Source organism: Triturus cristatus, chromosome 12 (assembly GCF_964204655.1).
Source record: "Triturus cristatus chromosome 12, aTriCri1.1, whole genome shotgun sequence".
NCBI lineage: Eukaryota > Metazoa > Chordata > Amphibia > Caudata > Salamandridae > Triturus > Triturus cristatus.
The window spans coordinates 159,421,411-159,709,768 of record NC_140595.1 but is presented as its reverse complement, the minus strand read 5'-3'; the positions used below and the strand labels follow the sequence as shown (position 1 = coordinate 159,709,768).

Genomic DNA, 288,358 nt, shown 5'->3' with positions numbered 1-288,358 from the left:
CTAGACAAACAAAGGGTGTTCTCGGAACGAGGCAGTCCTGGAAGTAGAATGTACTCTGGACATGATACACAGTCCTAGACAAAGGGTGCTCTCAGAACATGAGACTGTCCTGGAAGTAGAATATACTCCTAACAAGACACAGTTCTAGACAAAGAGCGCTCTCGGAACAAGAGACAGCCTTGGAAGTAGGATGTACTCTTAACAAGACACAGTTCTAGACAAAAGGAGTTCTCAGAGCAAGAGACAGTCCTGGAAATAGAATATAATCCTAGCAAGACAGTTCTAGACAAAGAGTGTTCTCTGAACAAGAGACAGCCCTGGAAGAAGAATATACTCCTCACAAAATACAGTTCTAGACAAAGTGTGCTTCCGGAACAAGAGACGGTCCTGGAAAAAGGATATACTCCGAACACAAGGCACTGTGTCGACTTTCCCCGGAACAAGACACCGGTCTCGTTGGAGAGTTGAAGATGCAGCCGAAGTTGTGATGTTCCGCCTTTGACCCCTGACGTCATCATGGCCACAGCCCTTTAACGCTCTCTATTTGCTGCTGAGGTTATACGGGCAGGACAAAGCATGGACATTTTAGCAAGTAGCAGGACTCTGGGGTCACGCCGGCTTCCTGTGTCTGCTGTTGCTTTAAGGACCCCTGGTGCCACGGATATCCTCGACAGGCTGTGGCTGTTGCAGGACAGAAGGACAGCCCTGTGTGCTTGCCCTAAGGCAGCAGACAGTTTAACCTTTGGGCAGAGTCAGCATTTAGCAGTCACGTGGGAAGTTCTGCTGACAATTTTAAGATTGTAGGAGGCTAGAAGGCCAGTAGACGCCCCCTGATCAGCTGCCTGCGAAGAATACGGAAATACGCCGCGTCTTAAAGGGTGCGGCTCGAGTCTGCAAACGCAATCACCAGCATGCGACCTTTTGTGCTCTTTCTTGCATATGCTGCCCCCTACCGCCAGTATCGAGGAACAGTTCACGTTTAGCGAAGTTCATTTACTTGCCGTTTTGTATGCCATGGACAAGAAGACCCAAGCAATGAAAGAGCCCTTCATTTGAGGAGCAATTACGAAAAGATATTATTAGACGGCTAATACGAGTCTAATATGTGATAAAGTATAGAATATACTATATATAACCCAGCGTTTCCCGAACTGTAGGCCGCGAGCTGATATTTGGTGGGTCGGGAAAGTTCGCGCAATAAATAATGATGTCTGTAAATTCTGTGTCTAACTTCTCAGGCTGTCTTCTGCTCAATTGCTGAGGGATTAGTATTTACTTTTCTTTCTCTGACTGCAAAACGAGATGAGTTTTAACCGCTTCGGTGCTCATGACGAGCTGGGCTTATCATAACCGTCGCGGCCCGCCCACGCGCGGTTGATTCCCTGCCTGTGCGGGAGAACCAATCAGTGGGCGGGGTCGTGACGAGCTCAGCTCGTCACGAGCACAGCGCCACCGCCGCCCCCCCCCCCCCACCGTGGGGGAATTACCCCCGCGTGGAAGGGGTTAACGTGCCTCATGTCCGTTAAACATAGATGGGTCGCCAAAGTGGGTCATGGTTCTAAAATGCTTGGGAACCACTGCTGTAACCTACTATAGTTTAACACACTAGATAATATGATTGATAGTGAACGTATGGGGCAATCATGGTGTACGGTGGGGGTAGAAACAAATACATAGGGTGTGGTACACAAATAATGGAAGCAGCATCGTTAGCAACATTACCCATTTTTATAGATCAGAGTAAAGAGATAGGGGTTTTTCATGATGGAAAGTAAGGTTGACCCAAAGGTTTCAACTGTTTTTTACAAATATAATTTTGCGTTATTGTTCTAAATTTTCCCCATCCTAGGTGCACCTCTTGATATCTTGGGGATTTTTCTTTGTTGGATTTTTGTATTTCCAGAATAAAGACGAGGTCCTTGCTTTGAAGGGTGGATGGGCCCCAAATATAGTGTGTTTTCCACAAGTTAGTTGGGAGATCCTGGAAACACAGCTCTGTGCATGATGCAAGCCGGCCTACGAATGCTTCTCTCTTGCAACGTGAGCCTCGTAGAAGAGATCAGAATGGATGAGACGTGCTCATATTTTCTTGCTCTCATGGCCACCTGGGCATCGGCATGGCGGGATGCTTTAAAGGGGGGCAGGGTCAGTTTACAGGCACCCATAAGTAGGGAGTTCCCATGCTTTAGTCTCAACAGAATGGGGGATTGTCTGACTAGCATCTGCTTCAAGGATAACATTTGTGATAGCACATTGGAGTATGAGTTGAAATTGAGCTCTCATTGCATTGATGTGTGTTTGTGTGTTTGTGTGTGTGTGTGCTCAGGCTAAAAGTTGTGTTAAGAATGAAACCAAGGGATTTAATGGATTCAACAATTCATGGTATACAATTGAATCCTGGAACTGAGTTTAGCCTGGCTTGAATTGGAGCTAAGGAGCTGGGTGGGGATAACAGAAGGAACTCTGTGTGGATGGGTTAAGATGTGATGTCTGGACAGCCAGTTATTTTAAGCAGGTTAAGATGTGATGTCTGGACAGCCAGTTGTCTTAAGCAGGTTAAGCCGTGGTGTTGGGACAACCAGTCTTGCATTACTTTCAAAACTGTGGTCACAAATTCTACATCCACAGTGATGCAGCTATTTTATGTAAGGTTAAGCAGAGGCTCCCATCATAGTCTTTCCACAGATTCCGTAAGGTGTAGCTAGAAGAGGGGCGGGGTGTTGCAAAACTTCCCAATCCTGTATTCTTCTGACGTAGGGTTGGTTTCCTAGTCTCTCGTTTGTTTCCATATACGGTTGGACTTCACGTTTTTGGTTCCCTTTTCCAGACCAACATGGCCACCTCCTTTAGAAAATTCTTTGTCTATCTTCTTGTTTCTTCCATTGGGCCCATATATGAGAGGGTTTGTAGCGAGGTGAGCTTGTTTATGGGGTGAAAGTGGTGTATACAGGGCGGTAAAGCATTGCAATGGTCAGAAGAAGGCCCCTCATCGAGGCTGCTCCACGTTAAAGATCCATGGGCAGCCTGCCGAGCAGTTTTTTGTTACTGTTATTGCTCAATTTGCCTACAGGTTGTAGTTTTTGTAGGTGGAGTAACGTTTCCATCTTGTGATGTTGAGTCCACACTAGGGCCAACAGAACATCAAATGCAGACTTGAAAGTGTATTCAACTGGGTCGTTTATACAAGTCTCTGGGAGAGTCTATGCAGGGTACGGATACCAAATTATGAATTTGTTACTGTATTGGTTTGCCCCCTACCAGCAGTTGGCGTGGGCGTAGGGTCATTGAGGCACATATAGTGTCCATCATTCCTCTGGGAGGCTGGCGTTGCTGCTCTCTGACTGAATGGGTGTTGTGAGGCAGATCCTCCCATTGGATTGGCTGAAACTAAGTCCCCAATGTACAATCCATTGGACTGACCGAAGCGAACTACCCAAGGTACGCTCCCATTGGACTGTCCTAAATGCCCTCCTCAAGGTATACTCCCATTGGACTGACGTAAGCAAACTTATCAGGGTAAACTCCCATTGGACTGATATAAGCGAACTCCCAGGGTAGACTCCCATTGGACTGACATAAGCAAACTTATCAAGGTAAACTCCCATTGGACTGATACAAGCGAACTTCCAAGATACTCTCCCATTGGACTGACGTAAGCGAACTCCCAAAGGTACTCAGATTTAATTAGAGAGGAGACAATGTTTACTTTTTGGTTGTGCTACTGAGCTAAGAGCTGGTTACAAGTTGTGAAGGTTTGGTAGCCAGGCTGAAGGGACAGCTCTGCTTCACCTAAATCTTCCACTTTTTGAAGCTGAAAATCCTCCGTTCTCCTACAGATGGCTCACTCCCTTTCCCAGCTCAGTCGCTTAATTTGTAAAAGGCTGCCTGGCTTTGATTCCTCCTCATGTCTCCTTCTCCCACCACCCTACCCGGTCTCATTATCTCACTCCTGCAGCTTTTTTTGTCGGCACTTCCTTCTCCCGGTTACTGTTTTCCTATCTTCCTCTCCCTCTTTCTACCTTCCTTTATCTCTCTTGCTCTGGGTCGCACTCGTGTTTATGAGAAATAAGCCCCAGTGCCCTCCATCAGCAACCCCTGTCACAAATTAAGCACTTCCCAGCTCACACTGTTGAATGATTTATCAAGGACAGGGAATTATAGCGAGCCTAGGAATAGGAGAGTCTCCCTGAATGTCACTTTAGACTGCGGGCTTTGACTCATTCTCACACCCTTCTGCGGCAGGTAGAAGACGGGCAGCCACCCTGGATATTAATAATTGTGTAAATCAAGCCTCTGGCCAACTGTGCTTCATGTGAACGAGATGGGTCGACACGCAGGCGAGGAATCTCGCAGTATTCCTGCGACACTGAGCTTGTGTTAGACAGTACCATATCGAGTCAGCAGAAACGAATCGTGCACTCGCCAGCGCATATTTATTGGTGCTATATTTTCTCAGCGTCTCTTCGCTTTGACACTGCCGGGATATCACCCACCATCTGGACATACCAATCTTTCCAACTTCCCTTTCAAAAGTATCACCTTAGAAAAGAGCTGGGTAGGTTATTCAGATATCCCCAAAAACGGAGTGTCTGAAACACCCATGGCTGGCAGACGGAGATCTATTGTGCACTGGCTTTCAAAAATCATGAGTGACAAAGTGATGTTTGGGTGTTTATGCAAGTCATCGAAAGGGTTGAACCACCATGTGTTTTAGCCAGGTAGAGAATTCTAAAGGGAAATTGATAGGGCACTATGTAAAAAGACTACCAAAGATTAAGTCCAGGCTAACAATACTTTTAGGCACAAAGATAGAAGAACTGTTTTGAAAGGGATGGGGAACTTATGGTACAGAGCAAAGAAACTAACATGGATCTTGGTAAGCAGAGTTTTCAAAATATCTTTATAAGATACATTTTCATAAATATATTTTCATGGGAATTACTCACATTGGCTGTCCTGAAAGTTTGATACAACCCTCGCCCTCCTGCTACTACGCTGGACACCCCGGGAATAGGGCATATCCAGTGCATGTATTAGAAATCATGAGCTCTATTTGCCTACAGTGCCTGGCTCTGACGTTAATGTCCATGACTGTAGTCATAGACATAAACATCATTCTCGTTGAAAGTAAGTCGCTGAAGGCGGCCCAAACTTTCTGGGTGAATTGGGTGGTCGCGTATTAATTGGTTAGAGATGGTTGTATTCCCTGCGCCAGGAGTTTTACCTTTGATGTTTATTAATGTTGAAAGAATTCAGATCCACTGCTCAGAGTCCTAAACCTCAGCCAGATGCTCACTTTCCGACTTCAAAAGAGGAAATGAACACATTCCTGGCATACATGTCCCTCCTTGTAATTCAGAGGGCCCTGGATGCCAGGTCCCATCTTGTTCCACAAATTCATCTTGGCATCCTCTCTTTATTCCATTTCCAGCAACCATACGTGAGCGGCCCAGCTCGGCCATCTACCCATCGGAGAGCTTCCGCCAGACCCTGCTGGGATCGCGAAGGGGTCGGCCCTCCTTGTCCCTGTCCAAAAGCGTCTCTACGACCAACATCGCAGGGTAAGTCTGAGTGTCCTTCGAGAGGGACTTGCGGCCTCTCCTGCTCTGGACTGGCGTCCCCAGCTCGCTGTACTGAGCCAGGGCAGCGGTAGGGTACCTTTCCAGGTATCTCTGATTTCCAAAGGTTCTCCACAATGTAGGAGGAGGATGGTTTAGCTGCTTGAGTGAGAGTCGTGGAATCCACAGACTGTTTGCAAGATGTGCAATGATCAGGGCTGGAAATGGGGCGCGAGGGGTAGTGGGAGGACATTAAGTTGGAACCAGAAGAAGAGCGTTTCAAAAAGCACAGCAGAAACACAGCCCAGGCAGTAAATGATATACCTGAACATACGTCTGTTGTGATGTCACTGCTGCTACCCAATCCCCTTCTACCACCTTCTAGAGCTCCGTCCGCGTCACAATTTCTGAAAAGTGATCCCCTGAACCTGCCTTATACATTACAGAGCCTCTGTGTCTCATACACGCGCTCTTCCGTATGTTACCCTCCATGCCCACCTTCTGAAATGGAGGCTCCAGCAGCGAAATTATGGAAAAAGATCCCCGCCTTGTCTTTCTGGAAAGTGATCCCCTTCGCCCACCCGCTGGAGCATGATTCCCTGCATCCACCTTTATCAGTGTGACCCCTGCACACACCTTCCAGCACACAGCCCTCTCCCACCACCATCTGGAATGAACTCCCCAGCGCCACCTTCTAGAAAAACATTCCCTACATTGTCCTTCTGGAATGATCCCCCCTGCACCCACTTTATTTCCCTGTCCTTCTGGAAGGCGATACCCTGAACTTACCTGCTGGAGCAGGATTCACTGCACCCACCTCCTAGTACGCGATCCCTTTGTCCGCTATGTCGAACATAATTGATGCCGTCTATCTCAGGAAAAGTGATCTCCTGTGTCCACCTTCTTGAACACAATCCCCTGCTCCCGCCTTTTATTTCCAACCCTGGCAATTACAAAGATGAATGACTGAGCCTGAGAGCCGGTCCTTAAAAGAGCCCCATTCTCTGACACGTTAAAGTGCCTCCATTTAATCAATTGGGTAAGAAAAGATGAGTTTTTAGGCCTTACTGCGCGTGCCAGGTGGTTGCAAGCAGTTTTAGCGGACTGGATTGCAATAGTCCACTCTCGGGTTGACTCCCTCAGAAGGCAGTATCCACCTTAATAAATGTATCATTGTTTTTTTCTCAGTACACCTACCATTCCGCATTCCTATCCCTTTCCACTGCCCCTTGGTCCCCTCCCATGAACTCTGCTTGGCGTATAATGTATTTTAACATTATACGCCAGCCCGATTGTTGGAAACTCTGAAGCCTCCCCCCACCCCCATCGTTCTTACTGCCCCAGCTACGCCCCTGCCTGCAGGATCTTCTGCCTGGGTCCTGATGCTGATGCAGAAGGCAGAGAGAGGCTGAGAGCCGTGTGCAGACAGGCCCCTGGGCCCAGACAAGCTCTTTTCAGAAATAATCTCTTTTGGCGAATCTTTTCCTACGGGGCGATGTGGGTCAGGATCAGGATAGAACGGCTTCTTTACCTTGGCGTTTGCACTGGTGTCATATCACTCGTAAAGTGGGAGCAGTCATCTGGCAGCCTCGTGCTGGGTCTCTGCTTTCGACACTTCCTGGGATCGGGTCAAGCACGCGCTGTTGCCACGTGTTCCCTCCGAATGACCGTCGCTTCCGCCCCCCCCCCCCCCCCGGCCCCATACTATATAGACTGACAATTCATACTCCGTGACACCAACCGATCTGTCTCCTCGCACTGAAATGACTAGTGCGCGTATTAACCACCTTATCTTCCATGCTGTATTTTTTATCCCTGGTTTTGCTTCCTTACAGCCTGCCTACTATGTAATGCAATTTCCGTCTGTATTTCTTTACAGTATGTATGTAAAGCGCTCTGATACATACGGGTCAAGCTAGCGCTATATAAAAGTTTTAAAATAAATTAAAAAAAAAATAATTGACCCACCAACTCGACTCTCCTGTGAACAAGGAAGAAGGGCTCTGCTGCCTGCGCGCCCCCCCCCCCCCCAATCAGGATCGCCCCTCCCCCGTGCAGGTGACACGCAGATCCCTGCAGCTCGCAGTAGACGCTCCATGCTGTCCTGTCCCACCTGCCCTCATACGTCATTGAGGCTCACACGACTGCAGAGATAGATCTGACCCAGTGTTGGGGCGAATGTGATTTGTTTCCTTCTTTTTGTTGTCTGGGGTTTGTTTTCGCTTTTCCCATGTGAGCCAGCACTTACTCAACGGACACTGAGTCCGTTAGCCCTATTCGATGACAACCGTAGGCTTAAATGTTAAAAACACAGTTATATTTGCGAGAAAAAAAAAACTGCGGTAAAACACGGTTTATGTACAAGACTGTAGGATCTCGAGGAAATGACACACACAAAAATAAACTAAAAGAAGTAAAAAGTCTATCAGATTGGCTGAAATGTTTAAATAACGACAGTACCAATCATTTGTTGCTTGGACAGTTGGTTTCCTCCGCCACAAAAGAAATATGAACTATAGTATTTCTGTAAATACCCGAAAACGAGTAGAATTATATTAAGCCGCATTGTTCCAATTCCACCGGAATTTAAAATAAGGAGGCAAGGGGCGCCACCACCTGGCCAGTCGTTGCCTAGCCTTCAGCTCCACAAACGGGTGGTTGGTTTATTTCTACTTTCTTGTGTTCAGACTCAGAGCGAGTACATTCCTGTTTTGTTCTCATTCATTGCAATGGGAAGATTGGTGGTTCTTCGATGCAAAACAGACCCGCCGTCGAAGTGTCCCCCAGACGATGAACCTGGAGATTTTAATGCGTTGGGGCCCTAGGCCCCCATACAGTATAAAGGAACACGCAGACACAGCGTTAGGGTATCTGGAACTGGCCCAAGGCACGTGCGCCCAGCCCTTTTATTAGCAGGGTCACATGTCCTGGTGATGGCTGGGTGTGGGGTGGTAATGCAAGCCAGCCATCGGGGAGTGGCCGGCACAAGAAACACTAGAACAGTGGCCAGCTGGTCACTACAGAGATGTCGTACAGGGCGAGTCACCGTCGAGAACAGCACGTGGGTCAGATCTGCCTCTGTGGGAACCATAGCTGCCAAGGGTTCAGATTGCTATGTGTGACATTTTCATAACTTCAGTGTAATTATGAGTGACATTTCAACGACTATGAGTGACACTTTCTTGCGAGCAAACTTAAGCAATAAATACAAGGGAAACACATGATTATCACAAATGACACCCATTTGAGCAACGAGAAAAAATAAGATCTTAAAACTGATGCAAGGCACCAGACATAAAAGGGCACTAACCGGAGACAGACTGCGTGACTGCAGCTCAGTCACAGATGGGAGGGAGGCATTGCAGGCGGCTCAGAAGATGATCATTGTTCTGCTCGTCTGTCATGACCATGCACTAGCCGAAAAAGCACATTTTATAGCATAGTAAATCAAGTGCAACTAGGAGATTTGGGTCTTAAACTCGGCGAACCGGCCCACTTACAGCCCTGATGCGCTTCAGACCTCTCTAAAATGGTGATTTCTGCACAGACATGGTGGCAACCACACTACCCGTCGACGCACACACAGTTGGGTGTCACCCTCTTTTCACTTCTGTTCGCCAGCCTAACAAGTAAAATGTCTCTGCATACTTTGACAGGATAACCCACTTTTCCTTTTCAAACCCATATCACACTCCAAAAAAGTGTTAATTCTCTGTCCACTTTAACGAAATCCCCCCTTTAAATGCCTCAGTTCACCCACATCTTTGACCCATCAGTTCACCCACATCTTTGAACCAAGAGGTTGGCACGTATGCGGACTAACTTGCACAGATATTAGGGCTCCCCGGCCTGAATCACCGGGGATCTGGGTAGGCCACGCCCTCTGCAGCAACCTCCTTTCAACTTTTAGGGAAAGTATGTGTTCAAGGCATGTGAGCTGTACATCACATGCTTGTGCATATATCGCCATCTAGTGTTGGGCCCGGATGTTTGCATTTTGTTTTTCTTCGAAGAAGTCTTTGTAGTCACGAGGTAGGTGACTCTTCCTTTCGGTGATAGTGCGCATGGTCATTCTAATTCCCAACAGGTGCACCTTTGTGCCTTGCAACTTCCATTTATATCTTCATTAACATTTGAGACACAAGGTGGGTATTAGCGAAACAATATCACTGTGTCTTCTGCTGAGCACAAAACAAGAATCTTAAATTACTGTAGAGGAACTGGAAATACTAAGCAAGTGAAGATCGCAGGAGATGTTCAGAAAGAGATTGATTCCTTTCTTCACGTGGTTTGTGGGAAAGCTGCCCTTGACAGGAAAACGAAAGCGAAAGTAGCTTTGGATGTTTACAGCTCTGCAGCTGGCCCAGAGATTGATGCCAGCCTGTCACTTAGGAGACAGCTACAAGGGGCCTGCTCCTCACACATGAAAGGGTGTTCTCCGACAGTTATTGAAAGGGACTAAAATTCCGATTTTCGTAGCAAGCAGCAAAGTAAAATCGTGATTTGCATTTTGTGTCTTTACTCAACTTTCAGCAGTAAAGGAACGTAATGATAAGGGTGACCAGAAACTCCACATCACTGGGACACAACTGTTCCAGTTCTGTGTTTTGATCTAACATGTCTGTGCATCTGGGAGTTGATGTCTCTGTTCATTTTAATTGAGCCGGCTGCACCAGCTCACCTGATAAAAATGATGGATAAGAGCATAGTCCAGGAACGGAAGAGTAGTATCCTGGTAACATGCAGCCAGCCATCTATGCACCGTAATCAGTGGGCCTCTCTGACGTCACGTGAGTGACCCGGTCCAAAAGGGAACCGAAGTCAGAGAGGCCTCGACAGCATGAAACACTCAGTTACACTCCTCATGCTGGGCCACACACAGCCTCTAACTAACATACTTGGGCAGTGGCCACAGATGGGAGTCAGTTCGGACTGCGGTGGTGGTGCCGCTCCATTGGAGGCAGCAATCCAGACTGCCAAGGCTGGCCAGGAGGCTGCAGGCACGCGGCAATACAGATTTACCGCCGGGCCCCAGCCCGCCTCCAGTGGCGTCCAGGATGGACAGTGAGTCCTCCAACTCACAGGGAGCCATAACAATGCCACGATCACCAACCAAGTCGGAAGCCATATCACACTGGGCAATTAGCGGGACACCTTTCAGTACCGGCATGCCTGTGTTATAGTCTGATTTGCACATCAGCTTGAATACTCACCTCAGACCCGCCCAGAACCCAGTGAGCCCCAGACCGGCAACCGCCTGAAGTAAATGTGCTCGCACATCGCATCAGAGAAGTGTGTGTTGTACCTGAGCCAGCAGGGCACTCAGCTGCTTCTCCCGCTGCAGTATTTTGTGTCATACACCTCCTGTATAGACGAGATGAGCACTGCCGACGATGTGGAACGTATCAGAGCTGCACAGCGGGCCGTCCAGTAACAAGCAGTCGGCTGCACCCCAGCAATGATGAACTGAGTTCGGTGGCGGGGTGGGGGTGGGGGGGGGCTGAGACCACGGGGGCCATGACCCGGGCCGGTGCAAGCTGCACCAGGAAGCACCATGCTGCGAGCACCCTCATTGAATTTGGCGCCACCCGCATAGCCAGCCCATTACAACAAACTGAACTGCTCGGAGCTCGCTGGTAGCAGGATGTGACGTCCTCCTTGTGGCGCCAACACCCAGTATAACAAATGATTTATGCTACATTGTAGCAGTGAGTGTGAGCCTTGAGGCGAACTCCATGCCTGCTCGCGCAAGCCACGGCAGCAGCTCCCACCCTTTTAGGCAATGCTTCGGTACAGTGACGGCTGCTGAGACGGTGACTATGCATATGCGTAACAATGCATTTCAGTCTGGTAATGCGGAGTACCACACTGAAATGCGTTAGTCTAACGCCTGATGCGTGGTACTTGGCAGGACTGGGGAACACGTGTGCATTAGTGGAAATACAGTGGCCCACTCTTATGTGTTGGCCTGGGTTTCTGTAGTAATGTTTTTCTCGATCTTCCACAGTGAGCATTTTCTTGCCAGTGGTATTTGGGCAAAGACTGCTGCTTCCAACTGTGGCTGCATTTCATTAGCACAGAGTTGTCTGTCAGACCCTTTCACTCGTGCAGTCAGATGTCTGAGACACCAGCTCTGTACATCTGCAAGGCCCAGTTCTCTTGTCAGTCGCGGATTCTTGCAATATTTTGACTCAAAAGTGCCTGGGAAGAAAGGGGTGAGGCTGGGAGACTGGGCATTGTAAACAGATGCGGCGTAATGCAGTGTGGCTTCTTGGAGGCATTCTGCTGACTGATACCTGCTCATGTTGTAGTAGAAATTGGTCTCCACTTAAGTACAATCGAAAAAACGATGCAAACATTGCAAAAACGCAGGCAAGTTAACAAAAAGGTCAGAAAAAAATCAACAGTCAAATATTAGCGAATAGAATATTTAGTCTTAAAAGCACTATGGACATTTTGGTGCCTCGAGGCGCACCAGCCATTTGGAGCTTGAAAGGCCCTCATTTTAATTATTAATTTCTTTATTTGTGATAGGAGGTTTATATAGTGAAGTAGTACCGTTAGCCCTCAGGAAGTAATAGGGTGATGTACAAAGACTGTATTTGAAACTTAAATTAATTTACATTGCAATAGACATGAATAACATAGAGCAAAACTCAGAGTAATAGAAAAGTGCAGAATCTAGAGGGCGGGAGAGTCGTTCTACGTCTAGGGAAACAACTGGCCATCAGGAGGGAGGAAGAGGAGGAGAGAGCAGTTTTTCCTAAGGTAGAGGAGGAAGATCTGCGTTTCTCGATGTTACGTATCAATAGAAGACACTGTTCACCGTGGCACTCTTGGTGCTGTAAAAGTATCACATTTAAAGGAGACGCAGCACAGCAAACAGAAGCGACATGGAAGAGGCGGCTCCGAAGCAGCACATGTAGAGTTGAAACGCTGTATTTCATGCTTTTCCCAAACAGAGATTGCACAGGTTGTAGCTGAGTTCCCAAGGAGGCTTCTGACGGGTTGTAGACACTGCACCAGAGCGCGCGCCTCTGAGCATCTAAGATGTGGCTTTGAGAGTACGAGGTAGAGGTGGCCACACCAGAGGAGTGTTCGCGTGCAGGAAGCATCCGGAAGTTGTGGCTGGCATTACACTGCACATGTTGCACACAGGGCACTTGTAAACCCAGCACTGGGTCTTTTTGTAAGAAAAGGAGTGTGGCAGTCCTTTACTTGATGACTCAAATGAGTGCACATACAGAGGTCTCTTCCCTAGTTGCGTAGCAAGGAGCCATGGACCCTGGTACAAGGGTTGAATGGGCCCCTCCGGTCCCTGGGCCCCTGCTGCACCAATGGTAGGTACCCTGCCCTTCCACGGGAGCTTTACAAATTTGCCAGATACATCAGCCTTTACAAATTATTAGGCATGCTAATAGAACACACAACACATTTAACTGCCTCCTCACTCTTAGATTCTGAATGTTAGTATTTATTTTTTGGGGGCAATTCTTTTTGTTGACAGTTTCAGTAAAAAGGTACAATACAAAATAGAGCACTGTTAAATACCTGGACTTCATGTACACTAATCCTTTATGGGTTCCGGAGTAGCGTGCTACTCGCCAAAAAACCGCTTCAATGCCTCATCGGGGGTAGTAAGCGCTATATAAACGCAATTACAATTACATGGACACTTTAAAGCCACTCGTCTCCCCCCAGTGCAATCCACAGCACTTCTCAGTGGTTTTGTCTGGACTATCTGCTCCCCAAAACCGACAGTGGCTGGAACGGCGCATATATTACCTTTATATTCATTCCTCTGTCCCCAAATTTTAACCCATTTTGGGTGGCAACCTCGACCTTCATAGACCACCCATTCCGCCAACATGAACCAGCCAACCCCAGCGTTAACCATATACTTTCCATGTGGACTAAATCAATTTCTACCCAAACATTTAGGAGACACCACTTCGCTGCCAGGGCGAGGGAGGACCCGCATACTTCACTTAAACAACTACCGCCACCCAGAAGCCCTGCAGTATTGGGCAATCCCAAACCATGTGCTTCAAGATGCCAGTGTGGCCTCATCCGCAGTTGACACTAGGCACCCTACCCATCTTAAACAGCATGGTTGGGGAGTAATAGGAGTGGTGGTAGATTTCTAATTGTCCTAGGCGGAAACCTGAATGTATGCGCACCTCTCTAGTGGATGCCATGGCTTCTTCCCATTCGTCATCCTCGAGTTCCCCCAGATCGTGTACCCAGCGATCTCTTAATTGTATCAGGGCATCAGGTGTATTGTGGAGTATTTCTTGTATGTCAGAGATGTGGCTTTGCATGGCATATATTCATTCAACAGTCGGTCATCTAGGGGTGAAGACTCCTGTGGCACTGCACCCCTTGGCAGCGTTGCCCTCAGTGCATGTCAGACCTGTAGACAATGATATGCTTCGGTAGGCGCTAATTGGTAGTCATGATGCAGGTCTTTAAAGGGAATGACGTCACCCTGATGCCGCAAGTCTTCCACCTGTGAGAGTCCTATTATGTCCCACTTGTCAAAGCCCAGGAGCCACCCGAGTGTTCCCAGTGCTAGTGTGTCCCACAGGGGTGTGGGCTGTGTACTGTTAGATTGTGAATGTTATTATCACCCTTCTCACTTGAACATATTCCGCAACCATATGAAGGCTGAAACAATGCGTTGACCCAAAAGATGTGTTGACCCCACCTGGATTCACACCTGGGATCTGCAGGTCACACATTGCTCTTCGCAGTTGGCGCTCAGCCCCGCCAGCTGTCCTACTGAATATACTCGAAATTTTTACCTTGCGGCAAACCATTGTCGATCGTACAGGATTGGTTAGATTTGCTGCAAGGGAAGTCGAGCTTAAGAGGCACAATCGTCTACAAAAAGGCATAGGTTTTTGAAACCTATGATCTGCTATTGCAGATGTGGGTGCACCCCCCCAAGAGTCCTAGTAATAGAAAATAATGCTCTTTGCTCTAACAGAGATCTGAAGTGGCATATTAAAACTGCATCAAAAGTGCTCCTGGGTTGCATTCAGGCGACCTTGGAGGTTTGAAAACCACATTAATCCGAAGATGCTTAAACTACCCCAGCCCACTCACTAGCAGTAGTTGGATGCCAAGCCGAAGGAATTACTGCTGTGTTGTCAGGATGAGGCTTCAATCATCTCTGTCCTTTCCAAAGAAAAAACGTCAGCCAGCACGGGCATCGGTCACTTCTCGCATGTTCTAAAAAGGGACCTAGATATCTGTGCCTTCGTTGCATGCCTAGAGCACTGCTGTGAAAGGCATTTGGATGAGAGAGTTCAGTGGCTCGAGTGCTTTCTGCAGACTTTTTAAAATATTCCTTATATCTCAAAACAATATAAAAAAAAATCCCAGTTTCGTTAAGGTAAGATGACAAAAGGAGTCCCATCAAACACAATTACTCTTACCTACACGTAAGAAAGAAAGGATACGCAAAATTAATATGGACCGCTTGTGAGAAAGTGGGTTTCTGTTGCAGTAACCCCCCCCTTTTTGCCTAATAGCGGATGCACTTTTCCTTGCTGTGCCCTGGGCTCCTGCCAATCAGGTGCCCAGGGCCTGTGTTCCTTCCCTAAAATACAAACTCCCAATTGGCAAACCCTGGCCACATGTCAGCCCCTAGTAAATGGTACCCTAGGTACCCAGGGCCTTGTGACCAGGGAAGGCCTCTAAGGGCTGCAGCACTCTTTGTGCCATCCTTAGAGGCCCTGTGCCCTTACACACACACACTGCCTTTGCAGGTTGAGTGTCTGGGTGCAGGACAAAACAGAGAGTCGACATGGCACACATCTGTGTGCCATGCCCATCACCTACACTGCCAAGGCATATGTCAGCCACCCCTCTGGCTGGGTGCCTTATTCCTATGGTGTGGGCACAGGAGCAGGAGCCCTGTGCCCCTACAGTACCCAGGTCCATTCCTGGGCCCTGTAAGTACAGTGCTGCCATGTACGAATACATGGTGCTGAGAGCTCGTCAAATACGAGTTCCACAGCACCATAATGGCAACACTGAAGACTGGGAAGTTTGGTATCAAACTTCTCAGCACATTAAACCCACACTGATGCCAGTGTGGGATTTAATGTACTAAGCACCCCAGAGGGCATCTTAGAGATGCCCCCTTACAGCTAACCTACAATCCACGTCTGCTCTGAGGCTGCCCAGGCTGCCACACAGCAGACACGTTGCTGGACCCCTGGGTGGGAGAGCTCCTGCTCTCCCGGGCCTGCAACAATGCACATCCTGGGTGAGGTGAGAAATCTCCTCCCCCAGGACGAGCAAAGGGAAGCTTCAAAGGCATGCCGCCATTTGGAGTTTCCCCAGGCCACTGCAACCCCCCACTCTGGCGGGAAGCTTGGCCGGAAACCCCATACAAGGACAGGGGATGTGCCAGCCTGCCCACCCCACCCCTCAGGTGGGGGAGGCGAGGTGAAGCACATCTCCGGGCTCTCGCCATCTTGAAGATGGGAGGCCCTACCCTATCAGGATTAGGCTACTGCCCCCCTCCCACAGGAGAGAGGCAGGATAGGGGGTGTACCCACCCCAGGACAAGGACCCATTGGTCCCTGGCCTTCACCTACCTGTAACACCCCTAAATCTAGTATTTAGGGGCACCCTGAACCTTCCTTCCCCAGATCCCAGATTCAAAACTACAAGAAGAGCAAGAAGAACAAAGACCTGCCCTGCAGCTGCTAAAAAGAGGAAGACACCAACTGCTTTGGCCCCAGCCCTACCGGCCTGTCGACCCTCGAACCTGCTCCTGCTCCAGCGCGGCATCTCTTGTGGCCAGCAACCTCAGAAACCCCGGAGGACCTCGCTACCTTTGAACTCTGATTCCCTGGGACTCCCATGAGTAGAGGCTCTACTCAGAAACCTATTTCTAACCCCTGGCAGCAGCCCGGAACCGCGAACCCAGCACACTCTGCACCAGCCAAGCCTGGCCAGTGCAGGAGTGGACAAAGACCCTGAGGACGACCCCACGGCGACTGTGACCCTGAGTCCGGCACCCAAGGACCCCCCTCGACATTCCGGAAGAAGCCTGCAGCCTCGGAACAAGGTGGCCCCCCCCCAACCGCGATCATCAGAGGGTAAGATTCCCGACACCAAAAGGCACCCCTGCACGCGGCGCCCTGCGGCCCCCTGTGCCCAATCCTGGGGTACCCACCTAACCTACAACTACCCAACTTACCTCTCGAAGTGGTGGTGGCACCTGAAGCATCCTCGTCCCAGAGCTTGCAGCCTTTTTCCAAATCGGAACATTCCCATTGATTTCCATTGAGTGCCCGAAGGCTCAAAAGCACCCTGCACCCAGCCGCCCGAGTGGCCCTGGCAGTGCACTCTCTACACTAACTTACTTCCCCACTTGCCCTGAGTAAGTGACCAGGAGCCCAGCTCCCACAGCCGCGTGGCTTGCCAGACAGCAGCCACCAACCAAGGCCCCCCTATCCCTCATAGGATAACATTGGGCCTAACTCTCTCTGCACCTGGCCGTCCTGAAACCGCTGAGGGTGAACCAACTGTACCTACCTGACACTGGGGGACCCCTGAGTCTATGCCCGGAATTTCAACTCTGCCAGTCGAGTACTTACCCTTAAACCGCTAACTTCATTTTCCTCATAGGGTAACATTGACTGGCTTTTTCTTCGAAAATCTTCTAAGTGTGAACTTTTCAAAACTGCAAATATTCACCAAAAATCAGCCAAGTGACAAAAACGAATTTACTCACCTGCTCCTAGGTGAGCTCCCAGTGCTGGATCTTGGTGCCCAGCCCTGACTCTGAAAAGTGTCCACAACTATACTTACCTCTAACTCATTTTTCTCCCATAGGAAACCATTGTCTGCTTTTCTGTGAAATTTCTTCTAAGTGTCTATTTTTGCAAATTTGAAATATTCTTTTAAAATCGTACCAATTCTGCAAACGAAATTACTTACCTGTTTTTGATAAGGACCCCAGTCCTGGGTCTAGGTACCCAGTCCTGGATTACTAAAGTAACGATAAAGTACTCTACCTGCAATTTGAATTTCTTGCCATAGAGATCCATTGAATGTTTTCTTTGAAATATTTTCTAAGTGCTAACTTTTGAAATAGCTAAATATTATTTAAAAATCATTACAGTTAAGTCGACTTTCATCACTTGATTCTGAATACTGACCCAGAGCTGGATCTAGGAGCCAGACCTGGAATTCCAAAAGTAATCTGAAATACAATTTATTACAAATAACCTGAATTTACCATTGAGCTCAATGCATTGTTATGTTTAGGAAATAGGATTGTTTATTGCAACCAACTGTAACTGTTTACAAAAATTTATTGCTTAAGACAAAAGTATTTATATTCAACCTCTCATTCTGAGAAAGTATATTTTTATCCCCTTTGTGGTTCTAAAAATAAAACAAGCATATATCTTATATATATAAACCATTGGCCTAGAGTTCAGTTATTGAGTGTGTGAAACCATTTGCTGACTGAGTGTGTACAATAAATGCTTTACACTGTCCTCTGGTACTGCCTTACTGCTCGACCAAGCTACCACTTTTGAGAGTAAGGTCATACCTAACTTTGACCTCTATCAGCCTCTGGGGGACTGTGGACTCTGTACACCCTGTACCTATTAGGGAACAGTATATACAGAGCCACTTTCTCACACCGCTATATGTGCTTCAGTGGTGTCTGTGAGTCATTACTGGGTATGGGTCCTGCCAGGGCAGATACATATGCTAGATCTGGTACTAATCAATATCCCTGCGTGCTTCAGTCATCGGTATGTATTCTACAGGTCACAGGGTTGCTTCTCGCTAAGTCCAGCAAAGCTCTTCGCCGGTCTGCGCGTGTGTGAGCCTAAAACACCTTCTACTGTGCATCACACACAAAGTCATTTATAGATGCCTTGAAGTCCACATTGCAAAGAATCACAGGTCCAAGACCAACCTACACTCTTACATCAACACCCTGCTTCCAGTGCTGCATTTCCACAGGGAATCCAGTTCTTCCCAGCATCTGACCCCAGCCACAAGGAACAGGCTCTCTGAAGAAGTCAGCATAGAATCAACCTGTTTCGCTTCAGACCTAAGCTTTTCACTATACCTGCATCGCAACAAAATTCCTCGTTTCCATTCATGAAACAATTGGTTGCCCATTGGATGCCTATTGTGGTATAACTGCATATCGTAACATAGTGTCGAACACATAAATACCAATCAACACAGCACAAAACAGAAGCAACTCCACCCCTCAGGTTGCCTGTTGATGATGGTACCAACATCATATTGAGATGTTGGAAAGAATTACAATGCAGCACTAATGGTTTGATGGTAATCCTTGCTCAGAACACAGTGCACCCTGTGGGAGCGGATCTTACAAGTAAATGGCAAATAGTTACCTCTGTGCGACAGAAAGCAAGGATTGAAATTTCAAAGGTTGCATCCTCTCTGAAGCTGTGCCTACAAAGAAAAAGCTGTGTTGTTTTTGAAGTAGCACACAAGCGGCCGAGACGCCGTGGTCAGATAGGAAGGGTCAACAAACAAAATGGATCTCCTAATTTAGAACATTACTCAGTCTTTATGTGGCCAAGTTCTTGGAAACTTTGAACCAAAATTAAGTAATAAAAACAACAGGTTGGGATCCAATGAAAAGATTCAAAGAATTTGTAAATATTTGAGACTGCATAGAAAAGAATATATCTTATCCATGCCCTGACTTCAGAAATGCTTGAATTATAAGTGGCAAGATATTATGTGTGTGTTACCTGTCGGACATCGAGAAATGTTATGCAGATGAAGCGGGCACCTACACAGTAATCACCTTGTGAGTATTTTGTGTCATGTCACACTCGTGTGCACATCCAAGCTTGCACTTAGGTGATTCTGAGCTAAGTGCTGTAAAGTTAGCAGAAAGTATATGTGTACCCCTCATTTCCAGAAGAAGTGTGAAGGAGGGAAAGGCATTTCACTGAAAATATTTTATCAGGTTAGGAAAAATGAAATAAAAAGAGAATTGTAAAGTTTCCTTATTTACCCTTGAGTAAGAATGCAGAGTGGAGATTCTGCACTTGCGCGATCAGGGGAAACGGGCATGAGTCTGAAATCTAGGCTTTTCCTTGTATATCTTTCACTATTCTCATGTTTCGCATGGCTATGCTGGCATTTTGAGTGAATCCAGTGGCACCCTGAAACCAGTCCCAGGATGCTTGTTTCCAGTTCAGGGAATACCTGGCTTGGCAGTTCGGGCTGGACTGTTCTCATGAGGCACAGGGTCAAGACTGATTTGCATATGGCTGGGTCTAAACTGAGGTGGCGAAGTGAGCTAAAGAACAATGATGGATTCAACCCACATCTGTGACTGGGGGTGAGTGTTTTGAAAAGTTTCAGCGCTCCGTCCATCATCTCTTTGTGTTTATTTTGAGTGAATAGCCGGAGTCATAAATGCCAACCACTTTTTGTTGTTGTGCAGTTTTATATAGCACAAACTCGACCCGAAGGTATCAGAGCGCGTTACATGAGCACCAGTGTATGTGAAGACCAGGGCTGCGTGAACAAATGGCTTTCTTTGTAAATTGAACCATAAGCATTTTATTCTGTCCAGTGGCCTAACATTTAAAACTCTCATCCTCTTGAACTCCATTTCCAGGGTTTGGTGCTGCTTGCATATACTTGATGCACCAGAAACTGATTTGCAAAACCACAAGTCATGGTTGTGGCTATGAAATTCGGTGGTAAACCTTACCCTCAAGTCTCTAGTAGTAGCCCAGTGAACTTGTTGAATAAACGTGGCATCTATATTCAGATAATGTGTGCAACTGATACTTTTACAGGATTGGTCCTTCCCAGAGCAATTCTAGAGCAAGCCTGGCTCCAAAGGATGGGCCTGTGATAGCTACATCCATTGGCTGCGTAGAACCCTTCTCACAGTGGAGGTTTCACTCTGCGCACTTTAACTCAGTGGCACATTATCCACCGGGAGCAGAGAATGTTTGATTGATCTGAGATGAGGGGAAGAATGTTTTCCAGTTCTTAATTTGCCTGTTTGCTTCTTTGAAGGAACTTGAACGATGATTCGCCGCTGGGAATTCGCAGGATCCTCTCCCAGTCCACGGACTCCTTGAATATGAGGAACAGGACACTCTCCATGGAATCACTCGTGGATGAAGGTAAGTAAAAAAAGGCTTTGGTTGAGCAGGAAAATTGGTCAACAACTCTCTTAAAATTATAGGTAAATATAAAAAAGAGATGCCATTTGAAACCAGGTACAGAAAAAAATCAGGCTTACAATTAAGTGATACATTCTTAGTTTACAACTGAAATTCGAATGCATGTAGAACCCTTAAAGCAATCTAAAATATAGTTTAAAGTATTTACTTACCTAGGCAGTAACCAAGTTTTCCATACATGCAGTTCCTGTTCTTCCTGTTCTTTCAGAACTGAAGCACATTTGGGGCTAAATATGAGATTTGTGCAACAGTATTTAGTGGGACCATGAAAGGCCTGTTTCAGCCTTATGGGTTTCCAGTCTAGAATCAGTCTCATTGGCTAGGGGGGCTACGCAATTCTTGGGGGAATATTTTAGCTGCCAGCAAAACAAAAGTAAAACAGAAGAGTTGCTAGATTACAGCCTTTTTAAAAAACATTATTTGGATTGTGGTGGCTGGCATGAGGTCTTTGCCCCATAAAGCTGGTGTTACAATGGAGTTCTGCAGGAATCTTCCAAACATCGGAGAGATACGGTTCTACAGCTATCGTGAAGGTCTACCTTTACTACCTTATCATTGGTTGTACACTGGTCTGTGAAAGCCATATAAATACAAGCTCCCAAGAATACAGGATGGCTCCATGGACCTTTGTAGGAATGTCATGCTAACGTATCCATGCTAGAGGGCTTCCAGCTAAACCCAGACTGGCTTGTGGGTGTTTTGTTTTTCATGAACCCTTCTTTGCTGGACAACCATGAGATTGGGGCCAGAGAGGAGAAATGTCCCCACTGCACTCAGAAGGGTGAACAATTCGAGAGGATCTGCCCCCTCTCTTAAAGCTGGGCCCTCGCTTCCGCTCACCAAGTATCCAGAACGTGTGCGTGCTCTTTGCAGCTCTGAGACAAAGGGAGCAAGCATGAGACCGGGCAAGACATAACTTGTCAGCCTCCTAAGGGACCTGAGCTCCAGAAGAGTTAACCAATGAGTTGAGTTTTATCCTGTTTCTAGTGGCTCCCAAATTTGTTGAGTAAGAGAGCTGAGGTCGAAGAAAAGAGATGGGGGGGTTCTTTTACATCTGTTTGTTAGCATCTGTATGTTGTGCTAATTTATGTTCAAATAATCATTTTTAAGAATGATGCAGTTTGGCTAAGTATGGAAGTCAAGATTAGAACTCTGCTTTTCTTGTTGCACAGTCAGTGGTGTGTCCACAGTACCACACCGTACCTAATAATATAGATTAGGAATGTGATGGAAACACCAGGCGCTGCCACGTCAGATCTTCGGGAAGGAAATGAGCTGTGAACGGAGCTCAAAACTAGGATGCCCATAGGCAGTGTTTGGGATTTTTTCACTGGAATTCACCTAATTTTTCTCTGCTCAATCTTCTGTAGGGACAGAGGTCATGTACAATCAGCTAATGAGCGACTTCGAAACTGATGAGAAACATTTCGAGGCGGACTCCTGGAGCCTGGCCGTGGACAACAACTTTCTGCAGCAGCACAAGAAGGAAGTGATGAAACGACAGGATGTCATCTATGGTGAGTCGGGTTGTTGTTAAACTGGCTGTAGCTAATTCTGAGAAGTTTGCCAGGGTTTGATCCTGTAGCCTTTTAATTCTGAACTGCAAAATGTACATGGCTTGGCGATGGAGGTGATTCATGGTGGGACAGACTGTGCTTGCAAGTTTCATATAGTGAGAGCTCTGGATTGTGGGTGGGTCTTGCACTCCTCTTCAACTCTTGGGTAACGGTGCACAGTTGGTCATGCATTTAGGTGTGTTTTTCCCCAGTGGTAGAGGCGATCCGGGAGCTGGGGTTCCATGCCTCCCAGTGTCACCACCTCCCAGTCCAGGGTGGCTCAATGTCTTTATGCGCCTACGTGCATGTTATTGATTCAGCTGCTGCTAGAGTAAATGCTGTAGGATAGTAGGAGGTAAAGGAGGGTTATAACCATGCTTGTTAAAGGAGAGTGTATCTGAATGAGAATTTCAAACAGATTACTTGCTGCCACCAAATCAGTACAAATGTTGCAGCATCTGCCATTTTCATGCCAGAGTAAACGCAGTTCATGGGAAAGAAAAATCACTAATGCCTGTATTCTAGGTTCTCCTTGTAACATTTTTCATGTTTTTCCTACGGCTGGTCTAGACGCAGTCCCATTGTCTGAGCTTCCTTCTAACCTAAGAACAAAATGCAGAGAACTCAAGATCAGGGGTCCAAAGGAGGAATATGTGAACCAAAAGTTCATGTTTTAATAGAAAAATCATAACATCATTTAAAAAAAATCAAAGGTTAGAATCCCCATTAAAGTCAGTAGTGCAGTTGAAAATTGGCCAAGAGCATGACTTGCAACAAGCCTGTAAGGCGTGGAGTTTGATGCGTCGTAGGTACGCACTTCCACCTTGTGCATCCAATGAAGCCAAGTGGGCCTTGGTTTATCTCCCGCACATATAATCGACAATTTCCCAAGGTGGAGGGAGATTGATGCGCTGAATCCTTCTCGTTCTTAGTATTCATATTTGCAATCATTATCGAGGAAGTTTGTCTGTGCAGTATAGTACCTGGTTAGGTTGGTGCCCAAAACCTTATGAACGTTACCACGAGACCGTCCCAGCTCAGGTGCCAAAAGAAAGGAAGACTGTGGATGTGTGGCGAGCATCAACCAAACTGTAGCAAAATACCCTGGGTTCTCTCGAACCTTTCTCTGTGCTTTAGTATTGAAGAGGTTTAAGAAGGAGCGCATGGCCTCATCTCTGTCCCCTCTCTCCCCGCAGAGTTGATTCAGACTGAGGTGCATCACGTCCGGACCCTGAAGATCATGACCAACATGTTCCGCAAGGGGATGCTGGAGGATCTGCAGATGGATCCACTGCTGGTCAACAACATGTTCCCGTGTGTGGACGAGCTGAGTGACATCCATGTGCGCTTCCTCATCCGACTGCTGGAGCGGCGCAAGGACTCCCTGGCAAGCGACAGCAACAAGAACTTCGTCATTGACCGGTTAGGGGACATCCTGATCAACCAGGTAAGGAGCGCTGCAGGGTAAACCGATGCTCACAACTTAAAGCTGAGTGACTTCAATGCACTTCAATGGGCTCTCCTCTTCATCACTTTCATATGGTAGCCCAAACCAGTAGAACAAGAACATTCATTCATTATTGATTGCACAAAGTGAAAAAATTGAAAAATGCAATTTTTGGGTGTATAGTTTTGAAAAGTATCACTGGTTCCAAATGTGAATGAGCGTTTAAAACTCTGGGAGCACCTTTTCTGCTTGTCCTGAAGGGGTTTTCTATCTGCCCCACTCTTTGTGTTTCCTTTGCCAGGGAAGTGTGCGGCTGATGGGGTTTTAGCCACTATGTCAGGTATTGAGACAGTAAACTAGTTTAAGGATTCCACCATTTTTAATGATCCCATATGCTGGTCCCTTGCACAATAGAACTCAACCTGCGCCTCAACATTGAGATGCATAAAGGGTGAAACTGGCCAGGTTGTGTTGCCTTCAGAGGGGGCCAGTCCTGGTGCTTTGGGTTGGACTGTTGTTATTAGAGCAGGGCCATGGGTGATTTACATATGTTTGCCCCGTTTATGGACCGGAATGTGGCTCAGTGTAACTAGCATTCCACCCACCACTTTTATGTTTCATCAGTTCTTGAATGCAGCAAATTATGCCTAGCTTTTTGTGCATTACAACAAACAAATGATGGACGGAATGCTGACAATGCAGACATTCTCCCCCAGTCAAGAGATCTGGGTTAAATCCATCGTTCTTTTGCCCACTACGCCACCCCAGTTTAGACATGGACATACGTGGGACCCGTGCTCACTACGCCACTGGAGTCAAGCTATCCTGGCTGATGACGGCTGATAGCCAGAAACCGGTCCTAGGATGCTTGATTCCGGTCCAGGGAAGACATGGCTTGGCAATTCGGGCTGGACTGTTCCCATGAGGCACAGGGTCAAGACTGATTTGCATATGGCCATGTCTAAACTGGGGTGGCGTAGTGGGCAAAAGAACAATGGATTTAACCCAGATCTCTTGACTGGGGGAGAATGTCTGCATTGTCAGCATTCCGTCCATCATTTGTTTGTTGTAACGCTTTTCGCCCTAAGTGGGATGGGTATTCCCAGACGTGGGACCCGTGCTCACTACGCCACTGGAGTCAAGCTATCCTGGCTGATGACAGCTGATAGCCAGAAACCGGTCCTAGGATGCTTGAGTTCGAGGCATGTGGGCTGCTGAATTCATATCTGTGCATAGATCGCCGCCTAGTGTTGGGTCCGGATGATTGCACATTGTTGTCCTGGAAGAGTCTTCGAAGTATCACGAGATAGGTGGCTCCTTCCCTGGACTACAGTGCGCATGGGCATCCTCTCCATCCTCAGATTGTTTTTTTCCGCCATTGGGTTTGGATGTGCTATCTTAGCTCAAGTTAGGAATATTCAGTTTTAGGCCAAAAGGCCTTTAGCTTTCGTCGGTACTGTTCCCGTTCGGTGTCGACTACTTACTTTAGTGCTTAGCACCTTCTTCCAACTTTCGGATCGGTTTGGTCCGAACATCGAAGCTCGATCGACGATGGAATCGAGGACTCCATTCAAGAGGTGTCCTTTATGCCACGCGAAGTACCCACACATCGACGTCCACCCGGTCTGCAATAAATGTCTCTCGCCAGATCACGACGAATCGAAATGCATGGCCTGTGCCCGATTCCGATCCAAAAAGACTCTGCGGAATCGAAGGGCAGCGAGACTGGAGGCGCAGCAAGCTGCGCCTGCCCCAACCAAAATATTCAGCACCGAGGACGAGGACGCCGAGAGCGTGGAAGAAGTAGTCTCTAGCCCCGCTTCCGGACACGATTCCCGATCGGAAGACGACGATGAGGTGATCTTTCACCGTGAAGAAAACGTCGATGAGGTAGGAGACTACGACGAGGCCTATGGGGCCGAGGAAGACAGCTCTCCTGAGGAGCTAGGCCAATCCGTCGAAACGGAGGCCGAAACAGTACGTCGTCCTAAGGCTCCGGTCGAAGGATCGCCTTCGGGCCTTACCCGAGATCAAACTCATAGTTCTTCGGCCCCGCCTTCCGGCCCGGCCTCGAACACTTTGCAAGAGCCAATATTATCGAAGATGACCGGGTTCATAAACCCAAAACCATCCATCGCACCAGTCCCTTCGAAACCGAAAGTGAAACTGGTGGTGGTCACGTCGAAGACGTCGAAGCCATCCACTACTTCGACGCCAAAAAAGGTCATCGGCTCCGACCGCGTACAAAGAGACTTCGGTGCCGAGCTCACCGCAGCGGATACGGTTGCCAACCCGAAAAGGAAAGCCCTCGGGCACCACAAGGCACCGAGACCTTCGGCGCCGACATCGAAGGCCATAACCTCCGCAGTTAAAATGGCCGCCCCAGCTACATCGACATCTAACGCAACGGCGCCGACTAAGTCCTCGACTACGTCGAGCGTCGATACCTCCCTTCGGACCGATGACCCCCTTCCTGCAAAAAAGTCGGGGCCGGCCTCGACGCCTACCACTACGGTGCCCACCAAACCACCATCTGCGTTCACTGTGCAGCAGGTCTCCGCATCTTTGCAACGCATCCGTGACCGGGCAGCCCTCCACTCTATCTCGGGTCCCGACACGAACAAAACCTCTAAAGCGCACTCGGAGCCAACCAACATTACGTTTGGGTTGCCACCGCCCTCGGCCCCGAAACTATTCGAAATTCGGACACGTGTCCTCCACACACAGTCCACCACCTCTGGTCTAACAGAGCAAGACTCTTCGGGGCCACAATTTATCGACGCCGACACTGGCAGGTTAATGCTCCACAAGCGCAAAATAATGCCAGTTAGGGAAGAGGAGCCCTACAAAATTCCTCTTAAACGCAAACTGCCAGCGGGGCCGGAACCAGTGCTCCAGGAACACTTCCAACCCTTCCATCCAGATCCGCAGTCCTTTTCCCCTACGCCTTCCGAAACGGACGCAATAGAGGACTATGGCGGGGATGATACCATCTACCCTGGGGACGTAGATCCTGATGAGCACCTACAAGACCCGGATCAGGCATGGGATGACCCCACAGACCAGGGTGCCGTGCCACATACCCAGGATGCGCAGCTCTATAACGTAAAAACGTCTCCCACAGAGGACACTGCTGCCTTTAATGCCCTCATCGAATGGGCTGCTGCTCATCATGGGGTAGAACTCCATTCTGATGCCATTGAGGAAGACTTCTTGCTTGACACTTTCGCATCTTCAGAAAGAACTGTCAAAACTTTGCCCATGTTAAAAGGGGTTCTCAAACCTGCCAAAGACATTTTCAAGGACACCACAAGAGCACGGTTGTTAAATCCCAGGATTGAAAAAAAGTACAAGCCTGCACCCGGTGACCCTAAATACATTAGGGGTCAGTTGCCGTTAGACTCCATGGTGGTTGCTAATGCTCGCAAGAGAGCCCACTCACAAACGACTGGTGATGCTCCTCCCCCAGACAAGGAGTCAAAAGTGCTAGAAACATCGGGCAAACGAATTGCAGCGCAAGCAGCGAACATCCTGCGCATTGCCAATACACAGGCACTCCTGGCACGTTATGACAGGTCACATTACGACACGCTAGAGTCACTGCTCCAACATCTACCAGATGAGTATAAAGAGTCAGCAGAGCTACTCATCAGAGAAGGACAACTCCTCACTAATGCATCCATAAAATGCGCACTTGACGCAGCTGACACAGCAGCTAGGGCAATAAACACAAGCGTCATGCTACGACGCCATGCCTGATTACGAATCTCAGCCTTCAAGCCGGAGATCCAAAACAATATCCTGAACTTACCAGTTAACACAGAATACTTATTTGGCCCAGACGTTGACACTACCCTAGAAAAAATAAAGAAAGACACTGACACTGCGAAATCAATAGGGGCTCTGCAGACGCAGCAATTTCGTAGTGGCTCCTTTCGTCGCCCCGGAAATAGGGGAGCAACAAGAGGTCAGGGGTCACAGCAGCAGTATGCTAAAAGTGGCACACAAAGCACCTATGACAAAAACAACAGGGGTGGATATCGTGGATCCAGCATTAAAGGCAGAGGACGTGGTTATGGCAACACCAGGTCCTCTCCAAAAAACAAACAGTGACGCCCTCTCCTTACCCCCCGAATAACACCTCTCGGGGGGAGACTCCAGCTGTTCCTGTCCGCGTGGAAAAACATCACCACAGACAGGTGGGTCAGGAGCATCATCCAGCACGGGTACTGTCTAGAATTGACGTCCACTCCACCCGACATACCACCAAAGCACCGTCCTATGTCAGTCGAGCACTTGGCATTATTACAGCAAGAAGTGCTAGCTATGCTCACAAAAGGAGCAATAGAGGTAGTGCCCATCAACCAGCAGGGAACAGGGGTGTACTCTCTGTACTTCTTAATCCCAAAAAAGGACAGCTCGCTCAGACCTATTCTAGACCTGCGACCCCTAAACCAATACATTCTGTCAGAGCATTTCCATATGATCACCCTACAGCAGGTTCTCCCACTACTCAGTCAGGGGGATTTCCTAGCCACGCTAGACCTAAAGGATGCATACTTCCACATACCCATACACCCTTCACACAGGAAATACCTCAGGTTCACTATTCAAGGGAATTACTATCAGTTCAAAGTTCTCCCCTTCGGAGTAACAACAGCACCCAGGGTCTTTACCAAGTGCCTAGCAACAGTGGCCGCGCATCTGCGAAGACAAAACATTCACGTCTTCCCTTATCTGGACGACTGGCTAGTTCAGGCCAAGTCCGCACAACAATGTGCCACCCACATGTCCCACACCATTCACCTTCTTCACGGTCTGGGATTCTCACTAAATTACTCGAAATCACATCTCCAACCTGCGCACGTACAACAATACTTAGGTGCCACAATCAACACTCTGGCTGCCACAGCTCAGCCAACGTTAGTGAGAATCAACAGCATGCAACTGCTGATCCCAAAATTCAAACCTCAACACTCCCTTCCTGCGCGAGTGTTCATGCAGTTGATAGGCATGATGGCCTCCTGCATCTTCATAGTCCCGCACGCGAGGTTACATATGCGCCCGCTTCAGGAGTGCTTAGCACGTCAATGGAATCAGGCTCACGGGCAATTAAAAGACCTAGTGTTGGTGAGCGGTCGGGCATACAGCTCTCTGCATTGGTGGCATCCACAAAACCTTTGCAAGGGCCGACCGTTCCAAGAGCCTGTTCCACAAATCATACTGACGGCGGACGCGTCTCTCCAGGGATGGGGAGCTCATGTACTCAATTACACAGTGCAGGGACTATGGACAACACAACAAAAAAAGATGCACATCAACCTTCTGGAACTGATGGCAATCTTCCTAGCCATGAAGGCATTCAAAGTACACTTGTGCAACAAAGTCGTGTTGATCCGGACGGACAACATGACTGCCATGTACTACATACAGAAGCAGGGAGGAACACACTCTCCACAGTTGTCTCATCTGGCTCAGAGCATGTGGAAGTGGGCCATCCAGAGGAACATATTCCTCATGGCCGAACACCTCCCCGGCAAGGACAACCAGATGGCGGATCTGCTCAGCAGACACAGCCACCAGATGCACGAGTGGGAGCTACATCCATCAGTACTCAAACCGTACTTCCAACAGTGGGGTCATCCAGAGATAGACCTATTCGCAACAAAAGAAAACACAAAATGCCAAAGCTTTGCCGCCAGGTTCCCACACCCACAGTCGCAGGGCAATGCGATATGGGTGAACTGGTCCGGCAAATTTGCGTACGCTTTTCCCCCAGCACCATTAATACCGCTGGTGGCGCGCAAACTGAGGCAACACTCACTGACCCTTATCCTGGTTGCTCCAACGTGGGCACGCCAGCCGTGGTACACCACCTTTCTGGAACTTTCCGTGGTGCCTCATCAAAGACTGCGGATAAAACCAGCACTTTTAACGCAGAACCATGGCGAAATTCAGCACCCAGATCCCCAACAGCTGAACCTGGCGATCTGGCTCCTGAGGTCTTAGAGTTTGGCTACCTAAACTTACCACCTGACTGTATGACTATCATCAAAGAAGCCAGGAGACCCACTACTAGAGCCTGCTATGCGGCCAAATGGAAAAGGTTTGTCATTTACTGCAACAACAATGACATTAACCCACTGGACGCATCTATTCAAAACATTATATGCTACCTCTTACACCTATACCGCTGCAGTCTGGCATACAACTCAATACGCATCCATTTGACCGCGATAGCAGCCTACCTCCAAAACAGGCAGCACCTCTCCTTATTCAAAGTGCCTGCCATCAAAGCTTTCTTGGAGGGACTCAAACGAGTAATTCCCCCAAGACACCCACCGGCACCAGTGTGGAACCTCAACTTGGTCCTCACCAGATTAATGGGTCCGCCCTTTGAACCTCTCCATTCATGTGAGATTCAATTCCTCACCTGGAAAGTGGCTTTCCTAGTGGCCATCACTTCCTTAAGGAGAGTTAGTGAACTCCAGGCACTAACCATTCAAGAGCCATTCATTCAGGTCCACGCAAACAGGGTTGTACTACGCACCAACCCCAAGTTCATGCCCAAAGTCATATCACAGTTCCACATTAACCAAACTATTGAACTGCCCGTTTTCTTTCAAAATCCGCAAAATGTCGCCGAAAGAATGCTCCATACACTAGATGTAAAGCGGGCTCTCATGTACTATATTGACAGGACGAAGGATTTTAGAAAAACTAAACAACTCTTCGTTGCCTTTTCTCCACAACACAAAGGCAACGCCATTTCCAAAGCAGGAATAGCCAGATGGATCGTTAAATGCATTCAGATTTGCTATCACAAAGCTAAACGCACATTAACAGTTCCCCCACGAGCCCACTCAACAAGAAAGTTAGGGGCGTCCATGGCTTTCCTAGGAAACATTCCTTTACAAGAAATATGTAGAGCAGCCACATGGTCCACTATACATACATTTACCAAACACTACTGTGTAGATGTACACTCAAAACAGCAGGCAGCTGTAGGACAGGCTGTTCTCAAAACTCTTTTCCAGACTGCTGCAGCTGGCACAGGTAGCCGCCGCTAAGGGAGGTACTGCTATATATTCTATGCACAGATATGAATTCAGCAGCCCACATGCCTCGAACTGATTATGCTACTTACCAGTATGCATCTGTTCTTGGCATGTAGGGCTGCTGACATTCATATCGCCCAACCTCCTCCCCGGCGCCTGTAGCGGCTGCAGCACTCAGATTTTCTGTATAGCATGGTCATCACTTACTGTATCTACTCCATCACTGCCACAATGGCGAAAAACAATCTAAGGATGGAGAGGATGCCCATGCGCACTGTAGTCCAGGGGAGGAGCCACCTATCTCGTGATACTTCGAAGACTCTTCCAGGACAACAATGTGCAATCATCCGGACCCAACACTAGGCGGCGATCTATGCACAGATATGAATGTCAGCAGCCCTACATGCCAAGAACAGATGCATACTGGTAAGTAGCATAATCATTCCGGTCCAGGGAAGACATGGCTTGGCAGTTCGGGCTGGACTGTTCCCATGAGGCACAGGGTCAAGACTGATTTGCATATGGCCATGTCTAAACTGGGGTGGCGTAGTGGGCAAAAGAACGATGGATTTAACCCAGATCTCTTGACTGGGGGAGAATGTCTGCATTGTCAGCATTCCGTCCATCATTTGTTTGTTGTATAGCTTTTTCTGCAGTCATCCTACTGAGTGTTTCAAGCCTCTAGCTCCCCGAATCAGCGACACACTGACAAGTGCCCGAGTGGGAGGGGAGAATCCAGAGCACACTTTAAATCAGTAGTTGAACATACTCTGTGCTATCTGTTGCCTCCCATGCTCTCAGTACCAATACCCCAGGTCTGTAGTTTTCAGGCACCAATGCTGAGCAGATGAAGAAGGCGTACTTTGAGTTCTGCAGCCGCCATCACAAGTCCATGAAGCTTTACAAGGAGCTCTTCACCAGGGACAAGAAGTTCCAGCAGTTCGTACGGGTGAGCATCGCCGCCATCGTTTTTGTTAAAATATGCCTTTTAAGACAACTCATACTCCAGTAATGGAAGACGCAAGAAACAAAGTGGGGGGGGGGTAAAGAATAGAGAAGGCACGAGCTTGGATTTGAAAATATATACATTTACTATGTCTGCTCTTTATAATCGCCTTCAATGTGCCATCTCTGTTATGTTAATAAATCAGGAACTTGGTACACTCATTAGGGTCACAGAAAATCTGCCTAAACATTTTAACAATAATAATGTTAATTACAGTAATAATGTAAAGGATATTAACATTAATTGTATTAAGAAATCTACTGTTTTATAAATAGGACAGTAATAATAACAAGGATAATATTAATGATAATCTCTTTGACAGAAGGCGATGAGGGTCGATGCGGGTGAAGGGCGCCCTTCATCCAGAAAAACACACTGCATTAACCCCACCAAAAGTGACTTTCGGATTTGAAGATTTGGGGCTGGGCAAAAGTGTTTTGTGAAACATGCAAAATCCCACCTTTTCTTTCCATTTGCCTGCAGATTAAAATTGGGCAACAAAACCCACCCAACATTTCTCTGCGCATTAATGGGTGAATTTCATGTGTATTTCACCCTTTGTGAGGTTCTCTCTTGCAAAACGAGGGCCATGGAGAACCTCACAAACTGCATATGAGCCAGCAGTTCAGGCAGGGTCGGTCTGGCCTGTAGGGCAATCAGGCTGTGGCGAGGGGCTGGTCTGATAGGTCAGTGTGTGGGCCGTTTGTTGGCTGTGCTCCCTCGCACTCTAAAAAAAAAAAAAATCATTTTTTTAAATTGCATATGGTTACCATCAACTTGGAGTCAATGCTAATAGCAAATGCCTATTTTGCATTTAGGAAATGCTTTTTACATATGCTTAGGAAATCGCAAGTGGGAAATCCCTGTTTGCGTTTTCCTATTTAGGGAATCGCAAAATGTGATCCTAGCTGGGTAAAAATTACATTTTGCGATTCCTATCTTCCTTTGTTCATATGGAAAGGCCATTTAGCATTTCTAAACGGGCTAAAATTCTGGTTCGGTCCGTTCAGAAATGCTAAATCCTTTCGTACATCTGGCCCTATATACTCTAATTGTAGTAATCCACACAAGATGCCATTTTTTGTATGCATTGCACTGTGGATGCATAACAAAGAAGTCTAAAGTGGCACCACAGTAACAGAAAAGATTGAAAATGTAACTAAATAATAAAGTCACAGTAATAATTACAGGAGGGTTCTGTTTCCATAGTGCTCCATGATCTCTCCAGATGGTGCAAAATATATTATCATTTGTAGAAGACCTAATATACATTGCCATCATTTTATCCGCCTTGCAAGGATAAAGGCCTGAGTCAGCAAGGCAAGATACCATCCTTCGAAGTTCTGGCTATACACGGCCTCTGCTGAAGGCTCATTAACTCACTGAGCTATCCTGCATCAATTTGTAATTATGAGCACAAACTTAATTTTGTGTACCGAGAAAGAACCCGTGCTTTAAAATGTTGTCATGTGATGGCAACCAGTTTCCCCTGGTAGGCCTCAGCTTAGCCCCAGTTGATTTACTACTTTGCAACTGCAAGGAAACCTATACAAATCTAACATGGGAATCTCAGGGGGAGTGAACTCTTGTCCTACTTTCATCAAGAGTGACATTTCCCTGAATATCCAAGGCCACAATTGGTTCTTGTGCTCTGAGCTGAAGGAAGCGATGTGAATTGGGATTTTTCTTTGTAATATGGTTTTCTAAGGAGTTTGGGAACATCAGTGCCATTTGTATGGGGCATGGGTGTTTGGTTCTATGCAGCCAGGTTCTTAGTGTGTGTATAGCTGGCACTGCATCACTTATAAGTCTTTCTTCAGTTTTAATCCTCACTCTCTCCCCCCCCCCGCAGAGGATGACGCGCTCAACCGTGCTGCGCCGCCATGGTGTGCAGGAGTGCATCCTGCTGGTCACCCAGAGAATTACCAAGTATCCGGTTCTCATAGATCGTATCGTGCAGAATTCCAAAGGTAAGGGAGATCGGCCTCACGTGGTCTTTTACCATCATGTCGCTGGTAATTCAGCTGAACTCCAGCTGTGCCCAGATATTGGGTGCCCCTTGGTTCCTTGGGTAGTTGTTTGAGTACGGGTGCGCCCTGGAGAGGCAGCTTAGCCTCTAGTCCATGATGTTGACATCGCAGACGGGGAGTTGGCATATTTCTGATGCTCTGTTCTATGGGTTAAACATTTGGCATTCTTGTCCAGGCATCTTCTGGAAAGTATGGGTGGGTTTGCTGGCAGGTGTCAGTAAAAATAAGCATCACCCAATAAAAAGAAACGAAGATTCAGTCATTTATTTCTAAAGTGCACCGGTCAAACCCCATGTTTTTCCATCTTCTGGGTCTTCTAGGTGTTATGACGTCCTACGTCACCCTAGAAGTCTATGCAGTTAGATTGAGCTCTGCGTCTGCCCAAACATCTGCCTTTACACATAATGCACACAAAAGAGCAGCATGGCACGTGCAGTACACGCAGAGGGTAATGTACCATTCCCTCTTGTGAATCAAGACGCCCCCCACGTACTCACAGTGGTAATAAATGGTCAATTATATCAGTGTCCGCAATGACTGACCTCTGTTTGCCAGATATGAGTACCTCTTACATTTCTGTTCTGTTTGTTAACTGGTACATGTAGCTTTGCACTCCAAACAGAAAAAAGTTAAAACACCAGCACCAGAAGAAAAATAAAAACAGAACTGGGTGAGCTGCCCACGTCCAAATATGGCACAACTTGATAGTTCTATAGTGTGCACCATCACAGTGATGAGTCTGCAAGGAAGCCCATAGGCTAATCTTGTCTTTCCTGACACTTAAAGAGCAAAGAGACAAGATTGTTCCAGCAGCACTTCCTGCTGCTCCTGAGGACAAGGTCAGGCGGAGGAAGTGACGTCAAATGAGAGCTATGTCTTCGCCTCGCGCATTTGGGTGAAGCAGAATGAGTGGTCAGGTAGAGATGATTAAAACCACTGTTGAGCAGGGACTGGGAGTTTGCATTATTGGTGGCCATTGTGCATTAGAGCCCAGTGCACAGCAAACTGGGTGAGGCACAGTTCACAGGAAAAGCAGAGAGGCAACCATTTTTAGTCACTATTTTTGAACCACAGAGTATATTTTGAGGGACAAGATGGTGCTTTCAAATGATATGTGCTGAGTCAAGTCTTTGGTAAGATTAATTGCCCTGTCGTTTGATAGCACCCGACATAAATTTTGTGTGTGTGTGTAGTTTGAATGGTGATAATTCTATCACCCATCACCAATTTGTGTACAAAACAAATCACCATTAAATTAGAATTTAATCATCATGCTTATGGGGTTGCCTCTGATGACCAAGAAATAAATGTGTTTGAAACTTTTCAGTGCCTGGCTGGTGTCTGGGTGAGCATCTGGCTCTGAAAGGGGCAGGAACGTCTGGGGCAGAGTCAGTTCCATTTTCGGCAGTGCCTATAGGATAGACCTGTCCACCTTTATAAAGAACTCAGAATGCCAAAATAACTGGGGGAAAGAAGCTATTGGAACTAAATGCAATTGTCCTTTCCCTGACACTTAGGGAACGAAGAAGAATACCATGATTTGCTGGCAGCCCTGAATCTGGTAAAGGATATGATCTCGACCATCGACCAGGAAGTACACGACTCGGAGAAGAACATGCGCCGGCAGGACATCTACAACCGAGTTGACAACCGCGCGGCGGCCCAGATCCATGAAAACCGCTACTTCCGCAAGGAGGAACTGCTACGGCGCAAGCTGATCTACGACGGGCCACTGCTCTGGAAGGCAGCCACAGGCCGTTTCAAAGGTGAGAATGAAATACACTGGGCAGGAAAATGGGGTAGGATGCAGTGGAAAAAAACCTAAGCACCTTAATAATCAGAACTGTTAATATCCACGTATAACATAATGCAACCCATAAGTGTCTCAAGGCACTTAAAAATAAATGTTTTATCTGCCCACTTTAATGGAGCTAGTTGACCGTAGATGGATGAGTGGTAGAGTGGGCCTGTCTACATTCTAACCTTTGACCTGCAGGTTGCGCACAACGCGATATCTGCAGCGAGGATCTGCTCAGGATCACTCACTAGGATAGATGTGAGAAGCCAGGATTAGTAACCCGGTCTCTCAGTTCCAGAATGAGCAAACTATGCATCTAGATCAATTTTTTGCCATTTTCAAGCGAGTCTCCCATTCCATCAGTATGTATTCCTAGTCCTGGTCAACAGCTCTCAAAATTGTTTGAATGGTTCTTACGACTGAACCATCGTCTGCTTGAGGTGGTGACTTTTATGCTCACTTTAATGATGTTATAAACTGCTTTTCCTTATGAGCCATTCCCTCTGACTCCTTGTGACAGGACTGGTTTTGTTCACTTCCTGTCTAGACGTCCTAATGCTGCTGATGACAGACGTCCTGGTCCTTTTGCAAGAGAAGGATCAGAAGTACACTTTCCCACTTCAGGTAAGCCATCTTGCCTTCAGGTATGGGGGTGGGTGTCTGTGGGTCAAGTTGGACTTACATTTCTAAATGTCATTTACCCATATAAAGGCACACTTTGTCTCTGCTTGCAGACAATTTAGGGTACAAATGGTGCTGCATATGGTCTCTGTGTTAATGTATAGCCACCAAAATCATTGAGGACTTTGATAGAGTTGAGCCAAACACTATTTTTCCAGTCCACCTAATGCAGAAATGAATCACCAGGTAAATTTGCCTTTTCTCCACATTCATTTTCCCATCACCTGGCAGAAAAAAAAGTTGGATGTCATTGACTATTGCTAGATGGTCAGCCATCCAGGGAGTCTTTGGTTCAGAAGCCAGTGCTGTTCTGGTTTGACTTTTAAGCACTAATCAAAACACAAAAGATGGCGTGACTCCCAAGCGCTAAACCCCAGTTCGCTATTTAGCGAAACATGAGAAGGGGATGTGTTGACATCCCTGCTACCGCTACTTACTTCACTCCCAGTTTATCGGCAATTCCTAGAATTGGACGAGGATGGCTCACTCATATAATGTGACATGCTTCATCATTCACCACCTCGTCCCACCCTGGTGGTACTACCAGGGCGGACTGAATCTCCGACTGGAGCTAACTTGAGGGAGTGCTTAGATATTCCTTATCTTTTCTTGATAGTACTATGATCCAGGTGACTGGTTAAAAACACCTTAGGATAAACCACAAAGGTGTCTTTTATTTAGGTGGTATCCTAGGTATAATAAAAAGTTACCAAAGGAGTAACTACAGGAGGCATATATGGGTGTAATGACCAATATGCATCACTGCGTATGAATAAACATTCATGCCAACACGTTTCTGCTTTCCGTTGGCCTACTCACCTGTGGCATTCATCAGGGCTGTATCTATGATTCCCTATATTGCAAGTAGTCGGTGCAGAGTACCCATAGAAAAGAAATATATGGAGAGGACCTTCCTCTCAATTATGATCTTTCATTTAGAATTAACCGAAGAATACAGAGAATAAAGAAAAGTAGCAATAAGACATCATTCAAATACTAATAGACGGCACAAAGGAATAACTGAGTTCATTTTTTGTTATATGCTCTGGGGAGCCTATTGTTTTTACAAATTTACACTACACATGATCATAAGAATGTTGTTTATACAGAGACTGCCAGGTACATTAATCTATTTTCGTAGGAAGGGTATGTTTTTAGTTAGTCGTCCCTGTAAATTGACTTGGACTCTGTTGAATATTGTTTTCCAGCATCTCCATGGACTTTCCAGCTTAATAACAACAGTTAGAGATAGAATATAACACTCTCATACAGTATTGTATTGATAACATATTGTTATTTACATAGTGCTTTTCATAACCATTGTGAACCTAAAAGCACTTAATTGCACAAACGACCTTTTTTCACAAGAATACATTTTTTTAGGGATGACCAGGAGGATTTCGTTGACAACAAAGCTTGAATCTAGCCTTTCGATTAGCTCCCAAAACAAATATCCAAAGAATAAAAACATATAAAATAACACGTAGCAGGCAGAGTCAATTTTTGGGGCATCTAAAAAGAATGGAGAAGCCTCTGGTATAGATCTCTAACAATATTTAAGACAATCAGTATTGTAAAAGTTGATTGTCTCCTGTTGACTTCAGAATTTCACGTAAGAATCAAGGCACATAACATTATGTGCAGTTCTGGATAATTTGCATTGAAATCAGGGGTGTGACAAGCTTTTCCTCCAAATTCTTCATCCAGATTTTCTCTGCAACTTTGTATATTTTTCAAAGTTTACAAAAGTTGCACATTTATTTTCAAAAAATGTGTTAGTTCCTACAAGCGTAGGACATAATTAGAAATCGTGGCAAAACGGATTTATAGTGGGAGTGTTTTTGTACCAATATTTGCTTTGTGGGAAAAATCCTTCTTCAAAAATGTTTGTGTGTGAATGTTGCCTGTTAGCAAAGTTTCTCAAACTTTTAAAAATCTCACAATGTTAGTGAAGTTTGTAAACCTACATTTTACAAATCCTACAGTAATTCCATAACCATTAAGCAACAACACTTGAAGCTTCGCATTGTGAACTCTAGATGTAACATTAGATTACTGTTCAACATTTGTATTCGAAAACAAATTCAATGTCTGGCGTTTATGGTGGCATAATAAATAAGAATGATGTGTTAACTATCAAATGTTTCATTTAAATGGTGTCTTTCAATGCTTCATGGTTGCTTCACTCACAGATTTCCTCCCTTTGCTAGCAGGACAAGCCTGCTGTCATATCCCTGCAGAACTTGATTGTCCGCGACATTGCCAACCAGGAGAAGGGAATGTTCCTAATCAGCGCTGCACCCCCGGAGATGTATGAGGTGCACGCAGCCTCCAAAGATGAGAGGAACACCTGGATGAAGATCATCCAGCAGTCCGTCCGCCTGTGAGTACCTGGGGTGAAGCCATTTTTGCTTGCCCTACGATGGAAGATTTCATAAGCGGCCATGTTTATAGAAGTGATGTGAGGATTTTTGGCACTCCAGCAGACGAGTGGATCGCCTGCTAAGACAAATTGTTCCTACTCTTATCTGTAATTCTCTTTTTTCATTATGCATATTAAGATAAGTGGGAGGCCCCTGCAATAATACAAGATGGAGGTACTTGAGCTAAGAAAAAGAAAACTAATTTGGCTAAGACAAGATGGGGTGCCTATGCCAGGACACGATGGTGGTATTTATTAGTCAGCAAAATGGAGTTACTTATGCTAGGACAAGTTGGTAGTTAATATGCTAATACATAGTTGTCATTCTTCTGCAAAGAGGCAATGGAACATCCTATGTTAAGCCAAGATGATATAATTTATGTGAAGATAACAAAGAAGTACACTGTGCTTACGACAGACAAGTAAATCTGCAATTCCACAGTGCCCGGTCAGTGACATTCACCATGAACTGGCACCATGTCTTTTCTAGCTATGACTGTCTTCCAATGTATCAAATCACAGTTACTTTGTCAATCCTAAATAAAAGATTACCAACTTAATTGTATATTTTTACTGCATCTTATATGGAATGGAGAACTCCAAATGGCATCACAGGGAATTCACACATTTTGGATCAGCTAGCACAGATAAACACTATCAAATATTTTCATAAATTGACTTCCTTGCAGAAAAAAATATATTTTTAAATATGCTGAACTATATGTTAAGGTTTCCACTTCAGGATTTCGAAGTTGCTGATTCGGAATTCAGATCAGTGAATCAGTCTTTTGTGTCTGTGTTCAATATGTAAGCATTCAAAACAGTGACTATGGCTAATTTTAGTCTGAATTATGTCAAATTTAGAATTTGCATCTTCAGCCTTTGGAAATAACCCACAGGTGATGCAACACTCCTCTGTGATGATATGTTTACACTGTACCACTGATTTCCATCTTGTCCTTTGAAGAGCTCTGTTGCCAATTTCTATTGCCTGATTTACCTTTGATCTAATTGCTTTCTTTTTAGGTGCCCAAAGAGGGAGGAATTCCCGTTGATTGAGACTGAGAATGAGGCGTACTTAAGGAAACTGAAAGGTAATGACATATATTTATAAATCGAAGAACGTGGTTTTCATTCCTGCAACCACAAAAATGTATCAGCAGAGCCACTGGAAGAGAGGGAAATAATATTCACTATCTTGTTTGTCAAGCATGGACCTTAAACAAAAACATTGGAAAAGTCCTGGCAGGCATTATCTAGGAACCACAATTTCTGTTTTTTGTGATTCCTTATCGTTTGTCATTGTAGTGAAAAAACACGACGGGGATTATGGAATGGCTGCGTTCTTCCGGACACTTTACATCTTGTCATTTCCTTCTATGGGGAGACCTAATTTACGCTTTATCAACACTTTTGACCTATGGCAGCCTCACTAGATGCAGGTTATTTTTAAAGAGAGACCAGGCAAAAACCTTTCTGCCAATGGACAGTTTGATGAGCTGGTTGATCTAAATGATGGATACCACTCTCTCTTTTCAGTGTTATAGTGTATGTTATTTGTGTAGTGCTTATGCTGTTTTTGAGCCACGTCAAAGCGCTGATAGACTTAATAATAAGGAAGCAGGAGTGAAGGAGCTTATGCTGTCCTATTTGTAATGTGTCAGCATATCAGTGAGGTACCTCCAATGTATTGGGGAGCTGCAGTGGTAAGGAGTTAGTTAATGGAACACTGGTACAAGTAGTAATAGAATGAACACTGCTAGGATTTTGCACTGTATTTACAGTGCAGTGTTCATCTTTCCGCAGACGAGATCCTGCAGAAGGACCGTGATATCCTGGAGCTCCTGGAGGAGAAGGTGAACCTGTTTGCGCAGGTGATGAAGGTGCAGGCTGACGAAGACGCTCCCCCCTGTGTGAACACTTGCAACCTCTTCCGGTCTGACTCCATGGAAGGGCCACGGGGTGAGAAACTGGTGAAGAAGGCCATCAAGGAAGGTGAGAATCAAACATTGGACGGTTCCTACCTCTACAGTGATCGAGTCCGTGGCGTCAACCAGACTAAACAATTCTTATTAAGCCAGTAAAATAGTTTGGCCAATTGAAGTTTTCAGACTCAACTTCCAACTGGGCTGACTTACTCTGTTATCCATGCGTGTTAGTATATATACTGCTGAGTATATCAAATAACATGGTATCGTTGTAAAATGCGGGTTTTGAAACCATTCCTTTTGTGCATTTAAAGCATTGGCGGATCCTCCGCCAATGCGGAGGAGCGCCGCCCACTGCTTTGCCGCAATGAAATAAAGGAAAAATAAAATGATAATAACTCAAGGTTATTATCGTTTCATTTTTTCCTGCTACTGCAGCTTTGCGGGCGGGGTGGGGCGGGGCTGCTCTGATAGAGGGAGAGGAGTGATGGCACACTGTAAGTGGCCAGCTAACTGGGTGGAGAACATGCCCATGCTCCCACTGCCTGTCTGAGCGCCAAACCACGGCACTCAGACCAAACACAACGCTGAATTGCAGCATTGTGATTGGCTTAGGGAGGCTTGTGTGCTTCCTGTTTTGTTCTGGCCGGGAGAGATGTCAGAGGGACGAAATACAGAGGCATGAGGAGGTACTTTTTTCTCTCTTTTTTTTACACCCCCTTACCCACCCTCACCACCCCGGATCTGTGCCGGCTGCCACTGATTTTAAGAACCCCATATAGTCATGATTAATTTTGAAATGGGCAGGCAAATCCCATTTTGAAGGACCTCTGTGATATGGTAGTGTGCATGGGTCTTAACAAGGAGAGCAGGTAGAGGGTATGCCCGCTTGAAGGCCATCATGGTGATTGAGAGTACTTACCACATCCTGTTGCTGGGATCTGATATGCTACTCGCTCACAGAAGAACCCTACCCTCTCGATGGCCACTAGTGAGGGAGAGCAGCCTACCAAAATCGCCATTTCCCCTTGTCCTTTTGAATCTAACAATACAGGTATAAAGGGCACAGCAAATAGAAACCTATCGTAATATGAAGGCATACCAAAGTCTATTCAGGAGACCAGTTTAATGTTGAAAAATCACAACAGATTCCATCCCCCAATGCCATTCTGCTCTACTGTTTACTGTTTTGTGGGTTCGGTTACGCAGTGAGGTAGATGCTAGATGCTGAGATGAGTGTCATCCCCATTTTCCAGGTTGGCCTCTGTCAGGGTCAGTACTGCCCTTTATTCTTCTGCTGTAGATACAATTTACACCCAGTTGTATTTGATAGAAATTGTACATGCAGATGTTCCTCATAAATGTTTTTGATAATAAAAAAAATCATGGATAATTGCAAATTTTTGAAATTAATGTCATTTCATTTTTTGTCTCTTTTTTGTTCCAGTGGAAAACTTGAAGGATATCTTGGTGGCCTCTGGGATTGAGCTGCGTCTTCCTACAGAAGATCAAAACCATGACCTCGAGAGCAACTCCGACACCCACTCAGTCAATTCAACAAGTGCGTGCACACCCATGTCATCATATTCACCGTGTTAATGTTTTGAAGTTAACATTTTCTTCCAGAGTTGCAGGCCATTCAGAAACTTAAAAGCATTCCATCCTGCAGGTGGTATGCTTGCTAATTCTAGAAAATGCCATGTCAGCTGGACACACAGTGAAATTGTCTAGGTAGTCCCATCAGCATACAGAAAATGCTAATTAACAAGACTGCAAATTCTTCAAAACATTGCAGTTAGTGCAGTAACAGAATGGCCCAAATTTGATCACTGTTCCCTAATCCCATAGATAATTAAATGGCTGAAGGTAGAGTTCAGAATACAATTCAGAATCCCTACAGTCACCCACAAAGTAATTAAACCCTTTCACCAATTTGTTAAAATCACTCACCACCACTTTCCCACCTGCACCAGAATTTTCAGTAGAAGGCACAGGAATCTGGATACTCATAGTACTATGGAAAGAAACACTTCCTCCTGTTCTGCCTTCAACTCACAATGATTGTCCTCTTTCCTTAAAAGTAACTCAAACATGCAAGCACATTCACACAGATGTGCGCACAATTGTGCATACATGATCAGAATCAAAAACACACACTATAGCATAAGTGAAATGTTTCATGAACACAAACATATGCCAGCAACATACATATAATGCACACACACACATAATGATTTATCCTTTCACAAGTGTTCCCCAAGCACACTGTAAAACTAACAGGCATTCTGTGCATTGCAATGAAAGCTCTCCCTTGGGATCTCACACAGGAACAAGGCTACATCATTCAGAATTAAAGTTATGAGTATTCCTTGTGTGTTCCTTGAACTCTGATAGTTGTGGAAGCTCCATAAACGAATGACCGAGGCACTTTGAAAATTACAGATCCCACGTTGGCATGAGGGGAGCTAGATGCACAAACCTTCAATCCAAGAAGGAGTCCATAGACATTGGTCAACCTCTGAACGACTGCCTGCCAATAGAATAGTGAAATCCCTTTCACACTTAAGAGAACAGACACAAGCATGTTTGGTCCACATGACATCAACATGGGCACCTCACTGCGGCCTCAGCTCTTCCACTCGCAGCACCAGGTCACTACTGTTCCAAACCCAGCCCTTAGGAAATATGAAACAAGAAGGCACTCCTCTGCATCAGTAGATGCCCTGCGGTTGAGCACGTGCCCCCCCTCCCAAGCTGAAGGGACACGTGCTCTTCAAAGAGACTGGGCTGGGCGGTCCCAAAGGCATTATGGAGTGCATAAGGTATTACCCCATGTAGTACCCTCTTATCAAAAATGGGACTATTCAAGGAATATTCTGATAAAATCAGTACAAACAGAAAGGACTGTGCCCTCTTTGCACTTCGACTAACAGGGAGTTGGATGTTTCGGGATGATTTAGAAGGCTATGTCAGTGTTCGTAAAAAAGTCCTTTGATAGAACTACTTCTCATAACTGATAAACGCCTTTGTGAATCCGTACCTGGGTGTTGACCAATCACCAAGAGTGGGGAAAAATATTTAATTACTTTTCTCCCTCATGCAGATGCAGAGTCCATAAGCATGAACGGGTCCATCGAGTTCTGCAGGACTGACTCGGACTTGAGCCAGAAGGTAAAATAACGCCCTCAATATTTTCCTGCTAACATAACTGGAGTCCCAAAAGTCCTCATATTTACAGTTACCCTTGTACTTTTCGTATTTGCTGTAGTGGCATTCCCAGTGTTGGTATGAATCGATGTGGTGTTTCAATGTGATTGTAGAGGGTATTCTCACTAGTATAGATGCACCCAAAATACATCAGCTTCAAGGTGCTAGATTGTCCAATGTAATGGAACAATGTAATACTCAAATCTTTTGTGCCTTACCTACACCCTTGACTTTCTTTTAATTTAAAGACCAGCACCTAAGATGTTTCAGTCTGGTTACGTCTAGTATGTGCACTGGTCATGTAAGATCATTTACGGCCAGATGAAGTGATTGTACGCGAATTGGAAATTGAGCAGTGCTATTCAAATGTACAAACTTTTTTTATTGTATTTAATTGAACCAAGTAAAATGGGGAGAGTCTATTGTAAAATGATGGTGAATGGTTGTAGCATTCCTACCACATCTTCCTGCAGTTTATAGAAATTATTTGCCAAGATAAAGAATAAGTGGAATTTGGACCAGCACTGCTGTTTAAATAAAGTAATTTCAAAGAGAGGGACATTCAGTTAAATAAAATCATGAATGTTGCACAATTTCTCCCTCTAATGTTAATTTCTTTTTCTCTGTGTGCAGGATCGGAATGGGAACCAAGTGCAACACAAAACTCCGCAAGAGGTAATGTGGGTGGCTAGAAACAGGAGGTCCCCAACTCTTTTGGCTGTGGGAAGAAATATTTAAATGTTTTATGCCATGGCCATCTGCAGTGGACTGTTGCTGACCCCTGTTCTGAAATCCTGTCTTCTTGCCAATCTCCCAGCTCCCCTTTGCACCCCCCTTCCAATCACTGTTCTCCCTTCGTGTGTACCCCTCTATGCAGTACCACCCTACCCCTCTGCTTTTCTCGATTTCCACCCCTAGCCTGAGTTTCTTTGAATGATAACCCTACATCCTTAACCCCCGCCCCCAATTTTGGTAGTAATTCACCTAAGCTTCTGTTTGCCATAGTTATTATTGTGTGTTTTGTGGACATTCCCCTACACAACAAAGGTGCATTGCCACCTGCTGGAGAAACCTGGCTGTCACACAATTCTAAGTAAACAAAACTATTCTCAGATACTAAGCCAGTCTCCATCTTTCTGAAGTGGGACATACTATCGCTCCTCCAGGAGGGGGCAGCACTGTGCTGCTCTGCCTTACTTGTACTGAAGCAAGGGCTTTTAATGAGGTATACTCTTCTGCTTCCTAGTAGTTTGTTCTTTAGTGCAGAACTCCACTGTGGGTGACCAATAGAGCTAGGGTGGCCTCTTAGAATATCTCGAAAGCCCTTCAAAGGCTGGAGGATGGCCAGATGTGCTGCAAGGTCCCCAGTCCATCGATTGCTGGATGCCACTGTGAGAGCGCGTCAAACGGTTTACTTAAAGACACACGCTTAATTTGCTGCTGCAGAGAAATACTACAGTTTGGTACTGTGCTAGACCCTGAAGTATTAAGTAATAACTAACAGTTAAAATATTTGTCTTTCAAACCAATGTATTCTTAAAATTAGGTAGTAGCATGAATTCTTTAGCACTATTTACAAAAAATAACTTGGAAGGAGAATCCACTGTGTCCCCAAAACTTAATTGAAAGGGGGGTGTTTGCTCTATCTGCATGATATTGAGTCTGGTATTAACATATTTTCCAGAGGCAGCTGCTGGCTTCCAGTCCAGCTCAGGTATCCAGCCACTAGAAGGAGAGGGGTTTTGATTAGATGATAGTGTTGGCCAGCAGAAATAGATGTGTCTTTAGCTGCCATTAAATCGCCCTAGGGTTGTCTCTTTGTGATTGCAGACATTTTTCACAATCTTGTTCCCAGATTTGAGAATCCACAGTCTCATGTGTTGATTCTGTGATGTGAGAAAATAAAGACTTAATTTTGCAATAGAATGCAGGGACGCTATTTGACCCCAGATCTTTGGCTTCCTTTACCCCTTTGTGTGGACAGTCGCCCGAACCGTCCACACACTTCAGTCATGGAGCAAGGAAACATTTGTTGCAAAAAAATTATTGAGACTGAAAACAATGTATTTTGACCAAAACACATTATCTGCAGCATTCTTAGCTTGTGATTGTCTCTCAAAGCACAATGCTAGATCTCTTTTTTAGTCCTGTGTTTAGGGACAGCTTTAGCTGACACCTGTATCAAAAATAAATATACATTTATATACATGGGGAGCTTTGTTTTATCCCTTTTAATCCATCGGTCTGTTCAAGTGCCATTATTGTTTTGATTGCTCACACCAAGCATACAACATGGGGCAATGGGTTAGCCCACTTTAGCCATTGGCTGCCTTGCTCTGAGTGAGTGGATTTTTTCCTGATCAGATGTGCACATCAGCCTACAAAGAAGTGCACTTCAGTCCCAGGACTGGTGAGCTAAAACTTTTCAATGCCGATGCATTTATTTTCTTAATCCCTTTTTTATTTTGTATTCAATTTTTTTAATTCAAACAGTAGCTTCAGTTTATAGTAATGTAATGCCAATATAACATATTCTTTGTGCCAGTAAGAATCACATTTTCCCACGATATGACTTAACAACAAAAGTGTTTTTCTGCCTCTTCTAAGAAGGCCATTCTAGAAGACACGTGTGCTGTTCTAGTAAAATAATATTCAATGGTTATCTAGTTTGTTTTTAATTCAAAATCGTTTTGCAAGCATATATGCCATGTTTGAGTCAGCAGGCGTTCTTATTTATATGTAATCCTTCTTATTTATGTGGCATGTTATGGCAATCATTTTTTTTTCTTTTTTTGAAATGTTAACCATAGCAACAAGTTCTCAATGCCAGACTTTTTTATTCAGTAACTTGGCTCAGTGTCCTATATTAAGTTCCAGACCAATAGCAGCTCTGTGTGATTTCCACAGCAGGTTAAAAAAAAAAATTGTTTTGCAATGAAACATGAGAATTGCTTAAGGCTGGTTAACGTATAGCCCAGCAACTCTCTCCAGGTTCTTTTAAATTCTTGTATGTAATTTGGTTTCTGGAGTGAATCCTTTCCCCTCTGCTTTTTCCAATGTCTTCTGTCCAGTCATATTTTAACTTCAATAACAAGTTGGGTGGACTTTCATTACGCCACACCTGCCTACTATGTTGGTTGCTGGGGGGGTCATCCATTGAATTGTGGTTCCCTTTTCATGCCAGGGTATTTCTGGTGATGTTTAGTTTTCTTGTGCGCTTGTGTCTGTTCTCTTAAGTGTAACTGGGATTTCTCAATTCTCTTGACAGGCAGTCGTTCAGAGGTTGACCAATGTCTACGGACTCCTTCTTGGATTGCAGGTTTGTGCACCGAGCTGTTCGCATCCTAATGTGGGATCTGTAATTTCCGAATAGCTTTTTGTCAAACATTTAAGGAGTTTCTCCAACTATTAAGGTTGTTGGAACACACAAGGAATACTCATGCCTTTCTAAGATGTGACTAGCCATAGCAGAACATTTTTATATTGATAAGTTTTACAGGCTGGTCCCTGTAGAAAAAACCTTGCATGAGTGAAATAAAGGCATGTGGTTGATTGGTACTCTCAGCTGTAGTCGTTGCATTGATGCCACTAAAGGTATCCCGTCATTTCTTCATTTTTATTGTCTGTAAGGTTAATATGATGGAGGTGAATTCATCAAAATTGTATAAATGATGATGTCATGTATGATATCCTAAACAATGCAATTTGTGAAATATTTGCTGTTCAGGAATTCTGAGTTATGGTTCTTTGCTTCCATACTATTTGCATAATCTCTGTTTTATTCTGCTTTAAGCATTAGTTCAAACAGGGTTTGTCTATTGATTTTTCCAAAGGTTCCTATCTGAAGGATGGGCGTTCTTTGTGTCCTTTTCAAAGGGGAGCCACAATTAGGAACCCAACAAAAAATTAAAACTCCCTATCTTTAACTGGAAATTGATTTTAATTTTTTTTCCACTTTTGTACATTTCTGAAATCAGTAGTTGTTTAAAGAAAGTGAACATGTATAGCTCGTTCCAGAAGTAGTTTTCAGTTTTTTTCTCATATTCTGAAGAATGGAATCCCAAACCTGGTGACACTTAAGAAACCAAAAACCACAAAGTCCAAACCAGTCATTAAAAAAAAAAAAAGGATTGAAACGTCATGACCTTCTATATTGGGTCCTTATTTAACACTTTTACTACAATTTTTCAAATGCCGCATCCACTCTTAAGACATGCTGGTTATTACTTTGAAAACTTCCTGAAAATGCCACACAAATGGGAAGTAGATGTACATTTCCTGCAATCTTTTTCAGCTACAATGTCAGTTATTTAAGAAAGCAGTAAGGGATGTGTCTGGAAAAACATGTCTCCTTCTATAATGAATTTTTTATGAAATTATTTTATTTTAAAATATATTGAATAGCAGCAGTGGGCAAATTTTTTCTTGCTGATGTCTCGAAAACAGCTGAATACATTTTTGCCATTCCTTTTGCACCATTTTGGTGTAATCAGAGATCCTCCTATGTTTTGAGAAAATTGACTAACCCAGTTTATAGAAGTATCTTATAACCAATGTTTTATTGTGTTAAACTGAAAAAGATATAGTCAACCCCATCGGTAATCACAGATAATCTTTTCCTCTGTTTACATAAGCGAGGCCTCGTTTACAGCAGTTGCCTGTGTTTTTTCTTTTTTTCTCCTTCTTTTATTATAAGGGCACATTAAAAATCTATGGGGATGTGAACAAGTAGATACTAATTGGCCGGTTCAGTAAAACCATAACAATATAATTGTTAGCAAGGAAGGTTGTGATATTTTCTGCTATGTCATGCAGATTTTCTGCACGACAAGTGTGTGTGTGTATATTGTGTATATACGTGTGTTTGTATGTGTGAGTCTCGCTCTCTGAGATATATATATATATGATTAATACATTTGGAGGTGGTAGTCCCTTGCCGCCTTGTTTTTCTCATACCGCTCAAACAGTAAGGTGTTCCTGACTTGAGGTAGGAATAATGCTCTCGTATTATCTTCGTCTCTGCAGGCTGTGGCAGCTCAGCAAGACACCATGATCGAGCTACATCTACAAGATGCCAGTGAAAAAAAGGAGAAAGAGAAGTTGGCCCGGACCAACTCCAGGGACCAGAGTTTGGGAGATGTGCTCTGCAAGACTACCGACAAGCAAGCCACTGAGCTGACGCTCCTGCAGCGTCAACACACGTTCTTGCAAGAGGAGCTTCAGCGCTGCCGTAAGCAGTGTGAGGATAAGACGATAGAAGTGGGACTGCTGGAGGCACGCCTCCGGGAAAGCGAGCAGGCAAGGACACGGTTGGAACGAGAATCGGAGGAGCTGAAGAGGCAGGTGTCCTGCCGGCAGCAGGAGGCTGCCATGGACCACTTGAGATGTAACAAGACCTTTGACCCACGAAGACGTAGCCTTCCTGCGGGGGATGCACTATATCTAAGCTTCACACCCCCACAGGTATTACGATCTGAGAGAGCGAAGTCTTATTGGCAGATTTACAAAATGGCCACCACTGTGACAGAAGCAATCTCTGCTATGGGAATGACCTGAACATCTCAAAGCAGTTTTTGTTCAGTTAGAAAGACAGCTTAGCGGCCTGTACTCTGATGTGTAAACCAAGCCCGATTGGTAGCAGTGTACTTTCTAAGCTGTTTCTGGATCAAGGAGGGGAAGCGGTGGAGATCAGTGATTTGTCTGGCAGTTGGCATCCTATGTAGTTGCATTTACAAAGCCAGTGGCTTTTCTCTGTCTATTTGTACGTGAATGGGTGTATTTTATATGTTTGAATACAAAACTTCTGACACAGACCACACCCCAATACAAATGTACAGATATAGAGACCACGCAAAGACAGATACATTTAGACTACACGTACTTGCGCACATGCAGGCACAGAGGAAAGTTGATTACAGACATGCATGGATAAATCCATTGATGGTTTTGCAATTGTAAATAAGTATGAACAGATGGTTGGGTGGCTATAGGTGCATACAATGATCCTTGTGTAGAACTGGGTGCAGATGTGTAGCTGGCCAGATGCAAGGGTTGATCAATCAATGAATGTGGGTTGATAAATTAATGTGAGTGGGTGAGTTGATGGATGCATTGTTGTAGGGTGTCTGAATGTCTATGATAGAAAGATACAGTTAGGTGCAAAATCACCATTGGTGCAACATTATTAATAGTGTGAAATTTGTGTTGTAATGCATGAAAAACAGATTTAAGTGCAAAATCCCTCTCGGGGAATATCAGCCAAAGTGTGGTACTACATTTAGTTAGGTATAAAAGCATTCCATACAGAGAGAAAATGCATTAGTTAGATATAGAATTAGATGGAAAGGATATGCAGCAATATGGCATCACATTTGGCTGGCCATACATTAAGATGCAAATCATTCTTGGTGCAACATCTGCATGAGTGTGGAAATGTGTTGGAATATAAATCACTTAACGTGCAAAATGCCATGAAGGTGCAAAATCATCCTTGGTGCAACATCACTTGATTGTGGAAATTCTTTTAGGAGCGCAAATCGCATTCAGGAAAAAAAAAATTGGTTCAAGATCACCCTTGGAGCAGCATCATAAGGGATGTGGAACCACTTGTAGAAACTTAATTCATTTAGGAGCAAAATGCATATATAGTGTCAACTAACCATTGGTGTAATATTAGCAGCAGTGTAGAAAAACCTGCAGTAGGAAAAGTTTAATTTAGAACTTGAAACATAGTTCAATGACAAGTCGCTTTTAGAACCAAAATTACCGATGGACAGTATTAATGCAAGTGTGGAACCACTCATATGTATCATAGATGCAAAAATACGTTTAGGTGCAAAATTTCCTTTGGTGCAACATCTACAAGGGTTTACTGTGTCTCTTGAGTGAATAATGCATTTAAGTGCGGAAACACATTTGTTGCACAGCCAGCAGGAGAGTGGTATCATATTTAGATGCAAATTCACTCAGTACAGAGAGGAATATAGTAAGATGTTACTTTTTTTTGCAGAGATAAGAGTGAATTTGTGATTTGTCCTATGACTATTTAAAATGAATGGCGGGAACGTTTGCTAATCGTATACACGTAGAGCAGTTTTTACTTGATTTTGCAACTTTGAGGAATGTCCCATGTCTAAACAGACACATTTGTGGTCATTTTCTAAAACATAGAACTTAGGAGATGCAAAGAGACCGTGAGCCTTCTCTCCCTTTACAGCTAGAGCGACAGCAAATGTGCTGTGGCACGTCAGACTATTAGAATAACTAAAGCAACAATAGCTAAGTATTATTGCTCACAAATTGCAAATGAGTTTCCCTTTTTCTTCATTTTCCCTCATAGTGAGAAGCAAGTTTTAAAATCCTAAACAAAATAAAGAGTTCTAGAACCAGGATTAGTGGAATTTTAGATTTGAAGAGTGCATTTCTGCACTTGGATAATCTGTCCTTGGTAATGAAGGGAAAGGGGCTGGGGTTTAAGCTTTGCGGGATGTGACGGCCTTCAGGTATCAGTGAACACAAACAAACTATTAGGTTTGTGGATATTCCCACTGCGGGTTACTTCTTATACTAGAAGTATAAGCAATTGTGTTTTTGTCAAAAGAAAAAATAGATTTCAGGGTAGAAATTGGGAGGGCACTCTAATGCACACGCAAAAAAAAACTTGAATGTGCAAATTTACATTTACATTAAAATATATGCCTGCAGAATTTCCACCAGCTGTAATTCTGATTGTGTAGGTCTAACACATGCGAGTACTCGTGAAAATCTGTTCTTGGCATAGATTTCCATGAAGACTCCATGGAATCATTATTAATGTAATTTAATTGTGTTCCAAAAAGCGGACTTATCCTAGAGGAAATATTGTCTAACATAGGTCAGATGCCCCTTGAGAACTGGGTCCTGCATATTGTTTTCCTGTGTAATATAAATTTTCATATTCTTCATAAATTCCTGTATCAGGAGAGAAAGGGGATGTAATTGCTAAATGCTAAGCAATTATCTGCAGCAATGGTAGAGATGGGTAGGTTTCTTTTTTATTGGTAAATTTATGTCTGATATAAAAATTCTGTGATTCTGTGGAGTGGCAGAATTTGTAAAGGTTCCCTCCTTACTAATCTGGTAAACGCTGTCCAATTTAACTAACGTTCAAGAAATCTCCACAAAGCATGGAATTGTCAACCTTTATTCTAATTTTAAAAAGCCTTTGGAAAAAAACATGGTTTTTTTCGTTACTTTGTATAGCATATTTATGCCACTTGTATGCGCTTTCGGAATATGGATAAACAATTCCAGCATTTTTAAGCTGTTAAAAAGTTATTTTTCTGAGATTTTAATAAACGAACCTCAACTTTTTATGATGTAGAAAATATATATTAGTTAATAACTTAAACATGTCTAAAGGTTATTTAGACTTCGATCTCACTTTCTAGTGCAGAAATTCATATTTTGTTGGAAATTGGTTTCATTTTTGATCAATGCCTGGTTTGTTTTTTGTAATGCAAATTTGCACCAGTAAAAAAAATCACTAAATTTTCTTGTCAATTTTCAAGAAGGTGAAGGATGCAAGGTTTGATAAGTTCACACATTCAGGAAATTCAGTACTGGTAACATACGGAAATATATTATTTTCATACACTAACATCCTTTTCTTATGTCATTAGGTCACCAATGGCAGGAGAATGAATAATGGCCAAGATATTACAAATATTGCCTTCAACTTTCAAGAGGATCACGACTGTTCGGCAGATGAGCTCAGTGACCTTTCTGCACTAGACAGGCTACAAGAAGTGGCCGAGACAGATGTGCCTTCAGAAGATGAAAACGGAGGCCCACAGTCGTCTCCCACCAGTCCAAGAGGTGAATCCACCAAGCATGTGAAAATGTAAAGGGATGACTCAAAAATTCTCTCCAAACTTCCACTAGAAGCAACCCAGCAACTTATCTCCACCGACCAGAAATGAATCCTATTTGATTGTAAACACACTTACACGTTGTTTAAACATAGGGGGGCAGTTGCCAGATCTATCAGTTTTCTGCTCTGCAAGGCTGGAATCATGGTTGAATGCTTAAAGCCATGAGTTTAGGTCACCATGATTGAGGAACAGCGCAAGTTGTAAAATGCCGATAACAAGGCCAGGAAGCAGCCTTTTCAGACACTCAAAGAAGGACTGGTAGTGAAGGCTGTGTGTAAAGGGAGTGAGGGATTGGGAAGTGGATATTGCACTGTGTGTGTAAAGATGTGTAGGATCTACACAAAGCCTGATTTCTCTCATTACCACACCATTGTATAGTTCTGCATCCATGGTCATAAATGAAGTATAAGACTTAGTTTGTGGGCCTCTTACTAATTCACTTTCAGTTGTGCTATTGTCTGTATTTTGGTTTCTGCGCTTTATTACTCAGAAGTTATATCGTACTTTTATCATGAGATGCCTTGATTTCTGGTCCAGGCCAGCACTCCCCAGCTGCTCCGGCCAGTAATCGCACCGCTCTGGCTCTGAGCCCTCCCCAGCAGAGTTTGCGCCTGCAGCACTCCTAAGGTCGTTCTTCCGTTTTGCCTGTCGCTCCATTTTTTTGTACAGTAACACCCCCTCCCCCCCCTTCCTCCTCTCATTTATTCTTATTTTGCCTGGTCCTTTGTGTGTTCTTAAATTGTTTTTTACTGTTTACTGTGTACTCTTTTCCTGCTGCTGCGCCCCTGCGGCCCGCACCCCGACACAGCCCCGCTCCCGCCACCCTACCACTGGTTACGCCCCCCTACATAATGACGACCGCTGCGCAGTCGCACCGCTGGCTCGCCTAAGGCAAGCCGCCTGCACACGACCGCGGCCAGCACCAGGAACCCTGGTTCCCCAGGGCCTCACCGCTACGACTCAGCCGCCCTCCACACACTCAATCCCGGAATACACGCCGACTGCGCAAGATCCTCACCAAACACCACCCACGGGCAGTTCTCGTGCGGACCCTACCACAGATCCTTCACTATCAACAAGGCTCCCACAGCTGCCAAAGGCCTGCCTGGTGCACGCACCAACGAAACCCTGACTTGCAACCTTTTCAACGTACGCCCCTGCACCGTCACACCGTAGAAATCTGGGACCTGAACGACACTTTCTTGCCCGACGCCGCCTTCTTCGCGGAAACCAGGACCAACGCCTCCTCCGGCCCCGACATCGCCACGGCCATCCCCAACGGCTACAAGATCCATAGAAAGGACCGCCCGCACCACCCAGGAGCAGGACTAGCCATCGCACACAAGACCCCCCTATGACTCTCCACATCCGGCACGAGCGACCCCCACTCCAACACAAAACACCTCAACTTCCAGATCCAGACCAGCCCCAGGACCACGCTACGCGGCACCCTCATCTACAGACAACCAGGACCTCGTGCCCAGCCCGCAATTGCCATCGCTGAGCTCGCTGCACCTCACGCCATCACCTCCACGGACTACATCCTACTTGGGGACCTGAACTTCCACCTCGACAACAGCAATGACCCCGATTCCACCACTCTCCTTGCCATCCTAGGACTGAAGCAGCTCGTCAATACGCCCACCCTCGACCCCATCTTCACGGGAGGAACCAACATCCGGTTCAGCCACACCACCCAGCTCATCTGGACAGACCACCACTGCGTCCACTTCACCTTCAACACCACAACTGCAGCCAAGCCCGCCCCGCGCCCGCCATGACGGAACAGAAGCAAGATCTCAGAGGAACACCTCAACACCACCCTCCGTCAAAGCCCCCCCAGCGCCACGACCGACACCAACTCTGCAGCGAGGGAATTTCACTGCTGGGTCCCCTGCTGCGCCGACAAGCTGGCACCCCTCCGCCATCCCGCCAAACAACGCCCTCTGAAGGCAACCTGGTTCACCACAGAACTCCAAGAAGCCAGACGCACCTGCCTAGAGAAAACCTGGTGAAACCACAAAACCACGGCAGCACGGAACAACCACAAGAGCGCCCTGAAGGAATACCACCAGTGCATAAGAGACACCAAATGGACCTTCATAAGAGACAAAGTTCAGATCAACGCAACCAACATCAAGGAACTGTTCAACATCATACAGCAGTTCGCAAAGCCCACTTGCGAAGCCACGGACATCCCACCTTCCCAGGAACTCTGCGACAAGCTCAGCTCCTACTTCCATCTGAAGATCAAGGCCCTCTACGACAACTTCAGCGAACCAGCACCGGACACTACCCCCCTACCCACCGCCGCTGATAAGCCATCCATCACGTCCTGGTATCCCGCAACCGTTGAACTCAGCACCGCGACCATGAAGAAAACTCATTCAGGAGCCCCTACGGACCCCTGCCCACTGAACATCTTCCACAGGACCGCCGCTGTCATCGCACCCGAACTAGGACGGCCGATCAACACCTCCCTCAGATCCAGCATCTGCCCAGATGACTGGAAACGAGCGGAGGTGAAACCCCTCCTCAAGAAACCAATGGACCTGAAAAACTACCGGCCTATCTCTCTCCTTCCCTTTGCGGCCAAAATCACAGAGAGACTCGTGAACGCCCAGTTGACCTTCATCGAAGAGAACTCCATCCTAGACGCCTCCCAATCCGGAATCCGCAGCAACCACAGCACCGAGACCGCCCTCCTCACTGCCACTAACGACATCTGCATGCTACTAGACCAGGGACACACTGCGGCCCTCATCCATCTAGACCTCTCCGCAACCTTCGACACTGTCTCGCATTGCACGCTCGCAGCCAGACTTCACGACGCGGGGATACAAGGAGCCGCCCTCGAGTGGATCCAATCCTTCCTCTCTGGCAGAACTCAGAGGATTCGATTCCCTCCCTTCCTCTCTGAACCCACGTAAATCACCAGGGGTACCCCAGGGATCATCACTCAGCCCCACTCTCTTCAACATCTACATGGTCCCCCTCGCCGCCATCGTCAGACCGCATGGGCTCAGCATCGTATCCTACGCTGAAGACACCCAGCTCCTCTCACTCATGAAGAATCCCAAAGACACCAGACTGTGCTTCCAGGAAGGAATGAAGAACGTGGCAACCTGGATGCAAGACAGCTGTTTGAAGCTCAACTCAGAGAAGACCGAGGCCCTCATCCTCGGACCCTGCTCGTCCGCCTGGGACAACACCTGGTGACTCCCCGCCCTCGGGAACCCACCCACCCCGACAGACCGCGCTCGTAACCTCGGCATCATCCTTGACTCCTCCCTCTCCATGAACCGACAGATCAACACCGTCGCTTCCACTAGTTTCAACTGCCTTCGCATCCTCCATAAGACCTTCAAATGGATCCCCCCGACTGCAGAAAGACCGTCACACACACACTCATAACCAGCAGACTGGACTACGACAACGCCCTCTACGCCGGAATCAACAGAACTCTTCTATGCAAACTACAAACCATCCAGAACGCCGCAGCCTGACTCGTCCTCGGGACCCCTCGTCACGAGCACCTGACCTAACACCTACGAGGCCTCCACTGGCTCCCTGTCGAGAAGAGGGTCACCTTCAAACTCCTCACCCACACCTACAAATCCCTCAACAACATTGGACCCAAATACCTCAACAAGAGAGTATCTTTCCAAGTACCCAAGAGGAGCCTCCGCTCCGCCGACCTCGCCTTGGCCGAGGTCCCCCGCATCTGCAGAACCAAAACCGGCGGGAGAGCTTTCTCCTACATCGATGCCAAGACCTGGAGCAAGCTCCCTGTGAACATCAGACGCTCCCCGACCCTGCACACCTTCAGGAAGGACCTCAAGACCTGGCTCTTCGACTGACCAAGAGCTGCTCAACCCTCCCCCCCCCCCCCGGCGCCTTGAGACCCTTACGGGTGAGTAGCGCACTTTACAAACCCTTGATTGATATTTCTTTAATTGTGCCCCTACTTATAATCTGTCGAGAAATTATGCAGGAACTTGCAAGGATAATTGGCCATTTTGCCACTGATCTCTCCACTTGCGGGAAGGAAAAAGTAGATTTGTGGGCTTCCGTCGGTTATATGGCACTACCTATTAGTAGCGCTGTAAGAGTGTGCTTTATCCAGCCTTACTGAAGGGCCATCCCTTATATTATTTGTTCTACAATCTCTTCTTGTGCTTTTCTACATTTGTAAGTGGAGCTAATCCTTCATGGAAGAGAGACAACTGGTCCTGGTTGTAAACTGTAAACGGTCAATGACTAGAGCCTAACTCTAGAAAGCAGACAGGCTGTCTGGGATTAGAAGAATGGTGGTTGCCAGATTTGGTCCATAACAGAAAAACTAAAAGGTAAAACTCATAGTAATTTATGCAAGTTGAAAAAAATGAAAATTGCGATGATATTTAAAATGCAATGTCCATCATGAAAAATGACTGTGCTGGCTGCCCTGGCAGTATTTATCGATGCTTATGCACACTGAAGCCAGAAGCTTTTTGTAATACCACAAAAAAAGGCCTGAGAGTGAGTTTGCAAAATCCATATACAGTGGTTGTGTTTAGAACATATGCACGTATTGTTGCTCATTGTTACCTCTGGTCTCTGCTTCAGATTTTCCGAGAATGCAGGACATTCCAGAAGAGGGCGAAAATAACCAAGACGCGAAGGACGGGGGCCCGGAGTCCTCGGTGTGCTGAAAACAAGCTGACTGATAAGATGAGAGACTTCTTTTAAAACTAGAAAATAATTTATCAAACTGCTGCTCCTTTAAAAGAAAACCTTGAAAAATGCACCAAAAAAAGATGCTACAGCTGGAATGGGGGACGAACTGGGACGAGAGATTCCCACGAGCTGGCGGTGGACTTCAACACATGAACAAGCTCTTTATTTTAATCGTCTGCTGTGTCTTCTGCTGTCCTGCTCATCTTTGCATTTATGTTATCGAACATAAACTTTCAGGAAGGAGAGGGTGTTACCCAAATCCTCTGTCCTACAAGCTGATTATTAATTTATTTATTGTTTTTTTTGGGGGTGGGAGGGAGACTTAAATTATTGTTTTTCCAGGATAAGAGGAAATCAGAACTGGATAGGGGAGGGAAGCCTAGCCTCTATACGTCTTGTCGCTGGTTGAGTTCCTCGACGTTGCATGGTCCATACAGTTTCAAACTTTGGCGGCTGTTGGAGGCCTCCCCTGCCGAACCCTTGCTTTGCAGCGTACATACTGTAACGATGCCGGGTGGTTGCTGCAAGGTTGGTGTTCGGCTTGCATGCTGCAAAAGAAAACCGCTGAACACTATTAAGGGTTCTACTTGCCATATGTTTAAAGCAAAATAAGATCATCTTCATCATTTACACCAGAGGCGCACCCTTGTAACTTTTGCTAAAAGGGCTATGTTATTTTTTATTTTTTTACTTGGTAGGTGCAAGTACCCAAAATGAAGGCTGTTGAGCTCAGGTTCATGATGTTCGCATATTTCTAGAAGACAACGCTTACTTTGCAACCTTCAATTTCAAAAGTCCTAACGAGATCAAGATCCTTATTTGTAATTGCAAAATTATCTTTTAAAAAGGATGAACTTTCTGAGGACACTGCAATATAAAAAACTGGAATGCTACTGGGAGCTGTGCTGATAAGTGAAGTGGTGCTGGAGTGGCTACGTAAAGCGATGGACGTAGGTTTGAAAGGGCAACCGCAGTAAAGAAAAATCCCTCACGCACATACACCGTAATCTGGGCTGTGCCTTAAAATAATGTCCTATTCAGCAATGTTTTGTAAACCGTTGGCTCTTCTAGGGTGTATGGATCAGGAAGTAGCCCAAATACACCACTTAGTACATTTCATATCCGGAGGAAGGATCTTTTATTTGAAATTTAATGAACAATGTGCAGCCTCGTTAATCATCTTAAAAACCTCTTGTATTCCGTCGCATAACTGAATACACACTTTGAATGTTTGCAAAACAGGAGCTTACGGTTCTAATATATTTCAGGTATTGAAGTATGTTTTCTGTATCAAACTAGCACATATGAACGTGGAAGGGCTCCTCATTCTTCCCAAGATTCCCTTCAATAAACAGTCTCTGGCCCCTCCCCGGTGTGCAGTCTGTTTGTGGGGCTTCGGAACCTTGTTTGGACAATTGCCCCTGGCTCCAAGTGCACCGAGACCGATACTTTTGGTGGGCGCAGCTTTTTCTGTCAGAGTTCTCTAAAATTGTGAGAGCGCCAAATCAAAAATAATTTTTTTTAAGTCACTATTACAAGTAGGTGAAAGTTCTGTTCCTGCTTCGCAAGCCTTTCTCCTCCTTTGGTTCCACCATTGCTAGCCGAATCCGCCACCAAGCATGATGATCTCCCAGTATTTGCAATTAAATGTATTCACATTATTTTGTTTTAGAACACAGTTTTGCTCAGTGAGGGCAAAACAGAAAAGGCTACATGGCTTTCAAAAATGTTATACTTACTTTGGCTGCTGATAGGTAGTATGTTTACTATGTCCATGGTGAATGTAGTACTGTCTACAGTAATATGGATAAAGTATGAAGTTGCATTCTGTTCACTATGCCTTTATTACTGTGGACGTGATAAAAAGATTTCAGTCTGCTAATGCACCTTGACAGCAGTAGACAGTCTATTTATTATACCATAGTAAAAAGACTCCCAAATGGCAGCTGAAGGGGATACAAAGTAAATCCAACTTTAACCATGAAAAAACTGTACTGTTCTGCGTAGGAAAGAAAACAAACGGTGTGCATCATGTGGGGGCCTGGGCATTACTATATGGCAAATAAAACATTGCACTATCTTGATGGCCCTTCCCTTCAGGGTGTAAAATCTGTTGGATTCAGTGACAAAGTCCAAAGCCTGCAACAAGGTAATAGTGGTGGGACTCTCTGATCTAAGTTAAATGAACAAAAACGTTTGCCATTTCTCAATGGTCACTTTAACCGAGTCACTTCTCCTTTTTGCTACCCCAAGATACACCAGGATGGTCCTCAAAATGGTGTGGCTTGAAGAAGATGCTACATTAGCACTCATTTATGTGCATCCATAATTACAATGACCTGGTGGCCCTCCTCTGTGGTGCATCCTGCTTAAAACGCATTGCATGCACATAGATTAAGCCTCGCAACATCAACTAATCGGAAGTCAAACAACTGGACGTTGTCATTGGCTAGCCATTCAGACCGATTAAAGCCTTGTCGAGGTGCCCAGAAAGTTGACCCTTTCCTAGCTTTTTCAGCAGTTGGGCAGTACATTTTCTGTTTGTAAACTAAAAATTTGAATCATAAAAATATCTGCACTAAAGTGGATGACGTCTTGAAGCAGCAGCATAAAGAACCCTTCAGTATTCCCCTTTGATTTAAAGACACCTTGGGTGCTTCCTTTTGAGAATTGCCACAATTTCCCCTTTGTAGCATGTCTGAGACAATTATGTGCACAGTAGACCGCACTACCTCCCTACGGATGGGGTGGAAGACTCCATGCGAAGGCAGCAAAAGTATGTCTATGGTGGGAAATATAATGCCTTTTTTGGGGCAATAGCCCCATTGAAAAGGAGAGGCATCCAATAAATTTTCACTAGCGCTCAGCCGGTAACAGTTAACTATTCTCTTATGCAAACAATGTCAAGAAAAATTAAACCGTGCCGTAATAATTGACTCTCACAGTTTTCATCTCTGTTCCGCCCATTTTAATAAAGAGACTTGTCCACAAGGGAAAGCACGGCTACACTTTTAGAAAAGTAATGATTTTCTGTGATTTCATTTTATATTAGATTATCAGCCACTCTGTCTTAATATTGACCTATGAACATCACTTCCAGCTGAAAAGACTTGCACAGCACTCTTTTCTGTACTTGGTCACTGTTTGTGGGGGACGTTTGCAATGCACAGTCTGCACCTCCCGAATACCAACAAGGACAGTAAGGGCCTGATTATTATGTTGATGGGAACGCCACCGACAGGCCATCAGTGGTGCTCTACTGACATCCAGCTTAGCGGTGCGATTGACACATTATGATGCAGTCGGTCGGAACGCAGTGTTAGAAGGGACCGACCGACGCATCCAACAAGCTCAAGCAGCCCGCCGGGATGTCGGTCGGATCATAAACCGCACAATGAAGGGTGTGCCTGTGCAGGCACTGCCATAAAGATTACGATGTCCCTTTCCGACAGCCTTTCCAGGGCGGTCCGACCGCCATGGAAAGGCTGTCGGAAAGGGACTTTGGGGGCCCCTAGCAGGTCCCCTGTCCCCCGTGGGCCTCCATTATTTTGCCCTGAGACCACCTGTGGTGCCCCCACGAACATCTATGCTTGCATGGATGTTTAAAAAATGCTCTTTACTATTGCGACTTGTGCAGCAGCCCTTTTCCTGGGCCGCTGCTCAAGCCGTAATGGTAAACAGCATTTTACGGCTGCCTCCATGGCTGTCACATTTTAATTGGGCTGTCGGGACTGCCGCACCCTTGTTGGGAATTCCCGTGCCCCTAACGATGGCGGTCGGACGCTCATCCAACCGCCATCATAATGAAGCCTTAATTGTGAATCTGTAGGGCTTGCATGCAGAAGTTGTTGGTGGCAACCACTCAACAATAAACAAATCCAACAACGTATATATTGTTCAGCTTTGCATTCCCTGTCAACATGGACCTTGCATGATCCTTTCTCTGGATTTCATGGGAATGCAGAAAGTGCAAATCATGTTTTCCCATGAAGCCCAGAAGGGATGTGCCAGGCCAGAAGCTTGGTATTGGCGGAGAATGAAAGATATTTTTCATTATGATTTAAATGCTGTACTTTAAAAAAAAAAAAAAAACATTAAGAGGCACGTTTAAAAAAGTTTCTTTTCAGTGTATACATCTAATCACAGGTTCCTCATCATTTGAATTCCCTAGGTGCCATCAGTATCTAAAATATTTCATAGCAATAACTCTCGTGCACCAGTGGGTGACACCACTTAACTCTGCAGTGCCCTTGTTCCACCTGCATAATTGACAGTGTCAAACTATACATAGGTGCAACCTTCGTTTCTGCACCCTTCTACAGTGATCCAGAATCCGTTCTCTACTTTGTTGGCTTCAACTGATGCCAAGTTTACAGAATATATAGTGTAGTTGGGAAATATTGTCTCGAAAAACGACAGGCACATGTCTCCGGGGGGCATATTTACAAGGGCTTTATCTCCGCTTTTTTGGCTTTTAAAGCCAAAAAAGCAGAGATAAAACTATCGCCCTAATAACAAGAGGGTGGTAACATGCATTAGCGCATGCTAGCACCCTTTTACCTGACGCCTCCCTTTGCATCTCTAATGAGATGCAAAGTGGGCGTCACTGGGCAGTACAACCTTGTAAATATCGCTAATGTGCACATCGCGATATTTACAAGGCTGCCAATGCATTTTAGCAGACGTTAGTTTTGGGCGAAAACCGATGTTTTTGCCGAAAACTAACGTCTGCTAAAATGCAGACTTAGGCATACCTATATCGTATCACCAAGGTTATCGCTGTTTTGCAGGGAACATCACTGGAAAACCAGCGATGTTTCCTGCAAAACGGCGATTTCCCCGCTATCGCTGGTAATTATATTGCCCTGGGGAAATGCGTTGTAAATAACGCGCTAACCGGGCGATATAATCCAGCGATAAATAGAAAAGCGGTAAGCGCGCTTTGCGTTTATTTATCGCTGTCCTTGTAAATATGCCCCCACCTCTTTTTGTAGATCAGAAGTAGTAATGTCTGCATAATGTATGGATGGTGAAGGGAACGACCTCGCAGGTTTGGAAGAGGGGCTTCTGGCCGTGTGGAATAGAGTTGAGCAAAGTGTGTTATGTTTCCGTATGGTCAATCAGTGCCAACAGGGTCGTCTGCCCACACTAGGAAGTCAGAGGCCTACTTGACTGTCGCTTGATGCCGCATCTCTTTCGAGATCCCTTGTAATACAGAAAGCACAATCTGGGAGTGAACAAAGTCAATGATCTCAATCAATCAGGGTTTTATAGAGCGCACTACTCACCCTTGAGGGTCTCGAGGCCCTAGGGGGTATGGGCAGCTCTGTGGTCATCCGAAGAGCCAGGGCTTGAGATCTTTTTTGAAACGTTGCAGTGTTCATCTGATGCGGGGGCTGGGGGGTTTGTTCCAGATCTTGCCCGTGATGTCAGAGAAGGATCTGCCACCCATTCTGGCCATGTAGATACAGGGGACCGTGGCTAGAGCTAGGTCAGCGGAGCGGAGGTTTCTCTTCGGTGCGTGGACGGAGATTATTTTGTTGAGGTATTGGGGTCCGGTGTTATGGACGGCCTTGTAGGCATGTGTAAGTAGTTTGAAGGTTATTCCTTTTTTGACGGGGCACCAGTGGAGGTCACGGAGGTGCTGGGTGATGTTATGTCGTGGGATGCTGAGGACGAGTCTGGCTGTGGCGTTCTGGAGTTTCCGTAGTCCAGTCTGCTGGTGAGGAGTGCGTGGATGACGGTCTTCCTGGAGTCGGGGGGGGATCCACTTGAAGGTCTTGCGGAGTATGTGGAGGGTGTTGAAGCATGTGGAGGACACGGCGTTGATCTGGCAGTTCATGGTGAGTGAGGAGTTTAGTATGATGCCGAGGTTGTGGGCGTGGTCCGTAAGGGTTATAGGGTTTCCGAGGGTGGGGTGCCACCAGGTGTTGTCCCATGCGGAGGGGGTGGAGTTGAGGATGAGGACTTATGTTTTCTCCGAGTTGAGCTTCAGGCAGCTGCTGCTCATCCAGGATGCAACGTCCTTTATCCCTTCTTGGAAACTGTGCCTGGTGATGATGCGTTCTTTGGTGAGAGGGAGGATGAGCTGGGTGTTGGCGTGAGACTATTTTGAGTCCGTGTTTTCTGATGATGGTTGTGAGAGGGGCCATGTAGACATTGAAGAGCATAGGGCTGAGGGAAGATCCTTGGGGTACTCCACATCTGATCTCTGTGGGTTCAGAGAGGAAGGTCGGGAGTCTTATTCTTTGTGTTCTGCCTGAGAGAAAAGATCGAATCCAGTCTTAGGCAGTTCCCTTTGATGCCGGCATTGTGGAGTCTGGCGGCTAGTGTGCAGTGGGAGACTGTGTTGAAGGCTGTGAGGGATCTAGGAGGATGAGGCCTGCACTGTGGCCTTGATCCAGGAGGGGGCGGATGTCGACAGTAGCGGCTATGAGGGCGGTCTCGGTGCTGTGGTTGCTGCGAAATCCGGATTGAGAGGAGTTGAGTGTGTTGCTGGTTTCTATGAAGTGCGTTAGCTGGGTGTTGACGACTTTCTCAATGACTTTCGCAGAGAAGAGAGATGGGCCTGTAGTGCTTGAGGTCTTTCGGGTGCGAAGGGCTTCTTGATGAGAGGCTTGACTTTGACGCGTTTCCAGTCGTCGAGGAACATGGCTGTTTCAAGGGTGCAGTTAATTGTTTGTCGTAGTTGAGGTGCGATGGCGGCCTTGTGGAAGATGTCTGGCTGGCAGGGGTCAGTGAGTGCTCTGGAGTGGATGCAATTTCAATTAGTCTTTATTCGATCATGAACAATCATAAAATACACATATAAACAAACAATATAAAAAAACAAGGAATACTTTTTAAGAGACATTAAAAATATCACATGATAAAATTCATAATAGAATTCCATTAAAACATGTCTAACTAAAAAAATAATATATAAATAATTTTCTACATAAAACCCAATAAAAATTCCTTAAAAAGGAGAATTGTATCCATAAATACACACGTTTTGGTTAGACACTTCATCTTATAAGCAAATTAGGTTAGAAGAAACTAAAAACACCATAACACTCAATAAAATCAGTTACGTAGTACCATGCAGCCTATTTCGTCTAAGGGCCCACGTCCAGCTCCAAAATTTAGCCATGGCAATGACCATGACTTCACTAGTATCAGTTTTTAAGATACGCAGAGCCATTTGGCAAGATCTTGTTCCTATTTTAGCACAAACCGGCTTGAGCCATTTATGACGAGGGCCCTTGTATGCAGGGCACACAAACAGAACATGCGGTAAGGTCTCTTCCTCACATGGGCAAAAATTACATTTTGTATCTTCGTAATTTCCCCACTTTTTTGTAAAAGATTTTAAGGGGAGAATGCCCACTCTGAATTGGTGATAGAGCTTCCTATCACCAGGGCTCATAATGGTATCCCAGTAGGCCTCCAGCCTGTATTCAATTTTATGATCCAAGAAAAGACGTGTTAAGGAAGCGCCATTCACCTCAGAAAGGGACTTCTGACACATCATGTCCCTATATAAGGCTTTAAAATCTGTTTTTGAGGGGAAAGAATTCCCTTCTGGATCCACCCACAAATGGTTGAGGCCCATATCCGATAAAGTAGCCTTAATCTTTAGTAACCATGTGATTTTATTGGATTTGTCAGCTTCTCTAATATACGTAACAGCTTACGCATAGGGAGCCAACTCCGGGGTAGTCCAAAGCCTTCGCCAATAGGCGAGGGGTCTAAAGCCCGCAGCCTCCTCGAAAGAAATACACCCCAGATCTAAGAGTAAGGGTCTAAGTGGTGTCGATCGAGGAAGGCCGGTCAATGCCCTCAAAAACTTGTTCTGAGCTTGGACTAATGGAACTAAATTTTCAAAGCCCCAAAGTTCAGCTCCATAAATTACTGAGGCTCTAACCTTCCCTTGCTATATAGTTAGAACCAGAACAACTGGTTTAGTTTGGGATAGGCAATGTTCTTTTAAAAGGGCCCCTGTTAATTGGTTATGCCTTAAGACTAACAAATCCATCTGTGGCTTCCAGTTCATCCTTTTGCCCACTGTAACGCCTAGATATGTAAATGAGTCAGTTTGTTCGAGGGACGCAGTATTCATTTCTACTCTGGCTTTCACTGTTTTATATTTATGTAATACCATGAACTTTGTCTTGTCAACATTGATTACAAGATCATGGTCATTACAAAAAAGACTAAATCTATTGAGGGCTCTGTGCAGACCAACTTGGGTTTTACACAAGATTAAAGTGTCATCTGCAAACATTAAAAGAGGAACCCTCGAACCAGTCAGAGTGGGAGCGTCCGTAGGATATTCAGTATAGTATGAGATAACATTATTAATGACCAAAGAGAAAAGGGTAGGGGCTAAAACACACCCCTGCCGAACTCCCTTGTTCACAGGGAAACGTTCTGTTACCTCACCCTGTTGACCCCACCGTATTGGGCATAAGTAGATTCATGTAGTTTTATGATGAATGATAAGATCTCAGCGGGCATCCCTACTTCCTTAAGACTGTCCCATAGTTTGCTGCGGGGCACTAGATCAAATGCAGATTTAAGATCTATGAATGCTGCATAAAGGGTACCCCCAGCTAAGACCACTGTATTCCAATATATCATCATAAATCTAAAAACTTGGTCGATCGTGCTAACATGGGAACGAAATCCTGCTTGATAGGTGGATAGAATGTCATTAACATCAATCCACCGATTTACTCTGCTTAGCACTAATCTAGCCACCAACTTTTGCATAGTGTCTATAAGGCTTATAGGCCGATAGTTGGGCTAGCACGATCCCCTTTTTAGGTCGAGGACCGTCCGGTCTGCCGAAGGCAGAACCGGAAGTCCGGAGATCTTATGTTTCTTGGAGTGGCTATTTAGCCCGCCTCTCTTTTTGCTTCTCCTCCATTGGCTGGCTTCCTAAACGGAGGCCAGCCATTGGAGGAGAGAGCCGTCCCTCCAAATAGGCTCCGTCTTTTTCAGATTCGGGGGCGTGTTCCGTGCTGTTCTTTCCACTTTTTAGCCACGCCCTTTTTAGAACAGCAGGAACACGCCCTCGAAGCCGAAAAAGTTTTGAAGCTTCCCGTGTTTTGTTTTCTTTCTTTTTATAAACAACCAATCGGAAACAGCTGTCTGTCACCCAATCCGATCCTGAGCTAGCTCGAGGTCGCGTCTGAGTGTAAAGCACTCGATCCTGCCATGCCTGTGTAATTTCCAGTGCTTTCTTATATTGGAGCGGAAGTATTTTGTTTTCTCAGCCAGTATCACCTCTTGTCCGCCGTGCTGAAATTGGCTTCAAGCAGTACATTACAGGCTAGAGTAGCTTATCTCCTGAGTGGACGCCACGGAAAACCCGCGCTCACCAGCACCAGAGAACTGGCGTTGGCTGATAAAGTGGCCAAAAGGAAGGGGCTGCTGGGAGGTGAGTGAGTGGTTGTGAAGATGTGGGGAAATGCAAGGTTGGCCGCCTAGAAACGTAGTTATCAATGATATTTGCTTCATTTTAGGTCTTGTGCCGCGAGTGCTGTTTTCCGTGTCTTCTTTAAGTTTATAACACCGGCATTACCAAATCACGTAAAACAATAATTTTAGAGCTATTAAAAGCTTTTTGGGGGAGTAATCTGCAGTTCGTTTAATCCGCAGGCGCGTTCACAGGAAAATCGCAACTAAATGAAAGCGAGTGCCTTGAGATCGAGCGCCTCGCGGTCCACCCGGCAGACGTCATCAAGTAACTACCGTGCAACGTGGCTCTGACGCTGCGGCTGCGTAGTACGTGGTTGTTGTAACGAGGGTTCAAGCCAGCGACAGAGAAGAACTATAGAAACTCGTGAGGTTAAAGTGTTGTACTTCCTTTCAAGGCATAGCATGCTGATTACAGAGGAGGTGGAACGTGCTTCGTGTGTAATTACGCCTTGCTCTCGTGCCAAGGTCACGGTGCCTCACCAGAACCCTCAGATAAGCATGTCGGTGCTTGGGTGCGGCGTGGGATATGCTGGGCAAATGGGAGTGAGGTGGAGCTACAATAACAAAGGACGTCACAACGCAATCTGACAGGGAAAGGTTAGTGGGAGGGGGTGAGAACTGATTATTTGGAAGGGTGGCAAATTATACTGTTAGCACGCTGCTTTTTGTTTCCCACAGCTATTCTCTTTGTATTGGTTTTATTTTTCAATGCACTGAAAAAGAGGCAGCACAACTGATGGGAGAGGTTTGTGTATTTCCAAAACCCTGTGTTATCTATCGTTCTGTTTTACATATGACCACAGTTGCCTTATTTCACTAGAACACTTTTATTAAATAGCGATATGACCGCACTGTATAGTATGAAAAGGTACACGTAATACATTTCAAAAGTATGCGTACTGGGGTTGCAGCAATGGCTACAAAGCACAGCATCCAGGTGTACGCATATTATGCACGGGCAGCCAGTACACCCTTCTGCTGAGCCTCATCGCTCCAGATGTACTCATGAACTGATATTGAAATCTGTGGGCTTCATACTACACTCAAGCCATTCTGAAAGATAAGATGAGCAATTATTAGCTGGCATATATTCATAGTGAATAATAGGTTAGTTGTAAAATGTAATATCCAACGTGAAATAGAATTGAGTCCAATCACAAGAAAGGCCAGTCACAACATCACTCTATGCTTATATATCACTACCTCACAACATCCCTCTCTCTCACTACCTCACTCTTTCACTACCTCACTCTCTCTATCTCACTACCTCACTCTCTATCTACCTCACTCTCCCTCACTACCTCACTCTTTCACTACCTCACTCTCTCTATCTCACTACCTCACTCTCTATCTACCTCACTCTCTATCTCACTACCTCACTCTCTATCTACCTCACTCTCTCTCACTACCTCACTCTCTATCTACCTCACTCTCCCTCACTACCTCACTCTTTCACTACCTCACTCTCTCTATCTCACTACCTCACTCTCTATCTACCTCACTCTCTATCTCACTACCTCACTCTCTATCTACCTCACTCTCTCTCACTACCTCACTCTCTATTTCAATACCTCACTCTCTCTCTCTATCTCACTACCTCACTACCTCACTCTCTCTCTGCTAATGCAATAGGTATCACATATGCAAAAAAAGCTAATGCCAATAGAAATGACAATGCCATTTATTTAGGGATACAATAATGATAAAAAAAATAATGAGCAATACCAATAGCTCTACCTATAATATTGCTGAGACCATTGCATTGTAAATGCTTGATTATATATGGGGATAATTTCAGCCCCATGCCAGGATTCCGGGATAGGGGCTCCTCTAGCCAAACCATTGGCAAAGATAAGAATATATTTCAGCCGGGATACAATCCGGGCCCGGGGCTCTACCTGCAGCTACCCCATCAAGAGCTCGTTCTATTTCCACTAAAGTAAATGTTAGGACTGACTCAGGGACTACACATTGATACTGCCCAGGATTATTTGCGTGCGATGAAAATTGTGTCTGATAATGTGTAACCCAGACTTCTGGGGGGACATTGTTAACTGGTGCCGGATCAGCATTATCGCCACCCCACTTAATTAGTTGCCAGAATGGACACCAGTTTTTCCCATATGGGTTGCCTTATATTCAGATCTCAATTTCCTTACCTCCTGCGTTAAACCTGCCCTTATTGATTTAGATAAGACCCTGTAGGCATTCCTACATGCCCCGTCATACCATTTTGCTGATTTATACAAAGAATGCCTATTAATTCTTGTTTGGGGTTTTATAAAAAAAGATCTCAGCTTGGCAAACAGGGCCTCATGAACTGCTGTAAGGTTGGAAGAACGTCCTCATTGAGGTCAAGTTGTGAGAGGGCAGTGAGGGAGTCTACAAGTGTTGACTTGATTTGAATCACAATGCCCTCATCCTCAGAGACCTGTGCCCATTTTAACCTGTGGCAGTCGTGAGACATAATCACGTCTGCAGTTACAACATCCATACTACCACTCGTGGTCAAACAACTTTTCACATCTAATGTCAATATAAGGGGATCATGGTCGCTCTCTGGTCTTGTTACGACCTCCATGTCCCTCACCCTTTGCCAAAATTCTAAATTAATAAGGAAATAATCGATCCTGCTGCTTCTTAACCCGCTAGTAGAAGTGGGATCACCTTTGCTGTCTGATTTGGATCTTCCGTTAGCTGCACGAAGCCCCCTCTCCAATGTTAGACTTTTAACTGTAGGGCGGCTTCTGTCCATTTCTTAATTGGGGCGAGCATTAAAGACGGGACACCCCAGATAGCATCCTCATCATTAGTAAGTCTCCCGTCTTCTAAGCCAAGTGGCTCGAACGTGCAGTTAAAATCCCCCGCGATAATCCGATTACATGACCCTTTTAGTGATTTAATGTATGTGTCCAGGCTGGAGATGGCCGGTGAAACCTTTCCACCTGCCAGCCCTCTGGCATAGACATTTATTAATATGAGCTCAGGTTCATTCACAGGGATTATTTTAATGGCCTGAATATCTGGGTTATCAATCACTAGACCTTCTACCTGAAAACCCGCCTGTTGTCTAACCCAAATAGTTAATCCACCTGATGGTCGCCCTTTAGTGCTCGCAATTCCTGGCTTGCCAAATGCCAGGTAACCTGGCCGAAAGATCGTACTCAGAGACCAAGTCTCCTGGAAGGCAACAATATCATAAGACTCTATAAAATTAGACCAATCAGAGGATCTAGTCTTCGCTAGCAGCCCAGCAATGTTCCAGGATAAAATACTTAATGTCCTGGGACATGATCCTTCACCTTGTTCTATTGGAACTAAGTCCGCAGCACACTCTGACCCACTATTTGTTAGTAGCTGGAAGTTTGAGTCTGTAGCATAGGAAGTAGCGGAATGAATAGGGGTAATCTCTGTCCCTAATGGATCTACCGGTAGCAGTCAATCACAGGCATCTAAGCCAGACAATTGGAGCAAATCGATTGACTAAATTAAGGTCAAAGGAATGGCCTGTAACCCTATGATGGGTAGTACGAACCCTCCCTCCTAACGAGGAATAATAACAGGGCCAATAGAAAAACCCTAGGGGCAGAAGAGATATTTTTCCGGGACAATGCCCTTCATTTCTACTCCCTAAACACTCCAATAGGAGTCTGACTACGTGCTCATTGTTGAAATTGGCGAACACACAGTTACCCCCCCATCCTTAGAGGAATATCCAACCCATGATGAACGTCTGGCCATTATCAATTGATTGCAAATATCCCAACCCCAGACCCCTGCTTCCTTCAATTGTGCACTGAGCCAGTGCATTGTTTTTGCCATTAACTGGTCAGTAGATGCAGTCTGGCCAGCATGTAGGGTCGGTACATTCCTCAAAACCACCACCAATGGGGCTGTGGCAGGTGGGAGTTGTAATACCCTACAATCATTTCTGGTCAGGCTGTTTACCAATCCAAAGTGCATTGCTGAAAAATCATGCCCAGGGGCAGTAAATAATCAGTTATCTAACCCAAAAGTACGGTTGTTTTGTAGGATGTTACTTGTTAACCTAGCACAAGATCTATCTCCCACCACCCTAGGAGTACTCGTGTTAAGCTGGGCAAATTCGCTAGATGCATTCTCCAACTCTCCCACACCACCTCCCTGAGCCACTACACCAACATCGGAAGCAGTACCCGCCCCGCCATTCCTACTGGGTAGTAAAAACGTTGGATTGGTTGATAAAGGGATGGCTGATGGGGGATTGGGGTTTATGGGATTACACATCACATTAGAGATCGTTTCAGAGGGCTGATTATTTTCCCCCACTGAAGCCTTAATAGAACCAAGATTAGACACGACTAACAGTTCAAGATTAGTTAGTTTCTCCTCGATTAGCGTCAGTCTCTCAAGAATTGGAGATAAGGATGCTGAAATAAGGGGCCCATTCTGGCCCATAGACCCTCTTCAATTTCCTGCACGGGAACGCCAACTGAGTCCATGTTTTGAGTGCCCGATATAAAAGTGATAGGCTGAGGCTCAGTTATCGTTGGCAGTATTGAAGTCGCCGACCCAGCATTCCTGTTCGTTTTTAACATCTTTGCATTTTTTTTGCCTTTGGGGGCCCCCTCCCCGTTTCCTCTTTATAGCCGGCTCCGGTAGTATTTCCAAAACTTGAGGCTTGGGTTTGGGCACAGACCTTGTAGTAATGCGTGGTAATGTGATGCCTACTGTGCCCTCTTGCACCAGTTCAACAGGCGCAGGGCTAGATGGTAACTCCATTATTGTAGGTGTCCAGCAGTACAGATGGAGTCTGGCTAGTACCTCCTGCCGAGTTAGGGGGATCTAGGCCTATGGCCAGACAACGTTCTGGCGAACGTGCAGACATCAAACCGCCCAGTGACGAACGTTTTAATTGCAATGGATCGAGAGATAAACAACGCTCAGTCAGAGCAATTTCATGGGCTAACACAGAACTTGCTCTAATTATAAATTGGTCCAGAGTCCCAGCCATACCTCCGCCCGTAAGAGCGCTCCTCCCACTTCCCTCCCGTGAGTTCATCATTAACTAGGCACGATATCTGTGGTGTCCGAAAATTCAAGACCCAGCAAGGGGCATGCCAAGCAAGTAATGACTGGCCTTGAGATGCTGCAGGATTAAGAGGGGGGGTCCGGCCCGGCCTCGTTCGACCTTGAACGGGCTCAAACGGGCCCGCCCTTGGCCCGGGCTTCGCCCGGCGCGCCCACACGCGCCCCGCGTAGCGGGAGCGGCGAGGACTTATGTAGCAGCAGCAGCGGGTTCAGGAGCAGGTGCAGGTGTGTCCCACATCAGCAGGCTCCCTGGGACTTGCAGTCCCGTAACAAGCAGTGTCCGTCCTCCTCAATACGAACCGGCTCCCACGAAGCGGGAGCGGCAAGGAGTTATGTAGCAGCAGCGGGTTCAGGAGCAGGTGTGTCCCAAATCAGCAGGCTCCCTGGGACTTGCAGTCCCGTAACAAGCAGCGTCCGTCCTCCTCAATACGAAGCGGCTGGAGTGGATGCTTTTCATAGTCTTTGCGGTGTCTTGTGTGGTGACAGGGGTCCAGGTGAAGAGGGTAGGCTGGGTGGCGTAGCTGGTGGGGGTGTTGGGTCGGTGCCGTGGTCTTGGTCGTCGATGTTGTCGTAGAGCGTCCTGATCTTGTGGTGGAAGAAGGAGGTGAGTTTGTTGCAGAGGTCTTGGGAGGGAGAGACGTCAGTAGTTTTGCTTTTGGGTCTGGTGAATTCTTGTATGGGGGCAAAGAGTTCCTGGTGTGCCGTGGTTGAGACCTTGTAGGTGGAGTGTGCTTCCAAGGTTTTGCTGTTCCTCCATGTTTTCTCCAGTCATCGGCAAGAGTGCTTGGATTCTCGGAGGGCCGTGGTGAACCAGGTGGCTTTCGCCTTGTCATCTGTCAGGGTTCTGGTGGGAGGCGAGAGTGTTGACGTAGTTGGCGATCCATTGGTGAAGGTCGTTTACTGCTGTGTTGGCTTCTGTTGTGGTAGGGGGAGGAGTGTAGCTGAGGGCAGAGGTAAGGTTTCATTCTGTGATTTTGCTCCAGTTTCTGCATGTGAGACGTGGTGTGAGCTGGTGTGCAGTGGGTTTCGAGAAGGAGAAATGGACCCAGTGGTGGTCCATCGAGAGCAGTTCCGTGGTGTGACTGAAGCGAATGTTGTTTCCTTCGGCGAAGATGGGGTCGAGAGTGTGTCCTGCTGTGTGGGTGGTGGTGAAGACGAGTTGCTTCAGTCCAATGTTGGCGAGGTTCTCTTGAAGTGCGGTGGTGTTGGGGTTACTGAGGTTGTCTAGGTGGAAGTTCAGGTCTCCGAGCAGTATGTAGTCCGTGGAGGCAAAGGTGTGGGGAGCGATGTAGTCTGCGATGGTGTTGGTGAACGGGGAGTGGGGTCCGGGCGGTCTGTAGGCGAGTGTTCCACGGAGCGTCGCTCTGGGGTTGGGCAGGATCTGGATCTCAAACACTTGCAACAGTTTTAAAAGGGTCTAGCTCTGCTGCAGGATTTGTACCATTACCAAGCAGACTCGTGCACAGCTGTCCATTAACATCTTTGTCAGCTGCGCTCACTTTTCTTTATCAGCTCCCAGCACTTCCTCCTCTGCTACCACGGTGGCACCAGGTAGGACGCAAATACATGCAGTGTGTTGCCACTTCCATGCTGGATGACTTGTCTGGCAGCTGGGATGGACAAAGCAAAACATTTCCACCTGCAGCATATTCGGGTAGCCTCATACTTCTTCGTGACGGTAGAAATTCACGCTTCTATGCTAGTATCAATAAAACCTCTCCCACTCCTGGTTATTAAATGGATGCAAACACAACTGTATACTTTGCTTTTAGCCTGAGTCAAGGTGAAGGCACTGAGCAAGATCAGGCCATGGAGTAATGTCCACCCTCTGGAGGCCAATCCCCTTCGGCCCTCTACCTATCACCCTATCAACGTACACTTTTGAGAGCAACAACAACGGAGCTCCCTATGCAGTCACCGATGTGGAATGAGGGCCTCTGAATTTATGTAAATCCCCACCATCTACTGCACAACTTGTAGATTTCAGAAAACAAATGTTGCTCACAGTAATCAAATTTTACGAATAAACAGCATGGTGGCGTATAATATTTCACCTACTTATTGTTATATTCAGGTGTTAAACAGGTACTAAAGAGGTGAAAATGCTGTCCTGCTATTATTACCAATGACCCTATTTGAAGGAGTGGGGAAGGGCGTTAGTTTTCAGTATGAGAAAAAAAAAACTTCCATAAACGTTATTCCTACAGGAAGAAACTAACGATTCCTTTATCATGAAAATATTTTGTTTCATTATTCATGCAAATTCACCACGCACTACTTCATAGCTCTGATCATTTCAATACCCTCCCCACACGTATAAAATCTTAGATATTTCACTTCTCTTTGTAAGGTGTGATTTCTTGTGGATACTTCTAACAAGAGATTTCTTACCCTTTGAATCTCCCCAGGCACCAGACTCGACCGGGAAACTCCATCAGCCTCCAATTCAACTCTGTCCCATCTCTAGACATGACCCCAGATGGCACAGACCTGCCCCAGTTGATCCAACTTTCCTTACACAGTTTCCTACTTCAGAGAGTCTTATAGTTCAGGCTTCTACGAGCAAAGACAGTCTGAATTATTTCCCCACTGCTCTACAGGTGAAGGAATGAAAGAAAATACACAAAAAGAGTTTTCTCACTAGCTTGTCTTGCACTCCCATCCTTAAATGCAGTTTTCCTCTTGTGTTGCTACATCTACGCAATCTGAGACATTGGCGAGCAGGATTGTATCATTCGTACAAATGGTAGACTATGGCCAGGACATAAATACGTATATTTTGTGGTCCAGGCTAGTTGTCACCGATTACTTGCCCATGCAATGGGCACCAGTGCTGTCATCAGATGCCTCAATTGTATGTGTTGTTCGGTTTTCCGAGGACATTGCAGTCTCACTCATAGGCATACCTTTTAATGGGAAACTATTGTTTGGAAGAAGGCAGATTCTGGAACATTTCAAAGATATTGGAGCTATGGCTTGGTCTTTGGAGTTGTTTTCCCATGCCCGCCGGTTCCATCAATAGTATTGGATGCTCCTAGAATATTTAATGCCTATTGTCAGAAATAGCCCTTTTGTGGCTTCGGCAGTGGTAGGGAAAGCGGTCACGAACAGCAGCAGTAGTCCGCTTTACCGAGAACTTCTGCGTTAGTTTTCCCTCTGTTGCTCAGTTAAGTCCAGTATGGGGAGGAATCTAGCATTAATTACCCAACTGGCACTATCACTTCAGACCAATGGGTCCTTGAGATTGTTTGAAAAGTTCATGACCTCCCCTTTTTGTGCACCCCTAACTAATTTCCCTCAAGAGCTGCTATTCCAGTACTTCCTGGCCCCCAATAAAGACTGGGGCTCTTTTTGATGCCATTGCCACTGATTCAGTCTCTCCATCCTTGGGTGTAGACTGGATAGGGTCTCTAGATCTGCAAGATGTGTAATATCATGTGCCATTCCTGCAGGCCCCATGGAGTACCTCTGCTTTGTAGTGGGGTCAGACCACTTCAAATGCGCAGTACTATCCTTCAGCCCCACATCAGCCAAAGGGCTTTTCAGAAGGTCATATTAGCGGTGGTAGCACATCTTTGCAAGCTGTATATCTATGTATTCCTGTACCTCTGTGATTGGCTGTTCCAGGTGGGTTGCCTCAGCTAGTCTCAAATGACCTTTAGACAATAGTGTAGTTATTGTTCACTCTATTATTTTCCATGAGTTATTCCAAGTCCCATTTTCAACCTTCTTATAGGCTTCCTTATATCAACAGGATACAGTTCCCATTTGAGTGATGTTGCTGCTGCAGAAAGCCCAGTACATTCGGATATTTATTTTTATTTTATTTTATAAAGTTTTATATAGCGCGAACCAGATCCCGAGGGATATCAGAGCGCTTTACAGAAGGATGGAAGGAAGAATAATACTCCTGTAACAATATCAAATAAGAATGCCAAACAGTTGTGGTCACAACAGACATAGACAAATGGTACACAGCGAGAAGAGAGGGAGAATAAAACTCCAGTCTGATATAGGATAAGAATACCAAACAGTTATAGTCGCAATTTTCACAAACAAATGGTACACAGCGAGTAATGTGATTAACAGGTTAATAACAGGCTGCTACGGAGGGCACACCTTGCGTCCGAGAGGAGCAGTGAGCACAAAAAAAAAAAAAAAAAACATGATGGTAACAAGGATGTAGGGTCATTCAACACCTGTTGTAGGCTCAGGGTAGTGCGCAAATCCACATCGTCCAACTTAAGGTAAAAATGTGTTCATTAGGAAACTTTTGGCTTCAAGTTTGAAAGCAGTAATTGATGATACTCTGCACAATTCAGGTGGAAGAGAGTTCCAGATCTTTGGTGCAGCACCTGAAAAAGTTCGACGACAAGTTCTCTTTTTATTCATGATACGTGGTTTCAGAAGGAAGTTGTTAGCGCTTCTTGAAGCTCTCTCGCCACATGATAATTCAAGCTTTTGTGCTAGGTACCTGGGGGCGTTGTCGTGCAGGGCTTTGTGAGCTAGAACGATAATCTTAAACTGGATTCGAGCTTCATAGGGCAGCCATTTAAGAGACTTTAGGACTGGTGAAATGTGCTTGTTTCGTTTGGTACCAGTGATTAGTCTGGCCGAAACGTTCAGTGCTGACCTTAGTGGAGCCAGGGTGTATTTGGGAAGGCCACAGAGCGTAGCACTGCCATAATCTCGCCTCGGCAAGACCAGTGCTTGGACCGCTTGTTTGAAGTCCATTTGTGGAAGGAAGGGCTTGATGTTTCTAAGTGTCCTCATCAAGTGATTAGCTCCCTTACATACGTTGCTGATATGATTTTTCATATTCAGGTGCTTGTCCAAGGTGATTCCGAGGGATTTAGCAGAGTCTATGATGAGAGGGGTGCAATTGAAAGCAGTGAGGTGAGTCAGCCAAAGGTCTAATTTGCAGGGGTGGTTCGGAGGAGAGATGAGAAGGAATTCAATTTTGGAGGTGTTTAGCAGGAGGTGGTTCTCAGTTAACCAATTTTGAGTAGACGTTAAGGTAGAGTTTAGTGTTATGATTTTATCAAGGGATGACATTTTCAGGTAAAGTTGTGTGTCGTCAGCGTACACATGGAAGGGAATGTTCTTATCATTTAGAGAATTAGCAAGAGGTTCTAAAAAGATTTTGGAAAGGATAGGAGAGAGGGCGGAAACTTGGGGGACACCCATGAGTACTGGAGAGGGCTGGGAGAGGGAGTAGTTTGCCTTAACTCTTTGAGTTCTTTGGTGGAGGAAGGAGGAGAACCATTATAGCACCAGACCCGAGAATCCCATCCTGTTCTTCAACGTGGAAAGGAGATTGTCATGATTAACCGTGTCGAATGCGGAGGAAAGATCAAGGAGGATCAGGAGGCATATTGATATTTCAGATGAGAGCTACTATCACAACCTTGACAGTTCTGAGACTGTTAGGTCTCCTAGTGTCTTGCACCTCTTGGTGCTCTGTGCTCACTGGCACATGTGGGCTATGAGTGGAATCTTCGTCTGCAGTGGGCCCTGCATTGGGGATGCCTTACCAGCAGAATTTGTGCCTCCAAAGAAACATGTGGGACCATCAGTGGTGGATGTTGGGTGACAATCTGAAATGTAGCAATCCATTCATCCGTCCTCCCGATCGCATCGGTGATGAAGGTATGTCCACTTAAGGTAGGGGCAGTCACATGGACTAGGTGAGATTCAAGGCTCTGGTCTCCCATGTGGCAGCACCATAACAACAGTCATTTGCCGCTGTGTGCCAGTTGTCTGGCCCTCGGGGCATTTCATCCTTCCATCAAGGTCTGGTTCATCCAGGTATACCAAGAAGTAACCACCATATGGTACTGCAACAAGAAGGGTGAAGGGAGGTCCCTTACCCTCTGTCCAGTGACTGTGAATCTGTGGAAGTGACTGAATGTTCACAACTCCTCTCTGACTGTGAGTCACATGGCGGGGTCTTACAGCACTAGGGCGAACAAACTCAGCAGGCGTCATGTTTCAGATCACAAATGGATCCAAAGGTCCAGCCACAGGGCTAGCTCACCCATGCTGCTGCACCGCTCTGCTTCCTCCCTGTTTTTTTGCGTGCTTTCTCCTGCTTTTGCCTAGTTTTTTTTTACTTGTTTTTCATTCCTTTTCCCTCATTCTTCTGAGTGCTTTTCCTGCTTTTGTCTTATTTTTTTCCAGCTTTCTCTGTCCTTCCCCCCTGTTTTTCTGGGTGCTATATCCTGATTTTGCCTCCCTTTTTACTGCTTTCTCTTTCCTTTTCCCCGTTTTTCTGAATGTTTTTCCAGCTTTTGCCTTGTTTGTTTACTGCTTTCTCCTTCCTTTTCCCCTTTTTCTGAGCACTTTCTCCTGCTTTTGTCTATTTTTTTTTTTTACTTATTTCATCTTCCTCTTCCCCTTTTTTCTGGGTGCATTCCTGCTTTTGTCTCATTTTTTACTTCTTTCTCCTTCCTTTGCCCCCATTTTTCTGAGTGCTTTTCCTGCTATTGCCTCGTATTTTACAGCTTTTTCCTTCCTTTCCCCCATTTTTCAGTGTTTTTCTGCTTTTGTCTTGTTTTTTACTGCTTTCTCCCTCCTCTCCCCCCTTTTCTGTGAGTGCTGTCTCCTGCTTTTGCCTCGTTTTTCACTGCTTTATCCATCCTCCGCCCCTGTTTACTGGGTGCTATTCCTGCTTTTGTCTCCTTTTTTACTTCATTCTCCTTCCTTTGACCCCCGTTTTCTAAATGCTTTTCCTGCTTTTGCCTCAGTTTTTTTTACTGCTGTCTCCTTCCTTCCCCATGTTTTTCTGGGCGCTATTCCTACTTTGGCCTAATTTGTTCCTGCTTTCTCCTTCCTTTGCCACAGCTTTTCTGAGTGTTTTTCCTGCTTTTGCCTCGTATTTTCCTGCTTTCTCCTTCCTTTCCCCCATTTTTCTGAGCGCTTTTCCTGCTTTTGCCTCATTTTCCTGCTTTCTTCTTCCTTTACCCCATTTTCCGGAGTGCTTTTGCCTCGTATTTTCTTACTTTCTTCTTCCCTTCCCCCGTTTTTTTGAGTGGCTTTCCTGATTTTGCCTTGTTTTTTTACTGCTTTCCCTTTCCTTTCCCCCATTTCTCGGAGTGTTTTCACTTGCTTTTGCCTAGTTTTTTACTGCTTTCTCAATCCTCTCCCCCTTTTTCTCAGTACTTTCTAATGCTTTTGCCATGTTTTCTTACTTCTTTCGTCTTCCTCTCGCCCTTTTTCTGAGTGCTTTCACCTGCTTTTTCCTCTTTTTTCACGGCTTTCTCCATGAGGCAGCTAGCAACTCCAGCACCTTGAGACCCTCAGGGGTGATTTGCCACGCTCTATGAATCCTGATTGATTTAAAAGTGTAACAGGATAGCTTCGCCGCTCTATAGATCTTTTCACTACCCCAAAATCACTCAATGACCCTAAGTGCATTTCTGCCTCAGCCACTAATCCTGCTAGTGCTGAAGAATGTCTGCCCAACCCTTCGGCTGCTTCTTCAGTAGGATAGGATGTCCCTACAACATACCAGGATATTACATCTAAATCTCCATAATCTACACAATCTGTACTCCTTTATGTAAAGAAAGAGCAGAACCACCTGAAAGGTTTTGATCTACCGTCTGAGTTGATGGATGTTTTTTTGGCTGCTCACAGCCCTTGTACAAAATCGCTTTACTCAGACCAGTGGTCGAAGCTTATTTTCTTGTGTGAGGAAAAACAGGTTAACACTCAACAGACTACGTTGTCTGGTGTCCTTTTAGTCATGCTGTCTTTGACCAAGCTAGGCTTTGGCATGGACAGAGTTAAAGGTTTGTTATCTGCCTCTTTGGCCTTTCATTGTTTGACTGATCAATCTTCTTTATTTAGACTGCACCTTCTGATGTGTTTCTCAAAAAGTGCTTTGTAAATGGTACCCCCTTCTCCCTTCATTATGCCGCAATGGGAATCAGTTTAGTTCTTATATTCTTGATGTGTGCTCCTTTCAAGCCTCTTCATAGTTGCACCCTGAAACTTCTACCTCTGGAGACCCTGTCGGCTATTGTCAATCCAGCCCCCCTACACTACCGTCTTCCGGACATGTTGGTCTTTAGGACTCATGCATCCTTTGTTTTGATAGGTGCTTTCCCAAATTCATGTTGCGGGACGTCCATCAAACTCTACTGCTTCTCTCTGCCACACCCCTCTGAGGAGGAGGAGAGGCTACAACAATTGGATCCATTGGTTGGCCCTTCGCTTCTACACTGATAGGAGTAAGAAGTAGCGAGCGGGTGTATGATGAGCTTTTTCTTAGAATCTCGGAATGCGAAAAAAGGAAAGGCTGTTCAAAAATGTACCTAATCAAAATGGATTGCTTGTGCGTCAAACTGTGTTATGCCCTGTACACGAAGAACCCCCTTGAGGGCCTAAGGCTCATTCCACCAGGGTAAAGGCAACAATGATTTCCCTGGCTCAAGATTTCCCTAATTTGGTTATGATTCTCAGGGCCGCAAAGAGGGTCTTTTTGCTCACTCAGTTCTGCAGGACTACATGGTCAAACGTCTACTCCTCAGTGCCTCATGCCCGTGGTCATGGTCGTAGTATGGTGAACAAGGGCACCCGAATATTCGAACCTGGGGTGAATCAGTGTTTTAGGAAGACAATGGTTCATAAGTGGTCAAAATGGTCCTAGAAAGGGATGCAGGAATATGCGCCAAGAAGGAGAACACTGGTTCTGATATTAGGGGTAGGCAATTAATGCGCAATTAGGTGTATACACAGGGACAAAAATCATTTAAAAAAACATATGTGATTTGTTTATAAATCAAATAGTTCAGGTGCTCACATAAAAAAGTGACCAGCGTGATGTGATAAGTGAGGGTGACTTTTAAAATATATACATCGCATTGACAACATACAGGAGAGCTCCTTAACAATTTTTGTCAAAATAGAAGTTCTTTTTGTAGGGGGTCGACGCCGTTTCAATCAAAACACTTGAGATCATCTTCAGGACACAGCATATGTGAGCAAGCTGAATTTTAGGGACCGGTAGAGACCGGTGAGGATGTTGAATGATATTGAGGGCATAAGCAAGGTGTGCAGCCTCTGTAAAGTCGGCTAATGCTCAATTGGCGAACGCCGGGGGAGGACGTATATTGGTGGGTAGTTCAGACCCAGGATAAGAGTAATAATCAAGGCGAGTCGAGAGAATTGTGCCTGATTTTTTTCGCAGGAGAATTGCGAGCGCGCAAAGCAACCGTAAGGTTATTTTAATGAAAAACTGGATCATTTGCAGGCAGAATGCCACGGGTTGGTAATTACAGGATTAATTGGTCATCAGTGTAGAATAATTTAAGGACGACTGCAAGGCTGAATCTGTTCAGGATGGAGTGGGCAATGCCTCCGGCTTCCAGACAGAACGCGCTGAATTCAATGGTCGGCACCAAACAACTGAGTCTGACCCGATACCCTCGCAGCCCTTGGTTCCCAAGCCCGCCTCAAAGCATCGCCACCTCAAAAGTGAATGCTGATTTATAGTCAGATCAGATGCTGTTGGAGCAGAATCTGAAAACGTTCACTCTGGCCACACTCAGTGAGTCGAAATCTTTGGAGCCAAAATCCACTTTGGGGCACTCCAGACACCGACTCTCTTCTGCTCTATCCAAGACATCTTCGGAAAAGTTTGACCAACCCTTGGCCATCCAAAGCCTGTCGGGGGCAGGGTGTAGAGGTTTCAGCCTCATTTAAAGGCAATTACCGCCAACTGGTGGATTCTAAACATCATACGGGAGAGGTATTGTTTACAACTCACCCAAAGACCACCCAACATCCCTCCACGCTCACACAAGTTATCCACAGAACACCAGCGTCTGCTACAAGATATGTACACACTACTTGCCTAAGAGGCCATAGAGCTAGTGAGGCCACTACTTTGTGACAAAGGGGTGTACTCCCTGTACTTTCTCAAGAAAGGTGGCTCCCTCAGGCCTATACAAGACTTCCCACCCCTCAACAAATACATTCTGTCAGAACACTTCTACATGGTCACTCTTCAGGATTTCATCCCTCTGTTGCAGCAAGGCGACTTCATCCCAGTCCTGGACTTGAAGGATGCCTACTTCCATATTCCCCTCCATTCTGCCCATTGAAGATTGCTGAGGTGTGTGTTGAGTAGACATCATTATCACTTCAAAGTGCTGCCCTTTGGGGTCACGAAAGCCCCCAGGGTCTTCACCAAATGTCTAGCCATGGTAGGCACTCGCATAAGGAGGGACGGCATCCACATGTTCACTTACCTCGATGACTGACTGATCAAGAGCTCCACACAGAAGCAATGTCTGGCGCACACAGAAACTTCCTTAAACCTTCTTGACAGGTTCATCTTCACCATATACATAGCCAAAACCCACCTTCAGACCCTTCAGGTAGAATCCTTCCTAGGAGCTATTCTAGATTCAAGAGTGGCGAATGCATATCCAATTCTTGCCAGGGTCAATGCGTTACAAAATCGGATACCTCTTTTTCAGCCAGATCATCAGGTAACGGTCAGGACAGTAATATGTTTATTGGACTTGATGGCGTCCTGCATCACAATATTTCATCATTCAAGGATGCACACGAGTCCCTTACAAAAGTTCCTAGCAGCACGGTGGTCTCAAGCAGAGGGTCTATGGGAGGATTTGGTTTGGAGTTGTACACATCTCATTGCAGTGGTGGAGCGCCAACAACCTGTTGAAAGGACAGCCCTTTCTAGACCCAGTTCCACAGGAGACCATCACCACCGACGCATCGCTCACTCGATGGGGAGTGCATCTCCAAGAGCACGCAATCCAGGGCTTGTGGACACCCGCAAAGCAGGGCCTCCACATCAACTACCTGAAGTTGCTGGCTATTCAGTTTGCTATTCAGTTTGTTCTTCGAGCATTCTTTCCACTCATTCGCAACAAGTCCACACTGACAACACCACAGCCATATTTTACCTACAAAAACAAGGCGAGGACACACTTTCCCCAGCTGTCTGTTCTAGCCCAGACCACCTGGGAGTGGTCGATACATCACAAGTTGTCAGTTGTCATACAGTATATCCCCAGTCTGGACAATGACTTGGTAGACCTGCTCAGCAGGACGCATCAACAAGTCCATGAGTGGGAACTCAGTTCTAAAGCCTATTCAGTTACTTCCAGCAGTGGGGTTTCCTCCCATAGACCTGTTCGCCACTGCAGAAAATGCAAAATGCCCAAAAATCGCCACCAGGTTACCACAACTGCAATCCATTAGCAACGCACTATGGGTAAGCTGGTCAGAGTATTTGTCTATGCTCTTCTGCCTCTCCCACTCCTACCATTTGTAGTTTGCAAGCTGTGGCAGACATCACTTACCCTCATCCTTGTAGCACAGCCCTGGGTGCGACAGCCTTCCTACTCCACTCTACTAGAACTCTCTCTTGTATCTCATGAGAAGCTTTCCTAAAGGCTGGGCCTTCTCATGCAAAACCCCAGAGCCCTCCGACACCCCAATCCTGCAATGTAACTCCTGAGGTCTTAGAGTTTGGTTACCTTACCTTATCATAGGAATGTATGCTTATTCTTGGTGAAGCATGAAGGCCAACTACCAGGGAAATGGAAGCCCTTTGTACACTACTGCCTTCCAAACATATCAATTCCCTTACACCGTCAGTACTAGACATTGTCCATTACCTACTTCACCTATCACAGTCAGGCCTTGCTTACACTTTCATTTGGTTACACCGGGCTGCTTACCTACAGAATAAGCAGCACACTTCGCTCTTTAGGAAACCAGTCATTAAGGTGTTCATGGAAGGCCTTAAGCTGGTTATCCAGACCCAGACACCTCCTGCTCCAATATGGAATCTTGACCTCATCCTAACCAGGCTCCCAGGCCCTCCTTTTGAGCCCCTTTGCTCTTGCCCGCTTCAGTTTCTATCATGGAAGGTAGCCTTCCGTGTAGCTATCACTTCCGTCAGACGACTCAGTGCAAGCTCTCACATTAGAGGAGTCCTTTTTTAAAGTTCATCCAAATAGGGGGGTCCTTAGAACCCCCCCCCAATTTCTCCCTAAGGTGGTTTCCAGTTTCCATCTCAAACAACTGTTACCAGTTTTCTTTCCCCGTCCAGAATCCGTAGCAGAAAGCGCTTTGCATACCCTAGATGTCAAAAGAGCACTGATGTATTATGTGGCTAGAACAAAACCTTTTTATAAAACACAACTATTTGTGTCTTACTCCAAACCATATAAAGGGCATGCTATTTCAAAAGCAGATATTGCTCGTTGGCTTGTCAAGTGTATTCAAACTTTCTATGCTAAAGCTAAAAGAGTCCTCCATTTCCCTCTCAGACCCCATGCCACACGCAAAGAAAGTGGCTTCTATGGCCTTTTTAGAGAGCATACCACTAGCTGACATCTGTAAAGCAGCTTCTAGGCCCACTCCTCACACTTTTACTAAACATTACTGTGTAGATGTCCTAACCAGGCAATACGCTAGAGTTGGCCACACTGTCTTATTTACACTATTTCAATTTTCTGCAACATCCTCAGGCTGAGCAACCACTTTTGGGGTGCACAACTTTACAGTCAATGCACAGCATGGGTATCTACAACTACACATGCCACGAACAGAAAATGTTACTTACCTTATAAGTGTATGTTTGTGTTATATAGATTTGTTGAAGATATTCTCCTCCTATTTTCTTTACTTCACATGGTCATCTAGTTCTGTATCTCTTGCTCCATCTAAATCTTCGCCCATGCGCATTGCCTACAATAAATGGAGTTACTGCACCTTGAGATTCGAAAAGACTTCTTTGAACAAAAACAAGTTGCATACGCCTGAGCCCAGCACTAGATGGCAGGAGTATGCACAGCATGTGAATCTACAGCACTACATGCCATGAACAGCTGCTTACAGGGTAACATTTTCCTTCTGGTGGGTACTCTACCTAACTGCAGATCCTTCACCACGTTGCCTCTTCCCAGTTCGGTGTAGCGGACTCTTAAGAGGTAATAATGTTTGAATTTAGATTTTGCACCTGTGCCTCTATTATCGAGCCAGAACCAGGTGGACCCAGTAAAATGAGGTGAATTTGTACCTGTGCAATTTGCTGAAACTGGGACTCATTTAGCAGCACCCGCACCATGTCAGCTTTCTGTTTGGAGCGGCACCCGGCAGGGAGTGATGGGGGTTTTTCTTTTTTTCCCACTTTGAGCTGGGCCCAAAACAAAGGCCTCACTTGGAGGCATCAGTACTCCTTTTGTTGGAGTCTCACCCTGGCTGGGAGCTATGTAAAATGTGCCATCTAAATGCCGATGCAATGGAGGTAAAAAAAGGCATTCAGTTTGCATCACTTCACAAGTGCTTAAGAGAAGCTATGGTTGGGAGGCAGGTTTATGACTTTGTTTAACCTCTGTACTGTATGTATGTCAGATGTATCAGTCTGTATGAGTACTTACACAAATAACTATATAAGTTGGAACTTTACAATTAATTTAATTATTTATTTTCTCAAATATTACTCACCCCAATATAGGGTGTCCAAGCCCTTCACGTAACTCACACATTATTTAGAGACAGTTTATCATTAAAGTGTGTAAGTCAATGTACAGGAAATGTCAAATAAGATAACACGGTCGGGAGTCGCATATCATCCCTAAGGGTAGGCATTAGAGTTAAGAGTGCTTGGTCCGGAGAAACGTAGTCAATATTTAAATTGTAACAGTGGTATGGGTTGTCTGCACTAATAAAAATGTATTACTACTCAAATAACCCTTCTTAGACGCTCTGGAACTGTCCTACTAAAACATGTCAGTCTGCTATATGCAGGGCCGCTGGAATTATACGATTGTGTGGCTGCTGTATTTTTTCACATAATTATAGATTTGCCACATAATCTACCATATGCTGCATAATCTGCAGATTTTTTTTTTTAACAAAATGTTATTGTCAACAGCCAAAATATGCCTGTCAAGGCCAGATACCATAACAGCAAAATATACACAGTAAACATGATGATGTCGACATTTTGTAGCCAAATGTGCAGAATAGAATCCAATGCATAACAACATATTACATTAACAATCAACTGTAGTGCCATATGTCCATTATGTGATACGATGCATGTCAAGTTAGCCCCAAAGTGGATAGCTGAATCAGTGAACCCGTGTTCACCCCGCCTTGTGGTAGTTGTGAGTAATGTCAGTCTATCTTGCGATCTGGGATAGGTTCTAAGTAAATCCCCCGGAAGTCTGCCCATCTCTTCCATATCTTGGAATGCTTCTGGGGACAGCCCCACGCAGCAAATATAGGTATCGCCAGCCCCATACAGAAATATAATCTGCAGATTTTAACCCCAAAAAATGTGTTTCTAGCTCAACTGGTTTAAAAGTTACTAAAAAGGCTGCAACGTGTGTTGTCTCACAGTTGAAGGCCCCTTGAAAAGGTTGACAGGTCATCTTTCTGTTGCTTATTGGGTGTTAAACTTGTACTAATAAGGTGCAACCGATGCCCAGAGAACGATACAAGTGTAAAAATGTCAAAATAGTGAAGTAATACTATCACAAAATGAGCTGCATTATGCCACATAATTTGGCTTTTCTGGCCACATAATTTAGTCAAGCCTGCCGCATAATTTAGACCTCCCCTAATACCAGTGGCCCTGCTTATATGAGGCTCTGTGGCATCATGTCTGGTGGCGGGATAGAGTTGTGATGGAGACCAGTGGCCCCACCTGGGCAACTGTTGCAAGAGTTTCCGAATTAAGTCTCACCTGAGGAGATTCACAAGATGAGGAATATGTGGTTAGGTCGAGTATCCCGCGCTGTACCAAAGGTAAGAAACTTTTTCATCTTGGCTCTTACAGGGTCTCCTACTTTGGCAATTTCATTATTCATGTGTATTCTACAATACTGTTATGCTGGGTGGCTTATTAATGAAATAAGGTGCTTTCAGAGGCCCTTAGTGTGAATGCAGGAAAACACGAAACTGAGGTCCGGATAGAAAAAGTTACTTTTGATCCTCAGAATAATAAGTGTCACACCTTTTATTACAAAAAACTGGGAACATATTTGTTTGATAGCTTTTGAGTGATGCATTGTATGTTTTATACACACTATTTTACTTTGGGGATTGGAGCTGACAGTGTCAATAAAAGGATACTGCTGGGCTTGTGAGACAAAAGTTTCTTTGTCGATGAAAGACATTTTGGATGCGCGGTACCGAAGACGCAGTGTTTTCTCTGAGAAATCGTCATATTTTTGTAGTGGTGGACCCCATCCTGTATCAGTGTGTGCTGTAAGCGCGAGACGAAATGCTATGGAATGTGTAACAGAGTAAAATGGTCTTTCCTTGCTGCATAATTTGGTAACTTGCATCGTTTGTGGTTTAACGACCAGAATTCTTGTTGGCCCGTTTATATTGCAACATTCTAGTTTTAAATAGTTTTTGTCGCATGCTAGGGGGGCCCGCTCTGCTTTCAAACGCTTCCAGTTTCGACAGATACGAACTGGGGCTCTTTAAACCACTGGGGACGTCGATTAGAATCGAGGACCTCCGTTTCCCATTGGCCAACGTCACAAGTCGTGTCATTACGTCATAGTGCGGGCATGTTGCTATGGGAGACGCGAGTTATGCTTTTCTCCATTCTGGGAGCCTATTGAGGGACGCAGGGCGGCAGTTTAATGGCCATGAACTCCCCGTCCAGCCTCAGGGAGTCTCCGAGCTACAGGCCCGAGGCGATCCTGCCAGTCAAGCCGATCAAGGTACTTGCACCGTTTGGGTTGGGTGGCGAGCAATCCCAGCTGCGTGATAAGGCAGGATGGGTTGCATTCTCTTTTAAGCACTTGGAGTCAAGATGTGAAATAAGAATCCGTAGATTTCGTTACAAAACGAGCAAGACGTCTGATTACGGGCAAAGTCGGCGGGTGACTGATTTAAAGAGAAAGTCAAAAACTTGCCAAGTCTAAATATGTTTTTGAGAAAATGTCGCTTGTTGAGCAAATTGGCCAGTTTTTCGCGAATTTGTTGGAATTAGACACTGTTCATGGATTTGCACTCTCCTCGTCCCAACGCTAGGCTAGAGACCACCCGAGCAAGCAACATTTCAGTGAGTTTCACAGATAAAGATTGTAATTGTATTTATATAGCGCTAATTGTAATTGTATTTATTATAGCGCTTCCTGCCCTGGTGGGGCATTAAATCTCAATATGGCAAGTGCCAAGTAGCAATCTTCTCTGGAACCCAAGGTTAGTGGCTAAATGTTGTTTAGTGTGATTAGTCATGTGCTCTCGAGAAAAAACATGGCATGCATGCCCTCTAGGTACTTTGTGGTAGATTATGTTACTACCAGTTGGGTGTGAGCAACAGTGGGGCGCTGTGGTTTCCGGTGAGTGGCTGGTGAGATAGACTGGCGGAGAGTAGGTGATGTTAGGTTGCAGGGATAGGGTTCTACAGCAGGAGTAGTTGTGATCTACGAAATGAGCTGTTAGTTGTTTGCAGAGTTACAATAAGAGAGATTAAGGCAGACATGCATGAGGCAGAGGAGGCTACTCTCAGAAGTAGAAAGTATGCGGAGGATGGGAGGTAAGAAGAGGGCCCCTCTGAACAAAGAAAGGGGAATAAAGCCGAAAGGAATAGAGAGGGAGTCAGTCAAGATCCGTTTTTCATGCAAGGCTTGAGGAATATAGCGGGTGACGGCTTTCAGAGATAGCTGCCAATCTAAGGATGCAAGCTGTAGAAAGGTATCCCAAGATGTAAGCTGCAAAAGTAAAAAAATATTATACAGTTTAACCCATGTGAGTTTGAGTGGACACATCACTTAAACATTAAGGGGCAGATTTACAAGCCACATTTGCGTCACTTTTAACATGGGAAAAGTGGCGTAAAAGTGGTGCAAGGGGCTTGTAAATCTGCCCTTAAGAGACTAGCCTGCTGTGTGCCAACCCTAGGGCAGCCCTTCTACACATAGCCTGGAGTATGCCAACCTTGGTGCAGGGTCTGTTTGTTGCACATGAGGAGTTAGTGCAGAAAAAAAGGTCTCATTTAATGATCTTCCCTCACTATTCTGTATTCAAATGTTTCTTTTTTTACTCACTCAGTAAAATGAGTTATTTGGCATTGGCTGAGAGTGTATTGCCAATGAGCAAACAGATAATACATTTGGGGGCATATTCACAAGGAGCTATAGCCGAATTAACGGCACTTTATCGCAGCCAAAGTCATGATAAATTTACCTCCCCATTCACAAGCTGATGCTAACAGCCCACAGCACCAGTTTTCTCGCGATAGCAGCCTCAAAAACCATCACCACAGAGGATCCCCGCAACTATCGCTAATGAGATGCAGAGTAAACGTTCCTGTGCCAAAAACCGTGACAACACCACACCTCAACATTCTCAACGACCAGACAGATCGGCAATAAGAACACAAAACCGGCGATAAGGCGCGTTAGCACCAGGAAACCTACACCTGCTGTGACCTGGTGTTAAGTCGGACGGCAGCCAGCACCACAAAAGGGAGAGCAGCCCAGGGCCACATCAGAAGGGCAACAGATGCCATGGAGCCACACATCATGCGGCCCAGACACCCAAGAGGGCCACAACACCCACCGACACCACCACCCCTCCCTGGCAACCCCCCCAACAAAGACATGCCACATCAGCTACACAAAAACATGTACAAATTATTCTGCATGATGTCGCACAATCACAACAGTTGGAATGCTTGTGTGGACACAGAAATGAGCACCACACATTCACTTCCGAAGCAACAAAAAAACCTTTGTTAAAATGAACACCGAAATCAAATGCAGACACATGGTGGCTCCCCGCGGGACAGTCCGTAGGTCCCAGCGTGCAAGACAAAAAACATGATGAGAAGGTGTGTCCTGCACACATCAAAGGACAGAGAGAGAGCGAAGGAGAGAGAGAGAAGAAGAGAGGGAGAAGAAGAGAGGGAGAGAGAGAGAAGAAGAGAGAGAGAGAGAGAGAAGAGAGCGGAGAGAGAGAGAAGAAGAGAGGGAGCGACAGAGAGAGAAGAAGAGGGGGGAGAGAGAGAGAGAGAGAAGAAGAGAGGGGGAGAGAGAGAGAAGAAGAGAGAGATAGAGAAGAAGAGGGGGGAGAGAGAGAGAGAAGAGAGGGAGAGAGAGAGAAGACGAGAGGGGAAGAGAGAGAGAGAGAGAGACGCACCTGCGCACCCAGGCCACACAGCTCACCTGCTGCCACCGGTGTGTTTCCAACCACGTGCCGGCATGTAGTGCAGTACATTAGGTCACACATCTGAGTCACAGTCGTTATCTGAAACAGAGTCCAGATACATGACTGGCACTGTACACACACTCGCACAAGACAACAGCGCCTGCCCGCCCATGCACACCCAGGCAGAGGCATCACAAAGGCACCCGCCGCCCACAGAGCATGCCCGCTCATGCACACCCAGGCCTCACTGCTCACCTTCCGCCACCGGCATGTAGACTGGATGTCCCAGCACATGCCGCTGCAAGCCACAAGCCCGGGGCCCGCAGACATGGCACCCTCCACACCATGCAGCCACGCTCCGCAGACCACCAGGTCTCATGTGTGTTGCTGGGTCTTGAATACTCCATGGCTGAGGACATACCAGTTCACCCGGCAACATCGCAGGCTGCACACCCGCTCAGTTTTGATTTGTTTAGCATTACGTACAACAGAGGTGTGGCTCACTGGTTAGAGGCGGCAGATCCGTAAGCAGAGAATCGGCCAGGGACCAGGGTTCAATTCCCGACGCGGCAGGGTCATGGACCAGGGTCAAAACGGACTCGATAATTCTCGCCTCGGTACCTACTCTAACCAGGAACACACTCGGCAACTCTGGGCATTAGCTTGCCTCATCTCCACAACGGCCCCCCACATTCGCTGGGGATGCCTGGTTTCACCTTGGAGATACCCTGGAGGGACCATCTCACAGGGATAGCCAGGACGGGTTCCCCAGCGGTCTACAGCGCCAGGACGCCTCAGGGCAGCAGTGCGCTTTACAAGACACATACATTTACATTTACAATTGTGTGTCTTTTGCACGCCCGATCAGCCCAATGGGTGCCACTAAGTCTGTGACCCGGAAGCGTGTGGCGCTGCCCGCTGGCTCTGGCCTACACTGCGGTCCAGCAGGGCACACAAAACCTGAGTTGCCCGGACCGCCGGGACGGGGCATCATCGCAGGGTGCCCACCCACTCAGCAGCCTAAGGTGCCACTGACTCAGTGCACCCAAAGTCACCATCCCGTGGCGGGGTGCCTGTGCCGTCCGCAATGTGCCGGGTGCGACTCACCCTGTGCAACCCCAGTCAGCGCTACGTGGTGGTCGGCCCGTGCCGTACACAGGCCTGGGTTGCCACTAACCCTGTGCAACCCCAGTCAGCGCCACGTGGTGGTCGGCCTGTGCCGTACGCAGGCCTGGGATCCCACTAACCCTGTGCACAACAAAACTCTTGTGCCCTTTATGATTGGGAACCGTGGCGTCCGTCATCCAGTCACCACGGGCAGAGGAGAATGTGACGTAGTCGGCCCTTTATGTTTCTGGAGTCACATGGCCTGTGACGCCTGTGCCAGATGGGTGTGGTGTGCGTGCAAACCTTCCCTCAGGGAGTGGCTGTGACATGCTGACAACTAGACTAGTGACCTGCACACCACCAGCGAGTACGCCTGGGACGGGCCCCCCTCGGAGCGTAAGCGGAGTGGTCTGGCCTGCTGTACGCCAGACCAGTGCAGGGCTTGCCACAATGACATGTGGGCTCTGGGCGTGGTTCAGTCCATGTCCAGACAAGGAAGTGAGTGATGCGTGTGTCCCAGTTGTAGTGTCCACGGGACCCGGTACACAAAATGCAATGTAGCACCCTCTGACTGGCATCCCATAGGATGTGCATCATTGAGGCAAGGGAAATCCCTGCCCCTACATTCATCCACACATGCATACGTGACTGATGAAAGACATGACACAGCAGTTCGTCAATGGATGTTTATTGCACATCCAGTGCAGTTATGCAGCTTGAGCGGTTCAGTGCAATGCCCAGCACACTACATAATATGGGCCCGTGGAGGGCCAGCCAGAGTCCATCCGGGGATGACAAGTCCTGCTGAAGGGAAGGGTACAGTCCGCAGCCTGGTCGCCGTGTCATTGGGCATCAATCCGGAAGTGGAGGTCCTTGTCGCTGTCAGGGCCGGACTGGCCGTAGTGGGCACCAGGCAATCCCCCGGTGCGCCGTATGGGTGGGGGCCGGTTTTGGGCCCCTGGGGGCCGTTTTTGTTACAGGACCATTTTTGCAGCATTGGTGAGTGCATCGGAGTGTATCGTGGGTCAGTGAAAGGTCATGAGGCCATGTGGGGGACCAAGCAGACACATGCCAGGTGGTGGTGATGAATGCTAGTGGCTTCTGACCACAGTCCCATCCACGTCCTCATCCCCGGGTGAGTGCCCTGCCGCACTGTGTGCCACTGACACATCAGGGGCCTGAGTGGATCCGGCTGCCACACTGGGAGGCATTGACACACCAGGGGGCGGGGATGTGGATAGCATGGGTGCAGCAGCATTCATCAGCGCCAAGCCTTGTGGCGGCTATGCCATGGTGGAGGTCTGTAGGGCATGAAAGATCCCAGCTACATTTCGATGATGTGCAGCAGTGGCTGCCATCCTTTCCTCCTCCATCTGCACCATGTCCTCCATGAGCCTCCGTATGAGTGCCAGCTCACGGCTGGCATCGCTGAAACCACTGTGAGCGGACAGGTGTTCTTCTCTCCACGTCATGACTCCAGCGATGTCATTCAGGGCTTGTTGGAGACCATGGAGCGGACATAGATACGCAAGGATGGCGTCCACTTTGGCAGCCATGATGGCGAAGCCTACCTGCACCTGCTCAGCCGTCTCCATCTGGCACTCCAGCACACGGCGTTGGAAGGCCTTGTGTTGTTCCTGGAGGTCTTGGGAGGGTGCCGGGCTGTGGGTGCCTCCTGCTTGGTGGTTTGGGTGGTGGGTGGGGTCTCATCGATGTAGCTGGGCTGCCCTGAGCCTGGAGGTGAGTGGCGGTTGAGGTCAATGATGTCTTGGATGGTTTGGGCGCAGATGCTGGCGTTGTCCTCCTCGTCATCCTTGAAGAGTGGCTGGGACTGCTCTGCAGGAGGTGTTGACGGTGCCCCTGCGATGTGAAGGGGAGATGGTGTATTACAATGTGTCCACGTGTGTAGACGCACGGTACAGGTTGACATTCAGACAACTTGGCATTGTACATTTTGACAGTCTGTAGATCTGGGCGATGACCCAGAGTCATTGTGGGTGTGCACTGTGCTCTGCTTGATTGAGCATGTGTGCCATTGTGCCCATCTCCACCCGTTCCCCCAGTACCTGGTGGTCACTCACCCTGTTGCGGATGTGTTGTGTCCTGTCGAGCAGTGTCCAGTCCCCCGACTCCGGCCACAGTCTCCACACTGATGACTGTCGACACCAGCCTCCATGTCATCCAGCTCCAGCTGTGGCGCTGGGCCCCCACCTTCAGCCTGCGTTGCTGCCTTCTGGTTGGCGGAGAGTTTCTCCTTCGTCTTCCACTTGATGTCATTCCATTGTCTCTTGACCTCATCCATTGTCCTCTTGTGCTCTCCGACGGCATTCACCTTGTCGACGATGTCCCGCCATATTGCAGTTTTGGTGCCCAGTGACACGTTGGAGGTGATGAAGAGTTGTTGATGGTGTTCCATCACCTCCATGACTATGATCCTGTTTGCCTGCGGACTGAACTTCGTCTTCCTCATCTCCTTGTCCTTGCCCTTCCCTGTCCCCGAGGTCCCAGGCTGGTCGTCCGGGGTGCTTGTGGGGTTGCGCTCATCCTCTGCGCCTGCTCCGGCTGCCTCTATGGTGCTTGGGTGTAGGTCGGTTTGTGTGTGGGTGTTTTTTCTGCTTTGATGGAGATGTTTCCCACCTGCCAGGTGTGTGTTGCAGGCCTGGCGCTGCTTATTGCTGATTTCCTCATCGCGCTTTGGCCCTGAGCGTGTTTTTTGGGGTTGTGGTTTGTGTTTTTATCTCCATCGAAGTGGTTTTATTGCAGACATACGCTGTTTTGGCAGACTATCGCATGCTACCGCCTTGTTGTGAATCCCACGTTGTCACTGGGTTATTTTCTCGCGATGGGCCGAGATATTGAAAGTTGCGTTACGCTACTCTTGTGGTAGTTATCACACGTTCTTGTGAATATACCTCTTGTTTTCTTGCCTACTTCCATTTTAGGTTAGTTCAATGGCACAGCAGGGTAGCTGCTGATATGAAAGGTTTGAAAGCACCTGGCCTGTTCCTGGGCACAAGATGGAGGTGATTTTGATTTCTCAGACAGTGAATATATTGCTGGCAGTCCTGAAGCAGAATGGAGGAGACCTAGTCGCTGCATTTGAGAGAGAAGAGACAGGACTCCTATAGAAACTAAATCCTTTTGATGAGAGGAGATCCTGAACAATCTTCTCGTAGCTCTGCAAATTGGTAGATGGGTGAACGGGGAGGGCATGGCAGCTGCAGTCTCTCGTTGAGAGTGGGAAAGATCCTTTGGGTGAGAACAGTCCTTTGCCTCTTTCCTGGTCACTGTTTTCCTAGCTGTGCATAGCTAGGAGCAGAGAGTTCACACCTCTGTGTACCTCTGTTGTGGGTGCTCCGGGGTGGAGAATACCCAACTGTGATGTGCATCACTCTGCACAAAGGATGTGTCTGCAGAGCAGCCTAAAGAGGCACCTGAAAAGTGAAGCCACCCTCTAGCCAGTTCTGTATACTCAGAGAACCCCCTGTAGCAGTCCAGCGGTTGAAATCTTGCTATTTAAAGCCAATTAACAATAAGTGTGTGGTGCACTGGACTTCAACGAAGAAAAGTGCTGCTTTATTCGATGCCGACATTCATCCGTTGGTGTGATCAGGAATATTGATCAGATAGAAGAGCACCGTCCAGGCTTTGTCTTGGAAGACGCGGGACCACTCCTGCATCCGACAAGCCCCTTAAGAAAGGGTAATTAAATGCACCAAGTCACATGCTTGAATACCTGCCCGGATTGTGCAAGCTCCTAAGGACCCCCATGTTGGCACTATATAAACCCTTTAAGCCTTTACGGTGTTACACAAACTTATTTGACAAAATGACGCACACTATAAGATACCATCACATGCGGTAACGTGAAGAAACTCAACACAATGTATGAAAAAGATTTGTAACATTAAGCAATGTCATTTGCATAACATAGTGCAATCTAACATAGCATATCATAGTATAAAGTAGCCTAACAGGCACACAGGGTAACATATCATCGCACAAAATACATAGTATAATGTAATGAATTGTAGCATAATGACGTGTAATGCCCATAGCATAACATATTTCAGCTTATCACACCTAAACGAAGCATAGAAAAACATCTCGTAACATAATGCAATGTAACATAACAGAAAGAAATTTAACATAAGGCGATGTAAATAACTCAACATAACATATTCCAATGTAACACAACCTAGTATATCATCACATAATGTGATGTAACATAACACTGTGCATCATAACCTTGCATTCACAAGATAACAGAGCCTGTCAGGAATAAAGAAAGGGAATTTAACAAAATGCAAAGTAGTGTAAAGTTAAGGGCAGAGGCCGGCAACCAAAGGGGGCATAAAGGGGCCGACGGAGTAAACCACGACAAGGCCCAGGAATGTGGTGGGTCCCAAAAGGGACGAACAAAAGGCAGGGAGGGGCACTGTGCCAACATGAAGATCGAGGAGGAACGTCCCACACCATGAAGTGGATCACTGAAGACCCGGTTGAAGGCACCCACGGCTTACCCTCCAAACAAGGCTTTCATCTGTAGTGTAGAAGAGGGACTCATTTAAAGCACCCACCAGCCCAACCCTCTATGGCAAGGCCTTCAACTACAGCAAACGCACTGCATTTTACCTGACGCACAAGGCCGAAGGTGCTTGCATGCCTGGGGAAGGCCGACAAGGAGAATGTGCTAAGAGCGGCCCGCTCACCCCAAGTGCCCGGAGAAGGAGACAATGAACAGGGTTCAAGACCGAATCCCTGCACGGCTGTCAGTGCAACTACCAGGCACAGGGGACCAGGAGCATTGGGGACATCCCCAAAAGCCATGTCGTAGGCATCGGGAGCAGAGGACAGGGTCAAACCAAACTAAAACCTTGGGTTAACCCTCCTGAGAAGAAGACTTACCAGCGGGAGCAGCGGGCTAGCATCAAACGCTGTGCAAGGTAAGCGGTCTGAGCAGGGGCGGCTGGCACAGCTAGTGGGTGGGGGGGGAGTGAGGTGGGGGGGGTCGCGAGCTGCTTTTTAATAAAAAAATCATTTAAATAAAACTTACCTTGCTGCCGCCGCCGGGTCCCACATTTTCTCTCCAGCTCACCTGTGTCCGAGTCCAGGTCAGAACAGGAAGCAGGCAGCCAGGCTTCCACCCCTAAGCCAATTACAACGCTCCAATGGAGCGTTGTGATTGGTCTGAGCGCCGTGACACAGTACTCAGCCAGGGATTTGTGGGGGTGGGCATGTTCTCTATGCAGGCTGTAATGCAGCCTGCATGGAGAACAGGGGAGTGTGCATGACTGTTTTGTAGCCTGAGAGGGCTGACCAAACAGTCATTGCACACAGGAGTGTTCTTTCACTCCTCCCCTACAGCTCTGCCCACCCCTTCATGCACTGCCGCAGCAGGAGGACAAAATAAAATGATAATAACATTCCGTTATTATCATTTTGTTTTTTCCTTTCTTTGCTGCTCCTGGCAGTGGGGCGATGCTCCTCTGCCTTAGTGGAGGAGCTGCCACTGGTCCAGTGCAACCCCCACTCAGCAAGCAATGGGACTTTCTGCCCCGCCCACAAAAAAGAACCAGAAAGCGAGGCCTTGCAGTAAGGGTTGTGAGCAAGCTGGAGCCGGCAAAGGGACCCAGGGAGAGAAGAAAGAAAAAAACAGAACGAGCACAGACAAAATAGCACATGTTTTATAAGCAGAAACAACCCAACATCCCATACCTCTCCTTAATGAATTCATGGGAACAGCCCAAGAAGGGCGGCCTGACCTGTAGTGTAAAAGGGGGAAAGCGACAACATTTTAACAGGATATCAAACAGAGGCGGCAGGGAAGCGAGGCAAGGCGGCAGGGATAACAAGCAAACAGCCAGGGACAACCCCAACTAGGCTGATGCGAGCCAACCGCAGTCCTGCAACAACCGGAGGCAGCCCAAAAGTGTGACGCAACTCTGTGGAGTGCGAGGTGTCCCCTTAGCAGAGACTAAGGCTGAAATAGAGGGCAAAACCAGAGGGGCAGCCACATTGGGCACACACTGTCAGTGGGCACACGAAGGTGGTGGAGCCAGGCAGCAACAGCCATCAGGAGGAGACAGAGGGCATAATAAGAGCAGCAAGGGAAGCGGCAACCACGAATGGGACAGGATAGCTTTTGAGGCAATTAAGAGGTGACGCAGGAGAGCAGACCAGACCGGAGGAACCTTAGCGACAGCGGCGAGAGTGAAAAACGCTGCGAGGATCACCCCAAGAAAAGCGAAGGAAGAGACAAGCTTAAAATCCGGCAGCAGAATGCCAGCAGGGGCAGTAAGAAAGTGCCCGAGAGGATGGAGGCCTAGGGGCCTAGGACAGCTGCCTTGACAGCGACACCCGGTGCCAGCAAGAGAGCCAAGACTGCAAATGGTGATCAGATAGGCGCATTGTACAAGCATGCTGCTGTTCGCCAGTGTGTTGGGGGGGCAAACATGCACGGAGGGGGCAGGTTCATGTGTCCTGGGGGATCTAGAACCAACTTGATGGCCCAGGCAAGTGCAGCAAGCACATCCCTACAGGCTTATTCAGAGAGCGACCCACACCAATCCTAACAGATACACCGACCAGAAGCAATTCGAACCACCCCACTCACTGAGGTGTGGGGGAGCACGCTAGGGGACAAGGAACAAGGCCAGGCTAAGAGTGGACTGACACCCGAGGCATACAGGAGGGGCACATTAGGACACCTTTCTATGGTTACGAGGGCCACAGGACTAGCAAGCCTGATACCCTTAGCAGCTAGGAATGCATTTGGCACAAAGAATTCCTAAATATATTTACGCGGCTGGAAGTTCAAATTGATGGGGTGGATTTTGCTACATGCGAAACGGACAAGGACAGGAAGGAGATGGGAGCAAGTCAGGAAGGAGAGGAACTTTGACAACTGGATGGATGCATTCGGGATCATGGCATGTGTAATAGAAGAAAAGTTTCCCCCTACGCAGAGGACCTCTGGTTGTACGAACCCAAGATACAAGAGGGACACAGGCAGTTCACAGGGAATGCTTGGATAGACTATTGCAAGGGCTTTAGGCTAAAAATGTGAGCGCATCCAGAAATGGAATGGGACGAAGAAGATGTTTTTGAGCTACATGCACAGAATGATGGTAGTCATGGAGGCCAGAACTGGTCAGGGATGTCCAAGCAGTCCTTTCGGGGAACCATTTCAAGGGGCAACATGACAAGCAGAAGTACTTCTTTATATAGAAACCGTACTCAAGTTGGAAAGAATGGCCACCAGGAAAGGGCTCCTCAGCGGTCTGTTTTAAGTACAATAAAGACAAATCCACAGGGGTCCCTCATGTAAATTCAGGCATGTGTGCTTCACCTGTAGGAGAGGCACCCAGTAACAGACGGCAAGAAGGGTCGGGAGATAGAGAAAGGGACAAGAGAGAGAAAGCAAGAAGGATGTAGCGCAGAAGCCGGTGAAACGCAAGGGGCGTGGGAGGACTTCTAGCTAGCTCGCTCCCCGTTAATATCCACAAGCTGAGGTAGCTAGCCAAACAATATGACAACAAGGCAGATGCGTGTCTATTGTGCAGAGGATTTGAGAAAGGTTTTAAAATTATATTCAAAGGTTACATCAGGGCGGGTGAAGCAAAAAACCTTTGCTCACCTCTCCAACACCCTGATATAGTGCAGCGTAAGATTCAGAAATTATAGGAGTTTGGTAGAGTAGAAGGCCCCCTGCACCAATCGGGCATGGTGATTTCACTTTTGTGTGTGGTACACAGGAAGGAACCCGGATGGATCCACCACCTATCATTCCCTGAGGGGGAGTCAGTAAATGACGGGATCAACCCAGAAATCTGCACAGTGGAGTATGCATCAGTGGATGACTCCAATCAATCTAGTGTGCATGGTGCGTCGGGGACCTTAATGGCAACGTTGGATATTGAATCCGCTTTCAGGCTCCTACCAGCACACCCCGAAAGCCGCCACCTACTGGGCTTCATATTTGAATGGTAAACTTATTTTGACAAGGCCCTCCACCATAGGGTGCACCATATCATGCGCATACTTTGAACGATTCAGTACATTCTTGGAATGACACTGCCCAAAAAGCTCCCTGAAGGGGGGCATGCTCCACTACTTGGACGACACTTGTTCGTGGGTAGGCCAGGGGGACGGAGAGCGGAATCTTGTTAAGCGCCTTTTTTAGTGCCTAGCAGCCGAGCTAGGTGTCCCACTGGCCACAGACAAGACAGTATGGTCCGCAATAAGTATGGTTTTTCTCGGTATAGAGTTAGACTCCATCACTGGCACATTCTGCATCCCAGAAGACAAGGTGTAGGACATAACAAGAGCGATTAAGGCACTGCTAGGCAAAGAGAAGGGCCGAACTGGGGGAGCTGCAGGAGCTCATAGGGAAGTAGAATTTTGCAGCAAGGGTGATCCCTGCGGGGATAGTTTTTAGCAAGGCACCTCACCCGATTGACTGGGGGGCTACAAAAAAGCACCACCATACAAAAATGGGGCCTTGGGCAAAACAGGACCTCAAAGCCTGGTAGATCTTCCTAGAAGATTTCCATGGCGTCCTCGTATTGAGGAAAGGTTGGGTGTCAGACAGGCAAATCGCACTGTACACAGACGCAGCAGGCAGCTTGAGCTTTGCAACAATCCTAGGGGGCACCTGGTGAGTGAAAAAGTTGCTCCAAGAATGGGCCGCAATAGGGCTAACCAAGAACATAACATTCCTAGAGCTGTTACCCATAATAATAGCACTGACTTTCTAGCAGGAGAGGCTGAGCGACATGAAGCTGATGCTATGGCCTGATAACCAAGCAGTGGTGCACACAATCAACAGTGGGGCAGCCAGGCGTCCGCGGGTGCTAAAGCTCTTAACCCCTTGTGTGCCATGCCCTTTCCCCGCCCTGTGCCGGGCGTTGCATTAGCGGGCGGGATTCATGACGAGCTGGACTCATCATGGGCACAGCGCAACCGCGGCCCATGACGAGTCCAGCTCGTCATGGGCACACAAGGGGTTAAAGTCCATGGCAAAGATGCAGTTAAAAAGCAACCTGGAGTTGAAGGTGAGGCATGTCCCAGTGGTCAATAACGCTCAAGCAGATGCACTCTCTCTATTCCAGGTGGACAAATTCAGGAAGCTGGCCCCAACAGCAGAGAGAGCAATGACCCCCTTTCCCAGGTGAAATCTGATTCCTGGCTGATAGGTCACGCCCTTGCACCCAAAACAGCGCAGCGGGATGCAACATACACAAAAACAGTACAGAGGGTCACCAAGCTAGAATCTTTCAAAGAAGCGGGAAGCACTGCAGGGGCAGCGGAGCAGTTTGTAACTGGGCTTTTGAGTAGAAAAAGACGAAATCTTGAGCTCAGGCACCCCTGGCAGCAAAGGCGCACTTTTCAAAATAGACCACCGGGGACAACCCCACTGGTTTGCATGACCTCAGGGTGGCGTTGAAAGGTTGGCAGTGACTGGATGGTAAAAGACAAGATAAAAGGCTACCCATTCAATATGCCACCCTTGCATGTCTGGTAAGGGTCCTGGCCAAAACGTGTACAGACAATATGGACTTACACTATTTAAATCCTCATTTACACTGGTATTCTTTGGGGCATTGAGGGTAGCCCCATCCAAACATGAGGCAGAGGGGACCTGCTTCCTACACAAGACATACAGCTGGGTACGAGTCAAGTCGAGATATTACCGAGAAGGTCCGAGACTGGCCAGCTGGCTGCCTGACCAAAACTTATGCCCGGTGCACTGGAAGGGCGAGTATTGGGCAATACTCCCCGCAGGGGATCATCCCCTTTTCAGACACAGCAATCGTGAATGCCTGAGGACATTCCAATTCCAAGCAGTGCTGAAGAAGGCACTGGGCGAGGCAGGAGTTCTGGCCCATATTCCTTCCACATTGGGGCGGCGATGGCTGCACGGCTGGGTGTCCCAGCAGAGGGCATCAAACAGTTGAGCAGTGGCTCTCCATGGCATACAAGAGCTATGTAAGGATTCCACGAAAAGGGAGGGGGGTGTAACGCATACTACCCCCCCTTACCCCCAAACCCCTCCCTCCTACCACGACCTGAACCAATAAACCGAAACAAGCTGACATTGTTTGTCTGTTCTGGTCTGTTTGGAAAGTGGATTGGCATAAGGAAGTCTAGGACTGGAACATGGAGTCATCTAGTATCCTCAAACATCTGCCTTTCTAGAGCTGTAACATTGTTGAGGAGTCTTTGAACGGCATCTTTGAATGTGTGATGTTCATTGTGAAACACACCATACTTAGCATTCTGAGGTGGATATTATGGAACTGTCTTATAGGCTGTGAACCTGCCCTAGCAGGAGGATGACCTGCAGACACTTTCATGGCTGAGAAGGGTATGAATTTCAAAAAATGAGTCCATGCACACCGTTTTATCCATTTTCAACGTGATCAATACTCCAAACAGGTTGTGCGTGCGCGCTTGTTGTATGCTCTGTCCCAATGAGCACCTTTGCTAAAGTTCCAAAATGGGCTAGGGCAGTATTTCGCTCCAGTCACAAGCTGCACAGCGTAAATGACTTTAATAAAAACTGTAATTCGTTTGTTCTTCATGTAATTCATGTTTATTCCATATTGTTCAAACTTTCACAATTCAGAACGGAGGCAACATGATTCCAAGCTTCAAATGCTGCATCCAGGCTTTATCATGCAGCTCGGTGGAATCAACAATGTATCCTGGTTTCTTGTGCAACTTTAAACCCAAAGCATTTCAGGCTGAAAGCCCTTCTTCAGGGGTAACTGCAATTTAAAAAAGGCACATTAGCATTTAAGGACGAGATCCAACATAAAACTTGAAAATGTACAACACGATACCAGAGTCTGAGAAGGGTATGAGACACATACGTGACTTAGAGATCAAGGGCAATGTCAGACCAGCTAGAAGATTTCACAGTCCACTTAGATAATGTGAGGAGAAAGTGAAGGTCTACAAAGGTACATTGGGGCGTGGGCTGTGGGGGCCTGAGCGGATTCTTTATTACTGTCCAAGACGCAAATGTGTGCCATAGTTAGGGCCACTGGAATTATGCAATTTTAAGGCAACGCCTTTCTCAAATAATAAATGTGATTTGCCCCAATCCATTGTCTGATGCATAATCCGCAGATTTTATCAAAATGTTTCTAGCTGAAACAGATCAAAAGTTACTAAAACAAAACATAGCGTCGCGTGTTGCCATGAAGTAGAAGGCCCTTTCCAAAGGTTGACTGGTCCGCTTTATGTTGCTTATTGCTGTATATGGATGTTAAACTGATAATGGAGATAAAACAATTTGCGGCTCATTTTACAATTAGTGAACCCCCCAAAAATTGGCTAGCAGACGTACCGGGGTGCACATCATTTCCGCTGTTGACCCAGGGCCTCAGATACTGTTGTTACAGAATGTCAGAATAGAGTATACAGAAACATAGCTTGACATAAATATTGTTTCCTACATACCAACTATAACTTTATCATTAGGTGTAGATTTTCTACTATTAACACCAATGGGGCAATATCTTTGTAAATGATATCTAAGACTCAACCTTGGTCAGAAAATTATACATGTGAATTCTACAGTTCGGACTGGATTAAGACATTTAGAGGTCCTAAGATTTTGGTGCCCCCATATATATCTAATTCAAAATAAAAACAATAATTAACTATAAAATACAATTTTATTTTTCGAATTGAAACAAAACTTACTGTAAGATGGAAAGTAGTGTTTATTGTTGTATACTTCCACTTTATTTATATTTGAAAAGTTTTCCCTCACTTTTTAGGTCTCGTCTGGCGAAAGCAGCGCATGCGCTGCTCTCGTCAGAGAGACCTTTTGGAATCGATTCTCTGCCGTGGGCTCATGCACGCGTCTACATGGACAAAGATGGCTGCTCTCGCCATATGTCCAATGCAGACAGCATGCAAGTGTCTGTGGGACAGTGGACTGTCCCACGCCATTTTGTTGTAGCTCGGGTCTACCCATCGCACATGCGTGCGTGCACCTTTAAACACGGCGTGCTTTCACTTTCAACGCAGTTTAAAGTGAAAGCACGCCGCCATGCGCACGCCTGCTGCAACCCTGTCATTCACAACAAACAATTAAAAATCCGTGATGCATATAAATAATTTTAGATTTACTCTGATTGCTTCTTTCAACGCTAATATAGCCCTCTGTTAAGCCACGCCTCTTTGCACAGAACATATGACAACACTTTTCCCTCTACCGTGATGTGATGCTGGACATTCTGGATTATTTTTTTGGAGTAGTTGTTCAAATAAAGCACTTTAGTTGATACTCTAATGCTGTTTCTGGTTGTAGAGGTACTCCGATGGTAGTTCTCTCCATGATCTCATCTTAACATATACTTCCACACCACCATTGAAGTGCGGGCCCGGGCGTCCATCTTGGCTGTATTGATCTGGAGTGGCTATGGCCATGCTCGCAGTGGGATTTCATTCATGGTTTAGGTCAGTTCTACCGGGAGAGGATACGCTGAAGAAGGGTCTTCGAGTGTTAGTCTATTTCAATAACATTTCAATTTACAGGGCATACATAATTTATGTATTACCCTTGTAGGCGCCTTGCATTGAAAAAGGTTGTTACTTCTATTTTGCTATGGCTGCACGTTAGCATACAACACATGTATGTTAGCAAATTAGTGGAATTTAATGTTTTAGCTTTTGATTGACACATTTGGCATACTTTTTTTGTCTTCCCTTCCTAAAGACACCTTGTGATTTGCATACAATTTTGTGCACTTTACCAAACATTTTTATTTTTATTGTCTTTTTGACATTGGTGCAGTAAAATTGCAAAGAGAAAATCTTATAACAGAACAATTTTCGGTCCAACTTTCATTTTTCAGAGTTTTGACACTAACGCTGCTTCCATGTATTTACTACTGCAATGTCGCCTTTAAAGTGGTAGCATACAAGACTGATAAAAAAGATCTCTCCAGTTGGTGCAGTCCGGTCGCTCTACAGACGAGGTGGGGCGGCCAGCAGCCTGAGCCTGAGTTCTCTTCACTTACCACTATGAACTAGGGGCGCTTAGAAGCAAGTAAAACTGCCAGCACGTGACAGACCACTGCATTGGGCTGGTACTATACTAAGGTCATTCTAGCCAGCTGCCTAGGGAGCCTTTTTCAAGGGCGGCAGATTTTATCTAAAACCATCACATGCACCCGTTTGTTAAAGGATGGGTGTTTGAAATGTCACTTCACCGATGGCACTAAAATTCCTGCGCTGCTCCACACCTCATTTACTTCTCCTAAGCGCTCTGAGCAGACTTTGACCCAAACAACTTTGTACCTCGCGCCAGCAAGCTGATGTGGGGTGCTGGCACATGGGACAGTGAAGCCCCCCACTCTCTTCCTAACGCTTGGACGCATATCAGATGGGCATTGTGCATCCTGCGTGGACTCAGAATGTAAAGCCAGGGTCCTCCTGGCTGCTTTAGAACACCACTGGAGAGACGTGGCACTGTGGGAGCACTTTTCTTTTACAGCTGCTGCCCTGGGGCAGTGACACAGATGTCCCTCAGAGACTGAGTCGTGGTTTCATCTTCAGAGCCTGTCTCTCTACTACTCTCTCTCTACTTCTCACTCTCTACTACTCTCTGCTATTCACTTTACTACTCTTTACTACTCACTCTCTACTACTCACTCTACTACTCACTCTACTATTCTCCACTACTCTCTACTACTCACTCTACTACTCTCCACTACTCACTATTACTCACTCTCTACTACTCACTCTACTACTCACTCTCTACTATTCTCTACAACTCTCTACTCTCTACTACTCACTCTCTACTACTCTCTACTCCTCTCTACTACTCACTATCTACTACTCACTCTCTACTACTCACTCTCTACTAACTCGCTACTACTCTCTACTACTCACTCTCTACTACTCTCTACTACTCACTCTCTACTACTATCTACTACTCTATCTACTACTCTCTACTACCCACTCTCTACTACTCACTCTACTATTCTCTACTACTCTCTACTACTCACTCTCTACTACTCATTCTCTACTACTCTCTCTCTCTACTACTCTCTTGTACTCTCTACTACTCATTCTCTACTACTCTCTACTACAGCAATGCATTACAAAAAGTTTGAGTTATTGGCGTTGCCAATAATAATTCAATGGCAATAGCTCAAGCTTTCAGTAACGGGACACCTATTGCATTGCAAATGAATCACGGCACACACGCTTGAGAAGCAAAGAGCCTTGGGTGAAAGGAGTGACAGAATGACGAAAGGGCGGCCAACGTGTGATGAGCAGTTTGGAGACTGTAAGATGGGGAGAATGAAAACATAAGATACAAGCATTAAAAATGCAATAGGGCTCACATTTCATTAAGTTAAAGCCATTTTGCTTTGCTATACAAAACCCTCGCAATGCAAATGGCTTTAACTTAATCAAAGGCGAGACCTATTGCATTTTCAATGCTTGTTCTAATTGCAACATTTGCAGTTTAGCACCATATGGTCCGTGGTAAATCTGGCAATGGATAATTTCTGTGGTGCCCCCTTTCCCTTTATGCCCTAAGCACGTGTTTATTTTACATAATGGTTAATCCAGCCCTGTCTGCAGTGTTATGCTGGAAGGATTATTCATGAACAAAGATACTTTCAGGCCCATAGTGTGCTTGCAGAAAAAACCTGAAACTGAAGTCTGAATAGAAAACATATTTTTAATCCTCAGAATAAAAGAGTCGCACTTTTTATTGCATAAAATGTAAACATTTTGATAGATTCTGAATGCTACATTGTATGTTTTATACAAACAACTTTACTCCGGGGATAAGAGAGGACAGTGTCAATAAAATGATCTCTGTGCTTCTTGTGAGTCAAGATCAGATGGGCATTGTGCATCCTGCGTGGACTCAGAATGTAAAGCCAGGGTCCTCCTGGCTGCTTTAGAACACCACTGGAGAGACGTGGCACTGTGGGAGCACTTTTCTTTTACAGCTGCTGCCCTGGGGCAGTGACACAGATGTCCCTCAGAGACTGAGTCGTGGTTTCATCTTCAGAGCCTGTCTCTCTACTACTCTCTCTCTACTTCTCACTCTCTACTACTCTCTGCTATTCACTTTACTACTCTTTACTACTCACTCTCTACTACTCACTCTACTACTCACTCTACTATTCTCCACTACTCTCTACTACTCACTCTACTACTCTCCACTACTCACTATTACTCACTCTCTACTACTCACTCTACTACTCACTCTCTACTATTCTCTACAACTCTCTACTCTCTACTACTCACTCTCTACTACTCTCTACTCCTCTCTACTACTCACTATCTACTACTCACTCTCTACTACTCACTCTCTACTAACTCGCTACTACTCTCTACTACTCACTCTCTACTACTCTCTACTACTCACTCTCTACTACTATCTACTACTCTATCTACTACTCTCTACTACCCACTCTCTACTACTCACTCTACTATTCTCTACTACTCTCTACTACTCACTCTCTACTACTCATTCTCTACTACTCTCTCTCTCTACTACTCTCTTGTACTCTCTACTACTCATTCTCTACTACAGCAATGCATTACAAAAAGTTTGAGTTATTGGCGTTGCCAATAATAATTCAATGGCAATAGCTCAAGCTTTCAGTAACGGGACACCTATTGCATTGCAAATGAATCACGGCACACACGCTTGAGAAGCAAAGAGCCTTGGGTGAAAGGAGTGACAGAATGACGAAAGGGCGGCCAACGTGTGATGAGCAGTTTGGAGACTGTAAGATGGGGAGAATGAAAACATAAGATACAAGCATTAAAAATGCAATAGGGCTCACATTTCATTAAGTTAAAGCCATTTTGCTTTGCTATACAAAACCCTCGCAATGCAAATGGCTTTAACTTAATCAAAGGCGAGACCTATTGCATTTTCAATGCTTGTTCTAATTGCAACATTTGCAGTTTAGCACCATATGGTCCGTGGTAAATCTGGCAATGGATAATTTCTGTGGTGCCCCCTTTCCCTTTATGCCCTAAGCACGTGTTTATTTTACATAATGGTTAATCCAGCCCTGTCTGCAGTGTTATGCTGGAAGGATTATTCATGAACAAAGATACTTTCAGGCCCATAGTGTGCTTGCAGAAAAAACCTGAAACTGAAGTCTGAATAGAAAACATATTTTTAATCCTCAGAATAAAAGAGTCGCACTTTTTATTGCATAAAATGTAAACATTTTGATAGATTCTGAATGCTACATTGTATGTTTTATACAAACAACTTTACTCCGGGGATAAGAGAGGACAGTGTCAATAAAATGATCTCTGTGCTTCTTGTGAGTCAAGACATGATTGTTGGTGAATGACATTTTGGAGGTGTTCTACTGAAGATGCAGAGTTTTCTTGAAGAAATCTTAAATTTTTTTATAGTCATGGAATCCATTCTTTATCAATGTGTGTGGTAAGCGCGGGATAAAACGCTACAAACTGAGTAGCGCAATGTAAAATGCCTTTCTTTGCTGTTTAATTTGAGTAATTGTCACATAATTTGGCGCTTGTTTGACACATAATTCCGGTGAGTCTGTTTATAATGTACCTTTCTTTTTTTTCTTCTTGTTTCTCGCATAGTCTTGAAGGTTGTTCTGTTTTCAAATACTTAAGGTTAGACAGATAAGCACTATTCAATTCAATTCAAAAACTTTATTCGAGTACCAGGTGTATCCATAAAGTGTGAAAACACACACAGTAAAATATGTATAATACAACATGATAAAAAAACAGTTCTTAAAAAAGATCAACTGAAATTCAGTCTCCCATCATATAGCAAACAATCAGTACACCAGACATTATAGCAGATCCATTCAGTATTCATAGAACCACGAGCTCGTGTCGCTACTCTCAGAAATGCACCTAGATGAATTATCACTTTGCCACCCATAAATTGAAAAGTAAATTAAGGGCTTCTCTGTGATAACTAATAGGGCACTTTTTTATAAGAGGAAACCGAAAGTGCCTCCTTGAATACATGGTATAATATCCACAGCAGAATGTAAATTGCAGCATTGTTTGACCAGGCTTCCTGTCACAGGGGCACGGCAAGAAGTCAAGGTTTGTTTTAAAACCCAAAGGAAAACACAACATATTTCACCGTACCGGTCCTGTAACGTAACAGTAGACACCCCTCCCAATGCCCCGTTGGTCTGGTCAAATATCCCGCAATCTGGCCTGGGGCTACGAAATCCATGTAGGCGGCCACACTCCTCTTCCGCCTCTCTACGAGTGGTCTTTCGGTGTCAGCTACATTATACAGGTCCTGGCGTAACTATTTTTATTAATGTTAAGATGACTCTCCAGGTCCATGAAAACCTGCTGTACATTAACCAGACTCGGGCTAGATTCCATACTGGCTGTCTAGGGGATCTTAGAGCCTTTGTCACAACTGAGACAGTCCTTAATAATATCTCTAGTGAGACTCGCCTACTTATTTTTCCAAACAGCCAACCAGAATACGGGTGGCCCGTCACTAATATAGTCTTCTATAAGCACAATACCCAATTCTCTATGACAAATTAGGGAGAGCTCGAAGTAGGAGCCATTAAAACCCTTCAGCAGAACCTATTCTCTTCGGTCTGGTCAATAATGCATTTTTGGATGCCCCAAACTTCAGCCCCATACATTGCAGTAAGTTTGCATTATGTTTTATAAATTTGCAGTAGGGGAGAAAGTGTGCCCCCTCCCCTATGCTGAGGTAGACTAAATAGAGTGCCAATCGCTTTTGTAAGATTTGTCCTGCAGTGGGTAATATGTGGTATCCATGATCCCGTAGCAGCAAATGTTAAGCCCAAGAATAAAAAAGTGCTAATGCAATTTAGGATATTATTGCCTATTAAAAGAGTGGTCAAATGATGTTTCTTAGGACCGCAGGCCATGATATAAGATAAGATTTCATACAATTGGTTTGCAGGTCAAGTGTGGCCCTAAAATCTACAAAATAATTAATTAAAAGGCGCAGGGCTCTGGGTCTACGTGCCATCAGGATGGTATTGTCCACGTACAGGAATGAGGGTAGTGTGGAGCCGTTGATTTTTGGGAAGTCTGTTGTGATATTTGTTTAAAAAGGATAAAGTTTATCGATATATATAAAATAAATTAAAGTGGTGCTAAAACACATCTTTGTCTAACTCCACGACAAACACCTCTTTCTGAGGTCACCTCACCATCTGTGGATATTCTGGCTCTGGCCTTCATGTCCTTGCGCAAATATGCACGGAAATGCACTAATGCTTTTCCCATCCCCTGTGAAAGAAAATTTGACCACAGCTGTGAGCATTTTATGCAATCAAATGCGGAGGCCAGATCCATGAACACCAAATATATGGGAGATTGTTTCGCAAAAGTGTATTTCCTGATGATGAGACACAGATTTAAGCATTGTTCAATTGTTCCCACTCGAGTCCTAAAACCATATTGGCACGGATACAAAAAAGACTTCTCTACTGCCCACTCTCTTATTCTATTATATTGGACCCTCCCTAGAATCTTTACAGAGGTATCAATCAGAGAGATGGGTCTGTAGCAACTAGGCTGTGAGGGGTTCCCTTTTTAAAAATTGGCACTATAATAGAGGTGGTGCAGTGGGCTGTGTAAAGGGGAATGGGTCAGGCCGTTATAAACATTCACCAATTAGGGTGTCCAGAACTCAGGACTATGGTTGAAGAGATCACTTGGGACGCCATCAGGGCCAAGAGCCTTGCCATCTATGCTCTGGTTGATAGCATCTTCCAGCTCACTCAAGGATACTTGGAATTCCCCCAGGTATGCTCCGTAATAGGGTTACATGGGGCTTGAGTGGCAGCATAAAGTTTGGTAAAATGGCCTTCCAAGATTTCAGGGTGGCTGCATTACTCAGGCGCTTCATGTAAGGTACGGCCCTCTGAAATGATTTACCATTCTTCGTTGCTGCTTCCAGCACTGGGGAATCCCATTGATGTTGTAGCATTTCCCTCTTCCTCCTGGAAGTAGCCTCTTTGTACTCCTTATGACGGATTGCCACTTCCGAGGGATCCCTATGTGTAATTGTAAGTGCCTTATGCAAATGGCGATTAGCCTCTGAACATTCATGATTAAACCATCTAGGCTTGATGATGGGTATACCTGCTGGGCGCAATAACTTATTTCTAATGTTTGAACAAAGCAGAGTAAAAGCCGGGATGACTTGATGTTCTGAATCATTATCTGCTAAAAAATCTCAACCAAGATTGAGTTCTCACTAATCACAGTATGAAAAAGTTGGGCGTGCTCAACAGCTGTTCATCTTAGATGTGAGCCATCAGTACCTATTTGCAAGTTACTACCTCCACATTTCACTTTAAATATGGGCTTGGGGGCAAGGCAATTACCACTAGAATAGGATTATGATCCCCGTAAGTGGAAGTAAGTACGTTCCCATGCAATATTAGATCTGTGAAATTGGATGAAAGAAAAAAATGATCTATGATGGAAGAGCCGCCTCTGCCCCTGTAGGTGGGTATTGTATGGTCAGAATAACGAACAATGTCGATTACATTAGGTAAATCCTGGGAGGCCATACGACTTATCAAACTTGAACCTCTAGTATCAGTGCCAATCATAGATTTAGCTGGGATGCTTCCTACATCTAAGATGGGAGTGAGAAAAAAATTGGAATCAGTGGGAATCCTGGCATTAAAACTGCCAGCAAAAAAGAACTCTGCTGATAAGCCTTTAGCTGCAACTCTGTTCTGCAAAGATAAAATATAATGAAATAAAATCGAGAATTTGGTATTCCGAACATTGATAAAATCATTATTATAAAAATTGATAAGGAACAAACTCATATCTCCCTTAAATTTCACAACCTGGATATTATCATTGCTGGTTACAATTGTCTTGATGCTACCTCCGGCTGAGGGATTCCACCAAATGGCAAAATCACCGAGGCTCACCTGGAAGGCATTGCGGAGTGACTAAGGCATTTGAACCCATCAATGAATAATTCCTGCATTATCCAGGATACCTGAAACAAATAAACGTCATAATGTCTTATAAAGGTTAATCATTGGGTCTCGTAATTTTAGATTGAAGGACAACCATGTTTCAGCTCAGGATACTCATGACAAAATCTCCCAAACGCACAATATTGCCAGAGGGTGGAACAGTGTGACAACGAGGCAGATTCGCAGGGAGGGAAAGTATTGGTACCTTGCTATCTACTGGTATGTGATCTAGTCAATCTAACCTCTCAAGGTCACTTAAAAGGAAGAACCTGTTGTTAAGAGCAAGCTGGGAGCTGTGCAATTTGAGAACCTTTATGGGGCCCCTAAGACATTAGGTTTATAAAAAATAACCCAATGGGAGTGAACACATTTTTGTGTCAATGTTTCCAGTAGCCTCCTGAACTCCCAAAGAGGTTTCTTACAATTTGGGATCTGCGGAAATTCTCAATAATGCCGTTCCCATCTATGTCCTTCTTGAAGCGGCCAACCCACCCCACCCTACGCACCATTAATATCTCATGGAGATTCATTCGATTAAAACGTTTGTGCTTGATAAGACAGTCAGTGCTCTTGCTGCGTAGCTCTATCTATGATTCTGTTTGGGATTTCTTGAGGGAAGGAACTCCTGCCAATACCAAAACATAGGGGCAAGAGGAAGGGGGCAAGTCAGGCTGGGCTTTGTTAGCGATAAAACGGGTTCCGGGATGGGTGTGATCATTAGTGCTGTTCCCCAATGGGTCAGGTTTACGCATGTCTGTGTGACCCTCCAGTAAAGACTTGGGTAGTACCCCGGATGGGCCTGGTCTATTAGTATCCTTTCGTTTCTCCAGAGCCCCTTCAGAGACTATGGCGCTACTGCTTGCAGTGGATTGACATGAGAAGAAGACCACCCTGTTATTCGCCACAGGATTAATCGAGGAAGTTATTGCGGGCCGGGCATTCTCGAAAAAGGTTAATTTATGAATGATGTCAGTCATGCTACTTTCAACAAGACTTAATTAGGCCTTAATTGGCTTCAATTTATCCTCTAGAAGGGCACGTAGTCTTTCAGACAGGGTTTCATAGCCATGTTAGCACAGTTTGAAGTCTCTGTTGCCTGGGTGTGAGACTGGTGAAGGCGCCATGAGGAAAGTTGGCCTTGTCATGCAGCATTGGGTCTTCTGGCCCCGTGAGTGACTTTGCAGCAACATTTTTCTTTTTAACAGGCTCAGGTTCTGATAGAATGCTGGTGCAACTTTGGGAAACTGATTACCCTTCTGTTCCATTATTACCCAAGTCCTGATGAATGGGAAAGGTCCGTAAGTGGTCAGGAGTCACTATGATACTGGGACTCGTTACAATGTTGCTTGGAGAAGGATTGCCCGAACATCTAATGATAGTCGGCGCTCTGTCACCGTAATCTCCTTCAAAATGATCCCCATGGCCCTTTCCAGCATGCTATCAATGCTTACACTGGAACGAGGATTGTCAGTCGCACCAACTGGTGCCCGCCAGCCTTCCGTTTGCCTATAATGGTAATGAGTGGGACTTACCAGTAAAGATAGTCAGTGAAAACTCAAGGGTGAAAGAAAGCAGGCCAGCTCAGCCTCAATGGGCCCACTCTCGGCCCGGTCTTTGCCCGGGCGCATCCCACAATGCAGGACAGGGAGATATGCTTTGTAGCATTTCAGCAAGTAAATCACAGGTGAGCCCACTCAACAAGACTGCCTTCTGGGGCCCTGTGCACTCTGGGTGCTGAAGTGCGGCGAAGTCTAGAGTCTGAACAACTCATGCTGCGCGACCAGGAGACGCGCTTTGTAGCACTGCAGCAGGTAAAACACAAGTAAGCCCACTCAACAGGACTGCCTCCTGGGGCCCTGTAAAATCTGGGCACTGAATTGGGGCAAAATCAAGAATCCACACAACCCATGCTGTGGAGACCTGCTTTAGAGTGCTGCATGAGGCAGGTAAAACACAGGTAAGCCCACTCAACAGGAACGCCTCCTAGGACCCTGTGCACTCTGGGTGCTGAAGTGCGGTGACATCAAGAGTCCAAACAACCACATAAGCACCAAGGCTGAAGTAGATCAAATGATTTTCACGGCATCAAACTATTTGAACCACTGGGACACCAATTAGAACTGAAGACCTCTGGTTCGCCATTGGACACCTCACAAGCAGTATCATTACGTCATAGTACGGCATGTTGCCATGGGAGACACAAGTTATGCAGGGGCGGCTGGTAGGGAACAGTGGAGGATGGTTAGAAAAAAAGAAGACTTACCTGATGGTCGCCAGTCGCCGCCTCTCCTCCGTCCTTGTTGTTTTCCTGGCTCCAGGCAGCACCCAGGCTCCTAGACTCCCCTAGGCAATCATGATGCTGTTGTCATCAGCATGACGGCAGCATCGTGATTGGTCTAAGCAGCCTGATTCGGCGCTGAGACAGGGAGTGGGAGCCTGTGCATGTTCTCCACCAAGGCTGTGCAATTCAGCCGGGTGGAGAACCTGCTAAGGGTGCATGACGGTTTGGTTGGCCCAAGATGGCCGGTGAAACCGCTATGCGCACTTATGGTACACCAACCACTCCTCCCTGTGACATGAGCCCAACCCTGCCCTAACCTAGCTCCATTATACTAAAAAGAAAATGTTCTGTTATCATCATTTTATTTTTCTGTTGCACTGCTCATTGAGCAGTGGGGCCACGCTCCTCTGCCTTGGGAGCCAAATCAGCTGCATCGTCAACCCCCCACCCCTTTGTTTTAACAGCTAGAGCTGGGTGGGGTTCGTTAAGGCCCTCTTCTATCTGCATCTCAGCAGACACAGGCCCATAATTTACATGAAAAAGTGGGTGGGTGAAGTTAGTGAGAGAATGGAAGGATGTATGGATTTGGAATGGTGGATGGATAGATGCATGAATGAATGAGTAAAAAAATGGATGCAAGGATGGATGAGTGAAAGGGAGGAAGGATGGATGGATGAGAGAAAGGGTGGATGGGTGATGAGAAGGAGTATGGATGGACTGATGAGTGAGTGAGTGAAAGCATTGATGGTGAAAGAGTAAATGGATGAATCAGGTGAAAGGGTGGGTGGGTGGGTGGAGGGTTGTGTGAAAGGATGGATGGATGAGTAAAAGGATAGATGTAAGGATGGATGAGTGAAAGAATGGGTAGATGAGTGAAAGGGAGAGTAGATGCATGCCTGGACGGAAGGGTGGATGGATGGTTGAGTGAAAGGGGGAATGGATGGATTGATGGATGGGTGAATAGGTGGATGGATGCATCAATGGATGGGTGAAATGATCGATGGATGGGTGAGTAAAAAGGGTCGACAGATGGATGCATGGATAAATGAGTGAAAGGATGGATGTAAGGATGGCTGAGTGAAAGGGAGGAAGAATGGATAGATGAGTGAAAGGTGAATGGACACAGGAAGAGAGGAAGGATGGATGAATGGATAAGTGAGTGAAAGTATGGCTGGATGAGTGAAAGGGTAAATGGATGGATAAGTGTAAGGGTAAATGGATGGATGAAGTGAAAGACTGGAGTGAAAGGGTGGATGTATGGACAGAGAGAAAGGATGGATGGATGAGTGAAAGGGTGGATGGATGGGTATATGGATATGTGAGTGAATTGTTGGATTGAAGGGTGAGTGAAAAGGTGTATAGATGTGTGGGTGAATGAGTGAAAGGATGGATGTAAGGATGGATGAGTAAAAGAGATGAGGCATAGATGATGGATGGAAGGATGGAAGGATAGATGGATGAAAGGATGGCTGAGTGAAAGGGTTGATGGCTGGAGGATGAGAGAATGAATGGATGAGTGAATAAAAGGATAGGATGGATGGATGATTGAAATAGTAAATGGATAGATTGATGAGTGTATGGAAGGCTGGATAAATGGACGAGGTGATGGGGTGGATGGATGGACAGAGTTAAAGGATAGATGAGTGAAAGGATTGATGGACGGAGGAGTGAAAGGATGTTTGTAAGGATGGCTGAGTGAAAGAATAGACGAGTTAAAGAATAGATGGATGAGTGAACAAGAGGATGGATGGACTGAAAGGGTGTATATAAGGATGAGTGAAAGGGTGGCTGGATGGGCAAAAGGATGGATGATTGAAAGGAAGGATGGATAATGAAAGGGGGATGGATAAATGAAAGGGTGGATGACGCGTAAATGGATGGAAGGATAGGTTTGGATATGGATGGGTAGACGAATGGACCTAATTGTGACAGACTTTATGTTGAGCCAAAGACTGAATAGATATCAGAATGTACAGGTGAAATGGTGGATATCAATGGGGGCACTGAAGGATGAAAGGATGAATGGCTTGATATTTGGATGGAAGAGACAACCAACCATTCTAGGGTAGTGGCGCGATGACTTGCCTTGATAGCTTGGTGCCATGAGAGCTTTGGTTCAAAAGGAGGGGGGGGTATATTAGTTTTCAGGCTATGTCATTGAGCCCAGTGATGGATTCCCCGAGTACTGGATGCCCGGCGGCAGTTTAATGCGCCACGAACTTCCCATCCAACCGCAACGGCTCTCCGAACTGCAGTCCGGATGTGATCCTGTCAGTCAGGCCCATCATAGTACTTGCATTATTGTGGGAGGGTGGTCGGCAATTCATTTAGCGGAGGAGGCAAGCTGTCATGAGCATTAAAACTCACTGCACACTGGAGCGTTCCTTCTTTGAGTGCTGTCCTTCAAACAGCTTAGTGCTCCTTTGTGTCTCTTTATGTGGATCACACCCTAGTGCAGTGAAGTCCGTTCTAACAGTCAATAAAACACTCAATCTTTATTGTATACAAAAGGCCACACTGCCCATATCACACAAGGCCCTTAAGGTAAAGTGCAAATGTAAACTCATTATTAACACAAGTATCAATTCCTAGCAAAATATCAGTCTAAACTCACTCTCCTGCTGCTTCAAGCAATCAATCAATCAATGGTTTATAGAGCGCACTACTGACCTGTTAGGGTCTCTTTTCTACAAGTGCCATAAACTTTACCAATATTGTTTAGCTGAGTTTTACCTGAACAAACTACTTCGCACACTGAGGACTCCCTATTGCAGGACTACATCTCCCAGGTGACAGCTGTGCTCGCATGAGGGGTAGAGGTGGTGAGTATCTTCTGACAGCGCTACGTCACATTGCGTCTGGCAAAGTCAGGCAATGTAGAGGGCCACCCAGCCTCTACGTGAGCGAGCGTACGCATGCACCCCACGTGACTGGGCTCGGTCCGAGGGTATATGATAAACGGGCGAGGTCGCACGTGATCTTACTGCCGGAGAGTATCTCTGAGTGGTCATGTCCCTTACTTTTGTGCTCCACAGTTGTAGGCCGTATTCCCCGTCCCAGCACCTCTACACTGGCGACGAAGGTGCTTTGCGAACCCCCGCTGCAGTGGTGCGGTATTGTGCTGCCATGTCCCGCTGTGCTGCCGGCGTTCTCGGAAGGCGCGCGCACCCGCACCAGGCGGTGCGCGTCGAGAGGTGTGGCTGTTTCTGTTCCCGTCGCGGGAGCCGCTCCCAGCTTGTGCCGGCGGCCCCCGCTGCATTGCGCGACTCCAGCTGGAGTGTGCGCGGAGGTCGAACAGCTGATTCCCTGCAGGGCAGCAAGTCAGACGGTGAGGCTTCGCGCACGTGCATTAGCAAGCGGCCCCGACCGGTGCGTCGGCTTCACGTGGCTCGTGTCCTCTCACCTCAGAAGGCGTGTGTCTGCACGGGGGTGCATCACACAGAGATAAGGAGGTGGATTCCTGCTGGCAAAAGAGGGTTTGGTGCCACAGTTAACCCCAGATCTGGACATTTGGCTCTATCCCCAAGGAAGGGTGATGCTCCTCCCCCATTGGTGGGTGCAGACCATCTAAGGCCCATACAACAGAGGAGGCAGCTTTCTCTCTCTCCCCATACCTGGTACACGGAGGAACAGCCTGCAGGAATAAAAGGGACAGTACCTGCGCGGACACACTAAGGAGGCCCGCTGTGCGCACTAGCGTTCGTCTGGAAGTGGGTCAGATCACCAGGCCCCAACAGTCGGCGGTACAGAGCGTGGCGACATGGCTGATGACCCAGCAGCCCAGGCTCCAGCCCCGATGGCCCCTCACTCGCATGCCTCGGTGACGTCCTTACCGCCTTTCAGCCAGTTGGCCGAACCGGCCACCGCGGCGCCAAGATGGAAGCGATGGGTGGGCCGCCTCAACCACTACTTCATAGGGACTCGAGAGCATGACGGCAAAGTGAAGTGGTCACTTCTCATGCATTTTGGAGGCGATGAGCTCTACGAGCTGTTCGAGTCGCTACCCAACACCGGACCGAATGACGATTATGATGTAGCCATTGCCGCCTTGAACAAATACTTTGATCCTCAAATGAACCCGGATTATGAATGGTTCAAACTGCGACAGGCTCGTCAGGGGGAAACGGAAACGATGGACATGTACTGCGCGAGGCTCAGAAAGCTGGCGGCCACATGCACGGGCATAGACCACAATGCCGAAATCAGAGTTCAGTTGATCGCCGGATGCAAGGCGGTGGCCTTGCGACGCTTCATCCTGCGTCAGCCAGGCATCTCCCTGGATGAGATTTTGATCCTAGCCCGTTCGCACGAGCTCTCCGATAAACGCGCAGAGGAAATGGAGACAGTGAGATTACGAAACACGTCAGTGGCAGCGACACCCAAGCCGGTGCGGATAAAGGAAGAGATGGTAGAGGCCATCCAAAGACGGCCAGGAGGAGCACAACGACGAGGCGCGGGACCAAGGCCCAGCGGCAGGTGCGGATACTGCGGATTCGACCACGGGGACCAGGAAAGATGTCCAGTGAGGGGGCAGGCATGTGCGAAGTGCAGGAAAGCCAACCACTATGCCAGCGTGTGTCGTGGGCAAGGAGTAAGAGCACATGGCAGTGCTCCCAGAGGACGCCCGGGGAGTCTGAAGCACCTCACACTGGAAGACCGGGAGCCCGGAGCGGCCCCAGACAAAGCTGTGGACACAGCATACTATGAAGACGACGACGACGTATTCGTCATTTCATTCACTGCACGCACGGGCAAGAAAAGACAACCACCTCCCATGTGCCAAGTCTGCGTCAATGGATTTTCCATACAGGCCCTGATAGACACTGGAGCGTCAGTGAATGTCATGGACTCCCACCAGTTTGATCGACTGCAGCCCAAGCCAACGCTTGTCTTAAGTAGAACCAGGATCTTCACATACGGGGGCACTGAGCCGCTCCCATTGAGGGGTATGATTGAGGTAGAAATCTCAAGCGAGGCTCGCACGCTGACAGCAACATTCCATGTCACTAAAGGTGGAACAGGCACGCTAATAGGATGCCACACGGCGGAAGATCTGGAGCTTGTTTTCTTTGCAATACAGGTGCATGAAAACCATGCGGAAGACATCATGAAAGAATTCCCTCAACTCTTCACGGGGCTAGGCAAGCTCAAGAATTTCCAGGTGAAACTGCATATTGACGGTAGTGTCCAGCCGAGAGCACTCCGACACCGACGTATACCGCTGCACATCCGCCCGTTGGTGGAGCAAGAGCTGCAGACCCTGGAAGACATGGGAGTCATAGGGAAAGTATCTGGTCCCACACCATGGGTGTCACCCCTGGTAGTGGCGCCAAAGCCCAAACAACCTGGCGCCATTCGCTTGTGTGTGGATATGCGGCTCCCCAACCAAGCCATCCGAAGGGAGCGGCACGTGACCCCGACGATGGACGACATCGTAGCGGACTTAAACGGAGCCCAGTGGTTTTCTAAATTAGACCTTAACTCGGGATACCACCAGCTAGAGTTAGCTCCGGAGAGCAGGTATATCACCACCTTCTCAACGCATGTGGGGCTGAGGAGGTACACCAGGCTCAGCTTCGGGTTGTTGTCCGCAGCAGAGGTTTTTCAGAATGTGATCCAAGAAACCCTGTCTGGCCTCGTCGGGGTGATCAACCTGAGCGACGATATTTTAATATACTCCCAAAGCCTTGAAGAACACCACGCCAGGCTAAGAGCCACGCTACAGCGATTAACGGACTGCGGCCTTACTCTACACCGGAAGAAGTGTGCGTTCTACCAAAGTTCCATCGATTTCTTCGGGTACGTGTTCTCCAGGGAGGGGCTCAGAGTGGATCCTTGGAAGGCGGCGGCGATCCAGAATGCTCCAGTACCGCAGAATCCAACAGCGATCAGAAGTTTCCTTGGCATGGCAACATACTGCGGCCGGTTCCTCCCGAATCTCGCCACACTGTCAGAACCAATCAGGCAGCTAACAAAAACCAGGGCACCATGGGCCTGGACGCCTCGGGAGGAAACCGCGTTCCTAGGAGTCACGAAGGCGCTGTTGGACCAAACGACAATGGCATACTTTCATCCCGGATGGGGCACGGAGCTAGTGGTAGACGCCAGCCCGGTGGGGCTCGGCGCGGTACTTCTGCAAGAGTCTCGGCAGGGAGTGCCAGTAGCGTACGCCAGTTGGGCATTGACACCAACGGAGACACGATACGCGCAGATTGAGCGCGAGGCCCTGGCCTTTCGCTGGGTCTGTCAGCACTTTCACCTGTATCTGTTTGGTCATCCGATTAGAGTCGTAACAGACCACAAGCCTCTACTGCCGTTGTTCAGCGGGTCGAACAGATTTGCACCACCCAGGATCGAGCGGCGGGCTGTCCAGCTGCAAGCCTACTCATTTCAACTGGTTTTCCGCCCGGGTGCCAACAACCCGGCGGATTTCCTGTCAAGGCACCCGTCGCAAGAGGAAGTGGGACCACCATCGGACGACAGCCTGAGGACGGAAGCGTTCGTACAGATAATCGTGGATGATGCTTGCCCGTTGGCGGTCACCAAGGAGGATCTGTGCGAAGCCATGGAGCTGGACGTCATGCTGCAGCGGGTCAAGGAAGCTCTCGCCACCGGGCGCTGGCACCGGTTTCTGGATGGAGTGGCCGGCCTCATCGAAGAAGAGCAGAATGCTCGGAGGCAGCTATGGAAAGTGCGACATGAGCTCAGCATTGGAGAGTCAGGCCTGGTGCTTCGGGGACAGAACATCGTGGTCCCACACAGCATTCAGAGACTCCTCATGTCCATAGCCCACGAGGGTCACCATGGAGTCATGAAAATGAAGGTGAGGCTCAGGTCCAAGGTATGGTTCCCGGGCATGGACCGGCTGGTCGATGAGGAGGTGCGGACCTGTCACTCTTGTGCCATAACCGGAGCTGACCCGGTTCCCGCACCGGTAATCACGCAGGAGCCATGTAACACACCCTGGACCAAAGTGAGCGTCGATTTTGGCAGCTTTCCTGACGGGCGGTACACAATGGTCGTAATGGACTCATGCACAAAATTCCCGGTGGTTGAACTACTGTCGTCCACTGTGTTCACGCAGGTACAGCCGGCTCTTGAGAAGATATTCGCACCCTTTGGGCTAACGGAGGAGATAAAATCAGACAACGGCCCGCCCTTCCAAGGGCAGGAGTTTCAGGACTTCCTACAGAGGCGGGCGATCAAACACCAAAGAATCACACCTCAATGGCCCCAAGCCAACGGGGAAGTTGAGCGATTCATGAGAACTCTCAATAGAGCGATGCGCATAGGGTTAGACCGGCATCAAGACCCTGAGACCTGCCTCCATCAGTTCCTGTTTGCATACCGGCAGACGCCGCACGCGACGACAGGGTGTGCTCCGGCTACCCTCCTCCTGAAGCAGCATCCTCATGACCTCATCCCTGAAGAGGCCAACTGGGCGCCACCCGGCTTGGACCCAGTAAGAGCCCAGCTAAAGCGCCAACTGACCAACGACAAGGGCACCCGCCGCCGAGGGGCCACAATTCCGACTATCCAGGTGGGGTCTCGGGTGCTTCTGAAAGATAGGCACCCCGGCTGGAAATTCCGCACGCCCTATGAGCCGGAAGAATGGACTGTTACCCAAGTAAATGGGACAATGATCACAGCCCAGAGAGGGCGACACACAGTCGTGAGGAATGTGTCGTGGTTTAGGGTGGTACAAAGCAAGCCGCAGAGGATGTCGAGTGACCCCGAAGATGAGGAAGAAGAGGAAGTGCCTAACCTTCCCTGCAGTCCGGAGGGGAGTGCCCCGAGTCCGGGAGCCAGCGCAGTGCCGCGACCTGGCCACGAGGCCGAGAGTCCCGAGAGCCCCAGCCAAGATAGAGCCGTGGAAGATTCCGGCCCAGACGGGCCTCCCAGCTGCACCTCACCAACCCAAAGGGGACCGGTGTCCCGAAGTCAACGTTACCAGCTGAGGCCAAACCCCGCCCCCAGTCAAAAGCTGAAGGACTATGCCTGTCAAGTGGAGGACGCGATGACGACGCCCGTGGAGTATGGGCCGGAGGCGCTATGAGAACGTTGGACAGTAGAATATCTCTCTCTCTCTCTCTCTCTCTCTCTCTCTCTCTCTCTCTCTCTATCTCTTTGCTCCATTCCTCGCTGGACTCTTTTCAGCTAAAGGTTTGGAGGGATGTAGAGGGCCACCCGGCCTCTACGCGAGCGTACGCACGCACCCCTCGTTACCGGGCTCGGTCCGAGGGTATATAATAAACGGGCCGAGGTCGTACGTGACCTTACGGGTGGAGAGTATCCCTGAGTGGTCGTGTCCCTTACTTTTCAGCTCCACAGTTGTAGGCCGCCTTCCCCGTCCCAGCACCTCTACAGGCAAGGCCGAGCCTGTCTGCTGCCATTCAGGACTGGGACCGGGCAGTCCATCTTCGCTTTCACTCTGAAAATCCGAAGTGTGAGCATGTCACAAACTGACAGCACTGATCCCAAAACAGCCCCGTACAAAGGTAGCTTTCAGATCCTCGTTAATGTCCTCATCCTTAACCGTGGGCGTAATAAGCGATGAAATTAGCTCAGTCGAGAAGGAGCTGGTGTTCCATGCTGCGGAGTCAAAGTCCGGATGGTTTGGCAGGGACTATTCCTTCAGCAGTCCCTGGGGCTCCCCTTCATGAGTGCCAGCCTTCTTATAATCTGGAACAATTACTACAAATTTAAAAATCCGGTTCAAAATGTCGCAGAGGTTCGCCGTTGTGCTTGTCCGTCTTCTGTTTCTGCCGTTGTTTCTCACCTTCCAGCTCTGAAGAGGGGAAAAACAGAAGAGCCTGTGAGGAAAGTACCGCTGGAGCCTGCTCTTGTCACCAGTTTTTTGCCGTCAAATTCACCTCTTCTTTGGGGCTCTGTCGTGGCTGACTCTTTATTGAATAGCAGAAAATAGAGTAGACTGAGGGAGACTTATCTAATAGTTTATCTAAATATACTTTCAGTGCCATTTATCCCAATGTGAAGGTTATCAGTGGGAGATCAGTACAAACTAGGGAAGGCCTGTCAAGTTTCCCAGGTCCATGTATAATGTGCTGCTCCAGTTCAGGTTTTTTTTCTTTGAGTTCTGGGACTTGTAACTTTGTTCCATTATAAAAACAGGACTACAAGTCCCAGAATTCAAAGGAAAAAACCTGAATTGGTGCAGCACCTCACGCATGGACCTGGCAAACTTGGCAGGTGTGCTGGGGTCGCTTCTCCCTCGCCATCCGCTTCTACTGTCTGCAACCCTAGTCCCGGCATGGAGGAGAGGGAGGGCACAGGACATTGGGATAGGGTATCTGTTGTTCCTAGATTAACAGAAGGGGACCAAGTTGGTGGTGCTATCTCAGGGCGGAAGTCTAGTTGTGTCAAAGGAGATGACATAATTTCAAGATGGACTGAGTATAAGTTATACGCAGGGCACACGTCCTAAAAAAAGAAGTGGGGGGACTAACCTAGTTAGGCAGTATGCAAATGACATAATGGCGTGTGACATCATGGCGCGTGAAATCAGACGTGGCATTACAGTAATTGACATCACAGGTAGTGGCATCACAAGCCATGACTGTACAGCAAGTGACATCACAAGAAGTGGCATCATATCTTAAGACCTTGCATATATGTTTACCAGGTCTTTTATGAGTACTTTTGAGCACATTATGATTATACAGCAAACCCTCCTGATATAGGTAGAAGACTCACACTTTTGTAAGTTACGCATAAAACAATGTTTCTTTTTGTCAGCGTAAAGCTTCCTCTACCCAAAGGTTGAGCAAACTAACTCTACCTTCAACCTACTCAACCAGGCATAATATTCCATATGCAGCACATTTCCAAGTAGATGGGATTGCTTTTGCTGTCTGCACTCTCCAGAGGTGAGACCACTCTCCTATGCAAAGTATTCTTACTCAGCCTTACCAACCTGCACTCATTTTAGGAGATTGGGGCTCATTTTTCACCAGCAGACCATGACCCAAAGCAAGATAGAAAGACAGACATGGAAGAAAGGAGAAAGTGAGACGAAAACAATGATGAAGGCAGAAAAGGGGATGGAAGAACCTGCAAGAGCAAGCAATTGTAGCGTAGTGAAAGAAAATGGTTGCGGCAACGTTGGCATTCAACAAAACGACCCACAGAGAAAGTTTGGGGCTCTGCATTTATGTTTTTACCAATTCCACACTGCCCCTCCCCTCAAAATGTCACCTCCACCTTTAGCAGCAGACATCTCTGATGTTCTGACTGTGGGCATAACTATATTTAAACCACCGTCACATTCACCAATACAACCTGACAGCTCACCTTGGAATCAGTGCCAACAGAATGCCCACACACAGACTGGACCATACATTTTCAAAGTGAGAGGTATCAGCTCTAAATCAAAATAAATATAAGCCATACAGTATCCAAGGATGAGAAGAAAATGGAACAAAGGTAGTGCACAAGAAAAAGGCACATGCAATTCAAGTCCCAGTCAGCACTTACAAGAAATTATTGGCCTTCAGAAGGAAATATTACTAGTTTGCATGGAAAAACTACCCAAGATGAGAGATGTAGGAATAGCGAGAGACCCCACAAACTATGGTTAGTAATCTGAATCTATACTAGACTATGCTCGCTAATAAGAACTTTGAATATCCTGGACATGTTACACTGCGAACATGGTGCACCGGAGACAGCCTACTTGTTTACAGTAACACTAACCTGTGGGCTCACCTATTCACTGTAACCTCATCCTGAAGGGGCCAGCCCTAGGTAAGCACACCTGATCTTTCATATTATACATAGCAGAACTCTGACTTACACCAGTCACCCAGATCTAAGAGCACCCTGTGTTATTGTGTTATAATATAGTACATTAAAAACTTTTCAACATTGTTGCAGTGTGTAAGTGTGAGAATGGCAAAAAACAAAAACACCCAAGTTAACAACTTGGCAAAATTTAACACAGCTATATTCAGTGCTCTTGCATTTCCAGAGCTACAAAAAAGCAACCTGTCTTCCTTTTAAGGAAAATAGCTCTTCAACACTTAGGGATTAGAACTGGTAAATAAAGCACATAATTTCAAATGTTTGAAGAATTTTTTTTTTGTGTTGGTATGACAGATTTAGATACTTTATAAAAATTAAATATTTGAGTCATGGAGGAGCACGCAGGATTATGCAAGGTAGTCCTCATTTGAAGTGAAATGTGCACAGTTGCGGCACCTGCCCACCACCCACGCTCCAACCTCATGTGCCTAAGAAATACAAAGCGTTTTCCATTGATGCAAAATAGGAGAAATCAAGAGATTCCCATCTAATGGCTGAAATGAACAATGCCAAAACAGAAAACCTGGAATCAAGCCCAACTTCTGAGCTGGGCCAAATTCTGTGATCCTAGGCAAATCTCTCTCTTATGTTGGATTTAATAGGCTGTAGTGTTGCACCATGTATAATAAGAATCTAGGATGCGGGGGGAGGAGGAACCAAATAGGTTAATGGATGGGAAAAAACCTTTGATGAAAGTTTGACTACAAGCTCCACCTGCCTCCTTTCTCTCCTGGAGCTCTAAATAGGACGCTACTAAAGAAATGTGAACATAGGGACCAAACGGGTCGGTGTGTATGGCATGTATGAGAATGGTAAATGGGAGTTTCACAATTGAATGCTCACAAATAGGATACTAATGGGATCCTTGTGAGGTCCTGACAAAAGCCAACTAACCTGGTGAGGCGATGGTGTGATGGCTGAACCATGTTGACCCAGGGATACAGAGGATACTGATTTCCTTAGTTCATCCCCACCTGTTTTTAACTCCGTCAGGGTGCCCTTTGAAAATAAAATTAACCTTTAGGACACCCTAGGCTATTTTAAATCTAGGATCCCACCCAATAGTCAAAGAGCTTCCTTTGCTACCAAGGTTGAGCCTGCCTAGATACACTAGGTATCTAGATGAGGATGACACTTCTGTCTGCCAGCCACACTCTAATCTCATGCACCAAGAATTAAAGACAAAACATTGACCTTTGATGTGATATAGGAGAAATAAAGAGATGTCCATTTAGTGGCTGAATTACACAAAGTGAATGCAATTAACCTCTGTGCTGTCCATGACCTCCTTATGCCAGCTGGGGGTCGCGGTGATGATTGAGGGCTGTTGCTCTGGTGCATTGCTCTGTAGAAGACAGGGCCGTCAACCTGTGCAATGCTGTGACCTGAATGGGCTATCACAAACCCTGTATACCAGGAGGGGTGCTGTGGTGAAGTTAGAGGGCTGTCGCCCAGGAGCAGCGTGCAGCTTTGAAGCAGAAGCAAGCCATTAATCAAGGATTAAGAGCAACAAATTAACTACCCAACAATCCAGGAGGACCCAAGACATGCCTTCGGATTGAGGGAGACTTACCAGAGAGGAGCATGTGGATGCCTGCTGCGTCTACTGTATTATCCAGTCTTCGGCTCACCGCTGGGCCATGGTGCTGTGAAACTCCACTCCAGCGAGAGCGGGTAAGACTGAATACTGGGCTTGCTCTGACTGACACGCTACAGCTCTCTAGTGGGGCCTAGCTTGAATGCCGTCTCACATAAATAGGGAATAACCTAGATCATTTTATACGGAAGTGAAACTCAAGAGCTGGTCCAAGGAAAGCTAGTGTGCCTGCCTTTAGAAGACTGTGTATATTATTTGTGCACAAAATACATGAGTGGATGTACAGGAGCGCCAATGCACCACCTATGTAATGCCTACCTAATGCAGAGTAACACAAGACAGTGCAATGCATGCCTTGCGTTAGTGTTTTTTTAATTTATTTTTTACAAAGCCAATGTGTATTTTTTATTTATACACAAAATGCATGGGTGGATGTACGGGTACGCCAATGCACCAACCAAATGTAATGCTTACCTGACGCACTGTAACACAAGGCAGCGCAATGGGCTACCTTGTGTATTTTTTCTTTTTCTTTTCTTTTTATAAAGCTGCACAGGAACTATCTTATGAGGCTATTTCCTCTTTGTATGTGTGCAGCAGAATGCAGCATACATTCAAAAAGGAAATAACAAGGAGAAATGAAGGTATTTCTCCTTATGCCAGCTTCAGGTATACTCGCCAGTTTGGTGCAAGCCTATGCTTACACGTCTTTGTAGATATGGGTTTGCGTCACAATACATTGGTGGATGCACAGGAATGTCCAAGCACCACCCTTGTAATGCCTACCTGACGTAAGGTAGGATGATGTGCTGCCTTGCACTCTTTTTAGTATATTTGTTTGTTTTTTACTAAGCCACACAAACAAGATTTCTGTGGCGCTGCAAATCTCACAATAAATTTTGCTTCAGGGTTGTTCCAGAAAAATGACGCAACCTCAACGCAAAATCTGAGCCTCAAGGAATACACTTATGTTTTTTTAAACTCTGCCACAAATACATTAGCTACATGGAGAAAACTGATGGTAAATCTGTTCTGCTTAATTGGTTTCAAAGCCTGAATTTAAAATATCTTATGGGGTTACAGCACCTGCTGCAGAGATTTGTGTGTTCCCAGTAAATCAGAGTGAATAATAATTGTAAGATATCTCTGGAGGTTAATACACTTGCTGGAGAGATCTGTGTTTTGCCTAGCCCCAGTTTTCACTTAAAGCAGCGTAGAGGGTGAATGTGTCTCCTGAAAAGCACATCAGGTAACATGCAGATGACAGATTTTATGTTATGCAGATAGATAAATGGGTCACTGCTTTAAACACAGAGAGCCTTCTGTTGCTTGCAGTTGCATTGTAAGCCTTCTATTACAGCACAGTGAGCTATGAAAGATGATGTGACTTCTACACCTTGTAACCCTCAATGTTTTGAATAACATAACCTGTACATTGATTTACAAACATATGATTTAATGTATTTGTAATGTGCATGTGTGATGTAAAGCATTCTGACACTCTGCATTGGTATGAGTATCACTATAAAAGAACGATCATTTCCAATGCAATACGACTCGTATTTAAGTGAGACCTATTGCATTGCAAACAGTAGTGCGGGCGGGGGGCATGGGAAGAAAATAGTGCTCACAATCTTAATAAAACATACCATGCATCACTCAAAGTAAAGGGGCCAGTAAACATGGAAGGATACAAATGACGACATAGCCATCATAAGGAGGGACTAACAAGCCTATAAACCAATTGGAAGGCAGCATTTAGAAAGGACAAAGACACAAGCCAATGAAAAAGATGGGCGGGGGAGTGGGCGGGGCTTCCCTCACATAGTAAAGTACCACAGATCAACCACAGAGCAGTGCTTGCGTGCTGGCTCAGGGCTCAACCTGAAAAATTGTGGTATTTAAATTATTTCAGCACCTGATCAAGGATAGTAAGTGCTGTATAATCGTAAATTTATTTTGTCTAACTACTCTAATAGACCAACACTTCTGACATTCTTACAGAGCAGGCATATCTTGTAGACAGAGGCTGAACAAAGTCAAAAGCTGCCTCTCTTAAGTATGTGTGAAGTGCCTTTGTTTCCACCCCACTGCATGCATCTAGTTGTGAGGCTCCAGACTGCTCCCAGCCAGGACCCCTCATGACCCCTAAATTATGCTCATGACCCCTAAATTTGGCTTTTGTTATGGGCCCTACTGGAGTCTGAACTAAGAAAGCCCCCTCCCCGTCTGCAAGCTGTACGAGAGCAGAGAACGTGCAGGTGCTGCCGATTGTGTATTGGTGTTTGAAAATAACTCCAGGAGGAGTTCAGCATATTTGTCAGTGAGGCACAACTTCTTGGCAAGGTGGACGGAGTCTACACAGTGAAAATAGTGTACCCCCGACTTGTGCACTGGTCATAAGAGAACGTCCGTCTATTATTCCCAGAGTACTGCTGTCATGGAAAGATGGAACAAGTTGTTGAAGGAAGGTTTACAGTCTGTGTAGGCGCGGGTGGTGACTTGAGAAAGGCAGTGAAAAATTGGTGTGGGCATACAGAACTACACCCATCCCTGCCCTGGGTGAGACTCCATATGAGTTAATGAGGTGAAGGGAGTATTATATGACGGAAGGTAGATTTTGTGATGAGTTGCAATTAAATAAGAAAATAGATGTGGTACACGGACTGCGAGTAGGAGGTTGGGTCAGAGTCAAGTTGGGACGTTTTGTGAGGAAATGGATGTCAAGGTTTTCCAGTCCGCATGTGTGTGTTGAGAGAATTGGAAGTTTTGTTGTTGAATTGTCAGATAGTAATGTGTGGAATATAAAGAAGCTTGTGAAAATGTGTTTTTGTTGATGCCAGGAGCAAGTGTGGAGTCATTTGGGCCAGCCAGATGGAAGCGAAGGCATCTGGGTAAAAACAGAAAGGTGTGATCAAGGTATCCAGGAGAGTGAAAAGGTTTCTAGAGTGGATGAGGGATTTTGAAGTTAACCGAGCGTGTTCTCACAGGCTATGCCTCTGGTTACTTGAAATTTTATTACGTTGTTTGTCATCTTTTTGCTTTTCATCATAGTTATATTATTAGTTGTATTTTGTTATGTATTTCTATTGATATGGGGATATCTGATCGATGTTTTGGTCGACCTATGAATTTTAGTTTTGTTGTTGTTTTGTTCATTTAAAGGAGGAAGATATGAAGAATACATGCTCTCTCCTCAATTCGAGTGTGGAATGTTGAGATGAGGCGGGAGCACAAGGGAGTCTGAGGCGGGGTGGCGGGTGAAGGGGCAGCGGAGCCAGCGGTTGCGCTGACTGGTGATTGTTAGAGGCCCCAGTTCTTCATTTCGAATAAATAAACATTAATACTCGCCATTGTTTTTTGTGAGTACATGGCACCTATCTAAAAGTTTATCTATATGCACTTTCAGTGCTATTTATACCATTGTGAAGGTTATCAATAGGAGATTAGTAGAAACTGGGGTCACTTTTCCTTCCATATCCGCTTGAACTGTCTGCAACCCTAGTCCCGGCATGGAGGAGAGGAAGGGCACAGGTTGTTTGGATGGAATTGTTGTTGTCCCTAGATTATCAGAAGGGGCCCAAGTTGGTGGTGCTATCCTAGGGATGGATTTTGTTGGCTCATTTGCTCCACAAGGGTCTGTTGGCTGTAGACTTGTCAGCTGCCAGGGCTGATACTTCTCGAGAGACAAGGGTCCCCCTCTCCAGGACTGTGATGTCCAGGCCCTGTTAGATATGATTTCACCTAGCTGAGGCAGACTGACCTAGAGTATAACAGTTTTGCAGTCATGTCCAGTGTTAGAAATGGGGTCTCTAGTCTAGTTGGCAGTAGTTTGGACCCTGTGCAAGCAGGGACCCTCACTCTAGTCAGGGTAAGGAAGTCACACAGCTAAGATAACTCCTGCTCACCCACTTGGTAGCTTGGCACGAGCAGTCAGACTTATCTCAGAGGCAATATGTTAAGTATTTACACACATGCACACAGCACACACCAAAAATCCAACATACACCAGTTAAAATATCCCTTTAAAAAGATTAAGCAAGTTTAGCCCATAGAAATTAATGGATGCATTTGTTTTAGCACAAAGTACCCTAGATGCATCAAAAATCGAAGCCAATACAAGGCTCAGGGGAGGTGATGCACCGAAATAGCAAAGTGATGCGTCGGTTCCTAACTACATGGGAAAGATTCATCAAAAATGTAAATGCGCTGCGTCTATGCAATAGTGGCGAAGTAGGCACTGCATTGATTTCATAGCTGCAAAGAGGGCGCTGTGTCAATTCCTCAGCCGTGAAGCAGGTGCTACTTCAGGCTTTTGCAGTGATGCATTAATAAAACAGATGCTGGGAGTCGATGTGTGGATTTTCTCCTTAAGATCGGCCAGTTACACTTCCAATGGCCAAGGAACCATATTTGGCACCACTTGGCAAGCTAGAACTCTCAGCAGAAGAGCCCAAATACTAGAAGGTGAAGTCTTTGATGGCCCTGAGACTTCTTAACAGAAGACAAGCACACACAAGCCCTTGGAGAACCTTGGAAGCAGGATGTTGAAAGCAAAGTCCAGTCCTTATACTCCCAGGACAGAAGCAGCAAGCAGCAGGCCAGCACAACAAAGCAACATGCAGAGTTGCAGTCCATACTACAGCATCCAGCTCTTTCTCCTTCCTGGTAGAATGTCCCCAGTCTAGAAGTGTTCTGATTTTGGGATGTCAGAGGTCCAATACTTATACCTCTTTCTGCCTTTAAAGTAGACACATTTCAAAGGAATGTCTTTGTAGTGCACAATACCCTGCCTTTCCCTGCCCTTGCTCCAGACACACTACATGGGGGTGGAGACAGCTTTGTGTGAGGACTGGCACAGCCCTATTCAGGTGTCAGTGACAACTCCTCCTACCACTCTGGCTCAGGTAGGCCCATCAGCCTGGTGATGGCCCATCAGGATATGCAGGGCACACCTCAGCGCCCTTTGTGTGACTGTCTAGAGTGAATGCACAAGAGCCCATCTGTCAGCCAACCCAGATGTGTATTGTACGGACAAGCCGAGGCAAAGAATGGTTAAGCAAAAAAAAATTCCACTTTCTAAAAGTGCTAAACAATCAGAAACTTCTAGCTGGCTGTTTAGTAGGCTGCCACTATTTCAAGCAGGCTAAGACCAAACTACCTAATACGATGGTCAACATAATTTATTAATTCATATTTGTTCATTATTCTTAATTTTCATATATTCAAAAGAGACGGAAATCAATACACTTCACAAATTACATAACATCAAAACAATTTTAGGACAACAAACAATTAACAACCAGTTGTGAAGATGTTCCAGTCAATAACAAACAACAAAAACAATTTCAAAGGAGCAACCACGGGTTACAAACCAAAGGGGGATAGACATTTCAAGCAGCATAGGATATGCAATATCGATACATTATTTTCCCTGTTGCTATATATGTTTGTGTTAAAGTTCATCCCCTTATGGTAATTTATGCCAACGTGTTTCAATTCCACTTTATTACACAGGATTCTCTTCAGGGCTGAAACTGGATTCTGCAAATCAATAAACAGAAAAGAAAAACACATATTTGGTTTAGAAAGCATTTTGCCCTCCGTTTCATCTATCTATAACCACTCTTAAAGACAGCCAATATAGAGTGTACCTTATTATTAGATTTCGGAATTCATGCAGCAAGTTGTGAGTGTATTTACGATCTTCTAATCCTATATAATGTACACGTTTAGTGATGATTACAATTCGAGTAAATTCCACTTACTTAAGAACGACCTCTCTTAATCCATCCTACCGGCGGCTTCCATTGCCTTTCTAGCAAATAAGCGTTGTTTCTAAGTAGGGAAGGGAAACTCAATTGTTTATCGTGATTTCAGGCTTTACGCGATTGTAGGATTTTTCAAGTCAGACTTACTTGATGCAGAATATTTTGTTAACCAACGAGCGTTCATAAAACCAATTTAAAGACAAGCATTTGCAATGCAATAGGTCTCGCATTTATAAGAGTTTGAGCTATTGGCATTGTAAAATTACAATGCCTTTTATTTATGTTTTGGTTTTTAAAACAAATAAAAGGCATTGTCATTTACAATGTCAGTAGCATAAACTCGCATAAAAGCAGTGTGTGGAGTGCAGCAGTGTGCGGCGTGTATCAGTGTGCGGCGTGCAGCAGTGTGAGGCATGCAGCAGTGTGAGGCGTGCAGCAGTGTGCGGTGTGCAGCAGTGTGCGGCGTGCAGCTGTGTGCGGAGTGCAGCAGTGTGTGGCGTGCAGCAGTGTGCGGCGTGCAGCAGTGTGTGGCATGCAGCAGTGTTTCGTGTAGCAGTGTGAGGCATGCAGCACTGTGTGGCGTGCAGCGGCGTGCAGCAGTGTGCGGCGTGCAGCAGTGTGCTGTGTGCAGCAATGTCGTGCAGCATGCAGCAGTGAGTAATGCAGCAGTGTGCAGCAGTGTGGGGCGTGCAGCAGTGTGCGGCATGCAGCAGTGTGTGCCATGCAGCAGTGTGTGGCGTGCAGCAGTGTTTCGTGTAGCATTGTGCGGCGTGCAGCAGTGTGTGGCGTGCAGCAGTGTGACGCGTGCAGCAGTGTGTGGCATGCAGCAGTGTGTGGCGTGCAGCAGTGTGTGGCGTGCAGCAGCGTGAGGTGTGCAGCAGTGTGAGGTGTGCAGCAGTGTTTCATGTAGCAGTGTGAGGCGTGCAGCAGTGTGCGGCGTGCAACAGTGTGTAATGCAGCAGTGTGTAGCGCAGCAGTGTGTGGCGTGCGGTAGTGTGCGGCGTGCAGCAGTGTGCGGCGTGCAGCAGTGTGTGGCGTGCAGCAGTGTGTGGCGTGCAGCAGTGTGTGGCGTGGTTTGTAAACAACAAGAAAAGCGGACATCAAAGGAAGGGTGGGAGGGAACGAGCATATGGGGTGTGAGTTATAACGAAAGTTAATTGTTGTAAGAGGGGATGCAGGAAGTGAGGCCGAGCACGCGCTGGCGAAAGCAGTCTGCTGCTTTCAAGTCCGATGCCAGATGCCAGCTTCGCGCTTGAATGCCTCACATGCACTCTCCATAAACTGCATTCCTAAGGTCTTGTGACCCTTGCTAAATCTCTCTGAATGCGTGAGGCGGCGCACGCGCAGGAAGTAGCTGGTGGCAAATGGAATGCGCGTGGTTGTGCGCGTAACCGCCACCCGATCCGCCTGGGAAGCCTTTGGGAGCATTTTCTGAAGCCCCTACATAAGTCTTGCTGGCGATCGCTTACGCGATAGCCAGGCGAGACCTAAAAAAGGAAGCTTCGTTGTTTTCAAGACTTGGCAGGCACTTCAGCGTGAATTATCTGTAAATTTAAACATGCTCGAAATCATTGTAACAGCCGTGGCGTCTCGGTACGCTTTTGATGAGATACATTGTATTCATTCTCGGTGACTCACTTGTGCTTCAACCGCATACCTTGAGTATACACTGCAGATCTTCATCTAATTAAATAAGGCACAAAGTCAACTTTTGTATTCTCTGCAAGGGAAGGACAAGTGCATTATATGCTCAGGCCGTTTCATTCTTATATTTGTTCAACCTACTTTTGTTATTAACGAACGGTTCTATCCAACGTGACTTTGAGTCACCAGTTGGATACCTCCCGAACCTGTAAAGCAACAATTTTTATTTAAAGTGCTTTGAAGATTGTTCACAGAACTCAGAAATACAGCTACCAGTGGATAGTTTCATAAGTATTAATGAGTGTCCAGGCAGGCAACCATTTGAAAAAATCAATTTTGTCTTGGTCGATTGAAGCAATTTTTTAAGATTTATTCAGAGTTCTCTTGAACACACTGAAGCTTACCGACAGAGTCCAAAGTTCATTCAGTCACAAGTATTTTGACTTCTTGAATTAAGTTCTAGCCTGTTGAGTTGGCTTAATGTTTGCGGAGAAACAGTCCTCAGTTTATGACAGAATTTAAAATACTCTTCTAGTGCTCTAGGTTGTTTCACAAGCCCAAATTCTAATCTAAATGGTGCTTGTGATGCATTCTTGTGGTACAAAAGGGGGTGGTGATGGACAGAGCATCAGAACCAATCAAACACTCACACCCATCACCGTTCTTTAGCCCACTCGGCCACCCCAGTTCAGACATGGCCATATGCAAATCAGTCTGACCCTGTGCCTCATGGGAACAGTCCAGCCCGAACTGCCAAGCCATGCCTTCCCTGGACCGGAAACAAGCATACTGGGACCGGTTTCTGGCATTTCAGCCGTCTTCAGCCAGGCTTGCTTGAATCCAGTGGCAAAGGGAGCAAGGTTCTCACGTCTGAGCATACCCTGACAACTTATGGCGAACAAAGCGGTTCTTGGGCAAGTGGAATAATTGCCAATACATGCTGCTGGTGCCTAAATCAAGCAAGTTTGCTTCTTTCCCAATAGCGCTTCACATCCCTATGTTATAGCTGTCAAATATTTGGTATTTCTGACCTTCAGAATAGGTCCCAGTGACAGACCACACAAGTTCTTTAAGAGGGATATGAATGCAGACCCTAGGGTTATTGCTTTAGGAACGTATAAGTTACTGATGTGTGTAAAACTACAGCAATGATCAAATATTATGCCAAGATATGTGTAGTTCACTTCTATATTGATCTTTTTCCTATTCATGTACGAAGAGCCAGGTTTATTTTGGGCCTGGGCAGAACTCGCGGAATATCACTCCGACGAAAAGCTCACAGAGATTCTGCGGAATTGCACCAACAGGAGGAAAAATGCTCTGCCTGCCATTTGTGCTGTTTTTTTTCCACACAAATAGCTCATCCCGCGCTGAAAATCAACTTGAATGGCACAACGCGGTGCGCAAGGGCGCAGCCATTTTATTTTACCTGCTTCTGCTTCTCCTCCTGGCTTGCTCATACCTAATCCTCCCCATCTGATCACCCCAATCTCAATCCCACCTGTTGTTTACTTATTTGTATCACTGTCTGTCTTTTCTTATGTGTGGATTTACATTTCTGTCTGGGTTTTTCGTGAGGTTTTTGTACTTTGTTTTTTGTTTTCATTTCCTGACCTGTTCTGTACTACTTCTGCTCCTTTTTTTCTCCCCATTCCACTCGGACTCCCTCCTCCGCTGCAGCAGAAGCAAGCAGCAGCTGCCCCAGAGCCACTTGCATCCCCTGTGTGCGCAGAGGATGAGAAGGGGTTTAGCCCCGCCCTATTTTCAGTGAGGTGGAGGTGGAAGGGCTAATATTTTGGGTCCAGCGCCACCTCCCACATTGTGGCAGCAGGTGGCAATTCTGGCCAGGGTTATGCCCTGCGGGAGCATCAGCTGCTCTTGAGAGAGTACAGCTGTGGATGCACCATAGCGCACAGAACAGCAGCTGATTGGCCGACATTCTGGACCAGGAGCAGGACATGCTCGACCTGCTAGGTGACGAGGTTGCGGGACTCGGTGAGTGATATTTGTTTGTATTCTAAACATGCTAATATTTTCTTTTCAACTAGCTGCTCCCACAGGTAAGTTAGTTTATGTGAGGACTGATATATGTATGTTTTTTTAAGTATGAAAATATATCTCACACCGGTTAATAAGTGTGCATATTGATTTTTCACGATGTGAGTAAATATATAGTGCATTTGATAATTTATTACAAATGTAAACAACTTGTGTGTGCTACTTGTGCATATGTATGTATGTATATCTATCCATTTATCTATGATATATTTTTGTATGTATTTATGTATAAATATATTGAATAGATTTATCTTTGTAAAAATTATTGTGAGTACATGTGTCCTCTGGTCCAAAGCAATGGCATTTTGTTTATGAGCGTGGTACCACCATGCTGAGGCAAGTTAAAGTTAGTGTGTGCCACTCACCTAAATAAATGCGCTTTTAGCATCAGCGTACACTTGCAGTTGTGTCCACTGTCTTTCTTCTGAAAGAAGTGGGCATGCAATGTAGTAATACGCTAGGGTTTGTCATCCATACACTTTTTAAACCTCGTATAGCCGCTTTTCAGCCGATACTCGGCGGCGGTGGGCGCCATCTTTGGTGAGGCTGGGGGAGCGCTCTAGTCGCGCCGTCCTCACGTCCTCTCTTCTCCCTATATAATGTGCAATCCGGCCAGACGGCGCAGCGGGCTGGCGCAGCGGGCGCGCCGGACGCGCGCCGAAGCCGCGCCTAAGCCAAGCCCGTCTGCGCCCGTCCGCGCCAGGACTGCGCCGGCTGCAGGATATGCCAGGCAACAGACATACACCATCAGGTATGATAATAAGGCCCTATTAGCATTACGCCCTAAGACGAATGCCCTGTGTAAGAGTTGCCCACCTACCGACTACCTCCGAGGCCCTTTCTCATGTTCTCACTGTAAATGGACCCCTCCCGCGATGCCTTTAGAAATGCTAAAAGCTCCCGTGCCCTCTATGCAAGGAGGCAACAACTTTAAGGGAGGTCTTATTAATGCCCGCTCGCTGTGTGGCCACAGCCAGGACATACACGATGGGTTATAGTCTTGATGCCCTTTTCATAACTGAAACATGGCTCAACGAATCATCCAATCCTGATTTGGCTATTGCCCTTCCCCCGGATTTTACCATTTTTAGGCGGGATAGACAAATCGGGCGAGGAGGGGGGGTCGCAATCATTGTTAAAAGGTCATTTTCGTGTCATACATTTGATCTGGAACACCTCAAAGGAGGTGAGAGTATTGGATTTTCGATCAGACTTAATGCCTCTACCTCCTTTTCGGGAGGTCTAATCTATCGCCCCCCAGGCAATGCCACTCCCTTTTTAGACTCCCTAGATGAAGTGCTCGGATCATTTATGTTACGCTACCCTCACTTCACTCTACTAGGAGACATGAATTTGTACTTGGAATCAGATACAGACCCTTATGCTATCAGCTTCCACCATACCCTAAACATTTTTGGACTGGCCCAATTAGTGACTGCACCGACCCACTTAGCAGGCCACACCCTTGATGGTATTTGTTCTAATCTAAACACCATGATTATGTCTCCTCCCATTCCGCAAATTTGGACCGACCATAGTTTCATCTCTTTTGGTATCAAGAAACAAGTTCTAGCTCCATCAACAACAAAGCACCCTCAATCTCCCCTCTCGGTAAATTGGAGGAAATTGATGGATCGTATCAAATTGGATACCCAGCTATTGGCTCAGGCCCCCGAACTGAGAGGAGACGTCACGGCTGATTCCCGTAACTTTCACGTCTGGATGGATCAGATTATTTTAGAAAATTCTGACCCTAAAGGCGACCGCCGGAACGGCACTAAACGGAAGTTAAGTGCCCCATGGTATACCCAAGCCTTAGCTGATAGCCATCTACTCTGTAGAATTAGAGAAAGGAAGTGGAGGAGAACATATGATGAGGCCTCAAGAGCCCTTTATGTTCAACAGAGGAAATTATACCTCTCTAACATAAAGACTGCCAAAAAGGTGTATTACACCAAAGCTATCAACGATGCACAGCAGAAACAAAAAACTGTTTTTTCTATAGTTAAATCCTTTACCCACCCCAAAGCCCTCCAGCCCGAAATCCCGCCCTCTGAGAGTTTGTGCAACCAAATTGCAGAATTTTTTGAGGAGAAAATTGTAAACATCCAAAAGGATTTCTTGCCCCCTTTGATTTCTCCTTCTTTAGGCCCCCAAAAACATGTAGCCGAAAATAGCCATTTCCTTGGTAGTTTCCAACCGGTCTCCCTCCAACAGACCCGCAAAGCGATCTTGGCTTGCAAATCTGGAGCACCCACTGACTCCTGCCCCCCCTGCATTCTACATCATCTGGTTGAGGTAGTGAATCCAACTATCAATGCCATCATAAACACATCCTTAAAATCAGGGATTGTACCTAATGAATGGAAAAAGGCTATCGTAAAACCTCTTATGAAAAAGCAGAATAAATCGCCAACGGATCTGACTAATATGCGCCCCATTTCACTCCTGCCTGTTCTGGGAAAGATCACTGAACGGATGGTACATTTGGAGCTAAAAGCATTTGTGGAGAACCACAACATCTTGCATCCCCAACAATCTGGGTTTCGCTCTCGCCACTCCACTGAAACGGCTCTGGTAGAACTCTCTGACTCCATCAAGTTCCTGCAGGATGAGGGAAAGCAGGCCGTCCTCATCCTGCTCGATCTAACAGCAGCTTTTGACACCATCTCTCATGTCATCTTGAATGACAGGCTGCGAGAGATTGGTGTGACAGACACAGCTTTGGCATGGGTCACATCTTTCCTGTCCAATAGGTCCCAGTCTGTATCTTTGGGCCATTACCTATCCAGCGAAAAAACTATTACATCTGGAGTTCCGCAGGGATCCATATTAAGTCCACTTCTTTTTAACATCTATATGGCACCCCTCCTCGCTGTGATAGAGGCACACGGGATCCTTGTTACGTCATATGCTGACGACACTCAATTGGTCGTCTCCATAGACAAAAACCGCACGGATACTGAATTGTGTTTTCGGAATTGTCTCACTGACGTATTTCAGTGGTTAAACAAAAACCACTTAAAGTGCAACAGTGGGAAAACCGAGATCATACCATTGGGTCAGGACTTACCTTTTTGCCCGAGGGATTGGTGGCCTAAAGACTCTGAGGCCCCGCCCAGTGCTGTGTCTTCTGCTCGCAACCTAGGCGTGCAATTTGATGCTACCTTATCATTTGACGATCATGTTAGGATCACAGCTGGCTGCTGCTTTGGCCTTATCAAATCTTTAAAGAAATTTTTTGACTTCCTCCCCATTGCTTCCAGGAAATCGGTCGTGGTTGCACTAATACTCTCCCGACTTGACTATTGCAATGGGTTGATGGCAGGGGTAAAAAAGTCCACTTTGAAGAAATTGCAAAGTGTACAGCACGCGGCGGCACGGTTAGTGTTAAAACTCCCTAGGAAATCTTCAGCCTCAACTGCATTAAATTCCCTACACTGGTTGCCACTGCATAAGAGAATTCTTTTCAAACTCCTGCTCACAGCTTTTAAATCCTTGAAAAATATAGGTCCCAAATACCTTGTTAAACGTTTTATCCGCTATGATCCTGTACGTTGTCTACGATCCTCAGGGGCCAATCTTGCTAAGGCCCCGAGGCATAAATACAAAACTAGGGGCGGAAAAACGTTCACAGTCCTAGCAGCAAGAGCTTGGAATAATTTACCTGTAAATCTTAGACTGATTGAGTTCGAATGTCTCTTTAGGAAACAACTGAAGACCTGGGTCTATCAGCAATCAGATACCTATGTACTAGCAGCCATCTAGATCTTTTCACCGCTTATCCCCTATACGCATGCTCAGCGCCAAGATGCTCCTTCCGGAGCGAATGTTGCGCTTTATAAATACCCAAATAACAATAACAATAACATAACAAAATGTATTTCATACAACACAGGGTGCTGCGTCAAAGGGAGAGGACAAGAATGTAACATATTTTTATTTATCAAGTTATGTTGCATTCCTGCTCTCCAACTACGTTGGTGTAACCAAGTGCTGCCTACCATGCCAATGCAGGCACCCTTACCACATAGTGCAAGGGTGCCACATGCATTCCACAGCACCCTGGATTGTTTGTGCAGGAAGGGGACATCTTCCTGCGCGAACAATACTTGTAGGCAAGGCCAACACAAACCCTTGATAAATATATGGAGCCTGGGCTGGGAGTAGCGGTGCATCGTGTCAGCCTGACAGGGAGGGTGTTGTACCGTGGGAGTGGAGTGCATGTCAAATTAATGATACTATCTGGATTCTGTTCCAGCAGGGCAAGCCAGGTGCTCAGCATTCGCTTGGGCTGATTTAAGAAGTGAGGCTGACTCATCCTGTCACTATTAAGATATTAGTATATCAGGGTGTTAGCATTCTTCTCTGTGCCTATATTTAGCTCATATAGTCCCGATCTTCCTGCTGTGTCGTAAGCATTGCATTGGAAATTTGGCCCTTCAAAGGGGGTGGAGCAGCAAAGATCACACGTTGCAATGCATTAATAGTTGAAAATGTCATTTTAGGTTTAGGAAACTAGGAATATGCTATCTGACTTAGAAAGTACAAATCTGTGCCTGTCAATGTATTTTTTTAAAGAGATTATCACTAATATATTTTTTTTATCTTCTTTATTTCTTACATCAGCACCCAAGGGCAAAAGCACATCATTAGAGGGCAAATGGGGCTGCCACCACAAGTGCCACAGCAGATAATTCTGCTGGCCCCAGTAAGTCCTGTTTATTATTATTATTATTTCCTAGTTTTACCTTTCACCACTAGTAAAATAATTTGCCTTGTGTTTTTTTAATACTATTTACTTTTTGTTTTCAACTCACCTATCTAATGTTTGTTATCCCTGCATTATCCTGTTTTTCTATATTTCATGTTTATGCCGCTGATTTTCACCTGTGTAGCTTTCTTCTGCTTTCTTTTTTAGTAAGCTTTCCCTCGCCCCTCTGTGATGTCTTGTGGTACTATAAGACTAAGAGAACAGATTTTTGGTACTGTGAAGAAGATCGCAGACCCAAGTTAACTTTTATTCAGCAAACATGTTGGTTGGGAAGTCTTTGTTGATCAAACAGTCTAAAAGGGATAGAGTGGCCGTGGACACACAATGTTGTTTTATTTATACACTATACCAGTAGTGTCCATGACAGTGCAGCATGGCAAGAAAGGAGTGAGATCCCATTACCAACCAATAGCATATGTTGTTCAGTGACCATTTCCTTCCACCCCTTGATTGCGCTTCACAATCATCCTTTCATAGCCTTGTCCCTTCATTAGGATAAAAACGTTTTTGGTTGACTTGACTACCTGGCTTTTGACTACATGACTTACCTACATGTTGTCAACTTGACTTGATTTGGCTACATGTTGTCAACCAATACACCTCCCAAAGTGATAGTTGCGATACAAAATACTACTAACCAAACTGTAGTGAGGTATTGCTGTTGTACTTTGTGCAAAATAATTACTTAGGTGGCAAATATAGTATATAAAATTGGTAATTTGTGTTTTTTTCTAGACACACAGACCACCAGTGCCAGCAACCAGGCAGGGAGTGGGACGAAGGAGGGGGAGCATTCCCAGCGGTGGCAGGAACAAGTGGTAAGTCACCTTGCTTGCTTATTGACAATACTGTAGTTGCTAGCAAGGCAGATATCTGCCCCATCACGTGAAAGCTCTCCTCTGTTGTTTCTGCAGGAGCGATATGCAAGTTTCAGAAGAAAAGGTCCCAACTTCCCTCACCCACCAAGCATGCCCAGAGTCCAAGCAAAACTGGTGTAATGGGGGAAGAGGGGAAACAAAGGAAGAGAAAGGAAGAAATGTCCATGGCGTACCCAGTGAAGAAGGTCAGGTTCAATGCAGTCATATGTGTTCCCTGTATGTAAAGAATAGAAAAGGGTGGTCAGTCTATTTGCTATCTTTATACTAGTAAATTATAATTCTATTTAAGTGTATATGTTTTGTAAAGGCCTTCGCTACCTGCTTAACTCCCCTCTTCAACTTATAAATCAATCACAGTATATACAGGAACATTTGTCCAATCTATAAGGGAGAGAACAGAGACATACTTTGTAATCACAGCACGGTAGAGCAACCGTGAGAATTTAAATAGATGAGACAATGAAACTCCCACATATATTAGGAGGTAGCATTGATGTAAGTATAGCCCAAAAATTCATATATTCATAAGAGAACAGATAAGGAGGTATTACCAACAGGGAGTGTTCCCTTGAAAATAATAAAAAGAAAAAGTATGCAGGCTATATGTTATGCCTCCTTAACATCTGGAGACTCTAATGAGCTGTTTCTATTTTACAGCTTACTCAGCATGCACTGACAGAAAACGGGATCTCCAAAGCCGTGGGGACAACGATTAGATAAGTAATTCATATTTATATGTTTTGGCAGTGCAGAGCGTTTTTACCCCTTTTCAGAAGCTATTGGATACTTTAGAGGCTATCTTCTTTCTTTCTTTGTCTTGCAGGGGAATCCAGCGATTGGTACCGAAGCACTGACCAGAAGGATACAAGCAGGAGCCAGGGAAAGCCACCGCATCACAACCTGACAAAGAATGCCAACCGTAGCATGACCACAATAACCTGGAAGGAACAAGGTGTGCGAACCGGACGTGAAAGAGCCGCATGCGATCACTAGAACACGAAGCGCTCTTCCAACATCACAGGACTGCTTTATGCGCACACCGCTCTGCCCCTGTTGCAGCATGCAGCAGAGGCAGAGTACTCTTGACATCACTTCCATGCCAACGACATTTCACCACCTGAATGCAGCATGGTTCAACTTGGCGCTGCAGTGTAGGCTGTGAACTTTGCATCTGCTTCAGTTAACAGTGCGGCGTTACGAAGTTTGCAATGCATTACAAACTGAAAACAAGCGGTGTTTCCCAGTGCCCACTCAGTCACCTACTAATAGTAATTCACTTCATCATTCCTTCCTTCTGTCCCAGCCTACCAAAAAATTGTGAATTCCATCTCCGCATGTGTCACATTTTTCTGTCCAAGTGACTTATGTTTCATGGCTTCCATGATGGATTCCAGTTTTTTCCTTTCGTCATTTATCAACCAGTGTGACTAAGCAAAAGCATAGCACATGATCGGTGACCTCCCACTATTCTATAGCTAAATCTTTACCCATCTTAATTCCTCTAACTTACCTTTCGGTAGAGTAACTTTACCTACTGCCAAGCACCCTGCCATACCCCCCCACAGGAGCTGGGGGAAAGTACCTGATGACCTCTGGACACTCGTCCTCAACTCCTCGCTGCCTGACCCCATCTCCAACCCAGAGGAAGCCATAAAAAACTACAACACATAGATCACCAACTGTGCTGACAAAGTCGCACCCCTTAAATCCCCCCAACCCAACAGTCTTCTCACCAACTGACCCACAGGTGAACTCAAAATCTCCAAACGCAATTGCAAAAGACTGGAAAGGATCTGGTGCACCAGCAAAGCAACTTCGACAGGGAACAATTCAAACAAATACTAAACAATTACCATACACAACTGAAAAATGACGCCCTCCACACCCGCCTGGAAACAAGCTCCAACCGCAGAAAGGAGCTTTTCTGCATCATCAAGGAGTTCGCCAATCCCATAGCAACCGAGAATGCCATCTTCCCCTCCCAAGACCTCTGCGACTCCATGGCAGAATTTTCCTATGACAAAGTTGCAGCCATATATGAACACTGTAACCCTCAACATCCCCTAGGCATCCCCAAACGAATACCCACCAACGACCATAACATAACCACCATCACCTTCACACCCCAGTCTACCGCCACCATCATGGGTTCCAAACACTCAGGAGCCCCCAAAGATCCCTGCCCCATCACATGTTCAACAAGAAAGTCAACCCCATCCGCACGAAACTCATGACCATCGCCACCATCGATGCCGCCAACTTCCCAGCCACCTGGACACACGAAGAAGTCAATCCGCTCCTAAAAAAAATAATCCTCTGCAGACCCCGCAGAATTCAAACACTACCATCCAATATCCCAACTGCCCTTCCCATCCAAAGTCCTAGAAAAAGCAATAAACATCCAAATAACCAACCACCTGGAAACCAACAAACTCCTGTACCCCTCGCCGTCCGGCTTCCGCACATACCACATCACAGAGACGGTCCTGATCGCTGTCACTGATGATAGCAGAGCTTTCATGGACAGGAAAGAAACCGCAGCCCTGATCCTGCTAGACCCATCCGCAGCTTTCGACACTGTGTCCCACTACTCCCTCCTACTTGGCCTCCACCAGATGGGAATCCAAGGAAAGCCCTCAAGTGAATCACTTCCTTTCTTAAAGGAAGAAGCCAAAGCATCTGCCTCGCCCTTTTTCTTTGGACCAATAAGATATCATCTGTGGAGTCCCCCAAGGATCATCTCTAAGCCTAACGCTCTTCAACACTTACATGCCCCCTCTGGCCACCCTGGTCCAAGCGCACGAAATGAACATAATTTCCTACGCCGATGACAAAGAGCTTATCCGGTCACTGTCTGCAGACCCCACCACCACCAAATCGAACTTCCACAAATGTATGACCGACATCACCTGCTGGATGCAGAACAAGTGCCTCAACACCGACAAAACGGAGGTCCTCATCTTCGAAGTAGCACCTCCCCCTGGAATGACATATCCTGGCCAACCAGACTTGGCCCCCCTCCCACACCCACACAACATGCAAGAAACCTAGGCATCATCCGCAACAACAAGTTCTCGATGAGAAAACAGATGAATGCCATCTCCTCTGCATACTTCACATCCTCCACATGCTGAAGAACATTTTCAAGTGGCTTTCCACTGACACAATACACATAGTCACGAAGGCACTCATCACCAGCCGTATGGACTAAGGCAACACCCTCTACATAGGAATCACCACACAACTTCTGAACAAACTCCAGATCATACCGAACACAGCTACAAGACTCATCCTCGACTTCCAGAGACGAACCCACATGACCCCCACATCAAAGCACTACACTGGCTCCCTGTAAGCAAAAAGTGTCAGTTCAAACTTCTTACCCATACCTACAAAGCCCTCCACAACTTGGGCCCGCCTACCTCAACCACAGGATTAATTTCTACCAACCCACCAGACAACTACGCTCCACATTCCTACACATGGCTCACAACCCCTGTATCCCAAAAAACGGGAGCGGTGGACATGCCTTGTTCCCTGTGTCCCGGGCAAACACTGGAACAAACTCCCTCTGTAACTCAGATCAGCACCCACCCTCCAAGAGTTCAGAAAGAAACTATTCAACAGATATCCCCCAGCAGCAGCACCGCCCCCCTCCTCCCCCCGTGCCGGGTTACCCTCACAGGTGATATGCAGCAGTTAACAAATCCTTGTTTATTGACAAATCCTTATTGATTGAAGTGAAGGTTTTTGTTGGAAATAATTTGTGGTGGTGGCCAGGGTGTAATGTGGGACTAAGTGCCTGATTTAGAGTTTGGTGGATGGTATCGTCTGTGGCAAAGATGCCCAAAAAATATATCCTGTTCCCTGTACTGCAGTGCATCGTTTATAATCTGTGCACTGTCTACTTACGACAGACGGGATATCTGTTATACGTTACTTGTGTGACGGAGTATTCAATCTGCTTCTTCTAAGTTAGGAGTCCAGGTAGAAATGAAGAGGAAGTCGTAGAAGAGCAGGGCCATTGGAATTCATCCTAATAAATTATCCATTACAGCTGCCCCAAAAACATGCTAGAGTAGCAGACCGGCTAGCATGCTTCCATTAATGCTGCACATATAGTATCAAGTATGCTATTAATTATGCAGCATATAAGCCTTACTCATTGATGAGAGGTAATTACACACAAAGGGTCCGATTACGATGCCGTCTGTAAAGGCTGTGAACGGGATTCGGAATCTGCGAATCTGATTCAGTACCTATGTTTCTGACCGATTCTGACACATTTCAGAACGACTGATTACGATGAAAGGAAACCGTTCAAGCTGTCTGAGTCGGTTCTGAATGGGATTCGGACAGCCCGAGTTGTTCGGAGCCGAATCATACAGCTCTATGGACTTGGTTTCCGAACGAGCGATTACGATGACAGATTCAGACAGCCATTCCAAATAGGTCTGTGTGACACGAAAAGGCTGCCGGAATCAGACTTTGGGTCCCCGTAACATGCCCCCCTTCACCCGGGGGCCTCCGAATCCACCCCGTGGGGGTACCCATGGGTCCCCCCTTTCCAACCATGCATAGTGTGGTAGGCACCAAGGCATGCCTGCCACATGGTGGAAAATTTTCCCCAACTGCCCCTTTCTTCAGTTGCAGCCTGTGTATTTGGTCAGGACACAGGCTCCCATTGGGAGTCCGACAGAACGGTGTTGGGAAACATCGTAATTGTTTGGACGGATTCCCAGAATCCGATTCGGTCGGAAATCATTCTGAAACCGGTTTTTGAACAATATCGTAATCGACCCCAAAGTGTCTGTTTAGTTTCACTATGAAATCCTTTAAACGAAAATCCCTTTTTGATTTTCGTGGTATTCTGGCTCAATTCCTTGCAGTCAGTTCTATTGTTATGTGAATCATGTGTTGGGAAAACCTGGCCCTGCGACTAATCACATCAAAAAATTCAATGGCCCTAGGCAACCAGAAATGTTCTGCAACTATGCACAATAAACTAGTGCTTGTACTGAGCATTACAATTTGTGTTTTTCATTTTTTTTCTTTCTTGATATAGCCACTCCTTCTACTGGAGGTCACCCATCCTGGCAGGAGATAGCAACCCTGCCACTGCTGCCTAGAAAAACACCCTCCCCATCCTCATTGTTGACATTGACAGACCACCTCCTCTGCTGTGCCCTACATAATATGGTGCTGCTTCAGTGTGTATATAACAAAAAAAGAGGGGGGACCTAGGAGCTGTTAAAGGTCCAGTGTCCACGCTCCTTATGTCAACATTTAAACCAAAAAGAGGACACTGTTCCTATCGCAGGGTGCAAACAGTCACCCAAGCGTAAGGGTGCAAACAGTCACCCGTGCTATTATAAAAAGAGAGAAAAAGGTGGCGAGATCAAAAAGAGGAAATCCTAGGTTAAAGGTGACCCACTGGAAAGATGGAAGATCACTTTTTGTCCTCTGATGCCCTCACACACCCGAAAGGGTGTCATGCTTCATCATCGGGCAGTTGCTCCTCGTAGGGCCGGCGCTGCAATCCCCCACGGGTCCCCCGAAGGGTCATTTTAACGGAGATCTTTTCAAGGACTGCCGGATGGTGCATGTGGGTGTGTGGGGTGTGGGTCCAAAGAGGGATAAAACAGTGGGTGCAAGAAAGTGAAAACGTTAATTGGGGGTGAACATGCAGCTAAAGATAAAATGTCTACCCCCAATAAACTAAAAAATTAAGAATGCCCCAAAGGCACATTGTGGCTAGGTGTCAAAAGGTCATAGGTCGACATGTTTCGCGCCTGCGTCGCCATAAGGGTCGTTGGCGCTTATTCAGAACCAGAGAATTAAAAATAAAGTGCACGTGAAAACAAAGTAAATTGGATTAAAATACCCTCTATATCAATCAGGGAGGGCAGTAACCTGTATACCCTGGGTGTGGCTACAGCTGCATGATGTTAACCGCTCCTGATTATATCCTAGCATTGCTAAAGGAGGGCCTCCAATGACAAGGACCGTGGAAGCCCGCATATTACCGAGTATTTAGGCAGGGTGCTCCCTCCTCTAAACCTACCCCGTCCATGCGTCTGCCAGTAAGAAATCCTTTAAACGAAAATACCTTTTTGATTTTCGTGGTATTCTGGCTCAATTCCTTGCAGTCAGTGCTATTGTTATGTGAATCATGTGTGGGGAAAACCTGGACCTGCGACTAATCACATCAAAAATGTCAATGGCCCTAGGCAACCAGCAATGTTCTGCAACTATGCACAATAAACTAGTGCTTGTACTGAGCATTACAATTTGTGTTTTTCATTTTTTTTCTTTCTTGATATAGCCACTCCTTCTACTGGAGGTCACCCATTCTGGCAGGAGATAGCGACCCTGCCACTGCTGCCTAGCAAAACACCCTCCCCATCCTCATTGTTGACATTGACAGACCGCCTCCTCTGCTGTGCCCTACATAATATGGTGCTGCTTTAGTGTGACCAGCAGAAGGTGGCCCAGGAAGTAGCCCGCCTACACATCCGTATGGATGCCTTTTGAGCCTGTTTTTAAATTAACTTTTTGGTGGGAGGGACTGTGTTGTGGGTGGAGAGGGTGGGAATTGGGAAGGAGTGTTGAGAAAGGGTTGGAAGTGAATGGACACTTGGGGGTATTTGCATTTGGAGAGGGTAGGCTTCCTTGGTAAAAACATTACGTTTTTTTCTTTCTAATGCATATCATTCGCCATTTGTCTTTTGTCTTTGCATCTCTTCTTAGCGTAGAATGGTGGGTTTTTGTATTGACAAAAAGCTGTCCCCGGAAATAGGTATATACTGTAAATTGACTTTTCCCCTTAGACTTTCCCTACCTGAAGTCCCTTGCCCTGTATTTCTTTGCTAGGTTACTTTACTTACCTCTTCTACAATCCAGTATATCCCACTAGACTAGATCTGTTTGAATTATTGCTTTATGAGGGTCTGCCACTTTTGCAGCACCAAGCCAGCTATCAAAATGTATACTATTTACTTTATAATGCCCTTGTCCTACTACCCTTTGTAACTATTTACCACTAGAGGTTATGCCTATGCCAGGGGCGTCTCCTCCACGTGGGTGGAAGAGCATCGCCCCACTGCTTTCTGGCAGCTTGAGAAGTAGAAACATAAAATGGTATTTTAAATACCATTTTATGTTTCTGCTTCTCACGCTGCGAGAAAGAAGAAGGATATGCCTTGTTTGGGGCTGGGTGGTGGGCGGTCCTGAAGGTGTTACCACTTTTGTCCCTGCCATACTAAACGGTGCATTCCATCTCTTGTTTTCTCTCTTTCCCTGCTGTTTCCTCTCTCCTTCCCATTGGCTGAGACATTCCATGTGAACCAGGAGCTCCATGTTTAAAAAACGCCAGTTGACAACACCAGTTGCTTGGCTTAAACTGGTTTTTGCCTTCATATGGATTCCAGGCATGCTGGGAGTGCAGGAGCGCTTCCTTCATTCACACATCGGTGACTGGTGCGCGGCAGGAGCCGTGAGCACCCTGCATTTTCCTGGTGGCTGCGCATGCGGCCTCTTGACTACTAATGGCTCACGGAGCATGGCTGGAGCTGCTGTCTCCCATCAAAACTCTCCCTAAACTACGGATGCGGTGAAACTTGGGGCACGGCTGGAGCCGTTCTCTTTCATCAAAACTCTCCCTAAACCGCGGGCACGGTAAAACTTTGTTGAGTGTTCCGAGGAGTGAGGCTAGAGCCGTTGAACTCCTTTCAAGTTACCGACAGCGGAGGTGGTCTATTGAAAGTCTTGGTGCAAGTGGTGCACGTCAGTAGCCGCTAGCACTGTTTGGGTTTCACACCACGGAAGCGGTTCCCTCAGTATTTCGGCATCATCCAGGGTGTACGGCAGGAGCCGTGAGCACCTTCAGTGTACATAGACCGCGGTGATGGTCTCTTCTTCAGTTCATGCTACCCCAGGTGCGTGATAGGAGCCGTGAGCACCTTCAGTGTACATAGACCGCGGTGACGGTCTCTTCTTCAGTTTATGCTTCCCCAGGTGCGCAGCAGGAGCCGTGAGCACCTTCAGTGTATATAGACCACGGTGACGGTCTCTTCTCCCCCTTTGTCTCACAGGAGCACGGCAGGAGCCATACTCCTTTCGCATGCTTTTCCCCATAACCGCGGGTGCGGTTACTTGTTCCCCTTCTTCGTTTGTTTCCTTCTGGAGCACTGTGGATCCCTGGGAAATCAGTCCCCTTTCAGGAGTACAACATCAACACGAACTCAGCTCGTCGTTGAGAATCTGAAGTGAGTGCACATTCTCCCGTCCTTTTAGTTAGATAGAGGGTCTCTTTTTACTCTGTTGTGTGCTTCACTCTGATCTGTCTCTCCTTTAAAACCTCTCTCTGGTTTATGTCTTCCAGAAAATTCCTCTACCCATCACTCTAAAGACTCCTGATAAACAGACGGTGTCTGTGGTACCCTCCTTCCAGTATTGTGACACTCCAGGACTCCCCTTCAGGCACCTACTTCCTCAAATCCCCAAGGTTATCTAGTGGGGTTTGTTTCACGTCCCTTTCCCCTTGGGATCAATCGCCCATCCTGTGGTATCAGGGTGGAGGATTGGTCTGGAGAGGAGAGGGGGGCTCTCTCCGTTTCCGCAGTTCCTGGTATTCAGGCAAGTGGGATTGTGACAGCAGGAGTCCAGGGGAGGAGTGGCTTGCCCATTCTGAGTGCCCTGACTGTTTGATCGGCCCCAGGGCCGACCAAACTAGTCATATGCACTATGCATTTTCTCTATGTAGGCTGAGAAAATGGCCTCCCCATAGACGTCATTGGGGTCGGTGTCCTATCCAATCACAACGCTGCCATTGCAGCGTTGTGATTGGCTTAAGGGAGGAGAGGGAGGCTGCCTGCTTCCTGTAAGGCAGCGGCACAGAGAGAGGAGACTTGACACGGTGCAGGAGGCGAAGGTAAGTTTAATAATTTTTTCTTAATTACTCCCTCCCCGCGCGACACCCTGCCCTCCCCCACCCCCCACGAGTCATGCTGGCCGCGACTGGCCTATGCCTACAACATTCTCAAAAATCTTAATCTTATCTATCTCTGCTTGTCGAAAATAATTTCAGTATAAGCCCCTAACTAGTTTACTTCTTAGTTCTCTTACCTAAATAGATGAAGCAATGACTGCTACCTCTCTCAATCTTCCAAAACCTTATTGCAGAGTCTCCCTAAGGGCCTTTTTAATGTTGGTTGTAGTAGTGGGCTGGCGCTAATAGTGAAGACTTCACAAAGCGAGGTCCCACTCCCACCTATTCCGAGTGAGGTGAACTCCAACTTTATGATTATTCAGAAGGATTATCTATTACAGGGAACTAGACTGAAGAAAACACAGTGTGTTATCATAACTTATCAAAGACCGAGACCACCAGACCAACACCACAACAAAAAATGCATAGTACAAAAACTAGCAGTAGTAACTTCTGAGCAATGGGGAGCTAGTATTTAATTTATTAAATCAATTAAAATTAAATTTATGAAATTTTCAAGTCAGTACTCAGGAAGTTAAGCATTGTAAGCAACACAAGACCTGATTCAGAAAGGTAAAGTATGTTACACTTTTGGAGTTAGTTTACTCTTGCAGTTTACGACTAGTAACTGTCCATCAGTAACTTTGCGAGTAGTAGGTAATTATTACTACAGGTTAGTTACTCTTAAGGTTACTTAATATTTGTAAAGTTGCAGGTAGTTTAGTTAAACTTCAAAAGTGAACTTGCACCAAAAGTGTAACTTTACCTTTGTGAATCAGGCCACGTGGTGAACACTAATATTACCTATCATGGAACAGACATTGTTCAACTAAGACTCTTCACCATGATGATGTTTTTTCCCTTTTATGCCTGGGTGGGTAAGTGGGGCTGGCATGTGCTATTGTTCCGGACAGAAGATCCCACAGTAAGTTGGTGTCGCTTTCACCACATCCACCCCGCCAAGCGTGTGCTCCATTTATGGTGTACATTTGTGAGTCAAGCCTCAATATATTACACAGCCTGGGGGAAGAGGGTTTGAGGTTTAATAAATGGATGGGAAAGGGGAGTTGGGGAAAGGTGTGACAAAGACTTAGGGGCATATCATCAACGGCCAACGATAATTATCGCTGGCCGTGTTTAGCGTGCACAAAATTAACGCCGCCTATCGCCGGGTTCTATCGGCCGGTGAGCCCACTAACAGCAAAGCGCATCGCCGAGGCAATAGAAATTACGGCAATAGCGGCGATAAGGGGCAATAACGCATGATAACCTGCGATAAAAAAGCAGCGACAGTGAAAAACATCGGTGATAGGGAGATGTGGACTCAGCATGACGATCCACCTCCCATGTTAAACATGGCTAAGTCAAAGATTTAGCAGGCGTAAGGAACCGGCGATAAAGCCGGTTAGCGCTACTTTTAATGTCGCTAGGCCGGTTAGCAATTCCCTTGTTAATAGGTAGATCCTTCGTTAGCGATTATTTTCGCTGTATTTCTCGCGCCTACCTCGCATATCATTAGCGATACGAGGCGAGGCGATAAGAAAATGGGCGCTGAAGCATGGATTCACACGTTAGCGTGACCATGCTGATAGGGCGATAAAATTATCGCCGCTTTTCGTCCAAAAACGGACGCAAAAGCGGCGATAATGTTTTATCGCCGGCTTGTTGATATGCCCCAAACTCAGCAACAACATTCATCATGTCGATGAGCAGCACTGCATCAGCAAATCTGTTGTTGGAGGAAATAAATGAATGACACAGTTCAGTTAATAAATGCATTGCAAACAGTCCTTCAAAACCAGAGTCCAAAGTTATTATCTAATTGTTCTGTCACCTAGGGTTGAAAAACACAAATTATGGAGGACCCACACATTTCTAAAAATTGTTATTAGGAAAATAAACATGATACTGTATGTAAATGCCACAAAGGGAGGTGTATTTGCATTCTACTTCTCTGAATGTCTGTCTTGGATGCATGGCTGTACTGGTCTAGTGTGTAAGCGTTATGGAGATTTTGTGCAGAAGAAGAAAAGGCCTGTAGATTGCAAAACAGTAGATGTCGATACTCTAGAGCATAGTTCCCTGTAACATGCGCGGGTGAGCGCCCGTGCATGGGGCCTTTCACCAGTGCGCACACATGCTTGCAAAGCGCACAGGTCACCAAGTGCCCTTTCCTCAAACCAATTTGCTTAATGACATGATACGGAACGAAGGTAAAACTGTCACTTTCTTGGTGAAGTGCTATGAGCAGTGGCGGCACGTTTGAAGAGCCAGACAGAAGAGCAGCTGTTACGGGCACGTTAGAAATCTCAGACCGGAGGCAACGGGCGGCGCTTGCTGAGAGTCCCTTCACTGTGTCGATTGGGTTGCTGATGTTAAAGAGTCTGATCCTGACGCGGTTTCTGAGATCAGAAGCTGAGGCCAAGTATCCCAGTTTTCTCTGACTTTGAAAAGACAATCTGCTGTCTCTGCTGCTTGCCGTGTTGCTTCTCTGAACCTACTGCAGAGATGAGGAGGAACCGGCGCCCTTGTGCAACCGGCGCCCTTGTGCACTTAGCTGCAGTGGTGCGGAAGATGCCGTTTTCTGAGCCACTATGCGCTTGGACACTTGTGCTCAGAACTTGAGACCCCCTACCCTGTTCTTCGGGTGTGCACGCACTGACCCTCAAATCTGCAACTCCCTCAGAAAAGGCAGGGCATAAAACTTTGTTGCTGCCTTCAACAAGCTTCGTTTATATATGCATGGAAGGCTCTTTCCCCCGCTCCGTTACATGCCAGCGGCTGCCACAAGAATGTAAGCATTCCAAGTCCCATAGGTGTTGACTGGCGGGGCTGTAGTCTATTGGGCATGATTAGAGCGTTGCATGTTGTGTACTTGCTGAGCAATTCGAAAGCACCATCATCTGTCCTTTTTCCATTCCTGCACCAATGTCCTTGAAAGTCCATGCTGGCCGTATGAAAAGAGCAGTACAAAAGGGGGTGGTGATGGATGGAGCATCAGAACCAATCAAACACTCACACCCAATCAACAGATCTGGGTTTGATCCATCACCGTTCTTTAGCCCACTCTGCAACCCCAGTTCAGACATGGCCATATGCAAATCAGTCTGACCCTGTGCCTTTTGAACGGCCGTATGAAAAGAGGCGTTTAAAATTGCTGCCAGAACCTGCAGCAGCGATGGATCGCCCTACAGGCCGAAGCAAGACAGGTTATGCACGCTGCATTCATCACTGCAGAGCACCGCCTGTCCCCTCAGCCACGCTCGGCCCAATGAAGACCACCTGGCTCTCATCCTGGCAGTAAATCACTGGGCAGCACTTATCACTGGTGAGTTGTGCTGTGCATGTGTCATGGTGGAGTGGGCTAGGCCAGTAGCCTCGCCAGCTTTCTCAGTAAATTATGTTTTAAAATTCTTCGAAGACCCACACATGAGAAACTGGAAGTCATACAAGATAGTCCCTATTCATTTTTAACACTGCCTTGCTTTATTTGTTTACTTTATCAGCCACGGACCATTAAAACAGCTATGGAACACATTTTAAAGTGCTTTACTCATGTTTTAAGTTTTAAATATGCGCTGATATGATGGAAAAATACAGGCTTTAAGGGAGTTAAAACCTTCATGCTTGGACATTAATATACTGGTCAGGCCAATAAAAGAACAGAACACCCTGTTAGCAACCCTATTGGCTGGTTCTGGTGGATGTACATCTAGAATGGCTTGATCTATCTGGGTTGTGTGAATATTTATGGCGTTTGAAAAGAACTGCGCAGGGCTGGAATGTTCAGGCTGGGAATGGGGCTGGACAGGACCAGGCTGGTTCTGTTTGGGGTTAAAGGGCTAGAATACTGTTTTTGGTGAATGTGTCTAGAATTGCTTTAAATTGGATGGGCTGGCTCTGAACGATGTAAAGGGTTACAGTGCATTGAGCAGGGACAGACCTGCTGGAATTGTGTAGGGTTTGAACCCTGGGTTGGACTAGCTGTTTCTGATGCTGTCAGTAGAGTTAGGATGTACTGGGTTGGATCAGGCACAAAAGAACAACGTGTAAAGCACACATTTTGCTTTTAGGCTTGCTGCACACCTTTTGTTAATAGAGCACGGCAGATTGTGTGACTTTTTGAAAGTTCTCATGTTAAATGCATCCCGTGTATTAGTATGTCGGGCTCTGCAATTAACATGAACACTTTCCAAAAGGCACGTAATCTGCCGCCCTCTATTAACAAAAGGCATGCAGCAAGCCTAGAAACATAACGTGTGCTTTTACAATCACTAAGATATGTTAGTGATTCTGAAAGCACGCATCCTGCTTCTGGACTTGCTGCATGCCTTTTGTTAATAGAGCGTGGCTGCGGGAAGATTGTGGACATTTTTTAAAGTATTCATGTTAATTGCTGCAATTAACATGTATACTTTAAAAAATGCACACAATCTGCCCGCAGCCACGCTCTATTAACAAAAAGCATGCAGCAAGCCCAGGGCTTTAAGTGGGCTGGGTCCTGCTGATGCTGAGTTTTTAAGTCGGTGCTGTGACAGGTCCCAATCAGGCTCTTAATTTTTGCCCTCACTCTTAGGGTAAAAAAAAATCTCAACTGCTGAAAGCCTTTGGTGTAACTTCAGAGGACTTTTTATAGATCATTTTAGAACTGAGGCATTTTCAATATATTTAACAAAGCTGTAGTTGTTGCTTATTTATCCTGTGCAACTAACAACCATTTGCAAAGTCAATAGTCCAGGGTTGTTGTAGGTATAATGTTACTTATTGTATTATATATCTGGATGCAATGACAGAGGCAGCACAATAACGGTCGGGTGGCACACTATGCTAAGCAAAGATTTTTAGCTTACGTGTTTTTACGCCATGCCCTTAATTACATCATGCAGGCCCCTTTGAGAGACCCCCCAGTTTTTTCATCCCACTTAAAGCCCTGAGCAGGCCTAAAAGCGCCATGCGTGCTTTCAGAGTCACTAACATATATTAGTGACTCAGAATGCACACATGGTGGACATCTATGTACATTCCCCCCTGCGTATCCAAGAAACCATCTTCAGAGTGGATAAGTGAACAATGATTATCATTTTTAAAGAGTGGAGTAACCCTCACCTTGGTAGAGCCAGCTCTGTTCTGTAGAGTCTTGACCTGATGACCTTGAATAATTCTTAAACAGATTATTGCAAATAGCATTCTCCTTTCATTTATTTAATCTGGGTAATGATGTGAGATTGTATTATAGACATTTTTTGACAAATGTGGTTTTGTTTCATGCAGCATCCATAAAAAATGTTTATTTTAGATTTAAACAGGATCTCGGATATGAGAAATGGGAGGATGTCACAGTGATTATTTGCAGTAGTGTTAGTGGGCTTCTACTGTGTTACAATATTGGAAAAATACATCACTATCCCTGAATATTAACTATAAACACATTTGGAATTTGAACCAGTGTGTCTGTGCACTGTTTGTGATCTGGCCAAAAGGACATGAGAAAGATGAAACTGGATCATAAATTCAAAGCTGATCCGCACAGAGGCCCTCAAAATATGTTTGGCCGAGACCGCTCAAAGTCCTTAAGATGTCCCTGAGCTGCCACTGTGTAGTTAGTTAGTAAAGAAGAGGTTCACTGGCACTGTGGAATGAGGCCGGTTGCCCCGTTTTCCTAATATATATATTAGTGTAGCTTTGTCGTGGTTGCATATGCTCTGCACCACACTTTCTCATTTCAAACATGACACAACCATTGTACGCCAGTCACCAATAAGAAGGCCACCCCCTGGCTGGACTGGCCTTAGCAGTTATCAGGTGTTTGCCTGGAAGGCTGGGGGTCAGTTTTGGAGAAGTGGGGGCCAGTTGTGTTACTGGGGCAGTTTTGCAGCGATGCTGCAATTTGGGCCCTCAGTAACAAAAGCACCAGTGCTGGGGACCGGGTTTAAGCAGTAGTGCTTGACACTTGCCCCCCCCCCTCCACCCCATCTCTGGTGGGAGCCAGTGTGGCAAAATTGCCAGCGCTACTTTGGGTTCCCAGTCCGGCCCTGCCTGCCCCATCAAACAGGCCTCCTCCGTTCCAGTACCTAGGTCATTTATCTGCACAATCAAGCAGGAACTCCAGTGTCAGAACCCTTGTTGCTGCACCCACACACGCGGTCGGGTTCTTGGCACACATTGCCGTGGCTGGAGCGCACAGAGACCTCACACTGCTGCACACAGAGGAAAAGAATTAGATGGAACATTGCTCTAGAGTAAACCTCATGGTGGATGAGGACCAAAAGGGCATAGCAAGAGCATAGGCTGGTGCAGTCATGACTCATGTGCGATTAATTGAGAAGTGAGAACTATTTGACTACTAATCCCAGACAAGTAGCTGCATGTACCTGGTTGATCAATCTTAAAACGGTCATAAAATCTAGCCGACTGCATCAATTATGTGTTGGACTCTGGGTTTCATGGTATTCATTTTTTTAACATCTCCATCTGTATTTATCCATATTTATTTTTGGCCATTTTATTGAATTTATCCATGTTTAGTTTGTTTTGAGAATAAATTGAGTCATAAAATGGCATATTTCTACACTTATTTAACTGATAAAGATGCACTCATACTTTGATGCCTGTCCCGTTTTAGCAAATTAAGCAGGCAAATATAACAAAACCTTAATCCAACAAGTAAATATTAGAGTTATATACAAATATATGTGAACATATTCCTATATTTAAGGGATTCTCATCCTGTTTATGAATCCACATGGTATTTATCTGCTTAGCAGTTGGCCTGGAAATCATGAAGGGCAACAAGGAGAATCACTCACATGAAGCACAGTTTTCTGTATTTTTCAGTTTCTAAAAATATATACAAACAGGAACTAGATTGCTTTCAGTCTGTATTTATCTGTAAAAATCAGTAAAAATGGAAAACTGGAAACCTTAATTATGTGACACGTTTCCAGTTACAGTTCCCTGACCAAAATCACTTAATTAGAGGAGTTAGACATTCGAGCCAGCACACTACACAGCATTTTCTAAATCAATGCACTGCTCTCCAGTCTACAGGGATGAGTAGGCCTCTATGAGTCCTGTAGGTTTCCCTTTGAAGTAGATTGACATAGTCCATAACTTCCTCCTTCTGGCTATTGAGGTTATCCTGTCCTGAGTCCTGACTCAGAGTCCCAACCCAAATGAGAATGGCTTGTAGTGCTATTGATGAACAACAAGAGTAAATTAATTTGTCCATTTTGTATAGTTTTATTAACTGAACAGACTGATCTGGTCTGATCTGGACTATGTAAGTAAATCCAGCAAAGTGTGAAAGGGGCAATCACATTCAGGCAGAATTACCCATTGGACCCCAAACATTGCAAATCAAAATCATGTTTACAAATTAGTTGAACAACACCCTCACTGTCTGCCACCACACAAATCATCATCATTCACACTCACTCTATATATCACTCATTGGTGCAATAGTCACCTGTTCCAACCATGGTACAAATTTGTCTATTGTATCTCCTCTTTTCCTGTGGAAGCAACAAACAATGGCAGTCATGTAAATGAATGGTCTTTACTGGGGTAGCCCAGCTTGGAAAATAAAAAATAAGGATAGCTAGGGGAGGCATAGTCTTCATGTACTTTACGCAAATGGGATGGCTTCTTCTGTGCACACTGTTCCAACTCCAATCCAGTCGATACATGTGAATAAATGGTGTGGCTGCATATGTCAGATACCAAATGTATAAATTAAATGTTCCTCTTGCTATATACTTTTTTTTCTGCAAAGCAGTTCGATGATAATGTGAAGGTTTTATTGTGGCCTACTCAGTCAGGGAACTAGAGTTTGTCCTTAAACTGGGGGGGTTCACCCAGAAGTTCAACTTTCCCAGGCAGAAATGTGAGGAAAACGTGATTTCTTTTAGCTAAATTTGAGGCTTGCAGGGGATTCTGAATAAGAAAACGTTGAGGAATCCATGCCAGCCACACCTCTCTGGACTCCCCCTGGTATCTAGTTGTCAGAAATGTCTGGGTTTGGTAGGTTTTCCTTCCAAAACCAGGTTGTTTTGTGATCGATAGTTTTGATGTCTCTACAATACGTTTTGGGCTCTTCCCTGTCGTGGGCTCTTGAACCATCAACCCAAGTGAAGTAGCATTTTTATCGGGAGATCTGGAGTATCACTTGGTGGTAGGAAATTCGGGCCAGCCCAGTGATCCCACAACTTTCCCACACAGATATGTGAGGATTATGTGTGTTTTTTTGTTTTGTTTTTGTTGGCTAAATTTCAATTCTGCAGGGATTCTGGGTAAGAAAGCATTGGGGGATCCACACAAGCCACTTCTCCCTGGACTGCCCCACTTGTTTAGCATTCAGAAATGTCTGGGTTTGGTAGGTTTCCCTAGATGGCTGCTGAGCCCGGGACCAAAACCAGGTTGTTTTGTGAATAATAATTTTAATGCCTCCACAATTCGTTTTGGGCCATTCTCTGTCAAGGGCACTAGGCCTACCCACACAAGTGAGGTACCATTTTTTTTATCAGAAGACTTGGGGGGAATGCTGGGTGGAAGGAAAATGTGGCTCATCTCTGATTCCAGAACTTTCCTTTTTTTTTTTTTTTTACTTTATTTTGATACTTAGCAATAACCAAAGAGAAGTTGTGGCGATCATAATTTAGACAAAAATGCAAAGCCAAACAAACATTGGAAGAAAGCACAAACCGATACATACCATAAGGTACACAGTGAAGAATGAAAATCCAAAGCAAAAGCAATTACTAATTAATTATGCAGCTCAAAGGGGAACGTAACGGCCAATAGATTAAGCTTCCCTTCATTGCTTGAGCCACTCCTCCACCGGAGCCTAGATCTTACGACCCAGCTCACGCCTCCTTCTCCCCCTTCTCAGAAACACAGAGGACTCCAAATTATAGAGAGCAAGAATCCTGGCTCTCAATTAAAGAAGATGGGGGCTTCGGGGCTCAATCATTGTGAGGTAATACACAACCGGATCAAAGACATTGTTATAAACAAAAAAGCAGAGACATATCTCATTCTTTCGAGCGACACAGTACATTCACACCTCATTATCACCATCTCTGGAGAGATGTTAAGCGAGATATTGAGCGTAGTGTTTATAAAACACTCAACATCAGATAAAAATACCCCCAGCTTTGGACAGGAGTAAAACATGTGAATATCATTGGCTGCTTGCAACCCACACCTGGGACAACAGTCACCCCCCATTTTGCAATTTTTGCCGGTGTGTAATATAAATCGAATATTGCCATATAGCTTTGGGTACATAAGCTACCGGAAACTAGGGCGTAGTTTGCTAAGTCTAGTGCCGGGCTAATGTCCACACCAGTCTTACCCAGTTTACCCCCCCACTTAACATTCTGTAATGCAAGATCGTCAGGGAAATCAGATAACAGATGCTGATACAATGTCCCTATTCTAGCCCTTCTTTGGATTAGTTCAAATAGAATGACCTTATCAAAAATATTAGAGGTTTGATGCTGGGTTTTGTCTATAAAACTTCTAATCTGCAAATATTTGAAAAAATCATGAATGTTAAGATGAAACTTATCCCTTAAAAAGGAGAAGGAGGCCATTTGTCCGCCAGTACCTAGATCACCAATGACTTTCAGCCCCGATAACTGCCACCTAAAAATAACCTGATCTTGAAAAATGGTAGGCAAGAGTCGAGCAGCCGTGAAGGGGGTATAAGAATTAATATTCGGAATTGACCATTTACGTCGAATTTTACGCCAAATTGAGAACATAGCCCCTATAACCTTGAACCTTGTTTTCTTGAAGTAACTCGGCTCAAGAATTCGTGTCAATACCCCTTTAGCAGCCTCCCCCAACCCTAGTTCATAAATAGAGGGTCTACTAGAGAGCAGAGCCTCAACACTGTCCCCCAGCAGTGGTACCCCAAAATGTTGAAGCATGGCGGACCAGTAGTATAATAGGAGATTTGGAACCGACCAACCACCACGATCCCCAGAGAGACACATCCATTTGGCTGCCCTGCGAGGGCGGCGGTATCCCCAAAGAAATCTATAATAGATCCTTTCGGCCCTGGCAAGACTTTGGTGTGACAACTCCAGGAGGATAGTTCTGAAGAAATAGAGAAACTTTGGGAGGACCAACATTTTAAAAACATTGCAACGGCCATATAAAGAGAGATGTAAGTAATCTGGTCTTTCCAGCTTGACATTGACCGATTCAATCACCGGGAAAAGATTTAGATCAGGGATATTGTGTACAAGAGCAGTGATTTTGACCCCCAGATATATTACTTCTGTAGCCACTGGAGCTTGAGAGGGACCCATGGCAGATGATTGAATGACCTGTGTTTTTGAGACATTCAGCCTATAGCCTGACAACCTGCCAAGCTGTTCTGCTAGAGTCTTTCAAGTAGAGAAGGCTGAGCCGACATCACTAGTTAAGACTACAATATGGTCCGCATATGCTAGTGTCTTATACTCTGTAGCATTGACCCTGACGGGCAAGATATCCAAGGTGCCTTCGATCTTACTAAGGAAGGGATCAATGCACAGAGCAAAAAGCAGGGGCGAGTAGGGACACCCTTGCCTAGTGGCCCTGCTGATGTTAAAGGACGCTGACACCAGACCAGAAATACGCAATGTTGCAGCGGAGGAAATATACAACGATTGGATAGCCTGGATAAATTTGGCACTGAAGCCCTTCCAACAAAGAACTGCCCATAAAACCCCCTAGGCGACCCTGTCGAACGCCTTCTCGGCGTCCAACAGGATCACTCCGAGGGGAGAGACAGTAACTTGAGCCCAATCCAATAATGCAATAACCCGCCGAACATGGTCGGTCGTTTCCCTACCCGGGATAAACCCGTGCTGGCGTAATGAAACCAGTGCGGTGATAACCAGCGCCAGTCTAGTGGATAAGATTTTAGAATATATTTTACTATCCGTATTTATCAGAGAGATAGGTCGAAAAGATGAGGGGTTTAACTCAGGCTTATCTTTCATCTTAAAAAGAACAATCGTGGTTTGACGCCACAAATCCGGTATAAGACCCCACTGTGCTGCCCTGAAAACTGATAAGATGTCCTGACGAATCTCCGGACAGAACGCCCTATAAAGTTCCAAGGGAATAGCGTCTGGACCAGCGACCTTGCCAGATTGAAGGCTTATCATCTTCGAATTGGCATGACATATTTATAAAAAATAACATTGGACCAGGATGCGAGGAAGAAGTTGGATTGGTGGATGGCCAAATTGTACTGTTGGGATGAAAGGGACGTTTTTGAGGAGGTACCGTAGTTGGTGATATTCGGATGTGAGTCTTTACAGTTGGGGAGCAAGATGTGATGCTCTGACAACAGGCGGGATATGGTCTTTGGAGGAGAAGATGTATATCAATTACCTGGAATTGCTGGCAGGTTCCTTTGCTGTGAAGAGTTTTGTGAAGGATTAGATTATGTTTTTTTTTAATATGGACAACGTGTCATTGGTCCGGTATGTGAAAAAATTAGGAGGTCCTCGGTCAAAGGCATTAGTGGATGTGGCGAGAGATTGTTGGCATTTTTTGTCTGAGTCAGAATGTCCATGTTCAGGCTGTGCATATTGCAGGATTGAGCAATTTATTGGCGGATTAGAATTCAAGGAAACAATTGGAGATTGGACACGGAACTTTTCAGCATGCTGGGGTTTATTTATGTCGGATTTTTGTGCAAGCTGTTTGAATGCACAGGTTCCAGTTTTCTTCAGTTAGAAAACGGAACCCAGAAGCCAATGCAGTGGATGCATATTTGCATTTTGCAGTTTTGGAGTTTGGTTGAAATTATGCGTTCCCGCCATTTTCTATGATTCAGAGATTGGTGTTGAAAGTGATCAGAGACCAGGTGGAAGTGCTTTTTGTGGCTCTTTTTTACCTGTCTCAGGTGTGGTTTCCATATTTGATGAGTTTGTTGATAGATAATCCAGATGTTTTTCCATGTTTCCCTGGGTCCTTGGGGAATCCAGTGGGGGAGAGTCACAAGTTAGTGCATCAAGGACATCTTCAGTTGATGGGATGGATGATTTCAGGAGAGTTTGGCAACTGTCAGCCTTATCATCAGATGTTGCGAAGCTCATCAAGGGGTCTTGGGCACCAGGTACAATGAAAGCATATAGAATGGAATGGAAAATATGGGTTTGTTAGTTTTCTAAGAGAAATTTGGATCCTCTTTTGGCATCTGTAGTAATGTGGCTAATTATTAGCAGATTATTTTAAGATGGAAGTTCTTAAAGCCCTGTGCATTTAAAAAGATCGAGAATTTCTGCAGGCCATATGCTGGTGGATGGACTGTCAATAGGGCATGATGAGATAGTTTAAAGACTGAATCGGAGCCTTTGTTTGAAGATTGCTCCGGGGTCGAATATTATTCATTTTGAGATGTGGATTTGGTTTTGAAGTAGTTGGCACATAGGGGAGAAAATGAGGTTTGGTCCTTGAATGATTTGTCTTTGAAGTTGGCTATGTTACTTTGTCTAGTTTTTTTCGGGCCGGTTTCGGACATTAGAGCATTGGAGGTTTCTTAAGGGATTTATTATCCAGAAGGTGTACGTTTTTTCATAAGGAGACGGACTAAGACTATGTCAAGAATATATTTTAACCCAGCATGGGGGAAAAGTAAGTTTTGTGTACAAAAGGTTTGAGAAGTCATTGTTATTCTCAGAATTTGATTTCATTTACATACCCCCACAAGACAGTTTCTAGTCCTACTTTAGGGAGATGGGTTAAGGAAGTCATAAAAAGAGCGGGAATTGATATTTGTTGATTTGAGGCCCTTTCTGCTAGGGGCCCTATGGCCTCTAAAGCTTTTTTTGGTAGGTAGAAGTTTAAGTGGGATTCTTGTTTCAGTGGAGTGGCCATCTGATTCGTTGTTTAAGGCTTTGAACATGTATAATATTTGCTTCCGTGCCTTGCCGTAAAATTCATATTTTCCACAACTGGGGTGTGTAGAAAATCATGATTTTATTAAAAACACGAAGGCTAATATTATCCATCCCAAGTTACTTCCGACCATGATGATTTTTGTTTTGTTTCAGGACAAGTTTAATGTCCGCATTGGTGTGTGGACGATGGTGGATTATAGCTGGAGGAAAACTTCAAGGTGAGTCAATGAAGTGGATCCCCGTTTTTGAAGAAGGACGTTGTTCATTTGGTGCAAAAAGGAAGGAAGATGGCTGCATGCACAGAGTATTTATGCATGTTTGGAAAACAAAAAGCTTCTGATTCTGTTTCAAAGTTCTATCTATGTTGCTGCTGTGTGAGGTCAATAAAGAGGATATATACATAATATTAGCCTCCGTGTCTTTAATAAAATCATGATTTTCTACCTACCTCAGTTGTGAAAAATCTAAATTCTCCCACTCAGTTACATAATTCTCTGCCTCCACAGGCCAGAACTCTAACAGTATGGTGGAGTGGATGATATCTGGTATTGCACAATCCCATTTAAGCCTCTTCAAGTTTTCAGATTGAGGTCATTCCAGTAGGCATTTTCCTGCCCGATGACAGGCATTTGAATTGAGTACAAAGGTTTGACGACAGCTATCATCTTTTGTTTCTGATTTTCTATTTGGAATGTGCTAATAAGCTTTAATAATGATTTGCTTGCTATTGTATAATCCAGGAGTGAACGACTAGTCACTGAAGTATGCCTCAAGTTTGCTGGATCCCACCAAGTGACATAATTGAGGAAAGCACTTCCCCCATTTGTCTCTTTTAGATTTGATGGTCAAGACCTTTTTGGGATGTTCATTGAAAGTTTTGCAAGTTTACCACTTCCCCCATCTTCATTGTCTATCATGTTATTAACCAATCTGCATTGGAGTGTTTGAAGTTTAACACTAAAATTAGATTCTGTAATGTTTCCATAAACTTTCACTTCTCCCTTGGTAATGAGTTATTATCGATGTTTATGAAAAATAAGGTTTTTGGGGCCATATGTAGGTAAATTACATTTACCGATTCTTAAATACCGAATTTTACCGATTCGGTATTTGTGAATCGGTAAATGTAATGTAGGTAAAAAAATACCGATTCGGTAAGTGTCGGTATTTTAGAATTGGTATTTACCGATTCGGTAATGGTAACCTGTATCTCATTGATTCCTATGGGCCAGGAGGCCCATAGGAATCAATGGGAAGCCAGTTACCATTACCGAATCGGTAAATACCAAATCGGTAATGGGGGGAGCTCAATCAAGGGTGGCAGGGTGTCACATTGACACCCTGTTGCACCCCTGATTCCTGCATGTGTGCACATGTGGCACACATACATGCCCTAGGGGCATGTATGTCTGCCACATTGCACACTTCACAGTGCACAAAAATGCATTTTTACACCTATTCGTCATTTACCACCAACTTTTAGTTGGTGGTAAATAACGAATCCCCACACCCACCACACAGTCCCCCTACATCTCATTTCTGTATTCGGTATTTACCGAATCGGTAAAATTACCGATTCGGTTATTTTACCGATTCGGTAAATTACCGAATACAGAAATTATCCCCCTACATAGCAAAAGCCTAAATACCGGTCGGTAATGGTATATTTACCGAAATTTGGCCGTTACCGACCGGTATTAGGCTACCTACATGAGGCCCTTGGTGTGGTAACATCCTGTTTTTGATTTGTATCACCAAGACCCAGGGTTCGTTCACTTCTGTATGGGTAACTTCTAATTGAAGTTGATAGGAAAAGTATATTGTTTAGCCCTCTTTTTGATGTCCTTTATTTTCTGTTCTAGTTACGTGATTATGATTTTCAATAGATCCTATCATAGGGTGATCCTGTCCACATCAGGTTTCATACAATATTATTATATGAAACTGTTTGCAATAAGTTACCTACCTCTAGGTTTTGTGCAATACTGGTGATTCCTCCTACATTTGCAGAGTTGTGCAAAGGTGTATACTTGATGTTAGCATAGGTTTTGTAGTGGAAGGATATCTGTCTAGTAACAAATACTATGCCTGGATAAAGTTTAAAACTCTTCACATATTCGATGTGTGTAGTAAAGAGCGGCATATGTGAAATGTTTGCAAAATTAGGAGAAATTAAAAGATTTCTCTCACTATATGCCTGCATTGATGAGGTGTTATTGTTTGGTGCAAAGCCATGTCTACTATTGGTATTATTTAGTGTTTTGTATCAGAAACCATGGATGCTATCTTAGGAATGTATATTCACAATCCATGGGGGTACACTATTGACACAAACTGACACAGCGCTATTTGCATTATTGCACAGACTAATTTTCAGTGCAAGTAAAGTTTTATGCAGGAAACTAAATAAATTGGCAACTTCACCAGTTTGTGTCACTTTTTGTGACTTTGCACCAGCACAAAGTGTTGATAAATCTTCCCTTAGACCTTTGATACCTGTACCCACAGGAGTAGTGAATGCATGGGGCTAGATACAGTAAGTCTGTTAACAACTACTCAAAAGCGTTGTTGATGCCATAAGACTTACTGAAGTTACAAGGCATTATCACTTAAAGTGACTAAGGTTTTTTCTTTTTCTAAAAGAGGAACACACTTTGGGTTTACATTTATTGTGAGTAATACAAGAACTAGCTCATCTCCAAGAAGACCTTCTGTATGGATATCCGTATCATGCTTTCCCTTAAATCAAGTGAAATGCTTTCCTCTTCCCGGTAGCTTTCCCTTGGGCTGATTGAGTGAAGGGAGACAGCCACACCCCTATTCAGAAGACCTTAATGCAGGGCTGGACTGGCCGTACCGGGCATCGGGCGTTTCTCCGGGAGGCTGGAAGGGTGTGGGGGCAGTTTTGCAGTGGTGGAGGCTGGTTTTGTTACTTGGGGCTGGTTTTGCAACTGTGCTTTAATATTGATTCGGAGTAACAAAAGAAGCAAGCAAGCATTTCCAGACACCCGGCGCCAGGCAGTGCTTTCCCAGGGGCTGGGCCGAGGAAATTGCCAGGGCTGATTTGGGTTCCCAGTCTAAACCTGCCCTGATGGTATTACAGGTTGGGAAGGATTTGTACAGAGAGAAGAGCTACAGATCAGGAGTAATGCAGACAGAAAATACAGCAGCATGAGGGGGTCGTGCATGTGTTTGTGTCCAGCAGTTTATTGGTGGTTGTAGTCAAGTACTGTCCAAGGCAAGGCCTGAGAAGCATTGTCCAGTGGCTCCAGCTGCTTCTCCCTCACATGTATCTTGAAACAGACTAGTGATAGTTAATTCTAGTAGTGGTTAGGGACAGACTTGTAAATGGCTAAACAGTTTTCCACAGCCTGTTCTCTCTCCAAGCTTTGTGACGCATATGTTGGTGTCCCCCTCCTGTGCCTTCTTGGGGTAGATAAGAAGGCCAGGCGACTACACAGGAACACAGTCTTGGTCCCGCTTCTTTGCATCATCCAAGACAAGAACAAAAGGAACTTGATAGGAGAAAGTTGGCTAGTCTAAGTATAGTGTTGTCTCATGCCAATCACCCACAGCCTACTTAAAGGTACAGCCTCAAATTACCAACAACAAAATATTCTTTAACTGTATTTTACTGCTTTGACCTATCTTAATATTATATTGGTCTAAATGTATTTCAGAAAGACTCATTTGAAATTGTATGTTGAGATGATAACTTGTGACATATTTCAGAAGCTGTTTTATTGAGTTTGGCACTGGAATGGAAGTTTAATAACCATCTCCTTCTTCCTTCACACCTTCCCGTGTACTCTGTTCTCTTCCTCCCATTTGTTTTTCTTTCCTGTCCTTACCTTTCTTACTAAATACCCCTCTTCTCATTCTGTCTCAAAGCTTCCTGCTCCTGTGCCATTGGTCCCGCCATCCCAAAGACCCCTCAACCAACAGGACTGGTTCCATGGGGCAATTCCTCGCCAGGAGACCCAAGCGTTGCTGACCAGAGATGGGGACTTCTTGGTTCGAGAAAGTCATGGGAAGCCCGGAGAGTATGTCCTGTCCGTGATGGCTTCTGGGCAGTGCAGGCATTTCATCATTCAGTTTATCAACGTGAGTACCGAGAAAGACAGGTGTACAGCGCAGAGCATATGCAATGGCTATCGTGCCACCTTCTTGCAGTAACAGGGGCCACATAGAGATTTCTGAAGAGTGAGACACAGGAAATGTTACAGAAAGTACTTTGTGATAACTGATCTAGAGTGTTGCTGGCAGGAAATCCCTATCTCACTGTTGTGTATTTGCAATGTCTGTGTATATACAAGATGAAAAGCTGACTTATTAAGTGTTCACCACCAGGGTGGCAGAGCTTACTCTGCAAAAGTGGGCAGCACATATTAGGGTCGCTCAGGGGTCTCCAACAGTTTGATCGTGAGCTACCAGTAACTCGCAGGCTATCACTGAGTAGCTCGTATACATCTGCTCACTTGATAGGGCAGTTGCTTAACACACTGGACAATTTTCTGTGAGGGTACAACAGATAGTGCAGGATGTTGTAACATAACCTCTTAACAATTCTTTATTTACTTATTTTTCACCATTCCTTTCTGCTACTCCTTCCGTCTTTCCTTTTTACCTGCTTCCATGCCTCTTTCTAATGTATCTATTTATTTTATCCCCTTTCTTTCTTCATTTATGTTTACACTACTTTTATTTCCCTACTTCTTTTTCTTTCAATCCCTTTTTGTCTAGCCTTTTTCAATGTCTTTTTTTCTTCTTGGCTTTATTTTACTCTTGCCATTTTTTCTCAAGTTTTTTCTTATTTTCTCATTTATACTAGGGGTGGGCAGTAAACTCCACTCTCTGGTGGATTTTGCAGAGTTCTGGCCACTCCACTTAGACCATGAAGTTTTGGAAAAACTCCACCAACCGCTGTGTGGCAGAGTTTTTCTTTGCGTGTGGCTCACCAACGTTAAGTTGGTTAGCAAGAAAATCGAGCGCTAGACCACCTCCCGGTGAGATTGCTCAGTGCAGGCAGTCGTGGCATTGCCTCCACTGCTCGCGTTGAGAAAGCTGCTGCTCATTTTGACAAACCTGCCACTCAAGTATAAAATCTACTTGAGCGGCAGAAAGAAGCAGAGGCCTCTAGCGCACATGTGGTGTCGTTCATGCTGATTTTACAGCGCGGTACAAGCTCCCGGCACTAAAAATCAGCGCAACATACTCAGTCTCATGCAGAACTCCTCAGAATCTCTCCGTTTTTAGGTAAGACCGCGAGTTCTGGTCACTCCTAATTTACATCTCATTTATACCTCTACTTCATTCATACTTCCATTTTCTGCTTATTTGTTTCTTTTTTCATTCTTCTTCTATTCCAGTCACTTTATTTCTTCTCTTTTTTTCTCTGCTTCTTTTTCTTTCCAGTTCTTTCTACTTCACCTTTCTTACTCTCCTCCTTTCTCTCAATAATTATATTCTTTGTTCTTTCATTCTTTCTGGTTTTCCTCAGTTTTGTCTTTCTCTTTTCTTTATTTATCTTCCCTTCCTGCGTCCTCTCTTGATTTCTCTTCTTTTCTGCTTCCTTCCTTTCTTTTGTCCTACGTGATCTTCCTTCTGTGTCTTCATCTTTCCTTCGCTTATTCTTTCTGAATTTCGCTTTTTCTTGTTTTATTTACATATTGTACTCTTCCTTTTTTCTCCTTTCTTCCTCCACTATTGTTCTTTTTCCATGTCTCTCCTTATTTGTTTCTTAATTTTCTTTTTTCTTGTCTTTCTATGTCTTTTTTCTTATTTTTTTCCTTTCCCTGGCCTCCATCCTTTTCTCATTCTGTCTCTTGCTTAGTTTTCTTTTTCTTTGTTGTGTTTGTCCTTCTTTGTTTTTCTACGTCTTCCTTTATCTTTCTTTCTTCCTCTCCTTTCATTCATTCTTTCCATTGCTCTTTTTCTTCTTTCATTTTCTTCTTAATTTCTTTCTTTCTTCATCTCCTTTGTTTCTTTTGCTCCTTTCTCTGTTTAGTTTTTCATCATGCCATCTTTTCTTTTGTTCTTTTTTACCCCTGTCTTTCTCATTCTGATTTTCCATTCTTTCTCTTACAATTTTTCTTATGCTATCATTCATTCTTTGCCTTTTTCTCTCTTCCTTTTCTTTTTTTCTTTCACATTCTCTGCCTTTCTGTCTCTCTTTTTCTCCTGTTCATTGTCTTTAGATCACAGGGGCAAAACTGACTCTTAGGAACCCCAAATGTAAACCTTTTGCGATAAAGCTCCTGTGCAATTAATGCTTTAAATTATTTGACCTTGTTCTACCTTTTTTCATACTCCTATATTAGGCAGTGGCTCATGGCAGGTTCCCAGGGTCGGAAGTACCTCTCACTACATGAAAGATTGGAGACCCCTGGGGTAGACCATTACTGAGAATGCTCTACCAATACTTTTTGCTGATAATGGAATTTCCTGTAGAATGTTAGGGCGCTCGAAATGTAGCCACCAAAGTAGAGTTTCATTGTCTGTGCCACATACCTACTCTCCCTAACATGTTTTGGGTATACCCCAGCAAGTTAAGTACACTTTGCCTATGCGGCCTGCTCCCTGGCAGCCTTTCACTCAAGAAATTACCTCACACACGGTGGCGTCTTGATCACCATAGATCCGGCAGTTGATCCCACCACCATTAGCGAGAGGGTTATCTCCACACCTTGGTGGAGTCAATGACTAAATTATAGGAATCACCACCAGGTGAAAAGTTGCTGTCCACAAAACTCCAAATCCTTATATAGCCCACCGGTATTATGGTATTTCCACTGTCTGTTTTGGTGGGTTTTAAATGCCTTTATGAGTGAGTGAGCTAGTGTGTGAGACTTGTAAAGGGCAGCACCTCTATATGCATCACATCTAAGCACAACCTAAAGGAGAAAGTAGCAGCATGTTGGCTAGACAGGTTGGGCTTTCTGTTACTTTCTAAAGGCCATAGGGCTTACTTCAGTTTTGATACTGCCATTGAGAGTGCGCTATATTGGCGGGTCCCAGAACTGTGAAACTACACTCGCCTTTGGATCCCGGGATTAGGAGTAATTCGCTATTATTGGGAGAAAGGAGTTTGTCCAGGACAAATGAGTGGGTTGCATAGAGGGTACTTGAAGGTCACACTAGCTTCTACCCAACTGTTACAACTATCAGTGCTAAATTTTGAGCCAGTGGTTGCTGGTGGGGCCCACCGGCACTTCTTTTTGGGGACCAGCACTTGTATTTTCCTCATCAGTTATTGACCACAAGCAAAATTGGGAAAAACACACACACATGACAGAAGGAGGTAGAGAACGACGGAAAAACTGGCACAAGGGACCTGTGAGCATGAGAGCCTGCAAGAGTGAGATAAAGGGGCAACAGTGTCTGTTAGCGAATAAAAGAGGACTGAGGTGAATTCAACACTACGTAGCCTTGGTATTCAATGCATCAATCTTTAATAGCACGGCTGGGGCAGAACATTGGCCACAGACACTCATTCTTTTACAAATTAAGAACTGCCTACTATTATCTATTAGTTCAAATCACTGAGCATGCAACATGCAAAAATTACTCTTTTACAGAGTTCTAACAAACAGAATAGAATATTTCATGATTCCAAGTGCCTCACAGGAGTTGGTGGCATTTATTAAACCTAATAAAATTCTAAACTGCATGAATCAGAATTTACCTGATACCATACTTTAGTATTTAAAAATGAACCATAATATGTGAATTGTTGTGTTTTCTGCACCAAAATGTGCTGCATGTTCCGGTATTTCGCAGGTATTTTCCCCAAGCAAATATCTCACGTTTGACTTCCTTTCAATACCTACCTGGGCAAAATTGCAGGGGCGCACATCTGACCCTGGTAAACTCTGCACATCTCACCGCACTCGGCCTTACACACTGACCGGTTCTGCTGATACATCTGCTGGCATCATATAGGAGGTGCATTGAACACAACATTTATGATTGTTTAAACATTGGATTAAATTTTAGCAGAATTTATCCCTCGTGGGACGGAATTACAACCACATTGAATAATCTTCTTTTCCAAAAGACAGAGCCTTGAAAAAGTCGCGGGATATTGCCCGATGTGCGACGAAACACGTGCTTATGTCCTAAGGAAAAATGTTTTCAGCCTGAAGAAATACTGGATCAAATAATCAAGAAAACTTACATATGTCTATGATATTTTGTGCCTACTTGCTTGCCTTTATCTGACCTACAAAATGTATTGCTTTAAACGTGTGCTAGGTTTTTGCTGTTAAAATTTGAATATATTTGTTGACCTTGGTCACAAAGTTTTGAGGAGTTAGGTGGTTTCTCCTCACCCTGTCAGCACCGTTACCCAAATATTATCATTTCTGAATAATTTGAATTTGTGTTATTCTCCTGTGTGGCGCCCTGTGAACCTACAATATACATACCACCATTTCTAGTTAGTATCTGCACAACTCATAATTCAAACCCAGTGCAAACAGGGCTGTGTGCAGGGTTTTTATTTATCCATCCATCCATCCCATTTGTACTCATGGCCAGCGACTTGTGGGTAATGCTGCATAGGCCTACTTATTTGAAAACCAGTCATTAGCAAAGGCAATAGCAGAGGCGTAGCTAGAGCTTGTGGCGCCTGGGGCTATCCTTCAGATTGCCGCCCCCCTGGGGGGGGTGCTGGAGAAAAAGGATGGCGAGCACCTGAAAGAGGTCAGAGACACACGTAGTATCGCCGCTAATAGTTACCTCGATCATGCAAGTTACATGCACATACATGACACGGTCCAGGGCTAGACAGCCCCTGTCCCCAAAATATTGCCGCCTGGGGCGGACGGCCCCCACCTAGCTAGGCCGCTGAAGGAAAAGCAGAAGGAAACCCAAAACTTACATCAATTCTACCTACTCTGCTTGTGACATCTCACTCATAAAATCACAGCTTGTGCAGGACCCTTGTCCCCTGTCCCCTATCTACCCCGTCCGTGACCTCAGCAATGTCTGCAGACCGGTCCACCAAACTGGGTTTGACCACGATTCCCCTGGCAGGACCTTCAGGATACTACAGGTGAGTCCAATGCACCTGATCACTAGACTAACTTGAGTTCTGTAGTTGGGGCAGTACCAGTCCTGCAGTGAAAGCCTTCTCACTCCACCCAAGCCCCCTATGAGAGCTCAGTAGCCGCCATCCCACGTGCCCCTCCCAGGAGAGAGCAGTGGAGCCATCCACTGCCCCAGCCGCAGAAGAACTACATACCCTGACCTCACCCATCCCAGGAGAGAGCAGTGTAACCATTCTACTCCTCCCTCCCGCCAAACAGAGAGCATTCAACACCAACTCAGGGTCGCCTACGGTCACTACAGTATAGTAATGTGAGTTTTTAAAGACTGTCAGTGCTCCGAAAGCATTTCAATAAGCTGGAGTGTCAGGCCAGAGAATGCAGTAGAATGTGAAAAATTCAGTTTTTACCAGGACAGAAGGGGGATCTGACCCGTGGCCCAGCGTAGAGACAGCCTTGACCCTGCACCTGTCACTACAGACAGCCCCATGCCCGCAAAAAAGATGTAAAAATCGATAGAAATATTTTCCTATTTTTGTGGGGGGAAAAGGGTATACTAGGAGGGGACAACCCACGGAATCTGCAGAAGGAACCGTGGCAATGTATACTAATAACAGTTTAGTTTCCCAATGTAATATTAAAATGAATTGCACCCAAGGTGCCTCGTTTCAATATTCCTGAAAGTTTAGAAAGGAAAGTAATTGAATGTGAGTCCTGATATCATGGTATGTGCCTGTCCTCACAAACATCTCTTGTTAGCACATGAGTAATGCCAAGGTCTCTGCACTTTCATATCGCCCGCGCTCTTTTTGTGTGTGTTACTAAGAACACGCAGGTGTTGCTTGCCACATTCACTCTTCAGCTGTAAATGTCCACTTCAGCACAGACTTACTTTGCTGAGCTGACGCTGTAATCAAAAACAAGCACTGGCAAAGCCAAAAGGTCTTGCTTCTGAGAGCTATTGATTTGGCAATGCTTTGTAGCCATGCTGTACAGCATTGCAGATGCTTTGCAGTGTGGCTAAAACTAATTTTAAATGGCACTAATACACAGCCAGGGCTAATGCACTTTTACCCGATACTTCCCCTTAAACTATCCCAACCATCAGATATCCCAATCTTCCCTCACACTGTCCCCTTCTACCTTCAATCTAGCACTTCTATGCTCAAATGATCCCCCCTTTCAACCTAACCTCCTTCACCCAAACTGCACCAAAACAACCTCTCCAACACCAAAACTACCCCATCTTCTCGCTACCCCATACTTTTAGACTACCTCTCCACTCAAACTACTTCCTATTGTCAAAGAACTCTGCCTACAGTCAGAGTATCTCCACTTACTACCTTCTAGAACAAAGTCACCCCTTCAAACAAACTACCCCTACCTTCATGCGAACTCCACCTTCAAACTACCCCTCCAATGCTGAAACTACCTCCAGTTGTAAAGTATTCCCTTCCAACTTCCTCCCCAGCACCGAAGCTACCCTATATTTTGTCACATCCCTCCTGACCTCTAAATACTTCCAACTTTCAAACTGTCCCCACTTCCTACTACTCCTATACTCAGTCTCCCAGTATCAACTTACCCTGCGCACTCAGCAGGACCCATTTTACCTGAGCAAATCTTCGATGTCACAAAGTCAGCCTCAATACCCCATGCCCCTTCCCTTTCACTATACCAAGGATTTCTAGAACTGGGCTTATTTACTGATATTGAAATTCACCCTCTCTCCTCTTACATTTTATTATTCCATAAATTATAATATATATGTAACAACATAATGTTGAGTAATCTAATTCTAGTCGCGTAGCACAAAACCCCTTAGAATTCTTGTAAAGTGGGTGTAATGGGGTAGGAACCACACCAACAGGCCTAGAACTCCAAACAAAGCCATATCAACCTAACTAAAGCCATACAAACTAGCATAGCCCAGTACAAACAACAGACAATGGGAAATGCCAAAATATTTCAAAGCATATTAGGTGTGATATTTGCTCAAATTACACACAGTGCCTAATTTACCCTTAGGAGTCTGTCTGCACAAAAGAATTACATTCGAGGGTTTACTCAAAACACAAAACTCATACAAAGTATTGTTTCTCTGTCTTTGCATAAATTAAAAATCATATTTGTCACAAATAACAGAGTTATTTGCATGTGTGTGGCTGATGCCATCATTGTGGCACAATGCGCAGTAAATACAATGCAATGCTAATTTTGGTTGTGCAAGGGAGACTATTGCACATAGTTGCATAGTGTGAATCTTGGTAAATCTGCTCACAAGTGTACTGAATTTAGAACGTGCTAGATCAGTAAATGCACACAAACATAATGACCCCTTCAACACCCAAACTACTCCATACTCCTACTACCTCTGCCTTTTATTAACCCATCCTATATTTAAACTATCCAACCTTTAAATTACTCCTTCTACCCTCACATTATATCACCAAAACTCACACACTACAGCAGGCCGGGCTCCAGGAACTTTTATTTGGGTGGGCCAAGGGTGCATTCGGGTGGGCCACTACAGGCCCGATTTGTCGCTTATATGTCTAGCCAGGCCTGCTTCCAGCCCTCCTTTAGCTCTTCTTAGTCTACCAAGGCCCAGTAAAACACACTCTTTTCCAAATCTCTTTCTAAATGTTATTACTCTCAAAAAGTTTTTTTTTTCGCCATGATATGTCCCTTTGATGGGAAGAGGAGATTTCTAAGGTGGAAGTATCAGGCAAGTGACACTACTCAGGCTCCCTCCGTGCGACCTTCAGGAAGAATCCCTCTTCATTACTACCTCCACCTGACCCCAGACTCTGCAGCGTGCTCCCTTACAGGCTTGCTTATCCACTTTTCTACCACCCCTCTTCAGTGCATCTTATCTCACAGCTGACCTTGGGCCCCAGCCCCATATGAGCCACCATCCAGTTGCATTTTCATTATTCCTGGTAAAAAAAATTAGTAAAATCACCTTCAAACTTGAAGAATTGAATATAGCAGTAAATGTAATTAGCATGCACTTTACAGTTTTCCTAATCACCCGACTGTTAATTAAATATACGAAAACAGAAAGGCCAACAGGGTTGGATTTAGTGCTGGTGCAAAAGTCTTTTTTGGGGCCCCAACAATGACCTCTTTCTCCGTGGATACCTTTACTACCACCCTCCAACAGTGTCCTTCATCTCTCCGCAGCCCCTCCCCTCATGACCTCCTCCTCAGACTCCATCACTGCCACCCTCCACCAGTGCCCCTCATCGCTCCGTAGCCCCCCTACCCCATGACCTCCTCCTCGCTTACCTCACTGCCACCCTACACTAGTGCCGCTCATCTCTCTGTAGTTCCCCCCCCCCCCACCCCATGACCTCCTCCTTGGCTTCCCTCACTGCCACCCTCCACTAGTACCCCTCATCTCTCGGTAGTTGCCCCACCCCATGACCAGCTCCTCGTATTCCCTCACTGCCACCCTTAACCAGTGCCCCATATCTCTGTTGCCCCTCTCTCATATGCATTCCATTTGTTGTATAGCGCTACTCATATCAGTGTAAGGTGTCACAGTACTTTACATAACAGCACACATTATACAGAGAGAATGAATCAGTCTACGGGGAATGTCACATAGGCCAATGAGGATTACAAGTGTAGGAGTCACATGTCATCCATGCTGGTGGGCAATATATTTTACTAGGCTTTGGTCTGGAGAAGCACAAACTCAGGATTTAAAGAGTACTCCAGTGGTTGGAGGTTGGCTTTACTGATAAAAATGTATGACTTTCCAAACAAACTCTTTTTAGCGACATCAGAATAATGAAAGACTGGAGAAGTTCTAACTATATCACAACACAAAAAAAGGTGAAGTTTGTATGCAGCTCTTTGATGACAGTTCTGAGTTCACTGTCCTATTTTAGGATTGTAACTTCTGAACGGCAAGTAACACAAGGATCTCTGTGACAAAGGCAGTAACCCACCGAGCTACCCACATAAAATACAGTTTATCTGCATTTAAAAACTAACAGACAAATGATTGCTCTCCAGCAAGATCATAAATCACCAGTTATCTGAACATTTTTTATTATTGTTGTACATCGGTTGCAGATTCATTGCCATTGCCCAGGCCTACACTCCAGTTTGAAAAACTGCCCATTCAGACGCACACTGTGCTCTCCTACCTTTAAAGTAAAAGTACACTTTATATTGGTAAACTGGTCCCATCCAGGGGTGTCAGGCACCATAGCCGATTCATCCACGTCATCGGGGAATGGTGGTGGGGTGCAGGAATCCATCCCAACCCCTGCACGCGCTCTCCCTGGCTGCACCGGAAGTTGTGGGCTGCTCGATGTCGCGGTGCACGCGCTGGAGGCGGAGCTTGTTTCACCGCGCGCCCAAATAGCCTAATCTGGCAACGTGGTGCGTGTGCTGCAGGCGGCAATTTGTCAGTGTCCCCAAATAAATTATAAAGGCCGCCACAACGGGCCAGTGCCGCGCGGCCGCCCACAAAACAGTGCCGCCTGGGGTGGACCGCCCCCCACCGCCCCCCCCCCCCCCTAGCTACGCCGCTGGGCAATAGGTCTCGCCTAGGTGTGAGCTATTGGCTTTGCCACTGCCTTTTAGCCATGTTGTACACCAGCATGCCTGCTGTTCAGCATGGCCTGAACGTTAGTGATGTGGCATAGAGTAGATTGGCGTAGAGTGGAGTGGAGTGGAGTGGATTGGAGTGGAGTGATGTAGAGTAGCATAGATTGGAGTGGAGTGGTGGAGAGTGGAGTAGCATAGGGGACAGTGGGGTAGAATAGAATGTCATAGGATAGAGTGGAGTAACCTGGAAAGGCTTTGAATACAGTGGGTTAGAGTAGAGTGGCGCAAAGTACAGTAGCATGACATAGAGTATAGTAGCATAGACTGCATTGGCATAGAGTGGCATAGAGTGGAGTGGTGTAGAGTACAGTGGGGTAGAGTGGCATTGAATGATGAATGGAATGGAATAGCGTAGAGTGGATTGACGTAGAGTGGTGTACACTAGAGTGGTATTGTGTGGAGTGGAATGGAATGGAGTGTGGTGGCATCATGTCTTATAGAGTGGAGTGGCATAAAGTGGCGTAGACTGCAGTGGAGTGGCGTAGAGTGTCGTACATTAGATTGGTATAGATTGGAGTGGTGTAGAGTAGCATAAAGTGGCATACAGTTGGATGGAGTGGAGTAGATTGGCATGGAGTGGCATAGAGTGGTATAGAGTAGAGTGGCATTGGAGTAGAGTAGCATTGAGTGGAATGCTGTAAAATGGCAATATGTGGAGTGGTGCAGAGTACAGTGGAGTGTCACAGAGTAGAGTGGCATAGAGTAGAGTGGTGTAAAGTAGAGTGGCATGGAGTTGTGTGGAGTGGCATTCAGCAGAGTGGAGTTGAGTAGAGTGGAGTGGTGTAGCATGGAGTGTTGTACAGTGGTGTGGAGTGGCTTTGAGTACAGTAGAGTAGCCTAGAGTAGTACAGTTGTGATTGTTAGTAACTAAAGTGTCAATAGAGACAACAGATAGGCTGAAAGCAATATAAATATGAAGCCATATCCCTGTGTCAGAAATAGTGTGTTGCAAAAAAGACGAGGCAGAGCACATGTACTTGGTCCATGCTCCATGGAGGAGCTAACATAAGAATGGAAGGGGATGTAGTGACAACGAAAGCAATGGTATGCTGGGGGTGGGTTGTATTTTATTTAATATATGACCTGCGCATTCTTTTAGTTTGATAATTTCTTGCCTTACCAAGTTGTTCCTGTATTTTACCTTATTTCCACTGCAGAACAAGTACCAGTTTGACTCAGAAGGGAGCAGTTTTTCAACCATCCCCCTTCTCATTATTCACCATCTAAAGAGACGTGCAGTCCTTACTAAGAAGTCTCAAGTTATCATCCGCACAGCTGTCACCAAGGTAAGCCCTGGCCGGTGACCATTTCCCTTCAGAAGGCTTAAAAGTGGTGTGGCCTATATACTGGGCAAAGGAAGAATGCATGTTTGATTCCAGAAGTATGCCTGGTACGCTTTTTTTTCCTGTGTTTGTCTGTCTTTATACACTACTGCAGTCTTTTTTTTTTTTTGTCCTCCTTAGCCTCTTTAATGGAAAGAAAAAAACAATGACGTTCTTCCACTTGCACATTTTGATGGGTGATGGAGACCTAAGCTCATGTGCTTTTATGAAGGTTGGAAAGAGAGACGGAGATCACAGCTCTGTACGGCCCTCGGACTTATCTGTCTCTGCCCTCTCACTATCCAACCGGGAGACTAGACAAAAAAAACCTAACCAAAACCTGTTGAGGCTGAAAAGGCTTAATCATCGGACCTCTGAATTTCTACTGTTAACATTTAAAACATCACACCATTCGAAAAAATGGAGCCAAAAGTCACGATTTCTAGAGCTCTTCATATCTAAAGCGGCTATATGTTTAATGGAACGCAGCCAGCTATCCAAGCTGGGGGGGGGGGGCAGCTGCAACCCACAATTTACATATCTCTCTCCGTGTCAGTAGTATACCATAAAAAATTAGCCTCGCCTGGTTTTTCGTAGTTTTAACCACTGATTCCACTTGTCCAAAAATAACAAACATAACGCTTACCTCGATATTGAGCTCCAGCATTTCAGACAGTGCCCTACTCACTTCTCTCCAGAATACCTGTAATTCTGTGCATTCTACAAACATGTGGACATGTTATGTTATGTTATGTTATGTTATTCATTTATTTCTATAGCGCACGGCTACTCAAAAAGAGTGTCCCGGCGCTTTAATGGAGAAAGAGACAATACTGCAACATAGCAAACATAACACCTGATAAAACTAACCGAAGAATGGGCCAAAGATTCACGGAGGGCCGGCTACTGAGTGAACAGCCAGGTTTTAAGGCCTTTCCTAAAAGCTAATAGGCTGGTGACTCCCCGCAGAGCCAGTGGTAAAGAGTTCCACAGCTGAGGAGCCAGCAGTCCAAAAGAGCGGCCTCCAAGGCGCGCTTTCTGTACCCGGGGGACAACAGCAAGATGCAGGGCTTCCGACCTCAGAGACCTGGTTGGATGGTAAAAAACCAGTCTTTTTTGGAGGTACTTGGCTCCCTCCTTATGGAGAGCTTTGTAAGCCAAGGTCAGCGCCTTAAAGGCAATCCTCTTACGGATGGGAAGCCAGTGTAAAGTTAATAACAGGCCAGAGGCCCTTGAGCGCCTGCTAAGGCCAAAGATTGCCCTTGCAGCGGCATTCTGTACCACTTGAAGCCGCTGCAATAAATCATCCTCCTTCATCCTACCACACTTCGGACAGGCAACTTCACCTCCTCTCCCAAACTTTGACAATTTCTGGGGAGACCAGTACGCTCTGTGGATGGAAAAGAGATGATTTCTCCTCATGTACGCAGGCTTTACTATTTTAAATAGCATAGTCATAAAATACTTGCCATTGGTGTTCCAGCGATGACTCCGGCAAGTATTTCCCCCATAGTTCCACAGGCAAAGTAAAACCTCCATCCTCCATTTCGATCATTAGTCAATAGATAATCGCTAACTCCTTCTTACGAACTGTCTCTTGCATAAATCGTGTTTCCAGGTTGTTTTGTTCACCAATCTTAGTCTACTGCAGTGCTATTCAAAATCCTACCATTGATCACAGTCAAATTTTCAATTTTTAACCAATATAACATTTAACCACACAATTTGTTTGGAATTCCAAACTGAGATTCCGGGTGGCTGGAATTAACATTTACTGACCGGTATTTCATCCTGAAATTCTACATATTATGCATTAAATCCTTTGTAATGGGTAATAACTATGTGGAAATGGAATTACTGTGTTGACTCCCCTATTGTAAGGAGATTATTGTTCCCATTTTCCACTTGCTCATAGCAGATTGAAAACAGTAGCGATGGCTTCACTCTGGGGTGAGGATTATGATCAGGGTTAAGAGACGGGAAGGGGGAGGGGGTAAAGTGCACTGGAAGGTTCTCCCTTGCTATAGAAAGAGGTCAGATGGGGATGGGACTGAGGTTTGGTAGTTGTTGCATCCAAAGACTAAAGCGATTTAGTGTGAATTTCTGCCCAATAAAATTCCATCTGTGATCGCGTGGAGCAGAATTCCACATGGTAATCCTGCACGACTTGTTATCAGGCCTTTGATAGTGTGGTGAAGTAGTGGATCCCCTAAATTTTTAAAAGTATCATCTAAATGCATAGGTCTTATTCAGATCTGTAAATTAATGGGCTGCTAAACACTTATGAAGCACCCAAATCCTGGATGACACATGGATACAGTGATGTAAAGTAATCCCATAAACAAGCATTCCATAATATCCTATTTATATGAGACTGCCAATGCATCCATCTCAAACATGGGCCTGGGGAACATTTATAAAATGGTATTGTGTAAATTCATGGTGCACATTCCATCGGTCCCAAACCATGGTGAAGCTCGAGATGCGTCCACAGCATATGTAGACCACTGTTCTGCAGCAGAACACCTGTCCATGTTTCAACATCAATCTCTAACAGTATTGAACATTCTAAATTTCCAGACAGTAACAGTTTCAACCAAAATTTGAAACACCAGAGACCAGTATCCAACCCAACCGAAAAATGGTTACAAAAAATACCATAAGAAAAGGCTAGACAAAGAATGGTAAAGAATAATTTCATGTTGACTACTGATGAAATCCAGGAAGAAATCCAGAAGGACTAGAAGTGGGGCGATGCTGTGGTAAACTCTTGCGTGGTAGAGGGTAAACAATAGGCCAGTTATATATTACACTGGAAATTGTGGTAAGGTAGGAGGCGGGAGAAAGACATACTTCTATACTTCCTGGAATAAACAGTGTTTCTTTTAACTTAATTGATGTTCTTAAAAATGTTTTCACTGTTCCACATCTCTTGCACACAGACTCTGATTCTCAGCATGCATGCACCAGTCGGCAAGCAAAACCGCATGGAAGAAATCCATTTCTTTAGGGGCTTTCTGCAGTTGTATATTTGGTGAAGAACAGTAGATTGTCCAGCATGCTATTGCCATTGTGTGTACCTTGTCAGTATGGCCCAGCTTGCCCCAGCCAATGTGATGGTGCCTATGGTGTATAACACACGAAACACAGGGGGTCTAACAGCCAAATTTGAGAGGCTACACTGTCGATACTGAGCCAACAAGATCTCAAAATATCTTTATCGCACACACATAACGTATTCATAAAGATAAAGAAGGAAAAAAGGCTAACACTACATGCATAGAGGAGACCGGTACATCATCGATTATTCGTAAAATGGCTGATTAATCCACAACAGATTGTAAAGGGTTTCCATCAAATTAGACTCAATGATCAGTCCTATCATTTGGCCAAACCCATGTGCAAATGAGGCTGGTCCCCTGATCAGTGGGACACTCAGCTCCGCACCTTATTGTTGTATCAGGATTTGGTCCACCAAATACACAAACCGTCCATGATGACTGATCTTTTGATGGTAAAGTAAGAAGAAATAGTGCAACGAACAAGAAAGTGATTTAAAATAGGATGGAATGTCCTCCTTCTAAATACTTTATTCTACGGACTGGACACGCCTCCTAATTAAAAAATAGAACAGTGCAAAAGAAGACAGTGACAATTATCTGTCTACATAAGGACCAACATGTTTCTGCCTAACGGGTATTTAATCCCTTGGCATTCGTCAGGGCCTCTGCTCGTATAATAGTTGCACTCCTAATAGTGAAATATAGAATTCACCACCATCACCAAAAACAAATTATAGTAAAACTGGTTAGAAACGGTACAACCTGTAACAACCATGGACATTAACCCTCCGATTCACAATGGTTACTGTGAATTCCTTTGTGGTAGGGCAATATACCTTACCTCACCTTGGAGGTCTCCCCCAAGTCTCAGATGGGAGCTTGAGGTACCGACGGAAAGTGCGGGGCCTCTTAGTACCTGAGCAGTGTCCAGATGAGGTGAGGTCTATTGGCCTACCACAAAGGAATTCACAGTAACCATTGTGAATCGGAGGGTTAATGTCCATGGTTGTTACAGGTTGTACCGTTTCTAACCAGTTTTACTATAATTTGTTTTTGGTGATGGTGGTGAATTCTATATTTCACTATTAGGAGTGAAACTATTATACGAGCAGAGGCCCTGACGAATGCCAAGGGATTAAATACCCGTTAGGCAGAAACATGTTGGCCCTTATGTAGACAGATAATTGTCACTGTCTTCTTTTGCACTGTTCTATTTTTTACTTAGGAGGCGTGTCCAGTCCGTAGAATAAAGTATTTAGAAGGAGGACATTCCATCCTATTTTAAATTACTTTCTTGTTTGTTGCACTATTTCTTCTTACTTTACCATCAAAAGATCAGTCATCATGGACGGTTTGTGTATTTGGTGGACCAAATCCTGATACAACAATAAGGTGCGGAGCTGAGTGTCCCACTGATCAGGGGACCAGCCTTATTTGCACATGGGTTTGGCCAAATGATAGGACTGATCATTGAGTCTAATTTGATGGAAACCCTTTACAATCTGTTGTGGATTAATCAGCCATTTTACGAATAATCGATGATGTACCGGTCTCCTCTATGCATGTAGTGTTAGCCTTTTTTCCTTCTTTATCTTTATTAATACGTTATGCGTGTGCGATAAAGATATTTTGAGATCTTGTTGACTCAGTATCGACAGTGTAGCCTCTCAAATTTTGCTGTTAGACCCCCTATGTTTCGTGTGTTATACATTCAGTTGGTGCTGGGGATAAAATCAGGTGTGGGTCTTTAAAAAATATATATCCCTTGGACCCTATTTTAAATGGTTTTGTTTAATCTATGGTGCCTATGATCACATACAGAAGATGGGTTGTTGTTCCCTTTGTGAAATCCTAAATATGTCCCTCATTGATGGACCACAATGTTTAACAACTAAGAATACCATACCTGCCCTTTTTTAAATTTTTAAAAATTAATTTCACATTGAACAAGAAATCAACAAAATAGCAGAGATAGGGGGACCGATTACATTGCGTAGCAAGCAAAAATTATATATGAGCACAGTTAGTGATAGAGCAAAACATACCACACTTAATCAAAAAGAGACCAATTGGCTAAACAGAATAATTCATTTTGCTCCCAAAAACAGAAACTAAGAGACAAATTTATGCATGAGATAATTATGAGTAGGTTAGGTGGAGTGGAGTACCAAAAAAAAAAAGAAAACGAAAATGTGACTAAGCAGGCACTTCCTGTTGAGCAGCTACATTAGCCAACCAACCCCGGACGGAGTTCCAAATCCGAGTGAGCTTTCTCCTGCGAGGATCCTTATTAATTAATACCATCTCCTTATGCTCAGGAATTCACGCCACCAGATCCATGGATCAGGAGACTCACTTGAGGGCCAAAATCGTGCCAGAACCTGTATTGCCAGCAAGATAGAAAAAACTATAAGCCCGATAGGTAGAGGGGAATAGCTGGTGAATGCCCCAGCATAATCAACTTCGAATCCGCCACAACCTCTAAATTTGAAATAGCATAGAGCTTACCGCAGACACATTCCCAGCACAAACGCAGTGTGGAGCAAGATGTAAAAACATGAACCACATTCGTTCCTGCCGATCCACAGCGGAAACAGCGGTCATTTGTTCATAGCTTCATAACAAGGAGACAATGAGGGTTGGAATACAAATCGTTAATACATTACAAGTGGTGTACCTTGATACGAGATACAGTCAAGGCTGAGTGAAACAGCACGTTGCTGCGCCTAAGGTTCGCAGCCGTTACTTCAGTGTTGAGCAAAGAATTCCACTTATCTGCCCGCCGCTAGAATGAGTCAACCGTGTTACTCTGTGATGACAGATAGATTATCTTACAGACCAGCTTGATGTTTCTCTTTAGAGGAGCATTCCTTATAAGGCCCAGACAGGGGTTATCAGTGCAGCAAAGATCTTCATCCTTGAGACTAAAGATAAAATGCCTCATCTGCAGGTATCTAAAGAAAACAGTGGATGGAAGAGAGAACTGTTTCTGTATACTCCCAAATGAAGAGAAGTCATCTGTTTCGAATAAATCCCCTAAAATCAATAGGTTGACCATTTTCCAAATCTCTCTGAAGCCCCCATGAACACAATGAGGGAAACTGGGATCATAGCCCAGGTTTGTAAGATGGGTAAACAGGGTAATGCCTGAAAAAATCTGCTCAAATGAATTCCAGATAAGATGAAAGACTTTTAAAGTCTTGATGTGAGTTTGTTTAAAATATACAGTATCCACAATCCCCACTCCTAGGAGTATAGAATAGCCCAGAGTTAAGAAATCCAGGAACATACGCCCCTGAGGCCACAGTCCCCAACCTATTACAAGCCGCAGACATGAAAAAAATTATGCCAAATAATTACACCTATGAATTGAGAGTGAAACTCCACCATCTTCCTTAGGTTGTTGTAAAATCTGAATTTTACAATGAGGTTTCCGATGACTCCAGATAAACTTCTGCCATAAGGCCTCCACTTTATTGAAGAAGACCGCAGTACGAAATAGCTGGATACAGCAAAAAAGATACAGGAATCTAGGGAGGATGATCATCTTAATGAGGTTACAACACCCGATGAGTCTCAGAAAGACATGATTCCACTTCAGAAAACGTCAACAAGGATCTATGAGGTATTAACAGATAAGATAACCCCCAGATAAACCAATGACTGGGCCCACCTCACATCCTACCCTGATGGAGCAAAATTAGTTACGATCTGGGTCTTGCATGAGTTATAACCGGATACCTACCCAAATGCCTGGGTAGCTGAGACTAACTTAATGGAGCAGGTGTCGAGACAGCCACATCATTAGCATATGCCATGATTTTAACTACATAAAGATACAACTTCAAGGGCCGTATCTCTTCTGATTGCTTAAGAGATTGGATAAATCGTTCTATGTATAATGCAAATAGCTGGGGAGAGAGAGGGCACCCCTGCTGGGTATCGCAAAGAATATTGATGGAATCTGAAACTAGACCAGTGCTGCGGATCCTTGTCCTAATACCAGCATACAGACGCCTAACTTTGCTTAAAAGATTAAGCCTAAGCCAGTGGTCTCCAAGACTCCCCAAAGGAAGGGCCAGAAGATCCAGTCAAAGGCTTTCTCCGCATCCAGACATATCATACCGACTGTATCCCCACCAGAAAAAGCCACCTCCAGAGCAGAGATTGCTGTATTAATATGCAGCGTTGTGTCTCAACCCGGGATGAAACCATGCTGGTTTAGATCGGCCAACTCCGAAATGGTCACCAATAGCCGGTTAGCAAGCACGCGGGTATAGATTTTAGCATCAATGTTGATTAAGGAGATTGGACGGTGTGATCCACAGAGTATGGGGTCATTTTCCTTTTTTGGAAAAATAACAATATTTGTCTCTCGACACTACTCAGGAACCCGGTCAAAAGATTTGAAAGAGTTTAACAGATCCATTAAGACCGGGGCCAAGAACTGCAAAAAGATGGAATAAAACTCTAACGGTATCTGATATGTGCCAGAAGTCTTACTACTGGCAAGGGAGCCATTGAAATTTACAACTCCCCAAAAAATGATGGGTGCCTCTAATTTAGACTGCTGTTATGTTATGTTATGTTATTAAAATATTTCTAAAGCGCACTATCACCGATTGGTTGCCTGTCACCTTTTGGTCAAAATGTTGGCCGATATATCGAGAAATCTCCTCAGTGGAAGCAGACCAGTCCTCACTATACAGGTCCTGATAGAATTGACAATATACCTCACAAAATGCTGCTGTCTTAATAGTGAGACCACCCTTCACATCTGCTGGATAGTATTATAACTAGTTCTATCTCTACCCTTAAAAGAGAGAATTCGCCCCATTTCTTCACTGTTTAAAAAATAAGCCATGTGGCATGCCCTGCCATTTTTAATCACCCTATCCCAGATTTGTTTTTTAAGGGAGGCTCTAAGAATAGTGCAGTGTTCCAAAAGCTGGTCTGCCCTTGGTCTGTCATTAGAAATGATGCTTTGTCCCAGCTCAATTTCCCAAAAATGAAGTGTCCGTCAGGCTGCTGTCTCCTCTGCAAGTAATAACCTCCATTGACGTGAGGCAAATTGTAGGGTCTGTCCACGACAAGACACCTTAAGTGCATCCCAGACCACCAGATGCGGTGCTGAGCCAATATCAAATTCTAGAAACTCCCTCAAATGGGTATTTGTTTATGCTAACAAAGCCAGGTTCCAGAAGTAGCATACGCTCAAATGTCCAGCTCCGGGAGCCTGGCATCTAGGTGGGCTCACTATGATGATGCTGAACTGTGATCCAATTAAACCTGTGGGTTAAGTGCCATCTTAGAAGAGGAAACTAAGGTATTACCAATAACCCTGGGACGTTGAACTCCGCTCCGCTCGCGGAGTTTGCGGAGTTTCCCGCACTCCACTTTACGCGGAACTCGCGGGGTTCCGAAAAAATCAGATTAGCGCAGCGGAGCAGAGTTTTTTTCCTCACTCACGTTCACCAACGTCAAGGGAAATCCACCTCCCGGCAAAATTTTTCCTCATTTACGATCGCCAACATCAAGTTGACGAGCGCGAGCGTGGAAAATAAACCTCCTGCCGAGATTTCTCGTATCACATTTCGCATATCAATCAAAAAAACTTTATTGCGATTGTTTAAAATCATAAAAGTACAGTCTTAAAAACAGAATTTCCATGATAAAATACATATTCCAGTCAATTTGGGAGTACAAAAATACCAATAGATAATAAAAAATAACAATGTGGTTTTACAATATTCTAACCATGCTTGATACCAAAATATCAATAAGTGATTTCGCTAATTAGTTTCCTGCGAATTAACCACATTGAAAACAAGAACTTGGTAACTGAAACCACAATAAGTGAGTTGGTATCACTTCTCAAGATCCTAAAAAAATCAAGATAGCTCCTAATGCCCAGATTTAAACATAACTGGATGATCCATTTTTTCCGAATACCGGCATAAGCCGGACAAAAGAGCACAACATGAATCATGCTTTCCTGTTCAATCGAACAACCGGGGCATACACGATGTAATCCGCCCGCCCATCGATCGATGAATGCATATACTTGCGACCGCTCGCGTTGGGAAACTGCCCGTTCGCATTGAGAAAACTGCAGCTCGAGTAAAAATCTACTTGATCGGCAGAAAAGATAAGCTTGCGCTGTGCATGGTGCTGTTCGCAATGATTGCACAGTGCGGACAAGCATCCGGCACTGTGCAATCACCGCAAACTGCATTTTTCTACCGTACTCCGCCGCTTGCGGAGCTCCGCGTAGTGCAACAGGTTTTTTTTTGCACTTCGCATAGCGCAACTCCGTGAACTCCGTCCAGGGTTAATTACTAACCAGAAACATATCTAGCCTTGTCATGGCTCTATGAGGAGCAGAATGGAACGTAAATCCTTGTCCTTTAGGGCGTTGAAATCGCCAGGGATCAACCAGCGCATAATTGGAAATTAACTGATGTACCACACCCCAAAGCTGGTTCTTGCCCTGGCAGGCCGGGTTATTGTGATACAAATCAAGAGATACAGGCTGGGGTGCAGACTGAGATGCTGAATCCCTGATAGCGCACAATGTCACATTAAAATCCCCACATACAATATAAGGTGGAGGCCAGAAATGCAGCTCAGACAGAAAAAAGTCCAATATCTTTGGGTCATCTGTGTTTCGTCCACACAATACATATCTAGTGAAGCAGTCCCTATCTTTCTGGATAGTTGCCACCAGCCATCGCCCCCCCCCCCCCCCATCCGTCTTTTGTCGTAAAACCCTCCAGGTACGATCCCGTGGAAGGAGTTACACTCCCCTCTGAATGGAGGTAAAACAAGATATGGAGGGAACCTTGTAAACAAGCTCACTTAACAGTACCCTCTCCACCTGAGACAGACGTGTCTCCAGTAAGGAGAGGATTTGTGGTCTAAATATATTAAATTCTTCACATACCAGTTTATGTTTCTGTGGCGACTTAATCCCATTGTCATTCAAGCACAGAATGTGCAACTGCTGACCAGGACTGCCGCCGCTACTGATTAGTACCATAGAACGATAAGATCCGCAAGGTACTCCACCACTGTGCATATTGATAGAGATAAAATCTATAAATATACTGTCATTCAAAGATAAGCATTTTTATTTTACTGTACCCAGATTTGCTCGGGAACACATTATCATAGATAGTACAAGAAGTGCTCTGTATTAAAAAAACATGGTCCCCTCCACCCCCCCCTCTACCCAGACAACCCCCCCTGACCCCACCCCCGGTTCCCAAAGAGGCAAACCTACCCACCCCGCCATAACTGTGCCCTATAAAGCCAAGGGCAAAAACACCTTCCACTGAGGTATTTGTATTGGTGGGACCCATTGCTACGTCACCAAGGTGCCCGGCTCCCTGCAAGCACCAAAATCTATGAAGAAGAGAGAGCAACCTCCGAACCCCACAAAAAACCCATGTCAGAAAAACCCCGGAAGAAAAACCCAGAAGTAGAATTAGTAAGTTAAATAAAGATAAGAAAAAATGAATAACACAATATATATCAATATATAAGGAAAGGGAGAAAAATACAAGAGGAGGTGGAAAAAAAGGAAGAACCTTCCCAAACTCAACTGTTTAATAAGATTTTAACCCAACTGGACCTCTGGCAGAACCGAACCCCACCTCCAGCTCATGGCTGGTACCAGTTGCGCACCCCAAACGGGCCAACATCTGTCACCAAAGGCTCATAGACCTCTTTATGCCATCACAACAGGAGTCGGGGTTGCCATTTGGCTAGCAGCTCCTGAACTTTTTGACCATCGTAGCAGTAGAGAGTCTGGCCATCCTTTCTAATCCGCAAGCTTTTGGGCTCCATATGGGAGACAAAAGTCCCCAGCTTCTGAAGTGCCGGAATATGCTCCCAAAGCTGCCAGCATTTCACCACATTTTGATGGCACAAATCTGAGCGAACATAAAACTCAGTTCCATATGCTTCAACCAGGAGCTTAGGAGTTGCAGCTCGGAAGATCTTTTGTCGAAGGAGGAAATTCCCAATATAGATTAGAATAGCCCAGGGGTACTGAGAAGGCTTACTGGGAGGTCTAAATGGAAAACTATGTACACGCTGGATCATACAATTCATATCCCAGCCAGTTAATGTACAGAGGGCCTATCAAACTTGCCAGTGTGATGTTTGCTTGTAACTGTTCTGCCAGTTCCGCGACCATGCTACTGTACTCCAGGTGTTACAAGCAGAGTCAAAGCCTGCTGGTGTAACAGAGATTCAGGGCGGCTTGATCACTATACCTCTTTCATTCACACAATAATCCACAAGGATCTGTACTAGGGGTCCTAGGCAGTGCTTGCCTCCCTCCCCATACTTTCTAGAGCCTTCTGCTCTTATACAATGGATTTCATGCACTCCTCTAAATCCTAGCATCCAGGGACTCCAGCCCTCCTGCCTAACCAAACTGGTTCATCACCTGCCCATATGGAAAATCTCAATTCACAACACAAAATACTATAACATGGTCAATAAACACAATCACACTTGATATAATTATCTTTTTGTGATGGCACACTCTCTCCTGATTGATGAGCCAAACACTGGGCATTTGTTGTCCCTATTGAGAAGCCAGTCATCGCATCTGGTCAAGTGCAGGCATTCTCAGTTGGCAGCACCAGATTCTATAAAAAAGATCTCCTCATACACCAATAGAAGTCTGAAAGGGTTTATTGAAAGAAAAAAATGAATAGTAATCGATCAAGCTTGAGGAGCGTCAGCAAAGCACACATTAATATGCTAGTGCTCATAAATTTTGAATATATTCATGTAATTAATTCTTTTAAAATGCAAGATAGTGCCTAGGATGAGATTATTAGAACATAAGATGTGACCTTTACATTGTAACAATAACAAGAAACATTTCAGCTTAACAAGCTAGTGTTCATTTTATCACCTTGGGAGTCAATATGTAGGCAAAGCTCAATAGCAGAGATTGGAACTTCCTATAGGCAACATTAGCGTGAGCAAGAGGACATGGCTGAAACAAGTTATAGTTCTACTAATGCAAGGATTATTATTCCACAGGTAGCCATTGAAAAATTCACACACAATTATTGTGGCACTGAAGTTAGCATACCCAATAAGGTGTCCACCATGCTACCCACTTCCAACTTGACCGTGGAAGTTGTTCACAGACCCACTATTGAGCCCCCATTGGCACTACCTTGCACCGGTAAAAAGGTCAAGTTGATGAGTTGGACTATAGCTGGGCGTGTTGCTAAAGCACGAATGAAGACGAGCGGATTTTATCTCATCATACAATATTGTTATACTACACAAGACCTGGGCCCCTAGGTACTTAATCTGTGATGGCTTTATCTGTTTCTCTGTGCCTGCTATATCTTCTGGGATGGGAAGGGCCCATGCTGGGTTAGCCATTCGGTTAAAAACCACCTTGATTGCAGCATCTCGCCCATCTCTACAAATAGTAGGGTAATCCAGGCATTCCAGGTTAACTGGTCCAAAAACCTTAGCTTTGTCCTCATTAATTTGTATAATGGCAATTTTTCCATCAATGACAACCCAAATTTAGTTTCTCTTTTTGTTTTTTTTGGTAACCTGGAATACAGTTTTCAATACTCAGACAATGGCCTGAATATTGTTCCTCTTGGGGACTTCAATGCAAAACTTGGTTTTGAGGTGGAAGGCTTGGCAGGTTCTGAATCATACATTTTGAAACTCCATTCATTGGTTTCCCCTGCTGGTTTTAGGGATTGTAGAGGGTCAATGCTATTGCCCCAGTTCGTTAAATGTGACCTTTGTAATGCTCTTAAATGGGTAGCGCAGCAGTGCCTTTTGACCACAACTTTTTTCAGAGGGACTCAAATGTCCATAATTGACTATATGTTTAACGGTAGGAACTTTTCTTTGAACATATCCTGGATGGTGAGGTTATTCCCGGCACCTATATTGATCACAACAATCTTTCTATCACATTGGCATGCCCGGAGATTTTCTCACGGGTCGTTGTTATGGGGTAAACAGATGTCCTTCTGAGCAGTGATGGACTTAGGTTGATGTGGAAGACTGCCTACTCGAGTGACGTCCAGGGCAGGCTTTGTGCAGATCATTTAGGTATGCTCTATGACTGCCTCAGACTAAACAATAATTTTACTTGTAGCATTGACATTTTTGTTGCCTAGGTTACACCATTGAAACACACCTATTGAAGCCCTTAGCAAGCCCCAAGACGGCCGTCCAATCCTGGTTTGATAAGGCATGCAAGAAGGCCAACAGGCATTTGCATAGCGCCTTATGGGCTACTCCTCAGGATTTGGTGGCTGTCACCTCCTGCAGAAGGTCATATAAATTGGCCATCAGCAGGAGGAAGGCAGAACTTAGGGAGGCAGTATGAACCACCCTGGTTCCCTCCTGTGGGTCTAGAAATACTGGTCTGTTTTGGCATACTGTCAATAACAACAAACTCCTTAAAACTGATGTTAATTCGATTTGTGCTAATATTAGTGCAGATGCCTGGTTGGACCACTTTAGACAAGTGTACAATTTGTCTGACAACGTCAGAGGGGAACCAGATCCTGGTATGCCTACTTTTCCTTTGGGAATCAAATTCACCGTGAAGAAGTAGCTGAAGCCATTCATCAAAGCCCTATGCACAAAGCCCCCGTGCCCGATAAGGTACCCATGGATTTATATGAGTTGGAGATGGATTTGTGGGGTACCTATTATTACAAATTAGACCAATACAGCCAGTAAGACCAGCCTGACTGAGTCATGGCATCAAGCTATTATTGTCCCCATTTTCAAAAAAGGGAACAAGGCATCTCCTCTTTGTTAAAGGCCTATCTCCCTACTGGACTCTTGGAGGAAAGTTATCAGCAGGGTCATCATAAATAGTATAATATTTTGGGTCACTGACAGCCATATTCCAATGCAGTTTCAGACACTCAAGAACAGTTTCTCAGTTTATAGCTATTAATTAATAAATACACTTCAGCTAAAGGTAGCCCCATCTAGTTAGCCTTTATGTATCTGCCCTGCGCTTTTGATAGCATGGTTAGATCCAAACTACGGAAAGGGATAGAATCAATGGGGCTTGACACTGGCCTGCTCTTTTTCTTACATACCCTCCACTTAGACCTCAACACCTCCTTTAGATTTGGGCTGAATGCTCAATGCACCAAGACTTTTGGCCTGGATTGAGGTGTCCAGCAGGGATGCTTTCTGGTGCCAATCCTATTTGTTTTGCGTATTCGTGAATTGGATTCCACCCTCATTGGTAAGGGGAAGGACATGCTGACAGTAAATGGCCGGACTGTCCTCATCCTTCTTTATGCAGATGATGCTGTTGTAATATCAAGAACACCTAAGGGTCTTCAGTTACTGTTAGAGGCCTTTGTTAGCCTTATGGATGTCCTTGGTTTGGACACAAATTACACAGATCTGTGACTGGCGGTGAATGTCTGAAAAGTTTCAGCACTCCATCCATCATCTCCTTCTGGATGCTTTGTTCGCCCTAAGATGGCAGTGTATGCCCAGACGTAGGTCCCTTGCTCACTTTGCCACTGGATTATCTAGCTAGCCTGGCTGATGAGGGGTGTTACCCTAAAACCGGTCCCAGGATGCTTGTTTTCGGTCCAGGGTAGACCTAGCTTGGCAGTTCCGGCTGGACTGTTCCCATGAGGCACAGGGTCAAGAATGATTTGCATACGACTGGGTCTGAACTGGGTTGGCGAAGTGAGCTAAACAATGGTGATGGATTCAACCCAGATCAGTGACTGGGGGTTAGTGTCTGAAAAGTTTCAGAGCTCCATCCATCATCTCCTTGTGTTTCCTTTGATATCCCTAAATTGGCAGGGTATGCCCAGACGTGGGTCCCTTGCTTACTTTGCCACTGGATTATCTAGCTAGCCTGGCTGATGAGGGCTGTTACCCGGGAAACCGATCCCAGGATTCATGTTTTTGTTCCAGGGAAGACCTGGGTTGGCAGTTTGGGCTGGACTGTTCCCATGAGCAACAGGGTCAAGACTGATTTGCATATGGCTGGGTCTGAACTGGGGTGGCAAAGTGAGCTAAAGAAAGATGATGGATTCAACCCAGATATGTGACTGGGGGTGATTGTCTGAATAGTTTCAGTTCTCCGTCCATCATCTCCTTGTGTTTGCTTTGGACACAAATTAAGCAAAAACCTTTGTCATGGCCTCTAGAGCTAAAAATCTGAAGTTGCGATATCTACCACTTTGGGGAATCTCTATTGCAAGAACTCACACATTTGCATACCTGGGGGTCACATTTGACTCTCAGGGGACCTGGGCCCCCTGCCTGAAACAGAGAAGACTTAACTTTTGTAACTCAATTGGTTATCTTTTCATCCTGGCCTCTGTAACTGGTTATCCACCCATGTTGAGATTTACAAAAGGATGTGCATACCTGTTTTAACGCATGGTTCTGGTCTGTGGGGATATAAAGCAGCCAAACATCTGCATGATCTGGAAAACAGAGTATGCCAGCACATCATTGGCATTTTGCCAAGGTCACCAACATACGCTGTCCTTGAGAAACCTGGATTACCGTATGACATTAGCCTAGCTCGCTAATGTTATGGTGCTCCATTTGGCGTAATCCTGCGGCCTCACTGAATAGGGAGCTCATATGGGACGGCCTCTTATGAGACAAGGGTCTCTATATTCCCTGGTTACAGTATATTAAGGTCACCTGTACTAAGCTAGGCCGTCCTGACATCTTCACTGTGCCAGCTAATATTACTTTGAGGGACAATACCTGGGTTAAATCCAGCTTTAGAGAACATAGACAAGGGCGAAGAGAACTGTCTGAGCTGAGAAGCCAACCAACAGAGAGAACCTGCTGGTTCAAACCACACTAGGGATGGAATCGTATCTGGAGACAACCCCAAAAACCTGGAACAGTGTATTATTGGCCAGATTCAGGCTGGGCCAGATCAGGAACCATCTATCCTTCCCACTGAGTCAGTTTGATCCTAAATTTATTCTGGTTTTCCTTTGTGATGAGCACTCTCTTCAAACAATGGCACCCTTAGGTTTTATTGTAGCTGCACGAAAAAGGTTTTTAATTCAGCTTCTTAGAGACGTCTTTGTCTCCAGACACATTTCAGCACTTTTATTTTTGCTGATGCTTTCCACAGCTGAGGTAAATGTAGGTGTGGTTGCTTTTCTTAAATGTGCTCTTCAGTGTAGGTAACTACTGCTGTTTTATCTGTTCTTAATACCCCTGTTCATTTTGCAATCTGGCTTGAAACTTTCACAGACATCTATTTGTTGAGTGAGCACCCCATCCAGACACAGTTTATAGTATCCTGTTATTGTACTGTATTCTGTAGCTCTGGAACGCTGTTCCTCCATTTTTACTGTAGCTACATGGCGATTTGGTGCCAAGAAGGACTGTTCTGCACATGGCCGAGTGGTTATTGTTATTAGTCCTGCAATTTGGACTTTTGATGATGGTACATATTTTTAATGCATTGTTTTTTTTTTACTGAGCATTGTTGTGTAATAATTTCTAGTGGTCATAAAATAGAATTTTTGTATTTGTACTAATATGGAAGTTGCCCAAGTATGCCACGCAACAAACCTCTTTGTCATTCATTTAGACTGCTGCTGAAAATGTAATTTTTGAAACTTTTGAGTTTCGCAAAAGCTTTTCCTCATACCAATAATTTAACATTTTATATTTAAATATTTATTTTATTGTATTTGATATGTATGTGCTTTTATGTTTTTTTTTTATGAACCAAATAAAGCTTTACTGTCAGACTGACACGCTCAGTGTCTTAATCGCTATGACATGATCTCTTATTGTGATTGGGTGCTCCCTGATATTGTTTCCGAAATAAATTAGATTGCATGAACATAACAGAATATGTAAAACATATAATGTAATAGAATGTAAGAAATTGTTAATTTCATTCTTCTGTTTATTGTCAAATTTGAAAAATGTGAATATTTTGTCTTCGCAAATTTAATTTACAATATAACACATTTCTTTAAATTTTTGTTGCTTCATCTGATTATCTCTTCTTCAGTCCAAAGGTTTTCTCACTGTCTTTGCCATCACTACCTGCACATTCACTAGCACTATTTAAGACCCATTGTGGCTTCCCCTTTTGTGATAATCTAATTAAAACAACTTTCATCATCTAGTTGGAAATTGCTACTGTTCAGTTTATCATCTTCCGCCTAAGAACATACAACTTTGTTATTGCAGTATGTGTGCTCTTCGCTTATGGAGGGAAATTAATTTCCACCTCCTTTCTAGATTTGGGTGTTACTTTTTCACGTCAGCCGATATGGTTTTATTTAAAAAGATACTTTCCTTTCTCACGGTATATAACTGAATTGCAAATTCTTATTATTTATTTTGGACAAAGGAATATAGCCTTCTAAGAACTACATTTCACATTCCACACCAACGTTAGATCATTATGTAAGACCGTCACATTAATACAATATTGTAGAGTTGTATTTGCATTTAAATAGGACTTCATACCCCTAATGAGATGCCAAGGTGCATTAGTGGACAGGGTGGCAAACTGCACAGTCAGTAGGGCCAGAGACATTTTAAGGCATGAGCAAAGTGGGCTCTGGCCCAGGGCCCCAGCCTTTCAGGGGGCCCCCTGATAAAGAGAGTTCTGTTCTACAGAGAGTCTTGCCCTGATGATCTTAAACAATTCTCAAACATATTGTTTTAAACACCGTTTTCCCTTCATTTATTTTTAATGTGGGTGAAGTGTGAGAGTCTATTACAGACATTTTGCAGATAAATGTTTTGTTTTTAATTAATGCAACATCCTTAAAGAAGTTATTTTAGATCAAAACAGGACGTCACATATGAGAAATGGGAGGGTGTCACAGAGATTATTTGCAGGAAAACACCCGTGATCCCTGAATATTAGATGTAAACACATTTAGAATTTAGACCTGTGTGTCTGTGCACTGTCAGTGACCTGGCCACAGAGGACATGAAAGAGCTGAAACTGGTTCATAAATTGAATGCTGTTAAAAAAAGGGGGTCCCAAAATTCGTTTGGCCCAGGGCCCCCAAAATACTTAAGATGTCCCTGAGTAGGGCTTTGCTGGATGAAAGTTGAGTTGCGTGTGGCAGTGGCGGCCTATCTGGGAGGTGTTTTAGTAATGTGTGTGAAGATCATGGAAGTATGTGATTTTGTTATTTCTCCATTGTTGTTGTCCAAGTCAGTGTGTCTAAGCACCCAAAAATAGGTTTACTCAAGATGAAGCTAAACATACCCCCATAGAAGATCTGTGCATATGGAAGCAGTATTTGTCCCTAATAATTAATGTTTTGTTTGAGATAAAATTGATCATTTGACTGAACATTTTATTATGCATCAATACAATGGTTGTTTCTTTGATTGCTGTTGCATATATTCAAGATTGAGATGGTGGTAAACTGAAATACTGAGTCAACATATATTTCATGAAACTGAGGTCAAGTGTGATTCCTAGAGCAGACCTTGCATTGTCAAGAGTATCGGTATTTTTCTCTTCATAAAATGTAAGACTTTAAATGAGGAAGAGAAACCAATACAATTATTTGGAAGTTCTTTCTTATCACAGCCACATATATAAACTTGTATGGCCCTGATATTATCTAACAATCCTCATGTGTATTCTGTAAACATGCACGCCGGCCATGTGTCTCCCTGCTCTATGTATGTAAAGCTTGCTGCTTTCCTCCAGAGCTAGGTTTAGGATATATATATATATATTACCTACTGACAGTCGCCATTAGGTAGTTATAGTTAGGACCTATTTTCCATAGGAAATCTGCAACATTCTATTTGGAATAACGTTGGCGCCGATTGACGAATCTTCGCAAAATTTTCCAAACTTTTGGCCAGCTCCGGTCCGCTCCTATCCTGAAAATTTCACGGTGATTTGTCAAGCGGGGGCTGAGAAAAAAGGGGGTCCCAAAACGCGTTATCCCCATGCATTTTCCCATAGGACCTTTTGACGCAGCTACAGCCCGAACTGCTGAACAGAATTACACCAAATTTGGCAAAGAGGTAGTCCTTAGTTCAGACTCGTGCCTTTTGCTTAAATTGTGTAAATCCGTTCAGTATTTCCTGAGAAAATTAGAGTTAAAAAGATAGATATATCTGGGCGGAGCCTAACCACACATCTCATCATGAGATCTGATTGGCTGTCAGTACTTCATCCAAGAAGTGTTGGCAGTCATCTTGGGACCAATATACATGATAGCACCTCATTAAAAAGCATTGCAGTCAATAGGTTTTAAGACTTTAGTTACATTATAAATTATTTGTTGATGGTACCATACTCATTTTCGGAATTGTGGTGTGTTCTAAGGTGATTTTACCATGTGAAAAAGCCTTCTGTTATGATATCATGAATCATGTTTGAGAGAAAACTATTTTCTCATGCTTTTCCCACAGAGGGTTGGAAGGTGATCTATAGGCTAAACTGAGAGCATATTTTCTGTAAATTCACATTATCTTTCTCAGTCATGTGAGAATGAAGTCTGACATTCTCAGTAAAACATGTACATCCAACAAGGCTAGAGACTGTCAGTTGATTCCTTTGTGTTCTACTGCAGCTTCCCAGAGTATTCTAAAGAACAACTAGAGCGCTAACAGTCCTACTTATGACAAACGTATTGCACACCTGAAGCCATCTTGATTGGAATAAAGTGGTAACTCTTAAAACATTTAATTTAAAAAGGAACAAAATGAGGGGGTTCATTTTGCCATAGAAAGTATGATTAGTGCTGCAGAAAGAAAAATTAGGGCATATTTTGAGTGACTTCTCAAATCCTCTTCTATTTCATTAAAAAATTCTGACATGCAGACTGAAACATGCACTTTCAATACTAGCAGCAGACTTCCCTGGTGAGCAGTAGCTTTACTACAGTGATCTAATAAGCAACTAGAGTGCTAACATTCAGAATTTATGGCAAATGTGTGACACATCTGAATGCCTTCTTGATGGAATCAAAGTAAAAAGCTGAAAGTATTTCCTACTGAGGAGACTGTAGTAAATGAGGAAATTAGGAAACTTCATAACAAAAAAGTCTCCCAAAATGGCCACCAGAGACAAAAGAGCCCAAATGTAGCACAAATATCACCCAGATGTAGCCCAAGTATATCCCAATGATAGAATGTCCCAGAGTGTTCTAACGAACAACTAGAGCGCTAACAGTCTTACTTATGACAAAAGTATGGCACACCTGAAGCCATCTTGAGTGGCATAAAGTGGTAACACTTAAAACATTTAATTTACAAAGGAACAAAATGAGGGGGTTCATTTTGCCATAGAAATTATGATTAGTGCTGCAGAATGAAAAATTAGGGCACATTTTGACTTCTCAAATCCTCTTCTATTTCATAAACAAATTCTGACATGCAGACTGAAACATGCACTTTGAATACCAGCAGCAGACTTCCCTGGTGAGCAGTAGCTTTACTACAGTGATCTAATGAGCAACTAGAGTGCTAACATTCAGAATTTATGGCAAATGTGTGACACATCTGAATGTCTTCTTGATGGAACCAAAGTAAAAACTGAAAGTATTTCCTACTGAGGAGACTGCAGTAAATGAGGAAATTAGGAAACTTCATAACAAATAAATCTCTCAAGATGGCCACCAGAGACAAAAGAGCCCAAATGTAGCCCAAATATCACCCAGATGTAGCCCAAGTATAGCCCAATGACAGAATTTCCCAGAGTGTTCTAACGAACAACTAGAGCGCTAACAGTCTTACTCATGACAAAAGTATGGCACACCTGAAGCCATCTTGATTGGAATGAAGTGGTAACACTTAAAACATTTAATTTACAAAGGAACAAAATGAGGGGGTTCATTTTGCCATAGAAATTATGATTAGTGCTGCAGAAAGAAAAATTAGGGCACATTTTGACTTCTCAAATCCACCTCTATTTCATAAAAAAATTCTGACATGCAGACTGAAACATGCACTTTGAATACCAGCAGCAGACTTCCCTGGTAAGCAGTAGCTTTACTACAGTGATCTAATGAGCAACTAGAGTGCTAACATTCAGAATTTATGGCAAATGTGTGACACATCTGAATGCCTTCTTGATGGAACCAAAGTAAAAAACTGAAAGTATTTCCTACTGAGGAGACTGCAGTAAATGGGGAAATTAGGACACTTCATAACAAATAAATCTCCCAAGATGGCCACCAGAGACAAAAGAGCCCAAATATCACCCAGATGTAGCCCACATGTAGCCCAATGACAGAAGTGTGCAAAACACTTATTTTTTGTGTATTTGCAGTTTTATATAGTGCAGACTTGTCAGGTATTGGAGTGCTTTACATGAGCATTGGTTACATCACACAAGATCAAATTCATTTTGGTTGTAGACACGGGGAGATTATGTGATTTGACCAGAATCGCAGAATGTTGAGCTGAAACAGAAACTCCAACCTGGTTCCCCAGTTGCAAAGTCTGCAGCTCTGGAAGTAACACCACATCCTTTCCCCTAAGTGCAACATGTAATCAAGTGGTCAACTGGATAAAAAAACATAAAGATTACAAATAATTTAAAAGTTCTTTGTCGCTATTTGAAAACTCAGAAAATATGTCCTCATTTTAGTTTTTTAGAGCACTAACCATAATTTTGATGCAAATAAGACCCTCTCATATATGTAATTTCGAAAGGAAATGCTCTAGGTATTGCAGTTTTGATTACATCAAGATGACGTCAGGCGTTCCACACTTTTGTAATAAACATAGAATGTTAGCAATCTAGTTGTTCATTGGGATACTGTTGAGAGGCAGAGGCCAGGGGCACGGACTCTAAAAATTGAAGGCAGGTAGGAGAGTGCAGAGGCAACAATTTGACCACACTGGGCAGGCAGGAAGGGCAGTGGCAGCACAACAGACTATGGAGGGCAGTGGAAAGGGGGGCAGGGGCAACAAACCAACAATACAGGACTCACAAGAGAGGCTGTGGCAATATAATAGACCATTGTGGGCAGAAGGAAGAGGCAGTGGTAGTACAACCATACATGCCAACAGACCCATTTCAGCCAGGAAACGTCCAATGCTTTTAAGCTCAAATGGGCTTTATTTGATCTGTCTCCTGTCTACAATCTCCTTTTTTTATGTAACTCAAAGGGGAAAATCAATACCCCAGTATTTTTTCAAAAATTCCCTCTTACCAAGTTCAAAATGTTCGCAAGTATGGTACATTGGATCATGGTAGGCAGGAGGAATTGGGGTAGGGACATGGACTCGGATAACAGAGGACAGGAGGGACATGGGGAGGTGCACCAAACTGACCCTACAGGGCAGGCATCAGGGTTTGCAGCAGCACAATACACCACACAGGGCATTTGGGACGGGAGTGCAGCACAACAATCCATAGAAAGCAATAGGGAGGGGACAGGACCATGCACATGGACAACAGAGAACAGAGGGGAAAGAGGCAATGGCAGCTAGCTGACCATAATGGACAGACAGGAGAGAAAGCTGCAGCATAACAGACCATAAAGGGCAGGAGGGACGGATCAGGGGCATTACAATGGAACAGACAAGCCAGGAGGAAGGTAATAGGGGTCTGCACATGGAAACAGAGGGCTGGGGGCAAGGGGGCAGGAGCAGCAAGATGACCATGGAGGTCAGGCAGGATGGGCACTAGAAACAAGACACACCATGGAGAGCAACAGTGAGACTATGATGGCATACACACAGACCATGGAGGGAAGGTGGGAGGGGGTCAGGGGCAGCTAGCTGACCACACAGGGAAGGTGAGAGGGGCCATGGCAGCACAGAAGACCATGCATGGCAAGTGGGAGGGTTAGTGGCAGCACAATGGCTATGATGGGCAAGAAGGAGGGTGCAGGGGCATGCACAAAGGACCATGGAGGATAGAAGGGAGGGTCAGGACCTGGGCACAGACAAGAGAGTTCAGGGGAAGGGGCCTCACAACAGACCGCGCGGGGCAGGCAGGAGGAGCAGTTGCAGCACAACAGACCAGGGAGGGCAGAAGGGTGTGGCAGTAAAATGGACCATGGAGGACAGGAGGAAGGGGATAGGGGCATGGCATGTGGACAGGCAGGGTGGAGGTGGCAGGGACAGGTTACAGTCATCTGACAATGCTAGGCAGGTGGGGGGGAGTGGCAGCTCAACAGAACACTCAGAGTAGATAGGAGTGGCAGGTCCATGGAACATGGTGGGCAAAAAGGATGGAGCAGGGGCATGCACAAACACATCGGAGAGCAGGGGGAAGGAGAATAGGGGGCAGCAAGCTAAGCACAGAGGCTAAGCAGGAGGTCAATGATGGGCCATAGAATTGGGCAATGGAGGGCAGGAGGAGTGGACTGGTACATCATGCTAAATGGAGGGCAGTGGCAGCACATCAGACTATGCATGGTAGGAGGCAGGATGCTAGTCCATGGATTCAGACAACAGAGGATAGGGAGTAGGTGGATGGGGCAGCAAGCTAACTGTTCAGAGAAGGTGGGTATTAGGAACTTTATTGTTTTTAAAATGTGTGTCTGTGCGAACTACTTAAAAGATGAACAAGTATGCAGCATAATCTCACTTTTATTCAGGAAGAAGAGGACGTTTGTGACTGTGACTCCAGGCTCACTTGGTAGAAACACCCCCTGACCCTCCACCCCCCATCGCAAAATGTAATGCCCATGAAAAGGGTAGGTGGACGCAGTGTTATATAGAACAAAGTCCTGAGAGCACGATTGAAAATGAAAACTAGATATAGTATATGGTATAAACTATGCACCAAAAAGTGTGATATAAGATGAACCGGGGCATGAAATATAATAAGCAATGCATTGTGCGCAATGACAGATTCATTGGAGACCGCGAGATAGCACAGGCACTAGCGCGTGCTATGCGATATGCGCCTTGGAGTGTTATATGCACAGGGCAGTGTTGTGTAACCTAACTAGTCTCTAAAGTTGTAATATAAAATATGTGCTGGGGAGTATAACGTTGCATATGCACTGTGACAAAGATATGGATCCCAGATTGTAATATGTATGGCATAGCGCTATGCGTTATAACATAGGCATCGAGGAAGGCACGTTAGATGGGGCAATATAACCCGTGCGAAGGCAAGTGTGGTATGACATATTCAAGGGGTGGTGTTACAGTGCACATGGGCTAGAGAGTGTCATAGCATACGCACTAGCTGGTGGAATACAACACAGAGGTGTGTGGCACTCGGCGGGCATTGGTGGGTGTAATTTAGCATTGGGCTCAGCCAGGAGCACGCTGTGACTCTCAAGTGAGGTTCGTCTCCTTTCCAGAGAGTAAAATAAAAAGTATTACACATCCGGCGGTGGATGTGTGTTTTATTAACCGTGAGGGGGGTTTCTTGCATAGTTTGGTCGAATGTTTGTCGAATCCCCTTTGAATGGCTTGGTGTGCATGTGTATTAAATGTGCCCGTCAATAGCTACCCATGTTTGTATAAATAAACGACAAGGGTGTCTACTTGGAGAGTACCCACCGGCGGGGACGCCGGGATTAGGCACGGTAGGGCATCAGACACGTCAGAGCTTCACTAGCGGTGTAAATACATTCCTCGTGGATTCATTGTATGCATAGTCGCCTTTTAATGAATATCACGCAAATCGTCATGGTGATAGGTACATACGGTTTGTCCAGCATGTCCTAGATGTTTCTATAAATATATATTTTTAAAAAATAATAAAAAACAAAGGCCGGCCCCGGGGGATGGGGTCCCTGGGGCTATAAGTGGCCTGAGGAGGGGGGCAACGCAGCCCCCCTCCTAAAGAATAAAAAAAAAAAAAGGCCATGACCCGGGGGTTGGGGTCCCCGGGGCCAATTAAGGCCTTGAGAGGAGGGCCACGCGGCCCCCTTCCAAATTAATTTTTTTCAACAAAATAAATTAGGGTGCAGGCCCTGGGGGATGGGGTCCCCAGGGCCAATAAATTAGAAAAAGAAGGGGGCCACACAGCCATCCTTCTTAAAAAAAAAAAAAAAAAAAATAAGACCGGCATCGCACCGGAGGCCACGCCCCCTCCTTGCAGCACTCTGCAAACGTGCCCCCTGGCCAGTTGTAAGTTGGGGAATTAATTCCCCTTCAATACTGAGGGTCCCTAAGGGCCAACTAGCCCAACAGGTATCTCCAGTATGCGCCAGGGAGCTGCGTTGCAGACAGGTGTTCTGAGGCCATGCCCCTTTTTACACCTCTATGCAACGCAGCTCTGTGGCGCTTACTGGAGGTACCTAGTGGGATAGTTTGACCCTAGGGACCCTTAGGATTCAAGGGGACTTAATCTCTCAACTTAGAACGGCCACAGGGCGCGTTTACACAGTGGTGAAGGGAGGCTACGGGGCCTGAGGTGACGTGTGCAAACACGCCCTGTAGCGCGTTTTAAGTTGGGGAAATAATTCCCTTTCAATCCTGAGGGACCCTGGGGGCCAACTAGCACACCAGGTGCTTCCAATAAGCGCCACTGAGCTGCGTTGCAGAGAGGTGGTCCAGGCCGTGCCACTTTTTACACCTCTCTGCAACGCAGCTCTGTGGCGCTTACTGGAGGTACCTAGTGGGCTAGTTGGACCCTAGGGACCCCCAGGATTCAAGGGGACTTAATCTCCTAACTTAAAACGGCCACAGGGCGTGTTTACACAGTGGGGAAGGGAGGGAACGGGGCCTGAGGTGACGTGTGCAAACACGCCCTATGGCGCGTTTTAAGTTGGGGAAATAATTCCCCTTCAATCCTGAGGGCCCCTGGGGGCTAACTAGCCCACCAGGTGCTTCCAGTAAGCGCCACTGAGCTGCATTGCAGAGAGGTGGTCCAGGCCGTGCCACTTTTTACACCTCTCTGCAACGCAGCTCTGTGGCGCTTACTGGAGGTACCTAGTGGGCTAGTTGGACCCTAGGGACCCTCAGGATTCAAGGGGACTTAATCTCCCAACTTAAAACGGCCACAGGGCGGAGGGGACGGGGCCTGAGGTGACATGTGCAAGCACGCCCTGTGGCACATTTTAAGAGGTAGTTTTAATCCCCTGCCCTATTATATACTAGGGGCTTACAGAGGAGGTCATGCTAATCACAGGGGGACCCCAACGCATAGTGTTCCCTAGTGTATGTAGATGTTTTCACTGTATTCTGAGTGTCTTTTAACATAGCACTGGTTCTAGGACTGGTTAGTCAAACTCAGTTACCACCAGTATCCGTCTGAAAAAGTTGAGGGTACAGGATGATTTTGCAACAAGGCTTCTTTCTGCTCTTCTGTTTGTTCTTTCTGCACGTTATCCTTCTTCCTGCACTTTTCTTCGTCTTTGAGGACTTCTGTTGCTTCTTTCTGCATTTCTTTTTTTCTTTCTGTGCGTTTTTTCTTCTTTCTTCACATGTCCTATAAGGCATAGTTAGAAATTAGCATTTAAAAAACTTTTGAAATTCACTGAAAAAACAATAGGTTTCAGGCACGTTATAGTTAGGATTTAGCATTTAAAAAACCTTTAAAATTCACTGAAAAAACCATAGGTTTCAGGGGCGTTCTAGTTAGCTGGACTTTTCACTTGTACAAAACCATTGAAATTCCCCCGTTATAGTTAGTTCAGCTAACTGTAACTCGCGCGCCCGCAATGCACTGCTGCTGACATCACATATTACATCACTCATGACATGGTCAGTGACATCACTCATGACATCACTGATGACATCTCAAATGACATCACTGATGACATCACTGATGACATAATCTTTGTGATAGAGTGGCAGACCTCCTCTCCCCCTAATATAATCTTTGATACACACATTCAAAAATAGAAACTAAAATTTTCAAAACAATGGACATACCAATACCAGTTACAACAACCTAATCAGTAAATCTAAGATCCACATACACATCCACTCATTCACCAACAGTCCTATACAGTCACTCATGCATGTACTCACTCATCATATGTACTCATACACCTATACATCCTGTTACACAACGCCACTCATCCATAGAGTTACTCACACACATAGTCACTCATGCTAATAAAGAATCAAACATCCATTTACTTGCATATACAGTTATACACACACCACCACACTTACTTCTACAGAAACGTACACATACTTAGTCTTTTAAACAATCTCTTATAGAAACACATACTTATTCATACAGGAACTCTTCCAATCTCTCACTCTCATATATACTCACTTATATACACCAATAGTCACATATACTAGTTTAAAACATATGTAGTTACTCATAAAGACACTATTGAGACAGTCATTCACTCACTAACACACCCATGCACACACTCATCCACCCATACAGTCCTCCACACATGCTGTCTTCAACACGTACAAACAGTGAGTCACTCATTCATGCACCTATGCACTACGTAATACCCCCCACCCAACCATACAGACACTCAGACACTCATACTGATACTCAAAAAAACAACTAATAACCTATATAGACACTCATGTAGCTACTCACTAACCCATGCAGCCACTTATAGACAAAGTGAGACTGATACAGATATTTACATATTTAAACATTACTCACTAAGCCATGTATTCACTAAGATTCACTTAATCAGTCAGTTATACAATCAATTTTTCAAAAACAAATCATCCATTTAGACACTTGTATACCCATTTATTCTTCCACTGACCTTGAGATATACATATATAAAACATATGTAATTTTCAGAAAAACACACATTCACTGGATGATGTCATCAGTGATGTCATTTGAGATGTCATCAGTGATGTCATGAGTGATGTCACTGACCATGTCATGAGTGATGTAATATGTGACGTCATCAGCAGTGCATTGCGGGCGCGTGAGTTATAGTTAGCTGAACTAACTATAACGGGGGAATTTCAATGGTTTTGTACAAGTGAAAAGTCCAGCTAACTATAACGCCCCTGAAACCTATGGTTTTTTCAGTGAATTTTAAAGGTTTTTTAAATACTAATTCCTAACTATAACGTGCCTGAAACCTATGTTTTTTTCAGTGAATATATATATTCACAGAAACTTAAAATTTAAAGTAGGTCCAGAAAACCAATTTTTTTGTAATTCTGTAAAATGGTAATAATTGCTAAAGGTTTATGTATTTTATGGTACTTTTTAACGAATATGCAATTTTGAACATGTCTCCCATCACCACCTTTAAATGGAAAATAATTTATATAAAAAAAGAAAAGCAGGAACAAAAACAGTATGTTCAAGGGCAAAAAGTGCAACGTACTGGGGAAATAATCTTATGGCAAAGACCCTATGCAGTTAACTAAAAAAAAGCAGATCTTCTACTGATAAATATTTTGAGAACGAAAGTGCATAAACAGCATAAACTGAGAAAAGAATGCTTACCTAACTCATTAGTTTCAGTTTTTGACCTAGCCATGTGCATGTGTGAGCGTAGGTATGTACGATGAGAACACAATGCTTTCTGGATATGTGCTGCTACCATTGTTATTGTAAAATTAATCACCTACTTTATAGTATAAGCAATAGATGCTACGTCGAGACATGTAGTTAACCTCTTTTTCTTCCAGGTGTCTCTTCGACACATATTCGCCTCCTGCTGGGTTCTTGTGTCCCTTTTGAAAAACATGGATTGTCACATGCTCACATATGTGAGCACTATTAATGGTCTGTTGAAAAAGCCAAAAAAACAGGGCAGGCAATGGCACATGATAAGAACTTTTATTAACATTTTGGAAAGGAAATCAAACATTTCCATACTTATAATTTTAGAAGTTGTTCCATTTTTGGAAGTTTCAATACTTCCACATCTGAAACTTTGCTGGTTAATTCATTCTATCTCTAACAATTAGAGCAGAATACTTAGAGAAGGTTCGAGACATACTTTTCATCCTAGCATATGTTTATTTTTAATTCTAAGATCAAAACTAACACACACACTGACAAAGCCCGAGGTCTGGCCTTGGCAAGATGATGTAAAAGTGATTATTTTAATCATATGTATTCCAAACATATGCCGAGAATTAAAAAAATGAACTTGCCTGAAAGCAATAAAAATCTTTTTTTTAAAATAACCATCAGAAATAATTTTAATAGAACAGTACATGTTCTTCCCAGAACTCACTAATAAAGTAGAACAGAATGGAACCCCTTTTTAATTTTGATGCACATTACATGAAAATATGACTTGTATTGGTGCAAAGAAAATGTACTATTGCCTTTGAATTACTGTAACTTTTTATCTATGATACTTTATTGCCTAAGGCTGGAATGATTCCTAAAGTTGCTTCTAGGCCACACCTAAAAAAGGCAGCCAATCTAATTTGTATATCTGTTCAATGTCACAGGGAGGGGCACAGGGTGAAGCATAAGGCTTGTAGGGAGATGCCAGCGGGAAATAATATTGGTTGTCACCCATGTTAAAAATAGGGTTGGGCAAAAATCGCAGAGTTCTATGGAATTCTGCATAAACATTCTGCGAGATTCCACGGAGTTCTGCGAGTGTCCAAATTTCAGCACGTTGCGCTGCTCATGCTGACTTTTTTTAGCGCCTGCAACATATTCTGTGCTGTAAAATCAGCACAAACGCACCACATGCCGTGCCAGAGGGTGCTGCTTCTTTTTGCCGCCTGAGTACAATTTCTACTAGGGCGGCAGCCTTCTCAATGACAACGGTAGCGACCTGCCATGGTCGCCAGCGTTGAGAAATCGCACCGGGACTCACCCTAGCACTCAATTTGTCTCCCTCGCCAACTTAACATTAGTGAGCCACGCACAAGATGAACTCTGCCACGCTGCGGTTCACCAAGTTTTCCGGAACTTCGCACTCTAGGGGGAGCGCAGAGTGGGCAAAACTTTGTTAACTCTGTCGGCGGAGTGGAGTTTACCACCCATCCCTAGTTAAAAATACTTCAGAGACCCCACATAAGGAACATTCATTCTGAATATGGTGCAATCCACAGTAGTCTTTGCCTTTCTAGTTCATGTTCATGTTTGGAGGATTTGTTTACTTTTTTCTGGACTTAAAAAAGCCATAACTCTGGTGACTGATGGCTGGAAGAGAATGTAATAAGAACAGATGTGAGTTGCAACTGTCTTCTATGTGGCCTCAAAGACTTATATTCTCACTCCCCCTCGCATCTGCTCATTCCATTCTTAAGCCACCCATTTGCTGGGTTAAAGAAGTAGGGGTGTGAATCAAACATGTTTCTCCTGCCTGTCTCCTCTTTCTATTGAAGATTATTGTATACAACCTCGCTCCCTTGCTCTGGCATTCCTATGCAAAAGAACCCTCCCCTCCCAACACCAGGGCTTATAAAACACATTTTATAAGGACCCTTCCTATATCTACAGGCCCCCACTCCTGGAACACCTAGGGGAGACTTTAGGGGTTCTGAATATGTAAACATATTGCAGATTCTAACTCAACAGTGCTCCTAACACAATATGGGCAGTGAAATGTGCAATTTCACTAAACCCTTGGCATATAAAACCTATTTTATAAGGGTCCTCCTTATAAATACCTGACCCCCTCCACTGGGGCACCTAGGGAAAACCCTGGGGGTACTGAATATGTGCCCCAAACACCAAAGTCGAGTTTGGGCACAATATACATTTTAAAAGCAGTCCTGCAACACAGGGCTGCTTTTAAACTGACCTCAGGCTTCAGCAGTGCACACATGCAAGTGCAGACAGGGCTGCTGGCATCTAGACAGCTATGCACCATTATGCACTAGAGACTTAAAGGTAGTTTTGATTTCCCTGCCCTATTTCGTACTAGGACCTTGAAGGGGAGGTGATGCCAATCATAGGGGTACCCTAAACCATAGTGTACCCTAATGTATGTAGGTGTTTGCACTGTATTCTAAGTGTGTTTTCAGCATAGTACTGGCCCTGGGAGTCAGTTACCACCAGTACCAGTCAGCAAAAAACCTGGGGGTGCCCAGGGCACAGGATGACTGTGCTACAGTCCCATTACTGTTGCCAGGACAGTGGCTATTTGGATCTTTATCAACAAATGGCCATTTCTGGGACTTTATAGCTCTAAATATATTATTAGGAATTAATAATTGATAAATATAACAAACATACATTGAATTAAGTGAGAATACATGGATATTAAATATTAAATTTAATTTTTTTATCGTAAACAACAATGTCGGAGGGGAGTTCCAAAATTTGAGGAGAATGGCACCGGCGTCAAGATCAGGACGTGCGGTGACAACTGGCGGTGCTGCCGAGGCACAGGGAGGACCTGACCAACCTTGACAGACTTCTTACCCACCATTATCAGCAGGTGCTATTCGCCTCAAATTTTGGAACTCTCCTCCGAGGACCCGGGAAACGCTCACACCCTGTCGTGCCCCTCACCTATACTACCCTGCTTCTTTCACTCAAGCAGACCATTTTACTTGGTGGCCTCCCCTCGTCCCCTCGTCCCCTGGATTCTCTCCTCTAACACAGCCCCTTATGACTTTTGTGCCTTTCCCCTACCTGAATTGTGTTCCGACTTTCACGGAGCACTCCTTTAATGCGTAACCTGGTCCTGAAGATTACCTGAATTGTACGCAGGTCGAAATTCCATCGACCCCTCAGCCCAATTCTTGGCACAACTTTTATGATTCATCCAAATTACCCCCCTTCTCTAACTTTGTACTAATGAATTGGAACCACTATAACATCCTCTGTATATGTTGACATTTTTGTTCTCTCCTGCGCCGCTTTTTCCGCTGTTTTTGTTTTTCACTTGTCACTTGCGCCATTCACCTTGTTTCTCCATCCACAAATGTGCACAAGTTTGTACAGGTTACTTGTATATTCATTGTAATTGAGTGCTGTCATTATTGTCTCTCTACTTTGTTATTTCTGTTTAAATAAAGACCACTCTTTGCATTTATTGCTATAACCATTAATGTCTGCCTGTCTCCTACTTTTGCAACTTTTGTTCAATTTTTTCGAAAACTGTCTTTTAATATTACCTCTTGAGACACTGTTGCTTGTTATATGCATTATTAATGTAAACATCTATATGTTCACACCAAGGATTAGCATTTGTGTGGCTTAGGGGAGGCTAACCAAGATCCATTTCCTTTTTTGTAAATTTGACCCATTCTCACCATGAATGATGAGATAAACTAACTGATGATTTCCAATTGGAAGTTACTGATTTATTCTCAAATTTCATCATAATATCAAACAATTTACTTTCATCTTTACTGAGAGGAGTGTTTACAGTTTCTGATTAAGGTGAGGAGATAAGCTATCTGAAAAAGAGAGAATCATACAAAACATATCCCAAACTTTACTCTAAAAAACAAAAGCAGTTTTGCAATAAAAAATCAAATGAGATAATGGACTATCATCACTAAACAGTATATGTACCATAAAGTAAGGTTGGAAATCTGCTCAAAAATGGAAAACTAATGCCTAGAGCAGTGGTCATGGAGAATATTGAGACACATTTCTACAGTAGGCAAGTTCAAGTTCTTCATTAATGTTTTTAGGCAAATGTCTTTAAAACAATAAATGCATAATATACACACATAAATGTATCCCTAACCCACCCCCCGCTACCCCGGACCATTCAAGGGTCCAAAACTAGATCTACTCACAGGACCCCACAAGGTCTGCTATGAACAGCAAGAATAAAGTGCGAATGTATCACTATATACCACTTCTCTCACTCAGTCCATTGGATGCGACGTCAGCTAATTAACGGTCTAAAATTTACACTCACTGCATTACTAGCCCAAACTTATTTTTAAAAATTTTGCTAAGGCACATGCAAAATCTACGATGATATGTTATGTTTTCTAAAAAGCGTTTTTAAAATCAGACATCCTACAAAAATGTAGACTGTCTAATAAAAAATAACCAGTAGCATTGGAAAATCTTAATCCACTTGCACAATTGTTCTCACCATCCAAAAGTGCTTTCAATTTCTCAAACCTTATATACCGACCATTCAAATCAATTCAGAATTGTAATAATAATAGGCAAAGCTGGGTATTTGGCAAGGCAGATATATATGGACACACCCTCTGATTATCCCAGAATTCCACCATTTCGTTTGCTGAGGGTTTACTCTTTACGTACCCCAGGTCACACAACCTTGATGTTCTTTTACAGGCCTCTTTCAATTCACCTTTTGAAAGATCTGTCATCTTGAATTTCTCCATTTTCAAAACAACAAAATTTTTTCCTAATCTATTCCCGACCTGCACCGCCCATTTTAGCTCACTCCTTGCAATTCATTTGCACAGAGAAGTGACACCTTTTGGGCCTCCGAGGACCAAAGTTGATCCCAGAATCACAGGGTTGATTTGTAGGGCAGGAAATTCCAAGCCTGCATATGCCCTTCCAATCTTTTCGCTGGGCCCATTACACTTTTTGGTAGACTTAACATTTTTTTAGACATTTACCCTCACTCACACTTCTCCCAACTTGCTTCCGTGCTTAGGTTTAATAACTCCTCCCCATATAGGCATTGAGAGGGGACCATCATGTAATAGGCTGATAGAAGCGGGGTTCAAAATAGTCCACCACAAGTGTTCTTAAAACACACAAGTCCTCCTATATTTAAAGCAGCAAGCATCTCCACTCTTTCTTTATGTAGGGCCCAGTTACATTTTCTAGTCAACATTATTCCAAAATATTTGTAATGAGGTTACCACCTCTACCATCCTATCATCCAATAACCACTTATATGGTTTAGAGTTTTTCACAAAGGCGATTATTTTTGTTTTTTCCAGGTTAACCTTAAGTTTGTTGGACTCACAATTGTTATTAAATCTGTGCATTTTCTTCTGTGGGCCTATTTGAGACAGGTCTAAAATGGCCAGGTTGTGTACGTAAAGGAAGCAGGATATGTGCTACTTCCGATTTTCTGCTAAAAGGATTTGTTGGTAGCAAGGGCTCTGGGGAGATCTGCAAGGAAGAAGGAAAACAATGTAGGGACCAGGAGACAGCCCTGACTCAGCCCATTTTCTAAGGGTATTCTTTTCGAAAAGGCCCCATTTAAGTCAAGCTCAACTTGGGACCAATTCTGTGAATGCGGTTCCTGAAGCATCACTAGTAGGCCAATGGGAATTGAAAGTTGTCGTAGCTTCTCCGACAGAATAATATGATCCACAAGATCGAAGGCTGAGCTAAAGTTAATTAATCAAAATTCTTTATTTCCAAGAAGTCAACAAAACAGATACCCTGTCGTTTCCATTGCCTTTTGCCCCAGAGCTCACAAGCTGACACAGTGGTCAACCATGAATGCCCTTGCATGAAGCCCCCTTGTTCCAAAGGGACAATATCATTGCACTCGATCCAGTTCTTGAGAGAGGTAAGAATTACTTTTGAGTACAATTTTGCACCAACTTTAAGAAGGCTTATCAAGCTGATATTACCCGGTACACCCGTCTCCCTTTTTAGGTCTCGCCTGGCGAAAAACAGCGCATGCGCTGCTCTCGTCAGAGAGACCTTTTGGAATCGATTCTCCGCCGTGGGCTCATGCACGCGCCTGCATGGACAAAGATGGCTGCTCTCGCCATCTGTCCAATGCAGACAGCATGCGCGTGTCCATGGGACAGTGGACAGTGCCACGCCATTTTGTTGTTGTCATCGCACACACGCGCGCGCATGGCGGCGTGCTTTTAAATAGCATCATTATCGGTAGCCTCCAGCTTTTGCCTAAGACGTAAAATGGTACCTTATCCACTGAGGAGCTCATTAGCCATTGACCAGTGGCTTAATCACCTGAATTGAGGCCAAATCTTCAATAAGCATTTTGCACATTACTGCATTTCCTCGCGGCCTTTGTACAAAGCTTTTCAGTGCCTGTAAAAACCACAAGATGGCAGTAGAGAGCTGAGTTTGATGATATTCACTGCTTCAACACCTTGCTCTTTGAAGCTCGTATAGGGAATCTTGATTCTAAAACGTGGAATTTATGGTGACTGGATGATTCCTGCACGGGGTCTGCCAGGGGTTGGTTACTTTACATTCCTTCAAAGGTCTTTCTAAGCTCAGTAGGAGAGCCTCGGATACATCACAGCGCATCAATTTGTGTGTGCAGAGAGGACTCGTAAGCGTCCCATCAACATGCAGGTGCTTGGGCCGCGCCAGACTATGGAAGCTAGCAGGGACTGGTCACCTTCCTTAGTGTTCACAAAATGCTGGGGACAGGTGGTGAGGGCTTATGCTGGATAATGGATTGGTGGGGGGAAGGGGGATCGGGGGTGCGTGTAGGGGATCGGGGCTTCATCATCCAGGAGCTGACGGTCCTCGGGACATCTCCAGAATAGGATATAACAAGCATTTGCAATGCAACAGGTCTCACATTTACATGAGTTTGACCTATTGGCATTGTAAATGAGAATGCCTTTTATTTATGTTTTGGTTTTTCAAACATAAATAAAATGCATTGTCATTTACAATGGCAATAGCTTAAACTCGCGTAAATGCGAGACCTATTGCATTGCAAATGCTTGTTTATGTATAGGCTTGATTATTGCACCCTTACACCTTGGAGAAACATACCTAATCTTGATATAAATACAAAAACATTTGAGAAAAAAGTTGCCCATCACTTAGGATTGGCCTTTATTACAATTGCTGGAAGGTTATCATGCCCAGCTGCCTTGGTTATATTTAGGGAGAATATCCGTTTTACTAAAGATTGTGCAGCGATTGTTTCCAATGAGTCTTCTCCCAATTTGGGCCAATTTCCTCTCACAGTTAGCGCTTTGGCCTTGTTAATATTGCTTAAATAGGTGACCCAAGCATTTTCTGGAACCGTGCACCTTACAGGTGAAATTGAATTTATGCATCCTCTCCGAACTAACTGCCAAACCTTTTTCATATCCTTATCCTGGAGGGTGCAAATCATAAGGTCCCAATTTGACTGGTCATAAGTTTGCTTCTTGGCACTAATCAATGCATCATAATCCTTTTTTATGCATTTGTAACCTTCTTTTCCATTGAAAGCCCCCAAGGAGCGCCTTGACCTTCCTACTATCCTCAGCTTCTTCCTAACGGCTAAGAACTCCTTATAAAACCAGGGCTGTTTTGAAAACCCACAGGGCTTATCCTTTTTGACCTCATAAGTACACATTCTAATTATAGGGGTCAATCATTTGACTACCTCTGCAATGGTCTCAGAGTACCAGTCCAAAATCTTGAAGCCCAATTCCCAGATCATTGAATACTTTGTATTGCGTTAGTAGGGACATGCATGCATCTTTCATCAATTCTTGTAGTCAATCATTTTGGGAACGATACTTCCATCGGAATCACCCACTCCCTTTGGTATGAAACAACAAGAAAAACTGGGGGGTAGGGAGGATGGAAGCTCTGTCAAAGCCGCCAAGTCCCTCTGGAATAGCTCCCACATTTCCTTTCAGGACTCACATTGATTTTCATAAACATTGGCAATTATTGACAGTGGCACCTGTTGCTCAGGTCCCGGAAGTTAATCAGGAGACAGCCACTACTTATCTGTATAACTCTTGCTCCTTTGCTGCATTTTGTTGATACCAATGTCATCACCCCACCTTTTAAGCGCCCAGACCCCACTTCTCTTCCCTGGTTTCAAATTGCATAAACCCACTATGATGGATTTGGTCACCTGCCAACCAAGCCTCCTGAAAACACATTTTCTCATACTCTTCCCAAATTTTAGTAAGATCTATAGTTCTATTTAGGTTTCCCAGCCCATGCACGTTCCAAGAAAAAACTCCCAAGCTGGCAGGTGCAGAAACTACCTAATCCACCTGCCCATCCCCAAGAAGAGGCACTCTCCCTATCCACTATTAGATGCTTAAATCTATTGCAAAGAGGCATTGAACCTACCACTCTTTCTCTTGAATGTGCCGGAATAGTTACTTCAAGGGCATCATGATTACAATCCACCAAGTGAGAGATGGATGGGATTACCTCCATGCCATTTCCCATATTTAGTTGTTCCAAGCCAGCATGATTAGCCAATAAATCTAATCTAATTGAGGTGTCTCTACCTCTAATACAGGCACAATTATTACGCCTAATTTACTGAGCTCATATCTAGCCTCCAATACCAAGCCAATGATCACTGGGGAACTAAAACTAACTTTCTTGACTTCTCTCCCTGCTAAAGATTCTCTGAAGGCTACCTACTTCATGTCCCTTGTCGTAACCACCTCCAGTACCTTACAGGCTGAGAATACCTTTAAGAAGCTTGACCTATTCAACATCTTCCATTTACTTGCTTTTTTCCCCTTATATGTCACCGCCAAGTACAGATATTTTGCTCTGGAATCTCTGTGGCAAACCTGTCTCTGCTCTAGGTCCAATTCTTGACCAGATTGTCTAGTTGTTGTAACCTCTTGGCACTTCATTATCTGAAGGACCCTTCCTATGTGTGGGGGGAGTCATTTCTCCCAGATCCCTAAACTACTTTCCTTGATCCTGTAGGGCCCTTAATTCCCTTCTTGTTAAGTGGACTACTAATGCCTCTACTTAAGGGCCCGTACCCTGACTGCTATAGGCGGGGGCCTCCCCTTGACTTACTCTCCTATTTTACCTTGCTTCTTTTTGGGTTGGGATGACTTATCTAAGCCTCCCAATAACCTAGGATTCTGGGGGGTGTTTCTTGTGTTTTTACCCATACTCATAACTTCCCTGCTATTACGATGACTCAAGCGCCAGTGTCCAGCCCATCCATAATACCACCTTCTCACTAACTTTGGTCTTTTAGATACATACATGGTGGTGCTTCCCTGATTCCCCACTTGTGCCGTGCCTCCTCACCAAGCTGCAGAGCTTTGGAAGCTACCGGGCTTACAAGTGTAGGCATACAAGAATGAATTGACTTTAACTCGCAGAGAATCTCCTTAAGTATACCAGCCTCCGCTCTCAGGGACTCATTGGTAGGGATGGTTGATTCAAACTGTCCATGCAGTGTTTTCTGCATTAGAAGAAGAACATCCAGCATTGGAGAAGGACCAGTTAATGAGACAATGTTTGCTGCAGAAGTGGTTATAGTCTCTTTGTCCCTACCTTGAGGTGATGTGCCTGCCAGATCAGACATAAAACCCAACACTCTCCTGGGCAGTCTGTTATCGGGTATTTCCCTACTGCTTTTATCCCACCCGAACCTCCTGCTGCCCCAGGCCCCTCTTCTGAGCTCACAAAGCTCAGTTCATTAGGACGAAACATACACCAAGAGGAGGAAAGTCAGGGGTGCAACATTTCAGAATTTTCTATCAGGTGCAGAGCCTCCTTTTCCTGGGTATCTAGTATCTCCAGGGAACCTCCTGGGGGGAGGACACTTGTCCCAACTTTGCACAATCCTGTGCTGTTATGGTTCTTAAGTGCTTTCCCACAAAGTTCTTCATTGAAACCGCTGGGATCTTTGCTGAGGATTGCGCAAGTACGGGAGAGCGATCTAATCCAACGTAGCTAGCCTCATCCCGACACGAGGGCGAGACGATCTCGGGTCAAGAGTGTCTTTTTTCACTTTTTGAATTTAGCGGGGGCTTGATGCCTCTTTCCTTTTGGGGAGGCAACGCTGGTCAGCCTCACCAGAGGTTTCAGGCATTTAAAATATTTTTACAGTGTGTTCACTTACCTTCTTCTCCTGCTCCCAACGACTAAAGCCATACTACGGTGCCGCTGCCACCACCCTTTATGGCCGTTTTGCTGTGGGCCGCAAAACTCCAAGTATATGCCCTTCATACGCTTCCTCTCCCTTTTTTGTTATTATCTGGGAGCTGTGGTGCTGCCACCACTGCTACGATGGTGTCTTCCAGGAGCGCCTCTCCGGGATTGCAGGCCCTACCACGACCTTTACAGAACCGACCCTTCCCATGCTGAGTAACGCATTACAACAGCTTGCCACTAGGGCAGGGACTCCTGCCGGCTTCCACTGGCTCCTGCCGGCAACTATCAATGGTACCATTAGGTGTCAACAAAGAAAATAGAGACCAATATCTGGGGTATAGCCCAGGCAGCAAATATGGGTCAAAGTAACTCCAGCTGCGCCAGCCAAGGAGCAAAGCCGCAGTGATTCAGGCACCACGGGATGCCAGTTATCGGCAAACAGCAACAATGCGGCTCCATCTAACAGATGGGCATGAGCATGTATTCCTGTACGGCGCAACACTTCACATGAGCATCAACAGGAGGAGGTCTGTCAGAGTTCTAATGGAAAAGCTATGCGCACTGTCAGTTAGTAGGTAAAAAGAGTAGAGAGAAAATAGCAGACACAGCAGTATGCAGGCTGTCTACCATGAGTAGACAGGCATTATTCAGATGGATGGTGCAGAAGGTCTAATCTGATTTTTAATTTGAACCATCTTTTTAAATTGTTTAGCATTCTTAATACAGTTTACAGATCAGCCATGGTGACCAATTATGCATGTCAAAGTAACATTTGATCCCACCCTAACTTCTGTATACATGTCATACTTTTCAGGGTTTAACAGGAGCTACTGGTTCATTGAGTTATAAAACTAGAATGTTTTAAACAACAAGCCATATAAGCAGCAGTCTTATTCTAGAGCAGCTCAAGGTAGTGGAGTAGTCCTTCCAGCCCCTCAGTACACCCGCCTGCATTCCTACCTCATTGTTTTGTGAAATCCCAGCTCCTGAAAAACGCGATCTTGTATTTAGTAGCCCTTGTTTACCTGTCCTCCCATCTCCAGGATGACCGTATATAGGTGGGGAAGAGTGGTACTTTGCAGAGGGACTCTCCATCACCGGAGTAGTTTTCTCACTGCTGCGAGGGAAGTTCCTCCTGATGTGATGTAAGTCTCCTAGCAAGCTTTCCCGTTATGCTTCTATGCGTTTCTTGCACAATCCCTGCGCCTCCTCCGCGATACCTGTCAGCCTTGCCCCACTTGAGTGTCGCTGCTTGGCAATGCCCCATCACAGGCAGTGTATTAGCCTTCCAGTATCTGCTAGTGTATTCGTGACCTTGTGCCATAGATTTTTGGCCATTGGACCGTTCCAGAATGTGTGCCATGTCAGCCTCTGTACATTGTGGGCAAGTCAAAGTGGATCTGAATATCCTGGGGAGTTTCTCCCGGTCGAGATAAGCCCGGTGTAGAATGTTGAGTTGCATATATTGGAATTTAGCGTTACGAGAAACCATAAGAGGGTGTGGGAGACCCCTGCCCCATTCTTTCTGTGTCAATTCCCAGCCCATGTCCCTCTCCCAATGGCTGTGGGCTGCCAATAAGGGGTCTTGTAAAGTATGCAAGAGGGCAGGCGCCAGCTAAGTTTTCTGGCATCGGCCCTCACCTATAGTGTGCATGGTATGTATGAGTGGGTGCTGATTAGGTTCTGTGTCAATGGTTTGCCACAGCCGTCCGAGCTCGGCCACAAAATGGCCATGAGCAAGGAAGTGTCCTGCTGGGAGGTCCTTGTTATCATTCAGTTGCTCAAAAGGGATTAGTACACCATCCTGAAACAGCTCACCGTGATTCCCCATGGCGGCTGTCTCCCATATCTTCATCCCTTCTCCTCCAATCAATTCTCTAAACCATTGGATAGAACCTAAGCTAATCCCATGCACGTTTTGGGGCATATTCGGCGTAAGACACAGGCTCCTTTTAAAGTTACCATGGGCCTCGCACAGTAAGCTGTTGGCCCACTGATGGATCACTGCCTGTTGTAGGAAAGTTACCCTCACTACTGACAGTGCACAGGCCCAAAAGGGCATACGCAGCTCTTCCACATACCTCTCTGCCATCCAACAAGCGGACGATTGCAGTTGTGGTTCCAGATAATAATGTTCAAAACTTGAGGCCCCAAGGCCTCCTTTTTCCACCTGTAGTTGCATTTTATACAGTGCTATTCAGCGTCTTCCCTTATTGCAAAGGAAGCCCGACATCGCATGAAGGGTGCGGAAGGTGTTCCGGGGCACGCTTATCGAGAGGTAATGGAATGTATACAACAGGCGGGGAAATATCACCATTTTTGACAGCAACACTCTGCCTTGTACTGAGAGTAGGAGCATTCTCCAGAACGTCAATTGTGGATGAAGAAAGGCAATGGCTTCCGTAAGGTTGCAATCTATGAGGTCCTGGGAGGTGTGGTAAATGTTGGTGCTCAAGTATCGCAACCTGTGCGGTTCCCAGTGAAGGGACCACACACTGTTGTAGCGTGCACTCTGGCTTCATCGGCAACAGGCAAGTCTTCGACCAGTTCACCTATAGGCAAGAGGCAGTTCAGAACTCTGTCAAGATATCCGTTATCTCATTAATACCCTCTCATATGTCCCGCACTTAGATTAGTATATTGTCGGTGTTTAATTAAACTACTTGCAACACCCCCTCTACTGGTACATCCCACACCTGGTCCTGCTGTCTGAGTCTCTGTGCTAGCAATTACATCACTAAAGTGAATAGGAGCTGGGACAGAAGAGATCACTGGCATGTGCCTCTGCACACTGGATAAAGGGTCAAAATATATTGCCATATATTCACTCGCGCCGTGGGTTCCAAATATAGGAGCCGTATAAGTCATTGTAACCTGCCATCTATGCCCATGGCAGTTAAGGTTGTGAACATATATCCCAAGTCAACGGTGTTGAACGCTTTCTCTAGGTCCAACTTTATGCATGTCACATAAGGCCATTGGGTGGGAGCCGTCTATAACACTCAGTGAAGTCTACGTATGTTAAGTGTAGTGGACCTGCCTAATATGAATCAGTTTTAATCCAGGTGGACAGCAGGAGGCCTAATCTGATGGAAAAGAGCAACACTGCAAAGGTCTACGTAGATCATGATAAGGTTGCCAATCCATAGAAGCACCATGCTTAAATTTGATTTTAATAGTCAATCAAACTGAAACCAAGCGTTCGAGGCATGTGGGCTGCTGAATTCATATCTGTGCATAGATCGCCGCCTAGTGTTGGGTCCGGATGATTGCACATTGTTGTCCTGGAAGAGTCTTCGAAGTATCACGAGATAGGTGGCTCCTCCCCTGGACTACAGTGCGCATGGGCATCCTCTCCATCCTTAGATTGTTTTTTTCCGCCATTGGGTTCGGATGTGCTTATCTTAGCTCAAGCTCGGAAACTTTACTTTAAGGCCAAAAGGCCTTTAGACCTCGTCGGTATTGTTCCCGTTCAGTATCGACCAGTTTATTTTGTGTTTAGCACCTTCTTCACGCTTTTCGGATCCGCTTTGGTCCGAACATCGAAATTCGATCGACGATGGAATCGAGGACTCCCTTAAAAGATGTCCTTTATGCCACGCGAAATACCCTCACATCGACGTCCATCCGGTGTGCAACAAATGTCTCTCACCGGATCACGATGAGTCGAAATGTATGGCCTGCGCCCGGTTCCGCTCGAAGAAGACTCTCCGGAATCGACGGGCAGCGAGATTGGAGGCACAGCAATCGGCGCCTGCCCCGGCCAACATCTTTAGCACCGAGGACGAAGACGCCGAGAGCGTAGAAGACATAGACTCCAGCCACGCTTCCGAACATGACTCCCGATCGGAAGACGACGATGAGGTGATCTTTGAGGGCGAAGACGTCGTCGAGGAGGTAGGAGACTACAATGAGGCCCTTGGGGCCGAGGAAGATAGCTCCAGCAAAGAGCTAAGCCTACCCGTCGATACGGAGGCCGAGAGACAAAGTCGTCATAAGGCTCAGGTCGAGGGATCGCCTGCGGGCCTTACCCAAGATCAGTCACACGGTTCTTCGGCCCCGCCTCAAAGCCCGGCCTCGAACATTTCACAGGAGCCATTAATATCGAAGACGACTGGGTTTCCTTCAGTGAAACCGAAACCGTCCGTCGCCCCGGTTACATCGAAACCGAAAGTGAAACAGGTTGCGATCGGATCGAATGCCTCGAAGCCCTCCACTCCTTCGACGCCAGCACAGGTCATCGGCACCGAACGCACCAAACGAGATTTCGGTGCCGAGCTCACCGCGACAGGTCCCGGCGCCGAGCCAAAGAAGAAGGCTCTCGGTCCCCACAAGGCGCCTCGGCCTATGGCACCGAAGATTACGGCCCAACCCACCAAGGTCAAGGTGGTCGACCCGTCTGCGTCGACATCGAAGACTGCGGCGCCTGCCAAATCATCGACTCCGACGACCGTCGATACCCCCCTTCGGATCGACGACCCAAAGACTGGAAATAAGTCGGATGCCGCATCGACGCCTGCCTCCAAGGTGCCTATCGGTTCCAAAGCGCCAACTGCGTTCACCTTGCAACAGGTCTCAGCATCGTTGCAACGCATCAGAGACCGGGCAACCCTCCAACCTACGTCGGGTCCCGAAATGCACAAGGCCGCAAAATCACACTCGGTGCCGGCGCACATCACATTTGGATTGGCGCCGCCCAAGGCCCCGAAAATGTTCGAAATCCGGACACGTGTCCGCCAAACACAGTCACTATCCACTGGACAAATCGATATCGAGCCTTCACAGGCACACTTTATCGACGCCGACACTAGTAGGTTGATGCTCCGCAAGCGGAAAATCACACCAGAGAAGGGCTTGGACTCGTACAAAATTCCTCTGAAACACAAATTGCCGGCAGGTTCCGCACCAGTGCTTCATGAACACTTTCATCCCTTCCTTCAGAATCCTCCGTCCTTTTCTCCTACGCATTCGGAGGCAGACGCAGGAGAGGACTATATAGGGGATGATACCACCTACCCTGGGGATATCGATCCTGATGATCACTTGCAAGACCCAGATCAGGCATGGGATGACCCCACCGACCAGGGTAACCCACCAGATACTCCTGACACGCAGCTTTACAATATAAAGACATCTCCCACAGAGGACACTGCTGCCTTTAATGCCCTCATAGAACGGGCAGCTGCCAATCATGGAGTGGAACTCCATTCTGACACGGTGGAAGAAGATTTCTTAGTGGACACTTTCGCCTCCTCTGAGAAAACCGTCAAAACTCTGCCAATGTTGAAGGGAGTTCTAAAACCTGCAAAAGTAATTTTTAAAGAAACAACCAGGGCACGGGTGCTGAACCCCAGAATCGAAAAGAAATACAAGCCTGCACCCGGAGACCCTATGTACATTAGGGGTCAGTTACCTTTAGACTCCATGGTTGTTGCTAATGCTCGCAAACGAGCCCATTCACAAACAACGGGTGATGCTCCTCCCCCAGACAAGGAGTCCAAAGTGCTGGAGACATCAGGCAAAAGAATAGCAGCGCAAGCGGCAAACATCTGGCGCATTGCCAACACACAGGCACTCCTGGCCCGTTATGATAGGTCCCACTACGACACACTAGAATCACTGCTACAACATTTGCCAGATGAATACAAAGAGGCAGCGGAGCTCCTTATCAGAGAGGGACAACTCCTTACAAATGCGTCCATCAAATGTGCACTGGATGCAGCCGACACTGCAGCAAGGGCGATCAACACAAGCGTCATGTTGAGGAGGCACGCATGGTTGAGAATCTCAGGCTTCAAGCCTGAGATCCAGAACAATATCTTAAATCAACCGGTCAACCCAGATTATTTATTTGGCCCTGAGGTTGACACTACCCTCGAAAAAATTAAGAAAGACACTGAAACTGCAAAATCAATGGGGGCTCTGCAGTCGCAGCAGTTTCGTAGTGGCTCCTTTCGTCGCCCCGGGAATAGAGGAGCGGCTAGAGGTCAGGGGTCCCAGCAGCAGTACACTAAAGGGGGCACGCCAAGTACCTATGATAAAACCACTAGAGGTGGATATCGTGGATCCAGCACCAAAGGCAGAGGACGTGGGTACGGCAACACCAGGTCCTCCCCCAAAAACAAACAGTGACGCCTTCTCCCTACCCCCCGACCACCTAACACCTGTCGGGGGGAGACTCCAGCAGTTCCTGTCAGTCTGGAAAACCATCACCACAGACAGGTGGGTCAAAGACATTATCCAGTACGGTTACTGTCTAGAATTAACGTCCACTCCACCCAACATACCGCCAAAGCACCGTCCTATGTCCGTAGAGCACTTGGCATTATTGCAGCAGGAGGTGCTAAGTATGCTGCAAAAAGGTGCAATAGAAGTCGTGCCCGTCAACCAACAGGGGACAGGGGTGTACTCTCTGTACTTCTTAATCCCAAAAAAGGACGGTTCTCTCAGACCTATACTAGACCTGAGACCCCTCAACCACTACATTCTATCAGAGCATTTCCATATGCTCACCCTACAGCAGGTTCTACCGCTACTCAGTCAGGGAGACTTCCTAGCCACACTGGATTTGAAAGATGCGTATTTCCATATACCCATACACCCATCGCACAGAAGATATCTCAGGTTCACTATTCAGGAGCATCACTATCAGTTCAAAGTTCTCCCCTTCGGCGTAACGACGGCACCCAGGGTCTTTACCAAGTGCCTAGCGACAGTGGCTGCACATCTACGGAGACAGCACATTCACGTCTTCCCTTACCTGGACGACTGGCTTGTTCAGGCAAAGTCAGCCCAGCAATGTGCCAGCCACATGTCTCTCACCATTCACCTTCTTCACAGTCTAGGATTCTCACTAAATTACCCAAAATCACATCTTCAACCCGCGCACGTACGACAGTACCTGGGCGCGACCATAAACACTCTGACAGCCACAGCTCAGCCAAATTTAGTGAGGATCAACAGCATGCAACTGCTGATCACAAAGTTCAAACCTCAACACTCCCTTCCAGCGCGAGTGTTCATGCAGTTGATAGGCATGATGGCCTCCTGCATTTTCATAGTCCCGCACGCGAGACTACATATGCGCCCACTTCAGGAGTGCTTAGCACGTCAATGGAATCAGGCTCACGGACAATTAACAGACCTAGTGTTGGTGAGTGGTCGGGCATACAACTCTCTGCATTGGTGGAATCCACAAAACCTTTGCAAGGGCCGACCGTTCCAAGAGCCTGTTCCGCAAATAATACTGACGGCGGACGCCTCTCTCCAGGGATGGGGAGCTCATGTACTCAATTACACAGTGCAGGGACTATGGACGACACAGCAAAAGAAGATGCACATCAACATTCTGGAACTGATGGCATCCTTCCTAGCCATGAAGGCATTCAAAGTACACTTATGCAACAAAGTCGTGTTGATCCGGACGGACAACATGACTGCCATGTACTACATACAGAAGCAGGGAGGAACACACTCTCCACAGTTGTCTCATCTGGCTCAGAGCATGTGGAAGTGGGCCATTCAGAGGAACATATTCCTCATGGCGGAACACCTCCCGGGCAAGGACAACCAGATGGCGGATCTGCTCAGCAGACACAGCCACCAGATGCACGAGTGGGAGCTACATCCGTCAGTACTCCAGCCGTACTTCCAACAGTGTGGTCATCCAGAGATAGACCTATTCGCCACAAACGAAAACTCAAAATGCCAAAGCTTTGCCGCCAGGTTCCCACATCCGCAGTCACAGGGCAATGCGATATGGATGAACTGGTCCGGCAGATTTGCGTACGCTTTTCCCCCAGCGCCATTAATACCGCTAGTGGCACGCAAACTGCGACAACACTCACTGACACTCATCCTAGTTGCTCCCACATGGGCACGCCAACCATGGTACACCACCTTTCTAGAACTTTCCGTGGTGCCACATCAAAGGCTGCGGATCACACCTGCACTTTTAACGCAGAACCATGGCGAAATTCAGCACCCAGATCCGCAACAGCTGAACCTGGCAATCTGGCTCCTGAAGTCTTAGAGTTTGGATATCTAAACCTGCCACCTGAATGTATGGATATCATCAAGGAGGCCAGGAGACCCACAACCAGAGCTTGCTATGCGGCTAAATGGAAACGGTTTGTCATTTACTGCAACAACAATGACATTAACCCGCTGGACGCATCCATTCAAAACATCATCTGTTACCTCTTACACTTATACAGATTCAATCTGGCATACAGCTCCATACGTATACATTTAACCGCGATAGCAGCCTACCTTCAAAACAGGCAGCACCTCTCTTTATTCAGAGTGCCTGCCATCAAAGCCTTCTTAGAAGGACTCAAACGAGTGATTCCCCCGAGACACCCACCGGCACCAGTGTGGAACCTCAATGTGGTCCTCACCAGATTAATGGGTCCACCTTTTGAACCTCTCCATTCATGTGAGATTCAATTCCTCACCTGGAAGGTAGCTTTCCTAGTAGCAATCACTTCGTTAAGAAGAGTTAGTGAACTCCAGGCACTAACCGTTCAAGAGCCATTCATACAGGTTCACGCAAACAGAGTTGTACTACGTACCAACCCCAAATTCATGCCTAAAGTGATATCGCAGTTCCACATGAATCAGACTATTGAGCTGCCTGTTTTCTTCCCAAATCCACAAAATGTCGCAGAGAGAATGCTACATACACTAGATGTAAAGAGGGCCCTCATGTACTATATAGACAGAACAAAGGATTTTAGGAAAACAAAACAACTTTTCGTTGCTTTTTCTCCACAACACAAGGGCAACGCCATTTCCAAAGCAGGGATAGCCAGATGGATCGTTAAATGTATTCAAATTTGCTATCAAAAAGCTAAACGCACATTAACGATTCCTCCACGAGCCCACTCAACACGAAAGTTAGGGGCGTCCATGGCTTTCCTAGGAAACATTCCTTTGCAGGAAATATGTAGAGCAGCCACATGGTCCACTATACATACATTTACCAAACACTACTGTGTAGATGTACACTCAAAACAGCAGGCAGCTGTAGGACAGGCTGTTCTCAAAACTCTTTTTCAGACTGCTGCAGCTGGCACGGGCAGCTGCCGCTAATGGAGGTACTGCTATATAATCTATGCACAGATATGAATTCAGCAGCCCACATGCCTCGAACTGAATATGCTACTTACCAGTATGCATCTGTTCTTGGCATGTAGGGCTGCTGACATTCATATCGCCCACCCTCCTCCCCGGCGCCTGTAGCGGCTGCAGCACTCAGAATCTCTGTATAGCATGGTCATCACTTACTGTATCTACTCCATCACTGCCACAATGGCGAAAAACAATCTAAGGATGGAGAGGATGCCCATGCGCACTGTAGTCCAGGGGAGGAGCCACCTATCTCGTGATACTTCGAAGACTCTTCCAGGACAACAATGTGCAATCATCCGGACCCAACACTAGGCGGCGATCTATGCACAGATATGAATGTCAGCAGCCCTACATGCCAAGAACAGATGCATACTGGTAAGTAGCATATTCAATCCAAACACACACTCATTATATCTGGCTGCTATAGTGGATGCACAATTAGACATCTGGGATAGCCAATTACTGAGAACTTCTATGTCATTCAATAGAATGGTCTTCATAGTACCTCGGAGCTTCAAACCTCATCATTTATGGTGCTGTTTGTACATATTTCAGTATACATGAAATGAAAATAAATGTTGTAAAGCCCACATTTGCCCAAGGGCATCTTGGCACCAGCTAGTTCAGCAGAAGGGAAAGAAAAGAAAACAAAGAAAACTGATCTGAAGATTAAAAAGCCAGGATTTGAGAATTTTCCCGAAAGAAGGCAGGGAAGTACAACTCTTCAAATGCAAAGGCAGGGCATTGCACTGCTTAGTGGTGCCATAGACAAAGCTTCTACCGCCCCAGTGGGTTAAATTTAGGGACAACCAAATTGTGAGCTGATGAAGATCGAAGCTCTGTGTAGAACTTACCGGGCAAATTTATTTTTAAAATAGTCGAGTCCTAATCCATGTAGGGCTTTAAAAGCAATGAATAATGCCTTAAAGAATATGCACTTGTGCACAGGTAGCCAGTGAAGTTGGACGAGGGCCTAAGAGGCAGACTGATGATTAGGAATTCCTACCAACAGCCATGCTGCAGCATTATGCAGAATCTATAACTTATTCAGTCAACGCTTCTGCAAATTGATGTACAGGGCATTGCAGTAGTCCAACTTTGAGAGAATGAGAGCAGTGCTCACTAATTTCCTCTGTCAGAATCTTTAAGATAAAGAAGGATAAGGAGGTCACTGCATCTGCCTGTTTATCAACCGACAAGTGATCATCAAATACTGACCCAAGATTTTTTACTTTGGGGACAGGAACAGGTAAGTTCCCCATATCTGGCGGACACCAGTCTGGAGAGCAAAAGGAGGTATTGTTGCCTAGAAGCAATACTGCCAGAGTTTAACTTTAAAGAATTATTGGTCATCCAGTAAATAATCTGCTGTGAAAATTGGCAGCAGATTCCTGCTGGTTTCTGCCTACGGAGATAACGATCTGTGTGTGTTCTGCATAGCTTATCACTGAAAACTCAAGTGATTTAATAAGATTAGTTAGGGGCGTAACCAGGGGCGGCTCCTCCAGGTGGGTGGAGGAGCGGTTCCTCACTGCTTTCTCGTAGTGCGAGAAGCAGAAACATAAAATGATATATTAAATACCATTTTATGTTTCTGCTTTTCCCACTGCGAGAAAGCAGAAGGCAGGGTTTGGTTGGGGGCAGGCTGGTGGGTGGGCATGTCTGCTGGAGGGCAGGGGAGGAGTGATTTGCCCTCTGTTGTGGGCGCTGACTGTTTGGTCGGTCCCAGTCATATGCACTCTGCATTTTCTCAGTGTAGGCTGCATGCAGCCTACATAGAGAAAATGGTCTCCCCGTAGACGCTCGTGGGGTCGACGTCCCAGCCAATCACAACACTGCAGTGTTGTGATTGGCTTTGGGGAAGGGAGGGAGGCTGTCTGTGGCTGCTTCCTGTTGTAGAGAGGACAATGCAGACCGATGGCGTGGGACGTCCGGCAAAGGTAAGTTAAAGTAACTTTAAAAAAAAGATTAAACCTCCCCCCTTGTGCCCACCCACCCACGAGTCATACCGGCTGTGACTGGGCATAACATATAAGTTAAATTGGATAGGGCTCAGTGAAGAGCCCAGGGGGTAGGGCTCAATAAAGAACCCTGGGGTACCCCACAAGGAAGAGAGAATGGATTGGAAGAGTAACTATCTATAGCAAACAATTGCTCCCTCTTGGATAGAAAGGATTTAAGCAGCACAAGAGCTTAACCTCTGATTCCCAGAGAATCAATAAGATCAATCAATACCTTGTGATCCACCTTATCGAATGTGATCGAGAGGACTAACAAAATCAGTGCTGCAGGATTAGCCCCATTCAAGATAGCTCTCAGTTCTTCTGATCCTGTTATGAAAGCAGACTCAGTGCTGTGTTGACTCCCGAAACCATATTGTGTGTGATCCAACAATTGATTTGATTCAAGAAAGAAAGTGAGTCCTTTGTTTATTGCCTTCTCCACAATCTTGGATGGAAAGGGAAAGCGAGATATGGGCCTGTAGTTGCTTGAGTCCAAACGATTAAGATGTGGTTTTTTTAGCAAAGGTAAAACAGAAGCTACTCTTCAGACTTTAGGGAAATATCCTTGACTGAACATTTCATTGAAGATAATCGTTAGGAGGATGGCTATTGTCTTGGCAACAGATTGCAGGATCTTTGGTGGACAAGGGTCCAAGGTTGAACCAGATCCAGTGTCTTAAATTTGATCCTAAACTTGAGCAACTGTAAGCCTGGTAAAAGAATAAAGAGATTTTGGGACGAGATCAGAAGGCGTTTCCGCAGGGATCTGGGGTGCACGACACCCAGCACTTGAGCGTCCGCATCCAAGGATGTCGAGGAGGTTTGCACCAGATTGTTAGTAAAGATATTATAATGCCAAGTACCTTTGTCTGAAAAGCAGACTTGATATTATCACATATTGATTGACTATTATTGGTCTTGTCATTGTCTTCGATTTTAGCCAGCTTTTTGACAGTGGTGAAGAGTTCTTTAGATGAATTTTCTGCTAATACTTTATGTGAAAAATACCCTGATTTTTCAGAGAAAATCAGAGCTTTATATTCTGAGATGTTTTGTTTATAAAATATTTTTTCTCTGGGGTCATAATGCTGCCTCCAACTACGCCCTTGCTGTCTCTTCCCCTATTATTCGGAATCTCATTTGGTCGACTGTCAGAAAACAGGATATTTTTTAACTCTGTTGTCTGACACATAAAGCATTTCACAAATCCCGCCCTATCTACTTGTTCATGCGTTTAATACCTTATTGTCCTGCTAAATGCCTTATATCCTTGGATAAGGCTCTTTTGACTATCCCTCGCATTCAGACCTCAAATCAGGGGGGTAGATCTTTTTCCTTCAAAGCCCCTTATCATATGAATAAACTCCCCACTAATCTTCGCTTATGCTCAGACACTATTGTTTTTAAGAAGGCTTTGAAGACCTGGCTGTTTTAGGAAGTTCTTCCTGCTCAGTAGTGCTGCACCGACATACTCCTTCGGGAGTGATTTGTACACTATATTAAATGTCTATATTATTATTATTATCCATGGATTAGAGCTGTTGAACGGGTGGGTGGTGCTAAAGTAAACTTTACACAGATTATATAGCATTCTCTTACTAGAACCTGAGTCTTTTAACTTTAGCACTGTCTTTAAAGTAATTGAAGTCTTAATAAAGATATCCAGATATCAAACTACAAAGAACAATATAGATATTGTATTATTTAATACAGCTGCTAGTTGGTAAAATTGCTACCCAACCTGTTGGATACTTGTAGACCAGAATCGCAAAGTGTACAGTTATGCATTGCCTAAACTATGGTGAATTCCTACCGTCTTTTTGTCATTCAAAATCAGTTCAGTTGTTGAGGTTCTATACAAGAGATGTGATCAACCTAGTGAAATTAGATAACTGTAATTTTCTTTGTAGCAGCAGATATGAATTCCCAGTTCACCCAGTCCAAAGAATTCTTGGCATTTATGAAAAGGACCATCAAGGAAGCATATGTGTTCTCAGCTAGGTCAAAGGCTTCCATTAAGTAGTGGGAATTTAGGTGCCAAGAATTGAACAGGTATAAACCCAGTTGGATTAGGTTGTATAAGCTTGTGAATCATGCAGTTCACCCTATTAACATACCGATGTGGGACACCTTTTTGATCCGAATACTAAAGAATAGTTTGGAACAAATGGAGCTTATTTGATGTTGCTTACAATCAAATATTTGTCTTCTGGGAATATTTAGCAACAAATAGATTTGCTCACAACCTGCATTTAAATGTTGTAAAGTGAGTAATTTCGAGACATACCTCAATTGTCACAGAGTCTTATAAGAATATAGAAAAGTGTTCCTAGTTGAATAAACAAAAGCTAACTTGCCTTTTGTGATTTCTGCTCATCCAGGGCCACAATACATGTGAGAAGCGACATGAAAAGGCAATATTGTGTGCAGTTGCCAATTGAGTGATCAAAATTCAGGGTTGAAATGGGAGATGCGTCAGTTGTGATGGGAGGAGCTCAGCAACTAACAGGCATCCTCTGGTTAGGTTTAATACAAGAGAACACCCTAATGTACATACACAGAGAAACTTGATGGCAAAAACTAAACTTTGACCCAGACAAGCAAATGACCTTACACCTAGTTTTGTCTTAACAACGCAAATATCTAGCCATAGATTTCAGATTAGATATTGAGATAGAACTGAATTAATGGAAAAGCCTCCAAAATTGTCAACTGTGGAGAATATGGATGTCAATTAAATTCCGTCCCTCTACCTGGCTGCGACCCTCTCCCACATACCCACATCCTGCAGCGTTGGGCCATCTTTCACCTACAAGTTGTCATTCCTAATTAGGTTGAATGAGCTGCTCACCCAGGCCACATCTAAATCCCACTGAAACTCCCTCCTCTACCATTTCACCCCAACAGGATTTGGCCAGCCAGCATGCATGGGACCATGAAAAGATGGAGAATGTAGGGCATATAGGGCCAGATGTAGGTAGCCAAATACCGAGCAAATTTCTGCGTTACCGACCGGTATTTGGCTGAGTGCAATGTAGGTGAGTTGAAACCTACTTGCAAAATAAGGATTTGCAAAATAGCGATTCCTTATTTTGCTCTTGCATTTAAGGAATCGGAAATACCGATTCCTTAAATGCAATGTACTTAGCACTAAAAATAGTGCACTTCAGCCTTAAGGAATCACTAATTACCACCAACTTCAAGTTGGTGGTAAGTAGCTATTTCCTTTGAAAAAGCCCTTTTTTGCTTTTTTAAATGTGCCATGTGGCACACATCCATGCCCTTAGGGCATGTATGTGTGCCACATGTGCACACATGCACATTTCAGGGGTGCAACAGGGTGTCCTTTGAACACCCTGGCACCCTTGAAATAGCTCCCGCTATTAGCGATTCGGTAATACTGAATCGCCAATAGTGAATATCTCCCATTCATTCCTATGGGCCTCCTAGCCCATAGGAATGAATTGGTAGGTATTCCTTAATAACGAATCTCAATTACTGATTCGTTATTAAGGAATGTTAAGGAATCGCTAATATTTTAGCGATTCCTACCTACATTTTATTTAGCGAGTCCTTAATAGCGATCTGGTAAAAATCGCTATTAAGGACTCGCTAAATTGAAGTTACCTACATCTGGCCCATAGAGACAATCACTGTGCATTCTGAGACAACCTCAACAAACGCACCTGTGCGATTAGTAGTATTTAAAAGTAAGAACATCTGTGCATGTGTTCTCCATGTGACCTAGCTCCACACAATTTCCACCTAGACCTGGGGGAAGCCAAGGAGTGACAACAGAGTACGTCTTACTTTGGAATGCACAAAAGGGGGGTGGAATCCAAGGCTTTTGAGGAATAAAAATGATGATGCCCTATTGGAAGTCCAATGGTGGCATATTCTAAATCATATTTCACTGCACGCCTTGCATTGCACTATATGTTTTGAGCACTGCCACATGATATACTGTGACTGGATGTTCAAATATTTAGGCTGTCTTAAAGTCATGCTTCCCAGTACATTATGCATGGGCCTTTAACCACACACTTTGTCTCTTTTGCAGGCGAAATGGGTTCTTGACCATAATGATGTAGTCCTCGGAGAGTTGCTGGGCAGTGTAAGTACATGGTAGTTGTGTAGAGAAATATTAAGTGTGTATGCCTACATTTACTTTTTTTTAAGTCAGATCTTAACATGTATAGATATATATATATATATATTCCGAAATATGTTGAAAATAAAGCGCACACTCGAAAGTTCTTTGCTTGTACAAATTAACCTTTTATTCCTCAGTCGCGACTGAGGAATAAAAGGTTAATTTGCACAAGCAAAGGACTTTCGAGTGTACGCTTTATTTTCAACAAATTTCGGAATACAAGGTCCGGCTGTGGTTACACCGGCACCGTGCACCACCTGACGATGGGCTCGATCCCAGAAGGAACCCTCTTTCAATATATATATTACCTACTGGCGGTCACCAGTAGGTAATTATAGTTAGGACCAAGTTTCCATAGGAAGAGCATTTTTTGTTTTGCTTATAACTTTGGCGTCATTTGATGAATCTTCATGAAAGTTTCCAAACTAATTCTTTGTTCATATAAGCTCCTATGTTGAAAGTTTGGGGGTGATTCATCAAGGGGGGGCTGAGAAAAAAGGGGGGGTCCCAAAACGTGTTTTCTCCATGCAATTTCCATAGGAAACTTTAGACAAGGCTACAGGTCGAACGGGTGAACGGAATTACCCCAAATTTGGCAGGGAGAAGGATCTTGGTCTAGAACGCACGCTTTTGTTTATTTGATGTGAATCCGTTCAGTAGTTTTGGAGAAATATCCAAATTTACAGATATCGTTATTTGGGAATTCTGCCATCTGATTTGCTGAGGCGTTACGAGCACAAGCTTGCTTGGTATTTGCTGCGAACGGTTGCAACTAGGAAGTGTTGGCAGCCATTTTGTGATTCAGTTGAAGCGAGTAAGGGGAAAAAAGGGCGAAAAAAGTAGGAAAGAGGAGGGTAGGAGCGCTGTGAGCTCTGTGGGGTGGTTAGGGTGTGCTATACAGAGAGTGTGAAGCAAAGTATTCACCCTTACTGGTGTGAAAGAGCTGTTTTGCCCAGAGTGAGATGGTGCTGAGGTGAGGTGCCGGTACACTGGGGGATGAAACCGTGATCTGATTGCTGTAAACTGATGTGCTCTGGGCACTGTAGCATACTGGCCGCTGTAGCATAGGTGTGCAAGTGGTGTTAGTATGCGTTTAGACTATAGCGCTGTGAGCTCTGTGGGGTGGTTAGAGTGTGCTATACAGGGAGTGTGAAGCAAAGTATTCACCCCAACCTGTGTGAAAGTGCGTTTTGCCCAGAGTGAGATGGTGCTGAGGTGAGGTGCCGGTACACTCGGGGATGAAACCGTGAGCTGATTGCTGGAAACTGATGTGCTCTGGGCGCTGTAGCATACTGGCTGCTGTAGCATAGCTGTGCAAGTGGTGTTAGTATGCGTTTAGACCAGGGGTCTCCAACCGGTCGATCGCGAGCTACCGGTAGCTCGCCGAACCCCCATGAGTAGCTCGTGCCTTGCATCTCAATTTTGTAGCCTGTCATTCTCATTCATTATTCTTAGGCCTTTTTCATAGCTGTTGCCTGCCCTCACCAAAACCAGCTGCTCGGATTGGCCTAACTGAGCATAGCTGGGGCGGGGCAGCCCAAAAACGATGATGCTATTGCTGAACTGCGTCTCCACGCCACCTGGATTTCATAGCCTGGCACCGCAGTCTTGATCATGTGCGACATGTCCCAGAGCAAGCAGCAGGTGGGCCGGAGTGGAGCAGCAGGTCCCGGAAAGCCTGCTAGTATGCAGGTGTAACAAGCAGTATTGAACTGCTTCGAACCCGTGCCCCCTGCCTGGCACATTATATTTCAGCAGCAGATATTCGGTAAGCACTGGCCTGGCCAGTAAACACCATAATACTTTGTTCTCTAAGCTGGAGTTGTGATATGCGCCTTCTATACTCAGCCGCTGGTATACTATGAGCACGAAAGACTGGGAATGTATTTTTCTCCCGCTTTCCAGCTTCGGTTTATAAATTAGGAGAAGCAGGGTGTTGCCGCGTTTCAGTTTCCTTTACCGAAGGCACAAAACAAACAACTCTCCCCATCTGCATTCCTAAAAAGAATGTAAATTGTTCCGCTATTCAGAACAGCTTTGATTTTATGATCCAGTGTCAACTATTTCATACCGTCTGTCGTTAGGTCACTGACAGAGCGTGGTGACACTCGCCCAAATATTTATGTGTTTTCTAAATTCACTCTCATTCTAGCTACCTGCCTCCTGTTTCTCCGTGTTTCTTTTTTTTTTTTTTTTTTTTTTATTGAGCAGAGCAAAAAGGTACATGCATATTTATCAAGAGCAACATTAGAAACACCACAATTAGACCAACCATTGATGTTGATTGGCTACTTACTAAACAAAGTGCAAAGTGCAATGCATTTTCATATTTTATAAACAGTCACATATAATTTCATTGTCTGTTGACAAAAAAAAAAAAAAAAAAAAAAAGTGCAAATGCAAAATGTAGCCACAGGTTAACTTATAGCTCAACTAAGACACAAGACAGACACAAAATTCACTCAAGACAAAAAATTAAAATCCCGATTAAAGTGCCCAGTGCGATAGCAGCCGAAGTTAACCTTGGCGAATACAGTACTCTTAGCATCACAGATAAAGTGCAAATGCAACATTTGAAACCAGAATTAGACCCACCATTGATGTTGGTTGTTAATAGGCTACTTACTAAGCAAAGTAAAAAGTGCAATGCATTTTCATATTTTGTAGGCAGCCACATATTCTTCCACTGTCTATTGACAAGTTGGCAGATAAAGTGCAAATGCAAGATATAACTACGAGTTAACTTATAACTCAGCTGAGACATAAGATTCATCTTAAATCACTCAAGACTAATATTAAAATCCAGATTATAATGCCCAATGCCATAGCAGTCAGACCGTGACAATACCCCCAGTCAGTGGCTTTTGCCTACCTACACAGAGCCCAACGTTCTTCCCTCATTACCCCTCATTTAGCACTTCCCAGGTCTCTCAGGGTGCAACAGAATAGGGGCCGGGCAATTCCACTGGTCTTTTGCATTTTGATTGTAGAAATGTAAATAATCAGCAGCGCTGGCCATTCTCTCCTTTGCTGCCAGAGGAGTTCGTATAATGTTGTGATAGCGCATGAGGGGGATGTCGAAGAGGCAGAAGCTACCGCTTCTTGGCTCGGCAAGCTTTGGTTTGAGAGTCACAGAGGACCCTGAGCTGCTGAAGTGCCGGCCATCTGGCTCGAGCCTTAAAGGGCTTGCCCACCTTTATGTACAGCTGGATAGAGTTCTTCACAAAATCCGGAGAGACAGTACAAATTACCACAGGGCATTCGTATAAAGTGCAAAAGGCTGCTTCATTAGAACAGGTCTATAAGCCATCATAGCCATACATATACATGAATACCCTGCCCCACTAATCCAAATTCTCACGCGTCTACTACCCTTAATCCACACTGTGCCCACTATATCCCCCAGCTGACAAATTGCATCAACATTCAAATTTCACAACTCTTCAAACCCTTGCCCGTCCTGACAAGCTGTTATTCTCTTGCTTCCCATCACGATGGTGTTACGGCTGGCCATCTTCCCTTCAGGTAATGCCAGCCGTTACCTGTTCTTTCCACCTTCCCCAAGTTGGATATGCCCTCACGGTGATGTATTAGCCCTCTCCAAATAGTGCATCGTCATTGCCTTCTGCAACCAGAGAAATACTGAACAAGTGTTTTCCCATCCCCACTCCCCATCTGAACTTTGTGCACAGTGCTGCAGTAGCTGCCTGTCCACCAGCCTCTATCCAACGTACACCCTAGCACTGGCTGTAACGGAACCCCCAAAGACTTCAGCAGTAACTACATAGTCTTCAACAGGGAATACTCATTCCTCATTAACAATGGCAATCCTTGCATGTTGGATGACCTCTGCATCTCAGTTTACTTTCCTGTGTGCTTTCTTAATGGCATTATGTGTCACTGAATCTCACCATACCCATCTCTATACAAACTCTGCCCACACAACGAAAGTATCTGACCGTAAAGGCTGTATTCTCAACAAGTTCACTTTCATAACTTTTAACAATGACAAGCCTGATAACTGGACAAATTAAAATTCACCTCAGCTAATCAGCAGCATTTCTTGACAAGCTCTACCTAGTGTCAACTCCGCCAGCCACGGCAACAGCTCTTCCGATCTCATGCTGCTCTAGCCCCATCAGTACACCACATAAACATCACTCTTGAAGCCCAGCGACTTTCCAACAGGACATAGCTGCCCATCGGCTTGGCTGCCCACTTCAACCAGCGAATGCCCAAATTATAGTAATAGCTGACAGAGGCCCAAGAACACAACCTACATACAACAAACAAAAACATGGATATTGCTAGATAGCTGCTAAGATAAATCTATATCCTGCTCAATGTATCTCTTTAACAATCTGAAACTTAACAGTTCATAATCCTAGAAACAATTCTGCTAAAAAAAAGCTACTCCTGGAAACTTACCTGAAAAAAGTACGCAATTTAAATACAAGTTTATTGTAACAGTGACGCTTCACTCAAAAGCACACACAGACTCTTAAAGAGACTTTCAAACATAACATCGAGGAGTATGAGCAAATACGAGGCAGACTATCCGTTTTTTCAGGTACATACAATTTTTGCATAGGGCAACTCTTAAGAAAACAGCAGAGACAAGCCAACAGCATTACTATATCAAGGGTATACGTGTCACATACTATTCACAGGGAGAACAAATACCATGTCCTGCTCTAATCTCATTTAATAATTACAATTCACACTGAACTAGATGCCTAGCAAACCCCCTCGGGTGTAGAACAGAATAAAGTTACCTACAAGGTGAAGAGATTCTGCAATAATGCATCTTTAAAGTGACCCTAACTGATACTCTGCGAACTACAAATCAAGAGAATACAAATCCTAAAGTCACTTTACAACAGCGTTAAATCTGAAATTTTGCACCTTTGTATACTTGCAGGTGAGGTGATTATCCAGTATTCAGGGATAGGGATGTGTGTTTTCAATATTTAACACAGCAGCAGCTCACTAACATTACTGCAAGTCATCTCTGTGACGCCGTCCCATTTCTAATGTGATATCCTGTTTCGCTATAAAAGAAACTTTATTGTGGATATTGCATGAAATATGAACACAACATTTCTATTGCTTTAAATATAAGTTTCCTTGAATTTATTCTGAATGTGGGTGATGTGCAAGAGTGTTACAGACATTTTGCAGATCTGTTTAAAAATTAATAAAGGTCATTCGGGAAAGGCTCTCTGCAGAAAAGAGCTGGCTCTATCGGGGCTTTGGCCAGAGCCAACTTTGCCCATGCAGTCTCTGTTCTTCTTTAACTTTTGCAGTGTGTGAACAAGTTGACCGAGGATCACAAAAGGAGGTCATAGGCTTGTATCCTGTAGTAGTTTGTTACACTTTCCAGGAATGCTTCCACGCAAGACACGCTTTTGCTTCAGGTATCACAACCTGCAGCTGTCTGTAGCTTCTAAAGATGGTGTGGCCCCTTGTATTCAAACCACAGGAAGGAATTAGGCTTACAGTCAATGAAACTGGGCGTGGGGGGGGGGTCTAAAAAAAATGCGCGAGTTGCTTGGCCTTTAGTAGCTCACGACGAATTTTACTGATCAGAAATAACTCTCACTACAGAAAAGGTTGGAGACCCCTGGTTTAGACTATAGCGGGAGTGGGAAGCAAACTACTCACCCCTACCGGTCTGAAGTCTCGAATGGAGTGTTTTAGCAAGCAGAAATAAAGAAATAATCATGAAGAATATAATGCAGAATGTTGCAATGCCACAGAAGTCTAAATTGTGAAATCAGGTGTGTTTAAGAAAGTGGCTATGTGTAATAAAGCGATGGAGTCTGCAAGTTATATAAAAAGTGTCTTTATTTAATTGGCATAAATAGACTCACTGGTGCAAGAGCTAAGGCATCCAGCTGAGGCAAACTCCAACCGCTTCTGCTGTATTCAAACCTAAGCTCCTGCATCAGTCAATTCCACATTACGTGTTACAGTTCCATGTGACATAAACAATACCTATTAGACATGAATGACTGTAAATTGTATAATGAAAATAAAGGTAGGATACGATTACCACACTGTGCCAACCAGTTCCTAAACAATGCCGTGTTTTTTGATCTTGATCGCCAGCTCGTGAGCAGAGGCTGAGGATGAGCTAATTTGTGTGAAAGGGCTTCGTGGATAACAGGCAGGCAGAGAGACGTGTGCACAAAGAATAGACATGGTTTCAAAATGGATGTCGGGTTTAGGCTAATTTAGCAAGTAAATAGTGTATTTGCATAGGTCATACATCACCCATCCCTGGTTAGGCTGGAGACGTAAAGGGCAATTATGAAAACAGAGTTCAAATGCCTAAGCATACTTAGAAAGTTATTATATGAAAATAGTTCAATTGAAGTGTATTAAAAAATGTTATAGGAAAAAGTCAAAAAAGTTGGAAAAAATCAATCCAAGAATAAAGTGAATTTCTCACAAGTCTTGGAGATTGCAGTCCGGATGTTCTTCAGCGGCTTGAGATGCGTAATGTTCCAAGAGGCGATTGTTGCCATCGTGTGAGAAAAGCGAAGCGATCCAATTCATATCCTCGAAGGGACAGTAATGTTCCTCGAATGTTGAGCGGCAGTTTGAATTGGCAGGCAATCTGCGATGTTGCCAAAGGTCGCACGTTGCAGATCTTTCGCGGCTGCGCAGAAATCCCATTCCGCCAGGATACCTTTTTGCGTTGCATGTGCCATTGCTCCACTGCCCGAACAATCACGTTCATGGTTTTCAAGATACTCCATTACCTGCTGGATATCGGGAGCGATTGTTGGGATGTTGGCAAGGCATAGATCCATTCGCCAGTTGAATGGGCAAGTTTTGCAATAAAAAGATTGTTGCACGCAGATTGCATATGTGTAAATAAATGTCATGTTGTAGCTTGCTCTGATAATAGATAGAGGCAGGCAGCCGAAAAGTTGTTCCATTTTTTCACGGGATTGATGTAGCTTCGCGTAGAGGCGTATTCTATCGGACATGCTTGTTACCACAGGAAGCCCAGCCATTTTTTACAAGCAAAAATAGTAGTACGATGGCCGCAAACAGCGAGAATTATGGGCACTGTTCCTGTTATACCAGAGATTATCAAATGAATGAAGTCTGGTATTATACCAAAACCAGTTTGAAAGCCTGTGACAAGGCCGGAGGAGACAGTGTTAAAAAAGTGTGCCAGAGCTTAAATGTCAGATGTGTTGAAAATTGTGTAACAATTCACAAAGTGTAATGGGAGGTTTGTATTTAAAAGGGACTGTATTTTACTTGAAGTTAGTGCTATCTGTAGTCGCTAAATTACTTTTGCAGAAGTGAGGGACACTTCTGTTTGAAACAAAAGCGCTTTCAGTTTGCTCAGTTTAATAAAATCTTTTTTCAAAGTAGGTATTGAAGGCCAAGTTGAACTTTGGGAGTTACTTTGTGTGGGTGGGAATAGAGATTTCCACAGCAAGTTACCTGGTTTGAAACAGTAAGGACATACGGTATGCCAGCTCACATTCCGTAGCAGTCCATGTTATTAAGAAGCAGATAACTGCCGTTAGAAAGCTGTGTGAATGTTGGTCTGATTGTGGGAGTTGGCAAGATTGGGGGCTGTAAGCTTAAAAGCGTCGTGCAGTTGGACATTCTTGCATAGTAATGAATGACTGCCATTGTGGTCGCACTTTTCACCTGTGAGAAAAACTTCTGTATCCTCTTTAAGACAGCGATATGTAAATGGGAGAAACCACTGCTCGTAAATAAACGCGCTAACTTATATAATCACATACAACATGACAAACAACATGTACACCTAGCAGACACAACAAAACTACGTACTGTGGGAACCATGGCTAGCCATGTACACAAACCAAACATGGCGTAGCACCTCTGCCACACAATGCAGAATGAGGGGAGGGATGGGAGCAAAGTATGTGCTAAGGTGGCAAGTGATTCTCGATTATAAAATTATACAATGCAAAGTGTTGAGGGGATGTGCCGGACAGACTTGAGTATGCAGAGCACAGACATGTACATGTCAACATACACTGATGGTCTATTGAGTGAAGTGGACAGTGGACGTAACCATGATAGTACATTCAGTAGGGAAGATTACGAAAACATAGCTCATACATGCCCCATGCCCCCAAATCTTTAACGTAGTGGGCTGGCTCGGCATACGCAAGGCTAGCGTAGGGGTATGAATAAAAGGCACGTTTCTCTGGGTGTGGTTCTCTTCCGGAATGGCGAACGTGTCTGCCAGGTCTGCGCAGCTTACACCGCCACGAGGCTGATGCCGTGAGCGAAGGTGGCTGCGTGAATAATGCTCTCAGCCTGCTGGAACCCAGAAACCGTCATGGCTGCTGCGATGCACATATGCCCCACAGTTCACCTTTCAACACCGCTGTATGTGAAAGAGGGCCCACCACGTGCCGGCAGAAGCTTTTGGGCCGAGGTCTGTGAGCCCGGAAGGCTCCCGAGATCAACGCTGGCTACTGCCACACAGGCACACAGCGCCCAGCCTGAGGCTCGGCACCATGGAGTGCTCTGTATACTACCAACACAGTAGTCCAACAGGTACCAACAGTGTAACGGTGTCTTGATCCCACAATGGACGATGTTAGAACTGCATCTGAGAGTGGAGATGAAGGTACTCCCTTTGACCAGGTGCAACCAACTCTAGGTCCCAACAGTGGAACAGTGTCTTGATCCCAGAATGGACGATGTCCGATATTACCTGCTGCTTGGTTTTCACAGAACTCCCGCCGTTGAGGTGCATCAGACTCTGTGCTTCCGTAGCTAACTGCTGCACATGATTATTGGGCTTGGTTGACTGTAGTCGCTGGATTACACCGCTGTACAGCAGGTCCAAACAGTGAAATGGGGTCTTGATTCTATGATTGAGGATGTCAGACGTTGAAGTCTGTGATGATTTCTGTGTACCCCCTCCGATTAGGTGCAACCAACTCCGTGCTTCCGAATTCAATGGCACGTGGCTGTGAGGCGTTAATGACCAATGCCTCTGGCCTACACTGTGGTCAGCAGGGCTCACAATTCAGATTGAGTGGTGACTGTTAAATTACAGAATCCAGTAGGAAACTAACTACAATGTCTATTGAAATATATACAATATCCTTTTAGTATACTTGCTTTTTTTTTAGATGAGTTATAGGTTTAGTACAATGACCAAATTCTTCTTGGTAGTGGAAAAGAACACTGAATAACAGTCTACACTGTGGACAGTAGAGATCGCTAATGAATTGTTTTGATTCATTTATTTCAGAGTGATGTAATATGTGATGTCATCACCAGTGCATTGCGGGCGCGCAAGTTATAGTTAGCTCAACTAACTATAATGGCCGAATTTCTCTGGTTTTATATGAGTCAAATGTCCAACTAACTATAACGTCCCTGAAACCTATGGTTTTTTAGTGAATATATATATATATGCCTCCGTTGATCTCAAACTGCGAGGCGCCATGTTCTTTTCACATTTACACCAGATATCGTGTGACATTAAATTAACCACTGAAAACAGACTTCTCGCTATATTGCTTACTGTACCATTGCGGCAGTCAAATCATTATTTCTTTTCTCTGCACAATATTACTAAACGGAGCCAAATTCATTAAGCAATAATTGGTCGCCTTATAATATTACATAAATAGCCCTCTTAAAATTGTATAAAAGGAGAATTCTCAGTGTAAAATGCCACAATGTTTTATAAGAACAGGCCTACTGTTAAAAACATAACATCGCAGTTTTGAATAAAGCCCCCGTGATCAATGCCTGTTCAGCTTTATTAATATTGTTTTCTATTTCCGTAATACTGCACTTGCTGATTCATTTCTATGAACACTCATACAGCTCTAGTGGGCAAACTCTACTACCACACAATAGTAGTATTCTAAACTGCTGTCATAATAAACAACTATATATGAAGCAGGCCTTCCTTATGATGTATGCCTAAACTTAAATAAAATTTAACCCAAGTGGGCAATAATAATTAACACTGATAACTGAATATAATTAAGTCATTATATTTGTGGCCTCATCCCTGTAGATGTTTATAAAGCCCTGATGGGCAGGCTCTGCTCCCGTATGCTATTATAGATTTCTATTGTAATGACTGACCATACATTCAACTTACTTCATAAAGGCAAAACCCTGTTCCAGTACCTTTGTGTAACTTCCACCCTCATGTGTTAACTAAAGTGCTGTGTACTAAAATAATAGTGGTTTAAAATGATAAAATCCTGAAATTGCCTCTACTTGTATTAAGAGAGATTTCTAGCATGGCTATAAATGTGTATGCAACTCATCTTCCATATTTAAATGCATGGGATTTTAGTATTCAGCTCAATGATGTGCCAGGACTCCACTTGCTTTAACAATTTCTCCCTGTCGCCTTCTCTGTTAATGAAAGCTATTTCATCTACTACAAAGTACATCATTCCTTGCACATCACTCAAATATTTTTCTTCAAAGTTGCAGGCTACTGAATGTGTTCTATGTGTGTTCTTTATAGCCCTTATGTGTTAGAGGGACGTGTAGCGTGATGCTTCCCACATACAGTAATCAACAGGGACATTGTAAGATGTAGACTGCATGGTCAGTCTTGCAATAAAAATAGCTTCTTATGCTCTTTGTAGTCTTAAGTAGTGGTGATTTAAATTCCTTTATATTTTTCCCATGTTGGCTGGCCTTACATTTGCCACACTTCCTAAAAGCTGGATTTTCTCCAAACCGGCTTTTCTTTTGTATGTTACTCTCAGTGCTACTTTTCACTGAATCATCCCTCATGGATTTTGCTATTCTGAAAGTAACACCTGGCCTGCATTGGGCAAACTCGCAGATTACTAGACCATTCCTTATCAAGTGCCAATACTTCTGAATTATAGTCATCACTACCCCTTCTTGTTTATTAAAAGTAGTGTCCGGTCTACAATGGGGATCAATCTTAGTCTTTTTGCTTTTAATCAAAAGAAGCTGTCTTCATTTTACTTTAGCTTTCTTTTTGCTTCATCAATACAGGTCTGCGAATAACCCCAATCCTGAAATCTTCTCATCAGGTCTTCCAGAGTTTTACCTTCCTCAACTTTCTCGCCACAGTTTTTTCTGATGTGCAAACTCTCACCATAGGAAATGCTCTAGAACAAATTATGCGGAAAACAACTGGAAAGATGGGGATCTGAGGGAATGCCCATGAATGGATCACACCCTTCCTTGCCGTCAGTACTCAGAGGGTCTGCCTTCCATCATACACCTCTGCGGCATTCCCCAAGGGTCCTCTCTTAACCCCACCCTGTTCAACACATACATGGCCCCTCCGGCTACCATGGTCGGACCCTATGGTATGAACATAATATCATACGCTGACGACACCCAACTCTTCCTGTCCTTTTCAGTGAACCCCACAAACTACAAAGCCAGATTCCACATGCGCATGACAAGCATAGCTAGCTGGATGAAAAACAATTGCCTCAAACTCAAAACCGACAAAACAGAGGTACTCATCTTTGGGAGTAACACATCCCCGTGGCTAGCATAACTAGGCCCTGCATCCACAGAATGCGCAAGGAACCTCGGCATCATACTCAACAGCAAGCTCACCATGAGGAAACAGAATAACTTAGTGTCCTCTGCCTGCTTCCTCACCCTCTGCATACTCCTGGAAATCTTCAAGTGGATCCCCATCATCACCAGATGCACCACCACCCAGGCCCTCATCACCAGCCGCCTCGACTATGGCGACACCTTATATGTGGCTATCACCACACAGCTGCTCAGCTGCCTTCAGACAATTGAGAACAGAGCAGCAAGGCTCCTCCTCGACCTCCCGAGGAGGGCCCACATCACCCCTCATCTCAGAACTCTTCACTGGCTCCCTGCCCTCAAAAGGTGCCAGTTTAAGATGCTAGGTCATGCCTACAAAGCCCTGCTCAACATAGGGACAGCCTACCTTAATGCCAGGGTAAACTTTCACCAACCCTTCAGACAACTGCACTCCGCCTCCCTTTCCCACACTTCCTTCTTCCACCGAAGTAGGAGCGACAGCTGGGCCTTCTTCTACCTGGCCGCCAAGACCTGGACCTCAATCTCAGGACCGCACCCTGCAGGAATTCAGAAATGACCTAAAGACCCGGCAGTTCTACTGACCACTCCCAGCAGTAACAATCCCCCCAGTGACTGGATACCCTTTCGGGTGATAAACAGCGCTCTACAAATCTGTTGATTGATTTATGCATGCAGTAATGTGTTACCTGACGTAGGTTTCCTCAATTGCCTGGTTATTGATTAATTGTTCTTTGCATACGCAGTTAGATCAAGAAAATTGACTTCAAAACTGCTTATTGTGCTTGTGAAGTGAAGGTAAAGATCATTCTTGCCAAATTTTTCCATAAACATGTTGGCACTTTCCTCTGTGTCTTTCCAGACTACAAAGAGGTCATAGATAAACCTACACCAAAACATTGTGTTGAGTTCCACCCAATCATCATGATGTTCTGTCTGGACCACCTGCTCCACCCAGCAGCCCATAAGAAAATTAGCATAGTTGCGGGCAAAGCAGGAGCACTGTTCCTCTGACCTGGTGGAACAAGTCATTGTTGAAGATAACGTTATTTTCCAAACAGCTCTTAATTATTAACAATAACATTTTAGTGTGCTTCCACAATTTCGAAAGGCTTTGAACCTAAAAAGTGCTCTACTGCTCTTAACCCATCGTTACACTGTATTCTTGTGTAGAGTGTAGCTACATTACTGGTCATTAAACTGTATTCATCTTCCTAATGGATATTATACATTTTCCTCAAGAAGTCTCCCATGTCCTGAATATAAGCATGCAAACTTCTAACAAAGTCCCCCTTCAGTGCGAGCTCAGAGATACTGCATGCAGACTCAGGATGCTCCCAAAAGTTCACACACCGAATTTCTGTCAACGTTTGATATAGCCTAACCATGGAATCCCACCGGCCCCCTGGGCTCTTCAGGATTTTGTTAATGGCCAAATGAAAAGGCACCAATGCCTCAGAGCACCGGATTCTCCTCCAGTACATCAGGGGCCTGAGTCCAACTCTGTGTGTGTGATCTGAGACCAAGTTCTAAAAGGAGGGGGACTAGTGGCATGTTGAGAGGAAGATTGGTGAGGAGACACAAAAAGCGTTACTCCACCAGCTCCAGGTCACTAATGTTCTCATGCCCCCAGAGTTCCCTTCCATACAAAGGACCCCCCCACCTCAATGCTTGTTAGCTATATATTTGCTGTGCAGGGGATATGGGACAAAAACCGGAGCCCTGGAGGGACTTCAGGATGCCACTTGAATAGTGCCCCAGCCTAAGTTTGCACTTCTTGATCTGGAGGGACCACCCAAAGTGTTCATTAAGGGTGAACCCTAGATAATTAAATGTTCTAACCCTCTCCAGAGGAATACTGTTGAGGACTGGAGATGGTTGAGCGAATGACAAGGATTCAGGACCATGTACTTCGTTTTACTAAGATTGATCTGTAGCCCTCGCTGCCTGCAGAAGACCGCAAACTGGTCCAACAAGTTTTGGGTGCCCATAGGGGACTTAGAGACCAGCAGCGTGTCATTCACAAACAGCAGTGCAGGCAACTTCCTGTTGGCCAGGGATGGGGCAACATGAATACATTGCTCTAAGTGCACCACCAGATCATTGATAAATAAAAGGAACAGGGTCGGTGCTAAGGTTTACCTCTGTCTAACATCCCTAGATACTGGGATGGTACCTGTCAGCTCCCCATGAGGACCACATCTGACGGGTGCAATTATTCAGATGAAGCTGGCTGAAGATGTTAACTAGATATTTCTGGACCCCCACGTAAGTCAATACTTTCCACAGGACTTCCAAATGCCGACCGGAGGTCGACAAAAATGATGTAAAGATGACCCCCACTCAATGTGACGTATTTCCAATGCAATAGCTACAATGACGATTCTCCAATTATCATACATAGAGAATCTTGATTTCATTAAAGACAACGGAGGCTGACATTATGCAATAACTTTTATTGCTGCCCAAGACATGCAGCCCTTTAAAGTGTAACTAGTACATCATAGATAAAACATTCCAAATAACAATAACAAAGTGCCATGGCAACCAACTATGTTCCTCTTGGAGCTGCGAAAGGATAGACAACTTCTTCCAAGATAAACGTCATTATGACTTCTTTACAAAGATGTAGAGTCTGGAATAGAAAAAAGGAATATTGGTAGTGACTATTTCCATAAATCCATATAAGTAACATTTGATATAAATTAACATTGATAAAACATCCACCAGGGAGTGGTGGGAGGGATAATGTCAGCCTCCATTGTCTTTAATGAAATCAAGATTCTCTCTGTATGATAATTGGAGAATCGTTATTTCATTACAAGACCGGAGGCTACATTATGCAAGTTTAAAGCTCTGCAATGCTACGTTGCTTACATGTTCTACAGGTTTAAGATAAAATCTAAAAGTGGAAGCATTTGACCAATCTGCTGCTTTGAGGATATCCTCCCCAGAAAACCTTACTGGCCATAGCCCCTCAGGAAGAATGAGCGCCAAATTTGTATAAGTCAATACCTGCTTCCAACATCACCGTTCTAAGCCATCTCAAGATAGTAGCAGAAGAGATTGCCTTGTAGGGTTTAACAAAATAAATCAGTAGTTGATTTTCATTCATAGGTCTAAAAACACTCATTTTCTCTTCATACACTTTCATGCAACTTGCCACACAAAGTTTGGGACAGTCAAAAAAGAACGGGTAGAAAATGTTTTCCGACATTGTTTTGGTCCTTTTCCATATCTCAAATAATACACCATCAGGTGAATAAATCCTATTAGAAATTCCTAATGCTTTAACGTCTGAAACTCGTCTAAAAGATATTAAGCAAAGTAGTGTAGCTAACTTAATGGAAAGTTGTTTCCTTGTAAGGAAAAGGTTACCAGGCCAGGATGTAAAAAGGTCGAAGATAAGATTTACGTTCCATAATGAATCATATTTGGCTTTAAGAGGACGTTTCAGTCTTATTCCTTTCATCACTCTACGAACTAGGGGGTCAGTGCCGATAGAAGTCATTTAACAAGGAATGTCCTGCAGAAAACGCTGATCTGTAACAATTTACTGTTCTATAGGAAAGTCCTGATTTAAAAAGGTCTGCTAAGTAGTTTGCTACCTCTACAACAGGTGCGTCCACGGGATCCATACCCGTTCCATGCACCAACTACACCATTTTTTCCAAGCACCAATGTATATTCTCCTTGTTCCCGGAGCCCATGACTCATCCAATAGGTTTTTAGCCTCTCCTGAAAGGCCCGAGTATCTTCTTGAACCCCTGAAATCTTCCAGGCAAGAAGGTTCATCTTTCCTTCTAAGAGAAGAGGATGTACCTCTCCATCTGGGCCCTGAAGGAGGTCCAAACTCCCTAGGATAAGGCGTGGAGTTTCTACTGCCAGTGCCATCATGCCTGGGAATGATATTTGAGAATTTCAAAAAGGAGTAATTAGAACAATGCGGCAACGCTCCCTTAGAACTTTCAAGAGAACTCTCTGGATTAGTGCGAAAGGAGGGAAGGCATAACAATTCAGTATGTCCCAAGGTTGGAGAAGAGCGTCCACTGCAGTTGCTAGTGGGTCTGGCCTCTAACTGTAAAAAAGATTTATCTGAAAGGTCAGCCTGTTGGCAAAGAGATCTATCTCGAAGGGCCCCCACAGATCTTGAACTCTCTGGAAAACCGAAGGATTCAGTTTCCAGTCACTGGAGTCTCTTAGGAACCTTGAGTTCCAATCTGCCCTTGTGTTTAGATGGCCTGGGATGAATTCTGCCCTCAGAATTATTTTGTGATTCCAACAGAAATACCAAATCTTCTTGGCTAGATCTGCTAGAAGCTTTGACCTTGCTCCCCCTAATCGGTTGATGTAGGAGACGGCTGTGAGATTGTCTAATTAGATTAGAACTACACTGTTTTTCAGGGTAGACTTGAAGCTCATTAGTGCGTTCAGGCTGGCTAACATATCCAAGCAATTTATGTGTAGGGTGAGTTCCTCCTGGGACCATTTCCCCCCCAGTTTCTATTTTTCCTAGTCTGGCACCCCAGCCTAGATTGCTCGCATCGGACTCCAGTGTGTGATTTAGAGTATTCCCGAATATTGCCTTCCCATTCCAACTGTCTAGGTTGTTGCGCCACCATAGGAGATCCTCTCGAGCTTTCAGAGACAGGGGAACGATGTCCGAGTACCAAAGACCTTTCTTCAGTCCTGAAGATTTTAGTCTCTGTAAGGCCCTGTAGTGTAGGGGCCCTGGGGAAATTGCTTGAATGGATGAAGATAAGAGCCCTACTATCCTTGCTAGTTCCCTCAGGCTCACTGTGTCTTTGGACAAAACATAGGAAACTTCTTTCTTTATTTTTGATAATTTCTTCAAGGGAAGTTGTAATTGAGTTAGAGGTGTGTTCACCTGAAAACACTAGAAACTCCAGGATTTGTGAAGGGGTCATAATGGATTTCTCTACATTGATAATGAAACCTAGACTCTCTAGGAGATCTACAGTCCATTTCATGTGAGTCAGTAATTCTTCCTGGCTTTGAGACATCAATAAGATGTCGTCTAGGTAGATAATCAGACGTACTCCTCTTCTCCTTAAAGAGGTGACCACTGGCCTCAGGACCTTGGTGAAGCACCAAGGAGCTGAGGATAGGCCGAAGGAGAGACAGCGAAACTGGTTGGTTGTATTCCTCCATACAAACCTTAGGTATTTCTGAGAATCTGGATCCATAGGGATTGTAAAATAGACGTCCTTGTGGTCTAGTTTTATGAGCCAATCTCCCTCTTGGAGAATATCCCTCAGAAGATGTATACCTTCCATTTTGAAGTGCCTGTATACAAGGAAGGAGTTTAATTTATTACGGGGCGCCAGCCCTTTTCTTTCTTTTTCACGAGAAAGATTGTGCTCAAAAAGCCCGGACCAATGTTTGAAACAATAAGAATCGCCCCTTTGGCTAACATTTGACTCACTTCGGCATCTACTAGCGTGGATTGTTCTTGGTCTAGTGAAAGTTCTCTGGGTTGTTTGGTCTGATAAGGGGTAGTAATAAAATCTATTTTGAAACCTTTTACAGTCTCTAGGACCCAGGTATTGTTCATTATGGATGACCAATTGTGGCTGAAAAGAGAGAGCCTTCCCCCTACCTTTGGGGGGGAAGAACCAGGAGGAGAGCTGCTTACCTTGTTGTCCTTGATCTTGCAATCTTCCTCAATTGTTTCCGCCTCGTGTTCGACTGTTGCGGCCCCTCTGAGGGAAGAAGCTGTTATTCCCCCGATATTATCTTGAAAAAACGCGTTGGTTTTTGTTGGACCTGTTATATCCACGCCTCGCAGCTGGTCCTGCCCTGACAGCCCTTCCAAAAACTCTTCCTCTGAACATGCGTCTCATGTTTGTTTGGGCTTTGTTAAAGGCAGAGAATGTGGAGACGTGTTTACCAAGTGTCTTAATGAAGGTCTCTCCAAAGAGTAGACCATTTAGGTCTCCTTGAACATCTTTGTTCGCTAGATCTCCCAACTTGGGGTTCATGCGCATTAATATTGCCCTTCGTCTTTCAGAGGTTAAATTAGCGTTAGCGTTTCCGAGCAGGCAAATGGCACGTTGGCTCCAACCTCGTAGGAGTTCAGTGTCAACCGGGATCCCATTCATTGAGGACTCTATAGCTAGGTCCAAGATCTTGACAAGGGGACCAAGTGTGTCTAATAGTTTGTCCTGGCACTGCTTAAGGCAGCGTTCCAGGCCCTTGCGAGGATCTCTACTGGTCTTGAATACAAAAGTCAGAAGTTCAGGGTCAAGGTTGGAAGTCATGCCAGCCTTGTTATCCAAAAAGGGTCTTGGACACTCAGATTTCATGAGATTGCGAGAATCTCTTTCGAGGGGTTTCCTTATCCAAGCCTTAATAAATGTAGATACATGATCTAAACGCCACCATTCTGAACCTCTAGGATGGGTGATCTTTGAGGGGTTAAACATCTCAGACCCTAACGGGTCAGAGTTGTTGCTAGATTGCCCCAGGTCCTCATCAAGGAGGTCATCATCAAATTTCTCTTGGGGATCAAAGACATATTCGTCAGCCTCATCATCAATATCAAGTAAAGACAGGTAATCATCGTCCTCTTCGATGATGTCTATTGTGCCGCGATGGACACCTGGTCATTGTGTGCTGCGAGGGACACCTGTGCTCTTTGCGCCATGAAGGTCACTCATTCTTTTTGTGCTGCTCAGGGCACCTAGGTCATTTGTAGCGCACAGGCTACCAATCGATAAAACCCTGTCGTTGGTAGCACGAAGGTTACCATGAGGCTCAATGTTTTTAGATTTTTTTAGGACCTTACCGCCTTTTTGGGGGAGAGCGTCTTGCTCCTCTTCAGAAGAGAGTGCTGGTTCTTCGCTAGGAACATCCCTTTTTGTTAGGGCAAGTGCTGCCTCCACAGCTTCCTTTAAGGAGGACTTTAATTGCCTCTCAAAGAGGTTCATCAGAGAGGTCTCAGTGAGAGGAGACTCATTACTAGGTTGAGAATCGCCTTGAGACATAATGCCTTTATAATCCCCTTTTTCTTTTTTTTTTTTATTAAGTAAAAGCACCAGAGGTGTTGCTTCAATAAGGTTTCCCTTTAAAAATAAAATTGTTTTCTTTAAAAATCCTTATTGGGCAAGTTAGGAATTATTAAAATGACCAAGAGTAAGGAAAGCGATCGTGCCGGCAGAAAGATCAGCTGTTTTGGATCCGTTAGCTCAGTGCTGTGCGTCTCCATAGAGACCACATCGCGAGTCACAAGCGGGCTTGAAATCCCCTAATTTGTGCCTTGCGGGTCACAAGTGAGGGAAAAGCTCAATTTGGGCAAAAGGGTTTCTTCCGGTGAAGCCGGAAAAACCCGGGAGTGTGCGTCACCTTCGGGAAAGCCGCACTTGGGGAAGGAAGCAGCGCGTCTCGTCACAACTAAGGTAAAACGCTTGAGGAAACAGCTAATGCGATCGGAGGTAATCTCCGTGTAATGATTCAAAGCGGAGGCAGACACGTCATGTTAAGATGTGTCTGCCGTCCGCTGAAGATGTGCAAATGTTGTCCTCAGTGTGGACGCATTGGTTTGAAAGCTGTCCTGAGTGTGGAGACATTTGTTTGAAAGCTGACCTCAGTGCGGACGCATCGATTTTTTAGCAAAAAAAGGCTAATAGCAAGTGCTCGAAAGTTGAATAAAACAGGGTTTTTTTTTTTTTAAATAAAGGGAAAAGAAGGGAACCCAACCATAAATTGGAAGGGTTTCAATGGACAGGAAGTTAAACTTACCAGATAAGGATAATATTATCTAAAGTGCAGCCTACGTGGATAAGCTTACTTACCATTCCAATGAATCTGTGAAAATAATCAAGTTTAATCCTATACAATTACATCAAAAGACATTAAGTATAGGAGATAGGAAGAAGTTGTACTTAACTGTCCTGCAGCAGCGAATAAAAGAGGAACATAGTTGGTTGCCATGGCGCTTTGTTGTTGTTATTTGGAATGTTTTATCTATGATGTACTTGTTACACTTTAAAGGGCTGCATGTCTTGGGCAGCAATAAAAGTTATTGCATAATGTAGCCTCCGGTCTTGTAATGAAATTGAAGTACCTGTTCAATTGTGCTGGTCCCAGCTTCCAGGAGCATCCGAAACACAAATTTCTCCATCCAGTCTTGTAGTCTGCTCAGCAGGATGGTGCTGAAGACTACTGAGAGCAAGTAATATGGCTGATTGGCTGATAATTAGATGGGAGGGATCTTGAGCCCTTTCTGTAGATTGGGATGATCTCAGCCCCTACCCACATCTGTGGCATGGGTAGCTCATTGAAGATGCTGTTAGTACAGGGCAAAATAGGGGCTCCAGATCTCCTTCTCAACTTTAAACAGTTCAACCGGAACCTTGTCCAGCCCGGGGCTTTCCCAGGGGTAATCCTATTGATAGCGAGGGTAATTTCACTGGCGGTGATAGTACTGTCGACCAGTCGACACTGATCCGAGAGTGGGCCTCATAGTGAGCCTGTTGACTGCGCAATCAACTGAAATAGCCATGCCACCTGTCCTACTCCTCAGGAGTACTGCACCGAGTGCCCCTCCAGTAGGACATACTGGAGACCCAGACACTAACAAGTTGTCCCTCACGTTCTTCCCCTGGACATGCTTAGGGAGGCCTGAAAAATGGTCAAGCCAGGTTGTGGCCGTTATGTTGCTAGACTGTGGGGCAGTAAGTGCTGAGTCCCTATTGGCCACAATTTACCAAAAGAAGCAGAGATCTTTCCCTTTAACTGCTAATAATAGGGATTGTCATTTTGCCGACCCATGATCTTTCTTGGCCTTGGCTAGGTGGCCTTAGACAATGCCCTGGCTTCCTGAATTAGGGCTCTAGTCCCCCCTTTTATAACAGCCACCAAGGCACATCTTGCTGACCTACAAGCCTTGGTGTAGCATAGGTTGACTTGATCCCACCTGGGAAGAGACCTACATGGCACCAAAAACAACGCTCGGAGTAAAATAAGGATTTATGGATGGCGGAGTCATCCTCCCACACAGATGCAACAAGAATGCTCCCTCCCATGGCCAATATGGCATTCAGGGCAATAGTAAACGCCTCATATAGCTGGAGCTGTATTGTAGGTGAAGCAGTACTAGCACTCAATTTCAGTCTCCGGCGGTTGCTAGTAATCTGACACAAAGAAACTACAATTAAACACATGGAATCTTTTCCTTGATAGCACAAGGCTAATCCCAATAACCATCTGTTGGACTTGGCCCTTTTTGCAGGGTCATCCCTGAACTTTTTGCCTTCCTCCTGGTAGTGACAAACAGCCATTTTGGTTTCTCACTACTCTGACGCTGCCCACTCATAGTAATGCATTGGGGATTCCCTGATAAGTGTTCCAGTGGTAATTCTTGATCTGAGAGGATTAGCGTGATCAAGTTTGGTGTGTTTGGAATAGTGGTAATAAATGCTGCGTAATGGTGTGCGCAAATTATTTTTTCACTATTTTAGAAATGCCACTTTTAGAAGTGGGCATTTCTGTGTGCTATGTGTCTTTGTGCCTGCCTGATGCATATTGCATGTCTGGCTCTGGAGTGACGGGGCAGGGTGAGTCAGCGCTAGGCTGAATAGGAATATCTGCATTTGGAGTAGTGGGAGGAGTAGCGCCTGACCCTGAATAGGTCTGTGCCTGCCTTGTACAATGCTGACTCCGCCCCCCTGTGGTGTGATGGAGCCAGGACCTACGCTGTCAATGGGGACTGTTGTGCACATGTTAAGTGCCCCCCCCAGAACAGGTTTAGACCGGGCAGAGAGCCCTGTGCCAGGGCGAGAACAAAGACAGTACTGGTATAAATATTGGGGCCGTGACCCCCTGTAAAGTGTGCTACTCGGGGGCTTACTTGCAGCCGGTAGGCTGCTGGACTGCCAGGAGGTACGGCCACTGGGGATTGACCTTCTGTCTGCTGGGAGGGGGAACCTCCAGAACTTCCCCTCTGCTGGGGGGTCACGGTGTGCTGGCATGCCTGTGCCCAGCGCTGTGTACTTTCTGGATCTAGCGCGTGGTGAGCGCTGGAAATTCACCCTGCCCTCCCCAAGTGCGTTTGGAGCACTGCGCAGGGTATGGAGAGCTCTAACCCCTGCTGACCGTCTTTTTATTGAGGGGAAAGAGCGTACAGAGCCTTCTGGTGGCTGGACAGACAGCACAGGTTGAGCGCTCTAAATCAAGCCCGAGATGGGGGCTCTGATCGTAACGCGACCAGGAAGCCAGGTGGTTTGGCCTGACTGTGGGCGCGGCTGTCATCTTGAGTGAAGGAGCCAATCCAACGGAGAATTCTCTCCAGAGGCCAGAAGTCAGGCATGTTCATGCCTGATTGTGGACAGGGCCCACAACGCAGAGAGAAGCAAGGATCGATGGAGGGTTCGCTCCATGTGCGCTCCCGACCAGAGGAAGTAGCGCCAGAGTGGAAGCCAGTAAACCCTGTGCCTGATCGCAGGCGGGGCTCCCGTGTCCACAAGGAGAGCCCCGTGTGCTGCCTGAACCTGCTGGTGAGCAGGGCCGGTAGCTGGAAGACTGACCGGAGTATCGGTTGCTTGTAGCGCAGACGAGCAGAGGTGTCCCAGTCAAGTGCAAGGTCCCCCCCTACCTAAAGGAGACATCATTCCCGATTTCTCCCTGCCAGCGAGGGAAGCCCCAGTGAGTGGGGCTTGGAGGGCACATTGTTGGTGCCTGTCTGTGCTTACAGCTACACCACCAGATCGCGGGTAGCAACAAAGAAAGAGAAGCCCCGGTGAGTGGGGCTGGCCAGGCACACTGTTGGTGCCCATTTCTCACAGCTGCGCCGCTTGATTGCCGGCAGCTGCAACGACAGGGCCATTTCCCTTTCCTAAGAGTGACCAGGTTGAGTTGCACCCTTACCCCCTTTAGAGTACGGGTCAGTGGAGGCCTTGTGATAGGAGAGCTCTGATTGTTGGACAAGGGCATTACGGGACTGCCCAAGACGGACCGCTGAGGAATGCCAGTTGGCCTGGGGATCAGCTGGTGTTCTGGTGGGGCATAAGGCCCTAAGGTGATGTGTGTACCTTACTAGTGTTACTGTGGTGCACTGCTAATTTAGGATGTATGCCTAATGTGATTTATGCATGATGTGTTTAGGCTAAGTGCCTTTACCAGTAATTACTGGTTGTTTTTATCTTTCACTACTTGTGTGATTCTAATGGTGATGACAGTGGCCCGATTGGCCCTGCATTGTATATAATCCCCTGTAAAGTAATACCCAGTGCCAGGTGGCACAGTGCACATATGTGATTACTTTCTATTGTGCTTATGAGTAATACAAAGGCTATTTTTTATATAAACTTGTGTGGGGTTTCTTTTGTGGTGTGCCTAGTGTGTCGCTGCTGTGTGAGTGTGTTGCGCAAAAACACTTTACACATTGCCTCTGGGATAAGCCTGACTGCTCTGCCAAGCTACCAAGGGGGTGAGCAGGGAATATCTTCAGCGTGTTACTCCCTTGCCCTGACTAGAGCGGTGGTTTCTGCCTGGTTTAGGCACATACCCTAGCCAACCAGAAATCCCATTTCTAGCACCATCAATAACCAATTACCAAGATAAACCAACAACAATAGAACAACCACAATCCGTGGTTCCTGGGGTTGCATATTACACACCGTAAAGCACTTACTCACCTCATCAGGGGTACAAGCACAATATAAGTGCAATCACAATGCAATGAAATACTGTGCATTAAACTGAATACTTTATCTGTTATACACCTTGAAGAAGCAACCACCTAATAATTTAATAAACTCCCCATCACATTTGTGAGTATTGCAGTTTATTATATGGTGTGGTTGTGAGACCTCAACATGTAATAAGCTCACTACCTGTACTGGGTCCAGTCAGATTTGTTTAAAAAACTCAGCTCAGTCCTGGGTAGCTGTGACTCTGAGAGGTTGGGCTTTTTTCAAAGGAACAAGTATAAAGCACCAAGAAGTGCCAAAACAGTTGAATGAGAAAGAAACAAGCCTCAATAAAAATGTTGACACCAATTTATAAATTTAGTTTGTATTTTTATCTTTAAATAGACACCTCAATGACAAGAATTCACCAGAGGGTTCCAGAAATATGAATTTTAAAAGAACATTATATCACTGCCTTTTCACTGAGCGCAATAAATTATTCTAATAGACCGCACTCGTGATCAGCTTTGCAAACTTTGGAAAACGTTATTGAAGTTGTAAACTACTACTCCAGCCTGCTTTGGGCGACCAACTAGGGCAGGAGTGTGCCACAGGGGCCAAAGAGGCTTAGTTGAACAGTTACCTCGCAGTCAAAGCAGTTCCCAGTCCAGTTCCAGGTTCTATCGGTGACTCTCTCTAGATTTTAATGGAGTGGTCCTGATGCATTGGATACAGGATGCTGATGTATGCTGCTACTCCTCGGTCCACGAACACAATGAGGCGACTTCAGCCTCAGGGATTGATGTCCCTTGAAGTCTGGTTGGAGCCCAACCAAAAAACAGTTTCAGCTGGTCTTGTGGTCTCCGGTTACAGTGAAACCAGCGGTTCTGTTTAACTGGGAATAATTTCCATGCTGGTTGACCAAACTGCACTTCGAAGACTCTATCCAGTCCAGCAGACTCAAGTGCAATTTTTGAGGATCAGGACTCAGTCTCCCAGGCTACACATTGGTGGTCAGTGGTGGTCAGGTATTCCTAGCTACAACTCACCAAGGCAGGCTTCTTCAGATTCTGTGGCCATTTAGCTGTAATAGGAAGTCGCCCAACTAACTCATGGAGTCACTTCTTCTAACTGAGGCTCAGGGCTGATTTTTAATTAAGCCCAGCACAACAGGTACAGTCCTCTCTTTGCTAACCCAAGTAGCAGCAGGTGTAGTCCACTGTTTCTGCTGCCTCTCTTTGCTTGGTCCAGGGAACAGCAGGGAAGTGCTCCTTTGGTCCACTCTTCAGAACAGATGTGATCTGAGGTCTGGGTGCCACGGATGCAATATTATGCTCAGTTTGTGCCCTCTGGGATATGCAACTACTAGCCAATGGGTTACCAGATCCCCTCCCACCTAGTGGTGACTTCCTGTGATGTGTGACATCTATCTAGCACAGAATTCACCATTCTGCCCACTCCCAACTTTGCAGAACTCTTCTCTTGGTGTTGGGAGCTCCCTAGCCTGCCCACGAGGTGTGCTGCCTGGAGGTTACAGGCCCACACGAAACCGGGTTTGGCAGCGCCACCCCCCTCTCTGTCCTCAACACCAACCTGCCTGCCTGCAAGAACAAAAGAGCAGCCCCACTCATGTGTAACCACCTTTTGCCCATCAATGGTGTCTTCCCCTTGAAGCGTCTTCCAATGGCAGGCCCTTTGTGTTTCTTCCTGAGAGTCGTTTACACTGCTTTCCAGCAGTGCAGAATGCTGTCATGTGGGGAGTAATCGTAAACAGTCACTGGAAAACTTTGGGCAACAAAGTTGCAACATTCTGAAGTTGCCAGTTGTGGCATAGTTACATTACATGTGACTTGACCATCCAGTTGGGTTTAACGCAACAATTCTATTGATACCTTGAAGTACTATATTTAGTAGTCCCATTCAGACGTTAGCACTACTGAGTTGTCAGCATGTAACCTTGTACTCACCAATGAGAGTACTAGCCTTTCTACAGTAAGAACGACATTGTGGAATTTTGACTGTAAGGACATATGAAAACATATGACCTACTTTTTAATATGCCTCACCCTGCTTTAGGGTTCTTTAGGGTGACCTTTAGTGGTGACTTACATATATTAAAAAAGAAGGTTGGGCTTTGCCATTACTTTAAATGGTAGAGTCGAGTTAGTAGTTTAAAACTGCTCTACCAATCTGCAGTGCCGGGCTGGGAGACATGGTTTTCTTTCTCATACTCAATAAGTGCTGCATTCCACTAGGGACACTGAAGTCTGGTACCATATACTAGGGACTGGTAAGTAAGTTAACATATGCCAATAGGGTATAAGCCAATTTATCATACACTTTTTTAGTTCAGAAATTTTCTATTGAGTTTCATATAAAAAAAATACAGCAGAGTAAGGAAAATCAAATACATTGTATGATGGTAGAGATGTATTCATGGTCAGCACGGGTTACCTTAGTCACAGTAGATATATAAAACACTCACTGCTACATGGAGAATGTGGAGGGATTGTACCCAATATGATGTTCATGGAATGTGGTAAGTAAGGGAGGCGAGGGGCTGTGAACCAAAAAAGATGTGCTGACATAATGGAGTGAATACTCAGACCTTTAGTGTGGAGGAGTAATTGGCCTAACGGCTAGTGAACTTGGTTCGAGTCTCAGCAATGACGCTTAACATCCTGTGATTTTGGGCAAATCATGTAATCTCCCCGTGCCTAACAAAAACATGAATGTGTCCTCATGCAATGCAACTGGTGCTATGTAAAGCACTCGGATACCAGATGCGGGTCAAGTTCGCGCTCTATAAAACTCTGTAAAAAGAAAAAATACATCTCTCCATGCTTGCATGTTTAGGGGGGGGTTTGATCTTCTCTATGCATACGTCTAGTTTGTTCCATAAAGCTATGGAAGATTTAGAGAACAAGTATGGATTGTGGGTGTTGCTGCCAGCACTTCTTATGAAACATTCCCATATTCCCATATGTGGTGGGAGACATTGCTTGCGTTTTTCCAGTCAGCTAGATTGGTTTTAATCCCCACGGTTTGGAACAACTGAATAAGGATCAGAGCACATGCACTGAGGCCTGGTCTGCAGGGCCCAGTGCATTACAGTCTCATTGCACCAGTACCTAAGAGTCAAAAAGTGGGGGTGAGCCTGCCTGCAAAAAGCCATTTCCTCACAACCTTACATTAAGTTATCTTTGCTGATTAGTTTTTCTTGAATTTCCCCTTTTTGCAAACTAATAATTGAAACTACTTTTTATTAAGAAGTAGCTTCAATCCAATGTCAACTGATCAAAACATCTTTTACACCTACAGAACAAAAAAAAATGTATATATTGTATGCTACACCTGGTATCAAGTTACGTCACCTACTGGTTGTTAGTGAGGCCCTGTCTAAAGCTCAAGTTATTTAGTCTATGACTTAAGTCCCGGTGACCTTGGCTCTTGTGTTCTGCTGCTACCTTTTGAAATCCCTTGTGACAGCAGTTTATTAGTTACAGCATACCAAACACCTCAAGTGCAGCTCCACAGCCTGCTATGAGTGTAGCCAATTCAGAATCTGTGGGCCCTGGTGCTCCCAGTGCTAGAATGAAGTGGGAATTAGTGAATTCTGGCTGCTGTTATGCTTGACCTGGAACCTGGTCCCGGCCAGGCACTAGCGAATAGTCTGGTACCGACACTTGGACACATGCAGTGGTGTCCGCGCTCTTCCAGTATGAGCCTCCTTTCTAGTGTGGCCAGCATTGCTTAATTTGAGCCAGTGGTTTCCAGTGCTGGGCATCAGCACTTAATTGTCAAAAGCAGCACTTGTGACACCTGCTAGCTGTTTGTGTAATTTGGAGATGAGTAGGACAACAGCTGTTTAATAATTGAAAAGAACTAATGCATGTCGCCCATACTGTTCTTTGAGCTTTTGGGGCCTCTAATAGTCTGAATTATGTGATGGTTAGTAGTTGTGTAGGTACCGTCATTGGCAATATTGGCAGGTGTTATGGGTGGTGCGAGCTGCAATGGCCTCCTGACTAGGGCCCTGGCACTTATTTTCTTTCTTTACAAACTAAGCACTGGTGACCAGCTGCATATACCTCACTCCCAGGGCTCGCTGCGAATAGTTGCCGGATGCTCACAATTTGCCGTCACACCCAACGCCCCATCAGGTGGAAAAAAGGCACTGACTCAGTATGTCATATTATTAACTGTGAACAGATAAACTGTGATTTGAAAGTGTTTTTGACTTTCTCATGGTCAGTATCTATGTAAGAGATATGCAGATTTGTATGTAATAAATACACCTGTAGGCATCAGCTACTGCATATGCATCAGGCAGAGCCCTTGTCATTGGACAAGAAGATTTCATGTGGAATAATCTACTGAATTCTGCTTTTCACATGCAAAACTACTAACATATAAAAGAAAACATCTATTTATAATAATAGTGGTTTTTAACTTGTGGACTGTGGCCCTACTGAGGGGGTTCACGACTGCATTCAAAATTAAACAATATTAACAGATTAATAAAGTGTATATAAATAAAGAGGCAAAATTGAAAATGTTAATTATTTCTGTAAATGGGCCCGACTTTGAAATTGGAGACTAAAAATTAAGTTTGCGTCCTCAGATTGCCTCATGGGAACAGTGCAAGTGCATAAAACAAACTATATCCTGGACAACCGGTGGCCTCAATTGTATTTAAAAACGCTCCAACCTTCCCAATAAAATTTACCTTTTGGATTGTTTTAAAGCTGTTTGTCACTTTAATAAAAATATTTCATCATTTGTGTATTTGATTGATCGAAGCTTGTTTCTGTATATTTTGTGTATTGTTTTGTTCTTCAAATCATCAAAAATGGTTATGCCATGGTCACCCGCTTCCTGTAATGACTCGGTGGGGATCCCCGGATTCCAATAATAATTCAGTGGGGGGTCCCTGGTTCCATTAATGTATAAATTGGGGTCCACAGAATTCAAAAGGTAAAGACTGCTGATTTAGAAGTAAACTATGTATATTTCAGGAAGACTATCACGGTCATTCATGAGTGACAGAGGAAACACAGTACATAGGTAATAATACAAATATATGTTATTAATTTTTATATTCTAAATACTGTAATGAATAGGTATTACTTTTAGTCAAGTTAAAGATAATCAATTAGCATCCTCATAAATTTACCATGGTCAAAACTTGTGATCTACCATTTACAAAAGCATCTCTACAGCAAAACCTAGTTTAAAAAAAATCACTGTGCTATCTTACATAGAATACAATTCTATATCCTACAGGTTACACGTAATCCCTGCAGCCCATAAATTAATTGTACACGTTATATAATGATGATGCAAGCCTGTTCCCAGTTACCTACAGATCTCTTTGGCAAGTGCATTAACCACCTGAGATATCTTGCCAGAAATGTACCCCAAGACTTTCTGGATTTATAAAGATCTTAGTCCTAGGTGCTTACCTGAGCTATTGAACCAGTATTATGGCCTGAGGTTTACAGGATGAAGCCAACAGCAGGTTTTTTAAGCTCCTAAGCTATTTAAAAACTGCATTCTGTGTGTGTGACGAGTTAAATAAGTCAGAACTGTTTTACTTTTTCTCTATTGCTAATTTTATTGGAGGCAGACTTTCCTTTTTTAAGTTTAAAGTTAAAGTTTATTAAAATAATTTGCAATGATAACATGTGAATGAACAACAGAAATCATTTAACATAATTTCATAAAATCTAAAAAGGAAAATACAAAGAGCACCAGCAGAAAAACATAAAAGATAACAATAATATAACAAATGCGAAAATATGCAATGAAAAATTCAGAGGAAAATAAACATAACATAATAAATAAAGTAGAACATTTTTAACATAACTACATCATGGAGGTTTAAGTACTTCTTCAATTCGGGGTTCATGAGAACATGCAGTATGAGCAGATTTATCTAAGAAAGAGGTAACTGGGAGCCATAGGAGATCTCTTTTAATAGCTAACAAAACAGGATGTACGTAAGCCCTATCAAGTCTATGGTGATAACATACACCATACCACCATGCTTGAAATGATACTTGAAAAGAGTCCTTCCAAGATTTAGTAAACTGCTGGAAAGCTACCGCTAGAAGTAAATCAATTATAGAAAAATCACCAGATTGTGATGACCAATAATCGGAAACGCTACCTAGAGAAAGATTAATAAAATTAAAAGGGGAGTGGGAATTAAAAATTGAATGAATCTGTTTCCAGACTTTTACCCAGAAGTAATAAATAAGGGGGCATTCAAATGACATATGTTTAAGATCTGCAAAAGGGTGAGCACAGGACCAACATTTGGAGGATAATGTGGGATCTAATTTATGAAGTCTAACAGTAATGAATAATCTATGATATATAAAAAATAGTGTTTGAGTTGTGTTAGCCGCTCTAGAAGACCTTTTTATTTTAGACCAAATTTTATTCCAATGGGACATGGGAAAAGTAGATTGAAAATCTATCTCCCAACAAAGTTCAACGTCAGTTTTATCTCTATCTTCCGGAATTAGAGTTATATGTTTATATATTTGGGAAGCAGAAGGTAATGAGTCTAATAACTAGCAAAGAGTAGAAGAAGAAAATGACAGTACTTGTTCGGAAGAGAGATTATGATAAGCCTTTTGTATTGCTACGGTAAGTAAGTTATATTTTTTTTAATAAGAGGCCGCAAATGAAAAGAGAGTTTGAGCTTCAGAAAAAGGAAGACTAGAACCATCTTGACATACTTGAGATACCTGTTTCAGTCCCTTAGAGTGCTGATCTTTCCAAAATATAACTCTGCTTCTGATCTTAATCAAAACATTATACCAGATAGAGGAAGCAAAAAATGTCTCTCTAGATGACTTGAAAGACATAAAAATGGGAGAAAGGAGCCTGCATGTATTCTTGAAAATTGGATGAGACAAGAAGCCAGGTTTAGAAGAAAAAGATAAACACTCTAACAAGGAGAAAGAATGGAAATAGGAATTCTCCAGGTCAGCCCATAAAGGTATAGGCACAACATCATTGTCTTGTAGTAAAAAGGCCGACTGTTTAAGACAGAAAGCCTGATGATATTTGATGAAATCTGGAAAACGAACACCTTCCAGAAGTTTTGGTTACTTAAGTTTACCCAAAGAAATCCTAGATTTTTTCCCATTCCATAAAAATTTCGATAGAATTGAGTAGATTTTTGTAAAATATTGTTTAGGAATATTAACCCGCATGTGAGAGATATAGAATAATACAACGGGAACAAGCATCATCTTGATGGAATCAAGACATCCCCACCAGGATAAGAATAGGGGCTTCCAGTGAGAAGTAAGATCAAGTAGGATTTTAGATAAAGAGTTCAAATTCAAAGTTATAGAGTCCTTAACCGAATCTGAGAACAATAAGCAAAGATATTTAATTTCAGATGGATTCCAATGAAAGGAAGACGCATTGAAGTCAACGTGGAAACATAACTTATTTAAAGGGAGAATTTCACATTTATCTGTGTTCAATTTGTACCCCGAAACCTTTGCAAAATTGTCTATTTCTAATAAAAAAGCAGGTAAAGATGTTTGAGGATCAGACATAAATAAAAGAATATCATCAGCAGAAGCTGAAATTTTAAGTTGGGAGTTACCATAAGAAAAACCAGTAATGTGGGGATTAGAGCGAATCTGTATTAAAAAGGGTTCTAAGGCTATAGTAAATAATAAAGGGGAAAGAGGGCAACCTTGTCGTACACCTCTACTGAGAGGAAAATACGAAGACAAGAGGCCATTAGCTAGAATAGAAGATTTGAGAGAAGAATAAAGTAATGACACATATTGAATGAACTTAGGGCCGAAACCAAACCAGGAGAGAGTAGCAAAAATAAAGGACCAATTAACCCTATCAAATGCTTTTTCTGCGTCTAAAGCAATCGCTGCTAGGGAGGATATATAAGATTTTGACTTACTAATAACATTACAAAATAAGCGTATATTGTCTGAAAGAAGTCTACCTTTAATAAACCCACATTGTTCTCTCCCAATTAAATGTGGTAAAAAATTCTCCAGGCATAGAGCTAAAACTTTTGCCAAAATCTTATAATCTAAGTTAATCAATGAGATTGGACGATATTTCTTACATAATTTATGATCTTTTCCATCTTTGGAAGAAGGCAAATCAGTGCTACCTGAAAACAACCGCTGGATGATTTAGTTGAAATAAAATAAAGAAAGAGTTGATGTAATTTAGGTATAAGGAAAGAGGAGAAATGTTAGTAAAATTCAATGGCGAAACCATCAAGGCCTGGAGCTTTTCCTTGTTTAATGAAGCGAATAGCAGTCGAAATGTCCTGAATCTGAATGTCCTGTTCTAATAAAGAAAAATCTAAATTGGGGTTTGAAGGAGCTGAAATGGAGGATAAATAAATAGAGGCATCCTGTGTTTCTGATAGAACTTTTATGAAGAGTTTGGTTAGAAGAAGATAGGGCCAATAACAGTATCTTCTTTCTTGATTTTCAGATAATTTGCTAGAAGTTTCCCTGATTTATTCTGACCACCATAATATTTCGCACTAGCCTTTAGTAGGAAAGAATTAGCATTGTCAGTAGAGATTTGATTAAATTCAAATTTGGCTTGTATTAGATCATTCAAGGTAGTCACAGTTTGGGATTTATAGTAAGAATGTTCTAGTGTCTTAATCTTTAAAGGGAAATTTTTTAATTTATTAGAAGCTAATTTCTGTTTTTGAGAAAGAAAATTAATAATAAAGTCTCTAGAGGCGGCTTTAAAAGTGTCTCAAGCAATTTGAGGTGTAATCCCAGGAGTTTAATTTTCCTCAAAAAAAGTATGGGCAAAATGTTCAAAGGTGCGTGTGAATTGTGAGTCTGATAGAAGGGCATTATTAAACCTCCATCGTCGGGTTCCCTGAAGAGGAGGAAAGAGTTCTAAATCTAAAGTGACTGGGGCATGGTCAGAGATCAATACAGATCCTATATCAAAACTAATACCTCTCTGAGCAAGCTTATTGGGAATACAAATATAATCCAACCTAGATTGAGAAAAGTGGGCAGGAGAAAAGAAAGTATACTCTTGGAGACTAGGATTACATCATCTCCAAGCATCCACAAGAGATCTTTGAGAAAGGGTTGATGTAAATTGAGAATGCATGTGAGAAGGTATACATTTGGTTTTAGAGTGTCTGTCTAGGATAGGGTCAAAAACCATATTGCAATCACCACCCACGAGCAAATAATCATCAGGAAATGTCATCAACTTAGATAATACTCCTGGCCAAAAAGATCTATCAGGTGCGGTAGGTGCATACAAATTAACAACAGTTACTGGACTCTTATCAATCAGTAAAGAGTAAAGAGACCGAAACCCATCTGCCATCACAATCCACATCTTGAGTAAGCATTTGTATATTAAGACGTTTGTGACATAAGATAGCCACCCCATTACGTTTTCCTGATCCCGGAGAGGCAAAGACCTGACCAACCCATTGACGCTTTAGCTTAGCAATTTCTTTATCAACAATATGAATTTCTTGTAATAAAACAATGTCTCCTTTTAAAGAGGAAAGATGAGATAGAACCCTTTGACGCGTTATAGGCGAAACTAAACCTTTAAAATTCCATGAAATGAATCTTAAAGTCATTTATCACATAACATTAACTTAAGAACTTTACTGAATAAAAAAATAGCAGTAACTGGTGCATTATCAGAACAATAGGAAAAATAGAATATGAGATAACTTTGAAACAATAAAAATATGATGAAGAAACTTGCAAATTGGAAAAAGAAAAGAAAGAAAAGGCAAAGGATAGCAAAAGGATGAGAAAATGAATGATATGAACATCTGGTTTTAAAAAGCAATAGACCAAGAAAAAGATATAAGAAAAGTGTGAGGATAGTTGATAAAGACCATTGTAAGAAAAAAGAAAGAAAAGGAAAAAGAGAAGGAAAACATACAAGAAAGAGGACCATAGAAACAAAAAGATACCAACACCATGTATAGGATATAAAAAATGACATACCAAGAACACACAAAAAAGGTTGAGGGTAGTGGAGCCACAGGTAGGCATGATACATCAACCGGAACTCCCATCGACGGGAACCAGAGGAGGACAAATTACCATCAGATAAACGGGTAATCACATGAATGAAAATTAGGGAGTTGAGACCTAATGAAAAGAAATAACACATTTATATATAGTAACAAATACATTATACGAACCAACAATCATAACATTTCAGCAAGAAGAAGAAACATAGCAACATTAAACAGCGGATCTGCAAACGTACATGTCTTCCTGTCTGCAGTTTTCCAAGAAGGCGAGAATCCTCATATATTGTAGTCTTATTTTTATACGTAACTTTAAAGAGACAGGGTTGGATAAGGCCAAATCTGGCGTTAATATCACGTAGTGCTGGTCTCGTGTCGAAAGAATGTTTCCTTCTATCTGCTCTGGCTTTGGCATAATCTTATGAGAAGAAAAGATTGGAACCCTGTCAAGAGATTCTACCTTTGGCTTTAGCGACTTGTAAAACTCTCAGCAGGTCCGTATATTCCAAAAAGTACAGTATCACTCTTCACTGTTTGGTTGATGAACTTGTCAAGTGAGAGATGTGTCCCAAGCGATGAGCACGTTGAACATTCAAAGGTGGAGAGTTGGGGATGTCTAATAGTTTTGGAAGAAAAGATTGACAAAAGGAGAACGGATTTGTACCTTCAAGACCCTCTATCAAGCCTAAATGCAAAGGTTATTGGGTCTATTGCGATTTTCAAGGTTTTCAACCTGCTTCTGAAGACTTGAGATCTGTGACTGCATTGAGGGAACTTGAACCACAGTAGATTGAAATGATTCCACTTTATTCTCCAAATTAACCACTCTACTCTCCATATGAGACCATTTATCGTCTAATTTCTGAAGACGTTTATTAGTCTCCTCCATATAAGGCTTAAGGGCTCGAATTTTGTCGAGAATTAACTCCATTTAGATAGGGGGAGGAGATACTGTTGGTGAGGTAGGATCTTGCTTGACCCTCTTCACAGGTGATTGCATTGATGAGACAGGGAGTTTTGATAAAACTTTAGAGGCAGGCAGTGAAACATTAGATACAGATGGGTTTGATAATACCTGGTCTGAGTCTGCCATAATATCCTGAAGAACACAGAAAGGGTTATAATCCACCACCGAAGTAGAAGACATTGCTTTGAAGCGCTGAACTGATTTTGTTCTCCCCATACACGAAAGTCACAAAGAAGCAATAATTAAAAATTTGAGGAGAAAAGCTGCAATATGGGAGATATCCATACAAAAAAATAACCAAGAAAACCCAGGAATCAAAGTTGAGGAGAACATTTGTCATATATTCGATCTCCATATAAAAAACATCCAAGGAAGGCAAAAATAATAAATGAAATAAACATGCCTCAAAAATTCCTTAAGAGGAGTATAATAAATGGAGTAGAAAGAACTCGCCTTAAGAAATATAAATAGAGGGCAGTAAATTCAGAATGTCAGGAGGTTGAAAAAATCAGCTGCCTCAGTCTGTAAGGAAAACTCACCGCTCGCAGCAAAGCAAAATGGCGGCTGCGAGTCTCAATTCACTTGGCCGGCCCGTTAATAATAAAATATGCACGCCGCTTACCACGGGAACCTCACAGAGTGGCTCAAACTGTTCCCACCATCTTCGACGAAGCAGCGGCTGTCTTCCAAGCCGTTTGCTGTGATGAAAGGTGCCAAAATCGGAAGTGTGGCCATCCCTGACGGTGTCCAAGCCACGCCCCCTGGAGGCAGATTTTCTAAAAGTAATGTTTATGTGCTGGCAGGCCATAGAATGAGTTTCATTGGCTCCTCTCCTGGACACTACCCTTCATCATTAATATTTCACCAATGACTCTGCCTTGCAGCAATCCACACTTTTCTACTATCACCATATAGGACTCCACTATAGGAGGATCCCAGCCTACACATTTCTATCACTAAGTGTCCACGTTAGTACTGGGGATAGGGAAACAAGCTGGTCTTGAGAAGTTGCTAAAACATTAGCACATTGAGCTGCTTCTGGAAAATCTGCAGGGAGTTTCTTGCAGGTAATCAGGGTAGATGCTTGAATGACTGTCAACCTGCAACGGATTTCGTGGTGTTTGGGAATATAATAACAGTTTGTGGATTGATTTTGAGTAGATGTTCAGTCTTTGATATTTTGTAGCAATGGGTTAGTGAGTGAATGAAGGTGCTGTTATAGAAGGCTGAGCTTGAAGTGGCCACCAAGATCTTCTCGTGCTTACGGTGGTGGGCATCATTTTTTTAACCTTCTTTTTCTAGGGAAACTTTGGTGAAGTGTATTGTGGCCGCCTAGTGCCTGATAACACGCCGGTAGCAGTGAAAACCTGCAGGGACTGTCTTCCGCCTGAAATCAAGAACAAATTCCTCATGGAAGCCAGGTGAGTCCAAGATCAAAAGTAAACAGTGGGTGTCACTGGAGCCGGTGGTAAACACGGCCGTGTGCATCATACCTCCTCTCTGGAGGTGGGAGCATGGTCATTGGAAATGGAGGGCAGAGAGGGTACTATGCCACAGAACCCCAATTTTTTAGTGGCCCATCCTCATACCTAAAATATTTAGATTTTAAGGCCAGCCTGATGGGTTGGTTAAGCATAGCACCTGATACTGGAGCTGCTATCTTTTCTCTTTCCCCAAAGAATTCATTTTTTAAATGACCTGGTCTCATTTCCAGAGGATATTTTGTTATGACCTAGAGTCTAAAACAATTCGACAGGCCTAGGTGGAAAATACAATGTAAAGATGACATCTAGCTGGGAAACATCCTTTACAACGCAGTCATTACATCGCACTACCTTTACATACAAGTCATTACATCGCAACATCCTTTACATCGCATGTCATTACAATGCAGCCATTACATCGCATGTCACTACAACGCATGTCATTACAACGCATGTCACTACAATGCAGGCATTACATCGCAAGTCATTACAATGCATACCATTACAACACATAGTGCCCATACACTATCCAACACATACCCTAGTGTTGCACTCACTGGAGTTAAAATAGTAATTTTTACCCCTACTCTATCCAACCCTTACCCTACTGTTGCACTCACTGGAGTTAGAATAGTAATTTTTACCCCTACACTATCCAACACTTACCCTACTGTTGCACTCACTGGAGTTAGAATAGTAATTATTACCCCTATACCTTAAATGCGATGTAATGGTATGCTTTGTAATGGTATGCATTGTAAAGGTATAATGCTATGTAATGGAATGCGTTGTAAAGGTAGTTTCTGAAAATGCGATGTAATGGCATGCGATGTAAAAGAATGCATTGTAAAGGATGTTGTGATGTAAAAACTGCGTTGTAAAGGCATGCATTGTAAATGTATGCGTTGTAACGACATACATTCCATCTAGCTAGTTCTTTGGGCCTCTGTTCAACTGCTTTCTGGAATCATGCCCTGGAAGATCACACTTTTGTTCTTTGATAAAATTGTATATGATCCATATGTTAATTTCAATCAGTTGCTCTGTAGACACATCCTCACCACACAAATATCCCTGTAGAGGGCCACTTGTGCTGTTTACTTGTGCTTTGCGGTGTCACCAACAATATTGAGCCTTTGCCCAGAAGCCACTGTATGATTTTATTTATTGAAGTTTCATGAGCTTTGCGCTATCTCTCTTTCTGCTTGTACCCTGTGTTAAAATGAAACAATTGTTGTGCTTTACTCATACTTAAATGTTATTATTAATTTGGTATGAACGTTGTTCCAAACCATATGAGCATTGCTAAAACAAAAACCTATATTTGTTTCAATATCCCCTTTTTGGATCAACATGAACCATCTCTATTTCCAGAATCCTTCAGAGTGTGTAACCTCTCTTCCCTTGTCTCCTCTCTGTTGGTAAGGGAGCAATTCCAAACAATTTCATTTTGTTTCTTTGATTTTAGTTCCTCTCTAGAGAACTGAAATCATGTAACTGGTAAAGAATTTTAACGAGAAGATATTGATGATACAGCCTGGATACTAAGTATATGCTCATGTTTAATTTCTAAGGGTAGTCTGGATATAAACATGTAAGCTGCAAGTTTTCTGGACTTTATAACTGATAATATTTAATTCACCTTCCATTTTTAGCTATTAAAATTTTACTTTTTCTTTTAATTAGCAGACCATAAAAAGTCTGCCATTTATATAAAAGGACATGTGGGTATTTTTATGTTCTGGGATCCTGAAAATCCACTGATGCAATGGTCATAGAAAAAGAATACTGAAATGGAAGTATGAGTAAAGTATGACAAGTCACATTTATGTTCTCAGCACATATCAAATCCAGAAAACCTGTACTCAGATACCACATTGCTTGTATCCTTGCAACACCCCCGGGTTTTAATTCCTACATCTTTCTAATTTTGATTGCAAATGTCCATGTTCAAATATTCAAACATGGCAGTTTAGGCTGTGTCTACTGTGACAAAATGGGCAAAAAAAAATAATACACTGTGGGCCTGTGTAATTGCAAATTTTGCTAAATTTATACCCATCAACTTTTCTGCTATAGCAGAATCAAAGCTGGGATCGGATCAGATCCCAATCTAAGGATTTTTTTTTACTTTTAGAATATTTTCTTATTGGTGTTTTAATTAAAAAAGATTCATATTATGTAGATGAGGACGTCATCCGCGTACAATGAAACAACATGTATTTCCTCATGCAATGAAATGGCATGGCCCTGGCTCCGAAGCCTCTGTGCCAGAGGCTCCATTGCTAGGGCAAAAAGCACAGGGACATCGGGCACCCCTGTTATGTCTCTCTACTCATGGGAAAGGAAGGAGAGAGGCATTGTCCAATTTTTACATGTGCTTTGAGTTCAGTAAATAACAACCTTATTAGGCTATGTAGTTGGTCTGGTATGCCAAAAGCAGTTAGTGTTGAAAACAGGTACCCCCAATCTACTGTGTCAAAAGCTTTCTCCAAGTCCTGCACCACGCACGCGCATATGGCGCCTGGAACTTGAAGAACTCCATCACTCTGTGCAGCCGGTGAATGTTTACATTTGTGGAGCTCCCAGGCACAAAACCGTTCTGATCCAGATGGACAAATCGGGCAATGTGTTCATATAGTTTGCATGCTAGGATTTTACTCAGTAGCTTATAATTAGAACCCAGCATCGATAATAGGAAAGGTCTAATGGGTCCTTGTCTGGTTTTGGGAGGCATACTATCAAGCATTCACGCACTGTGGGTGGGAGACAGCCACTCGTCTGTGCGTCTTGGTATAATTTTAGCAATTTAGGCGCTAAGTGGTGTTCAATGGCTTATAAAATTTGATCGGGAGCCCATCGAGTTTTGGGGTTTTGTTGGCCACTGTTCCCCTAATGGCTGCTTTAACTTCCTGCAAAGTAAGGGGAGAATTGAGATCATCTCTGTCCATCGGAGACACCTCTGTGAGGGTTATGGATTCAAGACAAGAGTGTGTGGCATCATGATGGTCCACAAATGGAGGGTCATAGAGAGCTTGATAATGTGCGGTAAATGCCTCATGAATGCCAACTTGATCCTTGGCCAGAGTTACCTGAGGAGTCCCAACCATGGTGATAGGCAATGTTGGGTTAGCACTGTGCAATAACCAGACCAGATTTGTCTCCACCTGCGTGCATCTTGGCCTGGTATGCACAGAAATCAAGACGGTGCTGTTGCTCAATAAGCTGAGCATGTTCGCCCAGAGCCTCCATCAGCGAGTTCTGTTTTATGCAGTCCTCGCGAGCATCCACTTCAAATTTAGTCAGTGAAGACTCGATGCATAATAGATCTCTATGTAAAATAGCCCTGGCTCCCACGACTGTGCAGATGCAATTTCCTTGAAGAACCACCTTCATTGCCTCCCAATCTATTAGTGTGGAAGAAGATGTACCCCAGTTTTCGGACAAGTATTGGGAGAGGGTCTCAGCAGTGGTATCACGGAAGCCCTGGTCCTCCAACAGAACAGGCTGCAGTGTCCCGGTGGGGACCAGCGGCAGCACCACACCCCATGCCAAGTGCAAGGGATTTTGGTCAGAAAAATACTTCCCCAAGTACTCTGCACCTATTGCTAGAAGCCTGGTGGCCGGGTCACATAAGATCCGATCAGGGTGGACATGCAGGTCATGCGAAGGGGAGTAGGAGGAGTAGTCCCTAGTGGCCAAATGGAGCGATCTCCAGCAGTCCAACAAGGACCAATGTTGTAGCCATTGTGTGAGTAGGGCCAGATAGGCAACCACTGAGGATGCTGGAAGAGGTGGGTGTCAACGATCAAGGTATGGGTCTAGGACACGGTTGAAATCTCCACCAAGAATCCTTGGAATGTGAGCACACTTCGTAGGTGTTATGGAGAGACGAGAGCGGAATTATGACTGCACTGCATTGGGGGCAATGTATGCTCCTTAAATGGACATTCCTACCATCCAATTACCCCTTATCCAATACATAGCGCCCTTCAGGGTCACTCTCAGAACATTAAAGGAAACCCCTGGATGGAACCAAATCAATGCACCTCTTGAAAATCCAGAAAACGTTGTGCAAAACTTTTGTCCTCCCCACCCGCCACATGTGTCTCCTATAAGAAGACGATTTGTGCCCCTCGCCATCTCATATTGTTGAACTGGATGCCGTTTCCTGGAGGTACCCGTACCGCGGACATTCCACGTAATTATAGCAATCTTAGTCATCAAAGTGGTACCAGAATAGAGCCAGTCCCTAAAACTAGCAACAGAGTGACACACTATGACTGTGCTCTGCTCTATAGTAGCGATGGCCCACCCAAACTATTATGAGAGTGTGATGCGAGACTAAGCAAACAAAAATAGTTGAACCCATAACTCCATACCCGGGTCAACCCAAAAACGTTGATTGTCCAAACATTGAAAAAACTGTCCCATATGAGGGGTGCTCCTGAGTGCATGGTTATGCACATTGGAATCATCTAGGAGCCAGAAGAAGGGGTGTGGCCAGTGCATCTTCGGACCGTACTTTATCCGGGCATCCATAAGTACCTGTACCATGTTCGTTGGGAGACCCATTACTTCTATGTAATCTTGTATTAAAGTACAATAGGTCTTTTGAGGTGGGTTGCTTCATCACCCCCGGTTGTGTTCACAGAATCTCATCCGCTATTTATGGCGTTTTGATTGAAAGAATGGACGAGTTCACACTGCTCGTAGAGTGAGCCGAGTCCACATCCGATACCTCATTTTCAGAAGTATGCGCCGTTGGTGATCTATGGTCTGGCCACAAGGCAACTGCCATTGACAAAGCCTGAGCCTACTCATCTTTAGCCTACTCCCAAGTTGGGGCCCCCTGGAGTTTGGCGGCTCCTGGGCCTTGGGACCTCCGGGCGTGACGTCTCAATGATCTTGATGATGGTCAGTCTCGTACTGGTGATGAGGAGGCAGAGGCCTCATAGAGACACTGCTCCACCCAATCTCAGGCATCCCCTGGTTCCTTGAAGAAGTTGCTCTTATTCTTGACCATCACTTTAAGTTGGGCAGGGAAGAGAAAAGTATAGCGCAGGCCCACCTGGCGCAACTTATGTTTCACCCATAAGAAGGAGGCCCTCCGGTGTTGCACTGACATTGCGTAATCCAGAAAGATAAATAATCATATATTTTCATATTGGAGTGGAGAGATCATCCTGTAAGCCTACAGCTGAGTGTCTTGATCTCTGTTATTTAGGACCTGGGCTACAATCTGTGTTGGAGGAGTCCCCGCCGGCAGAGGCCGCGCCTGAACGCAGTGGCCACACTTAATCAGAAAGTGGGAGGATAGTTGGTTTGGAGCTACCACCTGTGACAGCCAGATCTCAAAGAACTTCACTGGATCATTGTCTTCTGCTCTTTCTGGAAAGCCCATTATGTGGAGGTTAATACGGCGTAACCACCTTTGGAATCTCCAGCTCCTGGACCCTGGTAGTGAGAGATCGGACTCAGGGATGGGCAGATTTCCGGAATCTCGTGTTCAGTATGAGCAACCTGTTTTGTCAATTTGAGCTAATCCTCTCAGAGGAGCCCCAGCTCAATCACCACTGCATCCACTCATTTCCAAAAAGTGGGATGTTGGGTCATATTTAGGGGCTGATGATTAGGATCTTGGCGGACGGGTTACTCCGTCACAACAGTGGCAGATATCTCATCCGCCGAAATATAAATCCCATAGGATATAATGAGATTTTTATTTTGGTCGACGGGATATCCGTCACCTTTGTGACGGAATAACCTGTCTGCCAAGACCGTAGCCAGGCCCTTAATGTTTCTTCTTTGCATTTCGAATTCCACAATTTGGTTTCTTCAAAATGTTTGGTTGTGGGTTAAAAAGGAAAACTGGAGTTGTGACATTTGAGGCTGAGAGACTGCTTGGCACGTGAATGTACAAATCTCAATTACCATTCAGACTGAGTAGTACTCTGTGCCTGTATTAACATGCTTACAGATGCACTGAGATTTTCAGTCTCTGTACAAGATAAGCCCTCTGCTCAATACTCTGCTGTTTAATCACTGTTCAGTAGGACCACATGCAGCATCAATGGGCAGTTACATTTTTGTGTAAATAGGCGTTGTTGTTTAAGTGGGCGTGGTTGCACCTAACTGCTCAATGCTGAGAGCATGTACAGTTGCACATGTAAAAACAACGAATACTCCATTACCAAGTTATTTTAAGACTCATGAAAACAGGAAAGTATAGCAAACATTTTGCGCACTGAAATCCTCATTAAATATGTATTCGTAACCTATGGATGAATATAACGAGGCTTTCATTGCTAGCAGTTTCCAAGGTCAGAATGAGGGATAGCATACAGAGTTATTGCAACCAAATTGTGCTTTTTTTGCCTTGTTCTGCCCTTGTTCCTGCTATGCAAATTGTTGGAAGTATAACCTGGCAAAATGTGCACGGGGGAACATCATGAGGTAGAATATTACCGCATAATTCGGGATAGTGGGATTGAGCAAAAATTGGGCTTGCATCAATTCTGGTTTTCCTGCACAAATCAGAATTAGGGATAATGTGTTTAGGGTCCTACAGCTGGCAGCAAACCAGAGAAGAGCCATTTGAAACCAGTCTACTGCATAGGAAAAAAGAACTAAATGGCTGAGAAGTTCATCAGTGTGGAACCAAGCACTGATGCATTTTGGCCATATTTTTACTAAAATTATGCATGAACCCTTTTGCAATGTAATGCAACTTAAACTATGGCATCAATTCTCCAACCAATTTGAAGGTTCGTGGGCTCAGCACTAAATTGCATTGTGTCTTGCGAGCACCTGCGTAAGCTTAGTAAATAAGGGCTGCTAAGCTCTAAGTTAGCACCCTGGCTCTTTATTATAACTGTGTTTGACTCTCCACTGACTTATGATCGACTTATGTCAGAATCATCATCATAGGGCACCAATCAGACAAAAGTTAGGCACAACTTGCCCCCCCCCCCCCCCTCCCCCCACTCAGTGGACATGGTATGAATCCAATCGGGATAGCCTATTTACCATTGGAATATGTGGGCCAATTTTACTTAATCCTGCAGGTGAAATTGATGATGATTACCACCACAAAATGGAAATGGCTGCAAATTCCTGTGGTTCTTGATCATTTTGGTGAAAGTAGACTTAGAATGGCTTCATGACTATACTTAATGCCTCCCTATTCCATTCGTAGGATCCTGAGGCAGTATGATCACCCCAACATTGTCAAACTGATTGGTGTCTGTGCTTGGAAGCAACCCATCTACATCATCATGGAGCTGGTCACAGGTTAGTGGGTGAGGTGTTGTCTATGACTGAGGCCCTGCAGGGCTGAAAGGTGAATATGTATAGCACTGGATTAAGAAGCAGTTGAAGATGAGTTCAATTCATGTTTTGCTCTGTGGGAAACTAGCATGATGCATTGCACCTAAATGCCTCGGCTAAATTTCCAGAATTTTGGTTTGTTACTCTAATGGCATTATAATTTCCCAAAATGTTTGTTGAGAAGGTACATGATGAGAAATTGGAACTACTACCTACATTGGACGGTGAAGTGATATTTTTGATTTAATTACCCGGGGATACTGCAATCTCAGGGAAATTAGATTGAAACTTTTGTTAGAAAAAAAATAAAGGGAAGGAAACAGTAAATAAACTGGGATAAGTGGTACAGGAAATAATTAAGATAAAGTGAAAAGATAGAGTAATTGTAAATGGAAGAAGTAATGAGGGCATGATGGGTCAATTTAATGTGGAAATGACAATGAGCTCCCTCGTCAAGAACAGGAAACTTGCCAAGAAAGAAAAATGTCAAGCCTTTCAGAGGGGAAAAAAGGTAAAAATAAAACAGGAACCATAAAGTGCCCTCCTTCCCTCCCCCTCCTCTGAAATAAAAAGGAAAACAAATATTTTTGGGGGTAAAAAAGTTAGAGCCCGGGTATTAATCATCCTGGGACCAATGAAACAAGATTACTTGTATAGTTATTTATATTATAGTTGTTGTTATATGGTATTAATATAGTTTCAAATGTATTCTATTTTAAAATCACTTTAGACCATTATGCTGGAGTATTCTCTCATTGTAGATTCCAAACTCCAGCAGTAGAAAGTTTAAAATGTCATGTTTGACTCTACTTCCAGTATTGATATATATTGATATCATTTAAATGGGGAAATAATTTATCTATGGCAACAAGATTTTCAGAAGTAAGGTTTTCCTCCTTTTGTTGTGATTTTCATTTAGGTGGTGATTTCTTGTCTTATCTCCGGCGTGAAGTTAAACGTCTCTGGGTAAAAGATTTACTGAGGTTTGCTGAACAAGTTGCAGCAGGAATGGCTTATCTGGAGAGCAAGCACTGCATCCACAGGTATTGGATTCCCTGAGGGAGGTCGCCTCAGAGAACTGGTTGCGCACAGCGCAAAGGCGCTTGAAGAGACAGTTTCCATACAATTGAGCAGTATAGTTAGGTCACTGGGGACTGTATTCGATATGGATAAAAAAAAAAACACAAGGTGGACTTAGAAGTGGTTCAATATGACCCATAAACTGAAATGCCTTAGGGTATTTCTGCTATATTTCTTGTGGGAACCAAATTATGTGTCAGGATTGCCTAACTTATACATCAAGAAAGGCAACTTAAGTGACACAAGGTGGTACATTGTGTGTCAGTGTTACTTCTCTATTTTGTCATTTTAACACTTTTAGTTAATACAGACATGAATACTGTATGGTCAAATGTTTCACCTTATTAGTACCATTTTAACACATAAATACAGCCATCCGTTTCTGAAGTGTGACCAGTTAACAATTGCAAAGAGTCTGGTACTGAATGTCACTACATTAAGCACATTGCTTTCGTAGCGAGTTTTAATCGATTTGGGCTACTAAATATATTTTTGTTGAAATCTGTAAATTATGCAGCACATAGTAAATAAAGTGGCAAGTATGGAAAACACATAATTAGAATTGAATAACAGTGGCCCCTTTTACAGGAAATTAAATTTGATACAACATTTCAAGTGATGGGAGGCCCAGGTCCAAAAAAGACAAGCAAAGTTTTGCAGCAGGTGAACCTGACTTTAGAAAGTAACAAGAAAAGGATAAACCCCCAAATATGCAGTTGTGAAATAGTCATCCAGTTGCCTTAAGCTGAAGTTTTACATTCTAACTTGCATGTTTACAAACACATTGTGCATCCCTTGCATTACATTACATTGCGGACAGATTGTTGGAAACCATTATCTCTTTCAATAACTAAATCGTGTCACTGACAACTTCAATAATGCACAACAGTAATATTGATAATCAAGAATCATCATATCCGTGTGTTAATGAGTTTCGTTGGCTTACAATTAAGCATTGCCCCATACCAGTCTTCTCTGATAAAGATCTCGCCCCCACTCTTCACTTCCCTGTAAAACACTGCAACTCTTGTTCTTGCAGTTTCTTACTATCCCTCAGTTGTTCTTCCTAATGCATTCTTGGCTTGGAATGTGAAGTATTAAATTGCTAGTCCCTCACACTTCAAAGGTGATTGAAGTGTATCTGGTCTCCTACATTAAATCCTGACACCCTTGCGTAACTCAGTGTAAAGAGGACTCCCTGCATGGGAAAAAACACATAAAGGTACCTCAAAGACTCTAAAGAAACTTAAAGTGTCCACTTTATTTCACAGAAACCAATGAGGTTGCAAGACAATAAGTGAATTTGTTAACAATTATTGGGATCATACTAAAAAGCAACATCAATTTCACAGAATTTTTTTTTTGAAGAATTGCCATCCTACCTCTTCCTTCAGTCCCCAACTAGCATTTCTTTATAGACTGAGGTTTTTCCTTGATCCCTGCCCCAGTGTCTTCTTCTAAGAGTCCATTTTTGATACACACCATACCAGCCACAATAGCGACCATACTTGAATCACGTCTGTAGATACTCTAAATTGAGATTTCACCCTACATCTCATTTTTCTTTTATATTCTATGTTCAAAGGGATCTAGCAGCCAGGAATGTGTTGGTTGCAGCAAGCAATGTCCTGAAGATCAGTGACTTTGGCATGTCCCGGCAGGAGGAGGATGGAGTCTACTCTTCCACCGGAGGCCTGAAGCATATACCGATCAAGTGGACCGCACCAGAGGCCTTGAAATTCGGTCAGCAGGGACACATGCTTTTTCTGTCAAGGGGTGCTGTTTGAAAAGGATGTTGTTATTGTGTTAGATGCCACCTTATTACTGACAGTTTTTTGCCAAGGGAGCTGAAACCCTTCTCTTGTTTTTGGACAGGACGATATTCAACTGAGAGTGACGTATGGAGTTATGGGATTTTGCTGTGGGAGATCTTCACCTTTGGAGCAGCACCCTACACAGGGATGTCCAACCGACAAGCCCAAAACCAAGTAGAAAGAGGTAAAAATGAATGGTTGGAAATGTGCTCTACAACTCTGGCAAACTTTCCGGTCTACCAGTCTAAGAAGTATTTTACTATATGGAAATAACATTTTTGATCTTGCTCAAGCCCTCCTATTGGTTAGGAAAATGGAATGCTATGTTCTCAAGCATGTATCCTCATTTTGTAGGAAAAATTCTAATATGCTGCACTGCTATGTGTATCATGGGGAAAAGGTCTCTTTGTTTAATTTGGCTTTCATTGGAAGCCCTTGTAGTGAGTCGAGGATTCAAATCACTGTTATTCACTGCACTAACTTCACAATAGAAAGATTGTAAGAGTTTCTGAGGCTGTTCGTCTGGGTTTTCTTTGGGTTTCCATATTCATAATATTTAGACCTAATGGGTGGTGAAAAATAAAAAGAAGTAGTAGCATGCTGAAGAGTCGAGCAGTGTACGCAGAAAAAGATAGGAATGGTAGAGATTTAGGAGTTGTGTTTAATTGTATCGCTTTCCAGGCCATGTGGCCTATATTTTAACATTCTCTTCACTAAACATTTTATTTAAAAAAAGACACAATACTCTACACCTTTTTCTGAGGGAGAGGTATTCAGGTTTAATTTTTTACTACTTGGTCTTGCAGTACTAGATGCATCTGGTTTACAGGAATACCATGAAGATGTGCATTTGTACATTGGCAAGGCCTGTAGTTTCCTGACAGTTGTCAACATATGTGCAATTCAAATGATTATGGAGACTCTCCCTTGCATTTCTCACAGTAATTGTATTGCAGACATACATACATGGAGCCAGAAGGTCCTGAACAGGTTTTAAAAAATATATATTTTTATTAGCATTTCCGTATAGTAAACATCTCACATGGCAATGTTTTGCAATTGGTATCATTACATACATTTCAAACATCTGTACATGCAATCGCCTGAGATGGTCCTGAACAGTTGATATTACATTAGAAGACTGCAATGTTTTGGTTTGTAGTTCATATCTCAGAGGCTATCAATTTGAATGGCTTTGAATTCTTGATCCAGTTGGTAAATGAAGTTACCCACCAATTTGGGAATCTGACTGATGCAAAAACATAAACACAACCCTACTCACACACAACCCCACACACGTACCCACACAACCACACACATTCACTCAACCCTATAGATAGATAGATAGATAGATAGATAGATAGATAGATAGATAGATAGATAGATAGATAGATAGATAGATAGATAGAACCTAGTGATGGTTACCACTAGGTAGTTCTAGTTAAGTCTGCTTTTCCATAGATAAAGCGTTTTTTGGTTTGCTATAAGATTGGCCCCGTTTGACGAACCTTCACAAACCTTTCCCGTAAAAAAGGTCATCCACCTCCGCTCCTCCCTAGATAATTTTCAGGTGATCCGTCAAGTGGGGGTTGAGAAAAAATGGGGAGGTCCCAAAATGTAAAATCTCAATGCATTTTACATAGAGTTCTTTAAGACAGGTTATAGCAAAAGCTGATGAACGGAATTACACCAACTTCGTCAGGAAGATAAAACTTGGTTGGCGGATTGTACTTTTTGTGATTTGGTGTAAATCCGTTCAGTACTTTTTAAAAAATTAAGGGAGAAAAAATGATTGTATATTTTGGCAGTTGGGCTCACGAGAGTCCTGCAGGTGTTCCGCGAGAGGGCAAAATAAAAAATGGAGCAATGTGATTGGTCAAGAGGCCTGTTTTTCCGTGAGCCTTCATGCTCTCGCTAAAGGCTCCCACGAGTTCGGCAAGAGCAAGCTCTCTGATTTGCTGGCTGTTGGAATGTTAGAAATGAAATAGCTTCCATTATTGTTTACTGTGACAAATTGGAGGTGTTGTGGAAATGAAGTAAAAAAACTACATAAGGGGACAGCAGAAAGGCATGCCGTCGCTCTAGATATAGGGCCTCATTACGAGTCTGACAGCCTACAGACCATCAGACTTGCGGGGGAGACCACCCTATTACAGCCAGTGCGGTCGGGCTGCCCTGGAACTGCTCCAACCGCCAGGATCAAAGAACCCTGGGGTGGTGTGGCGGTCTTGAGGCCGCAGTGTGCTTGGCTGGGCCACTGCAGCCCCGCAAAGCATATTACGAGTTTCCTCACTGCCGGTGCAACCGCCATGAAAAGTGTGATGGTGTCACAAGGCTCTGTAGAGTCCTCAGGAGCCATACCCTCAAGAGGCCCACCTCTGGCAGCTCCGACTATGATATAATTCAACATATTATCAGAATGGCCAGATGAGGGACAGGGAATTAGGGAGGGTACTACTGCAAGGGATACCTGGAACAGAGAATCCAAGATGTTTATACTGTGGTAATGCTACTTAAAGGAACATAGATTTAGTTTTAGGGCTTCTCACATATGCTAAAATTACCTGTAAAAAACAAAAAAGTCTTGCTTGTGCAGTGCATTATATAAAGAAGGAATCACAGTGGCATCATTCAGCAAACGTCTGCTGACTCACTCCCTTGTCTTACTGTGTCTGGCAATAACTCAATTGTTTGTGGCCGCTTCACACAGTACTTATGGTGTTGATACTTGTGTGTTCTTTTACTTAGTAATATAAGGCACTTTAGCAATTCTTGCTTATGTTCAGTAGTTGTAGAAATCCACAATAAAACAAACTGCCCCGTAATTTGCAGGCTCATGCAAAACACTGTTTGGGTGTGTAATTACGGCGCTCTGAAAGTGAACACGGCAATAACTATGATGCTCTCTGATCTGCGCTCATAGACGGCAGCAAGGATGATGAAGCACAATATGAGAATGTCCTCACAATCTCAATGGAGTCTCTTACCTGCTCCGAATCGGGACTCACGCCTTTAGTGCTGTGAAAACGCTGGCCTCCGCACAACACCTCTGTGACACCATCAACAACGGGTGTTGACTGCGGAACGGAGCCGCCAACACTGACCCCCATGGAAGCACAGGTAAACTGAATAATCCGTGTGCGGCGGATGGGCGTGGCCCTCTTTATAGTGGTAATACATCAGTACGGTGGCCGTGATGGGTGTTCCCAGTGCACAGTACTAGAAGCAAAAAAGTACTCTAAAGCCCTATGCAAAGAAGAAAAGGCAAACAAACTGTAAGACAATTAAAAATATAAACATAACATAAAGGGGAACAACAACATATGTGTTTTGCCAGTCACTTTCCTTTCAGTTATATTGTCTTTTTTTCCTTGTACACCACCTGATCCTTGGAGTTCAGGAGGGGTCATGACTGATCATGATAGGTGGTGAGGAAACAACCTCTGCGCTATGTGGTGCATGCACCCACAGTTCTTGCAGGGCATGGACTTGACCGTCAATTCCCTGCAGGAACTGCCTTTGACACTCCCATTGCGATGCCTTTTTCAAAGGCACCGCCATGGCACCGTCAAAGAACTGCCTGTCAGAGACTTTAAAAGTCGTACTCTGGTGGGCGATCTTTTATGGCTTTGGCAATCTCAGAGCAGGACGGCTGCATGGAGGCCCCACTCTGAGACTGCCATGGTCATAATAAGGCCCTTAGAGAGGAGGTGTCTAAGCGATAACTACTGTGAATTGAAATAAATGTATATTGTTTTAAACTCATTTTCATGATCTTGCTGGTCTCTTGCCGGATTGTGAATAGTAAAAAAGAGTAGATGAGTTCTCAGTACACTCTATTAGTTGGAATGCATATTGTGGTTCCTGTTTTTGAGATGAAGTGTTTAAGAGATAAATACTGCAATGAGTAAATTGGTAATTCTTAATTTAATATAAGTTACGATCTTGTGAGACTCATGGGATTGTGAAAAGTAGAAAGGAGTAGGTGATCTTTGAATGCACTCGAGTATGCACACTTGCTACAGTAGGCAGGAGTATTACTGGAGATGGTGTTTATCAGAGTGTACTATGTACGCCCATCGGCTTGGTAAGAGTTGTGAGTAGTGTACAGTCTATTCCCACACCCTGCTATGCACAACTACTATCTGAGACAGGGGTGTTAGCAAGGAGGACAGTCCCTGGACAGAGCATACTCCTCACACCTGTCATCCAAGAGAGAGGTCTCAGTGGAGAGGCCAGTCTCTCTCCACACACCCTACTTCGTACATCCGTGACAGGGTTCTGGGCAGAGAGGCTAGCCCCTCCCCACACCCTACTGTGCACACTCATCATCCAAGAGAGAGAGGGCTGACGGGAGAGTCAGTCCCTCTCCACTCACTACTATGCACACCTGTCATTTGAAAGAGAGGTCTCAGAGGAGAGGTCAGTTTCTCTCTCTACACACCTTACTATGCACTCCTGTCATCTGAGAGAGAGGTCTGACAGCAGAGGCTAGTCCATGTAGATACCCTACTACGCACACCCATCATTATGGAGAGAGGTCTCAGCAGAGAGGCCAATCCCTCCCCACTAGGCACATCTGTCATCTGAGACAGAGGTCTAAAAGTAGAGGGCAGTTCCTTCCCACACTCTACTATGCACACCAATCATCACAGAGAGAGGTCTCAGCACAGAGGCCAGGCCCTCCCCACACCTTATTAGGCACACCCATCATCTGAGAGAGAGGTCTGAAAGGAGAGGGCAGTTCCTCCCACACCCCACAATGCACACCTGAAATTTGAGAGAGTGGTCTAAAAGAAGAGACCAGTCTTTCGCCATACCCTACTATGCACACCCACCATTACACAGCGTGGTTCCAACAGAGAGGCCAGTCCCACCACACACCCTAATATGCATATCTGTGATCTGATGGAGAAGTCTCAGTGGAGAGGCTAGTCCCTCCACACACCCTACTATGCACACTCATCATCCAAGAGAAAGGTCTCAGCGGAGGGGCCACTCCTTTCATGCACCCTACTAAGCATACTTGTCATTTGAGAGAGAGGGTTGAAAGGAGAGGGCAGTCCCTTCTCCCACCCTAGTGTGAACACCCATTATCCAAGAAAGGAACTCAGCGAAGAGGCTAGTCCCTCTCATATACTAGTATTTCCCTACAAGTATGTTGCGATCCCGTGGCAGTCTTGCAAGAGTACAGTGCAAGCTTCATGAGGTTTGTGCGATCCTGCAAGACACTCGCGAGAGCCACGTGGAAAATTACTTGGCCTGCTACAAAGTGTTTTATGATCCTGCAAGACTCTTGCAAGGTAGTATGGGGAGAAGTAAAAAAGGAAAAAAGGGCCAAGGCTCAACCAAAAGTTACCATTCTTATTACATGGTTGAAAAAATGCTGTGATGTAATTGGGTGCAGAACCAGAGATAGCTCAGTTTGTCTTTGGTGCTTTGGAGGAGAAGCAAGTCTGTTTCAGTTGTGCTCAGCCGAAGTTATTTTATGTGGAGCTGAAAGAGACTGGTGTCTTCATCTGCATTCAAATAAGAACTTCAAGATCAAGTATTTAATAATATAATTTATAAACGTTGTTGCGATGTGTCAGTAAGTGTACTAATGTTGGCAAAACATATTCTACAGCATGTTTACAGTGTGAAAAGCTGTTTGGGGAGGTGTAGATCTCTTAATATAGCTTTGAGAGATAGACATTAGAATAGTGCGAGACATCAGCGAGTATTGCAGGTGGTGTTGAAGATTGAGGTGTTCCAACTGTATGTACTTGTAAGTAAAGAAAGCAGCAATGTTTCTCAAACTATAAAAGAAAGATTGTGTAATGTTTTAATACAAGCCCTAGTGTTTTTATGAACCTCACTAAACATATACATTAGCCCTATGTGGTGTTTGAGTGGTGATATTGCTATTTCTAGTGATAAACACTGTGTTGACTGTTAGCAAAGGTGTATGAAAATGAATGTGTTACTTTATAAACTGTTAAGGAAGCAGAGTTCAGGGCATGTTATAATTTATATTTATGTTATAATTTAGTTTTGAAAATAGAGTGGTCGAGGGTGTGCAATTTTTAAGGATAATGAAATAACAGGTTATATGTGATTGTAGGTGAAAAATGTCTTTTTTTTAGGAGGAAAATGGAAACTTGTCTCTGACGAACAAATTATCGACTTACAGCAAAAAAAGAGCTTTGTTAAAACAAGTGGGATTATTGTGCTGTTTAGAAATAAATACCTCTTCAAGCACAGTGTATTCAGGTTGGAAGGATGGTAAGCGCCGGAACAGCTGTCCGGTCCAGTAGCACGAGCTAACACTGCACGAGCTATGCTTTGTGAACTATTTTTTAAAAACTGTAATTTTGCTACTTTGCTGAGACTATATTGCCATCGTTTTTTTGCTCCCCATGCCATTCCAGTTTGAACCCAGCCATATGACATTCAGTCTGGACCCTGCGCCCAATTGGAACAGTCCAGCCCGACATGCCAGGCCAGGTCCTCCCTGGACTGGAAACAAGCATCCTAGGACTGGTTTCGGAGTTTCACCCCTCATCAGCCAGGATAGCTTGACTTCAGTGGCATGGAGACCACTTCTCTTCATTACTGTGCCTATGCTTATCATGAGACAAAAGATTGGTGGCAATCTGATCAGTCTGCCAAAGGCATCAAGGACTTCTTCATCCCGTGAGCCAGTTCCTAAGCAGAGTGCAATATCTCCTGCTTTCATTGTGGAAAGGTTTTCTAAAAAAAACATATATATATATATATATTTCACCTAACTATAACATTACTTTAACCTTTTGTTTTTGTGTGTAAAAAAGATTTATATATAATACACACACACATATATTCAGTTCAATGTATATACATATATATATATATTTTTTTTTTTTTAATTACGTGTGAATGATCTGCAGAGCTACCACAGCACTTTATGTAGCCCCGAATCAAGTTATTGCACTGGCTAGCTATGAACATCGTTGACCCACTACTTAAATTTTTGTCATTGGGTGGCTCTGAGAACAGCCTTTGTTTTTTAAATGAAATAAAAATGGAACTTATAAGGCGCACTAATACCCTGGGGTGTCTAGGTGCTGGTTATATTGTTTTCCACACTTATAGGTAGAACTGGATACATTCCTTGATGTTGTTAAGAAATAAATGGACTCCATCCTTTCAGTGCACTCCTTGCATGTTAAAGCCGATATTGTTGTGGTAAATGGACCCTATCCTATGATCACGGAGAAATGCTGACATTGTTTTATTGACTCGTCTCTTAGATTTCTCAATTTTTGGACAAAACTGAGATGGCCAATGCCACTTCTGTCTTTGAAATATGTTGGTATATACCAAGGCAGAGTGAGGGAAGAGAATCATCAATGTTGCTAATGTCTCCTTCATTTTGATTTCGAGTCCAAGCCCTGTAATTGTACTCAGATTGTTGCCACCACAGTGCACATTCATGAGGTCTGGGGGCTCACAATCCAAAATGCTCTCAAATATAGGCAACAATTGATGCTACTTCATACCTCTGTGGCCAATCCAAGTAATGTCTACTTGGGGAAATCCAAGATTTCTGTAAATGCCACAATTATTGGCATGCTGTTTGGCCCAAAATACAAAGCTGTGGCGCACAGTCCACACTCTAACCATGTGGATAGTGTGCTGGGTACAGGAGGAGTCATTAGCAGAATGAGGAATTTTCACAAACAGCGTGGAAAGTGAAGAGAATTTATGAAAAAAATAGCCACTGCAAAGGTTGTGGTTGGCTGATGTAGGAGTGCTGAGTACTGGGTTAGGTAGTCAATATCTATTACCTGAATTGCTATACTGGTTAGGAGACGAAATAATTGTACTGATATGTGGCTATAATATGTTTATATTTTTAACTATAGAGTGTGACTTCCATTGAGATTCTTCACTGGACCTGCAGACCAGTCAAAGCTTTATGATTTTTTCATGTAAACCTTTCTATATCGATTGTCATGGAAATTGAACTTGTTGAAACGTCTATGGGGGAAGGGTGTAATGAAGAGTGCTAATATATATTGCAAATTGAGCAAGTTAATGGGTTGACGCAGTATGCTGGTCAATTTTGAAGTTGAAGGGCGATGATATGTATAAATAAAGATAACCTATCTCTTCCTTAGTGTTGTACTCTTTTTAAGGGTGCTCAGCAGATCCATTGCAAAGTTACACAGGAACTGTGCTCAGCTGAACGATTGCTCTGCAAATCACTTAGTAAAGCTTGAAGGTTCAATTTCACGGTGGGTCCACAAATCCAGTCCAACATGTAAAGAGAGGTTATATGAGGTTCAACCAAGAGCGAGTATTTCCAGTAAAAATAAAAAATCTTTAAAAAATGCTGTTTTGTGATTGGGTAATTAGCTCAAACCTACAGCTACATATACCCCATGTATACCCTCTCCATCTTGAGTTCATCTCTCGCTGGTGAGGAGGTAATTCTCTTTTGCTTCTGGTTTACAGAAGTGCTATTTTGAGCATGGTACGAATCTCTTCATTCAACTACATTGAACCAATGGCTTCTTTTTCAGGTATTTGCACTGAATATTCATTCTCTACACTTTTGTTAATGTGCACATTATGTTTGTACAATAAATTGACTGTGGACTGAAATGGTTTACGGACTTGATAAATGCAGTGTCAATATAGATATGTAATGCATAGATCAATATAGATATGCAATTCCTCTCATTGTATAAGTCATTGCATAGTCAGAACATTGTGTAGCACCTTAAAGAAACTAATATGAACTAAGATGTTTGCTTCTGTATTATACTTTATTGTTATTTATTTGAATGTTTGTTGATGAATACATAATATAGAAAATGTGTCCTATATTTTCTTAATTTTTATATATGTAGTATGAATAACTTTCCATTTGAAATAATATGTAGGTGTGTGTCTTAAGAAATTAACAATACTTAGTATGTATTATGTAATAATGTGTGCTAAAGATAATGTAGAGCAGGAGAAGAAATTGGATTAATAGACAAAAATTGTATGAAAAGTTTGTGAATTTATTTAAAAAGGGATAGTTCTACATAGTTTTAATATACTAGGATCTAATAGTAAGATGATGTACTCTCTGTAAAAATAAAAACACACAATAGGTAAAACCGAATGTATAAGAGGGTTACCCAGTTATTAGGTGATATGTGTGGAGGGGAACTGACCTCTGTGTAAATAGATCTGTACTGAGTGAAAACTGTATGTAGAAGAGAGCTTTGAGAAACTAATAAGTAATGTGTGTGGTACTGAACAAGTGTCTCCTTGATGAGCTATGTTCAGGGAGACAGCTGTATGTGGAAGAGTCTTGGCCAATTAATAGGCGATGTGTGTGGTGGGGGAATAGTGTTTGGATGACAACCTGTTTTTAAGGTGCAAACTATATGAACAACAAGCTTTGCTAACTAAATGGTGATGTATGTATTGGTGGACTGGCCTGTCAGTGAAGAGGTCTGTTCATGTGTTAAGCTGTTTGTTGAAGGTGCTTGGCCACTGTATAGCTTGTATTTGTGGTGGGATACTGCTCTGTCTGTGAAGAGGTTAGTCTAGAGCAAAAGGTTTGTGTTAAAGAGCCGTTGTAAACTAGTAAGGGGTTCTCTATTGTAGGAGACTGTCCTCTTTTTGTACAGTACACCACACACTGTCTTTTAGTATGTCAAGCATCTGCCTCTTCCATATACAGTTGTCCCTCTTAACAAAGCTCAGCATGAAGAGGCCAGTTCACTACTAAAGACATTTGCTCACTTGGCCGATCCTCTTCTACATGTAAATTTCTCCCTGAACAAAGTTTAGCCTGAAGAGTGCGGTCACCCCGCACACATATCATGTACTGGGAGGTCAAGCCTCAGCTATATGGAGATATGTCTCTAAGCAAACATTTTCATCAAGAGGCTAGTCCCTCACTAGACACAGCAGATATTATCAGGCAGGCTCTTTCTACACAAAACTTTGTCCTTGACTACTGCTCAGTCTGAAGATTCCAATCACCCAGCCCACATATCACGAACTGGTTGGCCAAGTCACACCTCCGTGGAGCTGCTCCCCTAAACAAAGTTGTGCAGTAAGTGCGCCCCCACCACTCACAGCACTTTTATAATAGGTGCAGCCTCTTGTACATACAACTGTCCCTCTAACCAAACTTCAGCGTCATGAGCGCAGTCCCCCAGTTGCCTACCTAAAGAAAGCTGTGCTACATGTGGCTAGTCCCCCTTCAAACACACATTACCTGTTAGTAGACTGAGCCTCTTCCACATACAACTGTCCCCCTAAACAAATCTCTGCTCTAAGAGGCAGCCCCCCACTAGAGACACCATCTTTAACTAAGCTGAGCCTTTTTACATACAATTTTCTCTTTAAAGAAAGGCCAGCC

The 288,358-nt window shown here is 44.7% G+C and overlaps 2 protein-coding genes across 12 annotated transcripts in view; both read left to right on the top strand.

Annotated features, from left to right (window-relative positions):
- ARHGEF2 (Rho/Rac guanine nucleotide exchange factor 2) overlaps window positions 1–58,926 on the top strand; it is a 724,728-nt gene extending 665,802 nt beyond the window's left edge. For 3 of the 11 annotated variants that reach the window (XM_085638384.1, XM_085638385.1, XM_085638390.1), the window contains 18 exons: window positions 5,432–5,561; window positions 20,625–20,734; window positions 22,165–22,311; window positions 23,547–23,797; window positions 31,679–31,804; window positions 33,714–33,831; window positions 35,409–35,657; window positions 36,237–36,313; window positions 38,581–38,753; window positions 39,819–39,886; window positions 40,599–40,787; window positions 42,168–42,281; window positions 43,824–43,891; window positions 44,561–44,602; window positions 47,196–47,246; window positions 48,953–49,390; window positions 52,588–52,783; window positions 57,448–58,926. In XM_085638384.1, the coding sequence (XP_085494510.1) occupies window positions 5,432–5,561; window positions 20,625–20,734; window positions 22,165–22,311; window positions 23,547–23,797; window positions 31,679–31,804; window positions 33,714–33,831; window positions 35,409–35,657; window positions 36,237–36,313; window positions 38,581–38,753; window positions 39,819–39,886; window positions 40,599–40,787; window positions 42,168–42,281; window positions 43,824–43,891; window positions 44,561–44,602; window positions 47,196–47,246; window positions 48,953–49,390; window positions 52,588–52,783; window positions 57,448–57,533 (2,633 nt within the window). In that variant the 3' untranslated portion in view covers window positions 57,534–58,926. Of the gene's footprint in view, window positions 1–5,431; window positions 5,562–20,624; window positions 20,735–22,164; window positions 22,312–23,546; window positions 23,798–31,678; window positions 31,805–33,713; window positions 33,832–35,408; window positions 35,658–36,209; window positions 36,314–38,580; window positions 38,754–39,818; window positions 39,887–40,598; window positions 40,788–42,167; window positions 42,282–43,823; window positions 43,892–44,560; window positions 44,603–47,195; window positions 47,247–48,952; window positions 49,391–52,587; window positions 52,784–57,447 lie in introns of all 11 variants that reach the window. The other 8 variants (XM_085638386.1, XM_085638387.1, XM_085638391.1 and 5 more) reach the window with 3 other exon arrangements.
- A 28,802-nt stretch (window positions 58,927–87,728) lies between these two features.
- On the top strand, window positions 87,729–286,496 carry LOC146772971 (tyrosine-protein kinase Fer-like). Its single transcript, XM_085639970.1, has 10 exons — window positions 87,729–87,824; window positions 166,987–167,199; window positions 177,926–178,054; window positions 231,941–231,994; window positions 267,564–267,682; window positions 274,944–275,038; window positions 275,994–276,117; window positions 277,740–277,897; window positions 278,030–278,152; window positions 286,447–286,496. Exons 1-10 carry the CDS (start codon window positions 87,744–87,746, stop codon window positions 286,458–286,460), a joined length of 1,110 nt encoding a protein of 369 aa, XP_085496096.1. The 5' UTR covers window positions 87,729–87,743; the 3' UTR covers window positions 286,461–286,496.
- The last annotated feature ends 1,862 nt before the right edge of the window (window positions 286,497–288,358 follow it).

Excerpts from the sequence above, each read along its gene's own strand:
- LOC146772971 (XM_085639970.1), top strand. The coding sequence starts at position 87,744 with ATGGCCATGAACTCCCCGTCCAGCCTCAGGGAGTCTCCGAGCTACAGG. Across the intron at positions 275,039-275,993 it reads CATCATGGAGCTGGTCACAG|GTGGTGATTTCTTGTCTTAT; the intron begins GTTAGTGGGTGA and ends ATTTTCATTTAG. Across the intron at positions 276,118-277,739 it reads AGCAAGCACTGCATCCACAG|GGATCTAGCAGCCAGGAATG; the intron begins GTATTGGATTCC and ends CTATGTTCAAAG.